At 42.7% G+C, this 268,884-nt stretch overlaps 1 protein-coding gene across 1 annotated transcript; it reads right to left on the reverse strand.

The window, feature by feature from the left end:
• Positions 1-50,275: 50,275 nt before the first annotated feature.
• CTSF (cathepsin F) lies at positions 50,276-242,806 on the reverse strand. Its single transcript, XM_073605173.1, has 14 exons — positions 242,495-242,806; positions 235,644-235,757; positions 208,132-208,213; positions 207,972-208,039; positions 207,786-207,861; positions 203,509-203,622; positions 179,210-179,355; positions 152,745-152,841; positions 136,915-136,995; positions 110,137-110,256; positions 70,270-70,334; positions 59,732-59,822; positions 59,590-59,648; positions 50,276-55,416 (listed from the first exon to the last, which is right to left on the reverse strand). The coding sequence occupies exons 1-14, from the start codon at positions 242,693-242,695 to the stop codon at positions 55,342-55,344; spliced, it is 1,389 nt and encodes a 462-aa protein (XP_073461274.1). The 5' UTR covers positions 242,696-242,806; the 3' UTR covers positions 50,276-55,341.
• Between the last annotated feature and the right edge of the window lie 26,078 nt (positions 242,807-268,884).

A 268,884-nucleotide genomic window follows, 5' to 3' on the forward strand; every position in this document is an offset into this window, starting at 1 on the left:
ATGTCTCACACACAGCATATGCATACCACAAATGACACCCCAAAATACATTCTGCTACTCCTCCTGAGTATGGCGATACCACATGTGTGAGACTTTTACACAGCCTGGCCACATATAGAGGCCCAACATGCAGGGAGCACCATCAGGTGTTCTAGGGACACAAATTACACATTTCATTTCCTAACAACCCATCACACTTTTGAAGGCCCTGGAGCACTAGGACAATGGAAATGCCCACAAAATGACCCCATTTTGGAAACCCCCCCACCCACGTATATTCTATGAGGCATATCGAGTCTTTTGAACATGTCATTTTTTTACACGGGTTTGGAAAATGTGGAAAGAAAATGAAAACGCATTTTTCTATGCATTTTTTACGGCACTGACAGTGCTGATTAGAATCCACTGATAGGGTGGCACCGAAGAACACTTATTGATGGGCACTATTGGGCACTTTAGTGGCACTGTAGAGCACATATGTGGCACTGTAAAGCACAGATGTGCACTGATGGGGCATTGCTGGGCACTGACGTGGCACTAATGGGACACAGATGTACACTGATAGTGCATTGTAGAGCACTGATGGGGCACAGATGTGGCACTGCTAGGCACAGATGTGGCACTGCTGGGTACTACTTTGGCACTGCTGGGCACAGATGGGGCAAAGATCTGGCACAGATGGGCACAGATCTGGCACAGATGGGCACATATCTGGCACAGATGGGCACTGCTGGACACTGGCAATTTGGGGGGAAAAAACTCACGCTGCAGCTTCTCCCTCCGCTGTTCACATGATCGGTGTACTCTTTACTGTGATCCGTGACCCGCCAGGGCACAGACCCCCTGCAGGCACAGACAGCCCTGTGTGCGCGCCCCAGGGGGTAGGCGGGCGTGTGGGAGCGCGATTCTGGAAGGACATCATAGTATGCCCTCCCAGAGTTATTAAGCCGCGCTGTAGCTGTCATTTGGCTATGGCCTGTTTTTTTAAGTGGACAAAGTTCATGAAAAACTGCAATAGCAGTTCAAAGTGAACTTTTGGACAAACCATTTTCAGCATTTGTGTAACCAAATCTAATTGTGTCTAACAATATAGACATCTATTCAATCCAAATTACATATATGATCAGTACTGACCTACCCCAGAGATGTGAGTCAGTGATCTGCCGTACTTCCCAAATCTTTTAATTCTGGAACATCCCTTGTGACTCCACATTTGTTACACAGCAGTATCGACTGCGTGAGGTGTACTGCTTTTTACATACAATTGTGTGACGCAAGTGACTGTTACTAAAATGGTATAATTACTTTCCAAATATAAACATATATTTCACATACAATTTTACATAGAATTACAAAACGATATTATGACAGTAACAGCAAGTACAAAACCTCAAGCTTTGGTTTACCTGTATAGTTTGATTTAATTTAATTTTTTTTTAAATTTTTAGCTGTTAAAAAAAAGACTTTATTACATAAACAAATTTACCCTAAGTAGTAATGGACCCTTTACAATATTCACTGCAGGATTAATTAAATATTATAGTGGTAAAAGTGAGAGTGCTTGAGAAGAGCACCAAAGTAAATGTAGTAATACGGATTCCACTGGCTTGGACATCCTCCTTGAGTTCCTAAAGTGACATAGCATGATACACCTGTGCCCCAGAGTAAGAGTTGAGGGCCTCTGAGCTTCAGGGTAAAGCAACAGGTTCACTTGATAGCTTTCCCCTTCTGCTGGTGATACTCACGCTCCAATGTTGGCCTGCAAGAGCCCTGGGAAATGCCCACTACTTCACATGGGTGAAGGGTGAGGGTAATTAGCCCTATGTAAATTTCCACCTACCCTGACCCTGAATTTGGAGAAGGCACCAGTGGATGAACGAAGCAGAGGAGTGAGGCAGGGTGTGAAAGAATCAACAGCGCAAGGAGCAAGTGTTGATCCACACTGTGACATGTTTGTAGAGAAGTGGGGCTTTGCTTCTTAATGTCAGAACTGGCCCCTTGGTGACTGGTTGGGGGAAATGACCACCACCAGGAAATCAGGAGGCAGCTCAAGACCAAATAACAAAATTAAGCTGAAGTAGTGAGATTCTTGCACTACAGGTCCTCGGGTACAATTTTCTCTCCAGCAAAAATCAGTGAGCAGAACTTACTCTAAATCTCACTCTAAATTTGGTAGAATAGCAGTCAGAAATAACAGTGCCCTAACTGTTCTCGCATTGCTGATATGTAACTATCAGGCCACTGAACAAGACTGCCCACCATGGCCACATGTGCACTATTTTTTTTCAAGAGGACTTGAAGACAAAATTTATCAGGCTACTGCTTAAGCACAATTTACAATTCTAGATTTTCTCATCTCTCAAATCTTCACTTTTAGAGTTCAGGTGTACATTAAGATATTTTTTATATAATTGTGCTGAAAACCATGGGCTCACCATGACTTGTAGTGTTTAGTAAATTGTGGGTAGTGTGGAAAGGCATCCTTTTGTGAATTCCTTCCATTATTACTAACAGGTAAAATGTAGAAAGGTAAAATGTAGAAACTGCATTATGCAGGGTATTTTGCTATAAACAGTACTTTCAGATGCTTAGCTGTAGGTCTAAAGCATTCATACTTAACTAAATAGGAGCATTTAATATTTTATATTTTCCTAATCCTACATTAGGGGGCACAGGATGAAAGATTCCGATACATTGCAAGATGCTACTGCCTTTAGGAGATTTGACACTGGCAAATTGTAAAGACAGCCCACTATAATCCCTGTGTTAGATTCTTTGAGAGAAAAAAAAATACATTTTCTTTCTGTTGATCAAAATTTCTATTTCTTCTAGCAAGTTTCTTATGTAGCTGCAGAACCAGAAGGCATTCACTTTGCAGATTTTAATATTGCTTAATCATCAACATTGCCATAGGAAGCCATACTCGGACCCCACTAAGGAGAAGAAGCAGGGTCAGCCTGTAATGTGCATTTTGGCACTGAATTCTGCTAAAGACGTTCACCTAGGTACCTATTTGTAATGTGAGAGACAGCTGCAGAGTTCTTTACAGGTCCAGGATCCCAGTGAACCCATCTAGTGGAACCCGGTCCCTGAAAATCCCTTATGGGGTATGCCCGCTGGAGGGGTGAAGACTAACTGGAGAAGCATGTAACCTGGGCCTGCTTCTCTATCCCCAAATGTGTCTGTGGGGATACCACAGAGCCTTCACAGAACCCCATCTGTACTGAGTAGGGCTTTTACCGTTGTCTACAGCCTTACCCTAGTTGTAAGGACAGCCCCCAGGGCCATGAGTCCCCAGGAAAACAAAGCAAATCTCCTCATAGGAAACCCTCATAGACTAAGAAGACTGGTGGACCTCCACACTGCTCTTACACAGCTTCTCTCTCCATGGCATATAGCTATTGTTGAAGAAAGGTTCCAAGATTTTTATTCAAATTCTCAATACCTTCTTTGAAGTACAAATATTGTGCATGGAATGAGCCAGGTGATTACTTCCTTTCATTCAGGGGAATTTTTTTAACTTTGTGGACATTAAGGATATCTACTTGCATGTCTCCTTCTTCTTGGTACATCAACGCTACTTGCATTTTTGCTATGGGTATGCAACATCATCAATTTGATGCCCGTCTCTTTGGCATGTCCACTGCACCTTGGGTTTTCACCAAGGTTCTAGTCCTTATTCTAGCTCTGCTTTGCTCTCAAGGCTTCCCCATAGTGGGATATCTGGGTAATATGGTTCAGAGGGAACAGTCAGCACAGGGTTTATCAGTCCAACTGACTGTCTTGACCATACAAAGATTCAAGTGCATTGTATATCTGCAGAAATCAGCACTAGAACGGTCTCACTGCTTGGATTATCTGGGCATGATCTTGGATACAGCCCTGTCCACGCTGTATGGCCAATTTCACTTCAGACTGTTGCAATTCAACAATCTGGCAATGTGAAAAAAGAGGATACAGTCTCTGGAATGTCCCATATATCTAACCAGCAAGACTGGGCTTGCCCTGACATGGTGGATCACAAATTCAGTGCTGAAGTCAGAGAAATCCTTCCTTTCATTTGCTTGGAAGGCAACTCTAATGCCAGATGTAAGCCCGTTGGTTTGGATAGAAGTCCCCCTCAATACAGGGGACATGGCCTCCAGAGGAAGCTCAGCTCTCAATCAATATTGTGAAGAACAGAGCAACTTTGCTTTTAAAAGGCATATAGGGAATTTTATTAACCACTAAGAAGGGACCGCCCCAAGACCCATATCGTAGTGTGAACACAGCCTTGTGCTGTGTGTGTGAACTGAACACCAATCAGCTATAACATTCTTACTACTAATGTGTGTGGTGTAATGTATCGATGTAACGCATAGGTCAAATGTATTTATATATTTGGTATATAATTCTTTAATGTAGCGTGGCATTGTTTTTTCACTAGATTAGAGATGGGCCGAACACCCTTTGGTTCGGTTCGCGCCAGAACTCTTGAACATCTTAAAAGTTCAGACCCAAATGACAAACCCCATTAAAGTCTTTTGGACCCAAACAGGAAAAATCAAAGTCCCCATTTTGAAGGCTTAAATGCAAGGTTATATATATATATATATATATATATATATATATATATATATAGTGCCTGGGTGGTCCCCTTACTCTGCCTGCAAAGTGGTGCATCTGCACCATGAATAGAACCTGCTGCAGCAAAACTGACATTTATAAAAATAAAAAAAGAAGACGTTTAAATAGATTTTTCCTGCAAGCTTTCTTTATTTAGTAAACAACAGCTTGGGGAACCAGTCTGTATTATGAGGCCACATTTTAGTGCACTCGGAACAAGATTAGAGATCTTTTGGATGAGTTCTGGTGTCTCTTTGGCAGAATGGCAGACTGTGGATGGAAATATCAAAGTTTTGCACCACAGTGAGCAAACATTATGTGACGAAGCCAAAATAGAGTTCATTCAGGTCAAGATTTACAATTTTTTTTAGATAAAGTCTGGTGTCTCTTTTGCAGACTTTGGATAGAAGAACAGGTGTGGAAAAATTGAGCTTTGTGTGTCACACAGTTGTGCAAAATTTGGTCTTTGGGTATTGTTGGTGCCTTCACCCCGTAACCTTCTAGAGGTAGTTTTGATGAAAGCAAGAATTGGCCTTGCTGTGAAAATGTTTAATTTGATGCCAGTCTTACAGTTGTGGAAAAATTGCTCTTTGGGTGTTGTTAGTGCCCTCACCCCGTAACCTTCTAGAGGTAGTCTTGATGAAAGCAAGAATTGGACTTGCTCTAAAAAAATAAATACATTTGATGCACCTGTCAAAAAAAAAAGTTGGTCCTTGGGAGTTAATTGTGCCCATTAAACCTATAACAAAAATGACTTCAAGATAAAATCAACACCCACAAAGCTAGGCAGCCTAGACAGTCTTGCAGAGATTCACAATTCTAATAACACTTAATCAGCAACATTGGCATCAGGGGCTTGGTAGCTGCTGCTAATCCAGGACTGATTCATTTTTAAAAATGTCTGCCAGTCAATGGAATCTGTGGACAGACACGCTCTTTTATCTGTCGCAAAACCTCTGGCAGCACCGAATGCCCATTCGGAAAGCACGCTGGATGCAGAGCAGGCCAGCAGCTCAATTGCATACTGGGCAAATTCTGGGCAGTGGTCTATTCTCATGGCCCAGAAACCCAGTGAATCATCAACTAGAAAGCTCTCCATGTCTGTCTTCGCCCCTAGATAATCTTCCACCATTTGATACAGATGCTGCCGATGGGATGTTGAAGCTGACAGCCCTGGGCTCCAAAGACATGCTGGTAGGTTAATTGGATCCAGTCTAAATTGGCCCTAGTATAGGTATGAATGTGAGTTAGGGACCTTAGATTGTAAGCTCCTTGAGGGTATAGGGACTGATGTGAATGTATAATATATATATATATATGTAAAGCGCTGCGTAAATTGACGGCGCTATATAAGTACCTGAAATAAATAATAATAAAATAAATAGAGCTAAATACATTTTGAAATGCGTTACTGAGGAAGTCCCCTTCTCCACCGCTCCTCATTTGACCAACAGAAGCCTCACAAGTAGCTTTTCCATGAGACTGTAACCTACCAGAGTCTGGAAAGGGGTTACATGAACTCCTCTTTAAGGTGTCCTCAACATATTTCATCCTCTGCTCCCTTTGTGAGGACAGGATGAGTACAGAGACTTTCCCCTTGTAACGGTGGTCAAGGAGGGTTGCCAACCAATAATTATCCTAATCCTTGATGCCACAAATGAAGAATAAGAGCAGCTTTGCAACACAAGTTTGCGTAGGCATGAGAAGCAGAGTCCTCTGAGTGTTAGGGACTTACCTTGGTTGGAGTCCATATTGCAGAGATGTTTGCTCACCCTTGCAAATACACACAGCTCACGGTAACAAAGTGAGAAGCTACCTGAGCTGTGAATCTGTGCACAGGGGGCTCAACAGGAATTTGCCAAGGGATAGTCGAGGTAAAGCCGTAGTCAGGGATTCCAGAAGACAGGATAAATGATGAACAAAGCCAGGGTCTGAAGCCAGGGTCAGTCTTGGAACACTGCAACAGAAACCAGGAACACTTGGCAAAACATGAAATAATGAACTGACAAAGCCCTCAGAGTGAGGCAGTGTTATATACCCAGCTGATTAGGTAACCTGCCTCAACTGATCCGGGAGTGACAAGTACTCATTGCAAGGAAAGATCCAGAGTATGGCCCTAGTATTTCATGCAGAACTAGGCAAGCTGGAAAGCAGGCTGAATAAGGAACTGAGGTGTGTCTCAGAGGCAAAGAAACAGGAGCACTAAATGGGCAGTCATGAGTTCAATACCTCCTTGAGCCACTTGGGGCGTGACCACACCTGGCTGTCAGCAGGGCACGGTAGGGATGTGACAGTTGCCCCCCCTTAGCAATGCCTTCTGGGCGTGAACAGATAGATTGTCAACAACGTCTGTACTATATGAATCAAGAGAGGAGTTATGCCACGTACACACGGGCGGACTTTTTGACCGGACTTTTGAACAAACGGACTTGCCTACACACGATCACACCAAAGTCCGACGGATTTGTACGTGATGACGTACGACAGAACTAAAATAAGCAAGTTGATAGCCAGTAGCCAATAGCTGCCCTAGCATGGGTTTTCGTCCGTCGGACTAGCATACAGACGAGCAGATTTTTCGACCGGATTCGAGTCTGTCGGAAAGATTTGAATCATGTTTCAAATCTAAAGTCCGTCAGATTTTTCAAGTGGAAAAGTCCGCTGAAGGTCCGATGAAGCCCACACACGATCGGATTGTCCGCCGGACTCGGTCCGTCGGACCAGTCCGATAGAAAACTCCGCTCGTGTGTACGCTGCATCAGAAAACTTTTCCTTATTCCCTTTGGAAATGTTATGGTTTGGGGTTGCTTTGCTGCTTTAGGACTTTGGACAGCTTGTATTCATCATTTCAGCTAAGAATTCAGCTAAGAATTTCCCACAAATAGGGCTTTCTTTTAGTGGTATTTGATCACCTCTGCGGTTTTTATTTTTTGCTCTATAAACAAAAAAATAGCTAAAATTTAGAAAAAAAAAGCAATATTTTTTACTTTTCGCTATAATAAATATCCCCAAAAATATATAAAAAAAAGATTTCTTCCATAGTTTAGCCCGATATGTATTCCTCTACATATTTTTGGTAAAAAAAAATCGCAATAAGTATATATAGATTGGTTTGCGCAAAAGATATAGTGTCTACAAAATAGGGGATAGATTTATGGCATTTTTATTATTATTTTTGTTTTCAACAAAAAAAATAATAAAAACCGCTGGTTGTCAAGGGAAATGCTGTCTCTGGTCTGTACCAAACATTTCTACTGATACTGTGGCCACACAACACTATATTTGATTCATCAGTCCACAGTACATTGCTCCAGAAGGCATGGTCTCTATCTACATGTTCAAATGCAAAATGTAATCTTGTTCAAAGGCTCTTTTGAGTCAGCAAAGTCTTCTAGCTGTGTTTACATGTATGTGGGTTAGATATACATTACATATACACTAGAACTTCTATGCTGTAATAGAAATGTATATAGAATTATATAACACTACCTAGGAATATCTCTTTACATGATTACACTATGGGTATTATATTACCCAGGTGGTACATTTCTTTGAGGTAGTGTAAAGAAATGTAAATGTGCAGTATTAATTAGACCTCTACAGTGCCTTGAAAAAGTATTCATAATGTTTCCACATGTTGTCATGTTACAACCAAAAACGTAAAATATATTTTATTGGGATTTTACTGATAGACCAACACAAAGTGGCACATAATTGTGAAAAATAATATAAATAAATAAATATGTGAAAAATGTGGCATGCATTTGTATTCAGCACCCCCCCCCCCCCCCCCCCGAGTCAATACCTTGTAGAATCACCTTTCGCTGCAATTACAGCTGCAAGTCTTTTTGGGTATGTCTCTAACAGCTTTGCACATCTAGAGAGTGCATTTTTTGTCTATTCTTCTTTGCAAAATAGCTCAAGCTCTGTCAGATTGGATAGACAGCGTCTGTGAACAACAATTTTGAAGTCTTGCCACAGATTCTCAATAGGATTCAGGTCTAGACTTTGACTGGGCCATTCTAACACATGAATATGCTTTGATCTAAACCATTCCATTGTAGCTCTGGTTGTATGTTTAGGGTCGTTGTCCTGCTTAAAGGTTAACCTCCGCCCCAGTCTCAAGTCTTTTGCAGACTCTAACAGGTTTTCTTCTAAGATTGCTCTGTATTTGGCTCCATCCATTCTTCCCATCAACTCTGACCAGCTTCCCTGTGCCTGCTGAAGAAAAGCATCCCCAAAACATGATGCTACCACCATCATGTTTCACAGTGAGGATGGTGTGTTCAGGGTGATATGCAGTGTTAGTTTTCAGCCACACATAGTGTTTTGCTTTTAGGCCAAAAAGTTAAATTTTGGTCTCATCTGACCAGAGCACCTTCTTCCACATGTTTGCTGTGTCCCCCACATGGCTTCTTGCAAACCACAAATGGGCTTTCTTTCAACAATGGCCTTCTTCTTGTCACTCTTCCATAAAGGCCAGATTTGTGGAGTGCACGCCTAATAGTTGTCCTGTGGACAGATTCTCCCACCTGAGCTGTGTATCTCTGCAGCTCCACCAGAGTTACCATGGATCTCTTGGCTGCTTCTCTGATTAATGCTCTCCATGCCAGGCCTGTAAGTTTAGGTGGTTGGCCATGTCTTGGTAGGTTTGCAGTTGTACCATACTCTTTCCATTTTCGGATGATAGATTGAACAGTGCTCCATGAGATGTTCAAAGCTTGGGATATTTTTTTTTATAACCTAACCCTGCTTTAAACTTCTCCACAACTTTATCCCTGACCTGTCTGGTGTGTTCCTTGCCCTTCATGATGCTGTTTGTTCACTATGGTACTCTAAAAAACCTCTGATGGCTTCACAGAACAGATGCATTTGTACTGAGATTAAATTACACACAGGTGGACTCTATTTACTAATTAGGCCACTTCTGTAGGCAATTGGTTCCACTAGATTTTAGTTAGGGGTATCAGAGTAGAAGGGGCTGAATACAAACGCACACCACACTTTTAGGATATTTATTTGTAAAAAAAAAATTGAAAACCATTTATCATTTTCCTTCCACTTCACAATTATGTGCCACTTTGTGCTGATCTATCACATAAAATCCCAATAAAATACATTTAGGTTTTTGGTTGTAACATGAAAAAATTTGGAAAACTTTAAGGGGTACGAGTTCTTTTTCAAGGCACTGTATATCTTAAATTTGCTGTACAATTTTTTAAAGTGTATGTATAGCCTAAACATTTCTCCACTTTCTGTCCTCGAGATGCAACAGCAACATCTTTACAATGTGGGGGGAATTCTCCTCTTAGACAGTTGTCGCAGGACCAGAAGTCCTCATTGAATTTAGAGCCTCCACTCAAACAGTAGGTAGTAACCTCTTGTTATTGTGAGAGCTCTAACATTTTCTGCTTTGCTGACAATGGTCTCCAGGGAAAATATAGGGGCTGAATCTATGGCACAGATAGCAATACAACTTGACAGGGGTTCTAATCCAGTCCTACTCTATTTAGAACATTTTTTTTGGCTATACATACATTACCACTTCCCACCCAAGGACATCATGTGACGTCCTGGACTTTCAGTGGGAATATCTAAATGATGCCTGCAGCTACAGGCATCATTCAGATATCCTTGTTTTCCGCCGGCGATTCTGTGCACCATAAGAACAACCATAGCGGCAGTTCCGCCGCTTGATCGTTCTTACAGGCGACGGGACATGTCTCCGGGCTCCCCCAAGCCATCGGGGACCGGGAGAAAGAATTGGCCGCTGCCGGATGACGAGCATAGAGATCTCTATGACCGTCGGAGGCCCGGGCTCGACGTTATGATGTCACGTCCGGGCCGTGGATGTAAACAAAGCCGCGATCGCGGCTGGTAAGCATGAGATTGTGGATTTTTTTTCCAATCTCATGCTTTCCAGCCTGGAGGAGAGATGTGGGGTCTTATTGACCCTGCATCTCTCCATAAAGAGGACCTGTCACGAACGATTCCTATTACAAGGGATCGAAAAAAAAAAATGTTGTAAAAGAAAGTAAAAATAAAAAAAAATAAAGTAAAATAAAAAATACAATAACATTTTTTTTTAAAATGCCCCTGTCCCTGGTAGCTGGCGCTCAGAAGCGAACACACACGTTAGTCCCGCCCACATATGTAAATGCCGTTCAAACCACACATGTGAGTTATCGCCGCCTGAGTTAGAGCGCGAGCAACAATTCTAGCACTAGCCCTCCTCTGTAACTCTAAACATGTAACCTGTAAAAAATTTTAAAGCGTCGCCTATGGAGATTTTTAAGTACTGAAGTATAGTGTCATTCCATCAGTGTGCAATTTTAAAGTGTGACATGTTGGGTATCTATTTATTCGGCGTAACCTCATCTTTCACATTATATAAACAAACTGGGCTAACTTTACTGTTTTGTTATTTTTTAAATCATGAAACTGTTATTTAAAAAAAAAAAAAAACGTTTGGAAAAATTGTTGCACAAATACTGTGCGAGATAAAAAGTTGCAATGACCGCCATTTTATTCCCTAGGGTGTCTGCTAATATATATATATATATATATATATATATATATATATATATATATATATATATATATATAAAATGTTTGGGGGTTCTGAGTAATTTTCTAGCAAAAAAATTATGATTTTTACATGTAGGAGAGGAGTGCCAGAATAGGCCCAGTATGGAAGTGGTTAAACATACATATATACATACATCAAAGTGTGTACATATCTTTAACAAACACTAACAGAGCTTTGAACTAAGCTGTCCCTGCCACTCTTATTGTGTGTACTGTGAAACAATTCATTCTTAAATATCCTCAAAGACTCTAAACTCAGGTTTCAGTCAGTTTCTAACAGCTTAGAAACACTTGGTGCTCCTTTACATTAAAGGTTGGCAGCCTGCCAAGATTCTGTTACAATATAAATTAATAGTAACAAAAGCTAACATTTCAGTGCTTCTGTTATGCAATTTGAAGATTCATTTGTCCATAATGCCCATAGCTACGGAGGGGAATAAATGGTTGTGTGATTTTTCGGCCTGTTCAGAATATGTAAATACTTTATTGTGCATAGTCTTAATACATTTTCACTCTGAAGCCTTCTATATCCCACTAAACTTTGTTCTTTGCATAATGAGAATTTGGGTCTCAGTGAAGCTTTTGAAGTAAATCTTCTTTTATGTTAAACATATTTATTCCTTTTTTTCTAGACTATTGACCGGGCTTTTCGTCGTGGCTGGGGAACATTTATCACCAACATCTATACAATTTCTCTTGCTAGAACATCTCAAGATTCCCCTCATCTTGTTAAAGCTTGCTAAGTATTTACAGCAATACACAAACAACTGTTATCTCAAAATTAACAGAGAACTATATAAGAACCTCAAACCTGGAAAAACAAAACATGCCAACAGGATTGATTAACTTGGCTCAGATGTTTTATGTGAATACCAGTTTGAATCCCATTCTCTCAATACATTTACAGGGAACTAAGAAAACTCTGTACTCCAAAAGAGTAGGTATGTTTTTGTGAAATACAGTCATAAAGTAGAAGAAAAAAATATTAATATTACATTTTTTATTTAAAGAAAATCTGGGGTCACAGCGTACATTTTCATTTTTTAGCATCAGCATTGTGATAGCAGTACAAACAATAGTTATTTTTGGCAATCAAACGTCAGCTTACTTGAAAAATCTCCTTTCTTGTTGAAAGAGCTATTTGTCTGCTGGTTATCTCTTTTCTCAACTTCCTGAATACCCCAAGCTGTGACTCCCATGCTTACCCTGCCTCCTGCAACTCCTCAGCACCTTTGTAGTTCAGAAGGCAGGATCTGTTCATTCTGTGACACAGCACTGCCTATCAACTACTAGGGCATAGTGAATGTATATCACAGAATTCAAGTAAAAGTGTGGGGCACGTCACAATGTCAGTTTACCAACTTTAGGATCATTCAGAATAATATTAGTAGGTCAGCTTTGCAACTTCTATATAGAAAATGTAAAAGCTGTTCTATTATTCTTCAACTACTTAAATGCAAAAAAATTTTTAAAAATTCAGTGTTAGTTTTGACAGATTTTTTTTTTTTTTTTACCATTGTCAGATGTTAATGTGGTTTAAAGTGAATGACTTGTGTTTTGATTCTTATTGAAAGCAGTTATGAAAACCTGCATGATGGAATCAATTTTGATGACAGCTTTTTGAAACCACTCAATAGTAATATAGTACTACTTCAAATAGATCTAAGACTGAATCACTAAAATCTTACATGGACTTCAGTGTGTTAAATGTCATTTCAAAAGTTGTTTTTGATCTTTGTATATGTGCATCATAATTTAAAACAATACCTGGTGATTCTACCATGAAGGTCCTCGTTCAGATACTTCCTGTTACAGAGTAAATGCTGTCCTGGCCATGCCAACACATATTGCACATCTGTGGACCATTGGTGTTACTCTTAAAGTTTAGAGCAATGATGATACAGAAGCTAGTGAATGTAAATAGGAAGTGAATGAAAATGGCTGGAGGAGATCAGCAGTGCTAAGATGCCAAAAAAGGTCAAAACGTTATTTAGTGTCCAAGATATGATGTGAAAAATGAAAATAAAATAATTCAAGGCACTCACTAGGAAACCAAGAATCTGCAGTCCTATTGACTTCAATGGGCATGTTTGGCAAAATTGAATGACTTCAACAACATACAACATGCTGAGTTAATTTGCCGTACTGCAAAGCAGAACAGCTGCAGCAATGTGACCGGATGTGAGTGTCCACCAGGTAAATTTGAAGGTAGGCTGTTGGGGAGAGGGGGCAACAGATCATTCTTACTGATCCTTTGCCGACTGTGTGAACTTTAACTCTGCAATGCATTAGTAAAATTTTACTGACACATTGTGGTTCATGGATGTGTAACATGGGGGTACAATGGTGCACCCAGTAATATTTCTAATTTACCTGCTGCAACCTTTTTCCTGATTAGAAACCTGATTTTATGCAAGGCACTTACTAGGAAGTCAACAGAAGAATAAAACACATTCAGAAGTATTTCATTCTTTCAACTGTTGCCCCGTCTGCTCAGTTCACAAAAGTGGCAAGGCAGTTGATCCATGTTTTTACACCCCCCCCCCCCAACTGTCTACCTACAAACTCACATGGCCGATGCATTAAATGTCTCTAAAGCTACACTGTTTTTGGTTAGAGTGATGAGGGGTTAGAACCCCGGTTTTTATTGTTTGCCCTCTCTATTAATCCTGGTAACCAATGTCATCAGGACCTGTAAAGTGAGTGAAAATCCAAAAGGTTGATTTGTTACCATGAGAGGAATAGTGGAGAAATCTACTACTTGTTTTGGTGACAACTGGGGGCAATTCCCTGAAACTGGCCATACACAAAACAAAATTAGTGGGTTTAGATGAATTGGCTGAAATTCGCTCAGTGGGTGGTCCTGTCAGCCCCCTCCCACCTGACGAAAATCAAAGGAGCTGGCTGTAAAACTGTCAATCAAGCAGCACCTGCATCCAATCAGATGCAGGCACTGATAATGTACAATAGCCACAGCAGGAGAGTCTTCTACTCATGTTGTGTAATGTGGATGTAGGAATTTGTTAGATTTTTTTCCGTTCGGCTTGCAGGCTGAATGGGAAAAAATCTAAATGTGTATGGGCAGCTTTAATATGGAGAGATTTTCTCTTAACTCCCATTTTGTCTATGTAATAGGAAGTTAGGTGACATCTCCCCAATAGCATACAAAAGGGAAATACTAACAGGGGTTTTAAGCTGACCATGCACCATACAATTTACTTATTCATTCTTTAGGCTCCATTCACACTAGCGCGTTTTTTGATGCATTTTGCATTTTGCAGAAATGCATGGGAATTTTTTAACATGGGTTCCTATGGAACATGTTCACATCAATGCTTTTTTGTATCTCTGCGTTTTTGGAAAGGGTCGGGGACTTTTTTTCATGCAAAAAGCAGCGTTTTGCATGTAATGGATTTCAATGGACAAGCATCAAAAACGCAAGTGCACCGTTTTTGCACCGTTTTTGCAGCGTTTTTGGTGCGTTTTTGGTGCGTTTTTGCCGTTTTTTTTTTTTTATTTTTTTTTTTTTGTAATTTTTTTTTAAGACTGTAAAAAAAAATGAAAAAAAAAAAAAAAAACGCAAAACGCAAATCGCGGCAAAAACGCGGCAAAAACGCTGCAAAAACGCTACAAAAACGCTGCTCAAAAACGTGCCAAGCATGAAAAAAAAACCTCCAAAAACGCTCAAAAGCAACATGCATAGGTGTGAATCGAGCCTTAGACTTACCTTTAACTATGTAGTACAAGGGACTGCCTGATTATATACAAATGAGGTTTGACCTCATATTATATGGTTTTTGTAAATCTAAAGGAAAGTCGTACAAGAAAATTGTATAATGTATGGCCAGCCTTAATATTTCCTTTGGTTTCCTAAAATTGCATTCAACAGGATGTATTATCACACATTTAGCCAACACATGTTGCCCTGCATTTCCAAATGATTTGTGTTTTTGAAGGACCTAGTTCAGCTGATTTGAATGACAAAATGCATTTCAATGCACCAAAATTGATTTCTGGACACTATGGGGTTAATTAACTAAAACTAGAGAGTGCAAAATCTAGTGCAGCTGTGCATGGTAGCCAACCAGCTTCTGAATTCAGCTTATTCAATTAAAGAGGAGGTCCTGCCTGGGTGAAAAAAATAAAAGTCAGCAGCTACAAATACTGCAGCTGCTGGCTTTTAATATTAGGGCACTTACCTATCCAGGGAGCCCGCGATGTCAGCACCCCTTCGGATCAGTTGATCTCCTGGGTGCTGCCGCCACCATTCCTGGAAAGGGAACCCGGCAGTGAAGCCTTACAGCTTCACAGCTGGTTCCCTACTGCACATGCGCGAAGCGCACTGCGCTTTCCATTTGGCGCGGCGGGGGAAGGAGGAGGGGGGCCGAACTTCCAGGAGATCGGGAAGGGGACCTGTCAAAAACTGGTCCCCGTTCCCCCCTAAAAGGTGCCAAATGTGACACCGGGAGGGGGGGGGGAGAAGCATATAACTGTAAGTTCCACTTTTGGGTTCCGCTTTAAGCTTTGACAAAAAAAAAAATGTGGAAGCTGATTGGTTTCTTTGTAGAGCTGCACCAGATTTTTCAACCCGAATAGCACAATGCTTTGTTGGAAATAGATATCAATAAAACAATGTATTTTCTCATTTCTATTATTTTGACTATGCCAGAAAAAAACATTGAAAATCACAACTTATTTAGTGAAAACAAACCATAAGAAATATTACATAAACCAAATAATGCTTTCTTCTTACAGACTATTTTAATTATTCACTGTTTTAGTTTACAAACCAATAGTTTGAAACCAGTAAAATTTTTGCTATGTAAGTAATTTATTTCAACAGTTCTTTTGCTTCATTTCATTAAATTATTGTTTAAGTTATATTTTGTTTAATTGAAATATAAAATGATTATATTTGATGGTATAGATGTGTTTTTATGTATATTTTAAGAAAAAAATATTTTAATTTAAACAAAAACATTGTGTTAATTTAAACTTGCTATACTTGTTAATTGTCAAACAAATAAAAATTTTATGCTGGAACTGTATCTCTAGTTTGTATTTTCCATTTTCTTTTTCAATAAATTGACATAGTTTCGATCAAGCAGTGGATAATTTTTCTGACATTCTTAACAAGTCATTTGTTAAATCTATGCAAATATTAAAAATTAACCATATAAATATCTTGCAGATGAAATGAGTATGTATGTCTATACTAATGACCGAACTTTGTGTAATTACACTCAGCCACATAAACCTATTAAATATAAAACCTCCAAAAAGTGTAAATGTAATAGATCAGAGAAGGGAGGATGTTTGAATCATGAAATATTCTAGAGGTAGATTGGGCTGAGAGTAATTCGATACAAATAATGTACATTGGGCTGATAGCCCTGAGTAAGGACACTGCCTTATTCATACCTCAGCAGGACTGCAATGAGTGACAGCTATAAGATGTTATATAACTATCAGATCCCTGTTCAGACCTGTAATCACAGTGCCTGGCATAAAGAAGCCTTTTAGCACAGACATTCTATACTGATCACAATATATTATTATGAACATTCTGCTTTTTTTCATGATGATGTAATATTTTAGTTAGTATTTTATCTAGGTGAGATCAAGCCATTTTAACAGAGGAGTAGAGACTGCTCCAGACAATATTGTTTGGAGGTGCTGTACTTAGGGTTGCCACCTTTTCTTCAAGCCAAACCCAAACACTTTAGCAGCGGCATTTTTTCGGGGGGGGGGGGGGGGGGGGGAGAGTATACGCTATAAGATTGTAAAAGACCTGGGACACTTTTGGTGGCCTGAAAGAGAGAATTGTGAGTGAAAGAGAATTGTGAGTGTTCTGCACAGAATGCAGAGATCAGATACGTCCTGGGGAGAGGGCTAGTGCTAGCAGGGGGGTGGGGAGAGTTAGATATGTGCTGGGGGGCAGTAGCGGCTGGTGCTCAAAATTTTTTTGGGGGGGGCGCAAACTAACTGGAAAATTCTGAAAAAAAACATCAAATGCAGCCACTGTGCCCATCAAATGCAGCCACTGTGCCCATAAAATGCAGCCACTGTGCCCATCAAATGCAGCCTATGTTCCCATCAAATGCAGCCATTGTGCCCCATCATATGCAGCCACCATGCCCATCATATGCAGCCACTGTACGCACCCGCTGTCTGCCCGGCACTTACTGGTCTGCTCTGACCTACTCCATTCTTACACTAGTCCTTGTTGCCCTGCTGACATCTGTGGTGCACCGCTCTGCCAATAGTCCTGCTTGTAGTATGTGCTTTCTGTTTTTGAACTGTCAGAATATATAGCACTTCTGAGCTGTTTTGCTGACATTTAAACTTCTGACCTGACATTTGAAGCATACAGAGTGCAGTGGTCAAAAGTATGTAACAATATCCCTTACATTACCAGTCAGCAATTACAAAATGTAGTTCTATAATTGGCATCAGTGGGCACTAAAACTGAAAAAGTCATAGTTGCCAACATTTGAAAATAATTAATTGTGAGATTAATTGTGTGAGATTGAGAAGGTGGTGCACTACATGGGGAGCCTGCTGCTTGTCTTAAAAGAATTTAAAAGAAAAATTCCCATGTGTGGGTGTAGACAATAAAGTGAGTGTTGCCTAATGATGTGTTGCCCTGTAGTGTGCCACCTTTCTCCCTTTGCTTTGCTATGGGTTAAACAAACAAAGTATGGCCTGGGAATATACTATAGAAATTGTGGGAGTAAAATAAGCCCAATTGTTGATGTCAGTGACAGTAATTATAAAAGGGCTCCTGAGGACGTTGCGTGCTAGTACCGAAACACGTAGAGTATGCCTTCTGGTACAACATTTTCACTTGTATAGCACGCATGCTGAAGGGCACACCATCATTTCCTGTGTAAAATTCTCATAATATTTACCCTGCGAGTGCAATAATCTTTGTATGTGTGGGGTTCTAATAAAACTGGTTTATACTAGGAGAGGCTTTCCTTCTTCTCCTGTCTTACCATGTTTTGCTTGGAGTAATTATCCCCTTGAGCACGGCCTGAAGGGTCAAGAGGTCTTAAAGGGGCAGAGAATTACATTGAGCATTAGGAAGGAGGACCTTGGCCATGGTACATCAGTGAAAATTCACAGTAATAGTAGGATTTATTTTTATCGTACATCAGGTCACCAAAAGGCGCATCTTGACTTTCTTGTAATTTGCAAGGAGTCAGGTAAAATCTGGTGAGTGTAGTGTGTGGTGGAGTGGTCCAATGCACAGGGATTTTTTTCTTTATTAGAGCACATGTGGACTAATATAAGAGCATGGATTACCATTTAGGTGTGGACTTATTACCAAGGCATAGAGCACTAAGGAATATATGTGGACTTGTTTATTTCTGAATTGTCTTTATACTGTACATGTGATGCACAGATAATTAAGAGGTTATGTGTGTAGCACTGTCTTACCCTATGGTATAATAGTGGTTCCTGATTTATAATTGGTTATCAACATAAGACTAAGCTCTGTGTGGTTAAATTTTAGCCCCAAGTTTTAAAAGTTTACACTGTAAAGTGATCATGTGTCAAACAGCAAGTATACAATTTTTTTTGTTCCACAACAAGGTTCCCAATATAGGGTTCAGACTGTATCTGTCGCAGTGGTCAAACACTCAGAAGATATGGGTTCCATAGGAAAGGACCATTGCCCTGAACCTCTATAGCACTCTGCAGCACATTACACATAGTGTTTAGGTAAGGGCCCATGCACAACCCAGTGCCCTAAACAACATTACAGACCATCCGCATGACATGGGATCTGGGTACAGCTCACAGCCCCAGTTAGAATAGGCCCCCCAACAGCCATTTTCAAATGTAAAAATCAATATTACAGTATTGTTGATTATCAAAAAAAAAAAAAAACAAATATTGTAGTGAGCATGTTCTCGGTATTCATTAATTTGTGCTTAAGCTTCAATTTGAATAGAACCATCATTAGTCATTTTTACATCTAGAGATCAAACTCTACAGTATCATTTATTCCCAGAAAATGCATCCCCAATATTGTGGTGAGCATGTTACTCTAGAGACCTCCACTAGCTTTTGAATCCTGTGCTGATCCACTGCCCTCCTGAATTGTGAACACAGGAGGTCTGTCACTCGGCACTATTCAGAGATCGCTTTAAATTTTCTCAAAAACGGCAAAGAGTTCTCTCAAGGTGGAAAGTCAGGGTGGTTAAGTCATGCTCTCCACTACTCCAATCAGAGGATAGGGTTGATTTATTAAAACTAAAATCAGAAATTGACTGACTACTATGCAGAGGGGAGGAGCCGAATCTGTGAAGCATCGTGAGTGTAGATTTGCAGTGAATGAAGTGATGATTTGAGACATGCTGTTTTAAAGTTTTTATCTTCTAAGTGGATTTGTTTTGGGGGCTTTTAATAAACATGCAGAGTACAATATGGCACTTGTGTTTGTTGTTTCATGTCTATAACCTACGGAGGTAATAGTATGATTGATCACTTTTATGAGAATGTGAAGGAAGGTTTGTCTGACGGCAATACAAATGCTGATTACCGACACAGAGGAGTAGTTTGGAGACAGTAGGATTACCATTGGAGAGTGAAAGTTGATCGATTGTGGTGGACACAAGGAGTGATTTGTCTATGCTTTTACATTCATTTTTGAGGTGAGCAGGCACTTTAGCTGGTGGAGGTGTGCACTGGTTATTGGTCCTTTTAAGGACGAACACACACAGTGGTGATTGTTTTGGAAGCATTGACACAGATGAACTGTTTTATTCAAATTTTTTTACATTTTCATTTTTTAATTTAAAATATTTTTTTGATCATGAAATGTTTAATATAAATTTGGTATGCACATTATTTAATGAGGTAAAATGCAATCAGCGCAAAAATTAAACACCCCCCTTTAGAAAATACAAGCTGAACACAAAGTTTTATCACAAAAAAACCCAAATAAACATGTATATAGTAAAGTAGTGCAGTGCACTATTGGACTTTACGTTATTAATTTGTATCATTTTGTGATTATTTTTTTTTTTTTGCACTACTTTACATTATTTAATGAGACACAGCGCTGCACTATTTAGAAAACAATATTGAATTTGGTGTGGAGTTTCACTGTAAGTGTTCAGCAGCTGTGCAGTCACATACATTGATGATTTCACACATTTACCCTGTTATAGGAGCAAGTAATTTATTTTGGCGCTGATTGTTTTTTTCACAATTTACTATGCACAGTTGCACCAAATTTTGCACTCCCAGTTTGTTCAATTAAAACGGTTGTAAAGGAATTTTTATTTACTATAACAAAGATGTCTATACTTACCTGCTCTGTACAATAAAATTGCACAGAGTGGCCCGATCCTCCTCTTCTCAGGTCCCCCACTTCTGGCCCCTCCTCTCTTGCTGGTGCCCCCAATAGAAAACCGGTTCCTGGAGAGAGACAGGAGGAAATCCCAGATGCCGCACATCCACGTAGGTGTACAGTAGTGAAATGACAACCTCAGCCTGGGCTCCTGCCAGGCCATGCCCCAATGCATTTCGCTCCTCCCCTCGGAGCTTAATCATGGGGAACTGGTTCCCGTGGGGGCACTCGTGCGGGCCCGCTCCCAAGGCCTGCTGCTGCGTTCATTGACACAGGCAGCGGGACACAGCTCCGTCCCCTTGTCACTGGAGTTGATTGACAGGAGCCAATGGCTCCCGCTGCTATCGATCTCCCCGGGGCGGTGGACAAAGCCAGGAGAGCCGCACCACTCAGGCACAGCACTGGATCGCAATGGAGTTCAGGTAAGTATAAGGGGGGTGAGGGCAGAGGCGGCTATAATTAGGCAAATTAGGCAGTCTCCTAAGGCCTTGCACTCACAGGGGCCTCGCGGCCACCTAATTTGCCTAATTGAAGAGCCACCTCTGTAGTAGAGCTCCCTGCGCTACAACAATGTCTGCTATGTTTCGCATTCCCTGCCCATGTCCTCGGCTGGCTCCTCATGTTCCTCTCTCCTGCTTAATGCAGCACCGCTCGGCTCCGTGTCCTCCCCAGCCAGAGTTGGCTGCATCCATTCCTTTCTGCAGTGCTCTGGAGGTGCTCTGTACACTTCTCCCTTGCAAAGGAAGTTTAAGTACACGTGTGCAGCAGCCCTATGAGAGCTGGAGGACACTGCAGGCTTGTCTGCTAGCCCCCACCTTGGAGATATGCTGCTGATCGCCCTGTCTGTGCTGCTGCTGGAGGGAGTCCAGGCAACCATGGATGAGTACCCTGCAGCTTGATTATGCTGAGTGAGATGACCCCATATCCCCCACACACCATCCCATACCCCATTCCTCCTCCCCTGGGGACAGGGCCTCCCATCATCTCCCCTGGGGACAGGGCCCTCATCTTCTCCCCTGGGAACAGGGCCCCCCATCATCTCCTCTGGGGACAGGGGTCCCATCATTTCATCTGGGGACAGGGACCCATCATCTCCGCTAGGGACAGGGGTCCCATTATTTCATCTGGGGACAGGGACCCATCATCTCCCCCTGGGGACAGGGATCCCTTCTTCCCTGGGGACAGTGCCCCCACCATCTTCCCTGGGGACAGTGCCCCAACCATCTCCCCTGGGGACAGGGCCCCCATCATCTCCCCTGGGGACAGGGCCCCCACCATCATCTCCCCTGGGGACAGGGCCCCACCATCATCTCCCCTGGGGGCAGGGCCCCATCATCTCCCCTGGGGACAGGGGCCCCATCATTTCATCTGGGAACAGGGACCCATCATTTCCCCTGAGGACAGGAGCCCATCATCTCACCTGGGGACAGGGACCCCATCTCCCTTGAGGACAGGGCCCCAATCATCTCCCCTGGTGACAGGGCCCCCATCATCTCCCCTGGTGATAGGGGCCCCATCATCTCACATGGGGACAGGGACCCCATCTCCCTTGAGGACAGGGCCTCCATCATCTCTCCTGGAAATTGGGGATGGGGACCTCATCTTTCCTGGGGACAGGGCCCCCATCATCTCCCCTGGTGACAGAATCCCCATTACCTCCCCTGGCGAAAGGGCCCCCATCCTCTCTCCTGGCAACAGGGCCCCCATCATGTCCCCTGGGGACAGGGACACCATTTCCCTTGAGGACAGGGCCCTCATCATCTCCCCTGGGGACAGGGCCCCCATCATCTCCCCTGACAACAGGGACCACTTCTTTGGGGACAGGGTCCCCACCATCTTCCCTGGGGATGGGAACTCCATCTCCACTTGGAGACAGGGACCCCTTCTCACTTGGAGACAGGGACCCCTTCTCCCCTGGGGACAGAGACCCCATCCCCCTTCATCTCCCCTGGGGACAGGGACCCCTTCATCTCCCCTGGGGACAGGGTCCCCATCATCTCCCCTGGGCACAGGGCCCCCGTCATCTTCCCTGGGGACAGGGACCCCTTCTTCTCTGGAGACAGGGCCCCCATCTATCTTCCCTGGGGATGGGGACCTCATCTTTCCTGGGGACGAAAACCACCATCATCTCCCCTGGGGACAGGGGCCCCATCATTTCATCTGGGAACAGGGACCCATCATCTCACCTGGGGACAGGGACCCCATCTCCCTTGAGGACAGGGCCCCAATCATCTCCCCTGGTGACAGGACCCCCATCATCTCCCCTGGTGATAGGGGCCCCATCATCTCACATGGGGACAGGGACCCCATCTCCCTTGAGGACAGGGCCCCCATTATCTCTCCTGGCAACTGGGGATGGGGACCTCATCTTTCCTGGGGACAGGGCCCCCATCATCTCCCCTGGTGACAGAATCCCCATTACCTCCCCTGGCGACAGGGCCCCCATCATTTCCCCTGGTGACAGGGGCCCCATCATCTCACCTGGGGACAGGGCCCCTGTCATCTTCCCTGGGGACAGGGACCACTTCTTCTCTGGAGACAGGGTCCCCATCTATCTTCCCTGGGGATGGGGACCTCATCTCACCTTATGGGGACCACATTTCCCTTGAGGACAGGGCCCTCATCATCTCCCCTGGGGACAGGGCCCCCATCATCTCCCCTGACAACAGGGACCACTTCTTCTTTGGGAACAGGGTCCCCACCATCTTCCCTGGGGATGGGAACTCCATCTCCACTTGGAGACAGGGACCCCTTCTCCCCTGGGGACAGAGACCCCATCCCCCTTCATCTCCCCTGGGGACAGGGACCCCTTCATCTCCCCTGGGGACAGGGTCCCCATCATCTCCCCTGGGCACAGGGCCTCCGTCATCTTCCCTGGGGACAGGGACCCCTTCTTCTCTGGAGACAGGGCCCCCATCTATCTTCCCTGGGGATGGGGACCTCATCTTTCCTGGGGACAAAAACCCAATCTCCCCTGCGGACAGGGACCCCTCCTACTTGGGGGCAGGGCCCCCATCATCTCCCCTGGTGACAGAGCCCCCATCATCTCTCCTGGCAACAGGGACCCCTTCTTCTCTGGGGACAGGGCCCCCACTATCTTTCCTGGGGACGGGGACCCCATCTCCCCTTCGGCCAGGGACCCCTTCTCATTTAGGGACAGGGACCCCATCTCCCTTGAGGACAGGGCTGCCATCATCTCCCCTGGGGACAGGGCCCCCATCATCTCCCCTGGCAACAGGGACCACTTTTTCTTTGGGGACAGGGCCCCCACCATCTTCCCTGAGGATGGGAACCCCATCTTCACTTGGAGACAGGGTCTCCTTCTCACTTGGAGACAGAGACCCCTTCTCCCCTGGGGACAGAGACCCCAACTCCCTTGAGGACAGTGACCCCGTCATCTCCCCTGGGGACAGGGCCCCAATCATCCTCCTGGGGACAGGGCCCCCATCATCTTCCCTGGGGACAGGGACCCCTTCTTCTCTGGAGACAGGGCCCCATTCTATCTTCCCTGGGGATGGGGACCTCATCTTTCCTGGGGACGAAAATCCCATCTCCCCTTGTGGACATGGACCCCCTCTTACTTGGGGGCAGGGCCCCCATTATCTCCCCTAGGGGCAGGGACCCCTTCTCACCCAGGGACAGGGACCCCATCTCCCCTAAGGACCCCATCTTCCCTGGGCACCAGGACTCCATCTCCCCTAAAGATGGGAATCCCATCTTCAGATCAAGTTGGCTGGCAGAGCTGGTGTTAGCCACCCTAGGGTGCCAGGATGGGGGAGGGGTCAGTAAAAATCCAAAGAAGAGATCAATTCCTTTTTATATGCAGCAATCCCCACCGCTCCACCTATCAAGCTTTCTTCCACTGTCTCCGTGTGCTCTCCAGCCCCTATGTGACCCCCCCCTTGATCCCTGCAGCTCTACTGTGTTCTGCCCTCCCCTCTCCTGCTGGCTGCTGTGGGGGATCTGTCAGGACAGAGAATGGGGAATGGGCTGGTAAATGTGCCATTTTCCAGCTCCTTCTTTTTCTGAATGGAGAGTCAGTGATTTGTACCGATCACTGACTCTGTCTATTCATAACTGTGGCATAGTAAACTGTGTTTTCTGTGCTTCAGTTTAGGAATTGACAGGAAGTTCTGTACAGAGCTACAGTATCCCTGTCCATTCATTTTGTGCAGCTGAGTTTGTAGAGATGGAGATTGAGGGCTGTGTCATCAGTCTCCTTCTCTGTCTCAAAGGTGGAACACGAGAGGTCTGTTTAGACCCCTGATATCCACCACTGGGCTCAGAGGTAAGGGCCCCGGCCGGGGGCCAGGGGGGCTCTTCATGGTTTCTTGCACCAGGGCCATGAAAGGTCTAGATACGCTACTGATGGAGAGCACAGAGCACTCATCACCATTCTCTGTATATCAGCTTTATGTGTACAGAGTGATCACCTCCTGCTTATATGGTTATCCTAAACAGTCAGGTCTGCTCAGTCCTCTGCCAGTGTCCAAGTGTTCCCGTCTGTAATTGACAGCCTGGGCCCCTCATTCCCAGCCACCCAGGGCTCTGCTGCGGTGGTCGGGAGATCCCAGCTCAGTCCAGTGTCAATCCTTGGCCATGGTGGGCAAGGAGCTCTTCATGCTGCAATGGCACTGCTCATGATCAGCTTCTCTCTCGGCTATCTCCCACCAGGAGCTCTTCCCCCTACAGGGAGTCCCAGGGGACCTATTGCTGCCCGACAGGGATGATGAGACCTCTGAGGTGGCGAAACTTGCACAGCCCCTTCTCTTCTATGAGGCCGAGTTCAAGGAGCTCTATGTGAGTACAGCACAGATAGGGACAGAGCACTGACACCCACTAAGATAGAGGACACTGACTCCAGCACCAAGATAGAGAGCATTGACACCATCACCGAGATAGAACACTGACTCCAGCACCAAGATAGAGTGCACTGAGAAAGAATGTCATGACACCACCACTGAGAACATGCCAGCATAGACACCAGCGTTGAGATAGAGCACACTGACTCCAGTACCAAGACAGAGTGCACTAAGAAAGAGTGCTATGACACCAGCACTGAGATAGAGGACAAGGAGATAGAGTACCCTGACACCAGCGTGAGATAGAGGACACTCAGAGGCGGCTCTCTAATTAGGCAAATTAGGCGGCCGTCTAAGGCCTCGCACTCCCAGGGGCCTCGCGGCCACCTAATTTGCCTAACGTGTGTGTGGGAGTTGCAGGGAATGTCCCCCGGTCAGTGTCCCTGTCTTGCATCCGGGGCCACACCGCCGACTGCCCGATGTCCCAGGGTCAGTGGGTGGCACCATGTACTCCTCTCCCCCCGGCTCTTCCCCTCCTGCCGTGCACTGCGGATCTCTGGATATGTGCAGAGCTTGGATAATGCCCGCACCGGCTGAGCAGCTCCCTGATCTCCTCTGCAGGATGGACGATCTTAAATTGAGGACCTGCCAGAGCTGGCACCTGGCGATCTTTTAGGAGCCAGTCTGCAACAGCCTCAAAGGTACAGCATGATGGTCCTGCCCGTGCCCAACACTGACACATTCCATGATGTCACTTCCAGACTGAGAGCGCTCCGAGAATTACTGCTGCTTTATGCCCGTGATCTCACACACACAGTCCTGAGTGATGATATGCATGCCATCCAGCATATGATGCCACCTACTAACCCCATGCCGTCATCATTATCCTCCTCATCATCCCCCTGTTTCTGGCTTCCTACCACCCTACCTCCTGTAATACTTCCCACTGTCAGCTTCCTACTAAACTACCCGACATCATCATCTCTATCCTTATCATAATCCCCCTGTTCCTGGCATCTCACCACCCTACCATCATCTCTGCTGTACCCCACTGCCAGCTGCCTACCACCTCACATGCTGTCATCATCACCCCCTACCCCACTTCTGACATCCTAACACCCTGCCTCCTGTCATCATCATCCCCATGTATCCCACCTCTAGCATCCACCACCCTACCCCTGTCATCATCATCCTTATTTTCATCCCCCTGTACCCCACTGTCAGCTGCCTACCACACCTTGTCATCATCATCCCCCTGTACCCCACAATCAGCTGCCTACCATCCTCATCCTCATCATCCCCCTGTACCCCACTGTCAGCTGCCTACCACCCCACGTCATCATCATCCCCCTGTACCCCACTGTCAGCTGCCTACGCCCCTGTCATCATCATCCCCTCTGTACCTCACTGCTGACATCCTACCACCTCACCAATTGTCATCAACATCCCCATCATCCCTCTGTACCCCACCTCTGGCATCCTACCACCCCCTGTCATCATCCTCATCTTAATCCCTCCTGGTACTCGACTGCCAGCTTCCTACCACCCCACACCCTGTCATCATCATCCCGCCCATACTTCAACCTTGACATCCTACCACCCTGCCTCCTGTCATCAACATCCCCATCATCCCCATGTACCCCACCTCTAGCATCCACCACCCTACCCCTGTTATCATCCTTATCTCCCGGTACCCCACTGTCAGCTTCCTACTAACCTACCCCCCATCATCATCATCTCAATCCTTTTCATAATCCCCCTGCTCCTGGCATCCCACCACCCTAACATCATCTCTGCTGTACCCCACTTCCAGCTGCCTACCACCTTAACCCCTGTCATCATCATCCCCTACCCCACTTCTAACATCCTACCACCCTGTCTCCTGTCATCATCCCCATGTATCCCACCTCTAGAATCCACCACCCTACCCCTGTTATCATCATCCTTATCTTCATCCCCCCTGTACCCCACTGTCAGCTGCCTACCCCCCTGTCATCATCATCCCCTCTGTACCACACTGCTGACATCCTACCACCTCACCCATTGTCATCAACATCCCCATCATCCCTCTGTACCCCACCTATGGCATCCTACCACCCCCTGTCATCATCCTCATCTTAATCCCTCCTGGTACTCCACTGCCAGCTTCCTACCACCCCACCCCCTGCCATCATCATTCAACCCGTACCCCAACCCTGACATCCTACCACCCTGCCTTCTGTCATCAACATCCCCATGTACCCCACCTCTAGCATCCACCACCCTACCCCTGTTATCATCCTTATCTTTATCCCCCCTGTACCCCACTGTCAGCTTCCTACCAACCTACCCCTCGTTATCATCATCTCCATCCTTATTATGATCCCCCTGTGCCTGGTATCCAACTACCCCACCCCTATCATCTTTACCCCCCCCCATACCCCTCTGCCAGCATCCTACCACCTCACCCACTGTAATCCTCATCCCCACGTACACCACGTCTAGCATCCACTACCCTACCCCCGTTATCATCATCCTTATCTTCACCCCCCTATACCCCATTGTCAGCTGCCTACCAACCCACGTCATCATCATCCCCCCTGCACCCGACTGCTGACATCCTACTACAGCACCTATTGTAATCAACATCCCCATCATCCCTCTCTACCCCACCTCTGGCATCCTATCACCCTACCCCCTATCATTATAGGGGAAATATGATCTCAGCCTCTCCCAAATACTGCCACCCCAAACTGCATTCTGTCGTCAAACCAACTGTACCCCAACAGTTGCATCACACACCCTAATGCTGCTCTGCCACCCAGTGAGCAAACAATCAGTGAGCGATAATGATAAGTAGTAACCAATAGCAACCAATCAGTGAGCAGTAATAATGTGCAGTAACCACTAGCAACCCATCAGTGAGCAGTAATAATGTGCAGTAACCTCTAGCAACCCATCAGTGAGCGGTAATAATGTGCAGTGGATCAACAGTAAAAATCCATCACAGAAGGCCAAGGGAGTCTCTATTGCCTTTCACAAAGTGCTCCCTATCGTAATACTTCACCATGTATCCGATCCACAGGGAAGGTATGTCTTCGTGAAAATTTTCATTGTGGGGGACTAAATTTAAGGTAGCTAATGTCTACCTACCAAACGTTAACCAAGTCCCAACGGCTTTGCGGTACCTAAAGATCCGAGTGGGTTTCATGGAGAGTAAGCTCATCCTTGGAGATTTCAACACCCCACTGGAGCCTCTTTTAGACTCATCAACATCACAATCTTCGGGCTCTGAAGCGTGCTTTCTACAATATGCATCTCATTGATATCTGGAGGGTGTTATACCCCCAATCAAAGAATTATACTCACTTTTCCCACGTACATCATGTCCTATAGTCGCATCGACTACTTTCTTACCGATCATAGTTGTTTGCATTGGTCCCCTGATTGTGAAATCGACTCCATGGTTTGGTCAGATCACGCTCCCATCTACCTATAACGTTCCACTCCGCGTTTAAACCACTCGCTACTCACAAACTCGGCATGCATTGCATGGGTCTCGGAAACCATATCTAACTTCTTCACGTATAATGCTACAGACAGTACCTCCCTTCCCACCCAATGAAAGGCACTAAAAGCTGCCTTGCGGGGCAGTTTCATTCAAAAAGGGGCCCATTTGAAGAAGGAGTGCTCGGCTACCATAGTGACTGCTATCCAAAAGCTTAGAAACCTGGAAACTGCAGACAAGCACACACCAATGGTGGAAACTCTTTCAGAGGTTTCTTTGGTCCAATCACAACTTTGGGAACTGGACGAGATATCTGCACGTACATATGCAGACAAGCTTGTCTTGCACCAATATAAATCACAGGATAAATGTAATAAACACCATTCACTTTTACATCCCACATCCAGGATATGTTCAATCTCCTCTCCCTCTTAGATTGGCCAGACGTTCAAGGATTTCCACCAATCCCTCTACAATATATCTGCTGCTGAACCCTCCAGCTCCCCCCACCACTTTGGAGGAGGTTAAGGCATCTTATGTCACAAAGACCGCACTACCAATTCTGGATGTTGAAACAATCAGCGATCTTGAAAAGCTCATAACTGAGGATGATGTTGTTAGAACTATAGCTGCCACCCCCTCTGGTAAGAGTCCAGGTCCAGACGGCTTTACTCCTAAAATCTACAAATTATTTGCTCCCCTCCTTACTTTCTTCTTAACTAAAGTGTTTAATTCCTTATCGGAAGGCTCCGTATTGCCCCCACATACACGCCAAGCTCATATCTCCCTTATCCTGACAAAGAAAGGCCTATTTCTCCGATAGGAGTTGATCTGAAAGTGTTTGCTAAGGTGTTAGCCAATAGATTGCAGCCCGTGTTGCCCCACCTAATACACTTAGACCATGTTGGTTTTGTGAGTGGATGCGAAGCAAGGGATAATACTATAAAACTCTTCTCCTGACTATGCCCCCCCCATAATATCCCCCTTTGCCTCTTAACGGTCAATGCTGAGAAGGCATTCAATCGCGTTGACTGGCAATTTCTGCTCTTGTCTTTACAGCAGATAGGACTTGGACCCCAAATGATATCAAGGATAATGTCCCTTTATTCCTCTCTATCGGCCAGAATCCGAATAAATGGCTCATTATCCCCTGCATTTCATACCCATAATGGGATGCAACAGGGTTGCCCTTTGTCTCCCCTTCTCTCTGTCCTTACTATGGAACATCTGGCTATTGACCTGTGAAATAACCCCACCATTACGGGGATTACAGTGGGTCCTGTCCATACTAAACTCGCTCTCTTTGCTGACGACTTACAAATGTTTGTGACTCAACCGCACATGTCCTTACCCCCCCCCCCATAATACAGGAGTTTACAGAATTCGGGTTAGTGAGCAACTTTAAAGTAAACCACAATAAAGTGGAAATTCTCGATATATCATTGTCAGCGATAGCTTTACCACAACTTTCATTCTCGTTCCCTTTTAAGACTGGCTCCACCTCCATTAGCTATTTAGGAATCAACATACTAACGGACGCATCCCAACTCTTTTCGGGGAACTTTACTCCCCTGCTTCTCAAAACACAAGCGGACTTGTCCACTTACACAACCAAACGACTTTCTTGGTTGGGAAGGGTTAATGCTCTGAAAATGGATGTCCTCCCTTGGTTCCTATACTTATTACAAACAACCCCTATCTCTATACCTACCTCATATTTCAGGGAGCTTCACAAGATGTTTTCCAGTTTCATCTGGAAAGCAGCACGTCCCAGAATAAAATATGAGACTCTTTCTCTTCCAAAGGCTGGGGTACCGGATGCTTCTTTGTACCACAAGGCGAAGGTGCTCATGCGTGGATAAGTAATATGAGAGTGAGAACGGCGCTGCCCTCTCCGTTGTTAGATAATGGGTACAGGTGTCAGAAATTACAAACTCGTTTTATATAGCTAAATTGTATATAAACTATATATAAACTTCACCATCAACTGTCATAATAGGGTCCCCAAGCAAAAAAAGCCCATATATTCGGGCAAACCCAAAAAACTCAAAACACCAGTGGTTTAGAGATTGGTAAATAAAGCTGTTAAATAAAATATGTCCCTCCAGTGAATAAGGATTGCTGCCACAATGAAATATGTGATAAATCGGTGGGAAAATAATATAGTGCACAATGCAGTAATTTACGAGTGAAAAAATATAAATTGACCCCAAAGTTCAAAAGTATTGGAACAAGATGGCGCCCAAAAAAAAAAAAATTTTTTAAATGCTAAGAATTATATGTGCATCATGGTGTCATTGGAATAACCGTGTTAACCTTTCCATAAGTGTGTGAAAAAATGATGAGTGAGATAGTGATTAGTCCCAATATTCAAAAGTATTGGGACAATAAGGCACTTGTAGTCCTAAGGATGTGTGAAACAAAAACAAAGTCAGATCACACACTCCCTGTGCATTAAATACAATAAATAAAGAACAAATAACTATATAAATATAGAGATGACATATATAAAAGTAAATTCCAGTTATTCTTGCTTAAACCAGGTGATGGTTAAACTGCTAGAAGATATTTTATATATAGTCCACAAAATGGGTGTTGTAAGCAAATATGAGAACAAAGTTCAAAAGTAAAAGTCGATTATTTCACCCTCTCGGGCTCACCACAGTGACTTCTGTGCGTTTAGTTCAGATGGTGACTTGAAGTGCTCACCCCCCAATGCTACCCTACTCACCAGAGATAACCACCCCTGCAGGGGTACCGAGTGACAGAGTGGGTGCCCAGGGTCAGGTGATGATGACTCCAGTGATGCTGCCGTTCCTCTGCTCAATGCGGTCCTTACGGCTGTTCCACGGGAGATATGTACTTTGTATGTAACCTTGCTACTCCATCGGTATACCACCTTAAGCTGTTATACTCTCCAGAGATGCAGAGAAAAGAGAAACACAGAAAGGGGGCTTCCCTGGTGAAGTAAGTCAAGCTCATTTATTGCACATATCAAAAGAGTCCAAAAATACAAAAAAAAATCCACAAAGTAAGTATGTCGGCAAGACTGTGTGCAGGAGTGGGAGCAGCACTAGGCTGCGAGCGTGCGTCCCACCGTGCGTTCCAACCAACACTTCCGGGTATGACGTGTGAGCGTGACTCCGCCTTACGCGTTTCGTCATAGGACGTTTTCAAAGACGGTCATATTTCAGGGAGCTTCACAAGATGTTTTCCAGTTTCATCTGGAAAGCAGCACGTCCCAGAATAAAATATGAGACTCTTTCTCTTCCAAAGGCTGGGGTACCGGATGCTTCTTTGTACCACAAGGCGAAGGTGCTCATGCGTATTGTTTTATAAGCTGGGTTTAACCCTTTCCTCATCCAAACTCTGGGTCCAGTTGGAAGGCCACTTGAACTCGATTGAGCGTTGTGCTTTGCCGTGGACCCCCGCCGTTCATTGTAAAGAGTTGTCACTTTTTAGCAACCCTACCTGTAAAACACTCCAAATCTGGGACGATTGACATCAGCTGGTGCCCTATCTAAACAAATGGAACCCATGACTCCCTTCCTTGGGACCCCGGCCTTCCCACCAGCTGTACGTGGGTCGGGGTTTGGACCTTGGAGCAAGGATAACTGTAGGTGTCTTGCCCAAGTCCTTTGTACAGACACGTCCTTACTGACAGAATCCCCTTCTCAGTCGTCCTCCCATCAATCTATGCAGTGGCTTCAGAGACAAGTCTTATCATATATTCACAACCTCGCCTTCGTGTCAGATATTTTATCTGATCCATCTGGACTCGAAGATATGTTTTTTGCAGGCTGATCCCCCAACCCTAGTAGTTTCCCAACTTTACTCCCTACTACTCATCGCTTCTTCCCCTGACCTTCCACCATACAAGCAGACTTGGGAATCAGAACTGCAGCACACTTTATCACGTATAGAATGGCAAAAATGCTTAACTCTGACACATAAGCTCTCTTTAGCGACTAAGAGCCAAGAAAGAGGGTTTAAGTTGGTGACTAGATGGTACAGATGCCCAACAACCATCAGACATTTTCATTCGTCTTTACCGGATACCTGTTGGAGGTGTCAGTCTTTAAGAGGTTCCTTGCTCCACATCTGGTGGGATTGCTCTCCTGTACGGAAGCTCTGGCAATCAATATTTGATCTTTACTGCCAACTGATGGTGACTTCCATTCAACCCTTGCCAAAAAGCCCTTTTATCCATTATCCCGGGCCCTTTTAAAACGGTAAGAAAAGGATGTACTGCGACACTTCCTAACCGCGGGAAGGACAGTGATCCCTCGTCACTGGAGATTGACAGATATGCCTTCCCTTGGTCTATTGAAGTGGATCGTATTAGAGACCTGGAATGTCTGTTGGCCCAGAAAAATGGGAAAGAAGAACAATTCTCTGTTACCAGGACTTATTGGACCATGTTTCGGTACTCTACAGAGTTTGTCTCGTTGGCCGAAGGTGAATCAGACACTACCACGCCTTAGCCTACATGGAGTGTTACTTTAACCTTTACTTCAGTTTCTTCTGCACTTTTTCCCCCTTTATTTTCTTGCTCTTTGAGCATTGGCTATGCAATGTTCTCCCCTCCTAGGAAATAATATGTAATCCTTACAGCATATCAATCTCTGCAAATGATAGTGCCTTAGTACAGTATGCAATAGGGGTGCAACGGATCAAAAAACTCACGGTTCGGATCGTTCCTCGGATCAGGAGTCACGGTTCGGATCATTTTCGATCAACAAAAAAAAAATCTCCCCCACTGTAATATCCACAATCTCCCTATTGGCAGGGTGTGGCAGAGTATTGGCAGGGTATATTGGCGGGTATATTGGCAGAGTATTGGCAGGGTATTGGCGGGTATATTGGCAGGGTATTGGCAGGGTATTGGCAGACTTTTGGCAGGGTATTGGCAGACTATTGGCAGGGTATGGCAGACTATTGGCAGGGTATGGCAGACTATTGGCAGGGCATTGCAGAGTATTGCAGCAGGGCATTTCAGAGTATTGGCAGGGCATTGCTGCCATCCGATCTCTCCCCTCCACTGTACAGATCAGTACACAGAGGGGAGAGAGGAACCGGCGTCATGACATGATGCCGGTTTGTTACAAGTGATCCCTCTGTCATTTGACGGAGCGATCACGTGCTAAATGGCCACCGGGTGTACCAAGATGGCCGCCGCTCTGGAGCTAGGCCGAAGCCGCGGCCTTTCCTATGGCCGAGGCCACAGAGCGCTCCGCGGAGGTTGATCCATACGGGTCACGGATCGATGACGTTCCGTTGCACCCCTAGTATGCATTGCCATATAGTCTGTGCATGTGCTTCTTAGCTACCTGCGTTACCCGGACTTGCTCAGATACAATATATGTTTGCCAATATCGACCACATGTTCTGCAGAATAGTTTTTGTTTTGAAGCCATGGGCAGAGAGTAGAGTATACAATTTGGTACCTTGTTTGTGATGTATATTACAAGTATATTATCGATGGATTAAGTTAACTTCCTCCTTGTTACCTTTCTTATGGTCTTTCAATAAAATAAGATTGAAATAAAATAAAGATGGCAGGATCAACTACCAAAACAGACCACTTTTCAGTGAACTCTTTTTCCACTGGAAATGGAAATGATTTGGTTCAGCAATGATTTTTGGAGACGTTAAAATCTTTTCGGAAGTGATCCAATCTAGTTCAACCAATAGAAAACCTATATGTACACAATCCTATATCAGCCTTTCTCAACCAGGGTGCCGCCTGAGGTCCTCAGGTGTGCCGCGGGATCAGGGGAAAGAAGGGCTGTCAGATGAGCCCGATCTCCCCAATCCCCTGCCTAACTGTACATCGGAAAGTAAAGGGAGGGGTAGTGTGCTGTGCTTTCTGCTTCCCCCTACAGTGCAGTACCCAGCTGTGTGAAGAAAAGGTATTGTACTAGAACTTTTAAAAGGGCTTTATACATATGTATGTGTTTGTACATGTGTTTGTATGCATGTGTATGTACATGTAATTGTATGCATGTGTATGTGTGTGCATGTATACATGTGTGTGCATGTGTCTGTATGTGTGTTTATACATGTGTTTGTGTATGTGTCCATGTATATATGTGTGTGCATTAGTGTGTGTATGTATTCCTGTACTGTCAGAACTGCTTTTTTTAGGGCTAGTTTGTGATAGCAGCAAGCACTGCTGCTCCTCTGAAAAGCAATCCATGCTCAGATCGCTTTTTAGAGGCATTTGGCAGGTGGTAAAGAAGCAATATATTGCCTCCTCACCACCTGTTTTAAGCCCGTAAATGCAGCATCACCACACCGCAACTGCGTGCAATGCACACAATTGCGGGGTGGTTGCAGTGCAGCCCTAGTCACCCTGGGTTTACCTCCAGCTGCAGCCACAGCATGTGTACACCCCCAGCTGCTGCCTCTGCAGCTAAAGGAGGATCAGTTAGGGGTGGTAAAAACAGCTCAACCATGTAGTTTTACCACTCCCCAAAAAACCTGACATGTGAACAAGCCCTTGGTTCACTTCTGTGTGGATGCGTGCTGCGTGTAGGGCAGCCCATCAACGGTCTTCCCTACCCACAGAAATGCAGGGAAATAAGTCCCCGGCCCTTTCTTTAAAATTGTGCAGCACCAAAAGCACCCCATGTTTGCCAATGTGTGGGATGCCATTAAGAATTAATGGTACCCCTAAGAGCAGAGCATTTGTCTGTGTGTCAGGAACGAGCACGATTTTGCGTGTGTTCCGCAATACACAGTAATGTGAACCAAGCCTTGGACAGGGGTACCTCAAGACTGAAAATACTTTTCAAGGGCGCCCTGACTGGAAAAAGGTTGAGAAACACTGTCCTTTAGCACATCCACATCAGCAAGCATGTTGTGTAAAGTTGCAGATTCAGATTTATAGAAGCATGGGGAAGAGAAATTTTCCGCAGCCTCCTCTCACACTGCCTCTGGGTCCAATTTGTTGCGTTCCATGTTCACTTCTTCTAGACCAGGCATATCAGGATCTGACTCAAGTAGAGACAGAGGAGCTGGAGAAGGGGCTTGACCTTTTGCAGCCCTGGGTAAAGATGGTTGTATTAAAGCAGTTTGAGGAATTGTGATATAAATGCAGAAAAATCTAACTTTGTCAGGTAGGTACTTAAGTGCCTGAAATGGAACTAGAGTCAGATGCAGAGACCAGTGTTAACCACTTGCCTACTGGACACTTTCACCCACTTCCTGCCCTGGCTAATTTCTAGCTTTCAGTGCTGTCGCACTTTGAATGACAATTGCGTGGTCATGCAACACCGCACCCAAAGGACATTTTTCATTTGTTGGAGACAGAGTTTTCTTTTGGTGGTATTTATTCACCACTGGGTTTTTTATTTTTTTGCTAAACGAAAAAAGAAAAGATACAAAATTTTATGACAGAAACTAAAAAAAAATATATAATTGAGTAATTTTCTCCTTCACTGATGTGCGCTGATGAAGCTGCACTGACAGTCATCACTTATGGGCACTGCTGGGGCTTCACTGATAATCAGGACACTGATGTGCCCCGATTATCAGTGTAGATGTCCCTGTGTGATTACCGCATTTTGGCTCTCCTCTCCTCACACTCTGTCAGAGAACTGCCGTTAACTGGCAAATCCTGTTTACACTGACCAGCTGTGATTGGACACAGCTGGTCACATGGTAAAAAGCCGCTGTGATTGTCTTTTTACCCCAATCTGTGATCAGCTGTGTCTGGAAAACACAGCGATCACAGATCAATGCTGATACGCGAAGCAGGGGGCGAGCGGGAAGCATGATCACGAGAGGATGTGATATGATGCCCTCCTGTAAATGTGGGACCGCGCTGTAGCCATCTATTGGCTATAGCATGGTTGTTTAAAACTGGATCCTGCTCAGGTGTAAGGGAAGCATCATCACTCTGAGGTTGAGCGTTGTGCAGGCTTTTAGTAGAATGCTCACCTCATTTTGCCATGGCTCACTTTCTCCTAGTTTCTGCCAGGTCTTTGGGTGAGTTTATTCACCTGTGGAGAATAGAGTAGGGTGCAGAATAAAGGGCAGGGGTCAATAACCCTTTAATCACGATCGAACATGCCACCAGCTCCTGACCGTGGCTGCCACCTCTCAGACCAGAGCAGCAATCTACAACATGTAAAGCGGAGCTTAAGGAAGTAGTAAGAAAGGGGCGGGTTGGGCTGGATGGAAATGAGAGAGACAGTGTCTGTGTTGAGGAAGCCACAGTTCAATCTGGTGAGGCACAAGCTGCAATAGAGGTAACTGAAGGCTTGCTATGGATGAAAAGACAGCAGGGATCGGCAGCAGGCTGTAATGACAGGTCCTCAGTATGGACTGGCAGTATTATGCTGCTGCCTACGGTGCAGAAGTGTGTACCTGCCAGACATCAACATTTATTTTGCATTATATCAGCAGCTGCCTGAGAGTAGGAAACAGTTAATGGTCTGGGCTGTAGATACAAACAGGCAACGCTTGTAACAAATCACTGACCACTGCACTGTGTCTTATGCACATCTGCCCTTTGCTTACATTCCACTGACCCTGCGCTGTGTGTTACCTATGAACTCTGACCCCTGTCCTATGCCTCATTTTCACTGCCTTACTGATCTCTGTGCTCTGCCCTGTTAACCCCTGTACTCTGCTGTACAAACTACTGACCTCTGTATACTGTCCTACATACTCCAGCATCAGACTTGTGGGGGGTGACAAATTACTCTTCAACATGAAAAAATTGTGAATGAAAGTGAATGGCAAGTTTATCACTGAAGCTATCTTTTAAGGTAGGCTAAGTTTTTATTTTTACAGTGACACATTGTATTCTTATAAGTTTTCTTCATGACGTCCTTTTTATTGGGGCCTTGCTAGTTAATTTCTTTAAAAAAAAGAAAAAAAAAAAGGCGCTGCACCCCGGTGATGTGTGATCACTTCTGTGTTTGATGCTCGAGTAGCTCTCCACCTCTCAAAGTTGCTGACACCTGATATAGCGTAAGCGTGTCTTCCAGAAGTTGTATGCAGCAACCCGAGTGTAGAGCGTCCTGAAGCCTTTGTTGCAAAAAGGCAGGAGGAAGCACCTGAGTACCTTCTAACGGCAGTGGTGTGATGTAACAAGCAAAGATAAAAATTCAAATAGTCAACGCAGCACTAACAGGGCTATCAGATTAATTAGAAATATTCAGTGCAAACAATGGCATTAAAAGCCACTTAAAAGTCAATCAGTATGCCAAAAAAAACAAATCCATATAAAGTTCTTATAGTATAGATGGTGCTCCGTATCCCCTCAGCAGAAAGAAACAATCTTCCTCATCTGAATACCATCACCAGAAGACACCTCGTGGACGAGTAATCCCCGTTGGTAATAAACTCACCACAAGTAAGTAATATAAGAGCCTTGTATCACGATACACTATAAGATGATCTCCAATCCTTAGATTCCTCCAAGAACGATGCAATTTCCTCTGAAGACGTGATGACGAAACGCGTTAGGGCATGACCACTCGGCTCCCTTGTCTGTCAGACTCAGTGCATGTCTTCCCGGGTTCCATTGCAGCCAATACCATCCAGAAGGTGGTGAGAGTGACATTCGCTGTGCTGTACAGAGGTTTAATCCATATGCTGTTTTATCTCTCTTGTATTATTATGTGTGTGTTGTATTATTATGTGTGTGGGTGTTTTCCAAATAAAAAACGGTATTATTGTATGCTAGTTCCCCTCTTCTTTTGCATGATGCACTTTATGAACTGCTCTATGGAAAAACTATTCTAATCCAGGGGCAGGAGTCCTCCTCAAGTCTAAGGCGATTACAGGCTCTAGTGCCTTTTGAAATTGCATCATTCTTGGAGGAATCTAAGGATTGGAGATCATCTTATAGTGTATGGCGATACAAGGCTCTTATATCACTTACTTGTCGTGAGTTTATTACCAACGGGGATTACCCGTCCACGAGGTGTCCTCTGGTGATGGTATTCAGAAGAGGAAGTTTTCTTTCTGTTGAGGGGATACAGAACACCATCTATACTATAAGAACTTTATATGGATTTGGTTTTCTCCGCATACTGATTGACTTTTAAGTGGCTTTTAATGCCATTGTTTGCACTGAATATTTCTAATTATTCTGATACCGCTGTTAGTGCTGGGATGAATATTTTGATTTTTATTTTTGCACATCTTATTAATGGTGTGATGTAACACTTGGTCATCGACCTGAGACTAAACCCCGAGTGGTTGAATTTTAGCACCGTTTACACTGTAAAGTGAATACATTCCAAATATAGCCCTTGTTTTCACAGTAACAGCCAGATATACAGGATGACCCCGGCTTACCTGTCTACAACAGTGAACCCTAAAGTCCAGGCTTTGCCTATTATAGGCATACCCCTTTAAAGGGGTCTTCAGGGTCTGTGTTCCATAGGGACCTGTATAGCACCCTGGACTGACTACATGTGCTGCAGAAAGTGCCAAGGTGAGCTCCAGTGCCTGAAGCAACATTACAGGCTGTCCCCATGGTGAGGGGTTGGGGTACAGTTCCAGGGGTTTTAACAATCCACATTTACTGCTTCTATTGTGATTTTAGAAGACAGTGAAGGAGTTCACTGAAAAAGCCATAGATAAAAAATTGAACTAGTTATAGGGGAGGTTCCCCCGGGGCATGTTTTTAATGCTTGCCAGTGTCCAATCACCTGAAGGTACAAGCATATATGCCAGGGTCTATGAATACTTAGTCTTTGTGCTGTATTTTATGATTGAGATAAAACAAAATTTAATTTGCTTAATTTTAATTTTGATGTTAGAGAAAAGAGACTTTAATTTGAACAGTAGCACAGGGCTCTACTAGGGCCTCTAGTAATACATGCAAATCCTTTTTAGTATGCTTTTTATTTGCTTGCATTTTCTTTTTGTTTCTCTTTTTTTGGTGATGGTGGTGATATGGGGGGGGGGGGGGGGGGTCAAAGTATTTTTAAAAAGCATTTTCAACTAAATTAGGGAATAGCTTTTTTAAAAAAGAAAACACAATCTTACAAGTCTTCCTTAACCTCCAGGATTGGCAGAACAGATTACCTTTCCATCCCTGTCCATGTAGAGTGGTGGCAGCTGCCCTATTGTAGATAAGAGTTCCCTGATATAGATTTAAAATGTGTTTTGGGTTCAAGTTCCATTATGTACATTTTCCAAATCTAGAAACACCAAGCTGTGTAGGTCACATACATGAGTAAACTGAAATCCAAAATGGTTTTTGTTACCATGTTCTACAAATGGGGGGGGGGAGTCTGTGTGTTACCACCTCAAATGATGATAATATCCACATAGAAATTATATGGTATTATATGGGAGGAGAAACCAGCCCCGGCAGACTTCTTAAAATGGACAAATGACTTTCTAATACATCAGACTTTTGTGCAGTTGATACTTATCTTTATTTTTGCTTAAGGAGGATACAAGGGAAATCCTAGAGAAAAATCCATGGAAGGCAAAATTCAAGCAATACATGTTGTAAACAAAATATACATAAAAGAAGATCAAACAGGACAATCTATGCGAAGAACACTATTTTTGTGCCCTTTGTCAATAGATAAGCATGAGGTTGCAAGGCAAAATACAGAGGCATATAATTGGATGTAAACCTTAACTGAATGACATTTCTTTTGCAGTAGCACTGTGTATAATAAAGAATTACCATTTTTAAAACTAAAATATTTGTTTTCACTTTTGTCATACTTTGTTGTATTCTGGCACTGCTGATCTCTTCCTGGTCTTTATGAATGCACTCCAGCATTGCAGCATTGGCTGCATGGTATTTTTCAGGGTGGATTCTCTGTTGGTAAATATGTTGACCAGTAGCACTGTGTATCATAAAGAATTACCATTTTTAAAACTAAAATATTTGTTTTCACTTTTGTCATACTTTTTTGTATTCTGGCACTGCTGATCTCTTCCTGGTCTTTATGAATGCACTCCAGCATTGCAGCATTGGCTGCATGGTATTTTTCAGGGTGGATTTTCTGTTGGTAAATATGTTGACCATGTCTAAAGAACCCTGGGAAACACAGTTTTTAAAAAAACTGTTGGGTTACAAATAGTTAAAAGTTCTTTACAATTTGCAATTTCATTAATGCAGGGAAGTGCTCTGACAGCCAACTTGCAGCTCTCAAGTACAGAAGCTGTTCTGTCCACCCCTCCTCTCAACTTGTCCATTCACAGATCGCTTTGTATTCTGTGAACAAATTCAGATTACAAAGTGTTCTGTGAATGAACAAGGGGAGAGGAGGGGCAAGAAGTATAGAAAAATGTATTTAATATTGATGTCGCCGTGAGGTCATTATGTGCCTCTCATGCATGCTTCACACAGGTGACGCACCAGCTAAATGGGGCTCCCACCAACCATGCTCCTGGGACACCTTCAAAGCAAAAGCCTAAGGAGAAATTGATGCCCGGAATCAGGAATCAAAATCTAACACCAAAAGGGGATATCTTTGAAGCGTGCCCATGCTGACACATCCAGGGGAGGAACCAACTAGACACCTAACTCTAGGCCCACCACTCAGGAACAACTTAGCCTGTTCCAGATATCAATTTGATCAATATATGCAAAGATGTAAATATAATCTATACAAAAAACAGAATTAGAAGAATAATGGGAGGGAAAAAAGTGGTGGGGCTGGAATTAGGCATCAAGTGGTTGATGGCAGTCTCTTTCAGCTAGTGCGGCTCCTGTGCGACACATGTGCATGCAGGTGGGCGGGGTCTGGAGAAGGTGAGAGGACAGGATATAAGGGGAAGCCCTTTGCTTTGGCACTGTCTGCCACACTATATCTAACAATTACACTTTCAAAATGTTACTACTGTACTACTTTTGTCCTTTCACTATGAAAAGATTTGTTATAAACATGATTTTAAATTACATTTATGTATATATTGTAGAATGAACACCTCCTTTCTACTCCTGAAGAAGCGGAAAATTCAACGAAAAGTGTAGATTTGAGGCTCATGGAGGATCTCATCATGTGATTGTTGATGCTTATTAACCAACTGTTAGAGCCTGGAGGGTGCTGTTGTTTTGAAGTATTTTATCCAGTGTATGTGGTATTTTAATTACTTATACACATTATTATTGCCCTCTTTTTAAAGCTATATTGTATTTGTTATTGGGTATCAATAAAAAAAAATAGGATTTTTATAAGAGCTCACCTGTAAAATCCTTTTCTTGGAGTACATCACGGGACACAGAGCCATAGTAGTTACTATGTGGGTTATAGGCCACCTTCAGGTAATGGACACTGGCACACCCGTAAGACACTCCACTCCCTATATAACCCCTCCCACTACTGGGAGTACTCAGTTTTGTAGCAAAGCAATATACGTGTATTAGAAGAGGAGAGGGACCTCTGTGTCCCGTGATGTACTCCAAGAATAGGATTTTACAGGTAAGCTGTTATAAAAATCCTATTTTCTTTATCGTACATCACGGGACACAGAGCCATAGTAGTTACTATGTGGGATGTCCCAGAGCAATGCCAACTGAGGGGAGGGAGACACAAAAAAAGTAGGGCACCATGAGACCAGAGGACTTATACTGCTGCCTGCAGCACACTACGCCCAAAGGCAATATCCTCACGACTTCTTACATCCACCTGATAAAATCTGGTAAATGTATGGACTGAAGACCAAGTTGCAGCCTTGCAGATTTGAGCCATGGAAGCTTGGTGATGCACTACCCATGAAGCACTAACAGCCCTATTGGAGTGCACTTTGATTTGAGAGGGTGGAATCTTCCTCTTCAAACCATAAGCTTGAACAATTACTTGCCAAATCCATTTAGAAATGGTAGATTTCAATGCTGCCTGTCCTTTCTTAGGACCTTCAGGCAACACAAACAAAACATTCTTTTTTTGAATTTGAGCAGTCGCCTTCAAGTAGACTTTGACTGCTCTCACCACATCCAGAGAATGTAGTGACTTCTCTTCCGTAGAACAGGGTTCTGGAAAAAATGAAGGTAAAACAATATCCTGGTTTAGATGAAAACCTGACACTACCTTCAGTAGAAAGTTAGGATGAGGACGCAATACCACCTTATCCTTGTGAATAATTAAATATGGCTCCTTACAAGAAAGAGCAGCCAACTCTGATACCCTTCTTGCAGAAGATATGGCTAGCAGAAAATTAGTTTCCTTGTCAAAAGAACCAAGGGAATATGCCGTATCGGCTCAAAAGGCTGTTTTTGTAATGCCGATAGAACTAAATCCAAGTCCTAAGGGTTCAGGGTTGACTGGAGGATTAAGCCGCGTTACCCCCTGAATAAAGCTACTGACCAAAGAATGCGAAGCAAGTGGTCATTGAAAAAATACAGATAAGGTCGAGACCTGGCCTTTGATAGTACTCAAGGCCAGCTTAAATTCTAACCCCATCTGCAGAAAGTCAACGATTCTATCTATGACATATTTCCTGGGGTGCCAACCCCTGGATTCACACCAGGAGACATATGCCTTCCAGACTCTATAATATAAGATTCTGGAGGCCGGCTTCCTTGCATTAATCAAGGTAGATACCACTGAACCTGATAGCCCACGCTTCTTCAGAATGTGGGTCTCAATAACCAAACCGTTAAATTTAGCGCTTGTAAGGTAGGATGGAATACCGGATCCTGCGAGAGAAGGTCTGGACGTGGTGTTCATGGGTCCCCTACCTCCATCCTTATGATCTCTGCATACCAGGATCTTCTGGGCCATGCTGGGGCCACAAGAATCACTGACTTCCATTCCTGCTTGATCCTGCGAAGAAGTCGCAGAAGCAGCAGAATAGAAGGGAACGCATAAATCTGTGAGAACTGATTCCATGGGAACACCAAGACATCTGTTCTGCACGCTAGCGGATCTCTTGTTCTTGACACAAAGTTGTAGATCTTTTTGTTGAACCTGGACGCAAACAAATCCACGTCTGGGATCCCCCATCTTTGGCATATTGTCAGGAAGATATCGGGGTGAAGGGACCATTCTCCTGGGAACAACTGCTGGCAACTCAAGTAGTCCGCCTGCCAGTTTTCTACTCCTGGAATGAAGACTGCTAATAGGCAAGGTACATTGTTTGATGCCCAAGCTAGTATGTGATTCACCTCTCTCTGTGCCGCATGACTTCTCGTGCCCCCTTGGTTATTGATATAGGCCACTGATGTGGCATTGTTGGATTGGACCCTGACAGGACAATTCTGTAACCTGAACATCCAGGCCCTCAGGGCCAAGCGAGCTGCCCGAATCTCTAGAATGTTGATAGGTAAGGTCATTTCTGATCTGGACCATTTCCCTTGGACAGTCGCCTCTTCCAGGACTGCTCTCCAACCTGAAAGGCTGGCATCTGTTGTTACCACTTTCCAGGTAACTGGTAGGAAGGATTTTCCCTTCTGCAGATTCTTGGTTATCAACCATCAACTGAGGCACCTGCGCACCCTTGGAGATAGACACATTGGGAAATCTAGAGCTTGGACCTTCTTGTTCCAAGCCGACAGGTTACTGTTTTGCAGCAGCCTCGAATGAAACTGAGCATAAGGAATGGCCTCGAATGAAGCCACCATCTTTCCCAACAACCTCATGCAAAGTCTAATAGAAGGATTCTTCTTTGCCTTAACCACCTGAATCAGTTCCTTTATGGCACTGATCTTTGCCTGGGGCAAGAATACCCTTTTCTGGGCTGTATCTATGATCAGACCCAAGTATTCTAATCTCCCTGATGGTTTTAAGGAGGATTTCTCTAGGTTGAGAACCCAACCTAGTTATTCCAGGTAGTTGACTGTGGTGAACATACTTTGGTCTAAGCGGGCTACCAACTGGTCTATCAAAAGCAGATTGTCTAGATAAGCTATACTCATTAAACCTTGGGCCCTAATCTGGCTAGAGGAGGGGCCAGGATCTTTGTAAACACTCAAGGTGCAGTAGCTAGCCCGAAAGGAAGAGCTACAAACTGAAAATGAAGATTTTCTACCTCAAATTGTAGATATTTCTGGTGAGCGTGGAAAATAGGCACACGGAGGTATGCATCCTTGATGTCGATTGATGCTAGAAGTTCTCCCCCTTGTAGGATCGAGACTACTGATCGGATTGATTCAATGCGAAAAGAGTGGACATTCAAAAAACGGTTTAGATCTTTGAGATCTAGAATGGGTCTGACATCCCCATTTGGTTTTGGTACTGTGAAAAAGTTTGAATAAAACCCCAATCCCTGCTCTTTTACGGGGACCACTGAGATCACTTTTTGAGACAAAAGATAGTCCAATGCTTGAAAGAGAGGCTTCTTTTTCTTTGGATCCCTGGGAACGTTTGATCTGAGAAAACGAAGAGACGGGAAATTTCAGAACTCTAGTTTGTGCCCTAGAGTTATTGAGGAAGTCACTCATCTGTCTCGACACTCTTCCTGTCAGACCCTTGAGAACTGCAGAAGTCTTCTCCCCACTCGAGCGAGGGCGCCCCTTCACAAGGAGGCTTTGGTATTTTGTCTCGTAGGTTTCCTCCCCCAGGACTTCTTTTGTCCTTGGGGCTGACCCTGAGGTTTACCTCTTGAACTTTTACGGGGGAGGCCTTCGTGACTGCCTGGAGGCAGACGCCCCAGGCACTGGAGAAGGAGCTTGTTCAAATGAAATACGTTTACTCCTCTTCCTAACTGGCAAAAAGGTACTTTTTTCACTAGAAATTTTTTGGATGTATTTAACCAAATCATCCCCGAACAGCCATTCACCGTGAAAAGGAAAACTAACCAGGAGCTTTTTGCATGGCGCTTCGGCTGACCAATTTTTCAGCCATAAGATTCTACGCATATGTACCAGCCCAAGCGTAAGGCCTGGAGAATAGAATCTCTCATAGCGTCTCTTGCAAAGCATAAGGCCCCTGGAAGCTTGGCTAAATCCTGGGCCTGCTGATCAGGAATAATCTTGAGCACCTGTTTAAACTGGTCTCTCAAGGATTGACATACACCGATTGCTGCCAGCGCAGAGTCACTAAAGCTGCCAGAGAAAGTGTTTTTTAATAGGAATTCCAACTTCTTATCTGTTGGATCCCTAAGCATTTGAGCATTGTATACCGGACAAGTCAAACTTTTATTAACAGAGGATATAGCAGCATCAATTGCTGGTATCTCCCACGTCTTAGTGAATTTTTCCTCCATAGGATAAAGTGTTGAAAACTTTTTAGGAGGAAAGAAATGCTTATCTGGGTGATCCCACTCAGAATACATAAGCTTTTCCAGCACTGAATGGACAGGAAAGGTATGCACAACTTGAGGAGGCTTTAGCAAACTCAAACAAGAAGTGGGCTTATCAACCAACTCAGTTAAGGGTAGCATAAATGTGGAATGGACCATCTCAGTAAGAGATTGCACCATCAATCTTTCAGATTGTGAAGCTGATCCTTCCACATTTGACTAGGGTTGTCCCGATACCGATACTAGTATCGGCACCGATACTGAGCATTTGCCCAAGTACTTTTACTCGGGCAAATGCTCCCGATGCTTCACCAGATACCAGGACTGTCAGCGGTGATCGGCGCGTGGGGGAGTTACAAGCTTCTCCCCCAGCGGCTTTCAGTTGCTTTAGTGTCATACAGCGGTGATCGGTGCTTGTAACTCCCCCACACGCGATCACCGCTGACTGTCACTGCATCCTCCTCCATTCCCCCTCCGTTCCCCTCTCCTTCTCTGCCCCCTCCGTTCTGCTGTGCCTCTCCGCTGTCCCCCTCTCCTTCTCTGTCCCTTTCGTTCTGCTGTGCCTCTCCGCTCTCCCCTTCCGTTCAGCCGTTCCGCTGTCCCCCTCTCCTTCTCTGTCCCCTCCATTCTGCTGTGCCTCTCCGCTGTCCCCTCTGTTCTGCTGTCCTCCTCCTCCTTCCTTTGTGAATGGACAGAATCAGCTGACTCTGTCCATTCACATAACTGAAACATTGTAATCTCCTGTGATTACGATGTGTCAGTTTATGAATGGAGAGGAGCCGCTGTCTTCTCTCTATTCATTTTCAGTGCAGCTGAGGCTGCAGAGAAAGGGACTGGGGAATCTCTATCCTCGGTCTCTTTCTCTGTCTCAAGGGGGAGATATCAGAGGTCTGTTAAGACCCCTGATATCTCACCAAAGCCCCCCAACAGGGCTGATTAAAAAAAAAAAAAACACATATTGCAATAAAGAATAAAAAAAATATTATTGTAAAAAATAAAAATTGTAAATAAAAAAAAAAAAAACACACAGACACCGTTCACCCCTCCCCCCCTGAAAAAAAGGAAAGCATTGTTAAAAAAAAAACAAAAACAAAAAACACGGTCACGTGACATTAAAAAAAAAGTATCGGTAATCGGTATCAGCGAGTACTTGAAAAAAAGTATCGGTACTTGTACTCGGTCCTAAAAAGGTGGTATCGGGACAACCCTACATTTGACCCCTCAGAAGAGGAGTCATCAGCCTCTTCACGTTCCCCTGAGAGAAATTCATCTTCTCCCGACCCTAGTTCCTCAGTTTGAGGGTCCTGGGTAATGGACGGGGACCTGTCGCTTTTTGACCCACACTGGGATGCGATTAAAGCCACTAACCTTTCTTCCAAACCTATCATGGCTGAGGAAAAAACTTTTTCAGTAATATAGAGAGGGGCTGCAGTGTTGGAAACAGTTGCAGCATTTGCCAGCCCTGATGGCTCACTCTGACCAGCCACCTCAGATCTCTCAGGGGAGGATGCCATTGCAGAGGTGAGTTTAGGCTTTTTAGAGCTTGAGGGAGTCCCTTGTGAGCCCTTTTTTGGGGTGGTTCTACCTCCCCTTCTGACCATAGCCCGATGCACAAAATGCAGAGGTACTACCAGAAGAAATTGCACCCACTGCTTGAGCAAATAGTTCAGCAACTGCCGCTGCTATTAGTGCTCAGCCTGGTGCTTTAGTAAATGTGCCAAGGGAATGCCTGTGTCACAACTTACATGCCCCCTTTTTTCTCTTGTGTCCCTCCGACAGCTTGCAGTCAGCCTAATGGAGCTTTTTAAGTGTACTCCCGCGCTGGATGTTGCTGCACGCCAACGCAGTGCTAAGCCATGCCCCCTCTGTATTCCCACTGTGCCCCCTCCTCTTTAAAAAAAAAAAAAGTTTTCCCGCGCGAACGCGGGCCTCCTATCCGACGGGATTGGCGTGTGTGTGTGTGGGGGGGTGGCGAGTAGGAGAGCTGGCAAAACCGCCGTGCAGAGGCGTTGGGGAATGGAGCGGCATCTGCCGATCGTTCTGGCTCCCGCCCTCAATCCAGGGAGAGGGGGAGGGCTTCTGTCCAGGTGGGGGGTGTTTTTGAAAAAAAATCCCCCACCAACATCTTACCGGAGGCCTGAGACTGCTAGCCGGAGAGAGATCTGCAGCTTCTGCTGAGAGAGCGTGACCTGAGGAAAGCATGACAAGGTACGTGCTCTATACAGCCCCCAGTGGTGACTTTTAGGCATGGCAACATTTACTTTTAAAGGAGACAATTCATAAGAGAATTTAAAATTCCTTAGAAATCTCCACTTACCTTTCCCGCTGCAGGGATTCTGTGGTAAAACCAATCAGACTTAATCTTTACACCTCACGGTGGGCTCCGTTAAAAAACCTTTAGGAACTGGGACCCCTTTTTATCGGGGGATCCACACTCCTGGACCCGTAAAGCACCCCGCCAGGAAAACTTTATGGCTGAAAAAACCAAAGTACTGGATCCCAGGGTCCAGCTCTCTAAAAAGAGAAGCGTTACCGGCTAAACCTCTTTTCTTCCACCAAGAGGGCTAGGTACCATTCAATTTGGCCTAAAAAGACACTTTGAATGGATCCGGTCGCATAGCTTGCCCCAGCAAGGAATAATCCAGTGGAGCTCAGCATAGCACACTGGCGAAAAAACTGAGGTACTCCCAGTAGTGGGAGGGGTTATATAGGGAGTGGACTTCCTGCCTTAAGGGTGTGCCAGTGTCCATCACCTGCAGGTGGCCTATAACCCACATAGTAATTACTATGGCTCTGTGTTCCATGATGTACGATAAAGAAAAAACTATTTGTAGATTAGGTTGCATTTGTATCTCTTGTTTTATAAGGGCTGTAGGTACCGACTTTTTGGCATAATGTGTAGGGTCTATATGCCTGCTATTTTAGGGTTTTAAACAAAAACTTTACTCTAAATGAAGCCACTATAGTAGTTATATAATGACTGCACACAAAGTTAAAGGAGAACATAATTTCTATGCATGAAGCAGCTGTACTATCTGATGTGTAATCAATATTACCCATATGTGATAGGTAATGGCAAACCTTTGTAGCTAAAACATGGTATTATTTGTATGTATTATCTATATTCTGAGAATTCCTAAAACAGCCTGTGACAGACCCAACCAGGACAGGGGCTTTTGGAGAGGACAAGGGGTAAGTCTTCTACCCACTGATTATGGCCCATGGAGAGAGCAGATCATTCTCCAATGATGGACAACCACGTGATGAATGCTGAAAGCGAGGTTTGGATTAAGTCTGAATAAGGACAATAAAACTTTCCTTCTAGAGTGGATGGAAAGGTGTAATATTCTTGTACAGGTTAATGGTCAGAGGGAATATGGTGGCCCTCCTGCAAACTGAGTTGGAAAAGTTTCTCCACTTGGGACAGAAATATTTATCAACAATATCCCTAAACAAATCTACGAAGAGAAATGAATTCCACCTTTTCAGACTGCTGGAACATTGTATGAGTTTGTCTCCTAGACTGTTGTCTGAGGTTGGGTGGGATCACTGTTTGTTGCGTTTATTGTTAAATAGGTCTCTCCCATTGTGTGCCTAGGTGTGAATTCCCATTGTTAATTGAGTCACCTATTGTTTCTGTCTGTTGGCTAACTCTTGGAGGTTCCTATGATGGGATTAGCCTTGTGTCAGCTTTAGCTTGTTATCTAACAATTGTGTTATGTTTTGGGTAATATTTGTTTTTTTTTGTTCATGTGGTGACTGACCTACTTTTGAAGTGTATAACAATTCTGTTCAATAAACAGTCATTCCTTTGGTTCTACCTCAACATGTTGTCTGTGTACGATGCTTGGGGTAAAAAGGCTAGTATTAGCTCTCAGTCTGCTGGAATGGTTTGGAGGGCAGGAGGCACTGTTTGGCAGAAACACCCAGGCTGGGTGCCAGGCATTCCATCACACAGCCCAAATAGCTATGGATTTGCTTCTTGCAATAAAAAAAAGAAATGCAGTAACTGCTTCAGTAGGATATTGTACCTACTTAGGATACCAGTTAATAAAAAAGGTATCATTAAATTTGCACTATTGAATATTGCTACACAATTTTAGTTCAATGTGAGGAAAAGAATGAGTTCTCTATAAACGGTGTCTACACCGCAACTTACAGAATGTTATCAGACATGACTTAATCCGTTTGACTTAGCTGGTGATCTTTACTGTTCAGTTTTGTAAAATACAAGAAATTTGCATTACTCAGGGATAGTCATACTTGAAATATTTATTTATAATAATTACATCTTTTTTTAAGAATTGGTTAAGCTTATTATAATTACATGCAAATTATATTAGCACTTTAATTGTATCCTGGCTTATTTTATTACTTTTCTGATTTCTATACTTATAAGAATAGTAATATACAGTACACCAAAAGATAAGTAGAGCACCAAAGTTTTATAGTACAACTTTTTCAGCTTTAAAGCTGAGCTTTGGGAAAAAAAAAAACTTAAGCAAGCATTTACAGATTTTTTTTCTTGCTCCTTACTGTTCCTGGCCTATTGTTGCCTCTTCCTACACAGTAGCACCCTTCTTCATTAGATGAATTATTTTAGTTTATTTTAAACTACCAGATATGCTACAGCTTTAATTGCTGTGGTACAGCAGGAGTGTCAGAGTATTAGAATGGTGCCTTGGGACTGGGTCACTGGTCGTGTTACTGCTGCAAATAACACAGGTAACACTAAAGTCATCACATCCATGTTTCCTGCAGGGGGTAGAGACAATATTAGGTACTAATGGAATTTACACTGCCCCTCTCCACCCACCATCGGATAGCTGTTGTGTAGGGACTAGCTCAAGCAACATATTTGAAGAACAAAAAGGAAAAATGAAAAAAGTCTAGCAAAAATATAGTTAGAATTTTTCTCAGCTGAGCTGAGAAGACGTCCAACCGCCTAGGACACTAGCAAAAAACTCAGTCATGAAAAAACAACAAAATACCAGCGCTAAATCATGGAGACCTGTGGAACAGTCAAAAGTAAGGGAATAAAAATCAATGGATGAGGGTCTGTAGCCCGTGCAGCTGGAAAAAAACCATCACTGATAGAAATGGATCAAACAGTATGCTGGTGAGCAGACTCCCCTGAGATTTCATCTGAACCCAGCAGGAACACAGATGGCTGTTTTATCTTCCATCAACTGATCTCTCCCTCCCTCCCTCCATTGCGGGTGAATAGCTCTTGAGAGGATTCAGTACAACTCCTTGTTGCTCAGTGGACTGCCGGAGACTATGTAAGCCCCTCCCTTTCTTTTGTTTTATTCTACTACACGTGAACAGGACTGTGGTTTTTATTATCAGCTGTTTTTTTTAATGAACTTATTCATTTTTTATAATTTTTTATTCATTGCAGGACTGCTTTCTTAACCCTTTGAGTGCTGGTGTCTTTTGTTTTTACTTAAAAAACTCAGTCATGATGTTTGGAGGCAGGGCTATAATTTGACTAGCTCAACAATTTGGGTTTTCCAGTGTACCAACCTCCTAAACAGTATAACCTGACTGTTCAATAATTCCTACAATTCCTATGCCTTTCAAATAAATAAAGGCTTATTATAATACTATCAGTGCTGTACTATGATCAATGATTTCTACTGCCTTGCTCAAATCTGTATTCTATGCCCTGAGTTGCTAGAGAAGGCAGCTCCAGGATACTTTACATTGGTGCAGGGCACAGAGAGGGTTGGGAGATCACTTAAAGCAAGGAGTTCTTATGTATACAGGAAGTTATGTGGGGCACCTTGCAAACCCCTCCCCTTATTCAGCTGCTGTGAGAATCCTATGATGTTGTCATGAGGATCAAAAAGGAGCAAAGCAGGAAGAAAATTATTACTGATTTAGTACATGAGGTAGGTAGGAGACTGAAGTTTAGTAAAGTTATCATGATTGCTCAGAGCTCAGCTTTTATTATTTTTTAATACACCTGAATCTTTCCACTACTAGGGAGACAGTGCTGGTAAAGTACTTAATGTCAACAAATGCGGGTGTATTTAAAAAAAAATTGCAGAGCTATTCGTGCTGTGAAACTGCACATACATTTCTTCTGTACGAATGGGGGTAAAATCAAATGTTATTAGGCTAATTTTTTCTGCGGGTTGGATGATATTCAGTCATAAAAAATACAGCAGTGCTATAGTATTTTGCAATTATACCTGCAAACAGTCTGTAATTAGGTCTCTCATCTTATTTGTCTTCAGAAACTTGCTAATTGTCTATGTATTACGTTCTTCTGTTTATGCTTTATTGCAGGGACCTTATCCTATTTATTCCTTTGATGGACTATGGTAAGCACAGATTCACGTCTTTGTCACCATAGATATTATTACTGTTGCTGTTATGTCCATTTCAATACTAATAAAAAACAGTTTTGGATTAAAAAAAAAAAATCTATGATCATGTGCTCCATCTAGTGGCCATAATGCAGCATTTAGTTACATAACATTTGCATGCAGTATTTTGCAGATTTAAATGAGTTGTAAAGGAAGAAGGTTTTTTTATATCATGATAAAAAAAAAAAACTTTTCTGTGTAACAGCCTCCTCAGTACCCCCTAATTACTTACCTGAGTCCATCTCTCTTCAGGGATGTCCATGAGTGTCTAAGCCAGGGATCTTCAAACTACGGCCCTCCAGCTGTTGCAGAACTACAGGTCCCACGAGGCATTGTAAAACTCTGACATTCACAGACATGACTAGGCATGATTGGAATTGTAGTTCCTGAACAACTGGAGGGCCATAGTTTGAGGAACCATGGTCTAAGCCGTCCGGGACACTCCTCCTGATTGGCTGAGAGACAGCAGCGTCACCATTGGCTCCCGCGGCTGTCAATCAAAGTTAGTCAGCCAATCAGGGGAGAGAGGGGTCAGGCCAGGTCTGGGCTCTGTGTCTGAATGGATACACGGAACTCTGACTTAGCTCGGGTGCCCCCATAGAGAGCTGCTGGCTGAAGGGGCACTAGATAGGAGGCAGGGGCCAGGAGCAGCAAAGCAAAGAGGGACCCGAGAAGAGGAGCATCCGGGCTGCTCATTGCAAAAACCAACTGCACAGAAGAGGTAGGTATAACATGTTTGTTATTTTTTTTTTTTAAACAAGACTTTACAATCACTTTAACTTACTCTGTACAAATGAAACACTTTCAGTCTGGAGAAAAAAAATAACCTAGTAACATTTGCGTTTGTCCCACTTGCACAAAACAAATGTACATGCAGTTTCACAAGACCCTATAGTTTCCAATTACAGCCAAGGACAAATTAATTTGTGCCCTTTCAGGAAAAAAGAAGAACCCACAATATTCTCTGAAATAACTTGAAAAAGAAAGGTAATTGGCATCCGAACCTGCATATTTTTGAATTTTGATTCACTTTTGAATTTGATTTTCTTTCAATAATGAAGTCCTCCTTGGTCTTCTTCCTTTGAGTTCAATGTTGCTCAAAAAATGATGGATTGGTGTGATCAGACACTGATCTACTTTGACCTTGGAGTTCACCTTCTATCTCTTTAGAAGTTTTCCTTTGTCTACCATTTACACTATTCTTCTATTTCATCTGGGGCCGATTTTCCTCTGGAGGCTTTGCCCAGGGAGGTTGGATACGCACTCATGGACCGCGAAACTTCTTTATAATATTTGCAACTGCAGTCACAGAAAAATCACATTGCTTGGAGATGGTCTTATAACCTTTACCTTTGACATTCTGGTCTATTATTTTCTGTCTCATCTCCTCAGACAACTATGCTTTCCCTGGTCTGTTCAGTGTGGTGCACATGGTAATACCAAATAGCAGGGTGACTATTTTTCTGTAATTAGAGTGACTGACTGATTACATTATTGAGAATGTCTGTGATACCAATGACAGAAAAGTTCATTTGAATTATCACTAGGATACGGTTATTTATATTCTTTTTTTAGGGGTACTAATTCTGTTCAGGCCGTTTTTAGAATATCCTTAGAAAACGCAAAAATTAATCACTTTTAAACAATTCTTTGGAAGGAGCAAGGTTTTAATGAGCTGAAAGGATACCAACAAATTTGTCCACAGCTGTAATGTGTATGTATAGCTAAAACTTTTTTTTGTTTTGGAAAGAGTCGGAGGTGATTCATGCTGATCGCAGAGGAAAGAAGCAGCAGACAGAAACACTTAGTGCTCTGAATTGAGACAAGCACACTATAGAAGGATATGGTTTGTTCATATTTCATGTCTGAAATTTACAACCACTTTAATTGTCATCAGAACATCTGTCTCTCGTTTTAGTATTTCCACTTCCTTGACAATGGTCACAGGTAAGATAAAGGGGTTATTATCACCAGCAGGAAAGTAGACTAATAAAACTTGTAAGAGAGTCTATCCTTCCTCACTCAGTGTAAAACTATGCATTTGACTTTTTGGATTGCTTTTCAACAGCATTCTGATAATGCCGATTGTAACAGTCAGAGGCGACATGTGTTGCTAGCAACCACAAAAAAATATCAATAACTATCTACATTATTGTGCAATCTAGGAAAACTATAATACCGTGTACACACAGTCGGATTATCCGACAGAAAATGTGTGATAGGACCTTGTTGTCGGAAATTCCGACCGTGTGTGGGCTCCATCACACATTTTCCATCGGAATTTCCGACACACAAAGTTTGAGAGCTTGCTATAAAATTTTCCGACAACAAAATCCGTTGTCGGAAATTCCAATCATGTGTATACAAATCCGACGCACAAAGTGCCACGCATGCTCAGTATAAATTAAGAGACGAAAGCTATTGGCTACTGCCCCGTTTTTAGTCCTGACGTACGTGTTTTACGCCACCGCGTTCAGAACGATTGGATTTTCCGACAACTTTGTGTGACCGTGTGTATGCAAGACAAGTTTGAGCCAACATCCGTTGGGAAAAATCCATGGATTTTGTTGTCGGAATGTCCGACCGTGTGTACAGGGCATTAGAGTCAGGAACTAAACAAAAAAGAATTAGTAATAAGTAATTAAGTAATTTCATTATTGGTTTACATAACCAGCTAAAAAATTTAGAGCACCCCACATTTTTTGGGGGTTTGGCTAAAATATTATGTTAGTGGCACATTTTACACTTGCACTAATTTATGTTTTCACCTGAAGTCAAAACCATAGATGAGAATTACAGTTTTCTAAGGGAAGGTATATGTCATCTTTTCCCAGGATTGATTCAAGTCTCAGATCATATGAATCTCAAGTTACACCATGCCACACCAATGATTCCCACTGGCATTATTTTAGTATGAAGACAAAAAGAACTCTTCAGTGGAGATGTCTAATTTACCACGGCAGAGCTACACATTTGATTTACACCACAAGCTCCTGAGCCTCGATTCAAATAGTAATAGCCCTATGAAGAAAAGAAGGGGTGGAAATAAAAATGTTGATTAGTACAATAATATATACCTCACTTTTATCTGTGTTAGATTATAATGCTTGTCACGGGCATTCAAGGACAGAAGCTAGCTAAATTTTTGCGGTTAAGCCCGGAGTTTAAATCAGCTAAATACACTCTAAGTATATCAAAACAAAATGTGTTTAATGTCTTACATTTAGTTTACTTTAGAAAGCAGTCATAGGCTGACTAGAAATGCCTGTTCCCTGCCAGCAACTGCAGTGCAGGACCCATGGTTTCTGTAGAGAAGCAATGGGTCACACTACAGATGTCCGACACGGCCCCCCATTGAAATTAGACCTATACAGTGCAGCTCTGCAATTAGCGAAGCTTGTGCTCTCCACTGATTGAGGAGTTCTGGCTCTGACCCAGGGGGGATGGGGTGTTGTCAGATCTCTGCAAAAATGATCACGACTTCCTCACAGAACACAAGGGTCGCACTTTGCAGCTACTGGCAGAGTACAAGTTTTTCCACTTAGGCTGTAGCTGTTTTTATATAAAAAAATAACTAAACACTTTGCACACCTTTTGTTTCAATGCACCTGGAATGTATTTGGCTGATTTAAACTGAAATTTCAGTTGGATTTAAAGTGTATACAAAGGCAGAATGTAGTTTATGATAATGTTTTCATTGCTGTCTGTGCCACTGCTGTAAAAAATTACCTCTCTAACTGCCCTGGTAACTATTGTAACCAAGATAGAGAATGAGGGGAAATAAAAAATTCTAAGTTGTCAAAAGAACAATAGGCAAGGGAAACATCCTCTAATGGAGACACATTATGTGAGACAACTCTCGAAGATGAGAATTTCATTGACTTTTGGAAAGATCTCCCCTCATTTCCTGTTGCTGCCTATGGCAGAATTGGACACTACCCTGTTTCCCCGAAAATAAGACCTAGCGTTGTTGTCGGTGATGGCTGCAATATAAGCCCTACCCCCCAAATAAGCCCTAGTTAAAGTCCTTGTAGGTCTTATTTTCAGGGTAGGGCTTATTTTCAGGGAAACAGGGTAGGGCTTATTTGGGGGGTAGGGCTTATATTGCAGCCATCACTGACAATCACGCTAGGTCTTATTTTGGGGGAAACAGGGTAGGCACAGACACTTGAGGCCAGCCCCTAGGGGCAATTACCCTCCCATAACTAGGCTGCTCAGTTGTAGCAAGCAGAAGAAAAAAATAAAATGACAATACATACCACACCAGAGGAGGGAGCTGTATCCCCCAATGGACTTAGAGAAAAGGATTTTAAGGGGAGTATAAAACACATTTTTCACTTTTATATAGGGACAAAGCAGTTCGTATTCATGAACCACTGGTCATCCCCAAACAGCTCAAAAACAGTGGGGCAGGCACATACAACAGTAACAGGTGAACCAGAGCCCAACAGTCAAACAAACTGGAGCTTGTATAGCAGCCAAAACCTTGTGACTGAAACCAGCATCCACCACTGAGGCTGATAACTACCTTATATAGCACTTTATAAATATGTGCAAAAAAAACAACATAAAACCCTGAGCGCCAAAGAGAGGCACTCAGTGCATAGCGCTCGACTCTCACCAATGCTTTCTCTAAAGGCAAAAAAGAGGGGAAATTTATCAATCTATGTGTTTCACTAAAAAAATCTAAATACAAAGAAATAAAATATCTAAAAAAATCAAAACAAATAAGATACAAGGTAAATAGCTAAATAAAGAATAATGAATGGGTAGCCCTAAACTAAACTTTAAAAAACTGACACTAAAAGTGTGCTGCTGTCAACAAGGAGGAGGGTATACACCTGTGTAAAGACACAGGAGGGGGAAAGGATAGCACCACTGCTCTGGTGTAACATGTCAATGTAAGCCTTTAGTAAAACAATATGAAAAGATCTTGCTCACAATGATGCATCGGGAGCAATAAAGGGCAATTGTGCGCTGCTGTCAGTGCACTGTCCCGAGCCACACAGGTGACCAGATCCTAACCCAGTGTCCGGATCTATGAAAATGTGCCAGCTCTTCCTAGGTGCTGAGCTGCTGCCTCATGTCCCAGTGCCAAAAAGATTCACCACACCGATGACACCACCAGAGGATCCAGGTTGCAACAGGATGCGTTTCAAGGAAATTTTACTCTTTTTCAGCTGAACTATACTGGGCTACCTGCTTAGACGCTAAAGACTGAAACAGGAAGCAGAGAGGGGCAGATGAACTGTCAGGTGCTGGGCGTAGGGGGAATGTGAGTAAATGTTACAAAATGAATAAATAAAAAACTCCCCTAAAGGCAGCAACCAACAGTACCATATAACGTGTCCAATGGACATGGAAAAAATATTAGTCCAGAATGTGTAGTTATTATAAGATCAATCTAAATAAAAAAGGTCATGCATATAAGGTTTAAGGTTTTTGATAAAGGCCTGCCAAATGCTGAGAAGAGACTGGAAGACTTAATGGAAGAGAGTTTTGGGGGGAATGGAGAGAGCTAGCATATATCCCGCACCTCATGCATTTAGTATTTGTGCCTTCCAAATCTCTGAGAAATCAGACAGACATCTCCCTACCTTTGGAGTCCACAGGTGAGGGCAAATGTTCATGATAATCAAGATTTTTCAGCAGGTTTGGTGTGTTTTCCAAAGTTTTCTGCATCCTATGGGGGGACCAGTTTTGGGTTGCCAATAGCGATTGCCAATGGTGGCAATCCCCAAGATAAGAAAGGAATGTTTATCAGTAGGAAAGAGTACTTCTACCTTTACGACCTCTGCCCTTACAGTCCTGGGGGAGATGAGTACTCTCAACACCTATAGCTTTCTTTATTATCTCACCCAGAGAAGCTTCGAATAGTTGGTTACCCACAAAGGGGGTAAATGCAGCAAGTCTTTTCCACTGATCCGCATATTAACCATAGGGTCCAACGCAACTAGACAGACAGAACGCTAATGCGTGACAATAGGTAGCTAGAGTATGAAGTCGAATACCAGAGCCATTTGATCCATATAAGAAATGACTTATGGATCAGAATCTGCCAAATTTTATGTCCCATCTCAGCAGGAAAGTGACTATAGTTTCTTGACTGTAGGGGCAAGGACGAAACGTCTGAATGGTAGTGGCCTTGATAATACATGCAACAGTTGGATCTACAGAATGTGGGATAGAGAAACTTGAAAAAATTACCCACTAAGGGAAAAAGAACAGAGGAAAGGAAGTCTATCCACATTTCTAATCCTTTTAAATAAAGTCAAACAAGAGATGGAAAGGTCTGATATGAAGGAGATCGCTACTTTCAAATTGGAAATGATTGTCATGTCTGAATAAGACTCCTTGGGGGAAACAGAAAAGGGCTGCCTTCAGACTGTGTAACTAGTTGTGACATGAGGTCCTCCTTGGCAGAAGAAAAGGCATCTGTTGTTAGGTAGTTGGTACACATGCAGAGACACGCATGCTGGAGTGCAGATTTTACAAAATGAGCTGTTACAGTCAAATTTAATGCTGCAGAAAAGGGGGGTTGGTCAATGGGTTGGCCCACATTTGCATGGCGATCTGGCCCTCCGTTTAACGCCTTATGTTGCTTGGGAAAAAAGCAAGAAAGGCAAACAGAATAAGAGATTACACCAATGAAAAATGCAAGCACTAGCAAGTACCATGCCCGCTTCCCTTATGGAATATGCATGAAACCCAGGGTAAAGTGGAGGATCAGGCCCACAATCTTTCATGCTGTGAAACAATCTTTGCTGCAAGCGGGTAATAATGGCCTAAATTTGTGCCTGGTGTCCAATTTTCATAGTTCATGAATTTAAATTGATAGACTCACTTTTACTCAGGTGTCATGGGGTACTTCACACTACGGCTTTTTTTCATTGTGTTATTAAACAGACAGGCTTGATTACTACTCTGCTGTCATCTCCCCAGCACTATGCACTTCTACCTAGTAAAATAAGTGCCATCAATATACAGTATTAGTAATTATTTCCTTCATGAGCATATGAGTAGATCATAGCAGAGCTGACAAATTGCTAACAGGAATATGAAGTCATCCATCTATATTACCTACTGCCCAGGTTTTTATAGAAGTCTTTCCTTGTAGTTTGCTTGATGGAAGCCCTGACTGACTGTCCTAGTTTGACATATGCTGAATTTGAATTCAAGAGTAGCTGTTCTTACCTGTTCTCCCCAGTCTTTTCCCCAGCTATTCTTGATTGCCCAGAAAGGCATCCCATTACCTGTGCAAAGCGAAAAGTAAAAGTGATGTAATTAAAGTGCACATTATTATAGTTAAATCGTATATTTGTGATTTATAACTTACGGTCTCCATAGCCCACTAGGAGTACAGCATGGTCAATGAACCAGGGACTGCAAAATATCTTGAATGGGTGAGAAATCCCTTTACGATAAAACTGAAAAACAAGCACAACACAGCTTGCAAGGGTTGACAATGGTAGTGTATATAGTATGTTTAGTATATAGTATGCAAAACCATCTAATGCAAAACATGCAACAACATTATAAAAACCCTTTCTAATTGTTCTAATGATCATAATGTTATGGCCATGTGTATATCATTCTACGCTGTAGAACGGACACCAATCAGAAGATGAAGTTTAAGAAGCATAGAAGAAAAAACAAGAAAGAAAAAAAACATATAAAGATTTAACAATTGAAGCTGCTCAAAATGGCTAGAAGATCAAGATTTTCCCTGTAGAATAGGAATGCTGGGGTTTTATTGCTACATCTACAACTAGCCTTCTGAAGAAGGTGGGAATGAGGGGCCACTATCTAACAGGCAATCAAGTCACTTTCAAATGAAGCAGAAAAAAACGCAGCAACCATATTTGGATTAATCAGATAACAAATGGGCTCCAAAGTGAGATAGGAGGGCATGGAACTGTGGGGTGTGGTCCTGAGAGGCAAGTGAGCAAGTAGGCCTCGCTCAGAGTTATGCTTTAGAGGCACCATTTCCTTTTGTTTATACATGTAGGGTTTACCCGTAAAGTGTTCTTTGCTTCAGCTATGCCCTCATGGAAAACATTGATATAACATTCATATGGCAAAGAGTGACCTTGGCTAGGGAGCCAACTGACACACGATTTATCTTTATCTCTTAAACAGACTTTGTCAATTGTAGAATAAACTCAGAAAGCTCCCACCCTTCAAACATGTATGCTTTTTCCCTGTGTACACAGCACTGGTTTCTATATTTTATTTAACCACTTGACCTCCAGAAGGTTTTACCCCCTTCATGACCAATCCATTTTTTGGCTATTCAGCACTGTGCTACTTTAATTGGCAACTGCTTGGTCATGCAACACTGTATGCAAATTTATATTATTTTTTTTCACACAGAGCTCAGCTGTCGGCTAATTGCCAGCTTCTATCTCTCCACAGTTACTCAGCTGTTGCTGATCTCCTGCTCATCAGTCCTGCCTACTTAAGCCATCCACTCCAGAGGAGCTCTGCCTTCGCCTTAGTCAACATCACAGAGACGCTCTCCTGCATTCCTGTTAAAAGACTTGCTTGGCTGACATCCCTTCTGGCTCCAGATCCTGCTTGCTGTTTTACTACACTCATCTCCAGCTCCCTAACGTTTGGCTTGTCTGACTATCCGTTCCGGTTCCTGAACTCTGGCTATGTTTTGACTAGGTTTGTTCTATTCACTTTTATGATTAAACAAGTCTGATTTAACTGTACTTCTGTCTCGGTCGGATTTCATGGTTTCTGCCATTACTCCACTGAGGTTATGTGCTAACGCAAGGCTTTTTCTTCTGTCTGCTTCACCTCTACGAAAATCATGTTAGATTCACAGGCATACCCGGCTGTTCTACACATTCAACCGGCTAGCGGAGACCGCCGTATCTCCTTTATATCTGTTTCAGAGGCAGAGCACTACCTCAACACAGCTCACAGCCATGGATCAGGAAGACACTTCCTCGTCTCACAGTTCCTCTTCACCCAGAAGGTCTGCACTCCACGGAACCCGCAGAGCCCTCAGAAGCCTCCCTACAAGCGCAGTCGTTTCAGCCTCTCGGAGGAACGCTCCGCAAGCTGTAACTTCTCTATCTGACCTCAAGTTTTCTTTTTTTTCAAGGTGTCCCCACTTATCTTGTTTGATTGTCCTGTTTCGCTACTTGCCTAATACCTTATACTGGGATCTCCTCTGACACATAGGGGCATTTACGGTCATGTAAGGCTGGGCTTCGCCCTATGTTATTTTCTCCTCTTCGTCCTTTTCCTTAAATGTTACTGTTATTGCTGCATGCAGTGATCCCGGATTCGACAGGGCGATGGCTGACGTGGTGTGGCACTCTTTTGGGCTGCCGCCTTACTTCTTTCCATTGCGATGGTTATGGCTCCATCGGATGATGGGGGTCACTTGAAGGTAACTTTGTGGAATGTAAAGGGGCTCCATTCCCCCAATAAATGCATGCAAATTTTGAGACACTTGAGGCGTCTGCAAGCAGGTGTCGCTCTCTTTCAAGAGACTCACCTGGCTGCAGACAACTTATGCGACTTTGTATATTATGGGCAGGCGACGTATACGGCTCTCCAGCTGTGGGACACAAGGTGGGGGTTGCTATTTTAATCACTAGTGACTCACTAGGCACAGCAAATACATCAGACAAGCGGGCAGGTGGGGTCCTGCTACTGAGCCGAGCCACACTACTATACCGAACAGACTAATAACCTAATCTACACTTATATGACATCGTGGTCATTACGTGGTCCGACAGCACATTATCCAACCCCTAGGGATCTGGTCTCCATGGGGTAACAATCTTGGTTCGGCTGATACTAATAACTGGGTCCCGGATGTGAGTTTTTTGCCATACATGATTCATGTTGAACACTGACAATATTCAAATCCACAGATGCATGCGACGCCCTCGAAGAAGCAGCAGACTGTGAAACATGTTGGTTCTCTGCATACTCAAGCATCTTGTGAAATAGTATATCCCAGTACCAACCACCAACAGTGATTTCATGAATTTTGTGATTTTATATGTAACAGACACTGTATTTTTGTATCGATTTTTGATCTAATTAAATTACTTTTTAATTCTATTCTAATGATTTGGTGCCTACCTTATTATACAGATATGCTGGTCTCCCTCAAAAATCCCATTCCTATTGAGATAGCTTAGGCTCTCTCTTTCAATAGTTTGGTTTTGTAACAATACTAAGTAAGTAAGGAGACATCTACAAGCAGTGTTCATTAGGGTTTTTCATGCTGATTTAAATGGGATAAAGTTGTGGGGGAGAGTTTACAACCACTTTAAATCATGGATATCTGTTCTTGGCAAAGAGGATGCCCCTGAAAAAAATTCTGGCTGGATACCAAAAGGTCCATGCACTAGTGGTCTGTGAAACATGGCGCAAAACCCAATTTAAAATTGCTCATCGAGCCTACTATCCCTTTGGTCATTACTCTGAGGACTCCTCTCAATCCTCCTGCCCATGGTGTGCCGTCCCTCGGCTGACTCGAATGCACAGACTTTGGGACTGCCAAGCGACCTCCTTATATTGGGACCAGGTTCTCAAATATTTTGGTCAAGTCCAACACGTCTCCGTGCCCAAGGACCCCATGCTATGCATCTTCAACTGCGACTCAGCACAGGCTACGTCACCGGCACCCAATTCTAAGCATCTTCCCCAATGGGTGTTTGTCTGCCTTCTAGTGGCACGAAGAGAGCTTATGCAAGCCTGGATTCAACCCTTTCCGCCACAAATATCCACAGTGAAGCAGGCACTCAATACTCTATTCCTTCTGGAAAAATTAGACACTGTGGTCTAAAACTTCAAATCCATGCACCGCTTCATTGCCCGGTGACGACGGTTTATGGAACATTCTTTCTCCCCGGACGAGATCTCCTCGCATATGTAGCCCTTCTGGAACACAGACTGGTACTTAGGTGCCGATCTAGCCAACTCATTGGGCAAGTTCAAAATCAGGGCTATCCCTGTGTCAGAGGCCCCTTCCATTCCCCCCTTAACCCTTTCGGTCATTCCCTATCGCTCATATTGTTATACCCAACTCATATCAAGGTTTCGTTCTAGGTCTCTGTTTATGCAGCCTGTTCTGTACATCTGGTTACTTACTTAAATAACCTGCTTCCACAACTCAGGGATTACTGAAAGAATCAGTTTTGCTGCAATTCTCGTGGCCTGTAATATTAATTTTCTGTCTCTTTCTACTGTGTAAAAGTTTTGTTACTTTTTGACATATGTCGTACTGCACTTTGTAGCTGTGAAGGCGATGCTGTCTGTTTTTGAAGCCTTCGTGGTACCTTTCTATTGTTATCTTTTGATAAAAGATAACACTAAACATAAAAAAAAAAATAAAATAAAAATTTCTTCATAAATTTAGGCCAAAATATATTCTAATACATGCCTTTGGTAAAATGTATCCCAGTAAGTGTATATTAATTGGTTTGTGTTAAAGTTATAGTGTTTACAAACTATGGTATGTATACAGTATTTGAAAATTAATCCTGATGTACTGACTGCCTCTTGAAGTTCTGAAATGCCAGGACAGTACAATGCCCCTCAAATTACCCCGTTTTTGGAAAGCAGACAATCTAAGGTATTTGGTAACAGGCATGGAAGTTAATGGAAGTAAATTGTCAGAAAGTTTTGGAAAATTGAGAAATTAAATACAATTTTTTTTTTTTTCACATTATGTCACCAGTGCAGTATAGTGTCATCATATGACTGGTGTGGTGGTAATCAGGGATACTGACTATTTGCAGTATGTTAAAAAAAAAAAAAAAAAAAAAAATTATATATATATATATATATATATATATATATATATATATATATATAATTCAATTTTTTTAACTTATCTTTTTTTACTTCTTTTTGCTTTTACATTTTTTTTTTACATCCTGTCATCAGAGTAGTTCAATATCACCATAGTGACACTGTACTACTCCGGGGAGATGATCTGGGATTTTTTTTACAGTAATGATCACTATAACAACAATGTTTTGAACTGTCATTAATAGATTTCATTCATAACAGCTGTGATCACAATTGTGATGCTGTGTTTGGCCCATGGCTATCACATGGTACAGGATGCTGTGATTGGCCCAGGTACCATGTGATAGCTGTGGGACAATTACAGCATCACAGTACTAAGCACAGCTGTGTTTATATTATAATAATGTGATCGCATAGCGATCACTTGATATCCCGGCCACCACAATCCACTGTGTTCGGTGGACACAGGGATCACGGGAGCGACATGCCAGTGCGCATGGTGATGTACAGGTACGTCACCTGGCCTGTAGCTGCAGCCTGCTTACATTAAAATTACTGTGGGCTGGCGGCATGTGGTTAATAGTATATAGCAGATTGCTTCTAACTTTATCACCAGGTATCACCATTGAGCTCTCTGGAGACAAATTGGGCTCATAAACAAAATAGCAAAAAAGGAGGGTGCCCACCTGATGATGTACCTACCACTCCCCTTTTTAGCACACCAATCCCAACATTAAGGGTGCTGACATAGGTGCTCAGGTTAAAAAAAGACCCAAATCTATCTAATTCAACAGAAGGACTGCAAGGGCTGGGACAGAGATAATAATGGGCCATTTTAACTGCCCTGAAATTAATTAGAGTTATGGCACAGCTGTAGCATTAACAGGGCAGGAATTTATAAACCTATCACAAGACAATTTTATAATACGGTTCATAGAGGCCCCAACTATAAATGATGTTCTGCAGGACCCTTTAGTCTCAAACCATGTGGAGCTTATTACTAGCTTATTACTAATGTTCATATAAGGGAACATCTGGGTAGCAGTGACCCCAACATGATTTCATTTAATGTAAGCTGTAAAACAACAAGCACATACTAAAAAGATACATTTTAAGAGAGCACAGTTACCAAGGCTGAGGGCTGTTCTCCAAGATTTAGATTGGGAGGGAATATTGTCATTAAAGAACACAGAACAGAAATGGGAATGCTTCAAATAGACTATATGCAAAGACACTGCAAAATATATTCCCATGGGCAAGAAGTTTAAAAGGCTCATTTAAAATAGCTACTGTATACATAACAGGAAAAATAGTCAATTTAAAAACTAAAAAATGCATCATTTAAAAATCATTTAAATATAACAGAATATGTAAAAAGGAAATCAAGCCTGAAAAAAATTGAAAACAAATGACAGGTTGCAAAAGGGAGTAGGACAAATCATAAAAAAATCTTCAAATATGTTAACAGTAAAAAGATCAGGTCTGAGCATGTGGGCCCTTTTCAGAATTTTAAGTTGGTTACTGGGGACAAAAAGGTGGCAAAATGTATTTAAATACCTTCTTCAGCTCCATGTATACAAAGAAAAATGGAGAAGCTCAAGACTTTAAAGTGGTTGTAAACCCTTATACATACCCAGTTAAGTAGTAGTTTAATCTTCCTTCATAAATTGTACCTGCTTATCTGCAGTCTTCTCTTTTCTACAACCGTTCAAGGTGCAAATTTCATAAATCTTCTCTGAACAGTCAGAAAACAGGGGATTGGGAGCCAAAGTCACAATCTACAGAGCTCTCTGAGGAGAGCCCTGAGAGCTGAATAGAGGGAAGGGACACACCCCCAGGAACAAATTTTTTCTCTTGGTGTCATGAAAACTTGTCAAAAGTGATTCATGCTGATAGAAGAGGAATGAAGCAGCAGACAGAAACTACACTAAGGCTGGCCATACAATGTACATTTTTCCATTAGATGTACTAAAACCATATAATATGAGCTGAAACCTAAACACTTTGAATTTGTAGGCAGGCCTTTTTACTACATTGTTGAAGGTAAATCTAAAGGAATTCGAATAAGAAAATTGTATAATGTATGAGCAGCTGTGTTTTTAATTGAGACAAGTACACACTATAGAGGGATATACATTGGCACCTACCTATTAGATTGTAACCTCCCAGGAGCAGGGCCCTTCTAACTCTCTTGTATTGAATTGCATTATTGCTGTATTGTTTCCCTTTAAATTGTAAAGCACCGCACAAACTGTTGGCGCTATATGGTGCTTTGCAACCCTATAGCACTAGGGTGTGCATCCCAGAGCTCAAACACACACACACACACATACATATATATATATATATATATATATATATATACACATATACATATACATATACACATACACACACACACACACACACACAGTTGTGCTAAAGAATTTACATACACTGGCAGAATTCATGATTTCTTGGCCATTTTTTAGAGAATATGAATAACACAAAAACTTTTCTTTCACTCATGGTTAGTGTTTGGCTGAAGCCATTTTTTTATCAATCAACTGTGTTTACTCTTTTTAAATCATAATGGCAACAGAAACTACCCAAATGACCCTGATGAAAAATTTACACACCCCAGTTTTTAATACTACCAAAGTAGTACAGGGAGCATTTTCAAAGTCGGACCGACTTGTGTTGGACCAGTTAGGACGGCTCCCATAGGGAAACATTGATTTTCACACGTCATGCGACATCAGCTCCCAATGTCGGAGCATTTGTCGCACTAGTGTGAACCCGGCCTTATACACAGGCACTGATTACAAGCAAACAGATCACAGGTGAGGATGGTTACTTTTAATAGCCATTCAAACCCCTCTGTGTCAACTTGTGTGCATGTTATTAGGCCAAAATCACCAGGGTATGTAAACTTTTAATCAGGGTCACAGTTGATTGATGATAAATGGCTTCAGCCAAACACTAACCATGAGTGAAAGAAATGTTTTTGTGTTATCATTCATATTCTCTGAAACATGGCCAAGAAATCATAAATTCCTCCAGGGTATGTAAACTTATGAGCACAACTGTGTCTGTGTGTGTGTATATATATAAATAAATATATAGCGCACTCCTAAAGTATTCAGCCCCTTTTTAATTTTTTGCTATGTTGCATCCTGATACTACAGTTGTTTAAGTCCTTTTTTTCTCAATCTACACTCAGTACCCCATAATGACAGAGAAAAAAAATAACATTTTAGAGATGTTCACAAACGTATAAAAAAGGAAAAACTGAAATATCACATTGGCATAAGTATTCAGACCCTTGCAACAACACTTTAAATTTAGGACAGGTGCCTCCCATTTCTTGATTGTTGCTTAGATGTTTCAACACCTTGACTGTAGTCCACCTGTGGTAAATTGATTGGACAGGATTTGGAAAGGCCCACACCTCTCTATAAAAAGTCCTTACAGCTGACAATGCATATTGTATTCACAGCTGACAATGCATATTGTATTAGAGCAAAAGCCATGAGGTCAAAGGAAATGCCTGCAGAGCTCAGAGACAAGATTATTGCAAGGCACAGATCTGAGGAACGTTACAAAAAAGTTTTGGCTGCGCTGAAGATTCCCAGGATCACAGTGGCCTCCATAATTCTGAAATGAAAGAAGTTTGGCACAACCAGGACTCTTCCCAAGAGCTGGTTGCCTGGCCAAACTAAGCAATCGGAGAAGGTACTTAGTAGAGAGGTGACCAAGAACCAGATGGTCACTCTGACTGAGCTCCAGAGATCCTGTGAGGAGATGGGACAAAGTTCTAGAACGACAACCATCACTGCAGCCCTCCACCAATCTGCGCTTTATGGCAGAGTGACTAGACAGAAGCCTCTCTTCGGTGTAAAACACACGAAAGCCCGCATGGAATTTGCAAAAAGTACCTGAAGGACTCTCAGACTCGGCCTGATGAAACCAAGATAGAATGGTTTGGCCTCAATTCTAAACATTCTGTCTGGAGGAAACCAGGCACCGCTCATCACCTGCCCAACATCATCCCAACAGTGAAGAATGGTGGTGGCAGCATCAAGCTGTGGGGGTGATTTTCAGCAACAGGGACTGGGAGACTGTTCAGAGTTGAGGGGAAACTGAATGGAGCAAAATACAGAGTCATAATCAATAAAAACCTGTTCCACAGTGGTCAGGACCTCAGACTTTGCTGAAGGTTCACCTTCCAACTAGACAACGATCCTAAGTACACAGCAAAGACAACACAGGAGTGGCTTAAGGACAACTCTCAAGGAATGGCAGAAAATCCTGCAATCCAGGTGTGCAAAGCTTGTCACATCATACCCAAAAAACTTTAAGCTGTAATTGCTGCCAAAGGTGCTTCAGCAAAGTACTGAGAAAAGTGTCTGAATACTTAAGTGTGAGATTTCAGGTTTTCATTTTTAATAATTTCACAGACATTTCTAAAATTCTGTTTTCACTTTGTCATTATGATGTCCTGAGTGTAGAGTGATAAGAAAAATGAATTTAAACCACTGTAGTATCAGGCTACAACATAGCAAAATTGGAAAAGTAAAGGGGGTCTGAATACTTTAGGAATGCACTGTATATACATACTGTGACAGTGCAAGGCTGTCATTGAGGAAATGGTCAGGAAAACACAGGGTTTGCATGTTTGCTGAGTGCAGGACTAAAATGCATGTGCAGAGTGTTAACTTTGAGTGGAGGAGACTGCTTTTGCAGATTTCTCCGGCATTGTGGATGGGGCTTCGTAGTTTGGAGATTTCAAAGTGCCTTGGGAGGGAAGAGCTCTCCAACCCAGTGCCCAGATTTTGTAGAAGACCAGCAGGGTGTGTGCCCAGGTGCACACAGCCCTTATAATAATGGTCTGGTGATAGCTGCATGTGGAGTAGGAGTGAGAGTTGCAGTGGCTGCCATGTGGTGACAGAGTCCTGTCAGCAGAGCTGGTGATGCCTTTCAGAGACTATATCCCTGGTGGGGGGAACTTCTTGCCAAAGGACTTCAAAAACCGGGACAGTTATGCAGGCTTGGGAGGCCAACAGAGAATCTGGGAAGTTGAGAAAACTGAGGCGGTTAGTGGGTCCAGGAATGCTAGAGAAAGTCTGAAGGTCTCAGAGTGTGAGCAAACCCAGGAGGGCTGGATGATTTATTTTTGCCTTTCAATATAAGTGGGCAACCAGGCCTTTATATAAAGTATGGACTGACGTGAACTCATTTGGAAAACACATCTACCTCTAGAGCTAGACATCTCCCAGATGACACAGTCTTATAAATAAATGTAAATAACAATTTTAAAATGTATTAAAGCAAGGACAGTGTCAGAAGGCCGGGTATGGTGTCAGTCAGTAGAACACTGGAATTTGTCAGTAGGGCAGAGGATGGCGTCAGTCGTTTTTTTATTATTTTTTTACAATTTTATTTTTTATTATATTTTACAATATTATTTTTATTTTTTGGGGTCCTGTTGGGGGCTTTGATGAAATATCAGGGGTTTCAATCAGAACCCTGATGTCTCACTTTTGAGACAGAGAAAGGAACTGAGAACAGAGATTCCCTAGTCCCTTTCTCTGCAGCCTCAGCTGCATTGGACAGTGAATGAAAGGGAAGTGCTCTTGATGAGCGGCTTCCTGTTCATTCACAAACCGAACCACAGTAAACACAGTTTACTATGCTTCAGTTATGAATAAACACAGTAAGTGATCGGTACGGATCGCTCACTCTGTTCATTCAGAAAAGGAAGGGGCTGGTAAATTACATATTTACTGCCCCCCTTCCCTGCGCTCCATCCTCAAACATCCCACTGTGTGCCCACAGCAGCAGGAGAGGAGGGTAGCTGGCAGCGCTGAGGGAGGTGAAGAGCTGGACAGCAGGGGGAACCTGCACCGCATTGGTTGATAAGATTGTGTCCAGGGACACCCCGTGTGCACACCTATGTCACCCCGAAAAACAAATCTGATTGGATGCTATAAGTTACATTTTGCATGTTCTTGTATGTCTTTTCTAAATATGCCTCCAAACACAAAGATGACACATACACAACAAGAAACTGTTTGAAGAGAAGATCTGCAGCTAGTAGTAATATACCTGCATAGCAAAGGCATTAAGAGCAATGGATATTGGTCCATTCTGTGCTAGCCAAGCAGCAATCTCTGAAAAATAATAAAACAATTAAAACAAAATGACTCATATTCAAATAGTTGATACTTTAAAGTTCCACGTATGTAGATTTCCATGCATAAGATAAAAGGACTGCTATAAAAACATTATTTATATTAGAAACTAGGAATACTATTTAGGCTTATGAGATACCTTCTCAAACAATGTATGTTATGATTCCTAATATCTTACTATAGACAGTAGCAATGCATTATAAAAGAGAAGTGTACTTTCAGGCATAGTAAACTTGTACCACAATCCAGCCTTTCTGGCCTAAGCCACAGGTGCCCAACACACAGTTGCTTACTTAGTAAGGGTAGGAGAAGCACAGTATACTCAGATTTTTGAATCCTCCGGATTAATTTTTTCCTTAAAGCTGACTGTGCCTGCGCAGTGAGCTCCCATCGACTTGTCTAGGGCTGTGTCCTGAGACTGGAGATGCTTGGAAGATAGCCTTGTTGACGCCTATAAGGGCTCACTGCACAAGTGCAGTAAGCTAACAAGATCTTTCCCAGAGTATGCAAACACTGAAGCCATGGGTGGAATGAGGAGGGTCAGAAGGGCTAGGCAGGGCGAATAAGAGCACTTTGAAAGTACATGTAGACCTCATGCACACACAAAGTTTTGACTACTCTCCTAGAAGCCTTTCCTCCTGGCAGCACTGTTTTGGCAGAAAAAATACGAAAAAGTGTGGTAACACATTAAGGCGGGTTTAGAGGTGTCAAGGGCTTGGGTGTGAATTCATTTAATTGGCCAGAACAATCATTTATTCTGGCCACTGAAACAAATTAACGCTCAAATGCTAAATACACCTAGAGTTAACGTTTGTTTACCTGTTTAAAAGCATCAAGAGTTTTTTCTACCAAAACTCTGCTGCTCCTGGATGCACTGGCAGTGAGTTTTTTTTCCTGCCTCCAAACTCCTATGGACACTAAGGCTAACATGCAGGGGTGTTTAGAGGAAGGAAAAAAAGAAAAAACCCAGACAGCCCTAGAAGCAGCTCAAAAAGCTTCTAGTACGAGGCCTTAAAATAAACTGTGCAGGACACTAAACTAAACTAGAGTAAAAGAATAAACAATGCATTCAAAAAATATTTGAAGAAGATATGCAATACATGTTCCTACTCACAAGGAAAATCCATATTTATCATAAAAACACACAGAGGATTGAGGGCTACAGATGAACAAGTTCATCAGCTGACTGAAAATAAGCCCACCTCCATCAATTTGACAAATCTGATGTTATCAAAAGCAAAATTATATAATTTATATGCTTTAATTAATTTCTTATTCTAGATGAACACGCAAAATCATACATTCATGCAATAAGAATACTAGAATGTTGTACATGCTCTACTCTTCATACAAGGGAACCTGTTATGAGAACAATGCAGGTGCTGTTTTTTCCCCGACCTTCTTTTAAAAAATGATAGTTTCCGGTCCTTTATTCTGACCCTTGGGTTCTGATACTTTAAAAGAAAATTCCAAGTTCACTTTAAAGTAGTATTAAATTCTAAGTGCTTTTAGCTTAACACATTAAGCACAAAGTAAAAAATAGGACAACTTTTAAAATTCTTACACCAGCATTTGCAGTTTACACATTGCAATGTTGCTGGCTCCTACTTGCTCGGTGCTGCTTCCCTGAACTTGTGTCCTTCACAGGAAAGCTTTAACAGTAGACAGTCTCCTGTCAGTCTGCTAGCTTGGAGGAGCTAGTGGTAAAGGAGGAGGGAGGAGCAGGGGAGTGCCATGCCATGCCATTCTAGGCTGCAAGGTTCTGCGTTTCTCCATTGACTTAAACGGTGTAGGGAGACAACTCTAGTTCCTGCATGCAAGGGAGGCTCCATAGGATACTGCAAGAGAAAGGAACCACCCTAAAACAGGAAACCTGTGGCAGCAGTCATAGCACTAGCTTAAACTGGAATATAGGCATGGATTCAAAGAAAGTTTTATACTCAGCAAGTAATTTATTCAGCTAAAAGTGCTAAAAAAAATAATGGGGGTTTACTGTCAGTTTAAAAAGCTGTCCTGGGCCAAGTTGGCCAAAATGAACTATTTCCATATCAGAATGGTCTGACCACTGAGGCTGCTGCAATAGTATATAGTAACATTTGCTACCTACAGTGAGCGAAGTTGTGGTCTGACAGCTTTACAAATTCTCCTCTAGCAGACATCTCAGCTATTCAGTAGTAACCTTGTATTTTTTTCAAATACAATGATTCCTCTGATTGGCCAAAGTAGAAAAGGTTGGTGTATGATGTCATAATCACTACCTCAGCCAATCAATGAAAGCCTTAAATTCATTGTTTTTAGAAAAACAAACAAAGCTTCTCCTGAACGGTGTAGATACGCTAAAACAGACTTAGAGCCGGGCTATAAATTAATTTGTTTGGGCCACTTTGGCCCAAACTAACTACTTAAATTTAAAGTAGAACTGGAATTTTCTTTTAAGTTAATGACACAGAATCCCTTTGCAGATCAGTAAAGTTAAAAAAGGCCAAAGCCAGTGACTGAAATTACTGAAGCCAGAGAGTCTATGTAAGGGCCAGGCAGATATAATTTTTAGTAGGAGAGCAGTGGTGGCTTTCATGTTGCTCTTGTGACAGGTTTTCTTTAATAAAGAAACAGCAAAAATATCATCTTTATAATATTCTTATGTTTGTATAGGTACAGATATTGTGTTGTTTATTATTGAGAAACTGTGGAAACAGCACATGCCTTCAGGCTTATTCAGTAAGGCATTGGATAAAGCAATGTTAAATCTTATCAAAGTTGCCGTGCTCATTGTCCAGGTAAAGTGAACAATGAATCTGACATCATACCTGTAAAGTACAACTGTATCCAGCCTATGGACAAATGTTCACATATTCTTAACAGTAAATGTGCTTTAAAACAAACCCTCAGTGTCCTCTGCAGCTTCAAAGGCCACCATAGAATTAGTAAAGTTGGTTCTCAGCAATCTGCAGATTACAGATTTGAAAGTTGTCAAAACACTGATGGGAGGGAGCAGGGTAAGCTGAGCTGCTGAAGTGAAAACTAAAAGTACTTCTGTAAAAAATGAGGATGAATTACTCCACAGTGGTTGCAGCTACAAGGTTAGTGATGCCTTATTTTTCCATTATACCACCCTAAAAAGTATAAGTATGGCCACTGATTTTGTTGAAGGAGAGCATAAAGGACTTGTGTTGAGAATGTAAGCTCAAATTCTTTATCAATTGCATGATGGTGGATTTTGAACCAGGGAGTTTCTTGCAAGGTTCGTCTTAATGAAGCGGTAGCTGTCTGATAGAATTCTGAGTATATCTGTGTACCAGGTTCCTCTGGGCCAGTGTGGTGCAATTAGAATCATCTTTTTCCTCTCTTGTTCTATTTTTTTGAGCAGACACGGCAAAATTTGCATTGGAGGGAAAGTGTAAACTAGCCTGAACTGACACCAGGGGATTATTAAGACATCAGGGACTGGAGCTAGAAGATCCCTGGTTCTGGCCACAAACAGACGTAGTTTGTTGTTGAAACTAAAGACTAGGATGTCCATATCTGGAATCCCAGATTTTTGGCATATCAGAGTGAAAACATCTGAATGAAGGGTCCATTCCCCTTAAACCAGGCAGTGGAGGCTGCAGTAAGCTGCTTTCCAGTTGGAGACTCCTGGGATATGGACCACAGAGATCACTGAACAGTGGGTTTCTGTCCATGAAAATATCTGGTTTGCTTCCTTCATGGCAGCGGACTTCTGGTGTCTCCATGATAGTTGATGTAGGCCACAATCATGGCATTGTTTGTTGAAACTTGGGAAAACTTGGTTTCCTCCTGCAACTATGTTCCTTGGACAGTGGTTGGATAGGAGAAAGCATAAATTGAGAGAAGGAACCTGCTTTTTTCATGTCAACAAGATGTTTAGTTGGAGAGTTCTTGAATGGAATTGGGCAAATGGTACTGCCTAAAAGGAGGCTACCATTAGGCCTAGAACTCTTATGGAGAACAACGGAGAATCTCATAACAAGATGTCTCTTGGATTTCAATTCCCAACCATGTGCTAGGGATGTGTCCAGAACAGGCGAAGGAAAGGCTGGAGAGCAAATATGTTGAAACTTATCACCCAACCGAAAGCCTGGAGCATCTGAACTGTCCTGTGGACATTTTATGATAGCTGGCAGGGAGATGAATCCTTTAGAAGAAGATTGCCTAGATTGCCTGTACCTTGGATGGAGTTCTGAGAAGGGCAAGCAGAGGTTACTAAGATTTTTGTGAACAAGCAGAGGGTAGGCTAAAGAGCAGTACACCAAACTGGAAGTGATGTGCAGAAATTGCTGATGATGCAGGTAAGTGGGAATATGCAGATAGACATCTTGGATGTTTGCAGATGCCACGTATTCCCCTCTCTATTCCCTCTCAGAGAGGCATTTACTGACCTTGCAGATTCCATGCGAAATTTTGGAATTTAAAGGGATCTGTTGAGGGATTTTAAGCCCAGAACAGGACGAATAGCCCCAATAGGCTTTAGTACCGTAAACAGTAGTTTAAGTAGAATCCTATGAACCTGTCTTGTGGTGGTACTGGCACAATGACTTCCTGGGACAAGAGATAGCTCAGGGCATTCTGCAAATCTAACTGTCCATGGGCAGTTTTTGGGCCAATTTGAAAAAGAAAGCAGTGAGGGGGTCAAGTTTTGAACTTTGAAACCACTGATCAAAACCACAGGATTGGGACATTTGTGACCCAGAGAAACGCAAACTGTAATAGATGCTGCCCCCCCCCCCCCCACTTCTAGGAGTTGGGGCTCACCCACATTGTGAAGAGGACATTGGAGAAGGCCTATTTAAGCTAAGCTTTGCAACAAAAGGAAGGTCTGAACTTAGGTCTTGAAGTTGAAGCCTGATTAGAGTGGGCAGGTGTTGTGCATTTAGAGGCACCAGAAACTCCTGAGAAGGGTGTTTGGGGATTTTCCACTGTGGAATTAAAACCTTCCCACCTGTGATTATTTGGTCAAGTGCATCACCAAACAGACATCTTCCTTGGAAAGGCATACGTGTGAGGCACCTTTTGCAGGCAGCTTCAGTTGTCCAAGCTTTTAACCATAAAATTCTGTGCATGTGAATAGAGATTAGAGCTATTATGAAAATTTTTTTCATAATATGTTCAAGGGCATCCACTCAAAAAACAGCAGAACAGAAGGCAATTGCTTTATTTGCTCTGTAACAGTACGAGAGGTGGAGGCTAGAACAGGAGAGGCGGAAGCTAGGACGTGAGAGGCAGAAGCTAGGATGTGAGAGGCAGAAGTTAGAATGTGAGAGGGAGGCCCTGGAAATGCTGTGAGGTCTCACTATAAGGGCAGAGAGGAGCTGCTGGGACAGAGCTGAGTAGGAACCAGGGAGAGGCGTGAAAGTGGTGTGAATCATGGAAGGCTCTGCTGGTTGTTGGGCACTGTGGGTTGTGAGTCAGTGCGTGTAAATAGGGGTAACTGTGAGTAACTTGGGGCACTGTGAATAACTGGGGCACCGAGTCAGAGTAACAGGGGCACTGTAAGAAATGAGGGGCACTGTAACTTCCAGCACTGTGAGTTGGGGAATTGTGAGCACGGAGCCATTGCGACAAGGGCACTGTGAAGACTGAGGCTCCGTGGGTAACTGTATCACTTAGTACTGAGGCACTGGTTGTACAGAGGTACTGTGAGCAGGAGCAGGAGGAGAGGGCGCTGGGAGCTGCATGATCAATGAGTGAAAGCAGTGAGCCTTGTGATCAGTAAGCAAGCAGGAATAGGAAGAAGGGGCTGGAGGATCTCAGTTATGAAAAATGGTTACACACACATTAAACTTGTTTTCCCTAGAGAAGAGATGCTTGAGAGGAGATATGATTGCAATATACAAATAACTAAATGGTGATTCTAGAATAGGGAGAAAACTATTCAGTCTCAGGTTGCTTAAAAGACATGGAGAAATGTGTGCATAGCACTAGAATAATCCCCTTGGACTTTAAAGGCAGAAAGTTAAGTAGTAAACAGTAGAATTAGTTTAAAAGGCAGTGATGCCACTTTAATTAATACAAAGCATGATCAAACGGGCAAACATAGCCCTACAATAATAAAAACAAAATATACGTATACATGGAATATATATTGCACAATGAAAAATTGCAATCAAACCCAGTTGGTACACGGTGGGCTTGTCTGCTCGGCCATTTTGAGAATATCTTTAATCCATTAGCTTGTCCTGCAACTATATGTTGTTCTTTGTCTTTTATGTAAGTATATCATTAGCTATGATTATACCTTGAATTACTTTATCAAAGTGATGGTCCTGCTCACATAATGTGTTGCAATGTGACTATTAGTAATTTTCTCTATATTTCAGAAAATACAATCACCCAGAATTTAAAATCCCCTGAAGAAGGAATATACAGCAATAATTCTGAAACGTGTTGGGTGCTACATGATACCTTTTGTACCAACCACAGCATGACTCTGGCAGCTCATGGGAATACCAGCTGATGCCAAACCTAGGACGCTTCTCCGAGGCAACGGCGTGTGATGACATCACACATCGGCGCATTGCCAGTGGAGAGTCCCCTAGCCGCAGCAGTCAAAGCGGCACGGACAGGGTACAAGAGAAGCTCCTCCCCAAAAAAGGGCCAAGGGGGAACCTGGTGCAATTGCAGCAGCGTCAGGAACCGGCCTAGGTCTACGCCGCTTGCCTTTGCCTCGGAGAAGCATCCTAGGTTTGGCACCAGCTGCTCCATTAGCAGCTGTTGGCGCCAAACATCCAGCACTCCTCCCACTGGGGCTTGGCTCCCTCAGTGTGAACACATATATAATCACAGTTTCAACACACTGCATGTCAGTCTCATTTGAGCCCTGCTAGAGTGGATATCTGTGGATGCTAAGCTGTTCAAAGGTAAAGAACTTTTTTCTGATGGGAGGTCTGTGTCTATCTGTTCCTCCTGTCTATGTTCTATGCTAATTTAGTTTACTTTTTAACTACAACCATTTTACTACTTTTTTTCTTGGTTGCAGATGGCTATACATTTATAGATATTTTTTTGCTGGTGTAGTCCATGGGGCACTTCTTGTGGATGCATATCTGTTTGCTTTGCGGTGGCTGCGTGTCTGTTCACACGGTGGGCTTGTGCTGGTCTGCTCAGCCATTTTGAGAATATTTTTCCATCCATTAGCTTGTCCTGCAACTATATTTTGTTCTTTGTCTTTCATGTAAGTACCGTATATCATTAGCTATGAGTATACCTTGAACTCAAATTAATTGTCCTGCTCCTAATGTGTTGCAATGTGACTATTAGTAATTTTCTCTATATTTCAGAAACTACAATCACCCAGAATTTAAACCTCCCTGAAGAAGGAATATACAGCAATAATACCAAAACATGTTGGGTGCTATAGGATATCTTTTGTACTGACCACAGCATGACTCTGGCAGCTCATGGGAATACCTGTACCAACTGGATTTGATTGCAATTTTTCATTGTGCAATATATATTCTATGTATAGGTATATTTTGTTTTTATTATTGTAGGGCTATGTTTGCCCGTTTGATCATGCTTTGTATTAATTAAAATGGCGTCACTGCCTTTTAAACTAATTCTACTGTTTACAACTTAACTTTCTGCTTTTAAAGTCCAAGGGGATTATTCTAGTGCTATGCACACCTTTATATATTTTAGGATGTTGGCAGTTCCTTACACCATTCCCAGAAACACATATTTCTACTTAAAGAGACATGTGGCCACTTGATGAAGTTGGACGAAAAGCAGTTTAAAGGATAAGTTCACCTTTAAAAAAAATAAAATAAATGAACATCTTTTTGCAGGTAAAAAAAAGTGCATTTGTTGTTTTTTTTTACTAGAAGCCTGCAGATCAGCAGATCGCAGGTGCCATGCAGGACTGCTGCAGAGTTGTCAGTGTACCTGTCTGCTCGTACAGGCAGGCAGATAGACACTGACGGCAAGAGACAATGAACTACCCAGAGAGCTTAACAGTGCCCTGGTAGTTCATTGAGAAAAGGCTATCGGTACTTATTTATTTATTTTATTTATTTCAGGTACTTATATAGCGTCATCAATTTACGCAGCGCTTTACATATACATTGTACATTCACATCAGTCCCTACCCTCAAGGAGCTTACAATCTAAGGTCCCTAACTCATTCATACATACTAGGGACAATTTAGACAGGATCCAATTAACCTACCAGCATGTCTTTGGAGTGTGGGAGGAAACCGGAGTACCCGGAGGAAACCCACGCAGGCATAGGGAGAACATACAAACTCCAGGCAGGTAGTGTCGTGGTTGGGATTCAAACTCGAACCAGCGGCCCTTCTTACTGCAAGGCGAAAGTGCTATCCACTACACCACTGTGCCGCCCGGTACTTGTAGTTTCCCATGCACAGAGCTCTTTGAATTAATGATGCGGCTGGGCGGTTGGTGCCCTGACCCACCGTGTTTTTCTTAAAACAGTAACAACGAGGAGCATGGCCTGAAGCTGCATGGATTAGGGAGTGCAGACTAAGAGCTCCAGCATAACGATATCCTTTACACCGATCCTTTGGGACACTTCCACCCCTTCTATCTGGCATACAACACCCTCATCTGACAGCCTACCCGCCGTGCCCATGTCACCTCCGAAACGAGCCCTGGGAGTGCTGGCAAAACTGGACAAATATCGCCACGAGGAGCGGGACGCGGCTGGGGAAGATGGCACCGCGCCCTCGGCTACGGAGGAGGCTCCTCTCACAGGCGACACAGCACGCATTCTCGAGGCCGTCTCCCTCTGCCAGACCACCCTTACCTCTAAAATAGAAGAGGTTAAGATCGATATTTCTTTGATCCGCCAGGATATTCACAAGGTGCGAGAGAGGATGTCTGAAACGGAGCGTAGGATTGGGCAGGCGGAGGACGACATCTCTCCACTACAGGTTACAACCAAAAGGCTTCAATATCAGCTAAATGTCGTCCTCAGTAAACAGGACGACATGGAGAACAGACTCTGACGCTGCAACCTCCGCTTTGTAGGACTGCCGGAGAGAGCGGAGGGAATGGATCCACCTACATTTTTGGAGAATCTCCTCATCACCAACTATGGCAGGGAGGCATTCTCATCTACGTTTGTGGTGGAGCAGGCGCATCGGCTGGCTGCGAGACCCCCGTCGCCCGGAGCCCCCCCGCGAACTTTCATTGCAAAGCTCCTTAACTACCGCAACACAATTCTTCGCCTCACCCGCGAAAAAGGCAACATCCCCTTTGGAGACAAGCACATTGCGGTCTACCCGGATTTTTCCGCTGAGGTTCAAAAGAAGCGGGCACAATTCACAGAAGCCAAGCGCCAGCTACGCTGCCGCCACCTCCCATACGCCATGCTGTTTCCAGCATGCCTACGAGTGATCCGGGATGGAAAAGCCCACTTCTTTGAGGACCCCTCCGCGATTATTCCATGGCTGGAGCGACAAGATGCAGCTGCACCATCTTAACTCCTCAGACTTCCTCCCTTACGGCAACAAGATTGGGTACAAGGAATCCGAGATCTTCATTCCTGATGATATCCTTACTTCCAGTGAGTCACATTTTATTGCATACCTACCCCCTCCCGCCTCCCCTTCCATTTTGTTTATGCTCCTTTGGCGCTTATTATATGCGTCCTGCCATCCTTCTCCTCTACCAGACATGTCCTGGACTTGTCGTCATTTTCAACATCTGAAGTCTTGCCCCGAGTCCCCACAAAATATTTGTGCCCTGCCACATAGGAGCATGAGGTTCGCTCTTACCCAAGTACTCCAATGCTGATAACCATAGCATCGAACTGCACTTCTCATGACTTTTGTTCACCCCCAGGGACAGCCGGGACTGCACCACTACCTCTACATTGGTGCGCCTCGCTGCCCCCTCAAGAATTGTTTCCCTGGCCAGCCACAGTCCCCACGGCCGTGAAGGACTGTCACAAGTTTGTTAAGCCATGCTGGTCCAGTGTTGGCAAGGTTCAAGGTTTCTCCGGTTTTAGTTATTTTTCTCCTTTTCTCTTTTTATTTCGCATCAATACGATATCTGTTACACCCAATGTTGCACTTTTCATAATGTTGTCTGTAATGTACTGTGGTCATTTGGGTTTTTCATGGTATGGCTCGCCGCTGGTCTTGCGCAGTTGCTTTGCGACTCCTGCGATCCCACCAGCAGTGACCCAGCACATAAATTGTAATGCAATTGTCTCTATGCATATCCCTGTATACGGGCATCTGAACTGTTGTGGATGTGGGGGTGGTTTGCTCCCTCTGATCTGGCCGCTTGCTCTCATATTTCCACTGAAAATATGGCATCTATAAAGTTGGTCACCTGGAATGTGCGGGGGCTGCGAGCTAAGCCCAAATGCCTGGCCGTCCTCTCCCACCTCAAACAAATGCGGGCGGACATATCCATTCTTGTTGAGACCCACATTACGGGCCAATTACAGCTGGCACTCAAAAAGCCTTGGATGGGCTGGATTTACCAAGCCCCGTACACTAACAACTCGAGAGGGGTTGCCATTATAATTGCTAAAACTGTCCAATTCCAACTCCACAATCTGCGGTCAGATCAGCAGGGCAGGTACCTATTCCTACACGCCACTATTGGGGGGCTTGAGGTATTGATTTTAGCTTTTTACATTCCCCCACCATTTCAGTTTGCTGCTCTGAAGGATGGATTGGCTTTTATGGCTCAGCATCCTGCAGTGCCTGCCATATGGATTGGTGACTTTAATATGGTCATAGATCCTTCCCTTGATAGACATCACCCACCTGGTACAACACCCACCCCACACCAACTAGGTTTGGGAGATTCCTCCAGGAGTTCGCAATGTCGGACTCCTGGAGACTCAAACACTCCACCACAGCCGCATTCTCGTGCTTCACCCCCTTACAGACCGCCATGTCCCGCAGAGACATGATCCTGGTTTCCTCTGCCCCAATCCCGGACCTCCTTGAAGCGGGATTCGGGGCCAGGATCCTATCTGACCATTCACCCTACTGGATCACCCTCCGCCTACCCTCGGCCCCTCCGACCCGCATGTGGAGACTGAACCCTTTCTGGCTCACAGTTCTCCCAGATCTGGAGGCCATACAGCGAAAATGGACCTATTATTTCCTCTCCGGCGTAGGTCGGGCTTGTGTGGGAGGCATTCAAACTACACGCCCGTTCAATCCTCTCCACGAGGGTCAACAGACACAAAGCCTCCTCTAAAATCCTCTTGCAGCAGGCTGAGGAACGGTTAGGCTCACTCGAACAGCTCTTCCTCGCAGACCCCTCGCCCTCTAATTGTGCACAACTTCGCTTACAATCTAGGCTCACAGACCACTTACACTTTGAAAAAGCAAAAAGAGGAATGTATTTCAGTAAACAGAAAATATTCGAGCACGGTGAGCGGGCCGGGAAGCTTTTGGCTTACATGGCCCACTTGGATCATAGCCCCCCGGTGGTGGTTCAGCTCCGCTCGGAGTCTGGATCCATAATCACTGACTCTGCACAGGTAGTTCAGGAATTTAGGCGATTTTACGCGGACTTATACACATCCAAGGCCAACCACTCCCAGGACGCACTGCGCTCCCTCTTACAGACGGTAGACTTTCCCTCTCTTACTGCATCCCAACTTGAGCTTCTTGAGGCACCCATCACCGAGGAATGCATTCAGGAGGCACTGGCGAGCCTCCCTGCATCCAAGGCCCCCGGCTCGGATGGCCTGCCCCTGGAGTTCTACTCCCACTTCAAAGAGGTTCTCCTCCCTAAGTTACAGTCCTTATATTCTCACATCTTTGACGCTAACATCCTCCCACATTCTATGAACGAAGCCCTTATTGTCCTCACCACAGAACCAGTCAAAGATCCTTTATACCCTGAATCATATCGCCCCATCTCCCTTCTACAATTGGACGTTAAAATACTAGCAAAGATTCTTGCCCTACGTCTCAACAAAGTGATATTGAGTCTCATACACGCTGACCAGACCGGCTTCATGCCTAACAAAAACACAGCATTCAACCTTCGGTGACTGTTCATGAACCTCCAAGCCACACATGACAATGTCGGGTCCAGGGTGGTGGTTAGCCTGGAGGCCGCTAAGGCGTTTGACTCAGTGGAGTGGAGCTACCTGTGGGAATGTCTTCGCAGATTCGGCTTTGGGCCTAATTTTATCAGGTGGCTCCAACTCCTATACCAGGCTCCCACCGCCCGGATTCAGGTCAACGGCAAGATATCTGACGCTTTTCCCCTCACCCGTGGAACCCGCCAGGGATGCCCCATATCCCCGCTCCTGTACGCGTTAGCCGTGGAGCCCTTGGCTATTGCCATTAGGGCACATCCTGACATCAAGGGCCTCTGCCTTGGACAAGTGACCGAAGTACTTAGTCTTTACGCAGACGATATGCTTCTATATCTAGAGGACGCAGGCCCCTCCCTGACAGCGGCATTACACCTGATTCAGCGATTCAGGAACTTTTCTGGGCTGCAAATCAATTGGGCCTAATCCCTAATACTCCCCATCGACCTTTCTGCCCCTATGCCTGAAGAGACGGCCCTTCCCCTAGTAAGGACTAGTAGTTTTAAATATTTAGGTATACAATGCTCACGCTCCCTCCCTGAATATATACCCCTCAATATCGAACCGATTTACAATCTCCTTAAAAATAAAACACAAATCTGGTCCAGACTCCCTCTGGGAATTATGGGCCGCATAAACTTAATCAAAATGATCCTCCTCCCCAAATTGCTCTATTTATTCTGGCACTCCCCTTTGTACATCCCAGCCCGCATGTTTAAAAATATGGAATCTATCCTTAACACATTTGTTTGGGGTTCCTCCCGGCACAAACTCTCATGGCTGACTCTGAAGCGCCCTGTGCATCTGGGGGGCACGGCCCTTCCCGACCTGACATCCTACTACATTGCTTCCCAATTATCCCATTTCTACTATCTCAACCGTCATGATAAGCTACGCTACTCCACATTGGTGTGCACATCGGTCACTGATGTTGTGGCTCATCCATTCCAGCTACTCTTTTGTGGACACCGCGGTTCTCCCTGCCTAGGGCATGGATGTAATATGCTAAACCACCACCGCAAAATTTGGCAAATTGCACAAACCATCACAGGGGCTTCTTCCTTACACGCTCACACACCGCTCTGGGCTAACCCTCAATTACCCGAACTGATGAGTATCCCTGATCACAAGCTGTGGATACTTTGTAGAGTCATTTACCTTTCCCAGTTCATAGATGACAGCGCAGTAAAGACGTTTCAGGCCCTCAAAGATGAATTCAACTTACCCTACTATATGCTATTTTGCTTTCTCCAGGTCCGACATGCCCTCCAGACTCAATTCAGTGATTCATTCCCCGTCATGGAGCTAGATCCTCTAGCGGGTGTGCTTCTCGGTGAGGACCCCAAGAAACTAATTTCCACCCTATACAACCAACTCCTTTTACCAAGTACCACCTCGCAGGCGTACCGAGTAAAGTCCAGTTGGGAGGGCGATGTGGGGGGATGGAGGACAAGGAGTGGGAGGAGGTACTGGGCTCATGCAGAAAAGTGTCCCCCAAACTTTCAGACCGCCTTACGCACCTCTATATCCTCCACAGATCTTACTTCGCTCCCTCCCGCTTAAACAAGTACAAGCCAGATACCACCCCAACATGTCCCAGATGCGGCAGCATAGACAGCACCTTTTACCACTTAATCTGGACCTGTCCACCCATTCAACAGTACTGGTCGCAAGTTGTCAAATTCCTCCACGACCACATGGGTTCCCCCTTGACACTATGCCCACGCCAATGCCTGCTTGGCCTTCTCCCCATCCCCGAGGAACAGAAATATTTGTCCACTTTTCTCCATGAAACACTCTTCACAGCCAGAATGTAAATAGCCCGCCTTTGACTCAGGGCTGCATCTCCCACCATACAACACTGGAAAAGGGCAGTTAATCTCACCCTTCCATACAAAAAAGCTCTCTACACACATCGTGGATGCCCGAGCAAATTCCATAAAATATGGGACAGATGGGTCGATGACTCTTCCACTTGTTCTGATTGAGTCAGAATGCACCTTAACCAATTTACTATGTTTACTTACCACGAGGCAATATTGCCGGCGCCTATGGGGCAGGCAGGAAGCCATACCTTGTATACCTCAAGTATTATTCACATAGCTCATTGCCATTGCAACATGCCATATGGGAAAAAGAGATGGGAAAAATCCCTTTTTTCCTTTTTTTTTTTTTTTTTCTTCTCTTTCTTTTTTCTTTTTGTTATTGTTTAATTTTGTTTACTGTTGGGTGCCACCTGCACCAAAAGATTTGTTCTTCTTCCTGAACGTTAAATATCCTATATGACTGTTTATACTCAATAAACTTTATTTTTGATTAAAAAAAAAAAAACAGTAACAATGAGCAGGGGGAGAAGATCCCCCGCTTGCTGTCACTAGATGCAGTGGATCAAGGAGATGCTGCAGGAGTGGGAACAGGTTACATGTTCCACCCTAAAAAAGGGTGGAACATGTAACATGTTCCCAAAGGTGAACTTATCCTTTAACCTTAGACTGCATAGGCGTTTTTTACTATTAGAGTGGTAAGCCTGTGGTACTCCCTTCCCCAATCAGTGGTGTTAGCGGGACATGCTGATAATTAAAAAAATAAAAAAATGTTTAGATGAGTGTCTTAGCGAACATAATGTACAGGGATAGGGGAAGTGGTAGAGACATTATACATACAGCCACACCTACAGGTTAAACTGGTTGGACCGGTGTCTTTATTCAACCTTACCAACTATGTAACTGTAAATATGAAATTGAAATGGTTCTTCATTGCCCCAGTCCAGTCACCTGCAATTTTTCTATCTGCAGAATCTTTAAAAGAAGGAACATCTTCAATAGGTACAGTGAGTGGTTTGTTTGTTTAGAATAAAAACAGCAGAATCAACTACAGGAATAGCCTGCTTCTTAGCAAACTCTTTTTTCCTGTAGGTCAGAAAAGATTTTGAAGGTAGCGAAACTTCTTTCAGGAGTGATGCAATCGTCACAGACTGCACATTTTATCAGTTTATGAAAAAGGAAGGTTTTGCAGGATTTTGAAGGTCTCTTTGTACCCAAAGGTGCATGGCGAGACAGAGGAGAGTCAGGCTGCACAAAGTTGAGGCTTTTGCAGACAGAGGCAATGAGCTTTTCAACGTTAGCATTTTACATTAAGCTCCCTCATCAATAAAGTGGCAGTCTGGGGAAGAAAAATTGTCCACAGCTTCTTCCAATACTGCCTCAATATCCTCTTCATACCACTCTGTGTCTGCACCCTCTAGGACCCAAAAATCTATCTCAGATTGAGAAATGGAGTAGAAGACGTGTGGTGTTTTTAACCCTAAGGAGAAGATTGTTGTATTAAAGCTGTAATCTATTCTAAGAAATGTGACAGATACAGAGCTCAGGTTCATCACCTTCAGATAATAGCACAAAACTGAGGACTGGTGGAGTGAGGTAGGGTTATAAGGGAGGCACCCAGGAGTGAGTTCTCTTAAAACTTTGCCAGTGGCATCAAGGGAGGACAGAAAATCCACCTGGTAAAAATTAGTCAATGTGTTAACAGAACATACTAGACAGCAGCCTTTTAAATATGAGAAACAGATGTGTAATGCTGAAAGGTGCAAGATAGATAGATAGATGGGAGAAAAGCAGTACAACTAAAGCACGTTTTGGAGAGAGATTCACCCACATGCCTGGACTGGCACCTGGCTCGGCCTCCCAGCAAGCGGCTGAGAGCCTGAGCTGGCCACTCCCGCCACCTTCATCAGCCAGTACTCCAGTGAGTAAGGGGAAGGGGGGTAGAGAAAAGAGCGGCTGACTGACAGCCACCAGCTCTCTGCTCAGGGAGCTGTGAGAAACGAGCAATCGGTGGTGTTTGATCGCTGGGTTCTCAGTCTTAGAGGTACTGAGGGACAGGTGGCTCAGGGAGACCGATGCTGCATTCACCTAGGCAAGCATGATTCTTAAATAAAAAGAAAACCCAAACTTCTCTTTTAAAGACCTGTCTGCAGACCTTACATCCAAAGCTTGCATATGAACTAGAATGAAAAATCAACCTAATAAAACTTAAGAATGTGTGAAAAGATGAGCAGGCAAATGCATTGCAAATCTGAGAGACAGAGGAGTGATGCTTATAAGTCCAAGAAGCACTGATGATATACATATGAAAAGGTGGTGCATTATTCTCATGTAAACAGACTTGAACAACGATGTGCCTGATCCACTGAGTAATGATGGAACACAAAGCAGATTGTCCTATGTGGGGACCTTCCGAAATGAGAAAAAAAAAAAGATTTTTAAAACAGCTTACCTGTAAAATCCTTTTCTTTGAAGTACGTCACGGGACACAGAGCCATAGTAGTTACTATGTGGGTTATAGGCCACCTTCAGGTGATGGACACTGGCACACCCTAAGACAAAAAGTCAACTCCCATTATAACCACTCCCACTACTGGGAGTACCTCAGTTTTGTAGCAAAGCAATACACGTGTATACCAAAAAGAAGGGAGGGACCTCTGTGTCCCGTGATGTACTTTAAAGAAAATGATTTTACAGGGTTGCCATTTTAAAAATCCTATTTTCTTATCGTACATCACGGGACACAGAGCCATAGTAGTACTATGTGGGATGTCCCAGAGCAATGCCAACTGAAGGGAGGGAGACACAACAAAAGTAGGGCACTAAGAGACTAGAGGACTTATACTGCAGCCTGCAGTACACTGCGCCCAAAGGCGAAATCCTCATGAGCTTTTACAACTATTTGATAGAACCTGGTAAATGTATGGACTGAAGACCAAGTTGCGGCCTTGTAGATTTGAGCCATGGAGGCTTGGTGATGCACTGCCCAGGAAGCACTAACAGCCCTGGTGGAGTGCGCTTTAATATGAAAAGGTGGAATTTTCCTCTTTATACCATAAGCTTGAACAATCACTTGACAAATCCATTTAGTGGTAGAAGATTTTGATGCTGCCTGTCCTCTCTTAGGACCTTCTGGCAACACAAACAAAACATCTGTTTTACGAATCTGAGCGGTCACCTTCAAATAGACCTTGACTGCTCTCACCACATCAAGAGAATGTAGCGACCTTTCTTCCGCAGAACGAGGTTCTGGAAAAAATGAAAGAAGAACAATATCCTGGTTTAAATGAAAACCTGACACCACCTTCGGTAGGAAATTAGGATGGGGATGCAATACAACCTTATCCTTATGAATAATCAAATATGGCTCTTTATAAGAAAGAGCAGCCAACTGTGATACTCTTCTAGCAGAAGATATGGCAACCAAAAAAACAAATTTCCTTGTCAAAAGGACCAAGGGAATATCTCGTATCGGCTCAAAAGGCTGTTTCTGTAATGCCGACAGGACTAAATTCAAGTCTGAAGGGTTCAGGGGTGACCTAAACGGAGGATTAATCCGCGTTACCCCCTGAATAAAGCTACGAACCAGAGACTGTGACGCAAGTGGTCGTTGAAAAAACACTGATAAGGCCGACACCTGGCCTCTGATAGTACTCAAGGCCAGCTTAATTTCTAATCACATCTGTAGAAATTCAAGGATCCTACCTTGACATATTTCCTGGGGTGCCAACCCCTGGATTCGCACCAGGAGACATATGCCTTCCAGACTCTATAATATATGACTCTAGAGGCCGGCTTCCTAGCATTAACCAAAGTAGAAACTACTGAACCTGACAGCCCACGGTCTTTCAGAATGTGGGTCTCAATAGCCAAATTTAAATTTAGCGTTTGTAAGGTAGGATGGAATAGCAGACCTTATGAGAGAAGGTCTGGCCACGGTGGTAGGATCCATGGGTCCCCTACCGCCATCTTTACGATCTCTGCATACCAAGATCTCCTGGGCCACAAGAATAACCTCCTTATCTTCCTACTTGATCTTGCGAAGAAGGCGGGGAAGCAGCAGAACAGGAGGGAACGCATAGATCAGTGAAAACTGATCCCACGGACAAACCAAAGCATCTGTTCCGCATGCCAGCGGATCCTTTGTCCTTGACACAAAGTTGTTGATCATTCTGTTGAACCTGGACGCAAACAGATCTACGTCCGGAATTCCCCATCTTTAACATATTGACAGAAAGATGTCGGGGTGAAGAGACCATTCTCCTGGGAACAACTGTTGGCGACTCAAGTAGTCCGCCTGCCAATTCTCTATTCTCGGAATGAAGACTGCCGATAGGCAAGGAATGTTGTCTTCTGCCCAGGATAGGATATGATTCACCTCTCTCTGAGCCGCACGACTTCTCGTGCCCCCTTGGTGATTGATATAGGCCACTGTTGTGGCATTGTTGGATTGGATCCTGACAGGACAATCCCGTAACCTGAGTGTCCAGGCCTTCAGGGCCAGGTGTGCTGCCCTAATCTCTAGAATATTGATGGGCAAGGTAATTTCTGTTTTGAACCATTTTCCTTGGACAGTTGCTTCTTCCAGGACTGCTCCCCAGTCCAGAAGGCTGGCATCTGTTGTCACCACTTTCCAGGAAACTGGTAGGAAGGATTTTCCTTTCTGAAGATTCTTGGATATCAACCACCAACTGAGGCTTTGACGCACTTTGGGGGACAGACGCATCGGGAAGTCTAGAGCTTGGACCTTTTTGTTCCAAGTTGACAGGATACTGTTTTTCAGCAGTCTCGAATGAAACTGCACATAAGGAATGGCCTCGAATGACGCTACCATCTTTCCCAACAATCTCATGCAAAGTCAAATAGAAGGATTCTTCTTTGCTTTGACCACCTGAATCAGTTTCCTCATGGAACTGATCTTTGCCTGGGGCAAGAACACCCTCTTCTGAGCTGTATCTATGATCAGGCCCAAGTACTGCAATCTCCTTGACGGATTTAAGGAGGATTTCTCTAGGTTGAGAATCCAACCTAGGTATTCCAGGTAGCTGACTGTGGTGACCAAACTCTGGTTTAAGCGGGCTACCGACTGATCTATCAAGAGTAGATTGTCTAAATAAGCCAGAATCATTATACCCTGAGCCCTTAATCTGGCTAAAGGGGGAGCCAGAACCTTTGTAAACACTCGAGATGCAGTAGCTAGACAGAAAGGCAGAGCTACAAACTGAAAATGAAGATTTTCTATCTCGAAGTGTAGATATTTCTGGTGAGCAGGGAAAATAGGTACATGTAGATAAGCATCCTTGATGTTGATTGATGCTAGCAGTTCTCCACCTTGTAGAACGGAGACCACTGGTCGGATTGACTCCATGTGAAAAGAGCGGATATTCAAAAACCAGTTTAGATCTTTGAGATCTAAAATGGGTCTGACATCCCCGTTTGGTTTTGGTACCGTAAAAAGGTTTGAATAAAACCCTAACCCTCGCTCTTCCATGGGGACCACCGATATCACTTTTTGAGACAAGAGATGATCCAAAGCCAGAAAGAGAGACTTCTTTTTTTCTGGGTCTCTGGGAACGTTTGATCTGAGAAAACGAGGAGATGGGAACTCTCGGAACTCTAGTCTGTAACCTAGAAATATTGAGGAAGCCACCCATTTGACTCAACACTGTTCCTGCCAAACCCTTGAGAACTGCATAAATCTTCCCCCCACTCGAGCAAGCGGGGGAGCCCCTTCATAAGGAGGTTTTAATATTTTGTTTAGCGGGTTTCCTCCCCCAGGGCCTCTTTTGATTCTGGGGTTGACCGTGAGGTTTACCTCTTGAATTTGACGGTGGAGGCCGTCACAACTGCCTGGAGGCAGATGCTCCTGGCACTGGAGAAGCTTGTTTAAAAGAAAAACGCTTAAACTTCTTTTTAACTGGTAAAAGGGAACTTTTTCCATAGAAATTCTTTGGATGTATTTATCCAGATCGTCTCCAAACAACTGTTCACCATGAAATGGAAAACTAGCCAAGAGCTTTTTGCATGGCACTTCGGCTGACTAATTTTTCAACCATAGAATTCTACGCACATGTACCAGCCCGAGCATAAGCCGTGAGGCTTGGAGAATAGAATCTTTCATAGCATCTACTGTAAAACATAATGCCTCTGATATCCCGGCCAAATCTTGGGCCTGCTGATCAGGAATAATCTTGCGTACTTCTTTAAACTGGTCTTTTAAGGACTGACATACCCCGATCGCTGCCAGGGCAGGCTGAACCACTGAACCTGCCAGAGAAATATTTTTTTTTAAAGCTTTAAGGAATGTGGTTTGTACAGAGTGACAAAATAACACACGTCAACCTACAAAAATCAAGGATAGGCAATACCATATCATACCATAGTTACATTAGGTCAGGCATCTGGGTCTAAGGATCCGACGGCGGTTGTAACCTTTAATTCAACCTGAACAGTAGAGGGACTCCCAATCCTAAAATATGGTTAGTTTTATTGGGCCTATATAGGCCAATGATTAGGAGCATTAAGGAAAGAGGGAGACAATCTGAGCTTTAAAGTGAACTTTCCTTATTTGGCAAGAACCGAACCATTGTATTTTGGGGGACTGATCTTGAGTAAAGTACCTCTTCTAATATGTGGCTCTCGGTCCTGATTTCGCAGGGGCAATACTAGAGGATTATCGCAAACCAAAGAAATGTTTTCTTTAATCGGAAAACAGAGTGGATGACACCAGAGGCGTCTAAGGGGAAATAAGGAAAAAAAAGTAAAGAAGGAGTGGGAGAAGGTAGAGGAGGTGGGGAGGGAGGGTAGAGGAGGTGGGGCAGAGGGTTCTGGTAGGGTCGACGGCCCCATGCCTCAAATTCCCCTAGGACAGATTATTCAAATGTCTCAACGTCCTACCTCAGAGCGCTACGCATCCTTGTGGCTACTTTTCCAAGAAATTGTCACCTGCGGAGTGCAATTACGAGATTGGTGACAGAGAGCTGTTGGCGATCATTTTAGCCCTGAAAGAATGGAGACATCTCCTCGAAGGTACCACTGTGCTGGTTCTCATTCTTACTGACCATAAGAATCTCATGCCTCTCTCCCAGAAGGGCATGATGGGCTCTTTTCTTGTCAGGTTTCAATTAAATGGTCTCATTCTTACCCGGTACTAAGAATGTAAGGGCTGACGCCCTGTCATGACAATTTTCCTCCACTCCCAAGTTGGAGTTGGTTCTGGTTCCTGTGATTCTTCCTGATCGTATTCTGGCTACGGTTCGCACCAGTCTCACTTCTCCTTTGGGGGGGTGACAAAATTCTTGCTGCTCAGGTCCATGCTCCACCTGAGAAACCTTGTGACTGCTTTGTCCCAGAGAGTCTCTGTACTGCCGTGCTCCAGACTTACCATTCTTCCAAGGCTGCTGTTCACCCTGGGAAGAATCAACTCTTTTGGGCCATTTTCCAACAATTCTGGTGGCCTAGTCTACGTGCTGATGTAACCGCCTTCGTAGCTGCCTGTTCCGTGTGTGCTCAGAGTAAGACTCCACAACACCTTCCAGTGGGCCTCCTACAACCCATACCCAATGGAGAGAGGCCCTGGACCCACCCGTCTATGGATTTCATTGTGGAGTTACCCAACTACCAGAGCAACACAGATATCCTTATGGTGGTTGACCAGTTCTCAAAGATGTGTCATTGTATTCCACTTAAGAAGTTGCTCACTTCTAAGGAACTGGCTTCCATTTTTGCTCGGGAGATCTTTCGCTTACATGGGCTACCCAAGGTGATTGTCTCGGACAGGGATAGTCAGTTTGTGTCCCGGTTCTGGTGAGCCTTTTGTGCACAGTTGGGAATTCAGCTTGCTTTCTCCTCTGTGTATCACCCACAGTCTAATGGGGTCGCAGAACGAGCCAATCAGTCCTTGGAGCAATTCCTACGTTGCTATATTTCTGACTGTCATAACAACTGGTCAGACCTATTACCGTGGGCAGAGTTTGCTCACAACAGTGCCTTGAATTCTGCTTCCCGATTGTCCCCGTTTATGGCAAATTATGGTTTCCAACCTGCCATGTTGCCTGACTCATTTGTTCCGCAGAGTATTCCTGCATTGGAGGAGCATCTCTGTGGGCTTTGTTGCACTTGGGCACAGGTCCAGGAAGCTTTGTGTCATGCTAATTATAGGTACAGACTCAATGCTGACCGCAGACGACTGCCTGCGCCTTCCTACCAGGTTGGGGACAGGGTCTGGCTGTCATCTCACAACCTTCGACTTCGTGTTCCCTCACTGAAGTTCGCACCTCAGTTTATTGTGCCTTTCCGTATTCTTCGCAGGATTAACCCAGTGCCTTACGCATTAGACCTTCCTTCTATTATGCGTATTTCTAATGTATTTCATGTTTCCTTATTAAAACCTTTGGTCTGTAATGGCTTTACCACCTCGGTGCCACGTCCTCACCCTGTACAGGTTGAGAACCATGAGGAGTATGAAGTACAGTCCATTGTTGACTCCTGTAGGTTCCGTGGGCGCATACAGTACCTGGTGCATTGGAAAGGGTACGGTCCTGAGGAATGCTCTTGGGTCTCATCCTTGGACGTACATGCCCCTGTCCTCCGTGATTTCCATAGACGTTTTGCCCTCAAGCCTGGTGGTCCTCTGAGGGGGAGGGGTCGTTGAGGAGGGGGTACTGTCAGGGCTGGGCTCAGCCTTTCCTTCTCTGAGCTGGCCGCTCAGCTGTCGGCTAATTGCAAGCTCTCTCCACAGTTACTCAGCTGTTAATGATATCCTGCTCGTCAGTCCTGCCTACTTAAGCCACCCAGTCCAGAGGATCTCTGCCTTCACCTTGGTCAACATCACAGAGACGATCTCCTGCGTTCCTGTTTAACCACTTCATTACTCAGCCATTGTCATATGACGTCCGCAGATGGGATCTCCCATCCTGGGCGGGCGTCATATGACGTCCTCGGCTTCCCGCCACTACCACGGGCACCCGGGGGCCCGCAGCGCGGCGATCGGGGATCCGGCACAGCCGTTCCCCGATGAGGGTAATGAGCGGGTGGCGGAGCCTAGAAAGCAGCGTGACCGGCTGTATCTAATCACAGCCGGGAACTATGCAGAGAGACGTGTACGCCGCTTGTGCGCGCACCTTGGGGTGCGCAGCGCGGCGATCGGGGTTGAGGCTTTTCTCTTGAACAAAGCCCACCCCCGATCAGGGTAAAGAGCCAATAAAATGGCTCTTTACTATGTGACCGGCTGTGTCCAATCACAGCCAGTCACAAATGTAAACAAACTGCAGTGTAACGGCTGTTGCTGGGCTCACCTCCTCACACACTGATCCAGTGTGAGGAGGAGAGCAAGCTAACAGTGAGTTACATATTTACTGTGATTTTACTGTGTCCAGATTGCCTCCCCTGAATAAAGAGTACCTGCCATCAGAACCCATCAGAGTACCTGCCATCAGTACCCGTCAGAGTACCTGTCATCAGTACCCGTCAGAGTACCTGCCATCAGTACCTGTCAGAGTACCTGCCATCAGTACCTGTCAGAGTACCTGTCATCAGTAGCCGTCAGAGTACCTGTCTGAGCTCATCAGAGTACCTGTCCATCCATCCCATCAGAGTACCTGTCCCGTGAGCCCATCAGAGTACCTGTCCGGTGAGCCCATCAGAGTACCTGTCCAGTGAGCCCATCGGAGTACCTGTCCCCGTGAGCCCATCAGAGTACCTGTCCCGTGAGCCCATCAGAGTACCTGTCTTCAGCCAATTACTACCAGGGTCCAGCCCATTAGTCCCTGACGTTCAGCCCATTAGTCCCTGATGTGCAGCCTATCAATGTAACCCGTCATACAGCCACATGTCCAGAAAGGTATACACGCCAGAAGAGGCATACCAAATACTGAGTCTGACCGATGAGAGCAACGGAGAGCTCTCATCGCCCAGTTACAGTTCTGATTCCGATTCTGGTACAGAATATAAGCCTGTCGAAGGCAGCACAGCAGGATCCGAATGAGAGGAGGAAGTAATCAATCCAAAAAAAAGACGGTCTGAACACCAGGCAGCTACCAGCAGTGCCAACGGTGCTAGATCCCAGGAGGAGAGGCCCAGTACAAGCGCTGCTAGACCCCAGGAGGAAAGGACCAGTACAAGTGCGGGAATTGCCAGCCAAAGAATTAGGGCCCAAACCCAGCTACCAGATGCCTTGGCAAATCCATTGTAGCTGCCTTCTAGCACAGGGTCAGTCACGATCCCCACTTTCACAGCACAGTCAGGTGTGCAGGTCCACACTGAAGGTTTTTCCGAAATTGATTTTTTAAATTTATTTTTCCCTGACGAATTAATTCAAGGCATCGTGGACCAAACCAATCTTTTTGCAAAACAATTTATTGAAAACAACCCCAGCTCAAGCTATGCCCACCCTTTTGAATGGAGACCCCTAACAGTGGTGGAGCTTAAATTGTTTTTAGGCCTAATGCCGTGTACACACGAGCGGAATGTCTGACAGAAAAAGTCCGACAGGAGCTTTTCATCGTATATTCCGATCGTGTGTATGCCCCATCTGACTTTTTACGTTGAAAATTCTGACGGACCTAGAAAGAGAACATATTCTAAATTTTTCAGATTGAACCAATTCCTATCTGGAAAACTGCTCGTCTGTATGCTGTTCCGACGTACCAAAAACGACGCATGCTCTGAAGTACGAGAAGGAAGCTATTGGCTACTGGCTATTGAACTTCCGTTTTCTAGTCCCGTCGTACGTGTTGTATGTCACCGCGTTCTGGACGGTCGGAATTTGGTGTGACCATGTGTATGCAAGACAGCTTGAGCAGAATTCCGTCGGAAAAACCTTCAGAGTTTATTCCGATGGGAAAACCGGTCGTGTGTACAGGGCATTACACTCAATATGTGGCTTACAAAAAAAATGAAGTGCATGCATATTGGTCTATCAACCCTATCCACCACATGCCAATTTTTCCTCTTTCGTGCCCAGGTCCCAATATGAAATTATAATGCGCTTCCTGCATTTCAGTGATAACTCACAATGCCCCCCCCCCCCCCCAAAATCACCCAAACTTTGATAAATTATATAAATATTGCCCCCTAATCGATTTTTTTCTCCAAGAGGTTTGCCGAACTTTATATCCCTGACAAGAACGTCTCTGTGGACGAATCCCTGGTCCATTTCACAGGCAGGCTGGGAATCAAGCAATATATCCCCAGTAAGAGGGCGAGGTATGGGTTGAAGCTCAACAAGCTCTGTCAAAGCTCCCCCAGATATGTGCACTCATTCTGCGTGTACGAAGGCAAAGACTCCCAGCTCCAGCCCCGAGTGTCCATTTACATGGGAATAAGCGGAAAAATTGTCTGGGAGTTGGCATTCCCACTCCTCCAAAAGGGGTATCACATTTACACGGACAACTACTATACCAGTTTGCCCCTTTTCCACCACCTATACCTAAAAAAACTTTGGCCTGCAGTACAGCAAGGAAAAATAGAAAGGGCTTTCCACAGAGTCTAGTCACCACGAGGCTACAAAGGGGGGAATCGACAAGCTTGAGGAACGAGGAAGTATTGGCTGTCAAGTGGAGGGATAGGAAAGATGTGTACATCATGTCCACCATCCACGATGACACCTCGGTGGAACTGCGCAGAAGACGCGGTCCCGTTCGAAAGCTTTCCTGTATCCTTGAGTACAATAAATTTTATGGGGGGGGTGGATTTAAATGATCAAATGTTGCAGCCCTATCTATCAACACGAAAATCCCTCGCATTCGCTCCGATTGTGTCAGCAGACTACATGAGCGCCATTTTTCTGACCATATTCCACCATCAGGCTCTGGAAGATAACGCCAAAAAAAATGTCGGGTGTGCACCAAAAGAGGGGTTAAGAAAGACACCAGTTTCCATTGTCCCCAATGTCCCTCCCAACCTGGCCTTTGCATCGGAGAATGCTTCCATCACTATCACACTCTTGTAAACTATTAGCCCATATTTCTAATAGACTGCCATTTCCCCCGTTTTTGATTTCTGTCCTGAATATTTCCCTGGTGCCTCAACCAACCGTATCATTGTCTTCCATGTGAACTGACCCTGGCCTGTTTCTCAACTATGCCTCTGCCTGCCGTCTGCATTGTTTATCCACCATGTTCCTGCCATTCACGTGAACTGACCCTGGACTGTATCGACTATGCCTCTGCCTACTGTCTTTTTCTGCCTTTTACATGCACTGACCTTGGCCTGTTAACCATGTTTTTGCCTGCTCCTTGGACTGATCTTTCACCCTGCTACAGGGGTCTCACATATGTGAGGGGCTCTGGAATAGTGTTCTGAGTTGAGAAAAACACTTTTCCCAGAACAGTGTCTGGTTGTTCAGAGGCTTCAGAGTGATTTAGGTGGGAGAAGCCTCTACCCCTGTCCCCATTCTTTCCTAACCGATGCCCTAAGCTTGATGGTCCTGCCTGCTCCCTGGACAAATACTTTGGCTGTACTGACCATATGTCTGCCTGGAGCATGTACTAACTATGGACAGTATTCCTGCCTGCTGCATGGACGATCCTTTTGCTGCTGCTGACCACATCCCTGCCTGCTATCTAGACCAATGCTTTGGCTATGCTGACAACATCTCTACCTGTAATGACTGATCCTGCCTGTTTTGCTGTCGCTGTCCACGTTCCTGCCTGCTGCCTGGACCAATGCTCTCCTCTGTGGACCACTGCACTACTAAAACCGCAGGTAATCCATCTTTACCCTTTGCTCAGCAGAATGTATTTTGGTTTGTAATTGGTATGTACAGTACATGCTATGTGTTAGAAATATGCAGGGCCTTCAACAATGTGATAGGTTGGCAGGAATTTATGTGTGTAATTTATGCTCCTAGAATGCCAGACGGTGCTACTTCAATGTTGGGCCTCTGTATGTGGCCAGGCTGTGTAAAAGTCTCACACATGTGGAATCATCATACTCGGGAGAAGTAGCAGAATGTATTTTGGGGTGTCATTTTTGCTATGTACATGCTATGTGTTGGAAATATCTTATAAATGGACAACTTGGTATAAAAAAATGCGTTTTCATTTTTTTCCACATTTTCCAAAAACTTCTGGAAAAAATGAACCGTTCAAAAGACTCATTAGGCCTCATAGATTATACGTTGGGGTGTTAGCTTTCCAAAATGGGGTCATTTTGTGGGCGTTTCCATTGACCTGGTGCTCCAGGGCCTTTAAAACTGTGATAGGTTGTCATCAAATGAGATGTGTAATTTATGCCCATAGAACGCCTGGAGATGCAACTTGGATGTTGGACCTCTGTATGTGGCAAGGGCTGTGTAAAAGTCTCACACATGTGGTATCGCTATACTCAGGAGGAGTAGCAGACTGTATTTTGGGGTGTCATTGCAAGTATGCCTGTGCTGTGTGAGAGAAATAACTTGTTATTATGACAATTTTGTGTAAATAAAAAAAAAAAATTCCCAAGAATTGTGGGAAAAAATTACAACTTCAAAAAACTCACCATGCCTCTTACTAAATAACTTGGAATGTCTGCTTTCCAAAACTGGGTCATTTGGGGGGTATTTGTACTTTCCTGGCTTGTTAGGGTCTCAAGAATTGAGATAGGCCGTCAGTACATCGGGTGTGATCAGGTGTAATCAATTTTCAATAATTTACACCATAGCTTGTAGACTCTATAACTTTCAAAGAGACCAAATAATATACACTAATTTGGGTTATTTTTACTAAAGATATGTAGCAGTATACATTTTGGCCCAAATTTAATAAAAATTACTTATTTGCAAAATTTTACAATAGAAACAAAAAAAAAGTGTTTTTTTTTTTCAAAATGTTCTCTCTTTTTTTGCTTATATTGCAAAAAATAAAAAACCCAGCGATGATTAAATACCACCAAAAGAAAGCTCTGTTTCTGAGAAAAAAATTATAAAAATTTTGTTTGGGTACAGTGTAGCATGACTGAGTAATTGTCATTCAAAATGTGAGAGCGCTGAAAGCTAAAAATTGGTCTGGGCAGGAAGGGTGTATAAATGTCCTGTATTGAAGTGGTTAAAGACTTGCTTTGCTGACATCCCTTCTGGCTCCAGATCCTGCTTGATGTTTCACTACGTTGATCCCTGACTTTTGGCTTGGCTGACTATTCGTTCCGGTTACTGAACTTTGGCTATGTTTTGACTACGTTTGTTCTTTTTACTTTTATTATTAAACAAGCGTGATTTAACTGTACTTCTGTCTCGGTCTGATTTCATGGTTTCTGACAGAGACAAGTTAGTGAAATGCAGTAGACATAAGCCACAAACACTCAAAAAATGACTGGTCAGTAGGGACGACATTTGTTTTCTTAGATATTTCCCTAGACCACCACCCAGGGTTTGACAATTTTCAGTGACAGCGATAGTAAGTTGCAAGGCAGGGCCTGTTAGGGAAAACGAAAATTTGGAAAGAACTTAACATCCAAATGTCCTCAATAGTCAAGAGTTTTGTTAAGACATAAAATGGCTAGGTCCACAACAGGTACAGTGCACTTCTTAGTAAACACTGCCTCAGTTGGATATTGGAGAAGTGCTGAGTAAAGCACTTCAGAGAAACAAATAATTTGTCAGGAGTAATTCAAGCTCCATACAAAATAGATTTCAGTGGCAAATGTGCTGGACAGGTTTTTTTTTTTTTTTTACAGACTTGGGACCTGTTATGGAGAGTGGACTGGTAATAGGAATAATCCCAGATATAGGCAGCTCCAGTTTTAAACATGTACGCAATAAGAACCAAACATTTATTTTTAAGCCTAGAAGTTATGTAGGCCACCCAGGAGCTGTTAAGAGGATCTTCGAATATGACATGCGATACAATTAGGGCAAATTAAAAACACACCCCAAGCCCCCAGATTTCACAACCAACTTGGGAAGCAGGAGTGGGTATGTGGTTAGCGGTAACAGAGTCATACTTAGGCAGCATGAATAAAAAACTTAGGCAAACCAGTGCCCTTTACAAGGAAAGCAGTGGTGGGAAAATAATTTAACAAAATATTTTCTGGGCATCATTTTCTACAAAAACTATATATAATGTATGTATGTATGTGTGCGTGTATGTATATAGTGCATCCCTTTAACATCTATTAACAGTTTGCTGCTGCTCACACTGCAATGTGTTTCCCACACCCATTCATATAATCTTTAATGTCAAAAACCTTTAAAGAAATCACATGGGCAGTGGCAAAACGTGTCATGGCGGAGACTAGTGACATCATCACGCTATTTGGAAGTAACCGCAGGATTGCTTGTCAAGGTGATGATGAGGTCTCGGTCTTAAAAGAGGCATGTACCTGAATGTTTTATAGCCATTTTAAGGCGCACTGCTGTATTTACTGCACGGTTTTTGTGAGTGCAATTCTTTTATTTATTTGCCAATTGTTTAAATGGTAAAATACTATGCAAACCTTTATTCCCTTTAAGCGGAAGAGCCAGTGAAGGAATTATTAAGATTACTGCTGTCCTTATTGGTATGAGCTGAAGAGGTGACCAGTTGGCAATTATCAGAAGCAATCAGAAGAGGTGTATAAGACCCCCTAAAAGGGAATGCGCATGGTGACCTATTTGCGTATAATAGGCCAATATACTCACTGGAGAATATTGCAAAGGAAGGAGCAAAAAGAAGACACAGCAAAAATATTTTGTATATTTAAAGGACTTGGTTTACAAACTTTTGTAGATGATAAACTTGGCGTAGATGATAAATAACACATAATACAGTTGTGATCCAAAAAAAATCTATTATTGTTTGAGCATAAAATATATTGTATTGCTGCATATTGTTAATGCAGCAGATGAAAGACATATCATGCTAATTTACCTTCGACAACGGAAGATGTCCAGCATTGCCATCAGCACAGAGCAGGCAGAAACCAGTGGGACCCAGGTATACCCATCTACTGTCCAGAGAAGTCTGGTCAGAAGTCATCTTCATTGAAGAATTGTGGCCAAAAACCCATACCTCTGACATGGAAACAAGACTAAGCGACTCAACTATGCATGAAAACATAGGAAGTGGGGGGGGGGCAGAAAAATGGCAGCAGGTGCTCTTGACTAATGAGTCAAAATCTGAAATATTTGGCTGTAGCAGGATGCAGTTCCTGAAGGGCTGGGGAGCGCTACAATAATATGTCTGCAGGCAACAGTGAAGCATGGTGGAGGTTCCTTGCAAGTTTGTGGCTACATTTCTATTGGAGATTTGGTCTGGATCAATGGTGTCTCAAATGCTATAAAAAAACAGGCAGATACTTATCCATCATGCCATACCATAAGGGAGGCGTGTGATTGGACTCAAAATTATTCTGCAGCAGAAAAACATGACCCCAAACATACAGCCAAGGTCATTAAGAAATATATTCAGAGAAAAGAACAAGAAGCCCTGAAACTGACATCTCAACATTATCGAGCCTGTCAGACCCCGGTGGGGTGTCTCTGTTTTAGCGGGTCTGGCTCCACACAGTTCCAGCTGCTCGGCTCCATATCACAGCAGTCTGTGTCTGCTCACATTATATGGTATTACCCTTCTACTCTGAAAACTGCTGGTTCTTTACCTTGATTTAAGTGAGGATTATGTTTACAAAAACTTTTTTCCACTTTACTAAGTGCTGGTTCACACAGGGGCGGCTTCAAAGTTGTCCGACTCTGAAGCTGTCCCACACAGCACGACCTCAGCACGGCTCGCAAATGACTTCTTTAATAGAAGTCAATGCAAGCCACTCCGAAGTCGCCTCCGAAGTAGTACAGGAACCTTTTACAAAGTCAGAGCGACTTGAGTCGCTCCTATTAGAGCGGTTCCATTTTATTGAATGGAGCACGACTTGTCAGGCTGATAGAATCAAACAAAATTTTCCAAACTTGAATAAATTAAAAAAGTCAGTGCAAAAAGTTGTTGACTCATTCACAGTGACACCGAACAAAGCATCACAGAAACTATGCAGTAATAGAAAATGCCTCCACCACAGCAAACACTGCCGCTTACCGGATCACTATGGTCCCTTATTACAGGGGACCACAGAGCGCAAATGGCCAATACCCTAGCCTGGGATCTCTAGGCAGACACTGTACTCCTTAGCTTCAGATCACTATGGTCCCTTATTACAGGGGACCACAGAGCGCGGATAACTGACAACCCAACCCGGGATCTTTATGTAGACACTAGGCTCCTCAGCTTCCACATTAATGGTCCTCATACAGATCAGGCACGGTTGTAAATCCCATAAAGCAAAAAAAAAGCTCACATAGTGTAAAACCTTCACATTTAATGCATATTAAGAAAGACGAATGAACACTTACACTTAAGTAGGTTAAAATTTGCGTACAAAAGATCAAGCCGGCCGGCTCTCAATCACAGCCTGTAGCTTTTGGGACTAGCGTAAAATTGCGGTGACGTCAGTGCGTCGCTCCTCCCTACGCGTTTCGTCACACCATAGTAGGACATTGTCACGGGGCATGGGCGGCGTCCTGATGCAACGCTTAAATACAAAATAACCTAAACCAAGCCTCGGTCTGAGTCCCAGAACCATGCACTAAGCGCCATCTTGGTTAGTGGAAAACAGACCAATATATAAAAAGTATCAAAGTATCCACATCTTAAGGGCAAAAAATACCCATATGCCAATAGTGGACATAAAGAACTCCTGACTAAACAGCCATGCACAGTCAGCAGACGTAAATGATCAAAAAAACTGCCAACCACAGGCAATACATACTGACATATATACAAATGTTTATTAAAACGTATATAATATTAATAAACCGCATACAGACATTGGTGTGATTAACCCATGATCGCCAACACATAAATCGCGTGATACCGCCCAATAATGTGTCAGCGCTGTTGGCCGTAACGGTCAGGGCAAACGCGATGTAAATAATACACTGAACCGTACTAGGGCCAACATCATGGACAAAATCACACCATTAACCCTCGTCTAACATCAAGGTAGACAGGGCCCTTGTATGCAGTCTAGTGCCCTGTACACACAATAGGATTTTCCGTCAACAAAATCCTGGATTTATTTCCGACGGATGTTGGCTCAAACTTGTCTTGCATACACAAGGTCACACAAATATTGTCGGAAATTCCGAACGTCAAGAACGCGGTGACGTACATCACGTACGACGAGCCGAGAAAAATGAAGTTCAATAGCCAGTGCGGCTCTTCTGCTTCATTCTGAGCATGCATGGAATTTTGTGCGTCGGAATTGTGTACACACGATCAGAATTTCCGACAACGGATTTTGTTGTCAGAAAATTTGAGATCCAGATCTCAAATTTTGTTTGTCGGAAATTCCGACTGGAAAATGTCCGATGGAGCCTACACACGGTCGGAATTTCCGACAACAAGCTCCCATCGAACATTTGTTGTCGGAAAATCCTATTGTGTGTACAGGGCATTAGTAGACATTAAAAAATAAAGTATAAAATATGCTTTATTAATTAATAAAAAACAACAAAGAAACTTGGTCTTCTTTGTATAAACCTAAAAATATATATAAACAAAAATTATAATATCTTTATCTATTTATTTTAACAAAAATAAAAATAAATATAAAACTAAACTAAGAAAAATTAGATAAATTAATCTCCTATTGATAAAAATAATTCACGGCTACCAGGGACTCAGATCCAGTGCACAAGTTAAGATGACACATGTCTAAATTAGTTAAAAAATGTGTAATATCAATGAATAAATAAAAATTGTCACTAGGAGTTATCAATGAAAGAATTAACATCGACATCTATATTTAAACCAAAAGGGGTGTAGCATTTGATCTTGTGCAGCCATAACATCTCTAATTTGGAGATGCTCCTAACCAAACAGCTACCCCTCCACTGGGGCCTATATTTATCAATACCTAAAAATATAGTGCTGGTTGTATCCCTATTATGTATAGTAAGGTAATGTTTAGACACTGAATGTTTAGTAAAACCTTTACAAATATTATTTATATGTTCGTTTAAGCGTACCTGCAATGGTCGCTTAGTCCGGCCTGCATACTGCAGGCCACAAGGACACTGAAGCATGTACACAACTCCAACCGTGGACCAGGTGATAAATGGTTCGATAGAAAAGCTCCTAGAAGTGCAGCTTGAGTTAAAACTCTTTGTCCTTCTGGTCCTACATCCATTTAATGAACAAACCTGACACTTTCTGCATTGATAATAACCAGTAAGCTCAGAAAAGAAGGTAGGTCTTGTAATTGGGGGATTCAGGATCTCGGGAGCCAATTTTTCTTTCAAAGAGGGGGCACCTCTAAAGACCACCAGGGGCCTATCAGGTAGAATCGACTTGAGTACTCGGTCATTTTTTAAAATATGCCAATGTTTCCTCATTATGTGCTTAACACTAGAGTGTTGGCAAGAGCAACTGGTGATAAATGGATTGCGATATGCATCATACTCACGACCTACACTTTTCTCTTTCAATAGATCAATTCTATTGACACATTTGACCTGATCAAGAGTGTTATCAAGGGTCTCAAGGGCATATCCTTTATCCACAAATCTCTGAGTTAAAACCTGAGCTTGTGGCAAAAAAACACTGTGTTCAGTGGAATTGCGCTTTAATCGCAAATATTGGCTCTTTGGCACAGATCTAAGCCAGGAAGCATGATGACAGCTATCGTTCGGAATAACTGACAACTGACAGAAATCATAAGATCCAGAAAATGAACTTTTTCCTGGCTGGCCTCATAATTGAGATGTATCCCCCTATTGTTGTTATTAAGGGAATGCATATAATCTGAGAGGTCAGTCTCACTACCATCCCACAGGAGGAGGATGTCATCTATGTAACAAGCCCACAAGGCCACCTTAGGCCTTGGCTGGGCAGAGACGACATCCTCCTCCCATTTGGCCATGAATAGGTTCGCCAAACTGGGGGTATATTTAGCCCCCATAGCGACACCCCTATCCTGGCGAAAGAAATGGCCATCAAACCAGAAACAGTTGTGAGTAGTTGCATACTCCAACAGTGACATAATAAAATCAATCTGTTCTTGAGGTAGATTGGAAGCTTTATCTAAATAAAAGGAGACAGCATCTAAACCCAAATGATGGGGAATCACAGTATACAGTGAAGTGACATCGGCGGTCACCAACCAAGTCCCCTCATGGGGCTTAAAATTAGAAAGAAGGTTGATGAACTGCCGAGTGTCCTTCACATAAGAGGGCATCATATGCACTAAGGGCTGCAGAAAGAAGTCGATATACTTACCCACCCGGGAAGTGATGGAATCTATCCCTCTGACTATGGGACGTCCTGGGGGGCAAGTAAGACTCTTGTGCACCTTCAGTAGGTAGTAAATAATAGGGATCCTTGGTGCTTTTGGCACCAAAAAAGCCCATTCTTTCTTGTTTAAAATGTTCAGATTAAAACCCCCTAGTGACAATTAATTCTAATTCTTTCCTATATCTTTCGTTGGGATTGGACAGTAAGGGAGTATAAGTGGCATCATCGCCCAATCCCAACCCCTTACCGTCCAATCCAAACGAAAGATATAGGAAAGAATTAGAATTGTCACTCCAAGGTCCAAGGTCATTCCAAGGTATTTAGTAAGAGGCATGGTGACCTGTACACTGTATGGTTTATATTATGTACTGTGCAAGAAAAAAAAAATAATAAAAAGTTTTTCTGATTTAAAAAAAAGAGGCATGGTGAGTTTTTTTAAGTAATTTTTTTCCCACAATTCTTGGGAAAATTTATTTATTTATTACACAAAATTGTCATAATAACAAGTTATTTCTCTCACACAGCACATGCATACTTGCAATGACACCCCAAAATACATTCTGCTACTCCTCCTGAGTATGGCGATACCACATGTGAGACTTTTACACAGCCTGGCCACATACAGAGACCCAACATTGAAGTAGCACCTTCAGGCGTTCTACAAGCATAAATTACACATCTCATTTCTCAACCACCTATTACACTTTTGAAGACCCTGGAGCACCAGGACAATGGAAAGGCCCCCAAAATGACCCCATTTTGGAAAGCTACAACCCCAACGTATAATCTATGAGGCATAATGAGTCTTTTGAACGGTTCATTTTTTTCCAGTTTTTGAAAAATGTGCGGAAAAAAATGAAAACGCATTTGTTTTACACAAAGTTGTCCATTTATAAGATATTTCCAACACACAGCATGTACATAGCAAAAAGGACACCCCAAAATACATTCTGCTACTGCTCCTGAGTATGGCGATACCACATGTGTGAGACTTTTACATAGCCTGGCCACATACAGAGGCCCAACATCCAAGTAGCACTGTCAGGTGTTCTAGGAGCATAAATTACACACAAAAATTCCTGCCAACCTATCACATTGTTGAAGGCCCTTCATATTTCTAACACATAGCATGTACTGTACATACCAATTACAAACCAAAATACATTCTGCTGAGCAAAGGGTAAAGAAAAGATTACCTACGGTTTTGGTAGTGCAATGGTCCACAGAGGAAAGCATCGGTCCAGGAAGCAGGCAGGAACGTGGACAGCGACAGCAAAACAGGCAGCAGGCAGGAATAGTCAGTACAGGTAGAGATGTTGTTAGCACAGCCAAAGCATTGGTCCAGATATCAGGCAGGGATGTGGTCAGCAGCAGCAAAAGGATCGTCCATGCAGCAGGCAGGAATACTGTCCATAGTACATGCAGCAGGTAGAGATACTGTCAGCACAGCCAGAGTATTCGTCCAGGGAGCAGGCAGGACCATCAAGCTTAGGGCATCGGTCAGGAAAGAATGGGGACAGGGGTAGAGGCTTCTCCCACCCAAATCGCTTTGAAGCCTCCGGGCAACCAAACCCTGTTCTGGGAACACAAAAAAACAAAAACTGGTTTTCTCAACTCAGAACACTATTCTGGAGCCCCTCACATATGTGAGACCCCTGTTTAGCAGGGTGAAAGATCAGTCCAAGGGGCAGGCAAAATCATGGTCAACAGGCCGAGGTCAGTGCAGGTAAAAGGCAGAAATAGACGGTAGGCAGAGGCATAGTTGATACAGTCCAGGGTCAGTTCATGTGAAAGGCAGAAACATGGCGAATAAAAATGCAGACGGCAGGCAGAGGCATAGTCGAGAAAGAGGCCAGGGTCAGTTCACATGGAAGACAACGATATGGTTGGTTGAGGCACCAGGGAAATATTCAGGACAGAAATTGAAAATGGGGAAATGGCAGTATATTAGAAATATGGGCTAATAGTTTACAAGAGTGTGATAGTGTCTGAAGCATTCTCCGATGCAAAGGCCAGGTTAAGAGGGACATTGGGGACAATGGAAACAGGTGCCTTTCCTAACTCCTCTTTTGGTGCACACCCGACATTTTTTTTTTGGCGTCGTTTTCCGGATCCTGATGGTAGAATATGGTCCGGAAAATGGCACTCATGTAGTCTGCTGACACAATCGGAGCGAATGCTTTCTGGGGGGAATACTTGTTGACAGATCAGGGCAGTGACAATGTCTTCAATAAACTTTATGAAGGTGTTGGGTGTTTCCATCGATTTTTGGTAGATGATGAAAGAATTTAAAAGGACCAAATGAAAAAAGTAAATTGTGACTTTTTTGTACCAGAAGAGGGATTTTCGTGTTGATAAATAGGGCTGCAACATTTGATCATTTAAATCCACCCCCCCCCCCACAAATTTATTGTATTCAATGATACAGGAATGCTTTCGAACGGGATCGCGTCTTCTGCGAAGTTCCACCAAGGTGTCATCATGGATGGTGGACATGTTGTACACATCTTTCCTATCCTTCCACTTCACAGCCAACACTTCCTCGATCCTCAAGCTTGTCGATTCCCCCCTTTGTAGTGTTGTGGTGACTAGACTCTGTGGGAAGCCCTTTCTGTTTTACATTGCTGTACCACAGTATTTCTCAGGTATAGGTGACGGAGAAGGGGCAAACTGGTGTAGTAGTTGTCCATGTAAATGTGATAAAACCTTTTGGAGGAGTGGGAATGCCAACTCCCAAACAATTTTTCCATTTATTCCGATGTACGATGGACACTCAGGGGGCTGGAGCTGGGAGTCTTTGCCTTCGGAATGAGTGTACATATCCAGTGGAGCTTTCACAGAGCTTGTTGAGCTTCAATCTGTACCTCGCCCTCTTACTGGGGATATATTGCTCGATTCCCAGCCGGCCTGTGAAATGGACCAGGGATTCGTCCACAGAGATGTTTTTGTCAGGGATATAAAGTTGGGCAAATCTCTTGCAGAAAAAAATCAATTAGGGGGCGAATTTTATATAGTTTATCAAAGTTTGGGTGATTTCAGGGGGGGGGGGGCACTGTGAGTTATCACTGAAATGTAGGAACCGCATTATAATTTCATATTGGGACCTGGACATGACTGATGAAAAAACTGGCATGTGGTGGATAGGGTTGGTCGACTAATTTTTATGCACTTCATTTTTTTTTGTAAGCCCCATGTTGAGCATTAGGCCTAAAAACAATTTAAGCTCCTCCACTGTTAGGTGTCTTCATTCAAAAGGGTGGGCATAGCTTGAGCTGAGGTTGTTTTCAATGAATTGTTGGGCAAAAAGATTGGTTTGGTCCACGATGCCTTGAACTAATTTGTCAGGGAAAAATAAATGAAAAAAATCAATTTGGGAAAAACCTGCAGTGTTGACCTGCACACATTGCTGTGCTGTGAAAGGGGGGATCGTGGCTGACCCTGTGCTAGAAGGCAGCCACGATGGATTTGTCAAGGCATCTGGAAGCTGGGTTTGGGCCCTAATTCTTTGGTGTGCACTTGCACTGGGCCTTTCCTCCTGGGGTCTAGCAGCGCTTGTACTGGGCCTCTCGCTGTTGGCACTGCTGGTAGCTGCCTGGTGTTCAGACCATCTTCTTTTTGGACAGACTGCTTCCTCCTCTGATTCGGATCCTGATGTGCTGCCTTCGGGGGGCTCATATTCCGAATCAGAATCAGAACTGGGCGGTGAGAGCTCTCCGTTGCTCTCATCGCTCAGACTCAGAATCTGATATGCCTCTTCTGGGGTGTATAACTTTCTGGACATAGTGGCTGTATGATGGGTACTCCGGAGGCATGTACTCTGGTGGCGGGTACTCTGATGAGGTGGCGGGTACTATGGTGGCAGGTACTAGGATGACAGGTACTCTGGTGGCGGGTACTAGGATGACAAGTACTCTGGTGGCGGGTACTCTGGTGGCAGGTACTCTGATGAGGTGGCAGGTACTCTGGTGGCAGGTACTCTGATGATATGTTGGGTACTCTGGTGGCAGGTACTCTGATGAGGTGGCAGGTACTCTGGTGGCAGGTACTCTGATGAGGTGCTGGGTACTCTGGTGGCAGGTACTCTGATGAGGTGGCGGGTACTCTGGTGGCAGAAACTCTGATGGACAGGTACTAGGATGACAGGTATGACAGGTACTTCTGATGACAGGTCCTCTTTATTTAGGGGGGGGAATCTGGGCACAGCAGTATATATAGATATGGTACTGTATATCTGTAACTCACTGTTAGCTGATCTCCTCACACTGGATCGGTGTATAAAGAGGAGAACCCAGCAACAGCAGTTACACCTCAGGTTTGTTTACATTTAGTGACCGGCTGTGATTGGACACAGCTGGTCATGTGGTAAAGAGCCAATTTCATTGGCTCTTTACCCTGATCGGGGCTGGGCTGTATCCGAGGGAAAAGCCTCAGCCCCGATCGCCGCGCTGCCTGCCCCCTGGAGCGAGCACGAGCGATGTGCATGCCATTTCACATGCCGCTCTGCATAGTGACCGGCTGTGATTGGATACAGCCGGTCACACTGCTCCCTACGCTCCGCCATCTGCTCATTACCCTCATCGGGGAACGGCTGTGTCCTGAGGGACACACCGGATCCCCAATCGCCGTGCTGCGGGCCCCGCAGTAGCGGCGGTAAGCCGAGGACATCATAGGACGCCCACCCAGGATGGGAGATCCCATCTGTGGACGCCATATGACTATGGCTGGATAATGAAGTGGTTAAGTAATGGAAAAATGCCTCACACTGAAAAGTGGGATAAGGCAATGTGAGCACGCATGTGACACAATTCTCCAGCGCTTTAACCCATTCAGGGAATAACAGGAGAAAACAGAGAATGTGCCATGCTCATGTGCATTTCCCCCCCCCCTAGGCTTACCACAATCGCAGGCCTGGAAAGCGTTCTGTGGCTAACGAGCACAGTAACCAAGTACTGGAGAGTGCAACGAATATGAGGCACCCCAGGCAAACTTCACTGCTACCATGGGCATACCCCTGTCTTCAGGAATTAGGATAACAACAGAGGTTGTGTCATGATCCTGGACCTGTAGCAAAGTGTAAAGCTCTCTGCGCCCAACAAGCTCGTTTACTAGGTGTCTGGAGAAGCAAGAGAACACCACCAGCTCAACATGGATCTCCAGAATGGGTATAAAGCTTTATTCAGCGATGACATTATTACAGCAGAAGCAATGTTTCAGTGCCTGATAGGACCGGCAAAGGAGTCCTGCGAGGCTCTGAAACATTGTTTCTGCTTTAATAATATGATCGCTGAATAAAACTTTGGACCCATTCTAGAGATCCATGGTGTGCTGGTGACATTCTCTCACTTTGACTGTCTTTGGTTCCAGCTGATGGTCGCTGCAGCACTTGCTTACACATAAAGCCATTTCTTCAGGAATGTGTGTGTTCGGAATTGTGCATTGGAATCTCTAGGTATATGGAGAACAAAAAATACAGAGCTCAGTGCCAAAGGTCACATTCCACAGCCTAACAGCCGCCTCCAAGGCAGTGGCAAGGATCAGCTGATCCAGATAGATACATAACAGCTCAGCAACATAACAAAAAAACGTGATTGACTTTAAGAAAATAGCCCTGATAAAAGGAAAAAGGTCCAGCAAAAAAAGGAACAACCAGTTGTTTCCACTTACAGTACCTGTCTCATCCTTTGGAATCTCCACAGAGCTGTTAATATAAGCTGACACTTTGCTGGTAGAGAAGCTGCAGCCTTGTTTGTGTCCCTGGTATCTGTAATCTTGTTCTGTTTCCACTCCACCTAAAAACAGAAAAAATGGGAGGAGAGTTTAGCAGGAAAAAATTAAAGAAAAAGCCCTTCACAATGAACTACCAGTTTTCCTAGCATGTTCAAACCTTCCTCTATGTTTCATTAGAATCCTGCTGGCCTCAAGATAAAAAATGTACCTTTTGAATTACTCTTTCTTGTATACAAAACAAGGTATGCTGAGAAACAGGATTTAAGTAGCAAAAAGCGTTACATGCAGTTAACCATAGATACACATCACGAGTTCTGGTATGATTACCAACTTTGTATGTGTATAAGATGAAGTACAAATAACGGGCTCATCACGACAAAGCCATTCCAGCAAAGACAGATACATGGAATGTATTGGGGGATGGCTAAAAGCTGCAAACATAAAACAAAGAGTTGCCACCTGTCTTTACTTTTTTTTCAAATGAACTTGACAATAGAACAGAATAGGATAGACATATTTATGATCGAGGGTGTTTTTTTCCTTTTTATGACACAGCTGAGTAATTGAACTTTACCCAGAGTAAAATTGTAGACTATTCAGAGACACCTACAAGAGCACCATCACTTTTCTGGCCTGAACTAGCACTGTTATTCATGAAGTAAAACACAAGAGGTTGAAAAGGGGGTAGATCATTGATTTAGGCTTGGTACATACAACTGTGATGCGACCAACGTGATTTACAGAGTAATTATGTAGTGCAACTTTGACACGTCTTTGCATATTCTATGGGACCAAGTCGCACTGTAAATCTCAGTGCAAAGTAGTGCAGGAACCTTTTTCAAAATGGAGTGGAATTGATTAAAGTGGGAACCATTGCAAACAATGAGATTTCTTCGATACATGTCTCTAGTCAGGTAGAAAGACTCAAAGAGTCTGTCCTTGGTGGCTACTCTGGCACCAAAAGCAGAGTAGTTACTTCAGTCCATGAAGGATTGACCACAGCCAAATCTATGCAGGGAGGCTCTAAGGAATGAATGAAACCTTTAGCAAATCGTTGGTTGCATCTACTGAATTCACAATTCTCTGCCCCCTATTGTCATGTGAGCATTGTATGTTTTCATACATTCTGAATAAACTGATAGCTCTGCTTATTCCTGGCGTAAAGCTACTCTGGCCTTAATGTTTAATTCAACTTTACTGAGATGAGTGGCGAGGACTTTGGCCAATATTTTTACATCAGTAGTCAGGAGAGAAATTGGTCTGTAAGAATCACATCTCTTTGCCAACTTTAGGAATTAAAATTATCAACATCTTCTGTACGGAATTGGGCAAGGCCCCCATTTTGAGAGAGTCAATACAGGTTTGCAGTAATTTAGGTGTTAAAACATCCATGTAAAGTTTAAAGCATTTGATAGCCAATCCATCTATACCTGGGGATTGGTTATCTAAAAAAAAAAAAAGAAAGCACTGTAGACTTTGGGCTGGTTAACACCAGATGCGGCGGGACTGCATTGGGCAGCTATTCCAGCGCAGTCCCACCACATTAAATGCCTTGTCTTCAATGTGAACGGTTTACACCACTGCATTGCTTTTTTTTCAGCGCAGTGCGAGGGAATCCACTGCTTCACACTGCATGACCAGCAATTGAACTTTATGAGAGGTTGGTGTGACATCTCAATAAACTTTGTTTAAATAAAGAAAAAACGAAACAGTGCGATCCACCATGCTCAGTACTTCATCACTATGCTGAGCGCAGTCAGATCACACCTTACACCAGCCATAAATCTCATCAATAGTTAAGAGACATCCAGCATATCCCTTTATCTGGGTGTGTCAAAGAGATACACCAGATGGTGAAGAATCAGTAGAGTTAGCACATAAATCTTGAAAATACAAAAAAATACAGTTATTGTCAAGTCAAGTCATATCATAGGTAGCATGCCATCAGTTTTACAGACCAAAATAATTGTTGGGAGGATAAAGCAAAAGGTTTATAAAAGAAACTTAGCATTGTCTCAGTTTTATCTCCCTACTCAAAAGGAGCGTTGTTTGTGAAGAAGTGTTAACTATTGACTAATTCTATGTAGGCTAGTAGAGATGTGCATGAGAGAAAAATTTGTTTAGTTTCGTATTTGTTCATTAAGGTAATCATTTAGCTTTGTCATATTTCTTGTGCTAGAATGATTCGTTTTCAGGATTTATTTTGTATATTCATTATTTTCAAATAGATTTAAAATTAATCTGAATTCCAAATGGAAACATATTGCAGTAAATACAGAAAGGTACAAAAGTGAAATAAGGATGATTCCTACTTAGGCTGCTTTATAGAATACTTAAATATAACATAGACTCTTGCGCTTGATTGAATGATAATCAAGAGAATGCTGCAGCTATAAAATCTCGAATACTAGACCCAAACAAATGTATTACACAAACTGCGTACTGTCCCTTTAAAACATAATCATTCCATCAAGGATCAGTCAAACGTGATAAAAAGACATGTAGGAAGATTCTGCTAAATCCTCCACTCCGACTGCTGTCGGTCACCGGCAGTCGTAGTGGAGGATGTAACAGGATCTTCCTACATGTGAAGTGCACTATCTCCATCCATCCCAATTATCCTGAGGTTTTGACAGTGAGATGGTCGACCTTGCCTTTGACATATCACAAAGCGTATTTGATCTCTGTAATTCGAGATCATTTTGATTATTTATATTGGTTGCACAATTTGAGTATTAATTGTATGTTTATTTGTATCCAGTCACATTTATTTAACTAGCCTTTTTATCATGATTTGATTGATCCTTGGGAAGGAATATTTACGTTTTAAAGGGACAGCACGCTGTTTGTGTAATATGCTTTGTAGAGTAGAACAGAATAGAATAGAATACAAAATAAATTACAATAAAACAGAATATAATAGAAAATGAAAAGAATACAGTAGGAAATGAAAAGAATAGAAAATAATAGAAAAATGTAATAGAATAGAATAGAACGAATATAGCCGTCTTCTAAAATTTGATTTTCGGAAGATGGCTAGTCATTTTATATTATACTATTCTAATCTATTATATTTTTTCATATTTACACATCCCTTACTCCATAATTGAGGGAATTTTTGTACTTGACATCACAGTTCATTATGGGACACAGACATTTTTATTCAAGATTTATAGGTTTATACTGCCATCTACAGGAGGATTAGACACTAGGCACAAAAAAACTGTAGGCCAGCTCTAGGGGCTATAACCCTTCCTAAACCAGCAATGCTTTAGTTGTAGCATGCAGTTTGTAAAAACAATGGCAATAAAAACAAGTGGAGGGGCCTTTGCCCCTCAATGAACTCAGAGACAGGATTTTCATGGTAGGCGCAAAAACAGTTTTTTCCCAATAAGGGACACAAGAATTTGCATTAAGGAACCAAGGGACAGCCAAAAGGAGTGCACAACAGAGGGGTGAAAAATCTCAAAAACAGGCAAACAGGTTTAAGAGAACCCAGCTGAAGGGTAACTTACAGGGCTGTTTAAAAAACCTTGCGGCTAAAATTTGCTTTAGCAAAGGATAAAATGTATCCACCTGGTAAAACTTGAAAAAGTATGAACAGAACCTTAAAGACCTACTAAAATCCATCGCAAAATAGTGGAACTTGAAGTCAGGGAACCCTCCCAGGGTCCACCCATAAAAACAAACAGGAAATCAGTATTCCTGGAGGATGCTTTGGTAAACAAAGGCCTGTATGACATCCAGGAAGAAAATGGCATCACACGCGTTATGGTACTAAGCACGTTACTGCAATGCCTCGGTGTAAATGAGCCTCAATGAAACACAAAGGCCTGTAAGAACCCAAAGCATAAATCGTGGAAGGAGTGGCCTGTGATGCAATGAAATGGAAACCTAGATTAATATTTATTAGTCAAATCAAGTAATTTCCTTGAATTGCAGCACACCCAGAAATATAATGCGCACCATTAACCTTTTTTTTTTAATAGAAACAGAATTAACAGCTTTTCTGACTTGACCAATGATGTATTAAGCTTCTGGGGGTGTCTCCAAATTTAAAAGTCACATTGCATTTCTTAGTTGTTGCTTTTATAACAAGAAACAAACAATCTAAAAAATGTGCCAAGAGGAGCTTCTGTGATGGAAAAAGATATCATTATGGTTAAAGCAAATCAAGGCCTGTGGGCCCTGCTGATGTCAAGACTGGACCTGAGGGTTAAACCCCTGCTAAGTTACTCTAAATACACAGGTGTTTGTATGTATGTATGTATATATATATATATATATATATATATATATATATATATATATATAAAACTAAATAACTAATGCGCAAACCAAGTGAACCGCAAATTAATTTTAGAGTGGCAGCCAACATTAAGAATGTGTCCCCACAAATGGATAAATAAGTAAATAATGAATGTGGCGCTAAATCAGTAGGTACAAAAAAGTGTGTAGTGCAAAAACATCAAATATTAAAATCAATAATCATAAAATCCATAAATAGCCCGAAATTTCATAAAAGTGTACAAAAGTGCATGTGCAAAAGTGAATAAGGATTCACAATCTTCAATATAATCTGGACATATGGACGTAAAAGGAATAGTGATCAAGTGCATTCAGCAAAGTATTCAGCAAAGATAAACACAGAGACTTCCGATCTTGGTTGGGACCTGAAGTAAAACGTCACCAGGCTCCTTCTGACGTGTTGCATTACAGATCATATGACTTTCTCAAGGGCTGGAGTCGGGTAGACGTAGCCAAAAAAAAATACATCTCTTATTGTCATGGGGACCTGATAGCGGCCATTTAAAATTTCCACTAAAATAAATATTGATCGTAGCATTGTTCCAGATAGGAGACAACTATTAAATATCTCAAGGGCATCAGTAAATGACAAAATTAAAAAATATATTTAAAAATGAAAACCACGATAAACACAAATGGCTAGTAGCAACATCCACGGACAGTAGGCTAACTAGGTATAATATGATGAGCACAACCCACCAACAACGACATCTAGTGGTGACTAATTGTATTGTCAGATCTTAAATAATGATGGGAAGGATAGTAAATAAATAATCCCATGTCAATAATCAGATATAAAACAATTTAGATCAAAATCTACATTATGCCCATAGGGCACTAAAGATTGTAATTCATGGATCCATCGAGATTCCATTTGACTAAGCTTATTAATTTTATTATCACCTCTCCAATGGGGCTTATACTTTTCTATGCCACACGCCATAAGAGATGAAGGATCTTTATTATGATATTGGGCCTTATTTCCATGGATAAGGTATGCTTTGGAAAGCCTTTTTTAATATTCTGTGTGTGTTCCCTTAGACGCTTCCATGATGGTCTCTTGGTTCTCCCTACATAATGAACATGACATGGATATTCTAAAAAGGTACACAACCCCCTCAGTTTGAGGTTCACTTAGTTTGCGCATTAGTTATTTTTGTTTACTGATATATCCATTATCACTTGTGCAGTTTTTGTTTTTTTCGATAATAGAATGGTCGATCTTGAAGATTTTTTGATAAACAGGATGTAAAACAAGCTGGTGATATCGAGAGTAGTTTTAGGAAAATGGGACATCTCATGGAAAAAAAAGATAAATGCCTGGTGGGATATTGTTACCCATGAGAAATATATTAAAGATAAATTAGTACCAAGAAGGTTGACATGGGAGGTGCCCATTAATGATGGTCTGTTAGATAAGAAATTGACAGATGAACGGTTCCTTTTTTTTTAATGATAAAGGCTTGGAGTTGCTTCAATTTCTAATTAAGAGAAAACAGTGTACGATAAGGAAGTTAAATTAACAGATTTCATTGCTTTATCTAAACAATTGAGTGGAGATATGGAACAGAAAGATAAAGAAACAGTGGCGAGAAAAAAAGAGGAAATATCAAAGTGATATCAAGAATTATGAGGAAAATCAAGTATATAAGTGGCAAATTAAACTAGATGACGCAACTATTAAATTTAATGATGTTAGAAAAACAGGAATGTATTATGGGATAGATCTCTTTCCCCGGCATGGAGGAACACCAGAACCAATGATGGAGATTACCATTATGATGACAGAAGAGAACAACCAGAAGAGAACATACATTATACAGTACCTGTTCATAATAGCTTTGAACCTCTAAGAAGGGAATATGAAGATGACAGAACTCCCAGACATCATCAAGATAGAAAATTCGAACAAAATTATGATAGAACTCCATGTCATTTTTTAGAGGTGAGACATCAGGAATCCCGAGATGACAATATTGGGAAAAAAGGTTAAGGAGAACACCGAGGCAAACCCCAGAACCCACAGTTAGGAAAGAGATTAATATCAAGAGTCACCGAGATCCCTTAAAGGGACAGGAGCGAGAAGAACGGACCAGAAAGATCCCAGAACACCAGACTCCAGATCTGGAAGAAAAGAAAATCGAGGAGAAGATGTCGAGCTGGAATCAAAAAGCAAATTAAAAAGAAAATAGTGGGTGAAGGCGTTATCAATATTAGTGGAATATCATTTACACAACAGGAGTTAAAAGTACTGGATAAAGGTCTGAAGTTTACCCCCCAAAAAAATTTGAATAAATTCAATACCTATGTAGATATACACAAGTATACTCGTAAACTCATATTAAGAAATATATGATGAACAAACCGGGAGAAAATTTGATTCGAACAAAAAATGTTGAAATCTCACATAGCATGCTGAGAAATAATTCTCTCTTTAATCCCCCAAATGGTAGTGATGGACATATAGAGGTCTTTCCCGGAAAATGGTACTTAGAGACCTCCAAGATTTACGAATAAAAAAAGTGTATGATCCGGGCAACATCAGAAATGGAATTAAGCAACTGGAACAAAGAAAGGATATAGTGATAAGACCTGTGGATAAGGGAGGTGCAATAGTTATACAATCAAAGGAAGCTTACAAAAATGAACTAAATAGGCAAATACAAAATGAAAATACTGATCAGAAATGATTAAATAACCCAACGTTAAAGGGGTTGTAAAGGTTCTTGTTTTTTCAGGTGAAAAAACACCTGGCAGTCACCGACCCCCTAGCCCCCCCATTTTACTTACCTGAACCCCCTCATTCAGTTGGCGGGGACACGCTGCCTCTCTCTCCACGGGCTCCTGGCTCTTGATTGGATAGATTGATAGCAGCGCAGCCATTGGCTTCCGATGCTGTCAATCAAATCCAATGACGCAGGCGCCACGGCCGAGTCTGGCATTCGAACTCTATGGATGCCAAATGCTGGACTCAGGAGTGCGCCAGCAAGGTAATCCCCCAGGAAAGCGCTTCTCCCAGGGGGTTATCTGATGCGGGGAGGAGCCGCGAGAGCCGCCGGAGGACCCCAGAAGAGCAGGTTCGGGGCCACTATGTGCAAAATGAGCTGCACAGTGGAGGGAAGTATATGTTTGTTATTTAAAAAAAAAATTACCCTTACAATCACTTTAAGATAAAAGGAGGGATTGAACAGAATAGTTGAAAAGGGTTTAGATAAGGGAATTTTGACCAAAAAAAAAGTAGATACCTTGGACCGGATGCATGTAGGGTTCCTGTTATTTACACATTCCCGAAGATTCATAAAGATAAGTGAAATCCTCCTGGGAGACCATTTGTCAATGGGATTAATTCAGTGGGAACAAAAATTGGTGAATGTATTGATTGGTACTTACAGCCTGTGGTGAGAAGAATTAAATCCTACTTGAGAGATACAAAACATCTTATCCAGCTATTGGAGGAAACTAATCTGAAGGATGGTCCCATATATCTAGCTACAGCTGATGTATCATCGTTGTACATCATCTTTAATCACTATAAAGCCCTACAGGCTACGAAGTGGGCTCTAAGAAAATTGAGTGAATTAAAATGTGTCCAAAGACGTTTCCTCCTAAAGTGTCTTGACTATACTTTGGAACATAATTATTTTTGGCATCACCAAGTTTTCTATAGACAGATGCAAGGCATAGCAATGGGTGCTAACAATGCACCTAGTGTTGCGAACCTCTACATGGCAGAGTGGGAAGAAGAAGTCATCTATAAAAATAAACCTCAAGAATTGTTACTATTTAAACGATTTATTGATGATATGATCAGTATATGGTCTAGGGATAAGGATAGTCTGATTGAATTTGGTCTAGATTTAAATAGGAATAATACGAATATCAAATTATCATGGGAAAATCAGTGAAGATAAAATTAACTTCCTGGATTTGGAAATAAGAAATGAAAGGGGTAAATTAAAAACACAAACATACTTTAAACCGGTAGACAGAAATAGCTACCTACCTATGGATAGTTGCCACTATGCACCCTGGTTGATTAACATACCAATAGGTCAACTAGTGAGACTAAGAAAGAATTGTACTGAAAAGACTGAATTCAATGAACAAGCAAAATTGAATGGGTTTATACAAAAAGGTTATCAACATGACTTTATCCAGCAAAAAGTACAGGAAGTATCAGAGATGGAGAAAGAGAGAAATTGATTGGTGACACGAAAAGAATTGATGAACAAAATCAAACTATTCCTATTATAATTGACTACCATATCCAGTACAAATTGAGAATAATTTTAAAAAGCATTGGGGTATTGAAAGCAGACCGACATCTTGGACAAATATTATCTGATAATCCTAGATTCACATGTAGAAGAGCACCTACGCTAAGAGATAAAATTGCAAAAAATGTGGTAGATCTACTATCCAAGAAGTCTTTTAGTTTTATTGAAGGAAAAGGTTTTTATCCATGTAACAATTGCTACACCTGTAGACATACTAAAGAAATTAAGAAGAAAAGGGGCGATATTAGGTTGTCAGTAACTATAATGAGCTATATAATTGAAGATTTTATATCATGTAAAACTGAGGGGGCTGTGTACCTTTTAGAATGTCCATATCATGTTCAATATGTAGGGAGAACCAAGAGACCATTATGGAAGCGCCTAAGGGAACACAGAATATTAAAAAAGGCTTTCCCAAGAATAGCTTATCTAGGCATTATGCCCAATACCATAATAAAGATCGTTCATCTCTTATGGTGTGTGGCATAGAAAAGTATAAGCCCCATTGGAGAGGTGATAATAAAATTATTAAAATTAGTGAAATGGAATCTCGATGGATCCATGAATTACAACCTTTGGCGCCCTATGGGCATAATGTAGATTTTGATTTAAATTGTTTTATATCTGATTATTGATAAGGGTTTATTTATTTACTATCATTCTCATCATTATTTAAGATTATTTAAGATCTGACATTACAATTAGTCACCCCTAGATGTCCTTGTTGGTGGGTTGTGCTCATCATATTATACCTAGTTAGACTACCGTCAGTGGATGTTGCTACTACCCTGTTTCCCGAAAATAAGACCTAGCGTGATTGTCAGTGCTGGCTGCAATATAAGCCCTACCCCCAAATAAACCCTACTCTGTTTCCCCGAAAATAAGCCCTACCCTGAAAATAAGACCTACAAGGACTTTAACTAGGGCTTATTTGGGGGTTAGGGCTTATATTGCAGCCATCACCGACAATCACGCTAGGTCTTATTTTTGGGGAAACAGGGTAGCCAGTTGTGTTGACCATATTTCTGCAAGTTATAAGGCAATACTGGAGAAATGCATATAACAAAGAAATGTGGCTTATATACATGTAACCACAAGAACTTATACAGATAGACCAATGGACTCAGCGACTATCAATGGGTGGAAAACTTTATGTGTAAGTTATTCGTAGATTCCATGCTAGGAGGGATTATAACTTTATCAACCACCAGTGCATGTGTCCGCGGATGCAAGCTACCTACCCCAGATTTTGTTGTACTTATCTGGACAACCTCTGTTAATGTATATGAACTGCTTGTAGGAAAGTGTGTTATTTATATCTATTTTCCAGTTGTTGAAGCTGGAGGGAATGGGTCTCATCCACTGTCTGGCTATCATTTTTTTTTAACAGAAAACAATGTTTCATGCAAGAATGTTTTAGTGAATTTGTTTATCTCAGAATCGGGGAATATCCCCAGTACGCATTGTTTGGGGTCCAGGTTCAAAGGGGATCCCATGTCATCATGGAGGAAATCCACAATCTGCATCCATAGACCCTGAAGAACCGGGCACGCCCACATTAAATGGAAAAATGTGCCCGTCGCCTGGTTACACATTGTGCACGAGGTAGAAGACTGTTGCCTAAAGCAGGCGATTCTTAGGGGGGTAATATATGTTCGGCGCACCACATACAACTGGGTCAACCTGTCAGAAAGTTTGGGGGATACATTCTTGCATGAATCAAGTGCTTCACTCCACTCCTCATCCTCCAGCGGACCCACCTCTCTTTCCCATCTTGGTTTAAGGCTGTAAGCTATCGTGGTAGATGATGGGGTTAGGAGCATGACATAGAAATCAGAAATCAGCCTTCGTGGATCCACACTCTTAGCTACTGCCATGATGACATTGAGGGTAGACTGTGGTAAAGGTTGGGGAAACTGAGTTTGAGTTGCATGGCGCACTTGGAAGAATCTAAAAAGCATGGAATTGGGCAGCAGGAACTCATTTTGGAGGTCCTCAAAGTTTTTAAGTTTGCCATCGGAAATGATGTGGTGTGGGTAAAATATCCCATGTTCACTCCATATCTCTGGATCGGGGATCGAGAGAATTTAAATATATTTTCTAATTTAGTCATTTAATGATGCCTTATTTAATAGTTGTCTACTATCTGGAACAATGGTACGATCAATATTTATTTTAGTGGAAATTTTAAATGGCCGCTATCGGGTTGCCATGACAATAAGAAGTGTATTTATTTCCAGCTACATTTACTAGACTCCAGCCCTTGAGAAAGTCACGTGATCTGTGACGCATCGCGTCGGGAGAAGTCAAGTGACGTTTTACTTCCTGTCACGGCCGAGATCGAAAGTCCCTGTGTTTATCCTTGCTGAATACTCATTTTAAATGTAGGTTGTTGCTTTGAAATAAATCTATTTTTACGGAATTACTACACTACGGCGATCTCCTTTTTCTTCTATGAGTTTTATATGGAGGAGAGTTGAGTTTAAAGAGGACGTATTTAATATTAGAGGGAGAACACTGTTTTCTTATTCACCAACACTGCTGCTTAATCCTGCCGCCCCTGATACTCCATGGGGAAGACTGTGTGATTGGAGAGGATCCTTGAATTATTTATGAGACCCATTGGGCCTTTATCTCAGGTGAGAGGTTGGGGCACACCTTATGGTGGATCACGGATGGTGGAAGAGAGTGTGATTACACATTTAGGATTGGAGGAACTTTCCTGCACTTGATCACTGCACCTTTTACTTCCATATGTCTAGATGATCATAAAGATTGTGGATCCTTATTAACTTTTGCACAACATGCACTATTGTACACTTTTATGACATTTTGGACTATTTATGGATTTGATGATTATTGCTTTTGATATTTTTGCACTACGCGTGTTTTTGTACCTACTGAGTTAGCGCCACATTCAAAATATTATATATATATATATATATATATATATATATATAAACACACACACAGTATCTCACAAAAGTGAGTACACCCCTCACATTCTTGTAAATATTTTATCTTTTCATGTGACAAATTACACTTTGCTACAATGTAAAGTAGTGAGTATACAGCTTGTATAACAGTGTAAATGCTGTCCCCTCATAATAATATACAGCCATTAACCATTTGCCGACCGCCGACATACATCCTCACTTTGAGAACGGATATCGTTGTTATGGCATAACCCCAGTATCCCCGTGTTCGGCCTGCAGTCGGCTACAAGATAAAAGTGGTCTCTGCGGCAGATTCGCCACAAGATCACTTACCGGAGCCGTCGGCAGCAGCGGAGGCAATCCGGTCCTCTCGGTGGCTGTGCATGGAGACGAGTGAGGGGAAGATGACCCCCACCCGTCTCTGATGGCCCCTTCCGTCTTCATGTAGGGCGGAAGCGACGTCAAAACGTCACTTCCGCTCATAGCTCTTAAAGGGCCATTTTTTTTAAATTACAATGACAATTTTATTGCATTTTAGCGTAAATATGAGATCTGAGGTCTTTTTGACCCCAGATCTCATATTTAAGAGGCCTTGTCATGCTTTTTTTCTATTACAAGGGATATTTATATTCCTTGTAATAGGGATAAAAGTGACACAATTTTTTTTATAAACAGTGTAAAGATAAAAAAATAAAAGGTAAAATAAAATTTTTTTTTAAACGTGCCCCGTCCTGCCGAGCTCACGTGCTTAAGCGAACGCATACATGAGTAGCGCCCGCATATGAAAACGATGTTCAAACCACATATGTGAGGTATCGCCGCGATCGGTAGAGCGCGAGCAATAATTCTAGCCCTAGACCTCCACTGTAACTCCAAACATGCAACCTGTAGAATTTTTTTAAACGTCGCCCATGGAGATTTTTAAGGGTAAAAGTTTGTCGCCATTCAACGAGCGGGCGCAATTTTTAAAGCGTGACATGTTGTGTATCAATTTACTCAGCGTAACATTTTCTTTCACAATATAAAAAAAAAAAATTGGGCTAACTTTACTATTGTCTTATTTTTTTAATTAAAAAAAGTATATTTTTTCCAAAAAAAGCGCGCCTGTAAGACCGCTGCGCAAATAGGGTGTGACAGAAAGTATTGCAACGACCACCATTTTATTCTTTAGGGTGTTAGAAAAAAAAAAGTATAATGTTTGGTGGTTCTAAGTAATTTTCTAGCAAAAAAAAACAGTTTTTAACTTGTAAACAACACATCTAAAAAAGATGCCCGGTCCTTAAGTGGTTAATGTCTAAACCGCTGGCAACAAAAGTGAGTACACACCTAAGCAAAAATGTCCAAGGTGTCAATATTTTGTGTGGCCACCATTATTTTCCAGCACTGCCTTAACCCACAAGGGCATGGAGTTCATTAGAGCTTCATAGGTTGCCATTGGAGTCTACTTCCACTATGACGACATCACAGAGCTGGTGGATGTTATAGACCTTGCGCTCCTCCACCTTCCATTTGAAGATGCCCCACCAATGCTCAACAGGGTTTAGGTCTGGAGACATGCTTGGCCAGTCCATCACCTTTACCCTCAGCTTCTTTAGCAAGGCAGTGGTCATCTTGAAGGTGTAGAAAATAATAGAAACCTTCGCGCCAGTGGTGTCAATAGCAGATAATATATATGAATTACATATACTGGTGGTACATCTAGTAAGAAAACATTCCCAACAATAAAAAAATTGTGGAAATATATAAACAATCAGTGTAAGCTGCTCCCCAATTTTTGAATAATCAAAAAAAAGGTAATCAAAAAAAGGAATGTAAGAAAGATAGGGGGCGCTAGATACCATAATATTCAAGTGCTCCAAAAAAATATATCTCCTGCATTACCAAAAAAATGGAAATGTAAGAAAGCTAGGGGGCGCTAGATACCATACTATTCAAGTGCTCTAAATAAATATATCTCCTGCATTACCAAAAAAAATGAAAATCATAATATTGACAAATCATAGTTAGATTACACATTGAAGTGCCCACATTAGTGAAAACATATATAGTGATTGATTGTCCACATAAAAAAGTGATTGAAGTAGTTGAAGTGATATCTTTCAATATTATCCCAATCTTGTTGCTGTAAACAAAAGGTTTTCCATCACCAGAGAAAAATAAGAAAAGGAAAACACCTCGAAGTAGTAGATATCTGCTTACCAGATACCAATGACTCCTTTAGTTAAAAAGAGAGTCACTAGCGCTTGTGCAGGGTTGTGCCTGCTCACATGGATGGCCGGACTGTGGTTGGTATTATAGGCATGGATCGTTCCCGTCAGGCTCATTCAAGATAGGATAAGGATACATAGGAAACAAAAACAGTCTCCATAGCGTAAAACCATTTATTAAAAAAGTAAACAAATTAAAAAGCCAAATGGCCGCTTACATTGGTGGGTGCCTACCCAGCACTGGGGCTGCTTGCATGTCAGGGTGACTTCGCAGTCAGAAAAAGCCTTTCATGTCTCCTCCACGCTGGCGTGCGTTCCAGCTTACACAGGGGGGCAGCCAAAGGATCCGGATGTTGTTGGATGATAGGACATGTGACCACGTACCGCTCCGACGTACGTTTCGTAGTGAACGTCTTCAGGGAAGCGTACGTTGGTCACTAAAATGGTGGCTTTTATTAGGAACAGGAAGGGGGTGGGTAATTGGCAAATGGGCCACAGGAACTGTGCTCAAAGCAATAAAGTTGGAAAGTTCAACTATGGTCTGGAGCTTAGCTCCATCTTGTGGATATTTACTATATTGTTCACAAAAAGCTCCTTATTTAAAAACGAATGTGACTTTTTATTAGGAACAGGAAGGGGGCGGGTAATTGGCAAATGAGCCACAGGAACTGTGCTCATAGCAATAAAGTTGGAAAGTTCAACTATGGTTTGGAGCTTGGCTCCATCTTGTGGATATTTACTATATTGTTCACGAAAAAACTCCTTATTTAAAAGCGAATGTGACTTCATATCAACCATCTCCTAGGGGGAGACGGCATGTTATTATAGTCCCCCTACTGGTTAAAAACAGGTAAGATATATTTATTTAGAGCACTTGAATAGTATGGTATCTAGCGCCCCCTAGCTTTCTTACATTTCCATTTTTTTGGTAATGCAGGAGATATATTTTTTTGGAGCACTTGAATATTATGGTATCTAGCGCCCCCTATCTTTCTTACATCTTGAAGGTGTGTTTGGGGCCGTTATGTTGGAATACTGCCCTGTGGCCCAGTATCCGAAGGGAGGGGGATCATGCTCTGCTTCAGTATGTCACAGCACATGCTGGCATGCATGGTTCCCTCAATGAACTGTAGCTCCCCAGGTTCGGCACCACTCATGCAGCCCCAGACCATGACACTCCCACCACCATGCTTAACTGTATTTAAGACACACTTGTCTTTGTGCTCCTCACCTGGTTGTCACCACACACACTTGCCACCATGCTGCAGCTCAGTTTCAGAGTCTTGGCAATCTTCTTATAGCCTAGGCCATCTTTATGTAAAGTAGCAATTATTTTTTTAGATCCTCAGAGATTTCTTTGCTATTTGCTCAATTTGGACATTTTCACTTATGCCGCGTACACACGGTCGGACTTTTCGTCTACAAAAGTCCGACAGCCTGTCCGACAGACTTTCGACGGACTTTTGGCGGACTTGCGGCAGACTTTCTTACGAACGGACTTGCCTACATACGATCACACAAAAGTCCGACGGATTCGTACGTGATGACGTACACCAGAATAAAATAAGGAAGTTGATAGCCAGTAGCCAATAGCTGCCCTAGTGTGGGTTTTTGTCCGTCGGACTAGCACAACATCACTCCAAATGGCTTTGTGCCAGAAGGTTTGAGGCTTGTCTCTATGCTGTTTGGCGTATTGTAAACAGGATACTTTGTGGCATTTGCGTAGTAATGGTTTTCTTCTGGCAACTCGACCATGCAGCCCATCTTTCTTCAAGTGCCTCCTCATTGTGCATCTTGAAACAGCCACTCCACATGTTTTCAGAGAGTCCTGTATTTCACCTGAAATTATTTGTGGGTTTTTCTGTGCATTCCGAACAATTTTCCTGGCAGTTGTGGCTAAAACTTTAGTTGGTCTACCTGACCGTGGTTTGGTTTCAACAGAACCCCTCATTTTCCACTTCTTGATTAGAGTTTGAACACTGCTGATTGGCATTCACAATTCCTTGGATATCTTTTTATATCCCTTTGCTGTTTTATACAGTTCAACTACCTTTTCCCCCAGATCCTTTGTCAATTCTTTTGCTTTCCCCATGACTCAGAATCCAGAAACGTCAGTACAGCACTGGATGAAAGATGCAAGGGCCTGTCAGGAGCCCAGAAACTCATTGACCTTATATACACACACATATACAAATTACAAGCAAACAGATCACAGGTGAGGATGGTTACCTTTAATAGCCATTCAAACCCCTTTGTGTCAACTTGTGTGCATGTTATCAGGCCAAAATCACCAGGGTATGTAAACTTCTGATCAGAGTCATTTGGTTAGTTTCTGTTGCCATTATGATTTAAAAAGAGTAAACACAGTTGATTTATAATAAATGGCTTCAGCCAAACACTAATCACCAGTGAAAGAAATGTTTTTGTGTTATTCATATTCTCTGAAAAATGGCCAAGAAATCATAAATTCTGCCAGGGTATGTAAACTTATGAGCACAACTGTATATTATAGGCACTATTTCTAGGACTAAAATGCCTCCAGTGTGAAAGGGGTCTAAGGGGGGTGACCCACTTTGTCTCCAGAATAGATGTCCACATAGGAACATTTCCAATTACCTCTTCTTCTGAAGACAACTCTAACATTCTAAATGTCCCCTTTAATTTAATTTATCTCTTTATGACAAAGTTCACCAGTACAAATAGTAGGGTGACCTTCCCAATGGGAACACAGACCGAGATAAAAACCTGACAGAGGGACTATCCCTTCACTGTTCTATCCAAACAAAGAAGTAAAAGGTTTTGCCTGTCTAGAAATGCACTTTAAGTTGCATATAGAATAGGTTTCCTTGGATTTGCTGCAAATGAATCTGAAGACAAACAGGGACAAGCACTACTTGGCCACAGGTCTTAAGAGTATTATGGACAGCATTTTAAAAATAATGTAGGAAAACAAACCCAGGGTCAGGGAAAACAAACAAATGTTGCTGCATGTCACACCCCTGGATGTGACTCTGCATAGGGAATGTATGTGGAATGGGCACCTTGAAGTACTTGCTGTTTTTGGTGTGAAGTTTTCCACCCCTCTCCTCCTTGTCCCTTTTTGTCTCAGGCTCATTTGTGTTTGCTGGTAAGAATCCCAGTATAATCTCTAACTATATTCTAAATTATAGGGGAGAAATGGGCCAAGATGGCGCCCAACAGGAAATGTTTTGCACTCTAGCTTGAAACACAACCGGAAGTGCCCAGCTAGACTTTTGGCCCACACCAGTGTCATTTTGTCAATGGTAGAAAAGGGTGGAGGCTCTGGGGGTTTATAAGAGGAAGGGTATGTCTGAATATCCTCCTCTCTTCTCCTAGGCCGAGCATTTGTGATGGCAGGAATTCTACACATGGGGTTGTAGCTGCATGTTTGATCATCGTCCTGATGGATTGAAAGTACATCTAGGGGCTTTTGTGGGAAATCACCTGGTTTGATTCTATCTGGGGAATTCTAATGCCCTGTACACACGACTGGTTTTGCCGTCGGAATAAACTCCAAAGGTTTCTCCGACGAGAACTCTGACGGAATTCCATTCAAGCGGTCTTGCCTACACACGGTCAAACCAAAGTCCGACCGCCAAAAACGCGGTGACGTACAACATGTACGACGGGACTAGAAAAAGGAAGTTCAATAGCCAGCAGCCAATAGCTTCCGTCTCGTACTTGCTTCAGAGCATGCGTCGTTTTTGGTCCCTCAGAACAGCATACAGACCAGCGGTTTTCCCATAGGAATTGGTTCCATCGGAAATATCTAGAACATGTTCCATTTCTAGGTCCGTCAGAATTTTCTAAAAAAAAAAAAGACAAACGAGGCATACACACGATTGGAATATATGATGAAAAGCTTCCGTCTGACTTTTTCTGTCGGACATTCCGCTCGTGTGTACGCGGCATTAAATGTTCCTTTGGGGGTAGTTTTTTACCATCTTTAGCCTTTATCCCTTTTGTAGGCATTTCCCAATGTGGGGTTGCATCTGAAGCACACTTTAAAATGTTCATGTTTTTAGGATTCCTTTTTGTGATGGTTTACAATATGTATTTATTTGCTTATGTGAAGAGGCATATACATGTTGCTAATGGTTAGTTCATTTATTTTTTTTTACATTAGAAATATGCTTAAATGTATTTTGCTTTAAATTTTCCCATTAGATGTTTTTTTACCTGTATGTGCATGCTTGAAAAGGTGGTCTTTGCTCCAAGACATATGTTTAATAGATACAACATCGAGAGAGACAGTATTTATACTATTATGTCTATGTAATTACATTGGACATTTATACTTTGAGTATCCTTTGGAACTGGATTCATCTTTGTGATATTAGGAGCCTTGTTCCATTGTAGTATTGTGATATTGATATTGTTTCCATACGCTGCACTGATGATGGCCAAATAGCCTGAACAGCTGTATGCAGTTTGGAATAAAGGGCTCTATAATTTAGCCTAATTTCATATATATATATATATATATATATATATATACACATATACATACCAGCACTGCTGGATGTCCATTTGGTCAAATGGATAAAAAGCAATGATTTGCATGGCTCCAGCCAATGTCTTGAAAAGGGAAATAATTCTGATATTTTTGAGATAAGCGATGGGATGAGACATTTAAATGTCTTCTGTTTTAAGAAGCTTTTATTAGAGTGAGGACTTCTTGATTGCTTTATTCCCTTCACACCATAACCTGAATGGCTATACGGTCTCAATAGTATGAAACTGAGAATTTTTTAAAATTTTAACATTTTAAATGAAGAGGAGTATTATGTTTTTTTTTTTATATATAGGAAGACGATAACCTCCCTTTGTTCAGGGAGGCACCTCCTCACCCAGAAAGGACAAAGACTCAGGATCTGGCTGCTGCTCCCCAATCAGCAATTGCATGTATTCAGCAGAAGCTAAATCAGAGACAGCACAGGAGAAGGAGGCTGGATGTTTACAGCTTACAGCTAGACATAAACCGGGAACAATAGGATATTAATTCCTTCCATAATAGGGAAGAATAATTTCACAGGGAGACAAGTAGCTGCTGAGACCCCAGGAGGGGAAGGGAAGGCTCAGAAGCAGAGAACTCATTAAAATGTTTTCAAGGCTCACAGTAAGAACCGTCCCATTCACAGTCAAACTGTGTACTGCAAAGGAAACAGGCCCCCTAGGAAGACTGCATTCCAGATTTCCCTGCTAAAGCAGGGCTATCTACTGGTGACCTCTTTAATGAAGGGGTCCAATGGTTCACAGATAAGATGTAACCCTGCAAAAGGCATCCGTTTCAAGTGTTTTCTTACATGCCAATTCCACCATCGAGTATTTTAGGCACAATGTCCAGCACATGTGGATGGACAGTAAGCCTGGACAATTGTTGTATTACATTCCCTAGACTAGTGGTTGTCAACTTATGAGCTCAGCCTCATTCTGCACCTCCTCATCTTGTGGTAAGCCATTAGCCAAGACAGAATCAGATACAGATCTGGGCATCGAGGATAAGAAGGGGACACTTGCAGCCTACTGTGTGCCATAGCATGGGGATGTGACCCATGAACAGAGGAAAGAGACAGAAAATTCCTCCTTGCTGAGACAGGACAAGTGAAGGTTGCCTGAGGAGGGGTGGGACCCTGATGGAGAACAAAAATGATCCCTATGTTCTAGAAGTGGGTCCCAAGAGGACATAGAATGTTCTGGTGCTAGAATTATTGCTGTCACTCTGCTGCCAATCTTTGTCGCGATACCTCATATGTGTGGTGTGATTGTCATTTACTTATGTGTGCGGGACCTACGTGGGAGTGGGGGACAGGGGTACTTTAAAAAATTGTATTATTATTTTAGTATTTATATTTTGTTTTACACTGTACCTTTAAATGTTTTTGATCAACTTTATTGTTAGCAAAAGGGATGTGCTAGCATGGGCCATGACAGGTCCGCCCTTTGGAGAGATCTGGGGTCTATTAGATCCCATCCTGTGGCCGCATATGTACAGGAGGCGGTCGGGAAGTGGTTAATCGGCTACTTTACAAGCTGGTAGCAGCTTGTAAACAAAGGAAAATCTTAAGTGGCAAAATCCTCATCACTTCCGGCTTCTGAAGTCAAAGAAGGGGGAAAGCTACTTGGATCACTTTTACTTTAACCACTTCCCACCCGGCCACTGCACATAAACGGCCGGGTGGGCTATCTCTCCTTCTGAGTGGACGTTCAGGAACGTCCCTCAGAAGGAGCGGGATCCCGATGCACTCGTGTCACCCGGACACGGCACATCTCCGATCAGCAGGAGGGCTCTGCGATTGGCCCTCCTGATCACATGACGGCCGTGTCGAATAACAGCCGGCATGTGATGTAAACACAGAGCCGGTTGCTAGGCAATCGGCTCTCCTCTCACACGGAAGTTGTCAGTGAGGATAGGAGAGCGGATCGCTGCAGCCGGCTGGTGATCAGTGAGTATAGGCTGTTTTTTACAGCTTTTTACTCACTGATCACCAGTCTAGTGTCCCCACACATGTAAAAACACAATAGTAACACAATGTCCCCAAAACACATGTCCCCAAAACACATGTCCCCACATAGTAAAAACACCTGTCCCCCACATATGCCCCAGTAAAATCACATGTCCCAATGATTATCTTCACACATATGTCACCTGCGCACATCTGTACATGATCATTTGCGCACATGTGTCCGTGATCACACGAACCAATTATTATACACTTAACTGTATTTTTTTTACCAAAAACATGTAGCAGAATACATTTAGGCCTAAATTTATGACAAAATTCGATTTTATTGGATTTCTTTTAAAATCGAAAGAAGAAAATATTGTTTTTTATTTTCCAAATTTCCGCTCTTTTTTCGCAAAAAATAAAAAACGGAGTAGTGAATAAATACCACCAAAAGAAAGCTCTATTTGTGTGAACAATATGATAAAAATTTAATTTGGGTACAGCATTGCATGACCGCGCAATTGTCATTGAAAGTGTGAGAGCGCTAAAAGCTGAAAATTGTTCTGGGAAGGAAGGGGGCGAAAGTGCCCAGTATTGAGGTGGTTAAGGGAATTGCCAGCTCTGAAAAAAAACAAAAAAAAAACCACATAAAACAAAAAACATAAAACAAGATCATAACAGCAGTTAAAGCCATGATCCTGTAGAACCACCTCAATATAAGGCCATATATATATGTACAGCGCTATTGAGGTGGTAATGGATAGATGTGGCTGCACAGTTTGCAGTGTTCATTGTTGCAAGGTTGTGTTCCATTGTTTGCATCCCTGTGATCAGCTTCAAGTACCTTAAAATTATTATTTTACACTTGTTGGATATCATTTCTCATATGTGAATAGCAAACACCAACTCAAATTTTATAAAAGAAAATGTGTTCAATTCTATTATAGTGTCCACAAATGCATGAGTGAAAATTTTGCTGGGTGATTCCGTGACTTCCACCGCTGATAAACCCGTCACCACAGAAAGATTAAAGGCTTACCAGACAGCCCTTGACAGACAGCATGGAATATCCTCCACTATAGTTGTTATCCTCCCTGTAGATGGCTCCTATCCGAAAGCCCTGGACGGATGGTTTTCAGACTGATTCCCAGTGGTGGAGGGAGGGGGGAGGGGAAATCCCCTCTCAACGATGTTAGATATCCAAAAAGGAAGAGAAAAACGCTCCAATAGTGTAAAAAAGTATTATCTTTTCTTTATTAAAACTGCCATACAGGCATCACAAATGAAAATTCCTTGCAAGGAGTTAAAAACAGCTCCGATGTATATAGAAAGTTCGCGCATGCGCAGTCCGTACGTGCGTGTCTACCCTACGGCCGTTTCGTCAGAAATGACATCATCAGGGGCACGCCCACACGGCCGGGAGTAAGCTTCCTTTCCATTCCAGAGCCGGAGGACCCCGCAGATTTAGATGTGACAGTCAGTGCAGGAGCTCCTGCACTGACTGTCACATCTAAAGCTGCGGGGTCCTCTGGCTCTGAATAGAAAGGAAGCTTACTCCCGGACGTGTGGGCGTGCCCCTGATGTCATTTCTGACGAAACGGCCGTAGGGTAGACACGCACGTACGGACTGCGCATGCGCGAACTTTCTATATACATCGGAGCTGTTTTTAACTCCTTGCAAGGAATTTTCATTTGTGATGCCTGTATGGCAGTTTTAATAAAGAAAAGATAATACTTTTTTACACTATTGGAGCGTTTTTCTCTTCCTTTTTGGATATCTAACATCGTTGAGAGGGGATTTCCCTTCCCCCCTCCCTCCACCACTGGGAATCAGTCTGAAAACCATCCGTCCAGGGCTTTCGGATAGGAGCCATCTACAGGGAGGATAACAACTATAGTGGAGGATATTCCATGCTGTCTGTCAAGGGCTGTCTGGTAAGCCTTTAATCTTTCTGTGGTGACGGGTTTATCAGCGGTGGAAGTCACGGAATCACCCAGCAAAATTTTCACTCATGCATTTGTGGTCACTATAATAGAATTGAACACATTTTCTTTTATAAAATTTGAGTTGGTGTTTGCTATTCACATATGGACAATATCTATTAATCCATATCAGGTTAATCAGTTGTGTAGTAATGTGCACGGTTTGTCAGTTTTTTATGCTTTTGTTTGCTCTTTAGCACAGTTTGTATTATCTACTGTTCAGTAGTCATCCAGCGCTGCACTTTTTTGTATATTTATGTAATATTTACAGGCACCTTTACAGCTCCTACAGCACTGTTCTCTGCTGGTGACCCACACACAATAGAACTTATTTCACGTAATGTCTACAGGCACAGTTGCTGTAGTACCTTTGATTACTGTTTTGTGCTGGTAGCCAATAGGTATTATTGGTTGAACTACGTGGACTTGTGTCTTTTTTCATCCTAACTGTCTAACTATGTATTTATTACAGTGCCTTACAAAAGTATTCACCCCCTTGGCATCACAACCTGGAATTAACATGGATTGTTTGAGGATTTGCATCATTTAATTTACAGAACATGTCCACAACTTTGAAGATGTTTTTTCTTTATTATTGTGAAGCAAACAACAAATAGGACAGAATAAGTCAATGTGCATAATTATTCACCCCCCTAAAGTCAATACTTTGTAGAGCCACTTCTTGCGGCTATCACAGCTCCAAGTCGCTTTGGATAAGTCTCTATGAGCTTGCCACATCTTACCACTGGTATTTTTACCCATTCCTCCTTGCAAAACTGCTCAGCTCCTTCAAGTTGGATGGTTTGCGCTTATGAACAGCAATCTTTAAGTCTGACCACAGATTTTCTATTGGATTGAGATCTGGGCTTTGACTAGGCCATTCCAACACATTTACATGTTTCCTCTTAAACCACTCAAGTGTTGCTTTAGCAGTGTGTTTGGCGTCATTGTCCTGCTGGAAGGTGAACCTCCATTCTAGCCTCAAATCACACAGAGTGGTACACGTTTTGCTCAAGAATATCCCTGTATTTAGCACCATCCATCTTTCCCTCAACTCTGACCAGTTTTCCAGTCCTGACTTCTGAAAAACATCCCTCCAGCATGATGCTGCCACCACCATGTTTCACTGTGGGGATGGTGTTTTTTGGGTGATGTGATGTGATGGGTTTGTGCCAGACATAGCGTTTTCTTTGATGGCCAAAAAGTTCAATTTTAGTCTCATCAGACCAGAGCACCTTCCTCCATACATTTTGGGAGTCTCCCACATGCCTTTTTGCAAACTCAAAACGTGCCATTTTGTTTTTTGCTGAAAGTAATGGCTTTCTTCTGGCCACTCTGCCATAAAGCCCAACTCTATGGAGCGTACGGCTTATTGTCGTCCTATGTACAGATACTCCAGTATCTGCTGTGGAACTCTGCAGCTCCTCCAGGGTTACCTTATGTCTCTGTGCTGCCTCTCTGATTAATACCCTCCTGGCCCGGTCCATGAGTTTTGGTGTGCGGCCATCTCTTGGCAGGTTTGCTGTTGTGCCATGTTCTTTCCATTTGGTTATGATAGATTTGATGGTGCTCCTAGAGATCATCAAAGATTTAGATATTTTTTTATAACCTAAACCTGACTTGTACTTCTCAACAACATTGTCCCTTACTCGTTTGGAGAGTTCCTTGGTCTTCATGGCAGTGTTTGGTTAGTGGTGCTTAGGTGTTGAAGCCTCTGGGGGCTTTCAAAAAGGTGTGTATATGTAATGACAGATCATGTGACACTTAGATTGCACACAGGTGGACATCATTTCTCTAATTATGTGACTTCTGAAGGTAATTGGTTGCACCAGAGGTTTTTATGGGCTTCATAACAAAGGGTGTGAATACATACGCACATGCCAATTATCCGTTTTTTATTTCTTTATGTATATATTTTTCTAATTTTACTTCACCAACTTAGACTATTGTGTTCTGATCCATCACATATAATTCAGATTAAAAAAACGTTGAACTAAAGGCTGTAATGTAACAAAATAGGTAAAAAGCCAAGGGGGGTGAATACTTTTGCAAGGCACTGTAGATCTAATGTCAATTCAGGTCTACATGTACTGTTTTAATGACCCAATGCCATCTAATGTCTGTAGGCACCTTTACAGTTGCCATAATACTGCTAAGTACTGCATAAGGACCTTAATCCTATTGAGAACTTCTGACAAACTGCAAGCATTGATTGTGCAAGAATGGGCTGCAATCAGTCAGGATGTGGCCCAGAAGTTGATTGACAGCATGCCAGGGCGAACTGCAGAGGTCTTGAAAAAAAAGGGTCAACGCTGCAAATATTGACTATTTGCATAAACTTAATGTAATTGTCAATAAAAGCCTTTGACACTTATCAAATGCTTGTAATTATACTTCCGTATACCATAGTAACTTCTAACAAAAAGATCTAAAAACACTGAAGCAGCAGACTTTGAGAAAATATTTGTGTCATTCTCAAAACTTTTGGCCATGGCTGTACTATTACTATTATAGGCACACAATCACCTGTCCCACGACCCAGCGATGTGCTCACCTGAGCCATCACTTGTCACCCTCTCCTCTCCCATTTCAACTGTGGGCACCCTGCTGTGACAGCTTGCGGCTTCTTTTTGACCATGCGATTTCCTTGTGGTTCTCGCACTGCAATTTTACATGCGTGGAGGTGCCAATCAGAATGAATGGCAGTCCCGCGCGATTCCGCACCCGCAGAAGCGTGAACCAAGGTTGAAATAATGCAATTATTGTTTTACATATTTAAAAGTGCTAGCAGTATCCTCCAATGTGTTGTGTTACATGAGATAAAAAAAATCATATCTGGTCTTTAACCACTACAATACTGGGCACTTTCACCCCCTTCCTTCCCAGGCCAATTTTCAGCTTTCAGCGCTCTTGCACTTTCAATAGGAATTGTGCGGTCATGCAACACTGTACCCAAATAAAATTTTTATCATTTTGTTCACACAAATAGAGCCTTCTTTTGGTGGTATTTATTCACAAATCAATTTTTTATTTTTTGTGACATAAGTGAAAAAATGAGCCGAAATTTTGAAAAAAAAAATACTTTCTACTTTCTGTTTTAAAATAAACCCAATAAAATCTAATTTTGTCATAAATGTAAGCCAAAATGTATTCTGCTACATGTCTTTGGCAAAAAAAATCCCTTTAAGTGTATAATAATTGGTTTGTGTGATCACGGACATTTGTACGCAATGATCACTGACATATGTGCGCAGATGATCACGGACATATGTGTGCAGATGATCATTGGGACATATGATTTTAGTGTTATGCCCCGTACACACGGTCGGATTTTCCGATGGAAAATGTGTGATAGGACCTTGTCGTCAGAAATTCCGACCGTGTGTGGGCTCCATCACACATTTTCCGACACACAAAGTTTGAGAGCAGGATATAAACTTTTCCGACAACAAAATCCGTTGTCGGAAATTCTGATCGTGTGTACACAAATCCGACGGACAAAGTGCAACGCATGCTCAGAATAAATAAAGAGATGAAAGCTATTGGCCACTGCCCCGTTTATAGTCCTGACGTACGTGTTTTACGTCACCGCATTTAGAACAATCGGATTTTCCGACAACTTTGTGTGACCGTGTGTATGCAAGACAAGTTTGAGCCAACATCTGTTGGAAAAAATCCTAGGATTTTGTTGTCGGAATGTCCGAACAAAGTTCGACCGTGTGTACGGGGCATTACATATGTGGGAACAGGTGTTTTTACTGTCTAAGGACATGTGTGTGGGGACAGTGTTTTGGGGACACTGTCTGTGTTTACATTGTGTGGGGACACTGTGCCGGTGATCATTGTGTAAAAAGCTGTAAAAACAGCTCATACTCAATGTTCACCGGCTGGCTGCAGCGATCTGCTCTCCTCTCCTCACTGAGAACTTCCATGTGAGGAGAGGAGAGCCGATCACCTAGCAACCAGCTCTCTGTTTACATCACATGACGGCTCTGATTGGACACAGCCATCATGTGATCAGGAGGGCCAATCACAGAGCCCTCCTGCCGATCAGAGATGTGCCGTGTCAGGGTGACACGGCGAGGGCACACGTGTGATCCCCCTCCTTCTAAGGGACGTTCCTGAACATCCACTCAGAAGGAGGAAGCGCCCACTCGCCCGTATATATGCAGTGGCCGGGTGGGAAGTGGTTAAAGTCTTAAGAAGAATGACAAAACTCACCATCTTAAATCCTCTATAAACTCCTGACACAGCTGCCTAACTACTCACCAAAATGGGTTGCATTTACGTAGGTGAAAGGGACTCTCACCCACCAATACAGGATAATGCTTATCCTTATTATTATTTACATAAGGATACATTTTATTTTTTATTTATATAAGGATATATGATATCCTTAATTTGTTTTGTCCTAAATGCAGTAGTGGCAGAATAATTATAGTGTTAGTACAAATACAGTCAACAGATACAGTTAATATTAGGAAATCAATATAACCCAGATAAATTCAATTTAAAGAATTTGTATAGTTTTCCACCTACCTAGCTTCTCAATAGCTTCATATGCACTTGATGGAAGACCTCCTCCACATGCATGATCCACACCATCGCAATCCACCAGCTCTACAAGTAAGAATACAAAGTGTCTGAATGTTATTGAAAAGACCCTGTTCGTATATAATGTCTCTATATAATGACTGACTGATTAACATCAATTACTGTCAACTAATATACAATGTACAGTGGGTATAGAAAAGAATCACTCCCTATAAAATAATCATATTTTGTTGCTTTGCAGCCTGAAATGAATACAGGCACAGTTTTTGTTTTGTGCAGCTGTATTTACTAGCGCAACTTATAACATCCAAGTGAAATATACAACACCAACATGTCAGAAAAAACAAAAAAACAAAATCAGAATCATAGAGCCTTTAGTCTGCTGGAATATGTCTCTACTAACTTTGCACATCTAGACTTTTCAATATTTGCCCACTCTTCTTTGCAGAACTGCTCAAGCCCAGTTCAATTTGATGGTGACCATTTGTGGACTGCAGTCTTCAAGTCATTCCACAGATTTTCTTTTTTTTTCAAATATATATTTTATTAATTTTCAAAAGAAAAAAAAAAGGGCGGAGCCCACAACATACCACATTGGTATATAACAGAGGGGGTCGCAGCCTCCCGACATTGCATTATGGTAGTACATGTAATTCATCAAAGCACATAGCATATATCTCTGCATTATCGTATCTTTAAAGATATACATGGGTACCTTTGTTGCTCTGTATTTGAGTCCCAATATCATATGAGAGTGTAGATACACTAGTCAGGAGGCAGCCACCAAAGAAGAGAGAAGAGAAATAGAGGAGTAAGTAATAGATAGGGGGGGGGAAGAAATAATAAGAAACGAGAAGGGGGGTATGAGGCGTTCAGATATATAAATCTCCGTGTACTAAGATGACTGTCGGTTGTTGATCAATATAGAATGGTAGGGTTTTAGTTCCCAAGGAGGGATTTACCCTCTTCTGAATATTTAAATATATTCCAATGAGTCCATGTTTTCCTATAGGTTTCCTGTCTATCCTGAGCCGTCATTATCAAGTCTTCCATTTTATTTAAGTCTTCTACCTTCCTCAACCACATTGCTGTGGTTGGTAGGGATTGCTGTTTCCATAACAGGGGAATACAGGATTTGGCTGCATTTGTTAAATGTCTCAGTAGAGGTTTCTTAAAGGTTTTGAGTGGTATGGAAGAAATGTGGAGTAGAAAAAATGCCGGGTCATTCGGGATTTGGAAGTCAGTAAATTTTTGGGAGATGGTACGAACTGCAGTCCAGAAAATTGTCAACATAAATGACCAAAACATGTGTAAAAGTGTTCCCTCTTCCTGGTGACAACGCCAGCAATACTTTGATGTGTCAGGAAAAATGATATGTAAACGACTTGGTGTTAGGTACCACCTTGTCAGGATCTTATAATTCGTCTCTTGGACTTTAGTGCATATTGAGGACTTAAGGGAGAGACTAATCCTGTTTTGTTTCTGGGCTGTTGTAAAAGTGCGTTGGAGGTCTGTTTCCCACTTTATAATGCATGGTAAACAGGGTGGTTGGGGGGGGAGTGTTCAATAGGCTGTACATCTTGTATAGGGCCTGTGGCAATGGCTCTGTGTCCTTACAAAGTTCTTCAAACATGGTCAGAGGTCTGGTGTAGCTTTGAGGGTTTGGGAAAGTCTGGAGAAAATGGTGAATACGTGCTGCGTCCCAGAACAAAAGTTTAAACGCGCCTACGGGATCCATCAGTTCTGAGATGGAGGGCCATTTATTTTGTTGCACAAATTTTGACGCTAAGACACAATTGTTTTTTCTCAAGATCTGAAATTGCGTAGATGAGAGTCCAGGAGGGAAGTTGGGGTTACCTAGAATCGGTGTTAAGGGAGATGTTTTGGTAGTTAGAGAGGTATGTAAGGTAGCTTGAATGCATTGTCTTATAGTGTTTTCAATGATAGGATGGGATTTCAATTCTGAAGGAAGGGAGTCACTACACCATATCGCAGTTTGTAGAGGTATAATGGTTTGGTGTTGTTCCATTTGTGCCCACAACTTAGAGTCCTTATGTCGGCACCAATCAAGAACCCTACCTAAATGGATAGCTTGATAGTACTTCCTGACGTCTGGTAGCGCTAGGCCGCCATAGTGCTTTGGTGTGGATAGTTGAGATCGTGGGATGCGAGGCTTTTTATGAGCCCAAACAAAACGGGTGAAAAGGGCTTGTACTTGTTTAAAATATATGGGAGGTACCTTAATTGGTAGGGCCTGGAAGAGGTATAAAAATTTTGGGAGTATACTCATTTCGAGTAAATTGCACCGCCCAAACCAGGAGTGTAACCCTTTATTTCAATTTTCTAATAATACCCTAGTCTTAACTAATAGAGGGGGGAAGTTGCTCTGATAGACGTGAGACAGATCTGGTGGTATTTTCGTGCCTAAGTAAGTCAGGGCAGAGGACGTCCATTTAAATCTAAAATTCGATTGTAAATTCAGAAGAATATGGGCCGGTAGTGATATCCCCATTGCTTCCGATTTGGAAACATGTATTTTTAGGTTTGATATTTTCCCATATGTCTCGAATTCTGAGATTAGGTTTGGTAGGGACACCCCTGGGTTGGTTAGCGAGAAGAGCAGGTCGTCCGCATAGGCCGAGATCTTGTGTTGCAGAGGACCAATTGATATCCCTTGAATGTCGGGATTCAATCTGATTTTGGATAGAAAGGGTTCCAAGGAGAGAGCAAATAGTAGAGGGGATAATGGGCATCCCTGTCTCGTCCAATTTGTTATTGGGAAGGGGTCCGATAGGACTCCATTAGCATTTACTCGGGCTGTTGGGTTAGAATATATTCCGGCTATTCAGTTAAGCATCACCTCCCCCAGGCCGATGTGTCTGAGTACCGCAAACATAAATGACCAGCTTACCCGGTCGAACGCTTTTTCAGCGTGGGAATTGAGAAGGATACATGGGATTTTCCTAGACCTGGTGACATATAGTAGATTTAGCACCTTTGTAGTACTATCTCTGGCCTCCCGAGACGGGATGAAGCCAACCTGGTCTAGGTGTATGAGTTGCTGGAGGTGCTGCGCCAACCGAGTAGCCAGAATTTTAGTGAATATTTTTAAATCAAGATTTAATAATGATATGGGTCTGTAACTACTACATGCTGCCGGGTCTTTTCCTTCCTTATGAATCACTGAAATATGAGCACCAAGTGTTTCTCTAGCAAATGCTCCGTCAACACCGACCCTGTTGAATAACGTGACCATAGGAGGTCCTAGTATCAGGAGGAGAGTTTTATAATATTGTAGTGTATAGCCATCTGGGCCTGGGGCTTTACCTGGTTTCATTGTCCCTACGGCTTTTTGGATTTCTATCAAAGTTATAGGGGAGTCTAAGTCTTCCCTAATTGCCTGGGTGAGGGATGGCATTTGAGAAGATGTGATGTAGTTCTCTATATCAGTCGTAGGGGAAACCACTTGTGGCAAGTTGTATAGATTGGAATAAAAATGGTTAAACTCTTTAGTGATTTGTGCTGGTAGGACTTCTTTTTTTACCTCCCGTCGTGACAATATGTGGGATGTATGTAGATGATTTGTGGTCTCTAACCATCCTTGCTAATAGTTTCCCACATTTATCACCTGACTCGTATGTCTGTTTGCGACAGAACTGTAAGGGTGCCTTAGCTCTATAGTGTAAGAGGTCAGTGATTTGTCGTCTAAGAATCATCAGAGCAGTCTCCGAGGACTGCGTGGGGGCATGTTTGTGTCTGGCTTCAGAGATAGAAAATTCCTTTAGAAGTTGGGAGAGTTGTTTATTTCTTTCTCGCTTGATTCGTGCACCATGTGTGATGAGGATTCCTCTGATAACTACTTTGTGGGCTTCCCACAAAATCCCAGGGTCATAGTCTGGCTGGTCGTTTTCCTGAAAGTACAAATTTAGCGCTCTGGTCACGTCCGTCAACACTTCTGAGTCTTGCAAGAGACTTTCATTAAGACGCCAAAAACGGTGTCTGGGTGAGGAGATGTCCGACAGAGTGTAGGTCAGGAAGATAGGTGCATGGTCAGACCACGTTCTATTACCTATGGAGGTCTGTTCCACCGCGTGAAGCTGACTGTGGGGGATCAGGAAATAATCTATCCTGGTATATACCTGGTGCATGTGTGAGTAAAATGTGTAGTCGCGTTCTCCCGAGTGTTGTAAGCGCCAGATATCGATTAATTGTGATTTGTGTAGCGTTTTTGCTATTCGTTTGAGTTGATTCGGTTGGATCATAGATTTACCAGTTGAGGTGTCTACAGATGGGATTAATGGGGTGTTAAAGTCTCCCCCCATGATCAGCTGTCCTTCCCTAAAGTCGTCCAGTTTCTCCAAAGTGTCTCAGGTAAATGTGGCTTGCTGCTCATTAGGGACATATATTGCTGCTAGCGTTACTATTACAGTACCTATTAGGCCTTTAAGGAAAACATATCTTCCTGATGGGTCTATCATAGAGCTCTGATGGTGCCATAGAGTTTTACTAGATATTAATATGGAAACCCCTTTGGATTTGGCAGTCGGGTTTGTAGAGTGATAAGTCATCTGGAAAAGCTTACATTGTAGATACGGTAATTTGTTAGCTTTAAAGTGTGTCTCTTGAATAAAGGCTAAGTCCGTGCAAGTCCGCTTCAAGTCATCTATCAGCATGCATCTCTTCTCAGGCGTATTAAGCCCCTTTGCATTAAGAGACATCACTCTGATATTGTTGAACGCCATGTTCCGGTGGGACAGGAAGGGGGGGAGGGGTAGGTTCGGGTATGAGGGAAGAAAGAAGGGGGAAGAAGTAGAGATAGAAAAGTAAGGAAAGGAAGAAGATATTTAGTAGAGAAATGCGAGGTAGAGACAAGGCCTAATGTCTCGCCTAGCTCGATTCCCTTTTATGTTCCGGGTATTGTTCTTTGCATATGGCTCCCAGAAGGCAGAGTAGCGCCCTCCAAGAGGATATGCTGACCTAATTGGGGGAGGGGTAGGACACGGCTCAAAGGGTGAGTACCCTGTCCTCCCTCCCGTCCCAGCGCATCTGGAATGCGTAGAGTATCTCGTACATCTTTGTAAACAAAATAATAAACCAACAATAATATAACTTAAGTGGGTAGGTATTTGCGATCCCCGTGTGCCAGCTTCTTAATCGCCAACCCCCACTTCTCTGACTCTAAGTGTTCATTCGGCTAGTCAGAGGAGCATTCTATGAAGTGGACACTTTACTGTGGTGCCAAAGCATGTTTAGAGAAATGACACAGCTCCAAAACTGGGCATCTCAGCAAGTGTGGTATGGTAAAACTAAAAACAAAACAGCTTAAAAAATACATTTAAACAAAACATAACATTACCGTGTACCCCACATTTAAAAGATGGCATGTCCCTTAGACCTTATTAGTATGGCTTCAGAGCGGTCTCGTCAGGTCTCCACCAAACAGGAGTTAACAGATCCGTCAGATAAGGTATCTGAGCAAGGCTCTATGGTATGCGGCTTCAACTGATCTCCATGAGAGGAGGAGGTACAAGACTCCACAATTGGCGGTTCCACTACCTCTTCTCCTGCTGATGTAGTATGTCTTCTGATAAATGTTTCCAGGTTGGTGTCTGGAGTAGCCGCGGGGTATCCATTAAAAAGAATGCATACATCTGAGGTTTACATTCCAGAGAGTGCCTATGGCTGAAACAGACCCCCTGGGTGTATGCAGTCTCCTTCTCCAACTTACATCTCAAACTATAATGACCGCTTTAAGGGTATTATGCGGGTTGATCATGAGGGGCCATTGCAATGATAAGGACAGAAGTCTTGGTGATTGGTGTAAAGGGTGACACCTCTCTCTATGCAGTAAAGTTCACATAATCCCTATTCTCTCCGGCAGTATATAGGGGCAAATGATGTCGGGTGAACGGCATTAGTGATATAACCAAAACAAAGTCAACAATCACAACTTTGGGCATTATTCAGCCTGAAACGAGTGTCGTCTCAAGGGATGCATGCCTCATGACTCACACGCATCTTCTTGTGATGGCGCTCTGGGTCGACGACGGCTTCTCTGCTGTCTGGGCGGTAGGTTCCCTCCCAGTCTCGGCATAGTCATGTGTCCTTGTGGCCGCTGCAGGGGGGCGAGCCAGTTAGGTACATCAATAGGATCTGTTTCAAGGAAGGAGAAAAGGGCTGGCAAAGCATCTGGTTTACGTAGTGTGAAGAATCTCTGCTCCTTCCTGAATGTGACCGAAAGGGGATATCCCCAGTGGTATGTGGCTCCTCTGTGCAGGGCTGGATCCAGTAGAGGTTTCAGGATCGCTCGTCTCTGCAGGGTAGCGCGGGAGAGGTCCGGGAATATCTTAACAGCCACACCATCTAGCTCCGGGTCTTCCGCTTCTCAAGCTTTGCGTAGGATTTGTTCTTTATGTGTATAGTGGTGTAATCTGCAGATTACATCTCGCGGTCTCAAAGGATCAGTCGGTTTAGGGCCCAATGTTCGGTGAATCCTATTGATTTCTACTCGATCTGGTAGATCTACACCGGGTATGCTGCAGAAAAAGGCAACCGCCGTATCCGCCAGGTCTTCGGGTCCGGTGGCCTCCGGCAATCCCCGGAGTCGCAAGTTATTCCTGCGGCTTCGGTCCTCCATCTCTTCCATGTGGAGCTGCTGGTCTTGCAAGGCTTCCGCCTGAGTGTCCTGGGTCCCTTCCACAGCTGTTACCCGACGCTCCGGGGCTGCTAGGGAGGATTTCCCTGTCTCAACCCTGGTGGTAAGTGCCTGAACCTCCGCCTTCATCACACTCATTTCTTTACGGTGAGCGGTTTCCACCATATCTAAGAGGGCCGCTATGTCTGCCTTAGTGGGGAGTGCCTGCAGGAGCGAGCGCAACTCCGCCGCCATCCTGGTAGATTGTAAAAGGGGTTGTGACGGCTCACCATAGTCGGAGCGGAGATCTGCAGGGAAGCCAGTATAGGTGTCTGTCAACAGCGCCTCCATGTCAGTCGATGGGGAGTTTTGTGAAGTCTGTCTCCCTGCATGCTCACCACGCGCTGACGCCATTTTAAGCTCCGGAGAACCGAGCAATGAGAGCTGAAAAAGTCTTTTGATTTTGCCCGATGTTGGTGGTTGAGGAGTAGCTTTAGTTGGTTTGTTGGCTTTCTTTGCTGCCTTCTTTCTGTAGGAGTACATATTTTGAATAATGGACTGATATAGCTGGGATAGGGGAGAGACAGCCGGGAGCTCAGCTAAAAACACGTCTCTAGTCAGCCATGTCCAGGCCACGCCCCATTCCACAGATTTTCAATGGGGTTTACATCTGGGCTCAGAATAGGCCATGCAAGGACATTCACCCTTTTCTCCTTCAACCACTGTGTGGTCATTTTTTCTTTGTGCTTTGGGTTATTGTCATGTTGAAAGGTAAACCTTCCTACTGACAACTTTCTGGCAGAGAGCAGCAGATTATTCGGCAAGAATTGATGGTATTTTGCCCCATCCATTTTGAGGCCAAATGGAAAAAGGAGCTATGTTTTGATGAGGCTAAAATTTTACTATCTGGCCTCAACACCAAACAATACGTCTGGCGGAAATCCAATACAGCTCACCATCCAAACAACACCATTCCTACAGTAAAGCATGGAGGTGGTAGAATTCTGTTATGGGGGTGTTTCTCTGCAGCAGAGACTGGAGCTCTTGTCAGGATAGAAGAAAATCTGTGGAATGACTTGAAGACTGCAGTTCACAAACAGTCACCATTAGGGGTGCAACGGATCAAAAAACTCACGGTTCGGATCGTTCCTCGGATCAGGAGTCACAGGTCGGTTCATTTTCGGATCAAAAAAAAAAAAAATTAATTAAATTTACAAAAACCTGTGAAAATTCCACCACCATATAGTCCCCACTGTATCCACAATATCCCCCACTGTAATATCCACATCTCCCCCCACTGTGATATCCACAATCTCCCCCACTGTAATCCACATCTCCCCCCACTGTAATATCCACATCTCCCCCACTGTAATATCCACATCTCCCCCACTAATATCCACATCTCCCCCACTGTAATATCCACATCTCCCCCACTGTAATATCCAAATCTCCCCACATCTCCCCCCACTAATACCCACATCTCCCCCACTAATACCCACATCTCCCCCCACTGTAATATCCACATCTCCCCTACGATTGTCTGCGCCGCTCACCTAGGCCGACGCCGGGTGTACCAAGATGGCCGCCGCTCCGGAGCTAGGCCGAAGCCGCGGCCTTTCCTAAGGCCGAGGCGGTGGAGCGCTCCGCGAATCGCGTGTGTGCCGATCCGAACAGGCTGAACCGCTCGAATCACGGATCGGTGACGATCCGTTGCAACCCTAGTCACCATCAAATTGAACTGAACTTGAGCAAATATTACAAAGTCTAGATGTGCAAAGTTAGTAGAGATATATTCCAACAGACTATAAAGGCTGTAATTAAAGCAAAAGGTGGTTCAACAAAATACTGACATAAGGGGGTAAAATATCATAAAATTGTTGAGGAAAATCTGCTGCCCTCTGCCATGCCTGCATGCAGCCTCAGCGTATTGCAAGAGAGCACCAAAACCCAGAGCACACAATAAGTGCCTGTTCACATTAAATGCAGTGCAGGAGAGATGCATTCCCGCACCGCATTCTGATCACAATGCCCTTGAGATCTGCTGTAGGGGTCAGTTCAAGTTAACGACACTCCAAATGTTTGCCTGCACTAGATCGCATGGTACAAAAGTACCATGCCATGAGGTTGCCGCGTGTTTTAAAAAGTAATGCATTCACTACTTTTGGTGCGGTGCAATTTCAGCCCATTCAAAATTAATTGAAAATCGCACGGCACAGAACTGCATGTGAAGCGCACAGAAACCGCACAACGTTCCTGTGTGCTTCACACGCAGTTCCTAGTGTGAATGGGTCCTTATGCAAATCTTTATCTTTTTGTGAAAGCCCTCCGGCTTTCACACTGAGACTGCAGGGGAGCTGTTTTTTCAGGCGCTTTACAGGCGCTATTTTTAGCCCAAAAGCGCCTGAAAAACGCCTCAGTGTGAAAGCGGTCTTAGTTTTAGGAAAAATTGTCAGAAGTGACTAATGCTGATAGAGGAACAAGGCATCACAAAAAAATGACACTTCGTCCTTTTAATTGAGACAAGTATACACTACAGAGGGCTATGCTTTGTTCATATTTCATGTCTGAGGTTTACAACCACTTTAAGGATACAAGTCTCCTGTGGTGCCCTGGAGGAAATCTGCAGGAACGTGAAGGCATTTCTTTGAGTCTATCTTTTAAAATAAGGCCCCTTTCACATATGGTGTCCGATCAGGTCCGCCGCTCCATTCAACTCTATGGAGTGACAGATGTCAGCTATGACATGTCCGCTGACATCCGCCGCTTTTCGATCCAATCCGGTCTACTTAATCCGGACGGATGAAAACCCTATTTTCCATCCGTCTGGCGGATCGGGTGGAATCGGATGAAAACGGACAGGCGGATCCGTTTTCATCTGACCTCCTATAGAGGACAGTGTGGCTCTGAAAGGTTCATATCCACACAGTGTGCAGAGCCGGACCTGTCATCCGCCTGCTCAGCGGAGATCAATGGATCGATCCCCACTGAGCAAGTGGAGTTAGTCAAAACGGACTTGTCCTGTGTGAAAGGGGTCTAAAGGTGATGGGATTATTTTAAGAAATAAGTAGGTATTAGGCAACACAGTGGTTAGCAGCACTAGGTTCGGCCGTTCGAATCCCAACCACGTCACTACCTGCACAGAGTTTGCATGTTTTCCTGTGCTTGCATGGCTTTCCTCCGGGTGCTCTAGTTATCTCCCCCACTCCAAAGACATGCTGGTAGGTTAATTGGCTCCTGTCTAAATTGGCCCTAGCATGTGCATGTATGAATGTGAGTTAAGGACCTTAGATTATAAGCTCCTTGAGAACAGGGACTGATGTGAATATAGAACACACACACACACACATATATATATATATATATATATATATATATATATATATATATATATATATATAAATATAGTTTGCATACCCTGGCAGAAAATTCAAAATTAATGCCAAAATTTCACAAATATGACTGATCATGCCAAAAAAAAACGTCTTTTATTTAAGGATAGCATTCACATGAAGCCATTTATCACATAATTTTTTGGATCCTTTTTAAATCATAATGATAACAAAAATCACCCAAATGGCCCTGATCAAAAGTTTACATACCCTGGAATGTTTGGCCTTGGTACAGACACAGAAGGTGGCATACACAGGTTAAAATGGCAATTAAAGGTTACTTTCCAGCATTTGTGGCTTTTTAAATCACAATTGGTGTCTGTGCATAAATAGTCAATGAGTTTGTTAGCTGACACATGGATGCACTAAGCAGGCTAGACACTGAGCCATGAGGAGGTAGAAAAGAACAGTCAAAAGACCTGCATAACAAGGTAATGAAACTTTACAAAGATGGAAAAGGATATAAAAAGATATCCAATGCCAGTTAGTACTGATAAATCACTTATTAAGAAGTGGAAAATTAGGGGCTCTTTTGATACCAAGCCATGGTCAGGTAGACAAAGAAAGATTGCAGCCACAACTGGCAGAAGAATTGCTCAGGATACAAAGAAAAACCCACAGGTAACCGCAGGAGAAATACAGGCTGCTCTCCAAAAAGACGGTGTGGTTGTTTTTAAGGAGCAATTCAACTATACTTGAACAAAAAAGAGCTGCATGGTTGAGCTGCCAGAAGGAAGCCTTTACTGCGCCAATGCCACAAAAAAGCCAATGAGGTATGTCAAGGTGTTGTTGGGCATGATGTATCCAGGCTTTTTTGTGGAACTTGTACAGTAAAGGCTTCTTTCTGGCAACTTGACCATGCAGCTCTTTTTTGTTCAAGTATCATGGTTTTGTGCTTCCTAAAACCAACCACATCATCTTTTTCCAGACCAGCCTGTATTTCTCCTGAGGTTACCTGTGGGTTTTTCTTTGTATTCTGAACAGTTCCTGTGGCAGCTGTGGCTGAAATCTTTCTTGATCTACCTGACCTTGGCTTGGTATCAAGAGATTCCCAAATTTTCCACTTCTTATTAAGTGATTGAACAGTACTGACTGGCATATTCAAGGCTTTGGATATATTTTTATAATCTTTGTAAAGTCTCATTACCTTGTTACGCAAGTCTTTTGACTGTTCTTCTCTACCTCCTCATGGCTCAGTGTCTAGCCTGCTTAGCGCATCCATGTGAGAGCTAAAAAAACGAATTGACTATTTATACACAGACACTACTTGTGATTAAAAAATCCACAAATGTGGGAAATTAACCTTTTATATGCCATTTTAACCTGTGTGTGCCACCTTCTGTGTCTGTACCAGGGCCAAACATTCCAGGGTATGTAAACTTTTGATCAGGGCCATTTGGGTGATCTCTTTACCATTATGATTTAAAAAGGATCCAAAAAAATTATGTGATAATAGATGGCTTCATGTGATTGCTATTCTTAAATAAAAGACAGTTTTTTGGCATGATCAGTCATATTTTCGATATTAATGCCAAAATTTCACAATTTCTGCCAGGGTATGCAAACTTTTGAGCACAACTGTATATATCTATATCTATATATATCTATATATATATATATATATATATATATATATATATATACACACACACACACACACACACAGAGCAGATAAATCTGCTGCCATTTACCAGGATAATGAAGATGAATGAAACGAGGGTGGACATTTCAGCAAGACAATGATCCCAAGCACAAAGCCAAGGAAACTCTCAATTGATTTCAAAGAAAGAAAATAAAGCTGCTAGAATGGTCCAGCCAATCACTTGATTTGAATGCAATAGAAAATCTATGGAAAGAACTAAAGATCAGAGTTCATAGAAGAGGCCCATGGAACCTTCAAGATTTGAAGACTGTGTGGAAAAATGGGCCAAAATGACACCTGAGCAATGCATACGACAAGTTTCTCTATACAGGAGGTGCCTTGAAGTGGTCATTACCAACGAAGTATTTTGTACAAAGTATTAAATACATTTCAGTTAGTGTGTTCAATACTTTTTCCCTGTGTCATTGCATTTGATTACACATAACTTAATTTCTGAACATGTTTGTTTTGGTTTCTTTGTATGTATGGATTGCATGGGTTGTTACTGACATGTGGTAAAAACTCATGTCAATAGCACCTTTAGAAATATATTTACCTAGAACATGGTGATGTGTTCCATACTTATTTTACCCGCTGTATGTTTACATATACAGTATCTCACAAAAGTGAGTACACCCCTCACATTTTTGTAAATATTTTATTATGACTTTTCATGTGACAACACTGAAAAAATGACACTTTGCTACAATGTAAAGTAGTGAGTGTACAGCTTGCATAACAGTGTAAATTTGCTGTCCCCTCAAAATAACTCAACACACAGCCATTAATGTCTAAACTGCTGGCTACAAAAGTGAGTACACCCCTAAGTGAAAATGTCCAAATTGGGCCCAAAATGTAAATATTTTGGGCATGGAGTTCACCAGAGCTTCACAGGTTGCCACTGGAGTCCTCTTCCACTCCTCCATGACGACATCATGTAGCTGGTGGATGTTAGAGACCTTGCGCTCCTCCACCTTCCATTTGAGGATGCCCCACAGAAGCTCAATAGGGTTTAGGTCTGGAGACATGCTTGGCCAGTCCATCACCTTTACCCTCAGCTTCTTTAGCAAGGCAGTGGTCATCTCGGAGGTGTGTTTGGGGTCGTTATGTTGAAATACTGCCCTGTGGCCCAGTCTTCGAAGGGAGGGGATCATGCTCTGCTTCAGTATGTCACAGTACATGTAGGCATTAATGGTTCCCTCAATGTACTGTAGCTCCTCAGTTCCGGCAGCACTCATGCAGCCCCAGACCGTGACACTCCCACCACCATGCTTGACTGTAGGCAAGACACACTTGTCTTTGTACTCCTCACCTGGTTGCCGCCACACACACTTGACACTATCTGAACCAAATACGTTTACCTTGGTTTCATCAGATTATACCCACAGGACATGGTTCCAGTAATCCATGTCCTTAGTCTGTTGTCTTCAGCAAACTGTTTGCGGGCTTTCTTGTGCATCATCTTTAGAAGATGCTTCTATCTGGGATGACAGCCATACAGACCAATTTGATGCAGTGTGCGTTGTATGGTCTGAGAACTGACAGGCTGACCCCCCCACTCCTTCAACCTCTGCAAATGATGGCAGCACTCATATGTCTATTTCCCAAACACAACCTCTGGATATGACGCGGAGTACGTGTACTCAACTTCTTTGGTCGACCATGGCGAGGCCTGTCCTGAGTGGAACCTGTCCTGTTAAACTGCTGTATGGCCTTAGCCACCGTGCTGCAGCTCAGTTTCAGGGTCTTGGCAGTCTTCTTATAGCCTAGGCCATCTTTATGTAGAGCAACAATTCTTTTTTTTTCAGATCCTCAGAGAGTTCTTTGCCATGAGGTGCCATGTTAAACTTTCAGTGACCACTATGAGAGAGTGAGAGCGATAACACCAAATTTAACACACCCGCTCCCCATTCACACCTGAGATCTTGTAACACTAACGAGTCACAGGACACCGGGGAGGGAAAATGGCTAATTGGGCTCAATTTGGACATTTTCACTTAGGGGTGTACTCACTTTTGTTGCCAGCGGTTTAGACATTAATGGCTGCGTGTTGAGATATTTTGAGGGGACAGCAAATTTACACTGTTATACAAGCTGTACACTCACTACTTTACATTGTAGCAAAGTGTCATTTCTTCAGTATTGTCACATGAAAAGATATAATAAAATATTTACAAAAATGTGAGGGATATATAGTGAGGACAGAAAGTATTCAGACCCCCTTAAATTTTTCACTCTTTGTTATATTGCAGCCATTTGCTAAAATTATTTAAGTTAATTTTTTCCCTCATTAATGTACACACAGCACCCCATATTGACAGAAAAACACAGAATTGTTGACATTTTTGCAGATTTATTTAAAAAAGAACTGAAATATCACATGGTCCTAAGTATTCAGACCCTTTGCTGTGACACTCATATATTTCACTCAGGTGCTGTCCATTTCTTCTGATCATCCTTGAGATGGTTCTACACCAGGGGTCTCAAACTGGTGGCCCTCCAGCTGCTGTGGAACTACAAATCCCATAATGCCTTTGCCTGAAGAAGCCATGCTTGTAACTGTTAGCCTTGCAAGGCCTCATGGGACTTGTAGTTTCGCAACAGCTGGAGGGCCACCAGTTCTACACCTTCATTTGAGTCCAGCTGTGTTTGATTATACTGATTGGACTTGATTAGGAAAGCCACACACCTGTCTATTTAAGACCTTCCAGCTCACAGTGCATGTCAGAGCAAATGAGAATCATGAGGTCAAAGGAACTGCCTGTAGAGCTCAGAGACAGAACTGTGGCAAGGCACAGATCTAGCCAAGGTTACAGAAAAAGTTCTGCTGCACTTAAGGTTCCTAAGAGCACAGTGGCCTCCATAATCCTTAAATGGAAGACATTTGGGACGACCAGAACCCTTCCTAGAGATGGCCGTCCGGCCAAACTGAGCTATCGGAGGAGAAGAGCCTTGGTGAGAGGGGTAAAGAAGAACCCAAAGATCACTGTGGCTGAGCTCCAGAGATGCAGTCGGGAGATGGGAGAAAGTTGTGGAAAGTCAACCATCACTGCAGCCCTCCATCAGTAGGGGCTTTATGGCAGAGTGGCCCGACGGAAGCCTCTCCTCAGTGCAAGACACATGAAAGCCTGCATGGAGTTTGCTAAAAAAACACCTGAAGGACTCCAAGATGGTGAGAAATAAGATTCTTTGGTCTGATGAGACCAAGATAGAACTATTTGGCCCTTATTCTAAGCGGTATGTGTGGAGAAAACCAGGCACTGCTCATCACCTGTCCAATACAGTCCCAACAGTGAAGCATGGTGGTGGTAGCATCATGCTGTGGGGGTGTTTTTCAGCTGCAGGGACAGGACGACTGGTTGCAATTGAGGGAAAGATGAATGCAGCAAGTACAGGGATATCCTGGACAAAAAACCTTCTCCAGAATGCTCGGGACCTCAGACTGGGCCGAAAGTTTACCTTCCAACAAGACAATGACCCTAAGCACACAGCTAAAATAACGAAGAAGTGGCTTCACAACAACTCCGTGACTGTTCTTGAATGGCCCAGCCAGAGCCCTGACTTAAACCCAATTGAGCATCTCTGGAGAGACCTAAAAATGGCTGTCCACCAATGTTTACCATCCAACCTGACAGAACTGGAGAGGATCTGCAAGGAGGAATGGCAGAGGATCCCCAAATCCAAGTGTGAAAAACTTATTGCATCTTTCCCAAAAAGACTCATGGCTGTATTGGATCAAAAGGGTGCTTCTTCTAAATACTGAGCAAAGGGTCTGAATACTTAGGACCATGTGATATTTCAGTTTTTCTTTTTTAATAAATCTGCAAAAATGTCAACAATTCTGTGTTTTTCTGTCAATATGGGATGCTGTGTGTACATTAATGAGGAAAAAAAATGAACTTAAATGATTTTAGCAAATGGCTGCAATATAACAAAGAGTGAAAAATTTAAGAGGGTCTGAATACTTTCCATCCCCACTGTATGTATGTATGTATATATATATATATATATATATATATATATATATATATATATATATATATATATATATATATATATATATATATATAAATATATATAAAGCACTGTGTAAATTGACAGGGACTATACAAGTACCTGAAATAAATAATTATTCTTAAAACCACTATACCTTGCTCGGACAAGGAAACAAGGGAGCCTTTCTTCAAGAACCACTGTCCTTCAATATTTCCAATCACAGAGAAAGCCCAACAGGATCCACACATGCCCTGCACAATACGTAAATAACATAGGTACGAATTAAGCATTATGGACAAAACAGATAAATGTTTACAAGCAGTTTTTAGCTGTGCATAAAATGAAAAAAGTCTGTTAGCTGATGCTCCAATGGAATGTTACCAAATGTTTTTACCAAAAGTATAGGACACATGCAACATCCTAGGCAAGTATATACCATCAGCTAAACAAGATGAAATAAATGGCATGACTGATATGCAGAAGATCTAAATGATTGTACCATATTATGCAACTAAAGTTGGAAACAGCTGCAAACATATATTGCTTAGAAGGCTAGATGCATTCTAGGAGGATACCTGAAATATTTACATTGGTAAAATGTAAATAGCAGTTAAAGTGGAGCTCCAGCCCCCCCCCCCCCCCCCCCCCCCACAAGAAATTAAAAGTCAGCAGCTACAAATACTGTAGCTGCTGACTTTTAATATTAAGACACTTACCTGTCCAGGGATCCTGTGATGTCGGCACCCCAGCCGATTTTCCAATCGGCTCTCAGGTGCTGCTGCCGCCATTTCTTGTAAGGGAAACCGGCAGTGAAGCCTTGCGGCTTCATAGCCGGTCCCCAACTGTGCATGCGTGAAGCATGCTGTGCTTTGTGAATTACCCAGCGGCGGGGGAAGGAGGGGGGCCGAACTTCCAGGGGTCCTCGCCTTGGCGAGGTCACCCGGAAGTGGGAATGGGTACCTGTCAAAAACAGGTACCCGCCCCCCCTCCACCCGAAAGGTGCCAAATGTGTCAGAGGGGGGAGGAAGCAAACAAGCAGAGCTTCCCCTTTTGGGTGGTGCTCCGCTTTAAGTATTGTTTGCAATTCCAGAGGAAATGTATACACCAATGAAGTGAATCAACTGTCTAATCTGATTTATGTAAATAGCTGCTAAGTATTGTATACAAATCAAGATGAAATGTACACACCGCTAAAGTTCCCATCCTAGCGTAACAGCGCTTACCAAATGTACTGTATCTATGAAGGAGCAGAATTCTTTAGTTCACAGAAATTTCTGATAGGATAAAACAGGTATTTTTGGCACCGATCGAAGAGATATAGCAAAATGTTACATTTAATTGTCAGGGGTTACATACCCTTTATGTGCAATATAATGGAATGACACAGGGAAAAAATATTGAACACGCTAAGTGAAATGTATTTAATATTCTGTATCAAATCCTTTGTTGGTAATGACAGCTTCAAGACACCTCCTGTATGGAGAAAATAGTCGCATGCATTGCTCAGGTGTGATTTTGGCCCATTCTTCCACACAAAGTCTTCAAATCTTAAAGGTTCTGTGGGCCTTTTCTATGAACTATGATCTTTAGTTCTTTCCATAGATTTTCTATTGGATTCAAGTCAGGCAATTGGCTGGGCCATTCTAGCGGCTTTATTTTCTTTCTTTGAAACCAATTGAGAATTGTCTTGGCTTTGTGTTTGGGATCATTGTCTTGCTGAAACGTCCACCCTCGTTTGCTCTTCATCATCCTGGCAGACGACAGCAGATTTTTAGCAAGAATGTCTTGGTACATTTTTCCATTCATCCTTCCTTCAATGATATAAAGTTTGCCAGTAATGTATGCTGAAACACAGCCCCACGGCATGATGTTCCCATCTCCAAACTGTGGTGCACTGCCACTTAACCCCCAAACATGGTGTGTATTATGGCATCCAAAGAGTTACATTTTGGTCTCATCTGACCAGACTATATTCTCCCAGCATTTCACAGGCTTGTCTAAATGTTGTGTGGCAAACTTTTTTTTATTTAAACAAAGGTTTATTGAGTTTCTTAAAAAAAAAAGATATATATATATATATATATATATAAACAAATAAAGATCCAAATCAACGTTTAAACCATATGGGGCAATGGTATTTAAAAAATGTATCCAGTATACCTCCTAATATCATGGGACGTCTCTAGTCTGTTTACTATTATCCCTCATGATTTGGGAATAGAGGCATGCCAGAGATTGTTAACCCAGTCAGGTATCTATAAAATTGAACATATTTCGTTCCTGCTTGATCTTTTGAAAATTATCCTTGAGGAAAATTATTTTCTTTTCAAGGACACCCATTTTTTGCAACTAAATGGGGCAGCGTTGGGCTCAAATGTTGCACCCCCATACGCGAATGCATTCATGAATATGATTGAAACTTCTTTTATTTATGTGAATGATTTATTTCTTAAACATTGCCAATGTTGGTATAGATTTGTGGACGATATTTTCGCTATATGGGATGGCAACATGGAAAGCCTATTTCTGTTTGATAAGTATATTAACTATTTAATACCTGGCCTCAAGTTTAATATCGAAATCGGTAAAGATGAGATCTCTTTTTTAGACACTACAGTAAAGTTGAGTAACATGCAGATCATTACTGATCTGTATGTGAAACCCACAGATCGTAATCAATTACTACATTTTAATAGTTTTCACCCTCCTAATGTTTTTTTCATCTATTCCAAAGAGTCAGATGATGAGGGTACAGCGGATCGTGAGTGATCCCCTGTGCCGTGATTGGAGACTTAATGAAATGAAAAATAAACTTATTAACAGAAGATATCCTCGAGCCTTGGTTGATATGGAACCCTCTAATACCGATCATACTAAGACAATTCAAAGAGTAACAAAAAGAATTCCTTTCATTATGCAGTATCACCCCTTTTCCAAAAAAATCTCCCAAATAGTTAACAGACATTGGAACCTCTTAAGAACTAGTTATCCCACGATACAAGAATTCTGGAATCCACTTATGCCCTCCTATAGAAAAGGTAGAACAATACGGGACCGATTGATAAAATTGGACCAACCTGCATCTATAACAGCAAGACCAACTTTTTTAGGACCAAAAAATTTAGGATCATATCCTTGTCTATCATGCATACAATTCAACTCTATGATCAAAGGTAAATACTTTACACATCCACATAGGGGCTTCAATATCCCTATACGTGGATATTGTCAATCTTCATACGTGATATATGCCATAAAGTGTCTATGCGGTTTAGTTTATGTTGGAGAAACTACACAAAAAGTAAAGGATAGGATAGCGAGACATAAATACTCAATACGTGACAAACTAACACAATTACTGCCGGCGAGACACTTTTTGGAATTTGGACATAATGTATCACAATTAAAATATATGGTCCTAGAGGGAATAGAGAAAAATAGGAGGGGAGGAAACGTGAATTGATCTTGAGGAAAAGAGAGGTATACTGGATACATTTTTTAAATACCATTGCCCCATATGGTTTAAACGTTGATTTGGATCTTTATTTGTTTGTTTAACGACATAAATCTATAATTGATTGATTAAACAAAGAAAGGAACGTAAAAATGTTTTGTAACAAAGAATTCTATATGTGGACATACTTATTTTATCTATATATGTATTTTCCACAGGTTTAAAAAACACATTGAAGAATAAGATTGAAGAGATAGAGATATCGGCTGCTTTTTGCCAGACTTTGTGTCTATGGTGCAAAAAACACGTATTCACATAGGTGCTGAATATAATGTGGGTTGAACTAATTAACCATATTCTTTCCATGTGTGATGTATTCTACTAATTTGTATTCAAATGAATGATTGCAGTGAAATCTTTAGATATGCTTTGACGGGTCTTAGGAAGGGCGCAAGCATACTAGCCCGAAACGTAATCCATTCATATCTGTATTGTATAGACATTTATTGCCATGACTTTGTCTGGAATGATTATGCTTGCTTTATAATTTTTCCTCAAGACTATGCGAAATAAAGCAACTGAAAGTTTTTAAGTGCAGCAACCTCTTGGCTTTTTCTTTATATATATATATATATATATATATCCATATTTCCATAGGAGAGGAATAGGAGCCAGCGGTCTTACAAACAGGAAGTCACCAGGCAATAACGTTTTTTCAGCAAGGTTAAGCAGCAAATTACAGGAACTACAGAGCTCAGAAGAACATGGATGGCAAAGTGGGTGAAGTTGCACCCACTGCGCTGAGCCATTCCAGGAAAGATTTTTGGTAACCTTGAGAGAGCGTCCAGCTTGAACTTATATCCCTGTGGCGATACCAGACTTATTTAACTCTTTATTGCGGTGAGTGCATCACCAAAGGGGTGTTCACATGGTATATCAGTGAAGGTATTCAGGATAAGAATGCTTTAAATCTCTGATGGGACAATGCACCATACACTTATTTAAGGACTTTTGCATGGACTTTTATGTCACTCATTTATTTGTGTTTGACGTCTTTAGCCCACTGAATGCTATCATATTGCACTGAAGGTTTTAGGATATTTTGTTAGCGCTGTTAATGCTGCGATTTTTATCTATGCATATTTCTTCAAATATTTCCATATACAGTTACGATTATACGCTGCATATAGAGACATACAGAAAACAGGAAGGAGTTCAAATGATGCCGACGAGAAGAACACTATGAATATTAGGAGACACAGGTTGATGAGGATTGTAACCATCTGTCCCAAATTTTGTTATACTTGCCCAGGCAAGTATATATTATTCATGTAAAAAATCTTTTTTATGGTAAGGCATTATTTATTTCAGCAAGCCAGGCAGCTAGCGTGGGGGTAGCGGCCTGGATCCAATTTCGGCTATGATCTTTCTAGCTACAAACAACGTTTCATGGAGAAATCTAAGCATGTATTTATTTCACAGATAGATAGAATAATGGGGTGATGGCGCTCCCTATAAGTAGTTATGTTGGGCGTGAACAGGTGTAGGAGGGAGAGATGGAGAGCCAACGTGCTGATCCCAGAGTGGGGGTACCCCACCTAGATGCAGATTATATGTATAAATATACTACTACACATACAATCCCCCTCCGACAAAGTGTATAAATAAAAAATATTGTAATGATATATATAAAAATGATAAATCCCAAATTATTAACCCAGTGTGTGTTGAAATATACCATAGGTGATATCCACATAAAGTGCCAAAATACCTCTCAATGGTGTAGAATAGTCAGTGAACGGTGCAATAACCAGATTAACTATGGTAATACCCCTAGTGGTAGGTTAGTGGTATACCTCCATAGCTAAAAAATGAACCATAAACTGCAACCAATAGTAATAGAAATAATAATAGTAATGCCCATAGATCACCATATAGCTAAAAAACTAGTTTGATAAGCTATACTCTGCGGCCAAGTTATAAAGTCCATAGGAATTATAAGCAAACAAAAATTATATAGTGTCCATATAATAGTCCATAATTTGTGCATTAGGTTTTCTTCAAAATAGTGAAAAAGAATTTTCAAAAAGGTGACTTAAGTGCTCTCAATATCCTTGGTGACTTTGTGCTCCCCCTCAAGGGTCCCCACTCACCAGATCCAGTCACCCCAAAGGGGCAATGCGCATATAGATATAGCGTTGCTTTCATTCATCCCATTATCACTTTTCACCATTCCCACACCTCTTCTCACCCTCATCCCCTCTTCTTTCCTCAGCCCACTTCCACTCCTTGGCCCCGCCAGACGTCCCCGACTGCCGGTCTCTATGGGTGCCTTGGTCAATTTGGCTGCCGTGCCGGCGGTTTATTGGGGTGCGGTCTCTGCCTCAACCCCGGGTGAGACTTTATGGACCCAGACCTACATCGTACTGCAACACACCATGATCATTTATCAATGCACATCTTGTGAGTACATGGAAAATCACACTTTTAGAGTACCTTCCTTACAAACATTTGTTCATACATTAATAGGTACTTCATTGTTTTTGATACAGTTACATGGCATCGGACTCCTGACGATTGGTTTCAAGCCAAGAAACGCGTTGAGTTTAGATCTATTGATGCACTTATCTATTATACTATGTATATGTGTTGTTGCTACTGTATAATCAATGTATGAACTTTGCCTGTATGTACATTGTCGTCAATACGGTTTTTACTATGGTCCTAAATGTGTTCTCCTTTGACTATATTTGGCCCAAATCTCTATGCCATTAAAACTTTTATACCATGATTATGCTATATTCCCATTTATGCAATCCACACTGATCATATTATTCACATCATAAACTTTTACCATTTAGCCCAACACACTCACCCACATGCCTCATACAAAGTCCCGCTTCTCTTCCCCCTATTTTTTCGCATATACTGGGATGGAGGCAGGTTGGTGCTCGTTTGCCAAAATAGTGTGGATTGGTCACAACCCCCCTTTACATCATTGAGAGGTATTTTGGCACTTTATGTGGATATCACCTATGGTATATTTCAACACACATTGGGTTAATAATTTGGGACTTATCATTTTTATATATATCATTACAATATTTTATATTATTTATACACTTTGTCGGAGGGGGATTGTATGTGTAGTAGTATATTTATACATATAATCTGCATCTAGGTGTGGTAGCCCCACTCTGGGGTCAGCACGTTGGCTCTCCATCTCTCCCTCCTACACCTGTTCACGCCCAACATAACTACTTATAGGGAGTGCCATCACCCCATTATTCTATCTATCTGTGTACTTTTGGAGTACCCCTAGGGGAGCTCCTTTTAGGGGGGCAGCATACCTATTTATTGTCCTAAGCGCAGCCACTATACATATATGTATTTATTTCAGTATCAGGAAATAAGCCCGAAGGCATTTGGGGGATCTAGGATCTAACGACACCGGTGAGCCTATCTGATCATGTAGGAACTGGATGACCTGCGACTAGTATCCTCGAATACAAGGACAGTGCCAGAAGAGATGGTCAAAGGTGCCAACAGAGATCAGACACCTAGGTCATATATAAATGCAAAAAAAAAAAATCTGGCCATTCATTTCGGAGTCAGATAAGCCCTGTATGTGATATAAACTTGCGTTAGCCTATCAGACATTTTGGGGGACACCAGTTTGCAGGTCTCCTTCGCCTCACCCCGATCTTCATCATCCAATTCTCCAACCCCTTCTATCCATTTGTGCTTAATAGAATGGGCTAGTTTAGTTGCAACTGGAGTAATAATCATGTTATAGAATACAGATATGAGTTGACGTGGTTCATCGCTGTAAAGTACATCAAGAACATCTAAAGATAGTAAAGTAGGATAAGTACTTGTAAACTGAGTATGGAGTGCGTGTCGCACCTGAAAGAAGCGAAAGAGCATATAGTTTGGAAGGTTAAATTCTGCCTTCAACCGATCAAACGTCTTAATCTCTCCATTGTGAAGAACATGAGACAATAGGTATGTATATGTGGACTCTGAAGAACCTTCCAGGACAATTTAAGATAAATGATTGTAGCAGGATGGCCACGATTTTAAAGTATTTAAGTGGAATATATACTGGAGAATGGCAAAGCGCATACAAAATTTTAGGAAACAGTATCATCTTGACTAGACCTAGTCGGGCCATCACTCCCACTGGCAATCTAGCCCACGTCTAAATTTAAGATTTAATAAGCGGAAGTAGAGGCCCAACATTCAGTGAGACATAATTGGCTATAGATCGAGTGACCTGAATACCAAAATGTTTAAGAGTATTAACTCTGGCAAGGGGCAAACTGGCCTGTTCCCGTGATGGGGGGAACATATCTATGGGGAGAATCTGGGACTTGTCCCAATTCATTTTAAGTCATGGGAATCTATCAAAGTTTTCGATAATCCGTAGGGCTGTCAGGAGGGAAGGGCCGGAATCTGTCAAATACAGTATCATATCGTTGGCATAGCGCCTCACCCTCTCCTCCACTGTACCAGATGTCAACCCTCGAATATCTGGATGTGCAATAAGAGCAGCCAGGTGTTCCATCGCTAGCGTATATAGGAGGGCTAAAATGGGGCACCCCTGCCGCATTCCCCTTAAAAGTGGAAGAGCGTCAGAGGTCCAACCATTGGCCACTACTCTAGCCTGTGGTGCGTTGTATAGGATGGTAAGCCATTTGACAAAGTTGGGGCCGAAGCAGCGAAGATATTGCCATATGTACTGCCACTCAAAGGCCTTAGCCGTGTCAAGGGAGACGATCACTCTAGAACCAGAATCTGACTATCAGAGGCTTGGATTTTCAAAAAAAGCGTCTAGTATTAATTGCCATATTTGTCGCTGGCCTAAAGCCTGTTTGATTGGGATGTATTAGGGAGAGAATAAACTTTATTGAGATGCAAAGCTAAGATTTTGGCTAATATTTTGATGTCAGTTTGCAATAGCGAGATAGGCCTATAGGATTCAGGTAGGTGAGGGTATTTTCCAGGTTTAGGAATGAGGACTATGATGGCTTCACGCATAGATTTCGGGAGGGCAGTGGCAGTAGTTGGGGGCCAATCCCAGCAGTTTGCATTCTAGGGAGCAGGGTATGAGAAAGCCAAATAAAATCTATCCGGGACATGGTAGAGTGGGAGCTAGAGAAGCAAGAGTATGCCTGTCGCTTAGGGTGTAGATTTCGCCAGGTGTCCACTAGATTAAAGCTCACCATTAGGCAACTAAACCTAGTGTTTCGATCCAACATAGATGTCTGTGATCCCAGGCCTATTCGATCCAGACAAAGATTAGCCACCATATTAAAATCCCCCAGCCATATAGCCGGTATAGAGGAATATTTGGCCATAAAAGAGAATCCCTCACTAAGAATGGTGGAGTTATATGGGGGAGGAACATACCAGGCCAGAATTAATGATAGGTTACCTGCTATCTTAGCGTGCAAAAAAACATATCTACCCTGGGGGTCCAACATCACTTCCTCAAGTTCAAAGGACACCCACTTGGCTACCAGCATTGAGACACCCCTGGAGTAAACGGTATGAGTGGCATGAAATGAGTGGCTCCCCAATCCAGGGGAGCCGCAACACCCGTTGCAAGGATCCCTGTACATGAGTTTCAACCAAGACTATGATATTCGCCCACTGGTCCTTAACCACTTGCCTACTGGGCACTTAAACCCCCCTCGTGACCAGACCAATTTTCAGCTTTCAGTGCTCTCACACTTTGAATGACAATTACTCAGTCATGTAATACTGCACCCAAATGAATTTTTTGTCCTTTTTTCATGCAAATAGAGCTTTCTTTTGGTGGTATTTTATCACCTCTGGGTTTTTATTTTTTGCGCCATAAATTAAAAAAGATTTTTCTTAGTTTCTGTGATAAAATTTTGCAAATTATTAATTTTTCTTCATAAATTTTGGCCACAATTTATACTGCTATATATCTTTGGTAAAAATAACCCAAATTAGTGGATATTATTTGGTCTGTGTTAAAGTTATAGAGTCTACAAGCTGTGGTGCAAATCATAAAAAATTGATCACGCCTGATGTACTGGTGGCCTATCTCATTTCTTGCGACCCGAAAAAGCCAAGAAAGTACAAATACCCCCCCAAATGACCCCTTTTTTGAAAGTAGACATTCCAAGGTATTTAGTAAGATGCATTGTGAGGTTTTTGATGTCATTTTTTCCCACAATTCTTTGCAAAATTAAGATTTTTATTTTCCCCCACAAAATTGTCAATGTAATAGGTTTCTCTCACATGGCATATGTATACCACAAATGACGCCCCAAAATACATTCTGCTACTCCTCCTAAGTATGGCAATACCACAAGTGTGGGACTTTTTCACAGCCTAGCCACACAGAGGCCCAACATGCAGGGAGCACCATCTGGTGTTCTAGGAGCATAAATGATACATCTAACTTGTTGACTACCTATTACACTTTTGAAGGCCCTGGAGCACCAGGACAATGGAAATGCCCACAAAATGACCCCATTTTGGAAAGCTAACACCCCAAAGTATAATCTATGAGGCATAATGAGTCTTTTGAACGGTTCATTTTTTTCCAAAAGTTTTTGGAAAATGTGGGAAAAAAATGAAACCACTTTTATTTTACGCAAAGTTGTCCATTTATAAGATATTTCCAACACATAGCATGTACATAGCAAAAAATTACACCCCAAAACACATTCTGCTACTCCTCCTGAGTATGGCGATACCACATGTGTGAGACTTTTACACAGCGTGCTTTTACACAGCGTGGCCACATACAGAGGACCAACATTTAAATAGCACCTTCAGGCATTCTAGGAGCATAAATTACACATCTCATTTCTCAACCACCTATTACATTTTTGAAGGCCCTGGAGCACCAGGACAATGGAAACGCCCACAAAATGACCCCATTTCGGAAAGCTAACACCACAACGTATAATCTATGAGGCATAATGAGTCTTTTGAATAGTTCCTTTTTTTTCCAGAAGTTTTTGGAAAAATAATGAAAACGCTTTTTTTTTTTTTTTACACAAAGTTGTCCATTTATAACCCTTTCATGACTAAGCCTATTTTTGACATTTGGTGTTTTCAAGTTAAAATCTGTATTTTTTTGGTAGAAAATTACTTAGAGCCCCCAAACATTATATATATATATATATTTTTAGCAGAGAATCTAGAGAATAAAATGGCGATTGTTGCAATATTTTATGTCACACGGTATTTGTGCAGCAGTGTTTTAAATGCAACTTTTTGGGAAAAGGGACACTTTCATGAATTTTCAAAAAACGAAACAGTAAAGTTAGCGTACTTTTTGTATAATGTGAAAGTTGATGTTACACCGAGTAAATAGATACCAAACATGTCACGCTTGATATTAGCACGCACTCGTGGAATGGCGACAAACTACGGTACCTAAAAATCTCCATAGGCGACGCCTTTTTACGGTTACCAGGTTAGAGTTACAGAGGAGGTCTAGTGCTAGAATTATTGCTCCTGCTCTGACGATCGTGGCGATACCTCACATGTGTAATTTGAACATCGTTTACATATGCGGGCGCGGCTTCCGTATGCGTTTTCTTTGCTGCGCGAGCTCGTAGGGACAGGGCACTTTAAAAAAAAAAAAAATTATTGTATTTATTTTTATATTAATAAATTGTGTTTAAAAAAAAAAAAAAATTCGATCACTTTTATTGCTGTCACAAGGAATGTAAACATCCCTTGTGACAGTAATAGGTGTTGACAGGTACTCTTTATGGAGGGATCGGGGGTCTAAAAGAACCCCCGATCCCTCCTTTGCACTTCAGAGTATTCAGATCGCCATTTTCGGCGATTCTGAATACTGCATATTTTTTTTAAAACTGGCAGCCGAGGAAACGGGAAGTGACGTCATGAAGTCGCTTCCGTGTTTACAATGTTTACAATGAGGAGACTGGAACGAAGCCGTTTCCGGCTTCGTGCCAGTCTGTCCCTAGCCGCATTGTCGATCGGGTCTCCAGGTGGGACGGGAGGCCCGTTGAGAGTGGCGGCGGGAGGGAGTCCTGCTACTCCGGTATAACAGCCGAGCGGCTTTCAGCATCGGTTGTTATCCCTGGAAAGCCAATCGCCGGCTCTAAAAAAAACGGTACTGGGATGATGTCTGCAGCTGCGGGCATCATCCCGGTATAACCCCTGAAAACCGAGGCCACACATCTGCGTACGCTCGGCAGGAAGGCGATAAGATTTTTCCAAGACATAGCATGTACATAGCAAAAATGACACCCCAAAATACATTCTGCTACTCCTCCTGAGTATGGCGATACCACATGTGTGAGACTTTTACACAGCCTGGCCACATACAGGAACACCGTCAGGTGTCCTAGGGACACATAGCATGCACATACCAATAATTACACCCCAAAATACATTCTGCTGAACAAAGGGTAAACAAAAGAATACCTGTGGTTTTAGTGGAGCAGTTGTCCACAGGAGGATAGCACTGGTCCAGGCAGCAGGCAAGGACTTGGTCAGCAAAAGCGAACGCAATTGTCCAGGCAACAGGCAGAAATACTGTCCATAGTACAGGCAGCAGGCAGGGATACTGTCCATATACAGTCCAGGGTCAGTACAGGCAGAGATTGTCAGCAGTACCAAAATATTGGTCCTGGTAGTAGGCAGGAACATGGTCCATGTGGTGTGGTCAGTTCATGCGACAGGCAGAGGCATGATGGCATAGGTCGTACAGGCAGCAGGCAGAAGTAGGGCTTTGTTCAGGACAGAATGAGGACAGGGGTAGAGGCTTCTCCCACCCAAATCTCTTTGAAGCCTCCGAGTCTCCAGACCCTAATCTAGAAATGAGAAAACAAAAAAAAAAATGTTTTCTTCATCCAGAAAAACAATTCTGGAGCCCCTCACATATGTGAGACCCCTGTGTTATGAATCCCACTAGTCCAGTGGCAGGGTACAAGATCAGTCCAAGAGGCAAGCAAAGAGCATGGTCAAACAGTCTGGGGTCAGTTCTAGATCAGGCAGAGGTATGTACAGAATCGGTAGGCAGAAGCGTGGTCGAAGAACAAGCCAGGGTCAGTTCCAGATCAGGCAGAGGTATGAACAGAATTGGTAGGCAGAAGCGTGGTCGAATAACAAGCCAGGGTCAGTTCCAGATCAGGCAGAGGTATGAACAGAATCGGTAGGCAGAAGCGTGGTCGAATAACAAGCCAGGGTCAGTTACAGAGCAAGTAGAGGCATTAGGGGTGTGAAGGTAAATGGCAGGAAGTGAGGATTATGTTTACTATACTTCACTAATAATATAGTGAAGTATGGTAACGGCGGAAACAGTCAACTATGCAGAGGCCTGGTTGGGAAGGATATTGGGGACAATGATAAATGGTGTCTCTTCTCACTCCTCCTTTGGTGCACACCTGGCATTTTTTCTGACGTTTTTGGCCTGTTGGTCTGGGAGGGATTTTTTAGGGAAAGTGGCGTTCGGAGAGTGCTAATCACATCGGATCTAATGGTTTCTGGTGGTCTGTTTGGGAATACAAGGGCAGTGGTGATTTCCTCCTGGTAGCCAAGAAAGGATTTGGGGCTTTCAGTGGATTTGTGATAGAAAACGTTGCTGTTGTATATGGCCAAATTAAATATAAAAATTTAAACTTTTTTATACCACTGATATGTTCATCTTGTGGCAAGGTAGGGTTCGAGCATTTGGTCGTTGAAATCGACACCCCCTATGAACATATTGTATTCGTGGATACATGTTGGTTTTTGGATTGGGCCATTCCTACCGGTGATTTCAACGAATGTATTGTTGTGGATCGATGAAAGCACGTAGACATCCCTTCTGTCCCTCCACTTCACAGCCAGAATTTCCTCATTCCGTAAACTTGCCGTCTCCCCTCTTCTTAGCTTCTTGTTGACGAGGCTTTGAGGAAAGCCCTTCCGGTTCATCCTTACGGTGCCACATGGTGGAGTGTTCTTTCTGTGAAGGTTGCGGAACAGGGGCAAACTAGTATAAAAGTTGTCCACATACAAATGGTAGCCTTTCTCCAGGAGTGGGTTTATGAGTTCCCAAACCACTTTCCCGCTTGATCCGATGTAGTCTGGGCAATTAGGGGGATGCAGCTGGGTGCCCTTCCCTTCGTATACCATGAAAGCATATGTATACCCTGTGGCTCGGTCACACAATTTATAAAGCTTCACCCCATAGCGGGCCCTTTTGGTGGGAATAAATTGTTTTATGCCCAGCCTGCCAGAAAATGTGATAAGGGACTCATCCACGCATATGTGTTGGTCTGGGGTAAACAACTTGGGGAAGATTTCAGAAAAATAATTTAGTAGTGGCCGAATTTTATAAAGCTCGTCAAAATTTGGGTCATTTTGGGGAGGGCACTTGGTATTATCGTTGCAGTGTAGGAATGTCATAATCATGAGATATCTGGTCATGGGCATTACTGAGGAAAAAATGGGCATTTGGTGGATGGGGAGGCTTGACCAATATAAACAGAATACATTTTTTTTGGTTAGTCCCATACAGAATGTGAGGCCCAAAAAATGTTTAAACTCCTCCACTGTTAGGGCTCTCCACTCGTAGGGACGTTGGGTTACATGCTATGAATTGTTGTGCATACAGTAGAGAATGGAAAGAGGGGAACCAAATGTCAAAACACCACATCCCAAATTTTTAGCAATTAAAGAAAATGGACTTTGAGGTAACAAACCTCTGGACTTTAATGGTGTTATATAAATGATAAGGGAATGTCATGTTGAGAAAAGTGGTAATCTTTCTTGATATTTCACTGAATTTTATGAATTTTTTGTATTCTATTCTGTCTCATGTTTTTTAAACATTCTTTAAATAAAATTCTGTTTTATCCAAAATTGTTGATGAATTGACATTCCCTTATCATTTATATAACACCATTAAAGTCCAGAGGTTTGTTACCTCAAAGTCCATTTTCTTTAATTGTTGTGCATACAAGTTGCACTGGGCCACAATTGATGCTAGCATGTCCTCAGTAAAAATTAAATGGAAAAAATCAATCGGGGAAAAATTTTCTGTGTCCACCTGGACAGTGGCTGGGCAGTGAAAGGGGGAATGACAGCTTCTCCTGAATTAGAAGGAAGCCACAAGGGGTTCTGAAGGGAATAGGGAAGGCTGGCATGGGACCTAACCCTTTGGGACTGAGGTGACACCCAACTGGTACGCGGCCTTTGCGGAGGTACTGTGGTGCTGGTGGATGGCACTGCGGTGCTGGTGGATGGCAATGCGGTGTTGGTGGATGGCACTGCCTCCTCACCAGAACGCCTTTGTCTGGCGGGCGGACTCTCCTCCTCCTCTGAGGCTGTCAGTGCACTGCTTAGGACAGGCTCATAGTCCACGCCAGACTCAGAATCTGAATATGAGGAGGAATCCGAAGCGGAGAGCTCCCCGTTGCTCTCGTCGGCCGCAAGAACATTGTACCCATCCTCGGCTGAAAATAATCTTTTAGACATTCTTGGTGGTGACAAATGGCACTGACATGTGGCACTGATGACACATGACACTGGTGACAGATGGCACTGATGGCACGTGACACTGGCAGATGGCACTGATACGTGGCACTGATGACACGTGGCACTGATGTGGCAGGTGACACTGACAGGTGGCACTTATGTGGCAGGTGACACTGACAGCTGGCACTGACGACAGATAGTTACATAGTCAGGTTGAAAAAAGACACAAGTCCATCCAGTTCAACCTTAAAAACAATAAATAAATAAAAAATATCGTACAATCCAATATACCAATTTTATACCCACAGCTGATCCAGAGGAAGGCAAAAAACCCCAGCAGAGCATGCTCCAATTTGCTACAGCAGGGGAAAAAATTCCTTCCTGATCCCCCAAGAGGCAATAGGATTTTCCCTGGATCAACTTTACCTATAAATGTCAGTACCCAGTTATATTATGTACATTTAGGAAAGTATCCAGGCCTTTCTTAAAGCAATCTACTGAGCTGGCCAGAACCACCTCTGGCGGGAGTCTATTCCACATTTTCACAGCTCTTACTGTGAAGAAACCTTTCCGTATTTGGAGATGAAATCTCTTTTCCTCTAGACGTAAAGAGTGCCCCCGTGTCCTCTGTGTTGACCCTAAAGAGAATAACTCAACACCAAGTTCACTATATGGACCCCTTATATATTTGAACATGTTGATCATATCCCCCCTTATTCTCCTCTTCTCAAGAGTGAATAAATTCAGTTCCTCTAATCTTTCCTCATAGCTGAGCTCCTCCGTGCCTCTTATCAGTTTGGTTGCCCTTCTCTGCACTTTCTCCAGATCCCCGATATCCTTTTTGAGAACTGGTGCCCAAAACTGAACTGCATATTCCAGATGAGGTCTTACTAATGATTTGAACAGGGGCAAAATTATATCTCTCTCTTTGGAGTCCATACCTCTCTTAATACAAGAAAGGACTTTGCTCGTTTTGGAAACCGCAGCTTGGCATTGCATGCTATTATTGAGCTTATGATCTACCAAAACCCCCAGATCCTTCTCCACTACGGATTCCCCCAGTTGTACTCCCCCTAGTATGTATGAAGCATGCATATTCTTAGCCCCTAAGTGCATAACTTTACATTTCTCAACATTAAAACTCATCTGCCACAGTCATCCAATTAGACAGTGCATTGAGGTCGGCTTGTAAATTGGAGACATCCTGTAAGGACGTTATTCCACTGCATAGCTTAGTGTCATCTGCAAAAACAGAAATTTTTTGTGATTGTGAAAAGGCCTCACGCCCATATGTTGTGACGAGCAAATCCTCAAGGAACGTAGCAGGGTTGTTACCTGATCCGATGACTTTAGCAGGGGGGAGTGTCCTCCACAGGGCCCAAACGATGCTCCGATTCCCCCACTTTGTCTCTCAGTTGCTGCATATCTTGGCGAAGCAAGATATATCTACCGTCACCTTCTCAATTATAGTGGTGAGAGAGGTTTGGCAGGCAGCGATCGCTTCCAGGATCTCACTCTTGTCAGCAGCGCGGGAGGCTTGCGATGATGACAGGGAGCCGCCATCTTTGACCTGTGAGTGTCCATCCTGATGGCAGAATCTGTCCAGTTTTGTGCCCACGTCTGTCGTCCTGCAGGGAGGTGGCATGTCTTCACTGTACACTGGGACTCTGTAAGTAGACTACTGGGCAAATAACTCCAGTAAATGAGGTCAGGATTAAGTAAAACGTATACCGCCGGCGGAGCTCAGCTCAGACACATCTTATCGCATGCAGCTTCAAGCCACGTCGCCGTTGTGAAGCAAACTTTAAACAAGCTTCAACATGCTTTTTCTTCAGCAATGGAGTCTTGCGTGGTGAGCGTGCATACAGGCCATGGTGGTCGAGTGCATTAGTTATTGTTTTCTTTAAAACAATTGTACCTGTCAATTTCAGGTCTTTCTAAAGCTCTGCACAAGTGGTCCTTGGCTCTTGGAGAACTCTTCTGATAATTCTTTTCACTCCTCTGTCAAAAATCTTGTGAGGAGCACCTAGTCGTGGCTGGTTTATGCTGAAATGAGGTTCTTTCCACTTCCGTATTGTGGCCCCCAACAGTGCTCACTGGACCATTCAGAAGTTTGGAAATCCTTCTGTAACCAATGCCATCAGTATGTTTTTCAACAATAAGGTTGCAAAGTTCTTAACCACCTGCCATCCGCGCTATGGCCGAATGACGGCCACAGCGCGGACCTGAATTCCCGGGAGGCCGTCATATGACGGCCTCCCCTGTGCATGTGCTCTGCGCGCCCTGAAGGGCACGCGCCGAGCGCGCTGTGATCACCGAGTCACTGAGACTCGGCTGATCACCGGTCCGAGTAAGAGGACGGTCCTGGCCCCTTACCATGTGATCAGCTGTCAGCCAATGACAGCTGATCACATGATGTAAACAAAAGATCGGTAATCGTTTTTCTTTTCTACTCATGCTGATAGCGTGAGTAGAAAAAAAAGCCGGTCACCGGCTCAGATGAGAGGGACAAAGGTCCCGAAGTGGAAGAGGCACATCCGCCTCATCTTTGCCAGTTAACAGTGCCACCTAACAGTGCCCACAGTGCCACCTAATAGTGCCCAAAGTGCCACCTAACAGTGCCCACAAGTGCCAGCTATCAATGCCCACCAGTAGTGCCAATCAGTGCCACCTAGCAGTGCTGCCTATCAGTGTAACAGATCAGTGCCCATTATTGCCACCCATCAGTGCCCATTATTGCCACCCATCAGTGCCCATCACTGCCACCCATCAGTGCCCATCACTGCCGCCTATCAGTGCCCATCAGTGCCGCCTCATCAGCGTACATCAATGAAAGAGAAAAGTTACCTTTTTTAATTTTTTTATAACAAAATATAAAAAAAAATTTTTTTTTTTTTTTTAATTCAGTTTTTTTTACATTTTTTTTGACAAAAAATAAAAACCGCAGAGGTGATCAAATACCACCAAAAGAAAGCTCTATTTGTGGGGAAAGAATTATAAAAATTTCATTTGGATACAGTGTTGTATGACCGCGCAATTGTCATTCAAAGTGCGTCAGTGCTGAAAGCTGAAAATTGGTCTGGATAGGAGGGGGGTTTAAGTGCCCTGTAAGCAAGTGGTTAAAGGAGCTCTTTGCTTTTACCCATCATGAGATGTTTCTTGTGTGACACCTTGGTAACGAGACACCTTTTTATAGGCCATCAATTGAGACTGAACTAGCTGATATTAATTTGCACTGACAAGGGGCAGGATTGCTTTCTAATTACTGATAGATTTCAGCTGATGTCTTGGCTTTCAATACCTTTAAGGCCCTTTTCACACGGGACGGATCCGTGTTGATCCGCCCCCTGTTTATCCGCTGCTCAGCGGGGATCGCTCCGTTTTCCCCAGCTGAGCAGGCAGATGACAGGGAGGGACCCGCACACTGTGCAGGGACCGCCCTGTCAGATCTCCGCTCTCCCCTATGGGGGATTGGAGGAACACGGACCGTCTGTCCGTGTTCCTCCGATCCGCTCTGCAGACGGATAGAAAAATAGGATTTTCTTCCGTCCGCAGAATCGGACGAGAGCGGAGCCGGACAACATCGGGTGTTAGCGGATGTACATCCGCTGACACCCGCTATCCCATAGGGATGCATGTATGTCCGTATTTCATCCGAAAACGGATGGATGAAATACGGACATACTGTCCGCATGTGTGAAAGGGGCCTTAGCATGTCCCTTTCTTCATGTGTTCAATACTTTTCCCCTGTGTCATTCCATTTTATTACACATAACTTAATTTCTGAACTTATTTGTTTTGGTTTCTTTGTATGTATGGATTGCATGGGTTGTTACTGACATGTGGTGAATATTTCACATCAATAGCACCTTTAGAAATATATTTACCTAGAAAAATGCTGACATGTTCAATACTTATTTTACCTGCTGAATATATGAATTGACGTAATTTTTCAGAGGATCGTGCTAACATATAACATTGAAAGATGAAGATTGTATTACCTTAATTATGTGTTTTGCATGACATGGAGACATGTAACACTTGTAATATGCTTTAAAATTTAGGGGCAGAATGGGTTAAACTTAGAATAAAATTGTGAATGGGGCATGATGTTTCTACTTCCCTCTGAGTAGTGGTGGAATGCTGTCAAGCAGCTCTTTAATCCTCCATCAGAAATCATATCTACCCATACAGGGACAAAAGTCTCAGGTAGATAGGAGGCTAGTTAAAGTTGTTGGGGTCGATTGGAATTTTTATTAAATGTTCCTCCAGTGATAAAGAAGTGGTGAAAGGTGGAGGATCAGTCTGCATCCTCTGGGAGGAGGAAGGTCATGGACCAAAGCAGCCCTGGGAATTAGTAGGGAGTTAAGAGTTCTGTTTGTAGAGAAGTCCACAATGAGCCTTAGCTGGTAACAATAACAGGTGGATAGAAGCTAATTCAGAGACTTTCTAGTATTTAAGAAGACAATAAATAGGAAGTCCAGCTAGCCTACTGTGGTAGTGCATGGTATGTTTATAGATTCTACACCTGTTAAAGTGGAACATAAGTCTGAAAATTAACTTCTGCTAAACTACGTCATGCTGGCCCCTTCTTCAGGTATAGCTATGTAAAACACTAGACATAAGTGCCTATACTGTTTAACCCTTTCATGACTAAGCCTATTTTTGAAATGTGGCGTTTACAAGTTAAAATCCGTATTTTTTGCTAGAAAATTACTTAGAACCCCCAAACATTACTATATATATTTTTAGCAGAGAATCTAGAGAATAAAATGGAGAGTGTTGCAATATTTTATATCAATAATTTTTTGGGAAAAGTGACACTTTCATGAATTTTTAAAAATCCAAATAGTAAAGTTACCCCAATTTTTTTGTATGATGTGAAAGATGATGTTACGCCGAGTAAATAGATACCAAACATGTCATGCTTTATAATTGCACGCACTCGTTGAATGGCAACAAACTACGGTACCTAAGAATTTCCATAGGCGACGCTTTACATTTTTTTTATGGTTACCAGGTTAGAGTTACAGAGGAGGTCTAGTACTAGAATTATTGCTCTCGCTCTGACGATCGCGGCGATACCTCACATGTGTGATTTGAACACCGTTTACATATGCGGGCGCGACTTCTGTATGCGTTTTCTTTGCTGCGCGAGATGGCGGGGACGGGGCGCTTTAAAAAAATGTTTTTTTCTTATTTTATTTAATTATATATTTATAAATTGTGTTTAAAAAAAAAAATTTTTTATGACTTTTATTGCTGTCACAAGGAATGTAAACATCCCTTGTGACAGTAATAGGTGGTGACAGGTACTCTTTATGGAGGGATCGGGGGTCTAAAAGACCCCCGATCCCTCTTTTGCACTTCAAAGTATTCAGATCGCCGAAAAATTCTGAATACTGTGTATTTTTTTTTAAACCGGCGCCATTGGCAGCCGAGTAAACGGGAATTGACGTCATTACGTCGCTTCCGTGTTTACGATTAGAAGGCTGGAATAAAGCCGTCCACGGCTTCGTTCCAGCCCGCCCCCAGCCGCCGGAGGCAGCCGATTGGTGAACGGGAGGCCCGGTAAGAGCGGCGGGAGGGGCGATGTCCCCTCCCGCTCCTCCGGTATAACAGCTGAGTCACGTGCAAGTGGGTAATTTACACATCATAACAGGTCATCAACCCACAGGAAATCAGATCTCGTGATTTATTGTTGTGGTGGATTTGCAGCTATAACATCCTGCGCATCGTCCAAGAACTCCGCCCCCCAGCCATCTATCCAGCCTGACCATATTTTATCGAATTTGGCAGGGCAGTTTCGATTGATATACGTGATTTTATATAGTGGTAATACTGAATTCATGGCCATACGCCATGAAGACACAGTCGGCGGTGCGGCGTCCTCCCAATGAAGGAATATCTCTTTTCAGGCATAGAATGTGGCATAGCCCAGGAACAGTCTAGTATACTTGCCCCAAACACCGGTGTCAAAGATATTGAGCAGCATCAACCTAGGGTCAGATCCCAGGTCCAGGGATGTGACACTGCTGAGGCTATCCATGATCCCTGCCCAATAGTCTACCAAGCGTGGGCAGGACCAGACCATGTGAAGAAAGGAGGCAGCCTGCAGGTCACACCTAGGACAGGTTACTGGGGTCGCCGGATTCATAAGTGTTATGCCCCGTACACACGGTCGGACTTTGTTCGGACATTCCGACAACAAAATCCTAGGATTTTTTCTGACGGATGTTGGCTCAAACTTGTCTTGCATACACACGGTCACACAAAGTTGTCGGAAAATCCGATCGTTCTGAACGCGGTGACGTAAAACACGTACGTCGGGACTATAAACGGGGCAGTGGCCAATAGCTTTCATCTCTTTATTTATTCTGAGCATGCGTGGCACTTTGTCCATCGGATTTGTGTACACACGATCGGAATTTCCGACAACGGATTTTGTTGTCGGAAAATTTTATCTCCTGCTCTCCAACTTTGTGTCGGAAAATCCGATGGAAAATGTGTGATGGAGCCCACACACGGTCGGAATTTCCGACAACACGCTCCGATCGGACATTTTCCATCGGAAAATCCGACCGTGTGTACGGGGCATAAGTCATTTGGGGGTGAAGTGGGCTCTGTGGAGGAACTGAACCTGTAGGAAATGGTCCTTGGCTGAGATCATGTTTGTCACGAAGGAGGATAGGCAAGCTTCTCATTCCTCCTCTGTTAGGGATGTCCCCTCTCCATTTGGTTAGGGTCTTCTCCAGTTTTTTTGTGGGCGCTATGGACAAATGAAGGTACAGGAAGGACAGGGGTTTATCTATAACCTTGGCAGTGAGTAGTCCCTCCATGGAGTCCGACTCGAGGATAATGGAAGATGGGAATTGTTTACTGTATGCATGACGCAGTTGGTAATATCTAAATAGCATCCAGCCTGGTAGCTGATATGCATCTCTGAGGTCAGGGAACGCTCGCAGTTTGCTGCCAGTAACTATATGTTTAAGGTTCACTATCCCCTTCTTTGCCCAGATCTGAGGGGTCGGGACTTTGTTCAGGTGTGGGAGGTTGGGATTGACCCAGAGGGGGAGGTGGGAGGAGTATGTCCCGGGGGAGCTATTCCATATACCAACTCTGCGCCACACCGAAATTGTTGTACGCATAGGTTCTGTAAGGCCGGGGTGAGATCTCGGGCCTCTGAACACTAGATTGCTGAGGGAGGAGTACGATCACATAATCGCCGCTTCGAGGGTTACCGCTGGGTTGTCTTTGGGCTGGAAGAACCACCATCTGACTGTTACCAGAACCGCCACCCAGAAATACACCTGAAAGTCCGGTAGGGATAGGCCTCCCTGGGTGACGGAGTTGTAAAGTGGAGATGGCTAAACGTGGGGGTCTGCCTTTCCACACAAAGGAGGATACGATACCTTTCAGTTTGGCAAAAAATTAGGCTGGAGGGACTAGCGGGGAGTTGTGAAAAAAGTATAGGAATTTAGGTAGGTAGATCATTTTAACCAGGTTTACCCTGCCCACTGGTGAAAGGGGGAGAGATCTCCAGGCCATGCATTTTTGTGAAAAGGTCTTTAGCAGAGGCATGAGGTTTAGTTCTATGTATGAGGATAGAGGGGCTTTGATCAACACTCCTAGGTATTTAAACTCTGAAGTCCAGTTTAAGGGGGTACACGTTGGTGGGTGATGTCCCGATACGTGGATCAAGAAGAGAAGTGACTTTCCCCAGTTAACTCTAAGCCTAAGTTAACCCTAAACTAGATTGCTGAGGGAGGAGTACGATCACATAATCGCCGCTTCGAGGGTTACCGCTGGGTTGTCTTTGGGCTGGAAGAACCACCATCTGACTGTTACCAGAACTTGTAAAGTGGAGATGGCTAAACCACTTGTAAAGTGGAGATGGCTAAACGTGGGGGTCTGCCGTTCCACACAAAGGAGGATACGATACCTTTCAGTTTGGCAAAAAATTAGGCTGGAGGGACTAGCGGGGAGTTGTGAAAAAAGTATAGGAATTTAGGTAGGTAGATCATTTTAACCAGGTTTACCCTGCCAACTGGTGAAAGGGGGAGAGATCTCCAGGCCATGCATTTTTGTGAAAAGGTCTTTAGCAGAGGCATGAGGTTTAGTTCTATGTATGAGGATAGAGGGGCTTTGATCAACACTCCTAGGTATATAAACTCTGAAGTCCAGTGGGGGTACACGTTGGTGGGTGATGTCCCGACACGTGAAGTGAGAAGAGAAGTGACTTTCCCCAGTTAACCCAAATGCCGGAAAATGAACCGAATACATCCACAATATGGAGGGCCGGTGGGAGGGAGGAGATATCTTTGAGGAATAGGAGGTCATCGTCAGCATATAAGGATATCTTGTCCGTGATCACCCCCACCCAGATTCCTTCAACCAAGGGGGCTGCTCTAATACAGGCCGCCATGGGTTCCATGGCTAATGCAAACAGGCCGGGGGAGAGCGTACAACCCAGCCTGGTGCCTCTTGTCAGGGGGAATGGAGGTGACAATGAGTTATTCATGCGAATACGGGCCGTGGGATTGTGGTAAAGCATTTGTACCCATCTAATAAAGCATGGACCAAACCCGAATTTGAGGAGGATGGCCCAGAGGTAGCACCACTCCACCAAGTCAAACGCTTTCTCTGCGTCTAAGGCCACCACCTCCAGACCGTCCCCATCCGCCCTAGAGAGATGTGTAAGGAGCTGCCGAATATTAATATCAGTCCCCCTTCCCGGAATAAATCCGGATTGATCTGCGGCCTTTTGTAGCATGAGTTTAAATGAGGGGAGCAGTTCCTCCACAATAGAATGATGCAAATTGATCATTATTGGCAGTAGGGTTCGTCAACAGTGTCCCATCAGAGTCAGCTATAGCTGATATAGTCACAGGGGAGGAACTCTCTCTCGCCAGCCATGCCAGCATGCTACCCGTCTTTTCCCCGTGCTCAAATATGCGTTGGGATTGATGTAAAAATTTGGTTTTAGTAGCGAATGTTCGGAGTAGGAGGACATCCCATAATGTGGCCTGAAAATGAGAATATACCCTAGGATCTCTGGTAGTGGAGTATTCTGACTCAAGTGCAGTCACCTTTGTCTCAGCCCTCTGTATATACTACCTGGTGTCTTTTTGGATTTTACGGATATGTCTGCAGACTGCCCCTAGGGAAGGCCTTGAACGCATCCCAGGATGTGGTCAAGGGTATACAATGGTCAAGGTACCGCCAGTATTGTATCATCTCAGAGCGGTATGGTTCAGAGATCCTGGAGTCAGAAAGCCAGAATCTGGATAATCTCCATAGACTCTGCCTGGGTGTCGTGGACACGCTCAGCTTCAGCGCCAAGGAAGCGTAGTCCATATTCCCCGGGGGAGGATGGAGATGCGGGATAACGTTTTGTATGAGGCTGAGTGACACGTGTAGGCCCGCTGGTGAGGATAGCGCCACCTCCACAAACAGTTAAGTTGGAGGCATCCGCCCACAAGAGCAGGTCCAAATGCAGTCCCACTCCGCCGGAAAGTCTGTCCAATATAGGGTCCAGGACCAAATTAAAATCGCCCATTATCACCACATTATCCGTAGCAAATATAGCAATCTTGGATATTAGCTGGTTGAGTAGTCTCATGGAGGCCGGGGGGGCAGATAAAGACCCATCACCACCAGCTCCAGCCTGTCTATCACAGCATGTAGTATGACATATCTCCCGTCCGGGTCCAGCTCCAGTGCCAGCAACCTGAAGGGTAGGGATTTGTGAACTAACATGCTAACCCCCCTGGGGTAATTGGTATAGGTGGAATGATACTGGTGACCCACCCAGGGTCTTCTAAGGCTTAAAAGTTTGCTGCCTGTTAGATGGGTCTCTTGTAGAATGCATATTTGGGGATGATAGGTATTAAGGAACTGAAACACCAGTGATCTCTTCACAGAGGAATATAGGCCTCTAGTGTTCCAAGAGATTATATTGCACTCAGCCATATTCACCCTGTGGCGTTAGATCAAGCTGGGATACAACTATGAGGCCCAGGAGCCGAACCTGGACCATCACACATATCAGGATATGACAACCCAAACATCCTATGTCGCATATTAAAACATCGCTTGTAAGAATATAATGAGATAAAACGTAACCAAACAGTCCCAACCAACCCCCCCGCCCCCAACTTTGGGGAGGCTTAGGATCCCAACTTGAACCAAAGGCGAACGCGACTGTAATGGGGAAACGTGTGCGGAACGGCATCACAGTCCAGCAGTTAGATGACACGTATCAAGTCCTCCGCCGGGGACCGGATCAAAGGATATGGGTGGAGTCTCCCAGCAGCGGGGGTACAAACTATAATGATGCTTGCTCCTTAAAGCTCAAAGGTCTAGGCCTCAGGATAAGGGGGGGGGGGGGAAGAAACAGGATGCAGTCACGTAGGTATACATCCATCAGTGAGACCTCAGGGGATAGTGCGGAGTATGATCTCCTGGTCTCCAGGGGTCGTGCAATAAGGAACATGGTGGCACGTGGAAACTGGCAGGACCCAGGAGGCAGAGCCAGGCCAGTTCATACAAAGAAGGCACGTTCATAAGGCAACAAGAGAAATCGGCCTGCTTGAGCCAGCAGCCATGTTTACTCATTTGCATGGTAGAGTGTCGATCTACATGGAAGCCTCCTCTAGGGATGTTAAAAAAAAACGTATGGCTTCTCTGTCCTCCACCCTCAGTCTGGCCAGGAACAACATAATATACTTGATATGTTTGAAGCGGAGCCTGGCTCTTACTGCGTCATATGATTTACACTGTTTCTGGGTGAAGCATCTTGAAAATAAAAGTGCGGGGTGGTGCTCCCTGGGGCCCCCTAGAGGGGGGTATAGAATGGGCCCTCTCAACTGTGAAAAATGGGGAAAACTGTGCTGAGGGGAGTAATTGCTGCAATAGGCGTTCAGCAAAGGCAGTGGGGTCTGCACCCTCAGGGAGCCCCAAGACACGTAGGTTAGTCCTTTCTTATAAACTCCACATTGGCCTGTATGTGATCAATTTTATCAGTGAGGGTGGTTATGGCCTGTATGACCGCTTCCAAATCGGCCGCAGTAGCAGGCAGCCGTTCAGGGTCTTCGGCCTGGTTCTCCATCCGGGCAGGATTTTTAGGCGAGACTGCGGGTGCGGCCTTGTCCGCGATGTCTGGTTTTGCGGCCTTTTTCCGGGATTTCGGCTGGGATTTCCTCTTGTGCATACCTGGAGAGGCTGCCGATGCTGGAGGGGCACAGGAGGGTATTTTTTTGTGGGACTGTACCCTATAAATGCTGGATTGCAGCGCCGGTCTCAGGGAGCTCAGACAAACACGTCTGCTCCCAGCACCATTCCGGACACGCCCACAACTTAGTTGTAGGTTGATTTTATCCGCGATACTAGTAACTAACTCTTGTGACAGCAGTGACATGCATAGTTACATTAAAAAAACAAAAAAAACAAAAAAACAAACACATACACCTCCATTAACACAATCCTATACCTACAGTCGATCCAGAGGAAGGCAAATAAAAAACCAATAAAACACGATCCAATTTTTTCCAGGAGGGGAAAAAAATTCCTTCCTGATCCACCAAGAGGAAATCGGATATTCCCTAGATCAACTTTACCAATGTCCTTGATCTTGGTTTTTTTTTTGTAAAAAGCTTTAGTATATATCTTTGCCAGTTCCTTACCTGGTTCTTGACCTCAGTTACAGCACCATGATCTCTCCAGTCCCACTGAGCAGGAGGAGGGTCTTTTGGAATCACAGCCTTCTTAATGATCCGATGTCCTTGGCTTGAGAGTAAAGGATTCAAGTACAGAGTTCGGAATTCTTCTTCTGTAAGGTTCAAATCAAAACAAATCATTATAAAAAGGAAGGTATGCCTGAATTCAGCAGGATGACTAGGAACTTTTAGCCTGGGGGTACACACACAATTAACTGGCCCTTTCGCCGAAGGCCCAACCTACTTGCAGATGTAGCAGTGTGTTGTCACTAGTTACTAACATCCACGCAAATTCACCCTGCTGCCAGACATCCATACGTCACACTTGTAACAATGAAAAGTCTTTTGCTTTGTTTTGGTTTTTGTTTATTGGGGGGATATAACTTGGTTGGGGGAAAGGATAAATATGGGATGCCCATAGATCAATTACTTTGCCATCATATTTATAAATTAGAACTTCGTTTGAGCTTCGAAGAAATGATGCACATGTATAACATCTACAATCTCTTCCCTGCATCACCATGCAGATTATTGCTCCTCCCCCTGCATAACTCCTGCAGACTATTGCTCCCAGGAAACCCTCCCTCCTGCACAATCTTATTCTGTAGCACATTATATTTCTTGTCAAATCCTCTTCTATTTGCAAAAGAACCCACTCTGAATAGTCTCTAATGCTGACTCGGATTGGTTGCTGCTACTAGGCCAGAGGTCTGCAGTACCTCTCTCCAGAGGCCTAGTAGTTTAGTAGCATGTGCTGAACGGTGGACTACTGTTCCCAGCTAGTCCAGCCTGCAAATCCTGCGCCCTCGGGCCGCATCGATTTGACACTATTCCCCGCACTCTCTCCTCTGTTCCAGGTCTCCTCATCAATGACCATGTAAAGAGGAGGACTTCATCCATGACCGTGTAAGGATGAAGTTCCCTCCCAGGCTTCCTGGCATGTCTCCACATCCAGCACTTCACTGTGGTACACTTTCTCTGCCCCGAGTCCATGATGGAGAACTTAACTGGACAGTACGTTCCGACAGCTTCTCCTGCCCCGCTACTCTAGGAACTCCTCATCAATGACTGTGTAAAGATGAGGACTTCACCCATGACCGTGTAATGGTGAAGCTCCCTCACAGCTCTCCCGGGTCTCCTCCCACGATCGATGCACCCCCCCCCAGATCCTGCTGCTGTTCAGTACTCCATTCTCCACTTCTCCCGGCCGACAACTCCTCCCAGTGGCCTGTTACCTCAGCTTATATGGGAGGCCTGCCCCCTGCCAATTACAGTTCGGGATTGGTCAGGGCTCCTCACATGAGCTGCCTGCCACTCCAGTTCTAGGCCCTGCCCCTCTTCCAGAAAATTCTCCCTGGAAGCAGGGGAGGCGCCTCAGAACTAAAGTACAGGTGGTCACACCCACTGCTACACTAACTACTCCCTGCCCCCAGATCAAAAACAAACAGGCCTAGGCTGCAGCATAGGCCTGCTTAAATTTACCTTTACTGATAGAACCTACAACACTATACTTTTAGCACCTACCTATGGTAGAGGGTACTACACAGACGATATAAGAAATGTACAGCACAACATAGAGAATGGGTAGATTTAAAAACAGAGAATGTACAGTGCATTGTACCGAACTGGGAGGTGTGGAATGGAGAAAGTACAAAATGTAGTGGTTTGGAATAAGTAAAGTACAGTACAGTGTACAGAAGGGGGCAGTGTGAAATAGGGTATGTACAGCACAATATACAGAATTGGGCAATGTTAAGGAATGAACAGTGCAGTGTAAAGAATGAAGTGGTGTGGAATAGAGATGTACAGAACAGCAAACAGAATGGGGTAGTGTGGAATAGGGGAGTAGGGAATGTACAGCACAGCATACATGAGGTAATACAGAATAGGAAATGTGCAGCACAGCTAGAGATGTGAAGGCCCAGAAAAAAACAGAAAAATTCGGAAAAAAAACGTTTTTTTTTCCTGAAGGCTTTTTTGTTTTTTTCCAAAAAATTGGAAAAATTGAAGAAAGAAAAAAAAAAAAATTGTAGAATATTTTATTTTAACATGATGAATAAAATATTTTAAGACAGGGTATTCAAATATTTTCCAAATCATTTCTAAAAAAATATATGATATCAGATTATTCTAAATTTCTGTGCACTGAGTGAGGACAAGCTAGTCCTAGGTAACAAACTGGACTCTCCAATGCAAGAACAGTATGCATTTCTTCCTTTAGGAGGTGCTGTGCTGCTATTGTAACAAGAACCGGTCCGGTCAAACCTTAAGTTTTTAGAAGTTCCTAATTGTTATGACGGCCAAAAAAGAGTAGCTGCAGAAGCAGAGACGGATACTGAAAATTCAGCTCAGAAAATTATTTTGATTAAATGTTCATTGAAACTTAGTCCCACTCTCTTCTTAACACTTCCCCCATCTTCAATTCTTTTTATGAGAATGGGGTTTTTATTTTTATTTAATACTGTGGAGAGGAAATATACAAAATTGTTACTTTTGGTTTTGAAAATTGTTTTGTGGAGGCTTTTTGGCTGTTCCACATAAACTAGTAAGCAGTTCAGGAGATTGTTGCTCCCTTTGTTACAAATAAATGTTATAAAAAAAGTAAATTCTGTTTGTGATAATTGTTTGGCTACATTATATTTTTAATATGCTAGTTGTGATAATTTTATGCCAAGTCAAATTGTCCATAGTCATATTTTATGCTCCTAAAGTAACAGAATGACTTTCAATCTTAAAAAGACAAAAAAGTGCTAGCATTTTTTTTCAATTTTTCCAAAAATGTCAGTTTTTCCCCCAAAAAACGGAAAAAAAAATGTTTTTTTTTTTTCCAGCTTCAAAATTTCCAGGAAATTTTACATCTCTAAGCACAGCATACAGAAAAAGGCAGTGTGGAGTAGGGAATGTACAACACAGCATACAGAATGGTGTGGTGTAGGTTAGCCAATGTACAGTACTGTGTACAGAATGCAGCAGAATAGAATGGGGAATATAAAGCTTAGGGTCTATGCACTTCACTTGTATAGGGCTGTGTTGCTCATACAGTCCCAACAAAGGCAAGGCAAATAGCCTTGGTTTTTAATTGCTCCATTTCATACCAACACACTGTATTGATATTTGCTTGTCACACAGCACTACGTGGTACAATACAGCACAGCATGCTGTGTGTCAGGCAAATGAAAAAGCAATGTGTAATAAAAAACAAAAAAACCCACCACATTGTAGTGCATGTCTAATGCCTATGCACTGTAGTGTGAATGAGCTTCTAGAGTATACAGAAAAAAGGCATTTTAAAACACACATTTGTCTGATTTAAGCCCTCATGCACACAGGCTGTTAAAATAACGTTATGAAAACGCCAGTATCTTTGCAGTGATTTTTTAAAACTTTTTTCAGCTTTTTTCAGCGTTTTTGCAATAGCGTTTTTAGCGTTTTTGAACGTTTTTTAGCGGTTTTTTTTTTTTCAAATTTTTTTTTTTTTTTTTCAATGGAACAAAAACGTTAAAAAACGTTGGTGAATGACGTTTTTGAGCGTTTTACAGCGTTAGAGCGTTTTTACAGCTGAAAAACGTCTCTCAGAACCCACTGGTCCTGGGTTTTTTTTACAGCTTAAAAACGCCTATGCCACTTGCAGCTCAAAAACGCCTAGGTGGGCATGAAGCCATAGACTAACATAGACAGGCCTTTTTAAGCTGCAAAAAAAGCTCAAAAAAGCAGCTGTAAAAACGTCCGTGTGCATGAGGACTTAAAGTTCAGTGAACCACAACATACAGATGCAAATGCTCTGTGGATTGTGGTGTTTTCCTAAAATTGGGAAAAAGAGCACAAAGAGTAATGCACAATAATATAATTAAACATTTAGAATGCTAAGAAAAACCAAAACTGCCTGGAAAATTGATCATTGGTCTTGTAATTCTTAAGAACATGAAAACTGTCACTTTTATGTAGAAGAAGAAGTCGATGTGAAAATGATTGTTTCATACAAAGCAGTTAAAAAGTTATTTAGTAAAATGGGACATACCAATCTTCGCAATTTGGTCTGACCTATTCTGAAGGCAGAAGAATTCCAGGGATTCAAGAGCCAAGTAAGAATCCAAGCACTCTCTATAGCGGCACTTATGTGCATATTTTTAATTTAACCATTTCATAACCGGATGCATCTTTCCTGACTAGACCAAATTGTGAAGTTCACGTATGTGACAGTTTTACTTATTAACCCAACTGCCTTCATTTGGTACTTTGATTTTAAAAAATGCTCTGACTGTGTATTTATAATAAGCAGAGAAATTGACAAAAATGCAGTTTTAGTATTTTTATTGACTGCACTGCTAACAAAAGCAAAGAGTGCTGAAATACTTATCTGTGTTCTCAATTCCCTCTAACTTTGAATGGCTGATAGGTCCCTAAATGTCACCCATCAGCTAAGGAAATGTGACCAATAGCGGAAGCCATAGGAATTCCAGGAATGTAAAAGCCTAACCCTAACCCTAAGTATTTCAGCACTTTCTTTAAGCTTTTATTAGCAGTGCTAAAGGAGGTGGCTTTAAAATAGTACAAAAAAAAAATGATGATTTTGCATAAATACTACATTGAATACACAAGGCTCATAATAAGGGGCATATCCTGATGAAAGATGCACAGAAAAATTAGCAATATAGCTAATATTCATACAGTATGTCTTAAATAATGTCAAAGGGGTGGTAGAAGGGAGTGGCAGGTGGTCTACATGGATGAACACTATCTTTCACAGTTGGTCATATGGACCCCATTGGAAAGCAGACATAACCAGATATGGGTGTTTAGCCTTTCAAATACTATGACACTGAATGGATGTGGTTGGACAGGGCAGGGTCCCATGGTGCTGATAACATTATGAAAATAATGTTGGTGATATTGGTAAAGATATTTATGATGAAGAATAGAGTCAATAATAAAGTGAATTGTCAAATGTGAGAACAGAGGTAAGATATGCTTTTGCAGGCTCAACTGTAAATGGGCCATACCTGACTATTTCTAAAAGGAGTTTTTTTCCATTCTATACCTGCCACCATTACCTGCAAAACTCAAGCATATAAACTAAATTTAATGATCCTGCTGGGACCAATATTTTCACGAGTTGAGGAATACATTGCCCAGAATAAAGATTACTTAGTAAAGGTTGTCCAAAGCACAAGGGACCATTAAGGCAAATTAGGTTTTGTCTGGTTCTGTGCAATTGTATATCTCTTAAATGAAAACAAACCCCCAAAAGTATATGTTTATTTTTTTTTTTTATTTAAGACAACTTAGTGAGTTAAAATAATGTACAAGCTTTAGAAGGGTAAAAATTCAGTAGGGGAAAAACCCCCACACTGTCAGTGCCGCAGTAGTTGCTAATGTAACAATATGAAAATCATTTTTACCTTACATTCGTTCAAAATTTTTTGGTCAACATTCACCTTATATTTCAAGACAACCTAATGGACATTCACTAAGTAAATATTACATTCCCTGACATTCAGCATGTTTGTTCGTGAAAAGAAAAAAATGTTCTTTTTTGGATTATTTACCCCATTTAACCACCTGGCATCCGCGCTATAGCCGAATGACGGCTACAGCGCGGACCTACATTCCCGGGAGGACGTCATATGACGTCCTCCCCTGTGCACGCTCCCTGCGCGCGCCCTGCAGGGCGCGCGCCGGGCGCGTTGTGATCACCGAGTCACTGAGACTCGGCTGATCACCGATCTGTGTAAGGGGCCGGTCCCGGCCCCTTACCATGTGATCAGCTGTCAGCCAATGACAGCTGATCACATGATGTAAACAAAAGATCGGTAATCGTTTTTTTTTTTTACTCACGCTGACAGCGCGAGTAGAAAAAAAAGCCGATCACCGGATCGGATGTGAGGGACATCGGTCCCCAAGTGGAAGAGGCACATCTGCCTCATCAGTACCCAATAAAAGTGCCACCTAATAGTGCCCACAGTGCCACCTAATAGTGCCCACAGTGCCACCTAACAGTGCCCACAGTGCCACCTAACAGTGCCCACAAGTGCCACCTATCAGTGCCCACAAGTGCCACCTATCAATGCCCACCTGTAGTGCCAATCAGTGCCACCTGCCAGTGCTGCCCATCACTGCCACCCATCAGTGCCCATCACTGCCACCCATCAGTGCCCATCACTGCCGCCTATCAATGCCCATCACTGCCGCCTCATCAGCGTACATCAATGAAGGAGAAAAATTACCCGTTTAAAATTTTTTAAAACAAAATATAAAAAAATAAACTTTTTTTTTAAAAAAAAATCAGTTTTTAAAATTTTTTTAATAAAAAGTAAAAACCGCAGAGGTGATCAAATACCACCAAAAGAAAGCTCTATTTGTGGTGAAAAAATGATAAAAATTTCATTTGGGTACAGTGTTGTATGACCGCGCAATTGTCATTCAAAGTGCGTCAGCGCCGAAAGCTGAAAATTGGTCTGGATAGGAGGGGGGTTTAAGTGCCCGGTAAGCAAGTGGTTAAGAAAAGGGGGAATGTTACCGTCCCTGTATATTCACCTGACATTTCCAGAAGCTTTTTGTCACTAAAATTCACCTGTTGACTGCATTTCAGATTGTCTGTGGGAGCTGCCAAACCAGGGTTTTCACTACAGGTTTAGCACTTCTATGGTTAAGTAGTATTCACATTATTATTCACAGCCATGTGTGCTCATATCTCTGGGAACATTCACTCTCAAACAAACCACACACATATCATGAAGTTGCACATCATATGCAGAAAACAAACATTGTTCTAGAACAATCTCAAACACTCCAGTCCTTTCTGTAATGCACTTTGCCCATAGTGAAGTTTAATTGTAGCTCTACTAGGGGACAAAACTTGTGATAGAGAGGACTTGGATAAATGTTCAAGTTTGAGTTGGAACAATAAAGTTGATTTTTGATTTCCTTACAGAAGTGAAGAGGTGTTAAAATTCATGATATGCAGGTAGATATACAAGACACAGATTAAAGTAGAAATATAGACAATTGTTTTTCTTTCTTCATTTTGAATAGAGTAAGGGAGTGTTACAGTGAGAGGAAATTCCTGTATATTAAACCTTCCAGCCCAGAAAGGAGTGATTCTCCCCCTCTGTTTGGGAAATGCAAACCAGTTGGAATAAAACCCCTGCAAATCATTTCAGAGAGAAAACTGAAACAATGACTGTGAAACAGAAGAGAAGCAAAGAATGTGCTAAGGAGAGAAGACAATCCATCTTGTATTTGAAGGTGACAATATCCCGAACCCACGCATCTGCTATGCATGTTCTCCAGATGATATGATGGCCTCCCCTGCGCACGCTCCCTGCGCCGGGCGCGCTGTGATCACAGAGTCACTGAGACTCGGCTGATCACCGATCCGAGTAAGGGGCCGGTCCCGGCCCCTTACCATGTGATCAGCTGTCAGCCAATGACAGCTGATCACATGATGTAAACAAAAGATCGGTAATCGTTTTTTTTTTTTACTCACGCTGACAGCGCGAGTAGAAAAAAAGCCGATCACCGGCTGACATGTCAGGGACATCGGTCCCGAAGTGGAAGAGGCACATCTGACTCATCAGTGCCCACTAAAAGTGCCACCTAACAGTGCCCACAGTGCCACCTAACAGTGCCCACAAGTGCCACCTATCAATGCCCACAAGTACCACCTATCAATGCCCACCTGTAGTACCAATCAGTGCCACCTGCCAGTGCTGCCCATCACTGCCACCCATCAGTGCCCATCACTGCCAACCATCAATGCCCATCACTGTCGCCTATCAGTGCCCATCACTGCCGCCTCATCAGCGTACATCAATGAAGGAGAAAAATTACCTGTTTTAAATTTTTTATAACAAAATATAAAAAAATAAAAAATAAAAAAATTCAGTTTTTTACATTTTTTTTAACAAAAAGTAAAAAACGCAGAGGTGATCAAATACCACCAAAAGAAAGCTCTATTTGTGCTGAAAAAATGATAAAAATTTCATTTGGGTACAGTGTTGTATGACCGCGCAATTGTCATTCAAAGTGCGTCAGCGCTGAAAGCTGAAAATTGGTCTGGATAGGAGGGGGGTTTAAGTGCCCTGTAAGCAAGTGGTTAAAGGAGGGAGCATCCCACACCGCATTGTAGAACACCTGTTAAGACAAGAAATAGGTGGATCTATGGGGAATTTGTCCCATGCAGACAGAATATTCATTTGCAAGCGTCTTGTATAAAATTAAGCAAATGGTATTACATTGATGGCTGACACTATAAGACCTAGATTCCCCAAGCAACTTTGAAAGATAAACTGATGGCCTGATTGGAGCTGTTTAACCTTAGTCTGAAGTATCGCCATCTCTTTATGAGTAGGGAAGATTTTGGCTAACTATTTGTCTATGGTGACACCCACATATTTCAGGCAGTTAGATAATGTCAGCGCAAACTTCTGCACATTCAGAAAACAATCAAGCCCTCTAAAAGACCAGAGAGTGATACTGTCATTGGTCCATAAGCATGCGGATAACTGTAGCCAGCAATCAAAGCAGGACCAACACTGGGGCCATCACCATGGTGAACACTCTTGGTTCTAGCAGCAGACTGATTGGATACCAGATCAGAGACCATCACTTAAACCATAAGACAAACCGATCCATGCAAGAGCTTGCTAAAATAGAATATAACATAACATACATAGAGCAACAAGAACTGTATTTTTTTTGTCCATAGGGTGTTTAAAGGAGGGAACATTCTCCACCGCATAGTAGTAGACTTGTTATAACAAGAACAACAAAAAATAGGATTTTTCTAACAGCTTACCTGTAAAATTCTTTTCTTGGAGTACATCACGGGACACAGAGCCATAGTAATAACTATATGGGTATATAGGCCACCTTTAGGTGATGGACACTGGCACGCCATAAGACAGGAAGTTCACTTCCTATATAACCCCTCCCATTACTGGGAGTACCTCAGTTTTGTAGCCAAGCAATAAACGTGTAACCAAAGAGGGGAGGGACCTCTGTGTCCTGTGATGTACTCCAAGAAAATAATTTTTCCAGGTAAGCAGTCATAAAAATCCTATTTTCTTTATCGTACATCACGGGACACAGAGCCATAGTAATAACTATATGGGATGTCCCAGAGCAATGCTATCTGAGGGGAGGGAGTCACAAACAAAAAACAGGGTGCCATCAGACTTGAGAACCTATACTGCAGCCTGCAGCACACTGCGCCCAAAGGCGATATCATCATGCCTTTTTACATCCACGTGAAAAAATCTAGTGAATGTATAGACTGAAGACCAAGTTGCGGCCTTGCAGATTTGAGCCATGGAGGCATGGTCATGCACTGCCCAACGAAGCACTAACCGCCCTGGTAGAGTGCGACTTGATTTGTAAAGGTGGAATCTTCCTCTTCAAACCATAAGCTTAAACAATTACTTGCCAAATCCACTTAGAAATACTAGACTTCGCTGCTGCTTGTTCTTTCCTAGGACTTTCAGGCAGCACAAACAAAACATTTGTTTTTCGAATCTGAGCAGTCGCTTTCAAGTAGATTTTGACTGCTCTCACTACATCCAGCGAATGCAGCGACTTTTCCTCCGTAGAACAGGGTTCTGGAAAAAATGAAGATAGAACAATATCCTGGTTTAGATGAAAACCTGACACTACCTTTGGTAGTAAGTTAGGATGAGGACGCAATACTACCCTATCCTTGTGAATAATTAAATATGGCTCTTTACAAGAAAGAGCAGCCAACTCTGATAACCTTCTAGCAGGAGATATGGCTACCAGAAAAAACTAGCTTCCTTGTCAAAAGGACCAAGGGAATATGTCCTATTGGCTCAAAAGGCTGTTTCTGTAATACTGACAGAACTAAATTCAAGTCCCAAGGGTTCAGGGGTGGCTTAACCGGTGGATTAAGCCGCATTACCCCCTGTAAAAAGTTACGGACCAAAGAATGCGAAGCAAGTGGTCGTTGAAATAATACCGATAAGGCAGAGACCTGGCCTTTGATAGTATTTAAGGCCAGCTTCATCTCTAACCCTATTTGTAGAAAAGAAAGGATCCTACCTATGACATGCTTTCTGGGATGCCAACCCCTGGATTCACACCAGGAAACATATGTCATCCAGATTCTATAACATAATAGCCAAACCGTTAAATTTAGCCCTTAAAGGTAGGATGGAATACCGGACCCAGCGAGAGCAGGTCCGGACGTGGTGGAAGAGTCCTTGGGTCCCCTACCGCCATCTTTACGATCTCTGCATACCAAGATCTTCTGAGTCACATGAGCCACCGACTTCCTTTCCTGCTTGATCCTGCAGAGAAGTCGTGGAAGCAGCAGAATAGGAGGGAATGCATAAATCAGTGAAAACTGATCCCACAGGGTCACCAAGGCATCTGTCCCGCATGCTAGAGGATCCCTTGTTCTCGACACAAAGTTGTCAATCTTTTTGTTGAACCTGGACGCGAATAGGTCTATGTCTGGGATTCCCCATCTCTGGCATATTGCTAGGAAGATATCGGGGTGAAGGGACCATTCCCCGGGAACAACTGCTGGTGACTCAAGTAGTCCGCCTGCCAATTTCCTATTCCTGGAATGAAGACTGCCAAAAGGCAAGGAACATGATTTTCTGCCCAAGCTAGGATATGGTTTACCTCTCTCTGGGCCGCAAGACTTCTTGTGCCCCCCTGGTGATTGATATAGGCCACTGCCGTGGCATTGTTGGATTGGATCCTGACAGGACAATTCTGTAATCTGGATGTCCAGGCCCTCAAGGCCAAACGTGCTGCCTGAATCTCTAGAATATTGATGGGCAAGGTCCTTTCGGATCTGGACCACTTCCCCTGGGCAGTCGCCTCCTCCAGGACTGCTCCCCAACCCGAAAGGCTGGCATCTGTTGTTACCACTTTCCATGTGACTGGTAAGAAGGATTTCCCCTTCTGCAGATTCTTGGTTAACCACCACCAACTGAGGCTCTGGCGCACCCTTGGAGATGCATTGGGAGGTCTAAGGCTTGGACGTTTTTGTTCCACGTGGATAACGATACTGTTTTGCAGCAGTCTCGATTGAAATTGAGCATAGGGAACGGCTTTGAATGAAGCCACCCTCTTCCCTACCAACCTCATGCAAAGGCGAATAGGAGGGTCCTTCTTTGCTCTGACGACCCGGACCAGCTCCTTTGTGGCAAAAATACTCTTTTCTGGTCTGTATCTATTATCATACCCAAGTATTCTAGCCTTCTTAATGGTTTTAAGGAAGATTTCTCTAGGTTGAGAACCCAGCCTAGGCTTTCCAGGTAGTTAACTGTGGTGACCACGCCTTTGTCTAAGCGGGCTACTGACCTGTGTATCAAGAGCAGGTCGTCTAGGTATGCAATAACTGTTATACCTTGAGCCCTTAGTCTGGCCAGAGGAGTGGCCAGAACTTTTGTTAACACCCGGGGTGCAGTGGCTAGATCGAAAGGTAAAGCTACGAACTTAAAATTGAGTTTTTCTACCTCGAAACGTAGAAATTTCTGAGCGGGGTAAATAGGCACATGTAGGTGTCTATTGATGTATTGATGTCTATTAACGCCAGAAGCTGTCCTCCCTGCAGGATGGAGGCTACTGACCTGATTGATTCCATGCAAATGATATTTAGGAATGGGTTCAGATCCTTGAGATCTAGAATGTGTCTGACATCCCCATTTAGTTTTGGCACAATGAAGAGGTTTGAATAAAACCCCAACCCCTGCTCTTCCATGGGAACCTCCATGATCACTCTTTAAGACAAAAGCCGGTCTAATGCTGAAAGAGAGACTTCTTTTTCTCTGGATCTTTGGGGACATTTGATCTCAGAAACCGAGGAGACGGAAACTCCCGGAACTCTAGTTTGTAACCCAGAGCTACTGTGGAGAGCACCCATCTGTCCCGAAATTCTTACTGCCAGACCCTTGAGAACTGCCGATGTCCCCCCCCCCCCGGCACGAGTGGGGGCGCCCCTTCATAAAGAGGCCTTAGCATTCTGCTTTGTAGGTTTCCGTCCCTAGGACTTCTTCTGTCCCTGGGGTTGACCCTGAGGTTTACCCCTTGAACCTGACAGCAGAGGCCGTCGCGACTGCCTAGAGGCTGATGCCCCTGACCCTGGAGAAGGAGCCGTTTAAATGAAGGGCGTTTATTCCTTTTCTTAATTGGCAAAACGGTTCTACTTGAAATTTTCTGGATGTATTCATCCAAATTCTCTCCAAACAGCCGTTCACCGTGAAAAGGAAAACCAGGCAGGAGTTTTTTGCATGGCGCTTCTGCTGACCAATTTTTCAACCGTAAGATCCTATGCATATGCATAAGTACATGCGTCAGGCGTGAAGCCTGAAGGATAGAATCTCTAATAGCGTCAATAGCAAAACATAATGCCCCTGGTAGCTCAGATAAATCCCGTGCCTGTTGATCAGGGATGACCTTGAGCACCTGTCTCAACTGGTCCTTCAGGGATTGACATACACCTATTGCCGCCACTGCAGGTTGAGTTACTGTTCCTGCCAAAAAAAATTAGCTTTTTAACAGGAATTCAAATCTTTCATCGGTTGGATCCTTAAGCATTTGAGCATTGTCTACCAGACAAGTTACATTTTTATTCACAGAGGAAATAGCCACATCAATTGCCCGTATATTCCACTTTTTTGTGAATTTTTCCTCCATAGGATAAAGCGTAGAGAACTTTTTAGGAGGGAGAAAATACTTATCTGGGTGATCCCACTCATACATAAGCTGTTCCAGCAATGGATGGACAGGAAAAGCATGCATAGCTTGGGGAGGCTTTAGGGAACCCAAAAAAGAAGTGGGTTTTTCAGCTGACTCATTTAAGGGTAGCTTAAATGTGGAGTGTACCATTTCTGTCAGCGATTGTACCAGCAATTTTTCAGATTGTGAATCTGAAAAAGGCTCTTCCACAATTGATTCCTCAGAAGAGGAGTCAGCCTCCTCACGGTCCGCTGAGGGGGCCTCATCTTCCCCTGCCCACCGATCCTCTGTTTGAGGATCCTGGGCGGTAGCAGAGGACCTATCGCGTTTTCTCCCATGCTGGGAAGATGCGATTAAAGCAGTCAAACTTTCCTCCAGCACCACCAAAGCTGAGGAGAAAACATCCTCAGTAATGTAGACAGGGGATGAAGTGTTGGAAACAGTTGCAACACTTAACAAACCCGATGGCTCACCCTGATCAGCTACCTCTGGATCTTCAGGAGGGGGTGGCATTGCTGGGGTGAGACTAGGATCCTCAGAGTCTGAAGGTGATAACTTTGGTCCCCTCTTTGAGGAATTTGTACGTCCCCTTCTGGAATGCATAGTCCTAAGCACAAATGCAGAGGTACTTTGCAAGGAAAAAATGCACCCACAGCTGAGCAATAGTTCAGTAATTGTTACTGCTATTATACGCTTGGCCTGATGTGGAGTAAATGTGCCTTGGAGAATGCCTGTGTCCCACACTCACATGCCCAGGACTGCTTCTGTGTCCCTCCAAATGAGACTGACAATGGAGCTTTTTTATAAGCTAATCCGCCCTGCGCTGTGACGCCCGCGCCAACACCGCACTAAGCCATGCCCCCCTTACTGCCTCACTACGCCCCCCTTTTTAAAAAAAAGTGATTCCCGCCCACACGAGGGGGGGGGGGGCGAGTGGAATAGGAGAGCAGGGGGAAAGAGGAGAGCCGCCGCTGCTGAGGGCGGTGGAGGGGGGAGCAGAGCGACAAACCGCCAGACCATACAGCGTCCCTCCTGCCTGTTCCTGGAGAGGGGAGAAGAAAGCATTCCCAGATGGAGAAATTTCAGCCAAATTCCCCCCCCCTTCAACCTCTTACCGGTGGCCAGGACGGACAGCTTGAGGAAGCCATGCAGCTTCTGCTGACACAGAGTGAGATCTGAAAGCATGGAAACAGGTACGTGCTCTTTACAGCCCTCAGTGGTGACTTTAGGCATGACAACATTTACTGTATAGGAGAAATCCAAAAGAAATTTTTTTTTTAAATTCCTTAGAAATCTCCACTTACCGTATCCTGCCGCAGGATTCTGTGGTACAACCAAACAGACCCAATATTAGCCCATCATGGTGGGCTCCGTTAAAAAACCTTCAAGGACTGGGGTCCCTTTTTATCGGGGTTCCACTGCCCTGGACCTGTATAGCACCTTGTCAGTAAGCTTTATGGCACTGCAATCTGACCAAAGCATTGAATCCCAGGGGCCAGCTCTCAAAAGAGAAGCGTTACAGGCAAAACCTTGTTTCTTCCACCACGAGGCCTGGGTACCAACAACCTTGGCCACAATGGCACTTTGGATGGATCCGGTTGCAAAGGCTTGCTCCAGCAAGGAATACTCCAGTGGAGCCTCTGCATAGCACATCTTTACTCGTGACCAACACCTAAGACACTGGTGAAAAGACTGAGGTACTCCCAGTAATGGGAGGGGTTATATAGGGCGAGAACTTCCTGTCTTAGGGCGTGCCAGTGTCCATCACCTAAAGGTGGCCTATATACCCATATAGTTATTACTATGGCTCTGTGTCCCGTAATGTACAATAAAGAAACAGTACTTTTTTGTCCATAGGTGTTTAACCACTTCAATACCAAGCACTTACACCCCCTTCCTGCCCAAGCCAATTTTCAGCTTTCAGAGCTGTCGCACTTTGAATGACAATTGCGCAGCCATGCTACACTGTACCCAAACAATTTTTTTTATCATTTTATTCCCACAAATAAAGCTTTCTTTTGGTGGTATTTGATCACTGCTGGGGTTTTTATTTTTTGCACAAATAAAAAAAGACCGAAAATGAAAAAAAAAAAAAAAAAAAAAAAAAAAAAAAAAGGTTTTCTTTGTTTCTGTTATAAAATTTTGTAAATAAGTGAGTTTTCTCCTTCACTGACGGGCACTGATGAGGCTGCACTGACGGGCACTGATAAGGCAGCACTGATAAGATGGCACCAATGAGCTGGCACTGATGATGGGCACAGATAGGCAGCACTGATAGGCAGCAGTGATGGGTGACACTGATATGCAGCACTGATGGGTACTTATGGGTGGCACTGATGAGCACAGATGAGCATCACTGATAGGGAGACATCTGGCAGGCATTGGTAATGGGCACTGACTGGCACCATTTGTGGGAACCGATTGGCATATTTTGGGCACTGACTGTCATCCCTGGTGGCCATGGGTGGCATACCTGGTCATCCATCTGTTCTGTGCCATCCCTGGTGGTCCAATGTGGGCATCTGCGGGGAGCTGCGCTGATAATCCCGCCGACCGGCTCTTCTCTACTCGTGTCTGTCAGACGCAAGTGAGGAAAAGCCGATGCACGGCTTTTCCTGTTTACACTGTGATCAGCCGTGATTGGACAGTCAGAGGCTCTTTACTGAGATCGGTGTATCGGTGAGTCAGACTGACATGCCGCACCACCGATCGCCACGCTGCGCGCCCCCACGGCGCCAGCAGTTATCCTGAAAGACGTCATATGACGTCCAGTCAGGATAACTGAATCACCTCCCAGCCGTCATTTTGCTATAGGCCAGGAGGGAAGTGGTTAAAGGAGGAAGTAAGTTTGTAAATGGACAGAAAACTGGCTAAAAGACCAAATTCAGAGAGTAGTGGTTAATGATTCTTACTCTGAATGTTCTAAGGTTATCAGTGGTGTACCCCACAGTTCAGTGTTGGGACCCTTACTTTTTAATGTATTTATAAATTATATAGGGTCTGGGATTAAAAGTACCATTTCAGTCTTTGCAAATGACATCAAGCTATGCAGTGGAATAACGTCCTTACATGATATCTCCAACTTACAAGCCAACCTCAATGAACTGTTAAAAGCAGAGTTCCAATAATAAAAAAAAATAAATAAAAGTCAGCAGTTACAAATACTGCACCTGCTGACTTTTAAATAATCAGACACTTACCTGTCCCAGGGTACAGTGATGTGGGGGAACGAAGCCCAGCTCGTCTTCCCCTCCTCTTTGCGGCGCCGGCATTGTCACTGTGGGCGCCCGGCTGTGGCTTCACAGCTGGGCACGCACTGCGCACGCGCGAGCCGCACTGTGCGCTGTGACTGGCCGGGCAATCATCTGGGACCTGTGACGTGTCCCAGATGATTGCCGAGAGGGAGGGGGGAGAGGTGATCTTCCTTCTGGCGCCGCTGTGCCCTGGGAGGAAGTGGAAGCTGGAACCCTCTCTAAAAAGAGGGTTTCCGCTCCCCCTCCAAAAAAAATGACATGCCAAATGTGGCATGTCGGGGGGTCACCTTCCCTTATAGCGGAAGTTACATTTTTGGGTGGAACTTCACTTTAATTGAGTAATTACAGTGCCTTGCAAAAGTATTCACCCCCTTGGCATTTTTCTTTGTTTTGTTGCCTCACAACCTGGAAATTAACATGGATTGTTTGAGGATTTGCATCATTTAATTTACAGAAAATGCCCACAACTTTGAAAATTTTTTTTTTTTATTGTGAAGCAAACAACAAATAGGACAAAATAACAGAAAAAGTCAATGTGCATAACTATTCACCCCCCTAAAGTCAATACTTGGTAGAGCCACCTTTTGCGGCTATCACAGTCAAGTCGCTTTGGATAAGTCTCTATGAGTTTGCTACATCTTACTACTGGGATTTTTGCCCATTCTTCCTTGCAAAACTACTCCAGCTCCTTCAAGTTGGATGGTTTGCGCTTGTGAACAGCAATCTTTAAATCTGACCACAGACTTTCTATTGGATTGAGGTCTGGGCTTTGACTAGGCCATTCCAACACATTTACATGTTTCCCCTTAAACCACTGAAGTGTGGATTTAGCAGTGTGTTTGGGGTCATTGTCCTGCTGGAAGGTGAACCTCCATCCTAGCCTCAAATCACACACAGAGTGGTACAGGTTTTGCTCAAGAATATCCCTGTATTTAGCACCATCCATCTTTCCCTCAACTCTGACTAATTTCCCAGTCCCCACTGCTGAAAAACATCCCCACAACATGATGCTGCCACCACCATGTTTCACTGTGTGGATGGTGTTCTTTGGGTGATTCGATGTGTTGGGTTTGTGCCAGACATAGCGCTTTCTTTGATGGCCAAAAAGTTCCATTTTAGTCTCATCAGACCAGAGCACCTTCCTCCATACATTTTGGGAGTCTCCCACATGCCTTTTTGCAAACTTAAAACGTGCCGTTTTGTTTTTTGCTGAAAGTAATGGCTTTCTTCTGGCCACTGTGCCATAAAGCCCAACTCTATGGAGCGTACGGCTCATTGTCGTCCTATGTACAGATACTCCAGTCTCTGCTGCAGAACTCTGCAGCTCCTCCAGGGTTACCTTAGGTCTCTGTGCTGCCTCTCTGATTAATGCCCTCCTTGCCCGGTCCATGAGTTTTGGTGTGCGGCCGTCTCTTGCCAGGTTTGCTGTTGTGCCATGTTCTTTCAGTTTGGTAATGATAGATTTGATGGTGCTCCTAGGGATCATCAAAGATTTGGATATTTTTTTTATAACCTAACCCTGACTTGTACGTCTCAACAACATTGTCCCTTACTTGTTTGGATTGTTCCTTGGTCTTCATGGCAGTGTTTGGTTAGTGGTGCCTCTTGCTTAGGTGTTGCAGCCTCTGGGGCCTTTCAAAAATGTGTGTATATGTAATAACAGATCATGTGACACTTTAGATTGTACACAGGTAGACATCATTTCACTAATTATGTGACTTCTAAAGGTAATTGGTTGCCCCAGAGCTTTTTATGGGCTTCATAACAAAGGGGGTGAATACATATGCACATGCCAATTATCAGTTTTATATTTCCGAAAAATATTTTTATGTATATATTTTTCTAATTTTACTTCACCAACTTAGACTATTGTGTTCTGATCCATCACATATAATTCAGATTTAAAAAAACATTCAACTAAAGGCTGTAATGTAACAAAATAGGTAAGAAGCCAAGGGGGTGAATACTTTTGCAAGGCACTGTATGTGGCAAATGAGATTTAAATGTTGATAAATGTAAAGTACTTCTGAGGGGGAAGCGAGTCTTTTGTGATTATAAGGATTGTTTCTCAGTTTGTGAAAATCATATACCGTTAAAATCAATGCCATGGTCCTTACTTTGTACTGTGAAAAACTTGAATAAAAATCATTGAAAAATAAATGTAAAATAATGCACTTGGGGGCTAAGAATATGCATGCATATAACATATTAGGGGGAGTACAACTGAGAGAATAAATGGTGGAGAAGGATCTTGGTGTTTTGGTAGATCATAAGCTTAATAATAGCATGCAATGCCAAGCTGCGGTTTCTAAAGCGAGCAAAGTCCTTTCTTGTATTAAGAGAGGTATGGACTCCAGAGAGAAAGAGAACATTTTGCCCCTGTACAAATCATTAGTAAGACCTCATCTGCAATATGCAGTTCAGTTTTGGCCACTAGTTCACAAAAAGGATATTAGGAAACTGGAGAAAGTGCAGAGAAGGGCAACCAAACTGATAAGAGACATGAGGAGTTCAGCTATGAGGAAAGATTAGAGGCGGATATGATTAACACGTATAAATACATAAGCGGTCCATATAGTGAACTTTGTGTTGAATTATTCACTTTAAGGTCATCCTAGAGGATAAGGGGGCACTCATTACGTCTAGAGGAAAATGATTTAATCTCCAAATACGGACAGGTTTCTTCACATTAAGAGCTGTGAAAATGTGGGATAGACTCCCTCAAGACATGGTTTTAGCCAATATATAAAAAATGGACTAGATTTCTGCGCTTAGGATAAAATCGGTATGCAGCCTCCCCTGACTCGCACCTCCTTAAGGAGGGTGAGATAGAAATATATAGGAAAAAATAGGGGTGAGTGGCGCTCCCTAAGGAGGGGTATCCCTATATAAATGTATAAACAAAAACACCTAAGTGTGTGGTGCTGAAAACCATCTAAATCCTAAACTTCATAAATATATGTGAAACAAAACTTGCATATATATATAGATATATATATATATAGATATATATATCTATATATATATATCTATATATATCACAATACCTTAACAAGTAAGCATTGCATTAATACGTGATATTGAGAAAATGGGAGCAAATACCACTAAAGTGACATATAAAGACTATATATATATCCAATAGCCTATTAGCAGAAGGAAAAAAATGTGGCCATCCAAATATTCCCCTGCTGACACATACCATATACGCTGGTCAACAGGAAATATAAAAAATGTACAGTATAATAATGATATAATGAGTCCACGTGATAAGTGTCCACTCCAGTGAAAGTAGATAATATATGGAATACTCCACATCAAATATACATGTGAGCAACAACCATAAAAAAATAAAAAAATAAAAAAATAAAAAATGAAAAATATATAAACTAAAAATAGAAGTGAAGCTCCAGATTGGCAAAATGTTCATACAAAATGCGTGACTCTTGTGCTAAATCAATATCCGGTGACTTCCGTGATTCCCCTCAAGGGTCCCCACTCACCAGCTCCTGGTACCCCTGCAGGGGTAATGGGCATATAACAGCAGGATAAAGGGCTTCCCAGGTTCAATCAGGGCGTCCTCACATGTCCTCTATGCAGCCCAGCTCCAAGCATTAGGTGGTACACCGGCTTCTTGCGGTCACAGCCGTGCCCACTGCTCCCGAGTGTCTTGATCGGGATCCATAAAGACACTCGGGAGCAGTGGGCACGGCTGTGACCGCAAGAAGCCGGTGTACCACCTAATGCTTGGAGCTGGGCTGCATAGAGGACACGTGAGGACGCCCTGGTTGGACCTGGGAAACCCTTCATCCTGCTGTTATATGCCCATTACCCCTGCAGGGGTACCAGGAGCTGGTGAGTGGGGACCCTTGAGGGGGATCACGGAAGTCACCGGATATTGATTTAGCACAAGAGTCACGCATTTTGTATGAACATTTTGCCAATCTGGAGCTTCACTTCTATTTTTAGTTTATACATTTTTAATTTTTTATCGTTGTTGCTCACATGTATATTTGATGTGTATTCCATATATTATCTACTTTCACTGGAGTGGATACTTATCACGTGGACTTATTATATTATTATACGTTTTTTATATTTCCTGTTGACCAACGTATATGGTGTGTGTCAGCAGGGGAATATTTGGATGGCCACATTTTTTTCCTTCTGCTAATAGGCTATTGGATATATATAGTCTTTATACGTCACTTTAGTGGTATTTGCTCACATTTTCTCAATATCACGTATTGATGCAATGCTTACTTGTTAAGGTATTGTGATACATATATATATGCAAGTTTTGTTTCACATATATTTATGAAGTTTAGGATTTAGATGGTTTTCAGCACCACACACTTAGGTGTTTTTGTTTATACATTTATATAGGGATACCCCTCCTTAGGGAGCGCCACTCACCCCTATTTTTTCCTATATGGTTCTAGCCAACTCAGTAGATTGCTTTAAAAAAGGCCTGGATTTTTTCCTAAATGTACATAATATAACTGGATGCTAACATTTATAGGTAAAGTCGATACAGGGAATATCCGATTGCCTCTCAGGGGGATCAGGAAGAAATTTTTTCCCCTGCTGAAGCAAATTGGATCATGCTTTGCTGGGTTTTTATGCCTTCAACTGTGGGTATAGGATTCTGTATATGGGTTTGTATGATTTGTCCCTCCCTTTTATTGGTTGAACTAGATGGACTTGTGTCTTTTTGCAACCAGACTAACTGTAACTAAGTAAGAACCATTGGTGGAAATAACTACTTCTTTACAAAGTCCTTTGCCAGAGGAAAAAAAGGCAGAAAAACACTTTGGAGGAATGGCTAGATAGATTTTTTTCAGTCCTTTTGGATTAAAAACATCAAACAAGGGAATGGTGAGTGAGCACTTTAGAAGTCTGTTTAGGTTTCTGAGAGGCAAAGCCTCAAATAAGAATCCCACAACTTAAGTCTGTTTCTAACTGCTTTAACCACTTCCGGACCGCCCACCGTCGTTATACGTTGGTACTTTGAAGAGGAATATCGTTGTTATGGCAGCAGCTAGCTGCCATAAACCCGGCATCCTCTTCTTCAGTGGGCGATCCACTTCAAGATAAAAGTGGTCTCTGCGGCAGTTTCGCCTCAAGATCACTTTTATCGGCGGCTGGAGAGGGGAACCCCCCACTCCCGTGCCCTCTGCCACTTACTGGAGCCGTCGGCAGTGGCGGAGGTGATTGGATCCTCTCTCTTGTGTGACATGGAGACGAGTGAGGGGAAGATGGCCCCCGACCGTCTCCATATCAATGCAGGGCGGAAGGGACGTCAAAACGTCCCTTCCGCCCATAGTCTTAAAGAGCCATTTTTTTTTTGTATTCTTTTTAAATGACAAACATTTTTTTTTATTGCATTTTAGTGTAAATATGAGATCTGAGGTCTTTTTGACCCCAGATCTTATATTTAAGAGGTCCTGTCATGCTTTTTTTCTATTACAGGACATGTTTACATTCCTTGTAATAGGAATAAAAGTGACACTTTTTTTTTTTTTAAAGAACAGTGTAAAAATAAAAGATAAAAGGTAAAATAAATAAGAAAGTCTTGACGCGCTCACGTGCAGAAGCGAACGCATACGTGAGTAGCGCCCGCATATGAAAACGGTGTTCAAACCACACGTGTGAGGTATCGCCGCGATCAGTAGAGCAATAATTATAGTCCTAGACATCCTCTGTAAGTCAAACATGCAACCTGTAGAAGTTTTTAAACGTCGCCTATAGAGATTTTTAAGGGTAAAAGTTTGTCGCCATTCCATGAGCGGGCGCAATTTTGAAGCGTGACATGTTGGGTATCAATTTACTCGGCATAACATTATCTTTCACAATGTATAAAAAAATTGGGCTAACTTTAGTGTTGTCTTATTTTTTAATTCAAAAAGTGTATTTTTTCCAAAAAAAGTGCGCTTGTAAGACCGCTGCGCAAATAAAGTGTGACAGAGTATTGCAACGACCGCCATTTTATTCTCTAGGGTGTTAGAAAAAAAAAAATGTATAATCTGTGGGGGTTCTAAGTAATTTTTGCTAGCAAAAAAAAAACTGTTTTTAACTTGTAAACAACAAATCTCAGAAAGAGGCCTGGTCCTTAAGTGGTTAATTATCATAGAAACCTCATTACTTTCTGTACAGACAGAACCTTGGGTACCTTAATTGCTAAGCCAGGGAAGAGATTTGTCCTCAGCATGTTCTGTGAAAGGCTCTACTTTCAATTCCATAAGTAGCAGCATGCCAGATTCAGACTTTGCTGGGGAAGGGGGGTGCATATGCCCCCCCCCGTAGTCACACTGAGAAAATAGCTGCAACAGGTACTCCAAGGTAGATTAAAACATATCTACTGTAAAATAATTTGGCTTAGGCACCCCAGAAAGTTTAAAATATTCTTCAGAAATATGTGCACAGAATAATAACTTGATGGCCAGTGTACAAGTATCACAAAATGTCTCTGTCGCAGTCTAATTTAAAGCTGCATAAAATTCAGCATTCAAGATTGAGCTGACCTTTGTTTGGTGCCAGACATTGCCAAATGCTATTTGAGCAAGAAGGGCGCGGGAAAGGGAGGTAAAATAAACTAACTTTAGGCATGGCCACGTACCACACCCAATCGTGTAGTCACGCAACCTGGAGTAGGCATAAAACAGTTAGGCTGCAACAATGGTCACCATTAACCCATAGATTTCACTGGGAATTCAATGTCCCCAATCATGGCTAGTGTCCATATGGTTCCTATCCCAGAAAAATGGCAGACAGGTGCTATCTAAAGTCCATCCAGGAATAAAGGAATGCATGTGTAATGAACCCCACACTCTTTCAGTAAAAGCAACCAACTCCAGGTCAGGCAGGGGAAGCCAGCCTGAAAAAAATGCCGACCATATTGCAGCCTGTTTAAAGGGGAAGACCAGCCTGAGCTCATTCGGCTGGGCTTCTCATAAGGGTAACAGGAGTGCAATTCGTTTTGCACTCCTGTGACCCGTTTTCAGCAGAGAGCGGTCTGAAGTCTGCTCTCTACTGATGTCACCAAGATCAGTCCAGGTATTATGTCATCCCGACTCTGGGAGTCTGGATCCGCCAGGTGCCTGGACTGATAGCCGTCTCGCCTCTCAGCTGAGACGGCCGCTCCCCGCCCCTCCACAGCTCAGGGCTCCAGTGAGCATAGAGGAGCAGAGCAGGAGAGCTGCTGATTGACAGGCAGGAGCTCTCCTCCCGGCCATCTGTGAGAACCGAGCGGTGTTTGGTGGCTCGGATCTCAGTGAAGAGGCGGCAGGGGACAGATGCAGCATCGGACCGATGCTGCATCCACCTAGGTAAGTATGATTATGGGATAAAAAAAAAAATCCATACTTCTCTTTTAGCTCCCACTTGTTCCAAGCACAACACAGGAGCCAAAGAAGTATAAACACTGTAATGCAGCCATCTCTCATTATAAGCCTCCAGCCTCAATCTTCACAAAGTCTTTAAAACAGCAAAGCTGAAGAGGACATATGACCTTTCACTTATGCTGGCCATACATGAGTGGATTTTCCTTTTCGAAAATTTTTGATTTAAGAACTTGCGCTCGATTTTCTACTCGTTGGTGGGGTCAAATAAACATTCATTTTCAACCACATTAAGGAGAACATTTGAAGGGGTGGAAAGGAAAACTTTTCTCAATCAAACAAATTTTAGGACAGTGTATATGGTTTTCATTAAAAAATAATGATTATTTTAAAACTGAACGTTAAAAAAAGATGAAATTTTCCAACAACATTTGTCCATTCATTAAATGTACAAAGAATTTTCATACGAATATTCTCATCTGAAAATCTACTAGTGTATGGCCAACATTAGTTAAGCTGTGCAGGATGATTAGAGGAAGGGCCTGAAGCCCCTAGGGGCCGACCTTCAGTTTTTTTTTCAGCTATTGTCCAATCTCCTGCAGGCGACACCAAAATACATGGTTCATGAATATGAAATGAGGTGTCCCTCAATAGTCGATAAAGAAAGGAGGAAAGACTGGATTTAGCTGGTTTCAAAATTAATCCTGTAGCTAAAAAATGACTCTCTCCTGCTATGTATCAATGTTGCTTGCAATAAGTCTCCATCCGGGTAAAGAGCTGCTGCTTAGCCCTTAGAAATCTAGCTTAGTAGTGCCAGCATGGGATGGTATTGCAATATATATTTACAGACATAGCAATAAACAAAACATTTACAACATCTTCATATTACTTCCCAGTGTTATGTAGAATTAATATCCCTAACATGATGTTTCAGAACAATTGGTTTTCTTGCGGATAGCCTTTTAATTACCTGTAAGATCACTAAACTTAGTGATGCCATATTCAGCAGTCCCCTGGTCCTTCTCCTGGATATCTTTGGCCTTCTTGAGATTTTCAGAAAATATGCGCAGACGTCCTAGAGCCTCTGAAAAAACATAATAAAAGCAGATTTCATGCTCATAAGATGACCTATTAAAAATGCGAAAGCACCGCACAACTTTGACTAAATTTTTTGTTTAAAAAAGTTACACAATGAAACGTTGTACAGGCAATTTCTGACAAAAAAGCAATCACTTCTATAAAGAACTCAAGTTCTACCGAGTATAACTCGCTCTGAGTTTTAGAACATTGTTTTTGTCTATTCTGAATAAGGATGGACTAGAAGGGGTCAATTTATAAAAACTTGCATAGCTTTTCACCCAGTGAAATTCCATGTACATGTGCGAATGGGGGCAAAAAAAACCTCAAAAGACAATGCTATTAGGATAGTTCCTTTGCTGGTCTCCATAAGTCTCCATCTGGGTAAAGAGCCGCTGCCGGGATGACTAGCTTCTGCACATGCGCGCCATCATCCCCCACCAGCCAATGAAGAGGCCTGAAGACCAGCACTCAGAAGATGCCAGCTCCAGCAAGGGACCATTGGACAGATAAGTATTCACCATTTAGTTTTGCTCTAATGCTCCAGCCGCCTCCTTAACACTGCCTAGCAGAGGAAGACCTATGCTTTGCTATGCGGATAAAAAAATATAACACATTTGACTGCAAAAGTATTATACAGGTTATGGCTACTGGGACCAAATAAAGGTGGGAGCATATAATATGTGAATTGTACAAAGAATAGGAAGCAAAATAACAATCAAGTTGAATAGACATAAGCATGGGGAAGAAAAACAAATTTCTGCACATCCCAGAAGATAGATACCACCACCTCTGCCTCAAGTTAGCATAGGGTGACATACGTAACCAAAACCCTCTATTTTGTGCACAGCATGCAATGTTTTGTCTATAAAGAGAAGCTGGAACTTTCTAAGCTCAAAGTCCCTTTTGCAACATACTGACAGCTAGTCCTATTAATAGCTCCCAAATCCTAGTTAGGGAAGCCAAGAAGGGAGTTGCAAAAATCCTCAATTTAGCCCTAACCCACATAAACCTCTAGGGACAATGAAAGAAATTGTAAAGAAATTGTAACAAGCTAAGGCTCTTAAAGATTAAGCAGAGCCTAAGACTTTACAAGGACCCAGGCTAGAAGTAATTAGTATTTTCTTGTCTTCCAGGGCTGTTGTCTGTGTAATTGTACAAAGAATCACATACACAAAATAAGGAAACAAGCACTTAAAATAGAAGTATGGGTTTGGCTTTTTTTCCCCAATCATACTTACCTAGATGGATGCAGCATCGGACCGATGGTGCATCTGTCCCCCGGCGTCTCTGCACTGAGAACCGAGCCATCGATCATTGGCGATGGCTCGGTTCTCTCGGCTCCGCGAGAGGAGAGCTGCAGACTGTCAATCAGCAGCTCTCTGCTCTGCCCCTTCACGCTCACTGGAGCTGTGGAGGGGTGGGAAGCGGTCGTCTCAGCGGCTTGTTCAGAGGTTGAGATGGCTATCAGTCAAGGCACCTGGCAGATCCAGACTTTCAGAGTCGGGATGATGCGGTGCCTGGACTTATATGTGTGACGTCAGTAGAGAACGGACTTCAGACTGCTCTCTGATGAAAACGAGTCACAGGAGTGCAAAACGAATTGCACTCTTGTGACCCTTTGGAGAAGCCCAGACAAACAAGTTCAGGCTGTACGTCTCTTTTAAACATCACAGCCATCTCACCAAATGTGAGCCTATAGTAAGTGCTGTATAGTTAAGAGACCATGTGCTCCAAATTAACTGGTACCCTGCGCCAAAGCTCCATAAACATGCACTGTCCTGATTGATGGTATTAATCTCCCTTTTTTATGCTGATGTAAGGGAAGGAAAGTTGAAGGCACCTTTAAAGAAAAAAAAAGATGATGGGCTGTATGCCACACTTTGCACTTCCTCTGTTACAGCAACAGCCCACTTCATCTGGTCCACCTTCGGGTTTTGTTTGCTAGTTTACTTCTGAATGTGATGCAACCATCATGTCCCCTGACACGGATCCTGAACTACCATCACTCACAAAAGAAAGCAAGCTACAACTCTCCTGTTAATCTTGCTCAATGTAAAGCAGCAGCAGCAGCAGCAGGGGGGGCAACTAGTACCATCATAGCAAGGAGAGGTGGTTGCCTGCCTCTCTACCATTGTGGAGACAGGAAACCAAGGAAAAGACAAAATCCCTCAAATTTAGGAAAGGTGAGTGGCTCAGTTCTTCCAGCAAATGAATAAGAAAGCATAGTGCCTTTAACCCCAATCCCACCTATCCTCACCTGCCAGGTGCACTGCTCCTGCGTATATACTGCGCTGAAAAGTGTTGGGGACCCATGTCACTGCTATGGAAGGCTACTAAAATACTCTTGCAAAATGACTTCCTTCTAATGTGTTTGACGATGTGTGTTACATAGTTAATCTGGTTGAAAAAAAGACACTTGTCCATCCAGTTCAACCAACATAGAAAAAAATAAATACAACACGCACACACACTATCCTAAACCCACAGATGATCCAGAGGAGGGCAAAAAACCAAAACAATAAAAGCATGATCCAATTTGCCACAGCGATGCAGAAAATTCCTTCTTGATCCCCAAGAGGCAACTTCTTGGATAAACTCTACATAGAATTATTAGTATCTAGTTATGTGCATTTAGGAAAGATTCCAGGCCTTTTTTTAACCACTAGCCGACCAGGTCACGCAGATATACTGTGGCAGGTCGACTCTCCTGTGCGGGTACGTCGGTCCCTGCAAGGAGGATAGTGGGCGTGCGCGCCGCCCACGGACTCAATGTCGACCTGCGATCACGGTGAGGAGAGGCAAAATGGAGAACTGCCTATGTAAACAAGGCAATTCCCCGTTCTGCCAGATGGCATGACAGAGATCTACTGTTCCCAGGGATCTCTGTCATGTTCCAGTAAGCCCATCCCCCATACAGTTAGAACACACCTAGGGAACACAGTTAACCCCTTGATCGCCCCCTAGTGTTAACCCCTTCCCTGCCAGTGTTATTTTTACATTGATCAATGAATTTTTATAGCACCGATCAATGTAATAATGTCACTGGTCCCCAAAAAGTGTCATTTGGGGTCAGATTTGTCTTCTGCAATGTCGCAGTCCTGCAAAAAAAAAAAAAAAAAAACGCAGATCGCCGCCATCAGCAGAAAAAAAATAAAAAAGTGCCTAAATCTATACCGTAGTTCATAGACACGATAACTTTTACGCAAACCAATCAATATATGCCTATTGCGACTTGTTTTACCAAAAAAATTTAGAAGACTATGTATCGGCCTAAACTGATGAATAAATTAGTTTTTTTATATTTTTTGGATATGTATTATAGCAGAAAGTAAAAAAAAAAAAAAATGTTCTTTTTACAAAAATGGTTGGTCTTTTTTTGTTTATAGCGCAAAAAATAAAAACTGCAGAGGTGATCAAATACCACCAAAAGAAAGCTCTATTTGTAGGTAAAAAAAAAGGACGTCAATTTTGTTTGAGTACAGAGTTGCGCGACCGCACAATTGTCAGTTAAACTGACACAGTGCCGTAGCGCAAAAAATGACCTGGTCTTTAAGAGGGCAAATCTTTCCGGGGCTGAAGTTGTTAAAACAATCTACTAAGCTGGCCAGAATCAGCTCTTGAGGGAGTCTATTCCACATTTGACAGCTCTTACTGTCAGGAATAATTTCCTTGTTTGGAGAATTAATCTCTTTTCTTCCAGACGTAAAGAGTACCCCCTTGTTCTCTGTGATGACCTTAAAGTGAATAATTAGTTCATACAAGTTCACTATATGGACCACTTATGTATTTATAAATGTTGATCATATCCCCCCTTAATCTTCTCAAGAGAGAATAAATTCAGTTCAGCCAATCGTTTCCTCATAGCTGAGCTCCTCCATGCCTCTTATCAGTTTGTTCCAGGTGGGTGAAACCTATCTCCTGTGTCATTCTGTAAGATAATTTGGGAGAACCAAAGTGATGAGCAGGTAGGTTGTACTCTCTGTATGCATCTCATGGTTTGCTTCCTCTTTATTGGCCCAATTCATTATTGCTATGGCATAAAGGTAGCGTTATAATTATCAATATAATAAACAAAATACCATTACAAAAATTGCTAGAAAATTACTACTCCAGGTTAACACAATTAACACAAAGTTGCAACTAGATAGTTGGATTGAAACTACTAACCTTCATCATTTTGATATGTTTTATTATAAGTTGTCACAAACTCCTTAAATAATGACAATGTCTCAAGCAGCGCATCCTAAAAGAAAAAAAGCAAATTAATACTGTTACAATAAGCAACACTAAAATGCATATTATATCAAGGCCTAAACCGTATTCAGGGCTACACAAAGATACAAATTGTTATACCTCCGTATTTGATGAAAGCATATCCTGATTTGAAGGTGAGGATGTCTCTGCCACATCATTTATAATATCTAAAGAGACCAAATAAGAGGCAGATATGAGGTAAAAACATGCCAAAAATATTATATGTAATAAAAACAGAGAGCTTTCACATCATACAGACCTTCTTGTGAACACAACTGATGCAAGACTTTTGTCTCATTTAGCCATGGCACCAGCAACACTACAAAGTTGCACTTTACTCCCTGCACAACAACAAAAAAAAGTAGCGATTAGGTGAGGAGTTTGGAATTATCATATTAGGCTACACTCGCACTGGCTTTTTGCCCTTGTGAAAATAGCGGCAGGAATCTGCTGTTTTTTTTACACCTATAAGCGGCTAGCTGTGGCCGACGAGCCCACACACTTTAATGACAGGTTGCCAGTGGCTGCAGCTAGTCGTGGCTGTCTGCACAGCTAGCGATTACCTGTGGTGATTGCTGCTGGATGCACACAAAGTATATCCAGCAGCAATCACTGAAGGTAATCACTGGCTGTTCGAATTGCCATGAACAGCTGCGGCCGCCGGTAACCTGTCATTGAAGTATACTGTCTTTGTACTCAAGTGTTACATTTCTAACCTTAATTACATGAGACAGCTATAGATACAAAAACTACCAACACCTAAACAGACTCCCCAAAAAGACTACTGCTCGACCAATAAAATGTGAGATATTATTTTCTAGCAAGCATTTTAAAAAAATTGTTGGAATCTGACTAAATACCAAAGGATTATTTCTTCTGGTTTTTATGAATGCAGTCCACTGAGTCATAAAACACTGTTTAACAACTTTGTTAAAGTGTACCACTCAAAAGCCAAAATTGAGCCAACTCAGCTCAAGTACCTCTTAACATGTGTACATTTTCCCAGCAGACCTAGAATTTAGTTTAAATGCTTTCCAAACAATGTCTTTATATATGTAATTGAAATGCTTCACGGAAATTTGTTTTAGGCCCCTTTCACACTTATACGACTTCAAAGTCGTGCGAATTTACCGCGATTTCGAGGCCGCTATTTTGCCGCGATTTGGGAGCAGTACTACTTTGTACGACTTTGCCACAACTTTGGCATTAACAAATGAAAACATACATGGTGTGAGGCTTGTGCTTACAGCTTGTGACTACAAAGTCGTACTGAAATTTTGTCTATATTATTCAGGTACGATTTGCATGCTACTTGAGGGTTTAACATTGAGGTCTATGGAGTACAACTCGCATGGAAGTTGGACCAAAGTAGTGCAGGGACTACTTTGAAGTCTGCACGACTTAAAGTCGTGCCAATATGAATGGTAGTCATTGACAATAATGGAGAATGACTTGTCATACGATTTTGCAGTACAAAATCATGGGACAAGTTGTATAAGTGTTAAAGGGGCCTTAAAATGTGTATCCACCAGACAGGTGGTAAGCGAAAATCTCCAACAGCACCACAGGTAGAATTAAAAGCTTTTTCATAAGCATAAGGGACATTAGAACTTCCGTCAGATATGTTTTGCTGTCTGTGTTCCTGCTACAAATGTTTCCTCACTTTCTGTCTGGTGAAACTGCTGTCACTGTACTAGTGAGGTGAAATCTCTCTAATGGAGCTCCCCCAGATGTAAAGAACCGACAGGAGTGCTTATCCTTCCCAGCCAAAAAATAAACTGCCAGGTTTATTTTGTTGTTGGTTATATCCAATTAGGAAGCTTGTCCCTTCTCTTCCAATCCTAGAGACACAAGTCAGTGAGAGTAAATCTCTTCAAAGTAAGGAGAAATGTCCTCTCAGACAGTTGTCACTGGAACCAGAGTCCCCAAATGAAAGGATTTCCTCTCACTTACTGCTCTAGTGACAACTGTAAAATTTTATATTTTTCCATCAGCTTGGTCCTAGTTGCAGTGATCACCTAGGCAAACACTTACAGTAGAGACACAGACAGCAGGAAAACCTACAGCATAGGCCTTTGATTGCACTTCAGCATGTTTTATTATATCAGTACCAATCAATCTTTGGCATCTTTTTTTACTGTTATACATTTATTCACAGACCTGAAGAAGGAGGCCGCGCCCTCTGAAATGCGTGGTCTTAGCAACTATCCGTATAGCTTATTATACTCCGGCCCTTCAAGTCATGTGATAATGAGGGGGGCGCTAGCTTGTCCGACAGCCGCCAAGTCTTGTACAAGTGAGACCTGTCAGTACGCACACTGACCTGAACATCCTGTCTCCCTGTAGTGTATGCCACCAGCCTCTGCCCAGGACACACTATGCTGAGGGAAACCAAATGCATTACAAGCTTGTATCTACCTATAATTTGTGAGTGATTTGATTTTATACATTTTTAACCATTAAATAAAAAGATTTTGCACCAGAGCCCGTACGCTCTTCTTTCCATTTGTTTTTTCACAGTTCTCAGTGCCCGCTGATTAAGAGAGCTGCAAGGTGGTGCTAACACAAGCGATTTAACACCTTCTATGATGGATTAACAGTTTGAACTTTTTGGGACTTCTGTTTATGGGTCATTCGAGACATAAGCGCAAGTACTGTATATGTTGTTTACCGTATATACTCGAGTATAAGTCGAGTTTTTCAGCACATTTTTTTGTGCTGAAAGTGCCCCCCTCGACTTATACTCGAGTCAAGCACTTTTCTGCAGCAAAAAATTTCATTTTCTGAACCGACTTTGGGGCCCCGTATCTCAGGGCCACTTTGTGCTAGGAACCCCAAATTGCAACCCCAGTGGAACTGGTACCATAACATATCCAAAGCTGGGGTTCTTAGCTCTAAGTGGCCCCGAGATACGGGGCCCCAAATTCGGTTCGGAAAATGTCATTCTCTGCTGCAGAAAAGTGCTTGGCATTTTCTGAACTGAATTTGGGGCCACGTATCTGAGGGCCGCTAGGTGCTAGGAACCCCAAGTTTGGTGTGCAAACCCAGTCGAACTGGTACCATAGCATATCCAAAGCTGGGGTTCCTAGGATCAAGTGGCCCCGAGATACGGGGCCCCAAACCCGGTTCGGAAAATGTCATTCTCTGCTGCAGGAAAGTGCTTGACATTTTCTGAACCGATTTTTGGGGCCCTGTATCTTGGGAACACTTGGTGCTAGAAACCCCAGCTTTGTATATTTTATGGTGCTAGTTCCACTGAGTTCGCACTCCAAATTTGGGGTTACTAGTACTAAGTGGCCCCGACATACGGGGCCCCAAAGTCGGTCAACTGTGTCCATCTGCAGCAATGTAATTTCGGGACCATTTGGGTTCAGAGACCCCAAATTTTGGCTGCAGCTAGGGGGCATCTAGGAGCCCATAACTACCGAGTTTGAAGTTCAGGGGATCTATGGCTGCAAATGGGCACAGTGAGGCATGCAAATGGGCACAGTGAGGCTGCAAATGGGCATTCTTGACCCTCTTTTCCACTTACAGTAGCTGTGCATTTCTCACCCTCGTCTTATACTCGGGTCACTAAGTTTTTCCCATTTTTTTGTGGTAAATTAGGGCCTCGACTTATACTCGGAACGACTTATACTCGAGTATATACGGTACCTTGATTTATTCACAATACACTACTGTAACTTAATACCTATCAATTATACGTCTCTAACAAGTTATGCACATGATACATTTAACACTATTTCGTTATTAACCCTTTCGCTGCCATTTGCATTTTATTTTTTGCACACATGCTAAAAAAAAAAAAAATTTAGCCCTGAAGATTACATAAAAAGCCAAAAACATGTAAATCTGAAATGCAGACACCGTGGAGAATAAAATAGTGGTAGTTCAAATGTTTTGTGTCACATGAGATTACCGCAAAATTTCAGAAAAAAAAAAAAATACACTAAAGTCAATTTTAGGGCACACAAGCACAATAAACTACCCAATTTTTTGGTAAAATATAAAAGATGAGGTTGTATCAAGTAAACAGATACCCAACGTGTCAAACCTTAAAGCGGGGGTCCACCTATCTATCGTTTTTTTTTTTTTTTGAGTTCATTCACAAACTTTTCTTCTCAGCATTACATACTCACATATTGTGTGTAATATGTCCGCCTGTGTCAGATTTCGTCGGAAAGAATAACTTATATTATTTACTGCAGGCGGTTTCCATCTTCATTGTGGGCATTTGAAGCCCACAAGCATTTATTTCCTGGATGTGGTGAATGCTGTGCTCCCAGCATTCACCGCTCGTTCCCACACATGCTCAGTGGTATCCTGGGAAGCCTGAGACTAGCTCCCAGGAGTCTGGGAGAGGCTAGAAACACACCTACTCCCACGGGAGGAGAACCAGGAAGTGCAAAGAAGAATAGAAAAATAAAAGGTAATTACGGCGATTTAAATTTTTTTAAACGGCATGTCAGCATCTAGGCAAGGAAGAGAATACATACAGATATTGTTCAAAATTTGGGTGGAACTCCGCTTTAAATTTGTGTACACCCATGAAATGGCAACAAACTTCAGGGGGGGGGGGGGGTGTCGAAGCAACCTGACAGGTAGGAGTCTGCTTGCCAGATTTACACACAATCCCAGTGGCTGCAGCCACCCAGAATGTATGTAAACCCCCCCACTAATAATCACATCTACACAAAAGTTTGTTACATGATTTTATGTTGCTTTTATCATCTTACATTCCAAAAGAACAGTATGGAGTTCCGTATTCTTACGCATCATCACTATTGCCTAAAACAATGAAAATAGTACCTCTCGAATGCCCCCAAAATTCGTGTCAGTTGGATCAGCATGTGAATAGACTGGTGCAAGATGGACAGGATTGACTTGTCAGGCTCTAGTAGACTTAAACAGAAATGGTGAACAGCTGTACACAGACACCAACTCCATGTTACATAAATGTAAATGAGATGTGTAAAAGATGGCTTCATCGCCTGCTTTCCACATATAGAGAATTCCTCAGACGCCATTTTGGGGGCTTAATCGTAGAGGCAAACTGCAGCAAAGACCACTGGTGATTATATAGCATCATAAGCCATAAAATGAACAGAATCCAGACAGATTAGTTGTGTGCACATCTGCTGCTTGGAGGACAAACTTGCAAGTCAACAGAATTACAGTGTACTGTACGAACTATCAAAATAGCATGTAAGCGCCACCACAAAACCACAAAAAAAATGTTTTTAAATCCATTAGCAAGCAGTTTGATTGTAGTCTTGTGATGGATCGGAAGAAGTTTTCTTATAATATACGGACTTTAAATGATGTTTTTCTGTACAATAAGTTTGAATAATTGCTTTTATAGCACAGGAACTGTACTATCGTTTACCTGTTTTTAGTGCATCTTTACAACTGTTTATGTTTCTTTAATTCAAGTTTTAACTGCTTTTTTTTTTTTTTTTCTATTTCTAACATAATTGTGTTTGCAGCACTGGAGTTGTAGTCACATTGGAGTGATCTGAAAGCGATTTAGGGTAAAATTGGTATTCACAGTCCTTCTCCCAGCGATCGCGGAGGGGAAGAGAGAGGAGAGAGACGGCCGATCAGAGCGCAGGGAACATCACTAGCGGCTTTCATTTCAATTGCCGTGTGTTCCCCACACTCGCTGTTACATGCAGCCCCACCTCCTAGTCCCGGGACTTTGATAGACAGATCACCCGTCTGTTGTAATATGTTCGCTGATTTCAGTGGGGTATTATATTATTATATATATGTACACATACAGTACAATATTGACCTAGCATAAACTCCCTCCCAGGGTACTAATATATCAGGGGGGATTTGTTGATGTTAATATGCAAGAATACAGATTAGGAATGTAGGTATTCCAGGGCTCAAAAGGGTGTTCAGGTGGTATATAATGTAATCTAATCTAATTACACATATCTAAGGGGACTTGTTGATGTTGATATGCGGGAGTGCAAATTCGGGCGGTTTATGACTGCAGCTGTTCACAGCTGGGGGTTGTTGTCTGTCTGAAAGACTAAAGCATATCAAAGGCCTGAATGGAGACGGCCAATCAAATTGCTCAGCCATTCAATGTCTAGTGAATATAACATGGCGTTCAGTCTATATAGTTTTGTCTGTGTATGACTATGAAGGCGCAGACCTAGGAAAAATGGAACTCTGAATTATATACTCTGTCAAATTTTTTGACATCTGTGGACTTTGTTCTGTGTTGGAAGTCAATAAAGTGCATCTCTCTGGAAGAATTGGGTTGCTGCGGAAAAGTACTTGCATCATCATTATAATAACTACTAAATTAATTATTCACCCAATATATCATATCACTACATTGGTGCCGTGACCAGGATAATAATAATACAGGTGAAGTTCAGCTTGTAATGAAGCCTTTGAAACCAAAGGAATTAGACGCAATTCTTAAAGAAATAGGAATGGTTCCATACCATGATTTAAACTGATTTTTAAAATGGTTTTGTGACGTGCAGCAGGTCAGAGATATGTACAATCTCAACCCATCTGACTTAGAAAGAGTGATACAACATTCTGTAGGAAGTGGTCTTTGGATGAGAATTAAACAGATCTGTATTCAGCCTCTGAGGACAAGGGACATATTACTGGAATTATTATGTGTTTTGTATGGTGTAGGTTCTGATGTTACTATTCATGGGAAGATCCAACAAATGCAAAATGAATCTCCCTATGAATTGTCACACAGGATAGCAACTATTATGGAATTATTGGTCGGTAATAATCTTGCCTTTGAGCGTGGGGGCTTGATACACATGAGTATGTTTCTAGATGCGTTGCATGAAGATATTAAACAAAATATTTTATTAGTTACCCCAAATCCTCATGATTTAAAAGACATGTTGTTGAGAGCAGACCATTTATGGAGAAAGTCAAATGAGCAGGCTGTCAAAATTGATTTTGCCACATTGTTTAGGACAAATACTGAACATAAAGATCAGAAGATAATATCCTATGATAACACCCAGAGAGGAGACATCGGGTCAAATATAGGTGATAATTATATGAAAAACGGAGCTGACCAAAATAATAATAAGAAAAGGTCCAAAACCTGGATACCGTTTTCTCAGTTAAAACAGAAATATGACCACCTGAAGACTGAGTATGACAAGATGAGAGGGGAACGTGATAAATTATTAGAGCAGTTGAAGGGGGTACAGGGTGTCATAAATGCAGAAGATGTACATTCTCCAGATCTGTTTTTGAATGCAGATGACACTTCTCTAGCAGTGGGGGTGAATTAGCTTCAAACTGTAAATGTGTAAATAGTGCTTTGTTTTAACTTCAAACAACGTTTAAGGACCTTGCTAATGAGTTTTTGTTGGAGAGTTGTCTTTCAGGTACTGCCGGAAATACTTGCTTGCATGTGAATAGCAGAAGCACAGTCTGAAATTGCTGGCTAGTGGGGGAGAATTATGGCAGAAATGCTGAATAGACAACAAGGAATTATAAAGAATTCATGGACTCTCTCAATATTGATCAAGCAATGGACCTTTTTTTTTTTTTTTTTTTCTTCAACGCCCTAATTTTTAATTGTTCTCCCTTTTCCTGATATATTTTGCTTTTCATTTTTTATTTTCATTATGTTTTATTTCTTGAACTTTATCTTAAAACCAAAGAGAAGCATTTAAACCTAAAATAATTTTCATAACCGCTGTACATATTACATAATACGTATTGATCAATATATTTGACATCTAAGGTGAGATGCTGCACAATGGCTTGGCATAGCATAAATTATAGTATGTTGGGTGGTTTTCCTAAATTTATAAGAGAGGTGAGTGAAATTCATCACTCTAGTCATGATCTGAAACTTTGTTGATTCAGTTGTTTATAATATGCTAAAGGCTATGACATATATGGATGAAAAAGACCTTTCTACCTTTCATGGTGAGGATACTGGCAAGAATTTCCACTGCCGCTTTGTCTGGATAGAAGATCTGATAAACACTGGTGTCAAGCTGATTCTATCTGAACCATCGTGTGGGGGTATATGTATATGTTGGTATACCATTCAGGTGTAATTATGGACTGAATGATCCAAGTAACTGCTCTATTGAAGGCAATGAGGGGTCGGCCCACAGCAAATTACAAAAGCAAATTGTGGAAATGGAAAGAAGCAGATGTGAATTGTAAAATGCTTGCAAGATGGACTCATGTCAAGTGCAAGGAAATAGTTTGCAGCACAGTTTTTACTGCCGTATACAAACCTTTTGACCTTGAAAGTGAGTGCTGGTACATTGATCATTCTTCTTACCATAAAGATATAAGTAGAATGTTTGTGGAAAAGCATCTTTAAAAGTGAAAAGCTTGAGCCTGGAGATGAGAGAATCCTGGACTTATGTGGATTGGAGCACCCAAAGCATACCAAGTTTACTTTTGGTGAGATGGTGAGAGATGTGAGGAAGTCAGACCAAAGAATGGACTGTTTCATCAGCTCGTCTTTGTGCAATATTCAAGATCTTGATGTGATATAATAAGGCCTAACAGCTATATGGGCCACTGACGTTTACCAAATCCTTTTCCAGTCATAGTCTAAAAGTTATATTATCTAATAACTGTTTCATGGGGATATTTTAGAGGCTGGTGAAGAGAGATGTAACCAGTTTCAACTTCATATTTTATATGAGCCATTGTAAAGCATCCAGTACCTTAATCATAATGATATTTTTTGTTGTTTGATTTATGGGTCAGTTCTAGTAGTTAGAACCGACCCAAGTGGGGGTATATGTTGTAATATGTTCGCCGATTTATGTGGGGTATTATATTATTATATATATGTACACATACAGTACAATATATCAGGGGGGAATTGTTGATGTTAATATGCAAGAATACAGATTAGGAATGTAGGTATTCCAGGGCTCAAAAGGGTGTTCAGGTGGTATATGTTAATATAATCTAATTACACATATCTAAGGGGACATGTTGATAAGCGGGAGTGCAAATTGGGGGGTTTATGACTGCAGCTGTTCACGGCTGGGGGTTGTTGTCTGTCTGAAAGTCTAAAGCATATCATAGGCCTGAATGGAGACGGCCAATCAAATTGCTCAGCCATTCAATGTCTAGTGAATATAACATGGCATTCAGTCTATAGTTTATATAGTTTTGTCTGTGTATGACTATGAAGGCGCAGACCTTGGAAAAATGGGACTCTGAATTATATACTCTGTCAGATTTTTTTCATCTGTGGACTTCGTTCTGTGTTGGAAGTCAATAAAGAGCATCTCTCTGGAAGAATTGGGTTGCTGCGGAAGAGTACTTGCATCATCATTATAATAACTACTAAATTAATTATTCACCCAATATATATCACTACACCGTCCAAGGGACATGTGACGTGTATCAAAGTTCCCCGGGGGCAGGACTGTAGGTGATGGCGAGCGGTGGGAACACTGCAATTGAAATTGAATTTGTTCCAGTGATGTTCCCCGCGCTCTGATCATCCGGCCGGCAATCCTCTCCTCTGTTCCCCTGCACAGGCAGGCTGCATTGGTGGGCACAGGCATGCTGCATTGGTGGGCTCGGGCATGTTGCATTGGTGGGCACGGGCAGGCTGCATTGGTGGACACGGGCAGAATGCATTGGTGGACACGGGCAGGCTGCATTGATAGACACGGGCAGGCTGCATTGATGGACACGGGCAGGCTGCATTGATGGACACGGGCAGGCTGCATTGATGGACACGGGCAGGCTGCATTGATGGACACGGGCAGGCTGCATTGATGGACACGGGCAGGCTGCATTGATGGACACGGGCAGGCTGCATTGATGGACACGGGCAGGCTGCATTGGTGGGCACAGGCAGGCTGCATTGGTGGGCACAGGCAGGCTGCATTGGTGGGCACAGGCAGGCTGCATTGGTGGGCATGCTGCATTGGTGGGCACGGGCATGCTGCATTGTTGGGCCCAGGTGAGGCTGCATTGTTGGGCCCAGGTGAGGCTGCATTGATGGGCACAGGTGAGGCTGCATGATGGACACAGGCAGGCTGCATTGATGAGCATGGATAAAGTTGTTGTTAATATTGATTTTTATAACTTAATTTTGCATAAAACATTTAAGTGTAATTTCATGAGATCATTTATGAGGGCGAGTTTAGGGGCGGGGCAGGGTGGGGGTTGGGTGGGGCAACTGGTGGCGAGTAACCCTCTAGGCCTGCCTAGTAGTTCAGGACTTAAAAGTTTGAGCCCTGAGTTAGAACACTATGATACTTCTATATGAACGGAGTTATAAATGATTTGCGATTTATAACTAGGAGCAGGACAAGACTCATTTTTTAATTAAAAACAAGGCAGGACATCTAGGCATGCAGATATACCAGTGGGTAAAACTTTAAAGTTCTTTTTGTGAGCTTTGCTCGCTATAGAGAGTTTGTGAGAGTATAAAAGCTCTCACAGTCCTCAGGATTGATGTGGGCATTCAGTTCCCAGGTGGTTGTGTAAGCAGAGAGGTTAGGATGTGCGGAAGCTAACAAGAAATAATATATTTGGAAAACTGAGTTCTCTGGAGGGGAGTCATAAAGAACTCAAAAGATGTGGCATGGGATGAGTCCTGTCTATTGCTTATAGTCTTTTAGAGTCAGTGATCTGTTGTGTCAGGTTCGAAAACAGTCCCTGACGGATTCAGATTGAGTGGACCTGTGTGTAGTATCATAGCGAGTCTGTGCTTAATTCTTTTGTTCCATGCCCCAAATGAGGACCTATGCATTGCAGGGAAAAAGGATGGGTTATCTAAGGGTCATGGACCAATATGTGTGGAAATCTTTAAGGCTGAGGTGGCCCTAGCCTTCAGGCCAAAGGCTTGTCTTGTAAAGTCAGGAAAATGGCATACTTCCTTGTGCTGTTGGAGTGCTATCTGTGGGAGGGTCTGTAGATCAACTAGGATCACACAGTGTTCGGTCTGAACCCAGAGCTTCGACGGGAGATGGTGAAACCAGTTGATAAGTCTGGTTAAAATTGAGGCTTGGTGATATAAAGTTATATCTCAGGCATTTGTTCCCCCCTTACCTTTTAATAAAGAATAAATCTACCGTTATGTCCTGGGCGTTGTAAAGACCTTCTGCGGCTTTCTTCAGAATGAAGTAGGAACTTACATGGGGACCCTTTGAAAGAGCTATAGGAAACAAGCGGCGATGTCCATCTTGAGCATAAATATTCTACCTAGCCAGGAAAATGTTTTCTGGATATATCCATTAAAATATACTGTAAGACGATTTTTAGAGCAGGGGCATGTAGTTGAGAGAATATAATTGAGAGAGAGACCTGAGAGTATATGTATCCCGAAGATATTTCAAGAATGTAGAGCACAATTTGAAAGGGAATTTGGATTTAAGTAACTGGGTCGCTTGTGATGAGAGAGTTCTGGATTCAGAGTAGTTGACCTTGAAGTTACTAAGAGCTCCAAAATGATAAACTCTCAGCCTGTTGAAGGCATTTAGGTGTGTGGTCAGGTTACACAAAATATGTTGAAATATTTTTTTTTGTATTGTAAAACTATGAAAATTTCAATAAAATCAGATTGAAATAATCTGAGGAAAGACTTGTTCGCAGATGCTCTCCATCCAATCTGACAGAGCCTTTTTGCAAAGAAGAATGGGCAAACATTTCACTCTCTAGATGTGCAAAGCTGGTAGAGACATACCCAAAAATACTTGTAGTTGTAATTGCAGCGAAAGGTGGTTCAACAAAGTATTGACTCAGTGGGCTGAATACTAATGCACGTCACACAAAAGATTTGAAAACTTTTTATAATTTTCCTTACACTTCACAATTATGTCCCACTTTGTGTTGTTCTATCACAAAATCCCAATAAAATACATTTACGTTTTTAGTAGTAATATCACAAAAATGTGGTAAATGTCAAGGGGTGTGAATACTTTTTCCAAGGCGCTGTATATAAAGTGCATCCAGAAAATATTCACAGTGCTTCACTTTTTCCACATTTTGTTATGTTACAGCCTTATTCCAAAATTAATTAATTATTTTCCTCAGAATTCTACAAACAATACCTCATAATGACAACATGAAAGGAGTTTGTTTAAAATCTTTGCAAATTTATTAAACTAAAACAAAAACAAAAAAAGAGAAAAAAAAATCATATGTACATATATACTCACAGCCTTTGCTCAATACTTTGTTGAAGCACCTTTGGCACCAATTACAGCCACAAGTCTTTTTGAGTATGATGCTACAAGCTTGGCACACCTATTTTTGGGATGTTTCTCACAGTCTTCTTTGCATACTTCTCAATCTCCATCAGGTTGGATGCAGAGCTTCAGTGCACAGCAATTTTCAGATCTCTCCAGAGATGTTCAATAGGGTTCAAGTCTGGGCTCTGGCTGGGCCACTCAAGGACATTCACAGAGTTATCCAATAGCCACTACTTTGTTATCTTGGCTGTGTGCTTAGGGTCCTTGTCCTGTTGGAAGGTGAGCTTTCGCCCCAGTCTAAAGTCCAGAGCGCTCTGGAACAGATTTTCATCAAGGATGTCTATGTACATTGCTGCATTTATCTTTCCCTGGATCCTTACTAGTCTCCCAGTTCCTGCTACTGAAAAACATCCCCACAGCATGATGCTGCCACCACCATGCTTCACTGAAGGGATAGTATTGGCCAGGTGATGAGCGGTGCCTGGTTTCCTCTAGATATGATGCTTGCCATTCAGGCCAAAGAGTTCAATCTTTGTTTCATCAGACTAGAGAGTTTTGGTTTTCTTGGTCTGAGAGTCCTTCAGGTTCCCTTTGGCAAACTCCAGATGGACTGTCATGTGCCTTTTACTGAGGGGTGGCTTTTATCTGGCCACTCTACAATACAGGCCTGATTGGTGGAGATCTGCAGAGATGGTTGTCCTTCTGCAAGGTTCTCCCCTCTCCATAGAGAAATGCTGGAGCTCAAGTTCTTGGTCACCTCCCTGACTGTGGCCCTTCTCCCCCGATTGCTCCGTTTGGCCAGGCGGCCTGCACTAGGAAGAGTCCTGGTGGTTCCAAACCTCTTCCATTTATGGATGATGGAGGCCACTGTACTCATTGGGACCTTCAATTCTGCAGAAACTTTTCTGTACCCTTCCCCAGATCTGTGTCTCATTACAATCCTGGCTTGGAGGTCTACAGACAGTTCCTTTGACTTCATGGCTTGGTTTGTGCTCTGACATGCACTGTTAACTGTGGGAGCTTATATAGACAGGTGTGTGCCTTTCCCAATCATGGCCAATCAACTGAATTTACGATAGGTGGACTCCAATCAACTTGTAGAAACATATCAATTTAAACAAGATGCACCTGAGCTCAATTTTGAGTGTCATGACAAAGGCTGTGAATGCTTATCTACATGTGATTTTTGCCTTTTTTATTTTTATAAATGTGCCAAGATTTCAAACGTCTTTCACTTTGTCATTATGGGGTATTGTATGTAGAATTTTGAGGAAAATAATGAATGTAATCCATTTTGGAATAGGGCTGTAACATAACAAAATGTGGAAAAAAAGAGAAGCGCTTTGAATACGTGATTCTGCACTTATACTTGCAGGGAAGCATGGAGGAGGACAGGGGCATGTACGTCTGAAGATCAGACCCAAAAGCGTTTCTCCAGACCGTACCCTTTCCAATGAACCAGGTACTGTATGCGCCCACGGAACCTACGGGAGTCAATGATGGATTGTACTTCATACTCCTCATGGTTCTCAACCTGTACTGGGTGAGGACGTGGCACCGAGATGGTACGCATATGAGAAGGAAGGTCTAAAGCGTAAGCCACTGGGTAAATCCTGCGGAGAATACGGAAAGGCCCAATAAACCGAGGTGGCAATTTCAGTGAGGGAACACGGAGTCGGAGGTTGCGAGATGACAACCATACCCTCTCCCCAACTTGGTAGGAAGGAGCAGGTAGACGTCTGCGGTCAGCATGGAGACTGTACCTATCACTGGCACGTCGCAAGGACTTTTGGACCTGTACCCAAGTGGAACGAAGACCACAGAGATGCTCCTCTAATGCAGGAATGCTCTGAGGAACAAATGAATCCACAACATGGATGGTTGGGAACTATAATTCGCCATAAACGGGGACAATCGGGAAGAGGAATTAACAGCACTATTGTGAGCAAACTCCGCCCAAGGTAAGAGGTTTGACCAGTTGTTATGATGGTCAGAAATATAGCAACATAGAAACTGCCCCAAGGACTGGTTGGCTCGTTCTGCTGCCCCATTAGACTGCGGGTGATACGCAGAAGAGAAGGAAAGCTGAATTCCGAACTGTGCACAAAATGCTTGCCAATACCTGAATACAAACTGGCTACCCCTGTCTGAGATGATAACCTTGGGTAGCCCATGTAATCGAAAGATCTCCCGAGCAAAAATGGATGCCAGTTCTTTGGATGCAGGCAACTTCTTAAGTGGAATGCAATGTGACGTTTTCGAGAAACGGTCAACCACCATAAGAATAACTGCGTTGCCCTGGGAGTTAGGCAACTCCACAATAAAGGCTCAATCTCTCTCTCCTCCTAAATGCGCTCTCATCTGCATAGAAACGTGTGAAGCCCAACTGCATGGGCTCACGGTGCCAGGAGGCTTGGGAGGTGAGGGTGGCAAGGGTGGGACTACAAAGCTCTGAGCCAAACCTACAGGAGGTTTCCGCAAGCGCTCCTTAAAGGAAGGTCTTTCTCGGAGTCAGGAGTCAATCAGAATGGCAAATGTGATCAACTTCTCCAGCTCAGTGGGTATGTTTCGGGCTGCTATCTCATCTATGATGTTATCCGAAAGACTATGAGAAAAGGCAGCCACGAGGGCCTCATTGTTCCAACCAACCTCTGCTGCCAGAGTACAGAATTCAATGGCGTAATCAGCAACAGTTCTCGTACTCTGTTTGATGGACATGAGGCTCTTGGCAGCAGAAGTGGAGCGTGCGGGAATGTCAAATACCCTTTTAAAGGAAGCCACACACTCTGGGTAACTTAGGACAAGAGGTTTTTGCGTTTCCCATAGAGGGTTTGCCCAGGCCAAGGCTCTCTCAGAAAGCAAAGATATCACGAAACCTACTTTGCTTCTGTCTGTGGAAAACGCCTGGGGCAGTATCTCAAAGTATATCTCAATCTGGTTAAGAAACCCTCTGCATTGAACTGGATCTCCCCTGAATGGCTGTGGAAACAGAGCGGAACCAGACATACCACTTATGAAGGTAACACTCGAGGCGGGTGCCTGCCCAGAGACTGGAGCAGCAGCATGGATGGCCTGCGACACAGGTTGTACCGGAGCAGCCACGGGGGGGTGGGGGGGTGGTTAGAGAAGCTGTTGAGGAGGGGGTACTGTCAGGGCTGGGCTCAGCCTTCCCTTCTCAGAGCTCAGCTGTCGGTTAATTGCCAGAACTCATCATTCCACAGTGACTCACCTGGTGATCATATTCTGCACGTTAACAAGCCCTGCTGGCTATTTAAGCTGTATGGATTAGATCTCCTGGGCCTTCACCTACTGTCAGGTGCCATGAATCAGATGTAGACAGAAAATGCAGTAAAAAATCACACCATTTAATATAGTGGCAAAAACGGTACAAATATTAAATGAAGTCAAAACATAGCCAGGGTTTGGTAACCAAATAAAGTAGTCAAAACAAGCCAGGAAATCAGGGAGCCAGAGATCAGCATAGTCAGAGCAGCAGACAGGATCAGGAACCAGAAGGGACGTCAGCCATGCAAGTCTTCAACAGGAACACAGCAGAGAGTCTCTAGATATGTTGACCAAGCAAGGAGAAGGCACAGGAGATCTAATCCATACAGCTTAAATAGCCAGCAGGGCTTGTTAACAAGCAAAATATTATCACCAGGTGAATCACTGTGGAATGATGAGTTCTGGCAATTAACCGACAGCTGAGCAACCTGAGCTCTGAGAAGGGGGGCTGAGCGCAGCCCTGACAATGCATCAATGCAGAGCTAGTCATCTCAGCTTACAGTGCTTGGATTCACTGAAGGAGTTTACCAAAAATGTAAATATTGCAGAATACAGTATACATCCTCATGCTACATAACTAAGCTCCATTTCGCGCTGAATAAACTAAATTCTGAATGTATCTTAAATATTAAACTATCTTTCGATTTTTACTCCAAAAGCATTTTATTAAAATAAATTTTATAAAAAAAAAAAAAAAAATCTGATTTAAATAAACAAAAAAAAAACCACAGATTTTTATCCACCCTGGGTAACTGTGAAATTGTGTGAATGCATCAATGCATTGCATGTTATCTTAGCTTGCAGAGTTTGGATACATTGAGTGAGTTTATCAAAAATGTAAATATTGCAGAATATACAGCCTTATGCTACATAACTAAGCTTCATTTCATGCTAAAAAAAATTATGAATGTATCTTAACCACTTCCCTACCCGCCCATTGTCATATGATGTCCGCAGATGGGATCCCCCATCCCGGGCGGGCATCATATGACATCCTTAGCTTCCCGGCGGTATAGGGAGGCGCGTGCCAGACGCGTCACCGAGGAGCTGATGCGCGTGCCCGGCAGCCGCGATGTCCACCAGGCACACGCTATCCACATCCTGTCAGGGGAGAAGAGACAGAGTGTGTGTTACCAGTATATAGGAACACCGATCGGTCTCCTCCCCTAGTCAGTCCCCTCCCCCTACAGTTTGAATCACTCCCTAGGTAACACATTAAACCTCTTGATCGCCCCCTAGTGTTAACTCCTTCCCTACCAGTGACATTTGTACAGTAATCAGTGCATATTTATAGCGCTGTTCGCTGTATAACTGTCAGTGGTCCCAAAATAGTGTCAGATATGTCCGCCGCAATGTCAAAGTCACGAAAAAAAAAAAAAAATTAGTTAGTGTCCCATAGACTTTAACGGTGTTCCAGCAGCTTTCGAATTTGCCCCGAACACTGCCTATTGTTCGGTGTTTGCAGAACATCCGAACAACCAAAGTTGGTCCCGAACCGTTCGCCCATCCCCCCAGAGTTAGAACACACCTACGGAACACCGTTAACCCCTTGATCGCCCCCTAGTGTTAACCCCTTCCCTGCCAGTGTCATTTATACAGTAATCAGTGCATTTTTATAATAATAATAATAAAAATGCCTTAAATCTATCCCCTATTTTGTAGGCACTATAACTTTTGCGCAAACCAATCAAAGTACGCCTATTGCGATTTTTTTTAGCAAAAATATGTAGAAGAATACATATTGGCCTAAACTGAGGAAAAAATTTGTTTTTGTTTAATAAATATCCTAAATTTTTTTTTAGCAAAAATATTGTGTTTTTTTTCACTAAAAGAAAGCACTATTTGTTGGGAAAAAAAATGATAAAAATGTCATTTGGGTACAGTGTTGCCTGACCGTGCAATTGTCATTCAAAATGTTACAGCGCTGAAAATTAAAAATTGGCCTGGGCAGGAAGGGGGTGAAAATGCCCTGTATTGAAGTGGTTAAAGCGGAGGTCCGCTGAAAAAAAAATATTAAAAGCCAGCAGCTACAAATACTGCAGCTGCTGACTTTTAATATATGGACACTTACCTGTCCAGGGAGCCCACGATGTCGGCAGCCGAAGCCGATCCGTCCGTCAGCTCTTGGCTGCTGCCGCCGCCATCCTCGGTAAGGGAATAAGGAAGTGAAGCAGTGCAGCTTCACTTCCTGGTTCCCTACTGCGCATGCGCGAGTCGCGCTGCGCATCCTCTCTGGTCCCTGCCGTGTTCTGTGTCTCACAGAATACAGCGGTGGAGGAGAGTGTAGGCGCCGGAAGTGGCGTAGGTCACCGCAAGCGCTGCGGTGATCTATGCCAGGAAGTGAAAGCAAATAACTGTATAAGACCGGTATCTGCTCCCTCCTCCCCCCTGAAAGGTGCCAAATGTGACACCGGAGGGGGGGGGAATCCAAAAAGTAGAAGTTCCATTTTTGGGTGGAACTCCACTTTAAATAGCAAAGGTACTATCTTTAGATTCTTTACTCCAAAGGCATTTTATTAAAATAAGTTTGATTAAAAAAAAAAAAACGGACTTAAAAAAAAAAAAAAAAAAAAAAAAAAAAAAAAAAAAAAGGATCATTGATTTTTATCTACCCTGATTGGCAGGTTTGAGATAGGTATACCAGTTAGGTAAGATTTCCCAAATGTATTCCCTATGCTGACTCTTTAAAGCGGTTGTCCGCCCACCGCTGCAAAAATTAAAAGCCAGCAGCTGCACATACTGCAGCTGCTGACTTTTAATAATCTGACACTTACCTGTCCTGGAGTCCAGTGATGTCGGCATTGCAGCTGATGTTTCCATCAGCTGTCGGGTGCATGCCGCCTCCACTGCGAGGAAGGGAACCCAGCAGTGCAGCCTTTCATCTTCACGCTGCAAACCCTAGTGTGCATGTGCAGGGCTTCGCTCCTCTCTTCTACTGGCCCGGCGACAGGGGGGGAGGAGGAGGGAGCCCCAGCCGTGACGTCAATACCCACAGCCGAGGCTCCCGGAAGTGGGGAAAGCATACCTGTGAAAGACAAGTATGATGTCCCCCCTCCCCCCCGAAAGGTGCCAAATGTGGCACTGGAGGGTGGTGGTGGTGGTGGGGGGGAGCAAAATGAGCGGAAGTTACACTTTTGGGTGGAACTCCGCTTTAAACCATATAACTATGCACACACAATAAGCACCCTTATATCATGTCATATGGCAACAAAGCCCCATAGAGATATTACAATCTGTTTTTGCACACTCAAATGACCAGTCATATGATTTTCCAGAATAACATTCAGTTTGCATTTTACAACAAAATATTCCATCAAATCTCATGTGATGACTACAAAGTTAAAAAGCAGAACACATCCAAATTATAAATAAGCTGAGTTTTTAAACTAATTTTATTGAATCAGTCAATTGCACATAGATATTGTTAGAGACAAAATGTAACACTGTGTAAATTCTAGTTGCACCATTCTGCATATTCTGACAACATACTGTATGTCGCAAAGAATATTAACAAATATACATTTCAAAGAGCATGACACATTTAGTGTTATATATTATAGCTATGCCTTACATTTTCATAAACAGTTTAGGGCCTGTTTACACCAGAAGCGATGTTAGAACACAGCCGTCGACGTGCAGTATGAGGGCAGCAGTGCAATGCTCTGTAAGCAGCACATTTCATGGTTTACTTTTTAGGGCAAACAAAGTAGCATTTCATGAATATCTAATGGCCGTAGCACAGTGCAATGTAGTGGACTGCATCTCCCCATGCTTCATTGTAAAAAAAAAATACTTCACATCATACATTTTTTCAGCACATATCACCAAAACTTGGTGACGTGAACTGGCATGATAGGGAACAATGTTGGCCAAAAAAAAAGCGACTTGCCTCGCCGCAGCGCCGTGGGACAGAAGTCCTGAAGAAAACATACCAAAACGGTATAAAAAAATATTAAAATATCCAAAAACAAGGGGGGGTGGGGTTATGTTTTCAAAGAAATAATATTTTTGCCTGGAATTCCGCTTTAAATTGATTTTTTTTTCAGTTATAACGTTTATAAAAACTTAGGTTTTATAATCATTTTTAATATATTGCGGTAACTAGCTCAAGTGTAGCGCTTCAAGGAAGCAGTGCACTCACCAGAATTTTCGTTTAAGGGCCTTCTTGCCTACTTTTATTAAAAAAAGTTAACAAACACAAAAGATTTACAAAAACTGAAGCGTACAAAATCTGGTGCAGCTCTGCATAAAAAACAAAACAAAACAAAAATAAAAACAAAAAAAACAATCAGATTCAATTTTTTATTTTTTTTGTCAAAGCCTACTTGAACAAGCTCAAGTTAGAAGCTGATTGGCTACCATGCACATCTGTACCAAATTTTGCACTCTCCAGTTTTAGTAAATCAACCCCAAAAGAGTTACCCATGCAGGGGTTGTTCAGCAACTCCCTGTCAAAATTGAATTCTTCCTTCAGCTTTCTCATGCAGCCCTGCTACTCTGGTCCTCAGGCTCAGAGTTCTCTCTAACTCTCTGTGTGCACACTGTCCATCTGCTCTCAGCTGCCCTGGCTCACCGTGTCTCCTGGGCAAAGCTCTCTCATCTCCTGGCAGCAGGATCAACCAGGATTTTTTTGCATACAGAAATCGAATCTCAAAATGGCTGTGAGTGATTATGAACAGCATTTGATAGTTTTCATAATGTGGGTTGAGTGACACTTTAACCACTTGAGGACCAGCCGCCGCAGTTATACTGTAGCAGGTTGGCTCCCCTGGGCAAATCACCGTAGCTGTACGTCGGCCACTTTAAGACCACTTGGGGGCGCGCGCCTGCGGTGTGATGATGGAGCTGATGCGGGCACCCGTGAATGCTCCAGAGAGAGACAGAACAAAGATATGTGTGGATAGGGGCAAATGGCGCTACGTATATGGGTACGTATCAGTTGTGTGTTAGCTATATAGTTCAAACTTAATTGTGTGCTCTCCTAGTAGTGTACTATAAGTGTGCTTGGACAAAACCGTGTAGTAAAGTATATATGTGTCCCAATGGGGTAAATATCCCGTACCAAAAAGTGCATCCAAAAATAATAATAATAATAACGGTATAGCAGCAAAGTGTATATATATATATATATACAAGTGTAACAGAAAATTAAGTTTGAGCTATATAGCTAACACACAACTGATACGTACCCATATAGGTAGCGCCATTTGCCCCTATCCACACATATCTTTACTTTCTATCTCATCCTTGAGGGGGTGAGTAAGGGGAGGCTGCAAGCCTTGGTCTGTGAGCGCGGAAACGTTAACCCTTCTTTTAGAGATCTGTCAATGTATACAGGAGAGATAAGACCGATCTGTTGTTCATACTAAGTATGAACAGCGATGGGTCTCCTCCTCCAGGCAGTCCCATCCCTCCCAGTTAGAATTACTCTCAAGGACACTCATTTAACCCCTTGATCACCCCCTAGTGTTCCCTGCCAATGACATTTGTACAGTAATCAGAGGCTATTTTGAGGTCTGATCGCTGTATAAATGTAAATGGTCCCAAAAAAGTGTCAAAAGTGTCCAATCTGTCATCCGCAATGTCGCAGTCTCACTAAAAAGAAAAAAAAAAAAAAAATCACAGATCACCGCTATTACTAGAATATAAAAAAAAAAAATTACAATAAAAATGCCATAAATCTATCCCCTATTTTTTTAGACGCTATAACTTTTGCGCAAACCAATCAATATACGCTTATTGAGATTTTTTTTACCAAAAATATGTAGAAAAATACATATCGGCCTAAGCTGAGGAAGAAATTAGTTTTTTTTAAATTTTTTGGGGGGGGGGTATTTATTATAGCAAAAAGTTAAAATCATGCTTTTTCCGTTTATAGCACAAAAAAATAAAAACCGCAGTGGTGATCAAATACCACCAAAAGAAAGCTCTATTTGTGGGGAAAAAAAGGACATCAATTTTGTTTGGGTACAACGTCGCAGGACCACGCAATTGTCAGATAAAGCGACGCAGTGCTGTAACGCAAATAAATGGCCTGGTCATTAAGGGGGCAAATCCTTCCGGGGCTTAAGTGGTTAAGCTATACCTCACATCACCACTAAGAATAAAAACATCATCATAGGGAGCAGAAATATAAAGCAACCTCAATACAAAAAAGCTTGTTTAAACATACTTTCAAAATGCATTTATATTAGGGCCAGTTTACACCACATGCAGTCCAGTGCGTTTTTTTTCTGCATCAAAAACGCATATAAAGTAGGTTATATGGTTTTCGGTGGCATAGTTCACACCAGTGCTTGCAGTTCCAGTGCGTTCTAGTTCCAGAAAAAGTAAGTAGAACATGTTGCATTATACCTGCACTGGAACCCTGTAAAACAAATCAAAAAACGCACACTGGAACACACATGTCCATATTAAGGGTAAGAAAAAAGAGGGGGGGGGGGGGAAAGCACTGGATTGCACAAAAACACAAACACATCAAAAATGCACATGCAGAAAAGTATCTGGAACGCATCCGGACTAAGTTTCTATGGTGTGAACTGGCCCAGATGCAGTTCTGTGCGCTTTTTTTCTACACTAAGTGCAAGTTCAGACCAGATGCAGTTCCGCGCGCTTTCTTCTGCACTAAAAATGCATGCAGTGTTTTCCATGTATTCCAATGGCTCTAATTCACACCAATGCAGTCAGTTTCAGTTTCTGGTGCAGAAAAAAAAGTAGAGAATGCTGCATTTTTTTGGGCACAGAACTGTACTGGAACATGGCAAATTGTATCAAAACTGACAGGAACTGACTGCATTGATGTGAACTAGAGGCATTGGAATACATGGAAAACACTGTGCACGCATTTTTAGGGCAGAAAAAAAGCGCAGGGAACTGCATCTGGTGTAAACTGGCCCTTAGTGTATTTGCATGTGGGCTTTTAAGGGACACACTATATATAGGATTTGATCTATATGTACATTTTTAGATGAGAATATATATATCACATTTTTGGAAAGGCAACCATTCGATTTTTTTCAGCAGATAAAGGTGATTCACTTTAATAGGAAAGCAAAGAAACTTTGACTTTTCAATCATTTATTGACAAAAATTATTAATAGATGGAATGGTGCTGTGGGTTTCCTTGCTTTCCTTGAACTGCCCGTTTGAAAATCCCCATACAAACTTTCAATGGTAATATCAAATCAGGGCTTTGACTAGGGCAGTCGATAAGCCTCAATTTCTTCTTTTTCTGAGCTACTCCTTGGTGGATTTGATAGTGTGCTTTGGATCATTATCATGTTGAAAGACCTACTTTACTTAAAGCCTACTGTTACTGTAACTAAACAACTCTTTGATTGATCATTCTTCAGCACATTGTTCCAGAAAGCCTGGTCTTTGCCTTTACAGTGGGTATAAAAAGTCTACACACCCCTGTTAAAATGTCAGGCTTCTGTTATGTAAAAAAATGAGAAAAATACAAATCATGTCAGAAATTGTTCCACCTTTAATATGACCTATAAACTGTCTCTAACGCAAAAATAAAAGATGACAAACATGCAAGTAAAACATCATGTCCACCTCTTGTGTTTGACAAATAAATCCGACCACCAAGATGCAGAAAAAAAATTGAATGAGAGTATATATACAGTGCCTTGCAAAAGTATTCGCCCCCCTTGGCTTTTTACCTATTTTGTTACAGCCTTTAGTTCAAAGTTTTTTAAATCTGAATTATATGTGATGGATCAGAACACAATAGTCTAAGTTGGTGAAGTAAAATTAAAAAAATATATGCATAAAACTATTTTTCAGAAATAAAAAAAAAATAGGATTTTTTAATATAGCTTACCGGTAAAATCTTTTTCTTGGGAGTACATCACGGGACACAGAGCTTTATCAATTACTTAATGGGTTAGATAGTCACCATCAGGTGATTGGACACTGGCAAACCCTAATTACAAGGCGAGTTCCTCCCTTATATAACCCCTCCCATATGGAGAGTACCTCAGTTTTGTAGCAAAGCAATAAGTATCCCAACATATATATATATATATATAAATCCCGAAGAGGGGCGGAGCTCTGTGTCCCGTGATGTACTCCCAAAAAAAGGATTTTACAGGTAAGCTGTATTAAAAAATCTTATTTTCTTTTGTTCATACATCACAGGACACAGAGCTCTATCAATTACTTAGTGGGATCTCCCAGAGCAATGCCCAAATTGAGGGGAGGGAGACACAGATCAAAAAGCAGGCCGCCATCAGACGTGAGGACCTATACTGCTGCCTGCAGCACACTGCGCACGAAGGCAGTATCCTCATGCCCTTTCACATCCACCCGAAAGAATTCGGTGAATGTATGGATGGAAGACCAAGTTGCAGCCTTGCAGATCTGAGCCAAGGAGGCCTGGTGAAGCACTGCCCATGAAGCACTTAGTGCTCTAATCGAGTGCGCTCTCAAATGAAACCATAAGCCTGAACAATAACCTGCCGAATCTACTTAGAGATAGTGGATTTCGACGCTGCCTGGCCCTTTCTAGGACCTTCCGGCAGTACAAACAAAGCATCAGCTTTTCGTATCAGAGCAATCGCTTTCAGATAGACCTTCACTGCTCTTATTACATCAAGATAGTGTAACAACCTTTCTTCCGCCGAATGCGGACCCGTACAAGGATGGTAGGACAACATCTTGGTTCAGATGAAATCCCGATACCACCTTAAGCAGCAAAAAGCTGTTAATTCTGATACCCCTCTAGCAGAGGATATGACAACCAGAAACTCAATCTTCTGGTTAAAAGAACCAAAGGAATATGGCGTATTGGTTCAGAAGGCTGTTTTTTTAAAAACAGACTATTCAAATCCCATGGGCACAAGGGAGACTCAACTGGCGGAATTAAACGTGACACCCCTTGGATAAAAAGCTGCCCAATTACATTTTGGGAATCCTGGAGACTTATTTTGGCATCAGTCAGTTTCTGGCTTGAATCTGCTAGGTCAGCCAGTCCTGAAGAAGCTAGCAGTTGTTTGAAAGTCACAGATTATTTTCCTTACAGTGGAATGATTGACTTCCAGTCATTGGGAAATCTTTTTAACCCTTGTACCTCAGGGTCTGTATGACTGCAGCCACTGGGAGTGTGTGTATATCTGACAAGACGACTGCTGGCTGTCAAATGAAATTGATCTGGCGGCAGAGTAGCAGCCCAGTCACTTCCAAACCCCCTACCCCGGGAATGGACACCCCCCTCCTCCCCACGTGAGAGTGATCTTGCCATGAATCCTGGGCTCCACTTGCCCATCTGTGGGCCTGGGCCCAGCATGGCAGTTGCCGCAGGGTAGAAGAGGAAGGGCCAAGCAGACAAAAGGGCCTAGCAGACATGCGTCTGTTCCCTTCCCCTAATTCTTGCTGATCCAAAAGCGATGTGTTTGACAATGTGATCTGCACTGCATTAGATTCACTGGAGGGCAGCTGAGAGAGCAGGAGCATGGGCGTCCGCAGGACTTTTTTTAGGGTAGGGGGGCATCATTTTAAGGTCATCCATGCTCCGCCCCTTTTCAATAATGTCATGAAGGGGAGGGGCTTAGTCCTTATCACATAAAGCGTGATAACCCTCCCCCCTTCCACTGCCACATTTTGTTTCTGCAATAATAATCCCCAGCGTTGGTGTCAGTTTCTGCAATAATAATCCCCAGCGTTGGTGTCAGTTTCTGCAATAATAATCCCCAGCGTTGGTGTCAGTTTCTGCAATAATAATCCCCAGTGTTGGTGTCAGTTTCTGCAATAATAATCCCCAGCGTTGGTGTCAGTTTCTGCAATAATGACCGCCAGTATTGGTGTCAGTTTCTGCAATAATGACCACCAGTATTGGTGTCAGTTGCTGCAATAATGAAAGCCAGTATTGGTGTCAGTTTCTGCATTAATAACCGCCAGTGTTGGTCTCAGTTTTTGCAATAATAACCACCAGTATTGGTGTCAGTTTCTGCAATAAAAATCCCCAGCGTTGGTGCAGTAGCTGCAATATTAGCCCCAGCATAGATGGTCAGTAGTGATATGCCAATTTAAAACCATGCAGCATGAAGGAGCTAATTAACACTGACATTGGCCACTAATTCAGCTCAAGGGGTTAATGAACACTGCTATTGATCACTAATGCAGTAGTGGCCGGTGGCTGTGTTAATTACCCCTTTGTATTGCAGCAGGAATAGGTTAACACTGACACTGGCCACTAATGCAGCACAAAGGGGTTAATTAACTGCTACTGGCCACTAATACATTAGAGATCAATGGCAGTGTTCATTAACGCCTTGTGCTGAATTAGTGGCCAGTGTCAGTACATTAACCCCTTCATGCTGCATATTACTGGCCAATGGCTTAATTAACCCCCAATCACAAAACCCACCACATTTCCCAAGACATTAAAGGGGTTGTAAAGTTGTTTTTTTTTTTTTTAAAATAACAAACATGTTATACTTACCTTCACTGTGCAGCTCGTTCTGCACAGAGTGGCCCCGAACCTGGTCTTCTGGGGTCCCTCGGCGGCTGTTTCAGCTCCTCCCCGCAAGCATTTACCACCTTCATGCGAGCTCCCTCGCACGGTGGTGAGTGCTTGCGGGCGCGCTCCCGTGATACAGCCTCGCTGTATCACTCGGCCCCGCCCCCCGGCGCGCCGCGTCATCGGATGTGATTGACAGCAGCGCGAGCCAATGGCTGCGCTGCTTTCAATCCATCCACTGCAGCCAATCAGCGACCAGGCTGAGCTGCAATGAAGCTGACGAGGACGAGGAGCGAAGATTCGAGGCGTCAGGTAAGTAAAACGGGGGGGCTGGGGGCGGCGGTACTGTCAAAAGTTTTTTCACCTTAATGCATAGAATGCATTAAGGTGAAAAAATTTTTACCTTTACAACCCCTTTAACCAGTCCAGTGCACTGTAAAAGATTCACTGCAACATTACACTGTTAAGCAACATATATTCTCCTCCGTCGGCCATTGCTCACTTCAGAGGGCTCAGAGCTCTTCAGAGGGCTCTGAAGAAGGAATTACGAAACGTGTCAGAGCGTGAACACGCGACTTACCAGGCTCACATAGGAGGCGTCATCCCGGGACTCATCGTTGTGGGAGGTATGAGTGGAACCACGATCAGCAGTGAGCTAGATGCCAATCATGTGACATGCTGGATTGTTTATGTAGCTCTAGTAAGCATATTTTGTACGAGGGGGGAATGGTTTTGTTACAATAAACAGTTTTACACTATGGAAGTCATCCCCTTGTATTTTTACATGGTTAATCCACCCCAGTAACTGACAGGCCCTGTTTATACTTACCTCTGGTAGGCAGACACACAAAGGGGGTGCACGTGGTGGATTGGTGAAGGTGTAGAAGCAAATGATTTTTGTATTCAGATCTTATCTTCATCAGAAGCTCACTACAATGCCTGTCTGTGTTTTTCTTGGCACTTCAATAGGCTTGTAAAAGTATGTAACGCATTAAAGTGGTGTTCCGGCCGAAATTATACTTTTTAAATAAAAATACCCCTATAATACACAAGCTTAATTTATTCTAGTAAAGTTAGTCTGTAAACTAGGGTCTGTTTTGTTAGTTTACAGCAGTAGTTTGTTATTTTATAAACTTACAGCAGGCCGTGGCCATTTTAAGTGTTGGCATCTGAAGCCAGACTGTATTTCTTCCTGGATCTCATCCTTGCAGATCTCGCACATGCTCAGTGCAGCACAAGCAGTGTAATAGGCTTCAGGTCAGGTTTCCATAGCAACGGCTGTTTCAGAGGAAGTTGCCGCCCCTTCCAAGAAGGCATTGCAAACAGGAAATGATGCGATGGGCCGCGGCCAGGGAGGAGGAAGTGAAAAATGAATACAACAGATATACAGTAGGTGCTGAGAAAAAAAATAAAAAAATATCCAATTTGTTTACAGTGCACAGTTTAGTGAGGGATACTGAAGAGTTGTAAAAGTGGGTGGAACTCCACTTTAAGGCGCGCTTGCAGGTGTGAAGTGCTTGGCCGTTAATTCCTTCAATTGGCCAGAATAATAATGTATTCTGCTCAAATGCTAAACACGCATTTATAAGCGTCAAGCATTTTTTCTGCCAAAACACAGCTGCCCCTGAAAACACCAATTGTGTGTTTCTTTCCTGCCTCTAATAAGCAAGGTTATGGGACTTCATCAATATCTAAGAAGTAAAACACCATGGTCACCAAGCCTGTATGTTAAGTCTGTGTTTACAAAGCAACCCAGCCTCAGCTTCAGATTTGTTTTATATAAACACACTACTGAGATCCAATAATTCACATCTTATAGCTTACCTTTTCTACAGCTGAAACATGAAGCTGACAATTATTAGGAGTCTCTTCCCCATTCTTCTTACACATTGTTCTTCCCAGTAGGATACTAAAGTCATATTTAACCCCAGACACCAACTACAGAAGAAACAAAGGTTACTAGAAACATTACAAAAACAATAACCTAATAAATATGCATTACAGTTACTACAAATCTGCCACAAAGCAACACACACACAGACACACTGAGGCTGATTTACTAAAGGATTGGAGACTGTTTTACACAATAAAATTGGAGGGAATTCAATAAAACAATTACTACTCCTTCCTCTTGGTGTAGCCTGTGGCCTTGGTATGGCCCCTTTCAAATGGCCTGTGCCTAATTCAGAAAAGTGACAGTTTTGTTGGGAGATCTGATACGTGCATTAGATTCAAGTAGTTCTTACAGTATATCCACCTGTCAATATGACTGCAAAAAAAAAAAAAATTACCAGCAGTTTGAAGATAATCACACTAGCTGGTGCACAGTGAGACGCCAGTGTTCAGAGTGGTACATGTATGAACTAGGAAGCTGTCATGCATGTGAGTTTTCACACAGGGCTATTGGTTGCTAGAACACAGGCAGTCGCGGGCTTCCTAGCAACCGATGACACTTCTGCCCCATTCATCTGCCAAGCGGGAATGTTGGTAAGGTCATTAACCAAATATGGCAATGACAAGAAACTCCCAGCCAGCAGATGAATCGAGTCTGGGGTGAGTGCTTGGGTGTTGTTGTGATGATGCTATCGGCTACAAGGTCAGCAATGTCTTGACAAGCAACTAGTACTGTTTTACTACTGGTAGAGGGAGTTGAGTGGGTTGCTGAGCCTGCAATGAGGACATAGGGTCTCAGTGCCCCCCACCATGCCTCCTTGCAACAAATGCATGTATTGGTTTATGACAGGTACATCAATTTGTCAAAGGTGAAAACATTTGTTGTGTAAAGGAGGCTGAATTCTAAAGACTGTCGACACTCTTTATGAATTAAATAAACTGTGTGAAAACTTACTCTAATTGTCTATTAATGTGCAGATAATATAGGTAAGGGCTAAAGCACACGGTCATTTAAACAGCTGCAAAGCCCTGTAGCGCAAAAAATCCTTGATGCTTTCCCATGCTCAGGGAGCCGAGTCTGCTGTGAATAGCCATTCATACAAGCTAATGGCTCCTGGCTTCTGCATTGGCATTAGCCCATGCATATAGCCTTTCCCCCCCAAAAGCGTCACATTTGGGTAATTGCGCAGATGCCATTGGTGTTTACTCTAGTATGGCAGTGTACAGTTGTTCACTGCTTTGAGTGGCTGCACAAAGCACCTGCGGCTTTCTGGGTGCAAGAAAACACTGGGGGTCTTAAAGTAGAGGTTCACATTTGTAAAAAAATAATATTGTACAAAAAAATAGCAAACACACATCATCTGCAGGTTAAAATAAAATGTGCATTTATTATTTTTTTTCTTAGGAGCCTGCAGAGCACTGTACCTGCAATCAGTAGATTGTGAGTCAATGCCAGACCCCTGCAGACTCTCAGCATAGCGGTCTTCCCGTACCTCCCATATGGGCAGTTACTGAAGAGCAGGAAGAATCAATGAACTATGAAAGTGCTCACCAGAATTCTGTGAATGAATGATGCTGCCGTGTGGGTGGAGCCCCACACAATCGCTCTGTTTTTAGATTTCCACAGAGGGTGCAGGGATAGGATCACCCGCCCACTGTCACAATGGGGGAAGAGGGGGGTGAGAGTGGAGCTGCTGCTTTAGTAACATGTTACACCTGGAATGCAGGTGTAACATGTTACTAAAGGTGAACATAGCTTTTAATTTAGAGGACTCTGCAGCCTCCAGACATCCATGAGGCCTAAAGAGGGATCTGCTTTTCACTAGAGATGAGCTTGGGTGTCCCCCGAAACTCATCTCTAACCCGACCCCAGCTTTCTTGTACTCTATTGAGATGGGAGCTGGGTTACTCCCCGGCCTGCAGCTCACGTGACTCAGCCCAGAGCTCAGTGGAGTACACAAAAGCAGGAGATGGATAACAGAATTCATCTCTACTTTTCACATGACTGGATAATTAAAGGGGTTGTAAACCCTCATGGTTTTTCAAAGGTTTTTGAAAAACCTTCTGTAGTGCTGCAGCCCCCCAGTCCCCGTTTTACTTACCTGAACGCTGTCTTTCTCCGGTCGGGAATGAGCACACCAGCTTTAGCTGGTGTCTCGTGTCCCGATTGGATAGATTGATAGCAGCACAGGCATTGGCTCCCTCTGCTGTCAATCAAATCCAATGACGGGGCTGGGCCGAGTCCTGCTTTCTGTGTGAACACACGCAAAAGCAGGACTCAGGAGCGCACCCACACGGGGGTCCACCAAGGAAAGCGCTTCTCCAATGTGGGCAGTCGATGCGGGGAGGAGCTACCAGCGCCGCCGAGGGACCACAGAAGAGGTAGATCGGGGCCACTCTGTGCAAAACTAACTGCACAGAAGGTATGACATATTTGTTATTTAAAAAAAACACGAGGGTTTACAACCCCTTTAAAGGAGTATTAAACCCAAAAGAAAATTAAATTATTGAATATGGTGACAACATTCGTTTTCTTTTCTAGGCTTGCTTTCTTTTATTTTCACCTGGTGAACAGGCCAGTAAGCCTGTTTTTTACCAGAACCAAACCATTTACCACTTACAATGAGCAGCTTTTGTCCATGTAAAACCTTTATCTCAACGGCTATCTGTTCAACATAAGGCGATCTAATGACCAGTTTCTGTCACCAGCCATCAAAGTACCTGTCACCACCCATCAAAGTACCTGTCACAGCCCATCTGAGTACCCGAGTACCTGTCACAGCCCATCTGAGTACCCGAGTACCTGTCACAGCCCATCTGAGTACCTGTCACAGTCCATCTGAGTACCTGTCACAGCCCATCTGAGTACCCGAGTACCTGTCACATTCCATCTGAGTACCTGAGTACCTGTCACGGCCCATCTGAGTACCTGTCACTGCCCATCTAAGTACCTGTCACCACCCATCAGAGTACCTGAGTACCAGTCATCAGCCCATCAGAGTACCCGAGTACCAGTCACCAGCCCATCAGAGTACCCAAATACCTATCTGTAGCCCATCAGAGTACCCGAGTACCTGTCACCAGGCCATCAGAGTACCCGAGTACCTGTCACCAGGCCATCAGAGTACCCGAGTACCTGTCACCAGGCCATCAGAGTACACGAGTACCTGTCACCAGGCCATCAGAGTACCCGAGTACCTGTCACCAGGCCATCTGACTACCCGAGTACCTGTCACCAGGCCATCTGACTACCCGAGTACCTGTCACAGTTCATCTGAGTACCCGAGTACCTGTCACAGCCCATCTGAGTACCCGAGTACCTGTCACAGCCCATCTGAGTACCCGAGTACCTGTCACAGCCCATCTAAGTACCCGAGTACCTGTCACAGCCCATCTAAGTACCTGTCACTGCCCATCTAAGTACCAGTCACCAGCCCATCAGAGTACCCAAGTACTAGTCACCAGCCCATCAGAGTACCGAGTACTAGTCACCAGCCCATCAGAGTACCCGAGTATCTGTAGCCCATCAGAGTACCCAAGTACCTGTCACCAGGCCATCAAAGTATCCGAGTACCTGTCACCAGGCCATCAGAGTACCCGAGTACCTGTCACCAGCCCATTAGAGTACCCGAGTACCAGTCACCAGGCCATTAGAGTACCTGTCACCAGGCCATCAGAGTACCCGAGTACCTGTCACCAGGCCATCAGAGTACCCGAGTACCTGTCACCAGGCCATCAGAGTACCCGAGTACCTGTCACCAGGCCATCAGAGTAACCGAGTACCTATCTGCAGCCCATGCCTCATAGTGTTTGCTTTCCAAAATGGGGTCATTTTGTGGGTAATTCCACTGTCCTGGTGCTCAAGGACCTTCAAAAGTGTAATGGGTGAGAATGAAATGAGATGTGTAATTTATGCTCCTAGCACGCCTGAAGGTACTACTTCAATTTTGGGCCTCTGTATGTGGACTGGCTGTGTAAAAGTCTCACACATGTGGTATCGCCATACTCGGGAGGAGTAGCAGAATGTGTTTTGGGGTGTAATTTTTGCTATATACATGCTATGTGTTAGAAATATCTTATAAATTGACAACTTTGTGTAAAAAAAAAAAAAAAAAAAAGATTTTTATTTTCTTTCCACGTTTTCTGAAGACTTGTGTAAAAAAATTAACTATTCAAGACTCATAATGCCTCATAGAATATACATTGGGGTGTTTTTTTTTGCAAAATGGTGTCATTTTGTGGGTAATTCCACTTTCCTGGTGCTCCAGGGCCTTCAAAAGTGTAATAGGTCATTAGGAAATTAGAGGTGTAATTTCTGCTCCAAAAACGCCTGACGGTGCTCCCTGCATGTTGGGCCTCTGCATGTGGCCAGGCTTTGTAAAAGTCCCACACAGGTAGTATCGTCATACTGAGGAGGAGTAGCAGAATTTATTTTGGGGTGTCATTTTTGCTATATACATGCTTTGAGTTAGAAATATCTTATAAACTGACCACTTTGTGTAAACAAAAATACGTTTTAATTTTCTTTCCACGTTTTCCGAAGACTTGTGGAAAAAAATGAACCATTTAAAAGACTCATTATGCCTCATAGAATAGACATTGGGGCGTTTGCTTTTCAAAATGGGGTCATTTTGTGAGTAATTCCGCTGTCCTGGTGCTCCAGGGCCTTAACAAATGTAATAGGTCGTTAGGAAATTAGAGGTGTAATTTATGCTCCTAGAACCCCTGATAGTGCTCCCTGCATGTTGAACCTCTCTATGTGGCCAGGCTGTATAAAAGTCACACACATGTGGTATCGCCATACTCGGGAGGAGTAGCAGAATGTATTTTGGGGTGTAACTGGAGTTTTGCATATGCTGTGTGTGAGAAATAACTTATTATGACAATTTTGTGAAAAAAAAATCTTAATTTTCCCAAGAATTGTGGGTAAAAATTACAACTTCAAAAAACTCATCATGCCTCTTACTAAATACCTTTGACTGTCTACTTTTCAAAAAGGGGTCATTTGGGGGGTATTTGTGCTTTCCTGACATTTCAGGGCCTCAAGAAATGAGATAGGCCGTCAGTGCATCAGGCGTAATCAGGTGTGATCTATTTTCAATGATTTGCACTATAGCTTGTAGACTCTATAACTTTCACAGACACTAAATAATATCCACTAATTTGGGTTATTTTTACCAAAGAGATGTAGCAGTATAGATTTTGGCCCAAATTTATGAACAAAAATGACTTATTTGCAAAATTGTATCATAGAAACTAAAAAAAAAAGTGTTTTTTTTTCAAAATTTTCACTCGTTTTTCACTTATGTCACAAAAAATAAAAAACCCAGTGGTGATTAAATACCACCAAAAGAAAGCTCTATTTGTATGAAAAAAATGATAAAAAATGTGTTTGGGTGCAGTGTTGCATGACTGAGTAATTGGCATTCAAAGTGTGAGAGCGCTGAAAGCTAAAAATTGGTCTGGGCAGGAAGAGTGTATAAATGTCCTGTATTGAAGTGGTTAAAGGGATAGTGTAAAAATAAAAAAATAAAAAGTAAAATAAATAAGAAAAAAAAACCTAAAAATTTAAAGCACCCCGTTCCTCTGAGCTCGTGCGCAGAAGTGAACGCATACGCAAGTTGCGCCCACATATGTAAACGGTGTTCATACCACATGAGTGAGATATCATCACGATCATTAGAGCAAGAGCAATAATTCTAGACCTCCTTTGTAACTCAAAACTGGTAACCTGCAAAACCATTTAAACATCGCCTATGGAGGTTTTTAAGGAACCGTAGTTTGTCGCCATTCCACGAGCGGGCACAATTTTAAAGCATGTCATGTAAGGTATCAATTTACTCGGCGTAACATCATCTTTCACATTATACAAAAAAATTGGGCTAACTTTACTGCTTTCTTATGTTTTAATTCAAAAAAGTGTATTTTTTGCAAAAAAATTTCGTTTGTAAGACCGATATCCATTCTATCCTCTAGGGCAGTGATGGCGAACCTTGGCACCCCAGATGTTTTGGAACTACATTTCCCATGATGCTCATGCACTTTGCAGTGTAGTTGAGCATCATGGGAAATGTAGTTCCAAAACATCTGGGGTGCCAAGGTTCGCCATCACTGCTCTAGGGTCTCTGTTAAAAAAAAAAAAAAAAAAAAAAAAAGGGATATAGATATATACACACACACATACACTTTTTTTTATAGCAGTATTTATAAATTTATAGCGGTATACATTTTGACCCAAATTTATGAACAAAAATGACTTATTTGCAAAATATTATCATAGAAACTAAAAAAAAAGTGTTTTTTTTTCAAAATGTTCGCTTTTTTTCACTTATGTCGCAAAAATAAAAAACCCAGTGGTGATTAATTAAAAAAAAAAAAAGTTTATATAAAATATATATATATATATATATAAAACTTTTTTTTTAAATGTTTGGGGGTTCTACGTAATTTTCGAGCAAAAAAATACTGATTTTAACTTGGAGGAAAGGAGGGGCTGGACGATCTTACCCAGAAGTGGATACCTGTCAAAACGCTCCCCCCCAAAAAAAAGTGCCAGATGTGGTAGTGAAGAGGTTGCAGACAAACCTTTTGAGTGGAGCTTCGCTTTAAGGTGAATTTTTATAGATTTTAGTAAATCAGCCTCTTATTGTACACTAAACACAATACAAATCTATTCTATTCCCTACAACAAATGCTCGGAGTCTAGCTATTGTACATGCCAATATTCACTCTTCTGATACAAAGCAGTATTTTCCCATAAAATAGACTCTCAGGGTTGTCACCTGTTTCCTGACATCGGTGACGCGCAGCTTTATGTAAGCGACATTCTGGTCACTCCGCCGGTTATATTCCCGCACTGCGATCTCCGCCAATGTCTGTATCACCGGCTCCTCAGAGGGCACCTCCTGCCAGTGCCCCGGGGGGAATCCGCTCACCAGCCCCACAGCTGTCATAAAAACCAAGTACAGACCCGCCATCTCCATTCGTCTTTATTACGAACTCTTCCACCGGCAGATTGCTGGCAAAGCTGAAGATAAACAACGGTCATGTGACCGTTGACACTGAGGCGCTAGGAAGCATGTGAGATGTCAGAAAAACATGGAAACCTCACAGTCATGCGGGGGCGGCCATTTTTCTTAGTGGCAGCGTTCCAGGCTCACCTTTTTTTCACGCTTTCATGACTGGAGAAAATGCTGACTTTTTGCAGTAGGGAGAATATTCAGCTGACAATGACTTTATTACAAAAAATTGAAAAGGGGGTTCTTTGATAGGGATACACTGTGAAGGAGGTTAGTGTGACAGAGGTGAGGAGGTGCTGTATTAGGGGAGTTAGGTATAGTCCACCTGTAGGCAGGTGCTGTCTGGACTCCCCACTGTAGATGGCGCTCAATTGACAATGTGACAATGCAGGAGGGGAAGGAAGCTGTGGGGAACTTGGTTCCACTACTATGACTTCCTGTGTTCTGTCAGATTTGGCGACCTGTCTAGGGTTGCCACATCATCCCTTTAAACCCGAATGCATAAAGTACGCAGGTTCTGAGGCTAAGTGAGTTTAATCACCACCTTAATCAGCCACAGAACCTGTGTAACTCATATGTGTTTGGGTTTAAAGGGATTAGGTGGCAACCCTAGACCCGTCAGATTAGGTAACCGAAGTGACTCCGTCAGCTGTGCATGCATCCACCGCTACCAGGTTTGCTCATCTGACAGAACACCTGCAGTCAGAAGAAGGCGGCAGCAGATATCTTACTACACCCAGCTACGTCTTGAATTACAGAGTAATTTTAGCAATAAAGTGAGCGGATATAAATAAATATAGTATACTGACATCTGTGATGCTGTTTGGATGTGTAATTTTGAAAGGCTAAAGGTTTAGCGCTGAGCAGTGCGAGGTGTACCAACACGGCTTCCGCCACCTTCCTACCGCTGGCATCCAGCTTCTTTCAAAATTACACATCCAAACAGCATCACAGATGTCAACATACCATATTTATTTATATCTGCTCACTTTATTTCTAAAATTACTCTGAAATTCAATATTTAGCTTGGTGAAGTAAGATGTCCGCTGCCGCCTTCTTCTGACTGCAGGTGTTCTGTCAGATTATCAACCCCGGTAGCGGTGGACGCATGAGCAGCTGACAGAACATCACTTCCGTTATCTAATCTGTCAGGTCAACAATTCTGACGGAACACCTGTAGTCAGCAGGGAAACAGCTGTCTGTTTGGATGCTGGTGTTCCTGTGACTTTAGCAGCCATCTTAGGTCAGCATTTTGCAAATGGTCAGAGTAGAGACAGGTTCGCTATCTGCCAGGGTGTACAGAGGTAGGGGAAGGTTCTGTAGGAGTAGGGACAGCTCAGGGATTAAGTCTACCTCTGCTTCAGGAAGCCTTCCCTTCGGGTGTGGAACGTCCAGGTCACATTCCACTGTTACTGTTTGTAAGTGGCTGTGCCTAACCGCCAGACCTAGTTGAATCTTGGAACTTTCTACAATATACAACTCTTGTCTATCTCAGACTCTGTGTGTTCACTGCCAGCCACACAACGCTGCATCCTGCTCACACACTACAGTTATTTTAATAAGATTGGCAGATGCAGCCGATGCATTTCGAGGGCCCAGGGTTTGTGGTATATGTAGAAATGGTACTTGGGTAGAATTGGAAAAATCTTACAATTGTAGTGCTAAAATTCACAATTTTTAGTTTAGAGTACAATTGTGGCAAATTACAAAGAGACAAAACAAAACGTCAACTGAGAGTCTGCATCAGTGAGCACCTCTGTGACAATGACCCTGATAGTCTGCTGGCTCAACACTTCATAGTTACATAGTAGGTGAGATTGAAAAAAAGACAAGTCCAACCTATGTCAGTATTACACTGTATATCCCTGTATGTTCTGGTCGTTCAGGTGCTTATCTAATAGTATTTTGAAACTATCGAGGCTCCCCGCTGAAATCACCACCTGTGGAAGTGAATTCCACATCCTTGCCACTCTTACAGTAAAGAACCCTCTATGCAGTCTAAGGTTAAACCTCTTTTCCTCTAATCTTAATGAATGGCCATGTGTCTTATTAAACGCCCTTCCACGGAAAAGGTTTATCCCTATTGTGGGGTCACCAGTATGGTATTTGTAAATTAAAACCATATCCCCTCTCAAGCATCTCTTTTCCAGAGATAAATAAGTTCAGTGCTTGTAACCTTTCTTCATAACTAATATCCTCCAGCCCCTTTATTAGCTTTGTTGCCCTTCTCTGTACTCGCTCCATTTCCAGTACATCCTTCCTGAGGACTGGTGCCCAGAACTGGACAGCATACGTCAGGTGAGGCCGGACCAGAGTCTTGTAGAGTGGGAAAATTATTGCTTTATCTCTTGAATTAATCCCCTTTTTTAATGCATGCCAATATTCTATTTGCTTTGTTAGCAGCAGCTTGGCAATGCATGCCATTGCTGAGCTTATCATCTACTAGGACCCCCAGGCCTTTTTCCATCCTTGATTCCCCCAGTGAGTAGATTACATTAATATTTTTGCCATTTTACATTTTTCCACATTAAACCTCATTTGCCATTGAGGTGCCCACCCCATTAATTTGCTCAGATCTTGCAAGGCTTCCACATCCTGCGGAGAAGTTATTGCCCTGCTTAGCATCGTCCGCAAATACAGAGATTGAACTGTTGACCCCATTCTCCAGGGCATTTATGAACAAATTAAATAAGATTGGTCCCAGCACAGAACCCTGTGGGACCCCACTTTCCACCCCTGACCATTCAGAGTACTCCCCATTTATCACCACCCTCTGAACTCACCCTTGTAGCCAGTTTTCAATCCATGTACTCACCCTATGGTCCATGCCAACGGACCTTACTTTGTGCAGTAAACGTTTATGGGGAACTGTGACAAATGCTTTTGCAAAATCCAGTTACACGTCTACGGGGCTTCCTTCATCTAGATGGCCGCTCACCTCCTCATAGAATGTTAATAGATTGGTTTGGCAAGAACGATTCTTCATGAATCCATGCTGATTATTGCTAATGATACCGTTCTCATTACTAAAATCTTGTATATAGTCCCTTATCATCCCCTCCAAGAGCTTGCATACTATTGATGTTAGGCAAACCGGTCTGTAATTCCCAGGGATGAATTTTGGCCCTTTTTTAAATATTGGAGCTACATTTCTCCAATCAGCTGGTACCATTCCAGTAGACTATCAGTAAAAATTAGGAACAATGGTCTGGCAATTACTTGACTGAGTTCCCTCAGGACTCTCGGGTGCAAGTCATCTGGTCCCAGTGACTTATTAATGTTAAGTTTTCCAAGTCTATTTCTAATTCTGTCCTCTGTTAGGCATGAGGGTGTTTACTGTGATGTGTCATGAGGATAAACACTGCAGTTTTGGTTACTGAAGCCCCCTGATTCCCTCGTGAAGACTGAGGAGAAGAATACATTCAAGACCTTTGCCATCTCCCCATCCTTTGTAACCAGATTTCCTTCCTCATTCTTTATGGGTCCAATATGGTCTGTCCTCCCTTTTTTACCATTTACATACTTAAGGAAATTCTTGCGATTTTTTTTGCTCTCCTCCGCTATGTGTCTTTCGTGTTCCATCTTAGTTGCCCTAATTGCACCCTTACATTTCTTGTTGTATTCTTTGTAAAGTTTGAATGTTGATGATGATCCCTCAGCTTTGTATTTTTTGAAGGCCTTCTCTTTTGCTTTTATATGCATTTTTACATTGGAGTTAAGCCATCCAGGACTTATGATAATATTGATGATGGAGACCTTATGGGTGACTGGTACTCCTTCTTTAATAAGTGTGAGGGAGAGTTGCTGCGGAATATTGTTAAGAGAAGACAATTTAAACTAAGGGGCATAGAAGCAAAAATTACAGAGATTAAAAATATGTTGGCACCCTTCTCTACCCAAAGGGAATATAAGGATAAGGAAAAGGAACTCCAGGAAATCATCATAAAATATGATGGGGAGATCCAAGCAAAAAAACAAAAGAAATTTAAAAGGGATGTTCTTGACTATAGGAATGGGAAAGTATACAAGTGGCAATCAATGATGAGAGATCATAATGATGATATGGATGACATCAGCATGGATGATAGCCCAGATGAACCCACTGAGGGCCGGATGATGGAATTGATGGTCGATAATTCCCAATTCCTATCCCCAGAATATTCTAACGGCGGGAACCGTGGGAGATCTAGACCTTTCAATAGGGCTCCAGATAGATCTAACCATAGAAGGACAAGCCATCAAAGACCCCATGAATATAGGACACCAAGTAATGTGAGGTATGAAGTACCCACACATAATAGATTTTCACCCCTGAGATACCAATATGAATCTCATCCCTCCTATAGGAGAGATTCGAGGGAGGAGAGGGATTTTCATGGAGGACAGAGAAACAGACCTCCGGGAAGATGGAAGACCCGCCCTCCTTACAGGGCCCATGGATGGAGGGGAATGAATACGAACAGAGGCAATATGCAGAGAGAGGACCAATGGGGAACTGGAGAAGAACGAACCCCAATTATAAATCGAGGATATGGAGAAAGGAGGAACCCCAATTACGGGCAGGAGCATGGCCAGAGAATAAACACAGGAGATGCGAAGAAACCCGGTAAGAAGAGGCAGACAAGAGGATGCAGAGGAGGCAGGAAGAAAAAGAAGAAGAGTGTAATAGGAAAGGGCATCTATAATTTAAGTAATGTAACATTTACAGCCGAAGAACTACAGGTGCTTGATTTGGGCCTAAAATTTGCACCGGATAAGGGCTTGGATAAATTTGAGGCCTATATTGATCTTCAAAAGTTCATGAGGAAACTCAATTTGAAAAAACACTTTGCTATGAATACAAACATTAGCATTAAGGACAACCCAGAATATATCCAAACCAACCTGAGGAATAACTCTACCTTCAACCCCAAAACGCCAGGGAGTCAGTGCCTGACCGCTTTCAAGAAAATGGTAGAAGAGGATCTGAAAAATCTGAAAGGGAAGGAAAGAAAGAGGAAAAATATCTGGAGGACCATCAAAGATTTAGGGAAACGACATGAGGTAGTTATACGGCCGGCCGATAAAGGAGGCGGACTGGTTATCTTGGATAAAAAAGATTATCAAGAAGAGATGGGCAACCTACTAAATGTGGAAAATACGTATAAGAAGCTTAGAACGAATCCAAAGAAAAAATATGAGGAAAAACTAAAGAAGTACATCACTAAAGGAAAAGCTATGGGGATATTGAATGCTAAAGAAGCTGAATATTTATACTCTAACTCTACAAAGACCCCCGTGATATATTACACACCGAAGATCCACAAAAGATTGCATAAACCACCTGGAAGACCCATCATCAGTGGCATAAACTCGATCTTCTCAAGATTAGGGGAATACCTAGATAAATACTTGAAACCTCTGGTACAGCAAGGGAAATCATATCTGCGCGACAGCTTACAGCTCATCGAAGAACTCCAAAATATAAAAGGTACAGAAAATTGGGTATTGGCAACAATAGACGTCAACTCATTGTACACAAGCATTGAACAACCGGATGGGTTGCTAGCAGTAGAAAAGGCTCTATATGAGAACACAGCAATGAGACAGGGGCAGATCAATTACATTCGGGAAGGCCTTAAAATGGCAATGGAATGCAACTACTTCTGGTACAACAAGGAGTATTTTGTACAAACTAAAGGTGTTGCAATGGGGGCACGATATGCACCAAGTGTTGCAAACCTGTTCATGAACATGTGGGAGGAGGAATACATCTATAACAAGAATATCCCCCAAATTAAAATGTACCGTAGATACATTGATGATTTAATCATCTTATGGGATGGTACAACAGACAGTTTTGAGAAATTCCTTGAAGAGCTGAACATGAATAGGTATGGGATTACGTTCACGGGCAAGTGGAACCTGCAGGCGATTGACTATTTAGACCTGGAAATCTTTAAAGCAGGGGATTCCCTCAATACCCGTACTTTTTTTAAAAGTACAGATCGGAACGGGTACATACCCACTTCAAGCTGTCACCATCCGAAGTGGAAATCCAACATTCCAAAAGGCCAACTATTAAGGATACGGAGAAACTGTAACACACTGGAAGATTTTGATGTTCAGGCAGATGTCCTTATTCAGCGGTTCCAAGAGAAAGGATACCCACAGGAAAACCTGGACAAGCTGAAACAGGAGATCAAGAACATGGATAGAAACCAACTACTTAAGAAGAACAGTAGGGCCAGAAATGATCAAACAGAGTTAACCTTTATTACAGGGTTTAACAACCAATATAAGGATGTGGAACGGATCATTAAGAAATACTGGCCTATCCTGAAAGAGGACCGTGTACTAGCCAAAACCCTCCCCACCAAACCGAAGTTTGTGTATAGGAAAGCACCTACACTTCGCAACCATCTTGTACATAATGTCATTGACCCCCCCAAGCAAACCCACATTATACCCAATATGAAAGGGTTTTTCAGATGCCGCAGATGTTTACCTTGCAGAGTTAGTAAACCCCAACCTAGAAAGAAGGAAAAGTTTAAGTCAACTGTAGACCATAAAGAATATGATATTAAGGAGCTGATAACTTGTCGTAGCACCCACGTTACTTATATCATTGAATGCCCTTGTCATTTACAGTACGTGGGGAGAACCACCCGCCCCCTCTATGTCAGAATACGGGAACATATTAAAAATATCAAAAAAGGGTTCCCGAAGCATCATCTATCACGGCATTTTGCCGAATTCCATCAAAAAGATCCAAGTGGCCTCATTTTTTACGGCATTGATCAAGTGAAAAACCACTGGAGAGGGGGTAATAAAGAAACACTGGTCTCTAGGAATGAGACAGGGTGGATATATCGGTTGGGGTCTATTGCCCCTAGAGGCTTGAATTTGGACATAGACCTCAACTGTTTTATAGCTAATCCTTAAACCAATCTACAGTAGTATTATCTTAATTATACTTCCCCAGGTCCTCTATGATGTATGTCCTTTATCCTTACCAGTTGGGTGTCCAGAAGGGAAAAGGGGGCAGAGTGCAACAAAACATTATGACAGTAGATAACTAATCTACTGCCTGTGTATACATGTGCTGGTAGATTAATGATGAAGTAGGGGACAGCAGTAGGAAAATCATAGACATGATTAATATGGGATTGGAGCATAGGTTTGAATACAGCCTACACCCTCAGCACCATTAACATACAGAACTAATTAGGCACATGTGCATATATGGATGTAGGTGGGGACACCCATACTTAGCTATGAGGGACTATGTGGAATTAACATACATATGGATATTGCTTCCATATATATGTATATACATTTCCAATCATGTCTTTTATGCTGTTTTCCGTTTGTTTTTACTAATGCCCTTTATGTTGCTTCTTTTTATATTTATATTTACATTTCCCATGTCCTTAAGGCGGGGTGATAATATGTACTTCGGATTCCTAGCACCCCAGAATGCAACCTTGGGGTGCTGACACTACATTGGAGAACGCCTACTAAGTAGTATCTGGGTGTACGTGAGAGAGTGCATTATTAGAACACACCACTGGGAGGCTGCAGTACGTGGGATAGTAACCAGGTGTATTAGTGCTCTGTAGTTGGAAATGTTTATATAATACCTATACCTAGGAACACACCGGCCCATATAGAAATGTTTGGAAGTTAGTCCTTATGTATATATTTTTAATTATAATTTTTTCCGAGTGGTTTGGAGGGTCTCAGAAACACCAATTACATTTGGTTCCAAATCTCAGATGTTTAATACAAAAAATTTTTTTTTCTCTCTTCTGACGTTAGATCTGAGGCAGATACCCATAAAGATAGTAATGAATACTTAATATCTTTCCTTTACCTTTACACAAAAACAGACCTTGAATGGGACTCAGTTTTTTTCACTTTATTTACTTTTACAAGATAGGCACTGGGTTTGCAAGATGGAGAACATGTAGTACCGTAACCCAGCACTGAGGTTTTTGCCTATATGATATACTTACCTGTTTTTTCTAACTGAATTTAACCTGTATTATATATTAATAAGATGTCTGATGTTACTATTACATGTGTGAAATATGTCTGCTAATCTATGTAAGGGACAGCGGAGATGCATGGGTCCGTAATAAGTATTATTACTTTTTGACCTAGGGACATAGGGATTTGATTTGGGTTCTCCTAATGGGAATGTACCGGGAGGAGGAGCCTTAGGATTGAATGTCCAATCAAAACTCCTATAGTGACGGGAGAAGGGAGGATCCAGCATGTCCGCTCACCTTATAACCTGTGAGGTGTAGTAAGATGGCGCCGCCTTTGAAAACGATGACGAAACGCGTAAGGCGGGGCTACGCACTTACGTCATTTCCGGGTACGGAGCGAGAGAGCCTGGAACGCAGCTGGACCCCACGCTGCGGTGAAGCACTTCCTGGCTTTCGGCTTCACCCATAGTGTAGTGTTATACGGTTTTAATTTCTCCCATGTGGGGAGTTTTATTCTATTAAAGTTTTAATTATACTACACTATGAGGTGGCATCTCTTTTTATGAGGATTTTTCTGGGGATCCCCGTCTTGGACGTGGTATAAAGAGGTGGTATAAAGAGGTAATCTGGAAACGGCTGGGAGAGAGGACATCTTATCTCAGTGACCACGGGATATCGGCCAAGAGGACGGGATTGGGATCTTAAAGTGCCTGTTACCCCTGCAGGGGTAGTGGGAGCCGGTGAGTGGGGAGCCAAAAGGGGAGCACAGAAGTCACGGATTTTCATCTATAAGGGCACCACAGTCACTAAGCTCTTGGAACTTTTTTCTTTTTCTGCTATTTGCAGTTTGGGACGTATCACTTGTGACAGACTTTTTTGTGCTTTTTATTATTATTTTTATTCATATATGTTTTTTACACATTTTTTAGATCATTTGGGTATATAATTTTTTAACTCTTTAATTTTATTTTTTGGATTTGATTGCACTGTCATTCACTTTTTTGCATACATATATGTTGGATTCATCACATTAGCTGCATAGTGTATCAGCAGCTACACCTAGTGGTTATTTTCTGTAATTACCTGTGTTACATAGGTGTATGGTATTTAATAAGGGTCTTTATCACGTTTTTTATCACATGTATTTTGATTTATCATTTATGGGGTCATTTAGTATGAGTATTTAATCACTGTTTGTGTATGATATATTTCATATCAGTCACATCATTATCATTTATACACTCCACAAGGAAGCGCCATACCTCCATTTACAATTTTTTACATCCAGGACTTTTGTTGGCTCTTTTAAATTTATTTCCCAATGGGATGCACTGGCTAATGCCCTTATTTAATATGCTCTTAAAGCAAACCCATCTCTCCTCTGTGTTCTTTGTTCCTAAGATTTTATCCCAATTTATATCTTCTAGCAAGGTTCATAGTTTGGGGAAGTCTGCTCTTTTGAAATTCAATGTCTTTGTATTCCCCTTATGTTTCCTATTTGTGTGATTTATACTGAAGCCAATTGACCTGTGATCGCTGTTTCCTAAATTGCCCCTTATTTCCACATCCGTGATCAGGTCTGTATTGTCGGTAATCAGTAGGTCTAGTAACGCTTTGTTTCTAATTGGTACGTCTACCATCTGACTCATGAAATTGTCCTGCAAGACATTTAGGAACTGGCGAGCCTTAGATGAATGCGCGGTTCCTTCTGCCCAGTTATGTCTGGATAATTAAAATCCCTCATTATGATGACACTTCCCATCCTTACTTTGCCATTCTTCATGGAGAAAAAATTGATGGGTTGAAGGTGAAGGGCATTTATGTTCTGAACCTTACAGGAGAGGTGATTTTAACACCATTTGCCTGAGAAAAGAGAAACAATGGATTTATAAGCTTAAAACCCTCAATCTGAAAGGTTTGAAAATGGAACTAAACTTCCAAGTATTATTGGAGGATTAAAAATATGGATTTGAGTATGTACTATTTGGTGCTCCTTCCATAGGAAAAATGCCCTTTTTTCATAAGCCGATTCTTGATGTTTGATGTGTGTATAGATCAGGGGGTCGGCAACCTGCCTATTGTGATCTATCCAATGATCGCAGGCAGGTGAAGTGTAGATAACATTCTTTGCTGGCCTAGGAACCTGGAGCTGAGATCAGTATTTTTATTTTTATCCCTTACCTCTCCTCACAGGTCATCCTTGCCAACTAAAAACTCCCCTCCCAAGCACATTCCATTCACACCTGTGCATCTTAACATGAAAGTGCGCATCCACTTAAATGGGTTGCCCTACACGTGACAAAGAAAGCTTAAGAACCTTATTGGTTGTAAAGCATTGCACTGTCAGCATTGATTGTGGCTACATTGAGTAATGTGGGACAGCGGCATTTATGGTAGAGTTATCCAGTGGGGCTAAAGCTTGGACATATGTGCTTATTGTGGGGAAGTCTGGAGGTGGTAATTGAAAACCATGTAAGACCATGAAGGCATGTAGAGTGATTACATTACCTACCATCTTGAATCCGTGTGCGAGCGCTATGTGATGACTATTTGCTGATACTTATGCTCTGTGGCTGCTCAATGCTAAGTTGTAGCGCCACCAGTCTGCATGGCTCTGTGTTACTCTTGTTGATTGCTTCCCTGCAATGATGAGTCTCAGTTATTTAACTGACTAGTGCATGAACATAAAGTGAGGATCCCCGAATTGAATTATGATATTAATTTTCCGGCTAGTCGGTTAAACTCAATTTGCTTAAAGTTATAGAACTTCGATGCACATCACTGCAAGCTTTGCGGGCTTGCTTACTACCTTTACCCTTTTGCAATTTCATCAGGATTTACTCCAAAGGACATACTTTACATACCTACAATAAAATAAATCCATCTATGGACAATATTGGGAGACCTTTTAAGGGTCCTATAGTCTGTGGGATCTTTGAATTCTGATACTCTCTATACCATCTTTGTTGGTGTATTGGATAAGTGAATATCTAAAGTGTGCTTTGCATTTTAATCTACTGGGTACTGTGTTCGACTTTAAAGCAAACCCATTTTGTAATTATTGCCTATTTGGTATGATAGGGTGTTTGCCAGCATTAGGTTGTGACAGGTGGACAATTTTTGGGACAAAGACAGTGTTGTCTTTAATTAGAGTATAGAGAAGGGGGTTATGATTTAATTAAATGTTAAGGGTTATTAAAGCTTTGCTTTTTTTTTATAACAAACATAGTATACTTAACTGTTCTGTGCAGTGGTTTCGCACAGGTTCGGCGTATCGTGACGGAACTTCAGAGCTCCTTGCCGGAACGGGGGCCTCCTGCGCGCATGTGACGTCATCGCGGCTCTGGCTACTCACAGCGCCGGAGCCTGCAAACTCATAAGAAATGTCGGAGAAACATGTTGGCCCCCTCAGCGGTGGCTTCGTTCTAAGGTAATTAATAATGTGCTAGTAGCACATTATGCTATTGTCTTGCAGGTTTTTTGTTTATTCAGGGTTTTTTTCCCGCGGTTTACTAATGGTCACCACTTTTTTTACCAAGGAGGAGGAAACTTCTAATCTTAGCAATACCAACTATGAGTTTAGAAAAAATGTCAATAACACACTGTCACAGGTGTGTTCAGAGGATTTGTAATATACAGTAGCGCTCTTCAGGAGACAGGGATTCTTTTTAGTCTGCAATGAAAGCTTGAGAGACAAGGTAAACACTTTTCAAAATAGGGTTTAATAACGAAAAGGTAAAAATTATGCAAATAAAATATTTACAGAAAAAAGGTGTTACAAAGACAATACAACAACACAGAAATAAAAAAAACAGGTTGAAAAGGAAGAATACTTGCAATGTCCTCGTTTCAGCAGAGGTCAGTCAATGAGCAAGGTGTTATTGGCTCTCATAACTTGACAGATGTTCCTTGGTTGATGGTACATGAAAACTGTCAACTTTTTGAAGCAGTCTCTTTTTCTCGGGTATCAAGGGGGTATTGACCAATAAGGCAGTTGAGGAGTGGCCATGGGGGGTTTCACCATGTTTGACTGTATGATGGCCTACCTTACACACAGTTTTACACTATATTATTACCTTCCACTATGTACAAGTTGCATTCTGGAAACTGGTAGATTATTGTTCAGAATTATATTTTGTGTCCAGGAATACCAAACACAGAGTATTTTGGATGGGCCTGTAACAGAGACTGCTTTCTGGGTAGACATTTTATGACATGCTATGTGTTCCTAGTGCTTTAATTGCCCTACAAACCATGGTTGACAGAACTGAAGGATTCTGTCATAGTTTTACGATAGGTCAGATGGAGGTGTTCATTTGTAGATTTTTTTTTACGGCCACGAGAAGACATCATGCCAGAACTCAGCTGTTTACAGCTCTGCAAAGGCCTGTGTGCTGGTGTTTGCTGTCCTTATGTTGAGATAACAGGCACTTTTGATGTGTCAAACATTAACCCTTTCATGACTAAGCCTATTTTTGAAATTTGGTGTTTACAAGTTAAAATCCGTATTTTTTGCTAGAAAATTACTTAGAACCCCCAAACATTAAATATATATTTTTAGCAGAGAATCTAGAGAATAAAATGGAGATTGTTGCAATATTTTATATTACACGGTATTTGTGCAGCGGTGTTTTAAACGCAAATTTTTGGGAAAGGGGACACTTTCAATTTTAAAAAATCCAAAGAGTAAAATTACCCCAATTTTTTTTTTTGTATAATGTAAAAGATGATGTTACGCTGAGTAAACAGATACCAAACATGTCACGCTTTATAATTGCATGCACTCGTGGAATGGCGACAAACTACGGTACCTAATAATTTCCATAGGCGACACTTTAAATTTTTTTTACGGTTACCAGGTTAGAGTTACAGAGGAGGTCTAGTACTAGAATTATTGCTCTCGCTCTGACGATCGGAGCGATACCTCACATGTGTGATTTGAACACCTAAGCCGCCCATGGCTTCGTTCCAGCCCACCCCCAGCCGCCGGAGGCAGCCGATTGGTCACCAGGCCTCCTGATGGCACGGGAGGCCCGGTAAGAGTGGCGGGAGGCGGCGACGTCCCCTCCCACTCCTCCGGTATAACAGCCGAGCGGCTTTTAGCCACATTGGTTGTTATACTTGGATAGCCGATCGCCCGCTCTAAACAACGGTACCGGGATGATGCCTGCAGCTGCGGGCATCCTCCCGGTATAACCCCGGAAAGCCGAGTACACACATCTGCGTACGCTCGGCGGGAAGGGGTTAAGTCTATGAATCCCATGAATTGAAGGAGGAGGAAGGTGTGACGAACGCGGGTGTCAGATCGCTGCCCTCCTCGCTAACTAGGACCGGCCAACCTCACACCACGCTGTCACTTACGTAACAATGCCACTCTCAGCTGCGCCCAGCACAAAGATTTTCCAGCTTGTGGGACCACAATCTAGGTGCGAGCAACCTGAGAGCAATTGTCACTGGGCTAATTACGCAATTAACCCTTCAACTGCCACCACTGATGTTTGTTTTAGGAAGGGTCAAGACTTCCATCAAATTAGCAATACCAATTATGATTTCAGAATAAGCGTCTGCAACATATACTGCCATCACAGACAAGTCTGCTCAGAGGCCTCACCCTAAAACAGTAGCGCTCTTTTCAGAGGCAGGTTAGTTTATAGCTTGCATTAAGAGCTTTAGAGACAAGGTTAACACTTTTCAACATAAGGGTTTATTATGAAAAAGGTCAAAATTGATGCAAATAAACAGAAAAAAGATGTTTCAAAGAGATGACAATATACAGCCACAAAGAAATAAGGTAGAATTAGGAAGGAAGAATACTTGCAATTAATGTCCGAGTGTTGATCAGAGTTCGATCAATGAGCTGGGTAATCGGTTCTCAAACTTGGCAGGTGTTCCTGCTTGGATAGTAAAAGGAGAACTGACCATTGTCTTGGCTTCTCCTTTTTTCTGTCAAATCAAAGGGGTGTTGACAGTGACCAATGACCAATCGTCTGGTCATCTTGTTTAGGGGTTGGGTGCTGGGAGGTGTCTACACTCATGACCATGGCCCAGGTACACTTTGTGATACATATTCATATCTCTGCATCTATAGTGTTTACAGACTGCGAATATCCATATTATTATTCAGCGTGAGATTTGCTTCAAATATAAACATGCCATGTCTCTACTGTCCAGTCTACCTAGGAGGAATAAGGGATACCAGTGGTTTCCCATGTCACCTGACATAGGGGTGTCTGGACTTGTTACAAATTATCTGAGGAAACGAAATATGTCCATATTATGGCTGTGCTATTATTACTTTGGAAGTCATAAAACATGCTGAAATTTCATACTTATTCCTGTTTTAAGCTTTATGCGCATTCAGGTATTTATGACCGGTATATGCTGGTTCTCTGAATTAAGAGGGAGACAGTTTTACGACAGGCCTGAACATCCTGCCAGGCTGACATGAGCTGTTTTTACAGACCTAGCCTGGTTCTGCTTTCTCTGTTGAGATAACCTTTCCTTTGAAATATAACACTATGAATTCCTGAACACCAGGGAGTGTGTTCAGATTTTTCTGTAACATTACTGTTAGCCAAGCTGTCATGGCTGCCCTAAGGTTCTCAAACAACATGGCGACTAGCTACAGCTTTTCATGTCCAGTACGTGATATCGTTACAGAAGGGATCACTGACTATGCCTCTTCTCATGACAAACATGGCTGAGATCTGAACAAAATGGATGTCACCTACAGCTTTCATGTGCCAAATGAACATGACCATTACAACTCCTACTTTTGTTTCTTTATTTAGTTCTAAAATCACAGGAAAGCTCTTCAGCATTTCTAAAAAGTGTACTATTTAAAGCATAAGTAAATCTGCTTCACTTTCTACAGTGATGCAACGCCCATGAGCCTCTCGATCAACACCAACATCTTCTCCCTGTCTTGGCATCTTTGGCTATTTTCTAAAGAAGTTTGTGAACAGGAAGGTAAGTTTTTATTGCAGAAGAGAAACCCTACCAAGAGTGTTATACTACACTAAACTGTTCATTGCTCGTGTTGAAATTTCGTTTGGCTGACTTTTTTTTAGCAACATGACTAACACAGACTGAGAATAAAAGCCCAGCTCAACCTCTCCCACTTGTTTCCAGTCCACCCCCAATACTGAAAAAAGTAAAGTAATCCACTTGGGAGCTAAAAATACGTATGCATGTTAATCACTAGGGGGAGAACCTCTAGGGCAGTGATGGCAAACCTCGAAACCCTGGATGTTTTGGAACTACATTTCCCATGATGCTCAGCTACACTGCAGAGTGCATGAGCATCATGGGAAATGTAGTTCCAAAACATCTGGAGTGCCAAGGTTCGCCATCACTGCTCTAGGGGAATAAAGGACAGAAAAGAATCCTAGTAGATCACAGACTCGGCAAAACATACAATGTCAAACTGCAGTAAGCAAGGCTAGCAGACTATCAGCATGCTAAAAAAAGGTATTTACTCAAGGGGAAAAAAAATATATAATTCTGCCACTTTACAAAATCTGGTTCAGTCACATTTTGAGTATGCCATCCAGTTCTGGTCACTGATCCTCAGGAAGGACATGCTGAAACTGGAGAGTCCAGAGAAGGGCAACAAATAAGGGGGCTCAATGATCTCAGTTATGAGGAATGAGTGCAGACATTAAAGGAGTTGTAAAGGCAGAAGGTTTTTTATCTTAATGTATTCTATGCATAAACTTATTTGGTTCAGATTATTTATTTTTATTTATTTATTTCAGGTACTTATATAGCGCTGTCAATTTACGCAGCGCTTTACATATACATTGTACATTCACATCAGTCCCTACCCTCAAGGAGCTTACAATCTAAGGTCCCTAACTCACATTCATACATACTAGGGGCAATTTAGACAGGATCCAATTAACCTACCAGCATGTCTTTGGAGTGTGGGAGGAAACCGGAGTACCCGGAGGAAACCCACGCAGGCACAGGGAGAACATGCAAACTCCAAGCAGGTAGTGTCGTGGTTGGGATTTGAACCAGTGACCCTTCTTACTGCTAGGTGAGAGTGCTACCACTACACCACTGTGCCGCCAGATGGTGTCGAGCATTTGTGGTTGCAACCAGGTGAGGAGTACAAAGACAAGTGTGTCTTGCCTAGTCAAGCAAGGAGGTGGGAGTGTCATAATCTGGGGCTGCATGAGTGCGGCTGGCACTGTGGAGCTACAGTTCATTGAGGGAACCATGAATGCCAATATGTACTGTGACATACTGCAGCAGAGCATGAGCCCCTCCCCTCGGAGACTGGGTCGCAGGGAAGTATTTCTACATAACGACCCCAAACACCTCCAAGATGACCACTGCCTTGCTAAAGAAGCTGAGGGTAAAGGTGATGAACTGGCCAAGCATGTCTCCAGACCTAAACCCTATTGGAGCATCTGTGGGGCATCCTCAAATGGAAGGTGGAGGAGTGCAAGGTCTCTAACATCTATCAGCTCCACGATGTCATCATGGAGGAGTGGAAGAGGGCTCCAGTGGCAACCTGTGAAGCTCTGGTGAACTCCATGCCCAAGAGGGTTAAGGCAGTGCTGGAAAATAATGGTGGCCACAAAAAATATTGACACTTTGGGCCCAATTTGGACATTTTCATTTAGGGGTATACTCAATTTTGTTGCCAGCAGTTTAGACATTAATGGCTGTGTGTTGAGTTATTTTGAGGGGACAGCAAATTTACAGTTATACAAGCTGTACACTCACTACTTTACATTGTAGCAAAGTGTCATTTCTTCAGTGTTGTCACATGAAAAGATATAATAAAATATTTACAAAAATGTGAGGGTGTTCTGACTTTTGTGAGATACTGAAAGAGGGGATAGGAACACAATATAAAAATCTTTAACCTCTGTCAGCTGACGTGGCACATACACCTGCCTTTACACGCACATGAATTTTAATTACATCCCAGTTTTGGTCCATGGGGTTTAATATTGAGTTGGCCCACCCTTTGCAGCTACAACAGCTTCAACTCTTCTGGGAAGGCTGTCCACCAGGTTTAGGAGTGTGACTATGGGAATATTTGACCATTCTTTCAGAAGCGCATTTGTGAGGTCAGGCACTGATGTTAGAAGACGAGAAGGCCTGGCTCGCAGACTTCGCTCTAATTCATTCCAAAGGTATTCTATTGAGTTCAGGTCAGGACTGTGCAGGCCAGTCAAGTTGCTCCACCCCAAACTCGCTCATCCATGTCTTTATGGACCTTGCTTTGTTCACTGGTGCGCAGTCATGTTGGAACAGGAAGGGGCCATCCTCCAAACTGTTCCCACAAAGATGGGAGTATGAAATTGTACTAAATGTCTTGGTATGCCGACGCCTCAAGAGTTCCCTGTAGAGGAATTAAGGGGCCAAGCCCAACCCCTTAAAAATCAACTCCCTCCACCAAATGATTTGGACTAGTGAACACATCAAGGTCCAGAAAGACATCAACCCGATAGAACACCTTTTGGGATGAATTAGAAAGGAGGCTGTGAGCCAGGCCTTCTCGTCCACATCAGTGCCTGACCTCACAAATACACTTCTGGAAGAATGGTCAAACATTCCAAGAGACACACTCCTAAACGTTGTGGACAGCCTTCCCAGATAAGATGAAGCGGTTATAGCTGCAAGGGGTGGGCCAACTCAATATTAAAGCCTTAAGACTAAGACTGGGACGCCAATAAAGTTCATGTGCAAGCAAAAGGTAGGCATCAAAATACTTTTGGTATTATAGTGTATATGTGGCCGTTCAGCGGATGAGTTTTAACACAGAGAGGTAGCATATATGCAGCCTTATTTAAACATTGCTCCCAGCAGTCACTGGCGGGGCCCGGAAAGCTCCCAATGCATACTTGCGATCGGGAGCTTTATGATAATATGACCGCTGTGAAAGCCAATCACATCGGTCACATGACCCGAATGCCCGCCTCTGCCTGCTGGCATTTAGAAGCTCTTAAAGGGCTGGTAGGCAGCAGCGGGAAGGTATTAATTGGTGACTCTAGCATTGGGAGGACACTATTTAATCTAATATCTCTAAAGACGACACACAGCAAAGTTGGACGAGAAGTGGTTCAATCTTAAACTGTGTAAGGAGTGCTTTACTGTTGGAGCAGTAAGGATGTGCAACTCCCTTCCACAGTGTGTGGTGTCAGCAGGGAGTGTAGATAAATTAAAAAGACTTTTAGGTGTAAAGGGAAATGGTAGTGTCTCTCACACAAACACTCAGATTAAACTGGATGGATCAATGTCTTTATTCAACCTTATCAACTATGAACTACCCCCACCTCCCTTGGATGAATTGCATCATTAAGCCTGGAAGAAGAGTGGTAGACAACTGGAGTGGTAAGTCTATAGTGGACAGCATTGGAGAAGAGTAGGCAATTAGTTTTGGTCTGAATATAAGTTCGGACAAATTTTTGGTTATTTGGAGATTTGGATGTACCCGAATCTCTGAATGAAATCGTAAAATTTTGTTTCGTACAATCATAGTCTAACGAATTGAACGTTTTTGGAACGTTTCAAATCGGTCGAAAAATGATTGACTGTTTTGAATCCTGTATGAAGAATAGCTGGTTAAGGAGTGGGCGGGAAAGCTGGCTGCTACGTCCTTAACAACCAGTGACTTATCAGCTGTCAGCAGGTTTCCCCACTGACAGCTGAATGTAAACAAAAGAATGCTGGCAATGAAATATGCAGAAAAAAAAAACCCAAAACAGAGTGGCCCCCATCCCCCATGTAAACTAGGCCCCTTGGGTCTGGTATGGACTTTTAGGGGAACCCCAAGACCAAAATTTAAAAAAAAAAAAAAAAAAAATCCACGAGCATGCAGCCAGGCTTTTTTGGTGAATGAGTAGGGGTATAGGTACCCCATACTTATTCACATGGGGGCAGGATCTGGGGGCCCCGAAATTAAAGGGGGCTTCCAGATTCCAATAAGCCCTCTGCCTGCAGACCCCCACAACCACCGGTCAGGGTTGTATGGAAGAGGCCCTTGTCCCTAGCAACCCCACCCCCCTCAATGTTGAGAGCATGGGACCTGGTATGGCTCAGGCTAATAAATTCCAGCGCAAAAAAAACACTAAACACTTCTAAACGCTACTAAAATGCTCCCAACAGCTTTTTTTTTCTCTTCATGTACTGTGAAAACGCTAACGCTTCTAAAAGCTACTAAAACACTACTACAAGCCACCACAAAAGTGCTAATATCAGCATTTTTCATCCAGCATTTTGTAGTTTTTTTTGAGCCTATAAAAATGCTAGTGTACATGGAGCAGTAACAGTGCAGGACATATTCCAGAATTGACCCATTATTCCTAGACCAGAAATACTTAGCTACAGTATGTTGCTAGTGGTGCACATTCACCCATTACGATTTCCAACCATGCTCCAGTCCCCATCTATTTAAACTTTAAGGATGTCCAGTCCAGAGAATGGACATTGAGACTAAATGAAAATCTGTTGGATGACATTGGAGTAGAGGCTCAGGTGCACAAGCCTATATAAGCATATTTTCATTAGAATGTCACTTAAGGGGTGTCATCAGGTATTCTCTGGAGGCGCATAAAGCCATAATTGGAGATAAAAGCCGACTCATATTCTGAAGCTTATTAAACAACCAGGTGTTTGGTACATTGCCCCCAGCTGGCACAATTGCATGCACAGGTGCAGGGGAAGCTAAGGAAACAGACGAATAGGATGAACATGGCCAACAAATATAAAAGTGTGAGGTTGCTAGCTAGAGCCCTGAAACGACAGGCAGGCAAGACATATGTTCATCAATTGACTGCATCCAATAGGGAACAAATTGTGAATATCTCTAAAATAGCACAACAGTTTTCTAATTATCAGGAGCTGTATGATATTAAAATGGATGACGCTACAGGGGTGAAATAATAGAGGAGGGTTAAAACCAAGGAGTATCTGGAGGATACTCCATCGCATACTTTTATCTCCACATCAACGTTCCTTAAGGCAAAGAAGATCAAGATGCTCCAGGATTGGCCAGCCCAGTCACCAGACATGAACATCATTGAGCATATGTGGTGTAGGATGAAAGATGAAGCATGGAAGACGAAACCAAAGAATATTGATGAACTCTGGGAGGCATGCAAGACTGTTTTCTTTGCTATTCCTGATGACTTCATCAATAAATTGTATGAATCCTTGCCAAACCGCATGGATGCTGTCCTTCAAGCTCATGGAAGTCATACAAGATATTAAATTTGGATCTCACAGCACCACTACTTAATTTGCTGACATATTTTTGGATTTTCAGTAAAGTTGTTCAATTTCGGTATAGGCGACAAAACTTTTGTCTTGCCAAAATTTGACCTGTCTTGATTAAATGATGAATGTTTTTTCAGTGAAACTAATTTATGTCAGTGCATTAAGACATAATTTGCGAGGGCTTTAGCTTTTCATATGAGCTATTTCTAACACCAATTGATTAATTAAAAGTAAGGTTAATAGCAGGAGATTCTACAAAATAGAGAAGCGACAAGACTTTTGTCAGAGACTGTAGTAGAAAGTTCTAGTTGCAATCTCGGAACACCCAATAAGAGGATAATATGCGACCGGTCTAAACTACGTGGCATGTTCACCAATGCCAGGAGCCTGGCGGACAAAACGGGTGAACTAGAAATACTGTTGTATGAGGAGGATTTGGATTTTGTGGGAATTACAGAGACCTGGTTCAACAGCTCTCATGATTGGCTGGCAAAGGTATACCCTTTATCACAAGGATGGAGGGTAAAAAAAAAGGGGGAGGGGTATGCCTATATATCAAGAATAATGTACAAGTGAATGTGAGATGACATCACTAAGGGAGCTAGGGAGGGGGTGGAATCCCTATGGGTAGAGCTCCAAAGGGATGAAGCTAGGGGGAAAATCTGGGAGTATGCTATAGGTCCCCTAACCTGAGGGAGGAAGTGGAGACAGATCTCCTATCACAATTTGGATTGGGATGGGAAGTGTTATCATAATGGGAGATTTTAATTCCCAGACGTAGACTGGGCAGATGGAACCGTACATTTATCTAAGGCTCGCCAGTTCCTTAATGTCTTGCAGGACAATTTTATGGGTCAGATGGTATACGCACCAACTAGAAATAAAGCATTACTGGATCTATTGATTACCAACAATACAGACCTGATCACAGATGTGGAAATACGGGGCAATTTAGGTAACAGCGATCACAGGTCAATTAGTTTCAGTATAAATCACACAAATAGGAAACATAAAGGGAATACAAAGACACTGAATTTCAAAAGAGCCAACTTCCCTAAACTACGAACCTTGCTTGAAGGCATAAATTGGGATAAAATCTTAGGAACAAAGAACACAGAGGAGAGATGGGTTTGCTTTAAGAGCATATTAAATAAGGGCATTAGCCAATGTAGCCCATTGGGTAATAAATTTAAAAGAGCGAACAAAAGTCCTGGATGGCTTAACTCCAATGTAAAAATGCATATAAAAGCAAAGGAGAAGGCCTTCAAAAAATAAAAGGTTGAGGGATCATCATCAGCATTCAGACTTTATAAAGAATGCAACAAGAAATGTAAGGGTGCAATAAGGACGGCTAAGATAGAACATGAAAGACACATAGCGGAGGAGAGCAAAAAAAAAATCCCAAGAAATTCTTTAAGTATGTAAACAGTAAAAAAGGTAGGACAGACCATATTGGCCCCATAAAGAATGAGGAAGGACATCTGGTTACAAAGGATGGGGAGATGGCGAAGGTATTGAATTTATTCTTCTCCTCAGTCTTCACGAGGGAATCGGGGGGCTTCAGTAACCAAAACTGCAGTGTTTATCCTCATGACACATCACAGGAAGCACCCCCATGGTTAACAGAGGACAGAATTAAAATTAACTTGAGAAACTTAACATTATTAAATCACCGGGACCACATGGCTTGCACCCGAGGGTACTTGGGGAACTCAGTCAAGTAATTGCCAGACCATTGTTCCTAATTTTTACTGACAGTCTACTGACTGGAATGGTACCAGCTGATTGGAGAAAAGCCAATGTAGCACCAATATTTAAAAAGGGCCCAAAATACATCCCTGGGAATTACAGACCAGTTAGCCTAACATCAATAGTATGTAAACTCTTGGAGGGTATGAAAAGGGACTATATACAAGATTTTAGTAATGAGAACGGTATCATTAGCAGTAATCAGTATGGATTTATGAAGAATCATTCTTGCCAAATCAGTCTACTAACCTTCTATGAGGAGGTGAGTTGCCATCTAGATAAAGGAAGGCCCGTAGACGTGGTGTATCTGGATTTTGCAAAAGCATTTGACACAGTTCCCCATAAATGTTTACTGTACAAAAAAAAGGTCTGTTGGCATAGACCATAGGGTGAGTACATGGGTTGAAAACTGGCTACAAGGGCGAGTTCAGAGGGTGGTGATAAATGGGGAGTACTCGGAATGGTCAGGGGTGGGAAGTGGGGTCCCCCAGGGTTCTGTGCTGGGACCAATCCTGTTTAATTTGTTCATAAACGACCTGGAGGATGGGGTAAACAGTTCAATCTCTGTATTTGCAGATGATACTAAGCTAAGCAGGGCAATAACTTCTCCGCAGGATGTGGAAACCTTGCAAAAAGATCTGAACAAATTAATGGGGTGGGCAACTACATGGCAAATGAGGTTCAATGTAGTAAAATGTAAAATAACACATTTGGGTGGCAAAAATATGAATGCAATCTATACACTGGGGGGAGAACCTCTGGGGGAATCTAGGATGGAAAAGGACCTGGGGGTCCTAGTAGATAGGCTCAGCAATGGCATGCAATACCAAACAGAATATTGGTATGCATTAAAAAGGGGATCAACTACAGAGATAAAACGATAATTCTCCTCCTCTACAAGACTCTGGTCCGGCCGCACCTAGAGTATGCTGTCCAGTTCTGGGCACCAGTCCTCAGGAAGGATGTACTGGAATTGGAGTGAGTACAAAGAAGGGCAACAAAGCTAATAAAGGGTCTGGAAGATATTAGTTATGAGGAAAGGTTGCGAGCACTGAACTTATTCTCTCTGGAGAAGAGACACTTGAGAGGGAATATGATTTCAATATACAAATACCGTACTGGTGACCCCACAACAGATAATAAAAATAAAACTTTTTTGCAGAAGAGAGTTTAATAAGACTCGTGGCCACTCATTAAAATTAGAAGAAAAGAGGTTTAACCCTAAACTACGTAGAGGGTTCTTTACTGTAAGAGTGGCAAGGATGTGAAATTCCCTTCCACAGGCTGTGGTCTCAGCAGGGGGCATCGATAGTTTCAAGAAACTATTAGATAAGCACCTGAATGACCACAACATACAGGGATATACAATGTAATACTGACATATAATCACACACATAGGTTGGACTTGATGGACTTGTGTCTTTTTTCAACCTCACCTACTATGTAACTTTGTATCATGTACTCCAAGATATAGAATTTGAAGGTTACAAAGTTAACCCCTTTCCGACCGTAGGACGTCTAAGGACATCCTTAGGTTGAAGTAGTTGTACTGGAATGATGCCTGCAGCTACAGGCATCATCTCGTTTTGTTTTTTTTGTTTTTTTTCAGCCAGCTATTCCCTTTTTTGTAAAAGATACCCTAATGGCTGATTGGCCGTTGTATTGCTTTTACAGGCAGCGGAAGAAGATGGCCCATCGGCACTTCTGCTGGGTAAACACAGAGCTCGCAATGGACCAGATGGTACCGGCCATCTCTATGCTCCTGGGAGGCCGGAAACTACGTCATAATGCCACTTCCGGTTTTGGCAGACGTAAACTGCCTTTTTGCCTGGAAAGCAAAGTTTTTTTTTTTTTTAAATCTCATGCTTTTCAGGGTAGAGATTTGGGGTCTTATAGACCCCAGATCTTACCATAAAGAGGACCTGTCATGCCTTATTTCTATCACAAGGGATGTTTACATTTCTTGTGATAGGAATAAAAGTGATTAAAAAAAAGATTTTTAAGTATCATAGTTTGGCGCCATTCCAAGAGCGTTTGCTATTTTAAAAGCAAGACATGTTAATTATCTATTTACTTAGTGGAACATCTTCTTTTATACTTTAAGAAAAAAGTGGGTTATATATTGTGTTTTTTTTTCAATAAAATTCATTAAAAGCATTTTTTCTGAAAGAACTGCGTTTAAAAAACCGCTAACCAAATACCGTGTGATATTAAAAATTGCAACGCCTACCATTTTATTCTCTAAGGCCTCTGCTTACAAAATATACATAATGTTTGGGGGTTTTGAGTAATTTTCTAGCAAAAGAATTAGGATTTTTACATATAGGAGAGAAATGCCAGAATTGGCCCAGTAGGGAGGTAATCTGGTTGAAAAAAAATTCCATCCAGTTCAATGGAAAAAACAAAAAACAAACAAAAAAAACCCCACACACAACAACCAAAGATTACGCACAGTTGATCCAGCAGGGGATGCAGGACGCAGCATGCCATTATTGGCACTTTTTTTTTTTTAATCGGCAAAACACTGATAACCCTATTTTGGGCTAATGATTTTTGCCGGCCAATATATCGGTGCATCCCTAATATTTTGTGCATTTAGGAAAGTCCAGGCCTTTTTTAAAAAAGCAATCTATTGAGCTGGCCAGAACTAGCTCCTGAGGAAGTCTCTTCCACATTTTCACAGCTCTTACTGTGAAGAAACCTTTCCCCGTGTTTGGAGGTGCAATCTCTTTTCCTCCAGACGTACAGAGTGCCCCCTTGTCCTTTGTGATGACCTTAAAGTGACTAACTCAACACCAAGTTCACTATATGGACCACTTATGTATTTATACATGTTGATCAATCATTCCCCCCTTAGGCTCCATTCAAAATTATACGAATCCAAAGTTGCGCTTAATTTGGAGTGCAACTTTGATGCAACTTTGAATGGGTGTGAGTTGGGCTTTGACCAGTGATAATGGAAAACCATTGCATTGTATAATATTCAGATAGGACTTTCATGCAACTTTTGAGAGTTAACATTGAAGTCTACGGCCCTCAAGTTGCATGAAAGTCGGACCAAAAGTAGATCATTACCTACTTTGAAGTCGCTGCAACTTTAAGTCGCACATACAGTGCTCAGCATAAATGAGAACAACACTTTAAAAAGGTAAGATTTTAATCAATCTCTCAAACACAACTTACAAAATGTTGACAAAACTGAGTCTTATAGAACATTTGTATAGGTCATTACATGAAAGTAAGGTTAAAATAAATTGGATAACAAAATCTTTAGTTTCACTCAAATTAGTTGATGCAAAACTGAATACACCCCACAACAAAAGCTACCAAATCTAGTATTTTGTATGACCTCCATGATTTGTAAGGACAGCACCAAGTCTTCTAGGCATGGAATGAACAATTTGGCGACATATTGCAACATCTGTCTTTTTCCATTCTTCAAGAACGACCTCTTTTAAAGCCTGGATGCTGGAAGGAGAGTGATGCTCAACTTGTCTCTTCAGAATTCCCAATAGGTGTTCAATTGGGTTCAGATCAGGAGACATTCTTGGCCACTGAATCACTTTCACCCTGTTCTTCAGAAATGCAACAGTGGCCTTAGATGTGTTGCATGATGACCAAGGGCACGGAGTGATAGTAGCATCTTCTCTTTCAAAATAGAGCCGTACATCTGTGAATTCAAGATACCATCAATGAAATGCAGCTCCCTGACATCAGCAGCACTCATGCAGTCCCACAGGACACTGCCACCACCATGTTTCACTGAAAACACCATGCGTTTTTATTTGTACTCCTCACCTTTGCGACGCCATACAGTTTTGAAGCCATCAGTTCCAAAAACATTTATCTTGGTCTCATCACTCCAAAGTACAGTGTCCCAGTAGTATTCTATTTTTAGCTTGGGCCCTGGTAAATTATAGGCAGGGTTTTTTGTGCATGGGCTTTAGGAGAGGCTTCCTTAGTAGACAACACCTATGCATGCCATACCTCTGCAGTGTACCCTGTATTGTGTCACGACAAACAATCACTGTAGTTTGGCTTTCTACTTCTATAGCTAACTGCAGCGAGCTTGCATGGTGATGTTCTTCAACCCTTCTCATCCGAAGACGCTCCTGTCGAGGTGTTAACTTCTGTGGACGGCCTGGATGTCTCTGCAAGATGGTTGCAGTTCCACCTTTGTTCGATTTTTGTATA

This window comes from Aquarana catesbeiana, linkage group LG11, assembly GCF_042186555.1.
Source record: "Aquarana catesbeiana isolate 2022-GZ linkage group LG11, ASM4218655v1, whole genome shotgun sequence".
Lineage (NCBI taxonomy): Eukaryota > Metazoa > Chordata > Amphibia > Anura > Ranidae > Aquarana > Aquarana catesbeiana.

Bases quoted from the DNA above. Each gene is read 5' to 3' on its own strand.
- CTSF (XM_073605173.1), bottom strand. From the start codon at position 242,695: ATGGAGATGGCGGGTCTGTACTTGGTTTTTATGACAGCTGTGGGGCTG. The intron at 235,758-242,494 runs GTGACAACCCTG...TTTCTTCTGTAG, and splicing joins TCACCGATGTCAGGAAACAG to TTGGTGTCTGGGGTTAAATA. The intron at 59,823-70,269 runs GTATATTACTAC...CTTGTTTTTCAG, and splicing joins TTAATGCCTTTGCTATGCAG to TTTTATCGTAAAGGGATTTC.